Genomic DNA, 286959 nt, shown 5'->3' with positions numbered 1-286959 from the left:
CCTCTGAATTGGCCATTCGTTATAATTTGCTCAAATTAAGTTGATACAATGGTCCTCATAGCCATTAGCACCAATTGCTCCTATAGGGCAGCGTTTTGGCTGAAGGGAGTGGTTAGGTTGTATTTGAAGTTAAGGTTGTTATAGGGCGACTACTGTACCAAGATTATGCTCCAGGAGTTGGCTTTACAGTTCCTACCTACTGTATCTGTCTAAAGAGTCCTCTCCTTGTTGATAATGTTGTGCTGTACATCTGTTCAAGAAGAAAAATAACTACAACAAAAAAGTAAAACAAACGTCAGTGTTTGAAAGAGAGACAGCTCTATGAAATAAACGAAATTTTGTAACATATTTGGGTTAATGGCACTGCAGTATAAATAGCCCAGTTCCGGTGACGAGACATACTTATTGGATAGCTTACGCTTTACAGTATGTCTTATGGTACTGGCTCAATGCGTAACGTTAACTGTCCTAAATATAAAGCAAAAACCCTTTAGGCCTATACTGGTACAATGTATTATGTTTATGGTCTACATCTAGATCACTTATTTAATGTATTCACATGTTCTTGTACACTATAAAGCCACCTTCAAGTACCCCTTCAACTGCCCTTACAGAAAAAAGACCAAGTTACTTCACATGATGTCTGCCAGTTAGCATGTATCGGTGTTTTATCAAAAACTTTTATTTTCTCCTGTAGGATACTAGATATCACATTACTGGATGCACGTATTGTCAAAACCTCGGTGGACAGTGCTGTAAGGCAAGGGGTAAGTATTTTAAAGCCATGTTTTTTTTGTTTTTCACTTGTGTTGTACAAAGATTGATATAGGCTGTGTATCGACTGGGCTGCACTTTAAAAGCTAGCTTGTAAAGTATTTATTCCATTCAGACCGCAGGGCAGTGCCAAGGTTTCCCAATGCAAACGACTTCCAACTCGATTCTCCGTAATGTAATGAGGAACAATTGGTGCTAATATACTGATAACTTGATAGAATCTGTTATTTGGGCTTGGAAACGGCTAAGCTGTAAGGCATTCCCTCTGAACTTTAATAACAGTCTGAACCTTTTTCAAAGTCACCCTGTTCAAATCAAAAATGGTCCCAACTGCAGTTCAGGATGCATTTACGGCTATCTTACGTTTTCATTTGACTTGAAAGAGCGTTTACCAACTATAGGCTATCATTATGCGTAGAATCGTCCGAAAACGATTCTGGATTAAACAGTCAAATGTTTAATTGTTCTTGTTTATGTTCGCTCTTTAATAAAACTAATGTTTCCTATACTGGACTAAGAACGTTATTAATCATATTCGGATGATTGATATTATGTAACATTTGAATACCCATGATGATTATGGGATGAACCTATCTCATTCATAGTCGAAGATTTTATTTCAATACAGTTCAGAAAGTGCTCGGATTATCAATGGAAACATCCATTTACACTGACCATTTATGTTTGATTTTGAATTCAAATAGGATCAAATGAGTGACTTGTAAAAGTTGTAAACATCATAGCTACGTTTATTTTTAAGGCAAATCATAAATGGCAACAAAAGCCAGAGAAAGCTGCACAATGATATACGATGCACTGCTCAGTACACTCAGTCAGGCATCTGGTAAAATGTAGAAGTGTCCATCTAAAGACTGCAAAAGTAATAAAAACTCTACTTTTGTTTTACGAATGACACCTTATTTATAATCGAATGACACCTTATTTCTTCATTTAATGTGTTCTGATTTATTGGTATTTTAATGATTAAAAAAAAAGAAATACATATATTTTGAAATAACAACATGCTAGTGCTGTGTGTATTTATAAACATGGGGTAATGTTTTATATATGTATACATATATATATAAACACACACAACACGTGTCTCTCATTGTTTTGGATTTGTTGAATGTACATCATCAGCTTATAAGTAATTTGATACCAATATAGGATACACTATATCACCACATCATCAGTTTATAAGAAATTTGATAACAATATGGGATACGTTGTAGCACCACATCATCAATTTATAAGTAATTTGATACTAATGTGGGATAGCTTGTAGCATCACATCATCAGTTCATGAGTAATTTGATACCAATATGGAATAAGTTGTGGCACCATATAATCAGTTTATTAGTCATTTAAAACCAATATTGGACACGTTGTAAATTAAATGTGAACATAATTTATGCAGCTGTATGGTCATAATACACACTTGGTTAATTGTATCTGAATTAGTTTTTATACCTGAGTTACTCATCCCCAATTTTGGTAAAAGCCTACCCACTTCATGCTTCCAGATTCGTTTTTTAACCAGCAAACTAGCTTATAAATAAATAAACACATTTCTGAAATAAATAAATATGTAAGCGTGTGAAAGCTGCTTCAGCAGCCAGGCTAGAGGTGTGTGCTCTGTCGGATTTGAAGTGGGAAAGCTGAAGGGGGGATATGGTGGGGGAATCGATAACTAACCGCACCGTGCAGCCAACCGGTCTGCCTGGGATCGATGACCTGAATGGGGTTGATCTGAAATTGGGTGCGGTGCGACTCTCTCCCGCAGAGGCCGGGCTACTGCAGGCGAGAAACAGTCACTGTGTCAACGATGGACTCAACCTCTTCTTCATAATTACTTACTGTCTTCTAACAAGGTATTGGGGTAGATGCATGAGACGGACATGCAGAAAGCACAGCATTATCAGCTAAACTAATTTCAATGCTTTATAATGGGCTGTTACTTTATTATGGGCTGTTACTTTATAATGGGCAGTTACTTTATTCCCAGAACGATTATTAAAACATTCTTGCAATATTTAGTTTAAGTTTTATTGTGTCGATTCAGTGAAGGAGACATTTATTGTGTGCTTTTTTTTGTCCGTACACGCTTTTGCATGGCCTGTCCTGTTCATATAGGCCTTGTACAGTGGAACACATAATTTGCCAATATTTTTGATATTTTTCAATATTTGCCGATGATGCTGAAATAGTCGTTTTAAGTTGTGAATGGAACTTTGGCCAAATAATGTCACAAGGATGATTTCATTATAATAGACCAATGACTGATCAGCTGGGTAAGGAGGTGGGCTCTAGACGATCCTGTTGACCAACCAGGTTTGAGTACCTATTCATTTTCAAATTGATGTCTTAACACCCACACTGTGGGATTGTGCATTACAAGGCAAAATGAAGCCTCAGGAAAATAAATGTATACAAATATTTCTGCACTTATATTAAAACATTAAATACAGTAATTTATAGACTGATTGTTTAGAAATATACATTTTTTAGAGCAACAAGTAGGCTACAGTTGTTTAACAAAAACATCGGTCTACAGGCCTCATTGTAAAACAGACAAGGGAAAACTACAATCCACAAACGATATTAATCCAGAGTTGAGGATTAATGTTCAACTTTTTAAAATAAATGTATGAATTATACTAGACCAAAGTTAAAACAAAAAGAATGTGTTATTTCTTTGTCTGTATATATCTACAAGAGACCAAGGATATCGTTTGACGGTTTGTCCAAACTCTGTTCAATGGTTATTGTCAGCATTGCATGGGGCTCCTGTTAAACGCATACCTTTACAGTGACATAACTTATCCATTTGCTCTTAAGCATCTAAAAACATATAGCATTAACTATAGTCTAGTTGTCCTACTCTTACCTTCTGTTATTTAGTAAAAACTAATGATTATTTACTTTTCGTCACTCATTGAGTATTTCTCATTTTATCATTATACATGTTATCTGTCAAGAAGCCTGCTAATCGTCTCAAAGGTCGATCTCAAAGGTCAACCTTGGTGGATTTAATTCTGCAGTTGTCAGCTGGGGGGGGGGGGGGGTGCAAATGATAACTTGTGTGGAACGTTTTCTTCAACCCAAAAAGACGCTGCAACATTTACATGATTTGTATGCAAAAACACAATAGTAATCGTGTAATGACATTGTAATAATTTAATGAATAGGCCCAAATAAATAACTAAATTCATTACTAGACAGATTAATTGTAATACATTATTTGTTCAAATAAATAATGCCTTTATTGAAGGGAAAGGTCAATGTAAAAGAAATGGGCTGGAAGTTCCTGTAGCTGTGTTGCGTTAATGCAATTGTAGAGAAGACCTGTTTATCAATAGAACAACACCAACAACAATTTAAACGATTGCGTGATACTATCAAAATGGTCAAGATTCGTGTGGCTAGATTAGGTAACAAATGTATCTGAATGGACCTTATACATGACCTGCACGACATAGTGAGACGTAGTGAGTGAATAAGATAGCCTTTACGCCGTGGTGTAATTATTGTGCCTTCAAACATCAATTAAAATGCTTATGTAGGCAACTCCACTCCGTTTGTTTATTTAGCATGTAATATAGCATTGATTAATTGATCAATTGACTTCACGGTCGTTTTGTTCCTTTGTTGATCTGTGTGGGTTTGCCCAACTTGGAGTTTCGGGTTGCATCTGTGGGTACAAGGTGTGTGTGACTGCGGTTTTTCTGTGATCGACCTTACAGGCGGTGTTTTTGAATGCGGGCCCGGGTGTCTGAAATTAGTATTAGCCTTAATGTAAAATATTTGTATTTTTTTGCCTCCATAATTTTTTATGCATTCAATCAAATTTCTGTAAAATATTGTTTCATTACAAATTAAAACTAGGCCTAACTTCCCGTTAGTCCGTTATTCAGCTTTCCTTGTGATGTAAAGCTGCATGCACTTACTTTACTTTTTAACTGCTATTTAAATATGTTTAGGAAAATGTCGTAGAAAGCATTGATGTGAAGCTGGTGGCAGTAGGCTAACTGTTATCTATGGAAATGATTAGCCATACAATCTGGACATAACCGTCGTGCTATAACCACAATACTCAAAGCATGCTGCTGAATGTTTGGCATAACATTAATAAGGACATCGACGTCGTAAGTATCTCTTTGCGGTCCCTTTAAACAACATGATCCTCTTTTGATAATAATCGATTAAACCTTTTCAGTCCGCAGGTGTTTTTTGGCGTGCTGTGCACAAAAGCGTTTTATAGTATTAAGGGACCAATAAGACCCTTTTTATTCACTTTCAGAAAAGCATAGGCTACTCACCATACTTAATATTATCATTAGACTACTGTTGTAGAATTTCTACAACCGAACCTGTACTTTCAAGCATGGCTGTCAAATCGCTATGATGCTATTGTCTTTGCATGTTGCCATTCAAAAATCCTTAGTAGATAGCTATTTGGTCATGCTTTCCTAGTATTAGCCTATTCGATCAAGGCCTAAATGAGCCTTTTTCTCTCCTAAAGCAGTGCTTGTTCATTGTCTTTCCATTGTTCTTGAACGCTACCGTATTTGCCTTAGATCGAGTATAAAACAAGCCATTATCGGAACTTAAATAAACCATGGCCTGTCGGGACTTCAGATAAGCGGCTTTACTGGTATTTCAGAACCACTGACAGCTCAGAGATGTACAATCGGGCCCCTTTAACGCAGGGCTCCCGGAAGTGCACATTTTGTCTAGAATCGGATGTTGCCAAGGAGTCCATCATCACATGCACATGCTCTGTCTGTCTGGTTGACCCACAGATGCCTTGGTTTCACGGTAGACGACTGTGTTGATGATCATAGCCTAACCGTGCCAAATGTGAGAATACCGGCATATCGATCAGCGTTTTGTGTGTCTAATGATTTCCCTGTGTGGTATAATACATAAGCATACAAATACAATAGTTTACATATTATCTGTCGGGGACATTTTATTTTAGAACAATTATTCTATAATTCAGCAAATTGCTTTCCTAACACTTGAAATCAGTGACGCAATGCTATTTAACCCTTTGATGCTAGCCTCGTGCGCACAGTTCAGTCTCCTAGCAATTTGATTTAAAGGTCACTCTCTCCTATCGATCCGGTTTGGCGAGGGGGCGACGGAAAAGCGTAGGAATTGATAATCTAAAATAGAATAGACAGTATTCTAGACATTAGGCCTATTGAGGCAAACGGGTTAGACCTATGTACTGAATTTATAATTGCAGTGTTTGTGTTTGTGTGGCTTACTCGCACGTTCGTTGCTACAATGGGATATGTGTGTGTATGCGTATATGTGTGGGTGGATGTATACACTGTATGTTGATAGGCTATTGTGTGTAGCCTGTATTAAGCATACGCTTAGGCGACCTCTACACGAGGAAAATGTGCATGCAATCGGTGCCTTTATTTGGAGCAAGCGAGACTGAAGTTCTGGGGTTGAAGGCTCAAGTCCAAACCCACTTTGAGTTGAGCAGAGCTTTGCAGTCTTTCACCAATTATTGATCACTTTGTGATCACTTTTGTCAACAGACAATATAAGGACAAGATCAGAACAAGAGGTAAGCATTTTAAGGACAGGTAGCTATACACGGGCCAACATTCTGATCAGTGGATTAACTAGTTACGGTTGTCGGGTGTAGATGTAAGCATATACATTTAAGGGTAAAGCTGCATCGTGCCAATGAAAACATGCGTTTATTAGTAATTCAGTTGTTGAATGTTAGGAAGGGTGAGCTGTTAATTGGAAAAATGAGGTTGCACAGGAGTGGAAAGGGGCAGTGGGAGTATGGCGCAGTCTGCATGGCGCAGCTCCAGCAATGGAAAGGAGAAACCGGGAAATGGAAATCGATACAGATTCAGAGCTCGCCAGATCGGCCATAACAATGTATGGCGCAGACGCACTATATATCCCGATCACACACACATGCAAGGCACATACACCAGAAAATTGGGAGATGTCTGTGAATGCTCGTGATCCATCACTATAGCCTACTCAAATCACCTGCTAAACAGAAAATAAACAAAAAACAAATCATAATTCGTAGTCGGGCTGCACTGACAAATATTGGCAATGGATTTGAAGAACGTGAATAGCTTTTCAAAATGGCTGCGCACTGGCCATTGTCCACAACAACCACATTATTTCAGCGAGTGTACGTCTTCAGAGTGTGTGTGCCTGTTTGTTGTGTATGTTTGCGGGCAATCTTTTCTGTGTTTGTGAATCCCATTATTTACAGCACATTGCTGTGCTTAACGAAGAGTCTGTGAAACCACAGCTGCACGATTCTCTCCCCTTGTCCTCACCATGCCTATCAATTATTAAAGTCCGCATCGATCATTTCGCAGGCCTAATTCAACCCGTCTCTTCGTAAAAAAAACTGTTTTCGATGATCCTAAATCAATCACCTCTAAAGTCTCTATTCAATCAAATCCCACGGATTTCCTGACTAACCCAAACTCAAACAATATGATTGCATCACAGCATTTTAATAATATGTTGTTCTTTTTTGGTTAAACCAGCAGTACAAACTGATTCCGCGGAGGGCAGTTTAGGCTGGTTTGAGGTTTTTCATTTCAATTTGTGCCAATTAAGGCTTAGACAACTATAGGAGGAGTTCCAAACAAAACACAGCCTAACCACACTCATCACTGGTCACCGGTGGGTTAAACCGTTTTGCTTTCACTTGCACTATAGAAAAATTGTGAAGAAAATATTGAGAAGAACACCCTAAAACGCGGTCTGGACTTTTTTTAATGTGGACTATATTCGGTGGACGTTGGACTATGTCTTAAAATAGCCTAAGACAGATCTAATTGTGCCATCATTAACATATGGGGAGTAAAGAATGTAGGCTTTATGAACAAGACAACTTTATTTATTTTGACTAATTTGGCACATTGACATAATCTACCTAATCCATACATTGTTATGCAGTCCCTTATTACATACACGTAATTAATTGCTACAAAGCATCGTTCCCAGCACTAATTATTTCAGCACCATGGACAGTGGTGATCCCAGATTAAAATAGTTTGGGTTAGTCAGTAAACATCTCGGTTCACACAGAAATGGCAGTTCTATGGGGACTGCAGATAGGTCAAGATCCCTGGATGTGAACGTCCTACCTTGCGAATACGTTTTTTATTGAACCCATCCCCTTACTAAAAAAAATATGATAATCTCATCATGAAAAAATTTGACAAAATGCCACTTCGCATTTTGGATGAATGAGATTGATTCTTTTGCGTTGGCTTAAAATGTTATTACATCGTATGTTAGTTTGAAAGGATCAAATAAATGTTGTTGTCTATCTAACGTCTTCCTCTTGGCTCCCGAGTGTGTCTGGAACAATGCGTTGGAGGATACATGTTTACACAGATCCAGGCTGATTGTATAACCCAACCCCCAACGGAGGTTTTGAGAGTGAGTTGGCCATCCAGTCTACAGATGTAACATGATTACAACAGGGAGAAAGAAAAGGTGTGCAATGGGGGCTTTTTCCAGTCTCTCCGACCTTTTTCCCGGCCCCTGCCTAACTCTCCCCGCAACCCCCGCCACCCCCACCACCCTGGGAGAGTCCAATGGGAGAGAGTACTGAGGCAGAATAATTGATAGATGCACTGGCTATCCTTATCGATCACTGCTTTATTGACCCGACCAAATACATTGAGATGGAGTGTGGAATTCAACACAGATGCAAAGACGAATTGTTTTCATCGTTAAGGCAATCTTTAAATGCCCCTCTCAGGCCTCACTTTTGAGACAAACTATCACTTTTGTACTTTCTCCTAACCAATGTTCGCGTGTTCACTTCGTTTCAACATTACATCTGTCGCACTTTGTGAATTTCTTTCTTATTAACGTTGTATCCAGATATCCGCGATACAGCCTACGTAAAGTGACCTGTGTTTGCCTAAATGATACGCTCTACCAGGACTGAGATTTGTTCAAAATGCTCCTCTTTAACTTGCGTGTTTTAGGTCGCGTGTGTAGAGTGTATCCTTGTTATGACAGAATCCTCCCTCATTTTACAACACCGTAGTCTGTTTTTAATATTCAGAGAAAGATTGTCGTCTGCGTGTGCAGCAGACACTGGCTTTTTTCACATTAGCTAAGCAGGGCTGCTGCATTGATTTGTGTGACTGTGATGAATTTGGAATAGTAATTTGAATTTATTGATTGATGTGGCCGACGGAGTAGGCCTATAGCCAGCCTCCCTTTTAGAATCACATCCCCCAACCCCCATTCCAAAACCACATGCGCACTGTGGATAATGGCAAATTTAAATGCAATAAGTAAAATGTAGCTCCCACTATTTACATATACCACAGTCATTCGTCATTTTGATCAACTCCATTTTGCCTGGGAGCAACTGTCAGTACAAGGTAGCTCACACCAGAACAGACAGCACGGTCCGGCTACAGGAAACGACCAAACGTTAGTCCCTCAAAGATTACAGCAATTAAACAATTATAGCCAGATAATTACCAATAACAATAACCAGAACTTCTCGATATTATATTACTAATGATAATGCTTGATACATAAAAAGATATACTTTGACTACCAAACAGGGTTGGTTTGGTAAGTTTTAAAATGTAATCAGTTAACAAAAACGTTTGGATTAGTTTAAAAGGATTGACCAGCGCTAGCAAGGGTAGTCTAGTGGTCAAAATGTTGGGTCAGTAAACGAAAGATCACAGGCTCCAATCTTACAGTCGACAAGGTGAAAAATCTGTCGTTAACACTCATAAGTCATTGCTGGAAAATGTTTTCTTAGGCAAACTTGGTGGACGGAGGAGAGGATCCATCAAAAAGGTATTGAATGTCATGAAAGTGGTCTCTTTTGTTTACAGTACTGATTAAATATAATTGATAAACAAAGTTGTCATAATGTATTCTTTCGCAAACAAAGGTTCAAATTTGACAAGTAATGTAAATAGAAATAATGTTGGCCTAGATATTTTTTGAATAATATTCAAACTTATTACACAATATTTTCTGGTAACATAAGATCTTACATGTAATCCGTTTCTTCCCAACCCTGATAGGATTAGGCGTAGTCCTACAGCTCCTAGAGCTTTTTAAGTATGGAATATCAACCTGAATATCAACCTGAATTTAGACAGTAAAATAGCCGTACCATTAAACACAAGGATAGATAAATGGAAGACAGGCTCATCAATTCTAAAAGGGATGCATTCGAAGGTGCATGCATGCAATTTAGGCCCAACATGCAGAATCACACAAGTTTTGGAAGTACTCAGCCATAGATCTAGTATAGTGCATTAACTCCATTCGTTGAGAGAATGTTATCATTGTGTGGGGTGTGGAAGATATAAAACCTCACTGCCCAATTAGGTTTAACAGCAATGACACTTAAATAGACAATTGTAGAGTGTTTAAATCTTTATTTACCAGAACCCCGCTAAATGCGCAAAGGAATTTACATTCCATTAAGTGCTTTTCAATAGGGCATTGACTGGAACTAAAATATGCCACTATATCTGCTTAATTGAACTGTCCACTGAAATACGACACAGAAGTAGCCTACTGATTGACGTTTTTAAGCGCGTGCATGTCCAAAGGAGTCATTTGCAGAAACATCAATGAAATTAGCGCTCACTTCCGACTCTTCTGATTTTATAGCTCTCCACCCTTAATTAAGCCTAGTTAATTAGCCCCTAAGCTTGTAAAAGAAGACCTCTTTCGTGATTTTTTTCGTGACTTTTTTTAGCTGGTACAGCAGGTGCTTGCCTTGGATGGCCTACTGTAAAATGTGGTTCTAAACTGTTACCTCTCACAGGCAGAGTGGATAAATGAACTGACCAACGAATAAGTAAATAAATCAATGATTTGAAACGTTGAGACCAGGGGAAAAAGTACAGAAATATCGGAATGATTTCATATGCCTGTTATAAATAATATATATCACATCTTCAAAATATGTCTCATGATTAGCAATATTTGCTAATTAAATTGTGTACTTTTGATACATTTCCAATTGATTGTTTTTCTTGTTTTTCTGCTCTGTCCATTTTTTAACTGTGTGAGTGTAGGTGTAATTACTAACATTGTAGTCGTACTATTCTTTGTGGTAGTTTCAATAAATCTAACCGTAGATATAACTAGTATTTATTAATAATCACAATATATATAGACATTAACTCACTATTAGCTATTTTACCTATTTGGAAACTTTCTAAAAACATTTGAAACGCCTTTATTCAGATTATTAAAAATAATCAAAGACAGTAGCATCTGTTTGTTGAGCTGTCTTTCAGATCCAAATCGATCATTTATCAGTGGGCTACTTTGAAAAGGCACGCCGGGATCCGAATTATCGATTTGGGGAGGTCACGCTCTCCTGACTCTCTGCTAGGCCCTCACACCTCAGACGCGCCTTATTTGCTCCTAGCTGAAGGGCTAGCGGAAGGGAACGCCCACAAGAATTCCACGTCCATTTGATAAATAAATACGACATTTAACACACTTTCAAGGATAGTCATGAGAAACCTGACGAAGGCTCATTAATGACAATATTACTCTACCATACTCTTTAATGATAACCAAATGTTGTACATTGTATTATGACCAAAATTATACAGTTTCAGGGAGAGAAACACGATCAATTTGAGTATGGTCCCTGTTTGACTTTTGTTGTCTGGTCGTCGTAAAATTGATTCTAAGTGCAGGCCTACTAATGCTACAAGGATTTTTTGGTCTATTGGAAAAGTTAAATACGATAGGCCTATTGTTGTTGTTTCTTATTAGGATATCACCTGCAGAACAGACCACCACATTAGCCTAACTGTCTACTAATTTCATATACACACATACTTAACCAGCTAGAAGAAGTCAACTCAATCTATTTTTGGACCTACTTATCATTTTCTAACAACAAACTGAACATGGAGGTATAACACAGCTGAATGAATACTAGCAATCTTTAGGTCCTACAAGAATCCATAACAACTGCTTACAGAGACAATTCAGTGTAGCCACATTGACTTCCAATTGATCCCTTCACATTAGACATCTACGTCTTCTCACTCACCCGCTAGTCTGAGCGCAGACATTCTCTGGAACTCGGGTTCCTGCAGCCACTTCCACATCCTCCTGAAGGTTTCCCGGCCAGACTTGAGTTTACTCCAAGGTTTAGGATTCCTCAGCAGATCAGACAGGGTTCCCTGGGACCGACACAAGATCCGCTGGGCAAAGATGGCCTGGGGAATGCTGTAGCGCTTGAGCTCCGCCGTTATTCTTTGTGCCACCTCCTTGGTGTTTATTTCTTCCACCTGCCCCGACCCACCTCCCTGCCCTCCCCCTACCGTCTGCCTCTCCCGGTCAGAGAGCATGGAACCGTTAGCCTGAGAGTGCGGATGGCTGTGATGGTGCATACCGTTCAAGGATGACATGATCCCAGCCCCGTGCCCCCCCAATCCCCGAGCCAGGTGTTCCTCGCTCCGGGACAGCATTGCCGCGTGAGACTCGAAGCCTCCGGAAGAGAGCATCTTGTCGTTGGAGAGGTGGGCGCCTGGACCGTAGGCACCAAGAGTCTGCTGAGAGTTGTGCAAAGACCCGAGGCCATTAGATAGAGGGGACAGTGGCTGACCCATGCCAGACATGTCTTTGGGGTAGTGACCGTAGAGGTTGCTCATGGAGGCAAGGCTCCTGTCATCCCGCATGAGGGTGAAGCTGCCGCTGACATTGCCGGCGGTGAGTCGCTGATGCGCCGCGTGGTGGTGGGCGTGTGGGTGGGGATGGTGGTGAAATTTATCCGAGACCGTGGATATGGGAGGCAGGTGCTGCAGCGGCGTCAGCGTGGTGTAAGTGCTGCTCAGGCTCATCCCGGAGTCGCAAGACATTGTCATGGCGGGGTGCAAGGGACCAGACAACGCGTGGTCTGTGCGGTACTCCCCAGCTCCCTCTAATATTGAGGCCATACTGGACACCATGGCTGACCGCCCGTGCGACACCAAGTTCCGATGCGACGCCGAGGATTGCCTCCCGTGGTGCTGAGCATTCATTAAGTCGCCCGTTTGATGAGAGTGAGATAAGCCGTGCAAATTTCCAATGTTTTCCATTGTAAGTTCCATCGTTGAAAGATTATGTCCACCTCTCTCTCACCTCTGTTTAATTCGCGCGCGCTATCTCGCCCCCTCGCTATCGTTCTGTTTCACACACTCCTTTGCAATAAATTGTGAACGATTTCAAAGCTAAGCCATTGATTGTAGTAGCCTCTCTTCAGTCAGTCCAGCATGATTTCAAGCGATCAGTTATCTGCGACAGAGCTATATGCCACAAACCGCCGATTACGCTTCTGGTAGGTGTCTGTGCTTGGAGCTTATTTCATTCGCTGTGAGCACTACTACTATCGCAAGCAAAGACTGTGCTTCTAGCTTGTATGTTGACGTGCTCGCGCCTATGTTAAGATGTTACTGTGCCTGTGTGCACGCACTGCTCCAACGTTAGCATTCAGTCTGGGGCGGTCTGACGTCAACCCTCTGTCTGACAGAGATTTGCTCATGTAAACTAAACCCCGAATTCCTCAAAAAGATTGCATTAGACATTTTAAGAGATAGGAGGCAAACACGTATCTTCGTCGTGCAATATTTACCTTGAGATATTAGGGGGCACGGATAAGAGTCTTTGTTCATTTGTTTTTCCCTGATAAAGACGCTTAACATGGCGCCAGGACATGTGATTTCTCAGTGGTTAAATATTAATGTACATGCTTAACATCATGCTACTGTCATAAATAGTGTTGTTCTTCAAAACAATCTAGTGTAATATATAGCTTTTCAATTTGGAGTGTTCTCATTCAGGAAAATACGCACACAACGTTTATTTTAAACACATTATGCAGTGTTGTTTGGAATTAATTAAGAAAAAAGTAATGGTAAAGCATTGCATTTTATTTAGTAAAACTTATATTTGCTTCATCTTTAAGGCCTCATTATCTGGATCAATATCAGTACTTTTAGCATGTGTTATCTTTCAAAATCAAGAAGTGAATTGTATCGGCTGATTGGAGACTATATAGAATAATAAATTAAAGTTCGGCATCTAGGATTTGCTATAATGTACAAAGGATATAAGCATGGAATAGGTCTAAATATTATAGACAGCAATATGACAACTTTATTTTGCCATATCCGAGTTAACTTAGAAAAAACATATATGGTACATACAGCTATGAAAGGTATAGAATATCTAGGTTCATGTAGTGCATGGTTTAGGCTATGGGGTCATTGCATGGAATAATTGTTGCACCATTACAGACGCTAAAGGTACATTCACTATTCTACATTTTATATGTAGCCTGAGCAAAAACACGTTTCTTGTCAAAAACGGCATGTATGTGAACTCTGCAGAATGTTCTTACCACCAGGGGTTTGAATTTGTTTCTCGCTATTAACAAAGTTGTTCAAAAATATTTTTTTGGGCCAAGTTGTGAGAGTAAGAAAACAGAGTGGTCGTTAAGTTTCATGACGTCATCGGCTCTCGGAGTTTGAAAAGATAAATCACTGATTTGTTAGTTGTCCGGGAAAAAAATATTTTCAACATTGTTGATATAGCGAAGAAAATGTCAAACCCCTGGGTAGTAAGTAAAGTATAAGAGTTCTGTTAGAAGCTGAGGAATAACTTTCTTTTCTAAGTGCGGATGGTGGCCAATCTCTGCACACACCTGCAAAGATAACGATATATCTTGTTTTTAATCATGAAACAGGGCCCAAAGACAAAGCCAGAGAGGGCATGTTTATCTCTTCTTGACACATTTTGAACAAGATTCACTTCAAGTAGCTTACCATTTGAAGCATTTGTAACTACAAAAGCAAGTACCCAGTGGAATGGGCATATAACTCGGACTGAGAAATTAAGCACATCAGGTGTGTATCAGTTTGAGTGTATGAGGATATGATTTATACAGTATGTTACTCCATCTCAAAAATGTTGTCAATTTATAATTCTATGCATACAGTTCGAAATTTAGTCCCTACTGTAACATTATAAAATACGTGTAGCCGACCTATTAATAATAGCGAATTATAAGGACCTGTTAGACCCTAAGATCCCTGATAGACCTCTGATTTTCTAATGGTTCCTTGCTGTTCGCTAAAGGGGGACGGTGGCATCCAAAAACAGCAGTGTCCGTCCGGGTTAATTTCCCCTGTATTGATCCCTGCGATCAGTGTTATCCAAAATGAATTACTCCACACGGCAGCAAATCCGTCATCTCAGCGCAGAGAACATTATTGGGAGGCTTTGAGATGGATGTTAAGTTTCATCTTACTTCAGTGCTAATTTACACGAGTTTTCTAGACAGATATAGTCCTGTTAGAAGTGTTAATTGTACCTCAATACCAAGGCCTACTGTGTGTAATGTTTCAAAATCTAAGTATTATTTATTGTTATTGGTCCACATGTAACACTATCCAGTTATTTGTTCGTTACATCCTTGTTGTATCAAATCAATGAACTTCGTTGTTGTTGTAGTTTGACTTTCAAAAGCTGTTGAAAACACTTCACTGGGCCATCAATATTAGTATATTGAACATTGTAATATAATTAAATGATCTATTGGACACACACAAAAAACACCAGACACACAAACACATGAACAAACACACGAACCCACACACTGTTTAAATTAGGACCTGTCCGTTTATGTTTGGCTTTTTTATAATATTAACAACGCCATTTCATACACATGCATGCACAGCGTGTGTATAATTATATACTCCAACCAACGACTACTTAAACATCGATGTATTGGCCTAAAGCTGCTGCGTTTTAATGTGTATGTTCAGGTTCTGTTCATGAATGTCCACAAAAGCATGACAACACAATAAACAACATTTGCAAAAGTTGTGGATATCTGTGCTAGATGGGAGATGTGCTAGATGGGCAATGCTGCGAATGCCCAGAGATTTTAGCGGCTGTGGTAGCTTCAGCACCATGGCATCGACTTCACTTCGCAGTGGGCAGCTACCGCCAGCACCCAGGCTACTCGGTAGCATTGCATCTCCGTAATAACACGGAGAAGCTGACTGGTGGGTCACAAAAAACTTTTGTGAGATATTGGTCATACTGTATTACTTCTAAACACCTGTTGTATGTAACTAATTAGTCGATAATAATAGCTGTTTATTTTCTGTCTCTAGGTTGGACCTTCGCGCATCTCAGTAGGTGTATTTAAAAAAGAAAATACCGTTATAAGGGTTTAAATATTTGTTGATGATATTAATCCAAGAGGCCATTGATTCTGTAAAGTTTTTCATTTTTTATTAAAAATAATGACAGAATAACGTATTCACATTCACAGTATATGTTGCAGGGAAACAAGTTAAATAAAACACAAATACACCAATACTATTGTAAAAAATAGTATTGAATCAGGTCTATTTAAAGTCATCGAATGAATTATTGCATTTTCAATAAGCTATAGACATTTAGCAGACGCTCATTTCCGGGGCGACACAACAGAAGTTATATTAGATAAGTGTCTTGAACATATATTTCCCTATCTTGTCTGCTACACCAAATGCAGTTTATTTTTTGCTTGTAGACTAGAATTAAAATCGCTGAAGATATCTCACCTTACGTCAGCGTGAACCAATGAAAGTGAATACAATGAAAGTGAAGTCCCACACAACAAGCTATATTTTTCGAGTCTTTAAAGAAATCACTCGATACAGAGACAGAGTAATCCTTTCATGGCTTCTTGAATGACTCCGTCGCTGATGCATCACGCCTAATGTATTCTAAAGTATATTTACTTGAATCTGGCTATTGGCAAAAGTTAAGTACCCGTGTTTAGTAATGTCGCATTGATCAGGCCTCTGAGCAAGTCAGCCGGATGGAGCACCCTGCAATGCCACAGTCGCTGGGTGGCCTTGAGTGTGAGAAACTTGAAAACGTGCTGTTTGACTAGTTCAAAATAAATCCGTGAGTACCATTTCTGGCGTCTGTGTGTAGGTGTGTATGCGTGTGTGTGAGTGTGTGTTTTATGTTTTGCCAGACTATCATTGTTTTTGTCATAAAAACATTTCTGGCATTTTGCTGCTATATTGCAAATTGATTCGTGGGAAATATAGAAGAAGGAATTTGCTGTTGATAGATCAGGGGACTAGATTCGAACCCAAATGCAACCAAGATACATTGGAGAGTTCACTTGTTTAATATGCACAGGTTTTTACGACCATGTCTTTGGCCAATGGCTATGATTTTGTTTTACTGATTTTAAAGCGTCATAATCATTTACATTTATTTATCTTAATTAAATATAAATATCTCATTTTACAACTGTCTAGGCCGTTTCTATTTTATTTCCATATTTTGTTGAAATGTCGTCATATACATGGATGTGCAACAATTGAAACACTGAAACTGCTGCCTCAGAAAACTATTTCTTTGTAGTCAATATTTGATTTTGTCACACACACACACACGTATATTTATATATTTTTTAATATATGCAATTTATATATGAAAGTTCCTCTAAGCAAATGTATTTTATATATATATATATATATATATATATATATATATATATATATATATATATATATATATAATACATTTGCCTAGAGGAACTTTCATTGATATTATTCTCGAAACACATCTAAAACTGCAAAATAGTAATTTTATAAATGTGTGAAAGCTCAACTTGCTCTCATGGAATCTATGTTTTCGTAAAGCGTTTGCCTGCTGTTTGTTAAAGAATTAGTCAGATGCCATAGATTATTATTTAGAGACATTTGCATTTGAAAGCGTCCTGCAATATAGGAGTAGCAGTGATCAATACCACTGGTGCCATATCGATCTTTTCGCATTCTGATCGATTTGCAGGTGGAATTGGCCCTAGAATGCTTACTATATGGTTTTACTCGAATTAATGTAATCAACATTAATTTTACAGGTATGCATCATTTATTTCTAGGATTTATGTCTAGCACAAAATAAATACGTAACGTGGCTTGGAAAGTTTCAAGCCCCCCCCCCCCAAAAAAAACAAACAAACAAACAAAAAAACAACAAGGATAGTCATCATCCTTCATAGCTGTGAATCCATCGATAATCTATATATTTAGCCATGCAAGTGATGTTTATTGGCATCGTATTAATCAGCAACCGCAGAGAGTGGTTTCAATTTTAAGATGCATTGCTTGGAGGGAAAACATAAACATTCACCGTGAGTCTGTGTTCTTATCAACTAAAAAACACCCTGAAATAAAAACACTGTTCATAAAACATTGCTTTTGGATTCATTTCTTGATTCATATTTATGACAAATTACATAATGGCCAGTTGTCTAAATAATATTAATAATTGTAATAATTTAAATAACAACAAAAATGCGATTATGTAAAAATGTAATAAAACAAATAATGTCTCCTTTAGTTGGGGAAGCACCAACATTTTCAAGAGTCGATCATTATAGGTTATGTCTTAAGCTTAAATAATAATAATAAAATTAATAAGCATTTGAAAATTAATACATTTATTAAACTGGATGAAGATCAATAGGCCACGTCTTAAGTCATACCAATTTTGTTGGTGATTTCTTTCTAGTTTGTTTAGTGCATGTAGGAGAGACCTGGGCCTATACGATGACATAGCCATTTGTTCTCCAAAGTCCTGATGAAGTCTGGTTGTTTGACCTATTTCTAAATATGATAAGCGTGGATTATCTAAACAATGTTAACACCTGTCAACCCATTAGACATAATCTGTTTCCCTTATCTGAGCGATGACTGGCGATTTAGAAAATATTGCCCCTTTGGCCACTTTTTCTATGAATGTGATTTCAGTTAGTTTGAGCCACTTAAAATCGCATTCTCACTAACCCAAGCTGTGCATTTAAGGGCTAAATGCAAGCACAGACATGTCCGTCTGTAAAACATAATCTTTGACTAAATTTGGTATTGCGTTTATTGTGAAATAAAATCGATTTGAAAAATTTATATTTTGGATTGGCAGCACGTCATTACTGCCATCAAACCTTATCCATAGCATTGATCTGTTGAGTGGATTGATTGAGTCATCCCAGCTCAATCTGTAAAAAAAAAAAAAAAACAGCCATAGCAGTGTTTAGGTAGTATCTTTATTTTACAAATTTCAACTCATCATTCCCAAAGACTTCATTCTGAGAAATGGTAACCACCTGTCAGAGGGAGTTGCTCTGGTATCTGGTTCGTAGGACTGCATTTGTCAAGCCCTTTCTTATTTTTACAATGGGCAAATATTATATTAGGCTAAAATGAATGCTTAAAATGTGAATTCTGTATTCCAAAACAATTCCAACTCAATCAAATGCATTTTATAAAGGCTTTTTTTATATCAGCAGTTGTCTCAAAGGGCTCTTGCAGATAGCCAGGATTAAACCCCAAAGAGCAAGCAACAACTAGTTATTGATGCACAATGGTTCAGAAGATCTCCCCAGTAAGGTCAGAATCAAAGAATGAAGCTAGAGAGGAACCAAACTCTCAGGGTTGATCAGTTCCGTCAGGGTTATGGTCCTGCTGGGTGAAGGTTTTAAGAGTACTATACATTTTAAGGCCATATCACTATTTGGGCAAAACAACACAGCATGTTTCCCTGCACATGATATACAGAAGTCCGCAATACATTGATATGATATCTGATGTCCCACTCTTTATCAAGGGTTTATGTTCCAGGTTAACACCACAACTCCAGATTTCTGCATATGTGTTCAGTGTTTTGGGTGGTTTGTGTCAACACTGTGTAACTATTTTATAAGTAAATGAAGAAGGAAATGAACACTTAACTATCAAAATTTTCCAGTGGACACATTCTAGTATAACCTTGTTATGCTGTTAAATTTGCTGCACCTTTTGAAGTTGTATTTTATAAAGCCCTTTTTACATCAGCAGTTGTCAGCAAGTGCTCATACAGAATATACTAAATGAAGAAAAGACTGATGAAGAGGAAAAAGTAAAAAATTAAATATGTTTCATTTATGTTGGAAGAGGAGGGGGATAACTTTTAAAATAGTATGTAAGAGCATTTATTATTATTTACTGCATTATATATACAGTAGGGTTACTGTTAGCCCTTACAAGAGCTCAAAAACATAGGAACAGGGTACAAATGATATTGTACTGTGTTCAGTCTCATCATTAAAGTAGTTAAAACCAGTATTTTCTTATTTTATATTAGATATTTCCACACTATGAGGTCACATAAGCAAAAGTAAATGGTATAAATTCTGGTAATGCCATATTTGCAAAAGGCATTGACTGGAATTTCAGCCTGTTCAGGTCAGATGGAAATTTTGGCCTACTTTTTGACTCCACATTGATCTGATTATATTATACCAATGACTGTTCATCAACCTAAGGGTATAGGCTATAAAACATTCAAAGCTGAGTATGTAAACATCTCAAAATGTGTTTATGACAAATTGTAAAAAACATATATTGGTGATTTACAAGACAAACAGTAATGATTTTAAAGGAACAAAGACTGCATTGGGAAGGGATAATACCTAAGAGCGCATGATTCGGAGGATACCGTACATTGGAGTATGTGTTGCCGGGCAAAAGCGTTGAGATTGAGTCACACAAGGTGTCCCTAATCATATTGTTTCGGTTCCCCTGTAATCTACGATTATGGGGCTGTTATGCCGGTTGTACATTGTGACATGGTATTACGGAATATAGAAATAGGACCATTCCATGAAATCAGGACATGGAAAGGTTATCCCAATATTCATCAACCAGCTCACCAATGTACAACAAGCTAGTGCCCCCCCCCCAAAAAAAACTTCCAACCTCCACACCCGATAGCGCACTGGTTGCTAAGCGACAGAGGGAGAGATGGATTGAGAAGGCATAGTCGATCAATTCTACAGAAAGAAAGAGAGAGGGAGAGAGGGAGAGAGGGACCCAGAGAGAGAGGGATGGGGGAGGAGGGGAACGTGGAATGCAGAGTGATTGCCGTCATATTCCTGCTCAAGTCATGGAGAGAGACTCTGCTTACTGTCTGCCTCTCAGTCACAGCTCAAAAATTTCACCTTAATGCCTTTATCACAACAGACTGCAATCAGCCCACTCTTTTTATGTGAAATGTTCACCAATTCATGAGAGTGTGGAATTGCACATTTCATACTCTGACTCGCTATCTTTCTCTATCATACGCAGCAGTAGCATATCACCCCCAGTCTGTGTGCGTGTGTGTGTGTTTGTGTGTGTGTGTGTGTTTGTGTGTGTGTGTCTGAGCAGAGCTTGGTGTTGAGCGCATCGACTGAGTATTGATCCTTCTACTCACCTCCCTGCAGTCAACTCTTGTCCTACATAGCATGCCCTGTCTGATTTCTCCCTTAATGGCTTTTATCCAGCTCCAATCTTTATTTAAACTGAAAAGTAAGAATTAGCACTCACTCCCAGACCGCTCCCTTTACCCATCTTTTTCCCTCCCCTCTTCAGGTAGTCAACACAACACTCAACCCCATTCCTTCTTTTGTGTCTCTTCTTTGTACTCATCCACATTTTACCTCCACTACTCAGCCACCCACACATGCTCCTCTGCCGGTGTGTGTTAGCAGTTATTCCGCCGCTGTTTGTGTTTGTATGCTGACGGTGGACATGGATTTCACATAGGTTTCAACAATATCAGGATCAGATTTCTGCATATTACCATAACATACATGCACTCCTCAAAACATGATTTCAAATATTTGTTTCTATTTTGGCCGTTATACCTGCTGTATATACAGTAAGGCGTTGGTTTTCTGTGGAAGTCTTTGTTATTGATGGGAGTTCCTTATGGTGACTAGCCAGGCATCAGCTGCCCTGGGGAGGATCTCCTCCATGCCCCCACTCCACCATTCCATTTGATTTGTTGGTCATATAAGGAAGTAATGGGAGACTCTTATCTTGGCCGAGCAGAAAACAAGCCATACCAAATAAGACACGGCCAACTATCTGTGCTGGCACACACAATGGGGATTAATTGATCCCCTAATACCACAGATAAATCAATTCCTGCCATCCCCTTGAGCGCCTCTGTCCAATTGGAGGGCTTATCGTTTGATCAACAGAGACGCCCTGACCAATAGGGAGGCAGGTGGGAGGGAGACTGACAGACAGCCCTACGGCCAAGGGAGAGTCAATCAGAAAGCCATTGGCAGGAAAATTGTTACTGGGTTGGATGGAAAAGAGTTAGTGCTAAATACACAGAGTTCCATTGGAACCCGTGTAATACCAGCAAATCTGTAATGGGAAACCATAACAAGCTCTATCTGATACAATTTTCTGCTATATCAAATGGCAATGAGTGTGTTCGCTCAGTCAATTGATATCGGGTATATCCTCTTCTGACTTCATGTGGTCGCTGTTTCTCCGTGCTCGGCTCAGATAGCCCACTCTCTCCTGTTAAGCTGCTAAGTCTCTGGTCAGGGCATCAGACATTTTGTCACTGTTGCCTCTGATCTCCACCCTTGTTGGATTCATCTGCGTTAGACCAATGCTTCCTCCCTCACCGTCCCTCTCACTCTTCATCACCTTCTCGTCTCTCTCCTCATCTCCCCTGTCTCTTATCAACTGCCTTGTTCTTTCCGCTTTTGCCACAAACATGTTTTTGTCTTATAGCACATATAATAAAAGAGCTAAAAATATGTTTTTTTTTTCTGCCGAGTATTGATTTTGCCCGTAGCATTGTCTATGGAGAGAGAAAGAACCATGTTAGAGAAATGAACTAGCATGAAAAAACAGGGAAAGGATGTGTCTGTCCAGTGATGCTTCCTCAATACTGTAACCAGCTGCAACCTACGTTTACTGTGCATCACACCTATAATATGAATCCCTCTTTGTCTGTCCGTTTTTCATCCACTGTGTTGTGTTAATGGAGTGAATACAAGCACATATGTGTAGCATTATGGTCTAATTTCTACATGCATTTCCTGATATGAAATAACCTTTGACAGGCCAAACCACGGCAAACGCTCACCAGATCTGTTTTAGCTCTGTGAATGGTTGGCTCTTTTGGCACTTGTGTGTAATGGAAATGGAGAGAGCTGATCAATAGGCTATTGATTGCAGCTGGTTGTAGTCAGGGGAATTGAGAGTGAGAATAGGAGGGAGTCTGGGTGGGGGTGGACTGCAGGTTGGATTTTTAAAATGCTCTATTTCTGAGATGACAAATAGTCTGTTGGAAAAAAGGGAAGAATGGCGGAGCTGATGCTTCTCCTTCCAGTGTGAATAGAGATCAGACACAGTGGGCTTCCCAGAAGTTGTCTCTTGGATCTAAGCTGAATATACTACAAAGCAATGGAGGCTTTTAAGGCCACACTATCTTGTATGTGGGGATCTCTGTGTTAAAGGCTTTCAAATCCATCCAGAATTATTTTAAAAGCACTGAAAGCACATCCAGTCTAGTGATTTTGTACTGTTGTCTAGGGTGCAAGAATGTCGGGAGCCTCAGGAGACACACAAACTGTACACATACTCAGAACCCAGGGAATACACCACTTACTGTACTTTGATATCCCTGGTTCTATATCCTTACACCATTCCCAGGTCTTATACCCTTACACCATCACCAGGTCCTATACCATTACACCATCACCAGGTCCTATACCATTACACCATCACCAGGTCCTATACCCTTACACCATCACCAGGTCCTATACCCTTACACTATCCCCAGGTCTTATACCCTTACACTATCCCCAGGTCTTATACCCTTATACTATCCCCAGGTCCTATACCCTTACACCACCACCAGGTCCTATACCCTTACACCATCATTAGGTCCTATACCCTTACATCATCAACTGGTCCTATACCTTTACACCATCACCAGGTCCTATACCCTTACACCATCAACAGGTCCTATACCATTACACCATCCCCAGGTCCTATACCCTTACACCATCAACAGGTCCTATACCATTACACCATCACCAGGTCCTATACCCTTACACCATCATCAGGTCCTATACCCTTATACCATCACCAGGTCCTATAGACACTAGCCCTGACAGAATGTTAGCAGAGCATAAGCACACAAAAACATTTAATAACCCAAACTCTAACGATGAAAACATTATCAAATTATAATTTTTTGTATAACTTTTTAAACAAACACCTAGAGCTGTACCATACAAACAGATAACATTGAGCAGGGATATAGAGGAGCTATCAGGGAACATACTGGCTGTGGTGGGTAAGAACAGCTGTTAACTCAATACAACAGCAGCCATTGGTAATGCATTGGTAAGTGGTTAGAGGCCTGGTCTATAAGTATCCCTGAGAGATAGAAGCCCATACCTCAGTAAAAATTCAGCTGTAAATAATGTATTGAATGCAAACTTAAGGTCCTGAGGGAACGACGGATGGGCTCATTATTCATTTTCCTGCGTATTTATGCGGCGTTATGCTGCTCAGACAGATCGCTTTCCAGCAGCATTCTCCATTATCATTTCAGCAGCCTTCGTATCATTTTACCTGTGGATGTAGATTTCATTGTTTTCCATTTCGCCCTCAGGTTTGCGTACAATCCACCTGCGCTCCCACGTTTTCCTGCCCTCTCATGGTTGGGGTGCATGTGTGTAGGTGTTATCTAGACCGGTAGCCGAGGCGGATACATGGGCCTAGTTGTGTGCCCTGTTAATGCACAGAGCCGGGATGCATTGATCTTTGTGCAGGATGTCAAACATTTTAGCGTGGATCTTGTCCTTGTTATTGCCCTACAGAAGCAGGCTGTTAATGCATTAAAAATCGTTTGTCCCTATCTTTCAAAGGCCATTTCGGAGCACTGCTCAGAGCAACACAAGAATATGCCTCCATTGTACGGTACACCACTCCTGACCCCCCTTCCTCCACCAACTGTTTCTCTCTGTCCTTCCATTCTCTATGTCTCAATCAATCTTTACGACACCCGGTTGCATCTCCCTAATGTTTCCGGACTTGATTGTATCCCTGTTCAAAAATTCTTAATGAAGCCTGTTCTGTCTATTTACAGTTGGGCAAATTACAATCTGACAGGGCTAATAAAATAACATTGGAGAGAGGAGGCCAAGAAAAGCATATAGTGACCCGTGTCTATGACCCTTATGTTCCCCATCTACCACTTCATCTCTACCGCGTCGGATAGCTTTGTTTTCTACCTCACGGCTCAGGAGAACGGGGGAGTGATGGACTGATAACCGTTGATCAGACCTATATTTTTATTTCCCTTCTAGCCCACCTTCATCTCTGACAATCGACATTCATGAACATGTGCCCTACAGGGAGCGTAAGTGCTGCTGCACTCTTACACACGTTATCATTTTATTCATTTACGTGTAGATATTGACTTACGTGAAATCTAGATTTCAGGAATTCAGTGTTTATGTTTTGTTTCTCTATTTGTTAGTATCATTCCTTATTCTGTAAATTGAACCCTGATTTTCTCTACTTCTAATGTAGGGATGTCCTTGTTATGGCCTTGGATCATAGCAGTAACTCCTGGTTCAGGAGAGCTGAAGATTGGGACGCATCCTATGATAAACACCTCGCCAAGCAGTTTTGCTTCTCACATTCTTCTGGTACCTACGCGCTTGGAGAACGCACTCTACAACCACAACGCTCCTTGCATGCTCCTGCCCGGCCACAGGACGTCCCTAGTATGCAAAGAGACGAGGCAACATTGTCCGATACTTGACCCATCCACCCCGGATGCTACTGAGCCAATTTGCATTGCCCTCTGCGCACCAATGATTCAGACTCCCGGAGAGGCAGTGACTCCACCACTGCGCTATTTAGGAGCCCTATACGTCTATTTCTGAACAATGTAGGGGTTTATTGTGGACAGCTGGGGGGGTTGATGAGGGGGTGGGAGGAAGAGAGGACCCCTTCATCTATTTAGAGGACTGGATGCTGAAAAAGGGTCAGAGGCATACTATCCTCCAACCACACGTGTCTGAGGTGAGAGCTTGTGACAGGAACAAATAATGGGTGGTTTCTTCAGCAACCTGAAACACAAGTAATAGACCCTATATTACGTGAGAGATGTTCAACAGGAACATCAATACAGGGTAATATAAGAGGGCCCAGTTTCACACCAACCAAATGCCTGGTTGGGTGCAAATTTGAGTCGACCAGCTTACTCATTTTAATTATGTCAATGACCAGAAATAAATAAGTTAAACTGGTTTTATGCCCTTTTAATGCGTATTCACTTTTTCTGAATATGTGTGTGTATGTGAGAGAGAGCAGGAAAGAGTGTGTTTAGACTGTAGGTTGCTTGACAAAGTCTGACAGTAGCAAAGCCCTGTAGAGTTGTATTTCACACTCCACTGGACATATACCTCACATTGGATGTGTGAAAAATCCATTGTGGTCTGTGAGAACCTTTCAGTGAGCCTCCTTGAACACATCCGCACCTCTTGCATGTCAGTCACACGCACACGCACACGCACACACACACACATATACACACACACAGACAGGCTACAGTGTTCACTTGTCTCAGGAGGGTGTGTGTGAGCGTGTGAAGTGAGTGAGTGAGAGTTGCTCTGAGTATGTCATAGGATCAGTGTGTCTGTGCGTGTTTCTCCGCGTGTGTCTGAACGCTTGTCTTTAGTGCAGTTAATCAGAGGAGAGGCTTGAAGAGTGTCAGGAAGCTCAGTTGGAGAGTCTTCAAGCCCTCTCGCTGCGTGTTGACACCTCTTAACCCCAGTCTATCATCTCTCACACCAACATAGCCCCTCCATTGACACTAGCCCTCTCCAAAGGCTGAGAGCCCACTACAGGTTTCTTTCAGCGTAAAGACAGCGTTCAGGACAGTAACGCACGGTTTGAACTGTGTTTATCCGAATCCCCCGGGATATCACATTCTAATGAAGAAGTTAAGAAATGTCAAACCTAAACAGAACATGATCTGTTCTGTAAAATATGGATTATAGAAGATGAAAAGGAAAGGTAATGACTTTCAGTTCCCATGATCATTCTCTGCATGCTGGAACTGTTATTTTTCTTGAATTGTCCAAAGTTGATGGATGGATGATTAAAACATAAAGTGACAAGTCAGTGATCGAGCGAATAACAGTATTTGTCTCTGAGCCGAGAGACAATGACTATTTGTTTATTCAAATGAGTCCATCTTCTGTACAGCTGACCAACGGATGTGAGAGAAGGGTGTCAGTGCTGTCACTGGCCAATGTAAGTGGGGTCAGGGGGTGAGGGTCAGTCAAGGAAGGTGAAAGGTCACCAAGCCAAGGGTCTTGTTAAAATACCTTTTAGCCTCCTTCGGGGATGTTATGTAATGGCTTAGGGACTAGTTTGGCTTGGAGGATAGGGAGGTGCTGGCCTGGAGGTTGTATGCACTATGCCGGATGTATATTTATTACTCTTTTATATCAGCATTCAAAGTGAGTTTAGAGAGGTCAAGAGGGTCAGGGATGATGTCCATTTGTTTTTTGGGAAGTATTATTATCATTGTGTTTCACAAATACAATGTGCATTCATGTAGTGTGTATTTGAACATCCAGATTTTGGAAGTCAAACAATTAGGTTTTCTTTCATCTTAATCTTTAATCAGGTGGTAACGTACAGATTAATTTTGTGCTCTTATCAGTACTGTTGTTTCATGAGCCATGTCCCTTTTACAGCACAAGTCTCTATCAGCCTCTCCTTATCATTCATCACTCCCCAGTATCTCCCTCCAATGGTTCTCCTCACCCCTCTAACCTCCCTCCATCCTCACTGTACAGTTTCTCCTTATTCCCTGCTTCAGGAGGCTGACCCTGTGCACTACCTTTTATCAGACCAGAGCTGTTAAATTAATAAATTGATATTGACGAGCTATCAGCCGGGGGATAAATTATTTGGGAGCAGAAGGCTGGGGTCACGTGACTTTTAGTACCCACCATTCTGTAATTATTCCCTGCTAGTAGGCCTATAGTGCATTATCCCCTTCCATACATGCAGACATGTGCCTATAAACATGCACACATACAGCAGATTCCAGGAGGCAGCGGGGAATACTGATGATCGTCATTGCTCTCATAATCGTAATTTTGTCCTACAGAGGTTAGAGCTGAATATTACCATTGGTAGGACCAATACACTCACAGATTATTTGGAATGTGCATTTGTTTGTGTAGATAAAACATCCATGAGGATCTATAGAACTCAATGCGAACTGTGCGCCATTGCCTGAAGCACCACCTGTCCACCGGAACAATAGTGAAATGAGTACGAAATGTTATGCAGCCGACTTCGACATCATCTACGCAAGTCGGACGTGAAATCATTGAAAGAGGTGAGGGCTTCAGATGTGGAACCAGTGAGCACGCAAGCGTGCCAATCATGGAAGTGTTCGCATTGCCCTCCGGCCACCACTGACCTCTTGACCCTGGCCATGGCCTAAAGGGTAAAGGTCACCAACAAGGGTCAGATGGGATCACTCCTGGCCTGGCCAAAGAACCATCACCATAGTAACCCCAGTCCCCGGGGAGGGAGAAAGGGAAAGGGCACTGGACTCAGCTCTTACATCCACCATCTCCCCCACCCAGAGGCTCCATCACATCTGTGCTGCTTTCAGGGATTTCATCTGTCCCTATGGACACACACTGTACTAACATGCAGTTGTATCACTCAGGCCTGCAATAGGAAAAGTAGAGCAAGGCATGTAGTAAAGGGCCATTATGATGATCAAGTTAATATTTCTAATATAATGAGGATTGAGAGTGACACTCAAGCAATCTGATACTCACCATGAGCAAGAGGGCAGATCTCTTGAGATTCTCATCTGACAAAAAATGGACATAAGCATCATGGTCTGCAAAGTGTTGCTTTCATGGGGTTAGTACAATGAAAATAATTCCTTACATGTTATACTCAGAAAAAAAGTATGATCTATATGTAGCAATAGCAGCATTTCCATGTAACTGTTACGAAAATGTGTCCCACTGAAATATTTTTTTGTAACGGTCAGGACAATGCTGAGAGGTTTATTGACATATGGCGCCATCTAGTGGTTGTATACCGTATCAACCTTTACGCAACGCGACACAACTGGTTCTTTTCTCCTTACCTTTCCTCCGCAGTAGAAAATCACTCGGTCTTTCTCGGTCTCTCGGGAGCGCGGGTCGATGCCTCGTCCAACCATATGTCTGAGCACAGCTGCCAATCAACTTGTCAACGCGACCCCGGGGAGAGTGAGGGGGTTGTGGGGATAGATCAAACAGTGTACCTCAGGGATGACAGATGCAGATGAAAAGAAAAGCAATAAAACATTGCTTCAAAGATGGCAACGGTGCACTAGGAGGCAAATTATTGTCAACAGTAATGTGTAGAATAGCGCCTCGCATTCATGATGATCGATTGACTATTATAGGGCCTTTGATGCTCAGGCAGCAGCGGCTATTGTTCATGAAATACAACTATAGGCTACCACTGAGATGTTCTGGTCCAGAATATTGCTGACTTCTGGAGTCTGTCTATTCAAAATCTTTTTCAAAACGTCACGTTCACGTAGGTCTATCAGGCAGACAGTATTGAACCTGAGGACCAGGCGAAAGTATTTTGTAGTCTAAAAGTAAGAGTCATTTCAATTGGTTAGATTAAATTACTACGTAGTACAATTATTTACGGTGGTCATATTAACTCGCTGGATGGTCTTGGGTATTTTGCTACTGTTAAAAATTAAAATGTATATAAATAATTGACATCTGCGGTGATCCCCTCACAAGTAGCCTATATTTACACTTTTCAGAATTAGTGCGTGGCATGTGATGAAAATTGTGAATAAACCCAGTTAACCTAGTCGTGGTCCTTATATTCAGACTGGTCTCAGATTTTTGGAAGGGTGTTTGTCGGGATGGTGATGGGCGAAAACATCCCAGGCATTCCAATGGTTGCCAGTTTGAATCCAACCAGAGGCAATTTTTTTCTAACCCAAACCTTAACCCAAGTACCGTGATACCTTAACCAAACTTAAATTTTTTTGTTTTATAACCTTCACACTAACCTTAACCCCAGTATTGTGATACCTAACGCTAACCAAACCTAGCCTTTTTCGTTTTATAACCTTAACCCTGATCTTAACCCCAGTGCTGTGATACGTTAACTATAACCTTAACATTTATTTTTAACATATCATATGTTAGTGTAAATTCATTATATAAGATAAGTTTTAGTAGCGTATGTAACATATGATACGTTTTAGGTCATTTGTAATATATTATACGTTTTGGTAGCACATTGTAATGTAACCTAACACAACACATCATACGAAATCCGGTGTCACAGATTTACCTATAATGTGTTTTATATTCCCCTCAGACCTTGTTGTTCTATTATAGATCTTCTAGACTCAAGTCTAGTTAAAGTAATTCATTTGAATGCTTGCTAGTAGGTTCATTGAAAGCTTATGTTTTTGTGATGCAGTTGTCTTATCACTGTCAGTTGTATAAACCCCCGGTTTCATTTTCTCCACTGTTGTTGTGTGGAATCAGACATGAGCCAATGTTTTGTCAACATTTGTCAACATTGAGTCTTAATCAATCCACTAGATACTACAACAGAGCTATGATGCCAGCTTTGGAATGCCATAATATACTAATGTTCTAAAACATGACCATAAGTTTTCATCATCGTCACAGCAGGACTCATCTTCTTACCTCACTCTCAGATCTGTTAATCAGGCACGAGTCGTGGACAATAATCCCAGACCCCCTGCGCCCTTCCGCCCATCCTATTAGAGTAACAGGATAAAGCACAACTTGACACACCTCCCTTAGCCATGGGCCGACGAGCTGGGGTTAAAGTGTACCATCTCTTTCATCTTAACACTTCTAACTTAATTGTGACCACCATTCATTAAACAGGGGGGGGTTTTTTTGGAAAAGGGAGGTGTCTCAATCGATAACTGGCATATTCCTAAAATGCATAGCGTAAATACAGTGTCTCAGCGGCCAAGAGAATATAATGTGTTGCTTGACTTTTCTGAACATTAACCATCAAATGTTATTGTTGCAACGTTTGTCACCGAGTAGAGCCCAATGTCCCAAATACCACCACCTACTGACCCAAAAATGTTATAAAATATGTTATCTTCGCAATGACTTGGTTTTGCTGAAATGATGATTTAAGAAAAAATACAGTTAGGCTCTACATAATTACAAAACTTTACCATTCGGTAAAGATACACACAATATGAAAATATTTTGTATTTCTATTTTTATGTATCATGTTAAAGTCAAACAAGGGGCTTTATATTCCATCTTGACAATATGCTCCTTAACACAACCACAAAATAGCATTGTGTGTGTGTGTATACATAACAAACCTAACAAGTATAGTTAACCACAGGAAATTTGGAGATATCAGAATATTTGCACTCACAAACATAAAAGGCTATTTTAGAATTAGTGGTTAAAGTTGAATTACAGTTAGGGTAAAGGTTAAGATTTGGGTTAGTGGTTAGGGGAAATAGTTGTCTTAAATGGTAGTAAACAGTGATACCCAGTGTGTGTGTGTGTGTGTGTGTGTGTGTGTGTGTACGTACATGGTTGTGTGCCCATGTGTGGGGATGCAACCTGTTCAACGCCTTGTTTCCTGCCAGCATGCAGCAAACATATGCAACAGAATTAAAGCCCTAAAGCTTGTGAACTGAAGAGGATTGCCGTTCATGGGAATTAAACAAATTAGTGGTCCAATTAGCTTTTCCACAATGACTAGAAAGATTTGATGAACAAAAAATAATTAGGTGGATTTGTCATAGCTCTAATAGACATAGAAATAATTTGGTTTTAGAAGCATTTAGTCTACTGTATTTTTACCTTTTCCTATAGACACATTCATTGTATTTCTAAAAAAAAATAAGAATCTAATCCACATGTCTGGAGTTAAAGACTTAGTAGAATAAAAACCTCACAAGAGTTGAGATGAACAAGCAGCCTGAAAAGTCGATCTCTGACCTAATCCTCTCAAAAAAAACAACAGGCAGATATTTGGATTTAAATGTCAACCTTTGAAATCACGTTGGAATGTACTGTTGAAAGAATAACTGACAGCTTATGATTGACTGTTATTTTGAATGATAATCATTTATTTCCAGATATTACTCTGATGATGATTTAACAATACTATGAAAAAGACTGAATGAAATGAAAAAGACTCAAGATGTTTTTCACCTTTGGGAATTAAAGATGGTGTTCCAAGCCTTTACACATTGTCAGACCTGGAAAAACAATAACTTGTTATTGGTGCATATTCTATCACCCTTTTCCAAACCAGTTTAATTGGACTTGTATGCCCTTTTTCTTCCTGTTAACAATGTTGACTTCCCCTCTCTCCCCCCTTTTCCCTCCCCTCTTTCCTTACCACCCGCAGTGGCTCTTCACCACAGGAGCGGTTACAGATTACACTGTGTGATAAGCTTCCTATTTTTCGAAACTCCTTGGGATCTCTGGGATTATCCGGGTGCTTATCCCGGAAGCCTGCTTTAGTCTCTTTGGACTTAGGGCACAAGATTTGGAATCCTGGAAGCTCTGACTAATTAGCATCTAAAACCAGGATGGGCGTCAGGAGTGGGATCACTTTTGACACCCAGTATCCACACACAGGCACGACCAGGGACATACAACAACACAAAAGCACACACAAACGTACACGCGCACACACGATACACTGCACCCCTGTTGCACAAAATGCATTCTTTGATAAACTTCTGTTTAGTCATCTAACAGCACAGACAGTAATCTGTGGATTACAATATTCTGTATAGATGTGTTACTTTAAAGTAACATTTATTTGCGGTATCATAAATAATTCTGTGTACGGTCTCATTTCTCTTTCATAGAAGTCATTGACGTATTGATGGTTGAGAGTTTTTATTTATTTAAATTGTACAACGTTCAGTATAGAAAATAACACATTATGTTTATTAGTATATTTACAAAAAGTTTTCTTCATATACAGTAGATCTACTAATCAAAAGGGATACTGTATACAGGTATAGCTTTATTACGTTTCACTCAATAAATAGTGCAATATCATTCTTTGATGCTTCAGTACTTTCATTTGTGCCAGCCAGCCACAGATGTGTCACAGTCGTACTCACTACAGCTCTCTCAGCCATCAGTAATGCAAAGAACAGGCCAAGATCAACTCTTTGTGGTGCTAATGAACCGGAGCGTGGAGGGCCAGGTGTCGTCTGGCCTGCAGGCTGGCCCAGCTCCAGTAGATCCTGGCTGAGAGGGAGGACAGCGGGTGGGCCTGGGAGAGAAGTTGGGCCGGGGAGCAGCACAGACAAGGCGCCCCTCTGGGCCTGTGGAGAGGGAAGTATGGGGTGTGCAGGTCATAGGGAGGTTGTCCCGTTACTCTTCGGATCCTGCGGCGAGCCCGTCGGCGATGATAGTCCCCTTTGGAAAAGTCCTGGAAGCTAGCAGGGTGGATGGCCCAGAAATGACCCTTGCCGTTGTCACTCCGACCTGCCTTCATAAAGCACTCATTCAGGGACAGGTTGTGTCTGACGCTGTTCCTCCAGTTCTTATCCTGTACAACGACAATGACGTTTACATACTGTATGTGACATTAAGGGTGAGTATGTGATCCTGAGACAGAAATGTTTCAACATAAAATGTTCCTGAAGAGATTAAAAAGTAAATGCTGTTTCATCGCTGTTCAATCCAGAGGGCACATGAATGCTTTAATGATAAAAACCTGTGTATAACAATTTGCCATACATTTTATTTAATTGGTGCCAAGGTCGGGGGAACTGCTCCTGTGAAAAAAGGTTCATATTTGTACTGATTCATGCATTCAGTTAAGAGTTAAGTGCCTTGCTCAAAAGGTAGATTGAGAAACTGGTTTCCAACCGGCTCTAGGATTCGAAATTACAACCTTTCAGTTACTCAGTTACTTTAAGAGTTACCTTTTACCCCTGTGGTCATGGTAGTCAAGGGGATGTTTGGACAAGGTTGTTTGAGTTGGTTGCCACCTGGAACCACTATTTTCATCTTGTCAAACTCTACTAATTCCATCAGGTAAACCTGCTGTTACACCTGTTGAAGACCTAGTTTTAGTTCTTAGCCAGTTGCAGCAATAAACAGGATTAACCCTATAGCCTTAAAGGTTATCATTTGACCTTCTATGCAACAACAGGATCACCCTAGCATACAGCAATTACCCTCATTATTGGTCATCCACCTTGTTTCAACAGGTCAACAATGGGAATATAGTGAAAAGAGAAAATAAACATATTTTCTTCAAGGTGATTATTTTTAGATCCTGTCCTTTGACTAGAGTGGAGAATGTGAATAATGTCCCAAAAGAGTGCTTTAAGTTTTGGAAACACTCCACTTGCTAGTCAGTGTTTTTGTCCTGTGAGTGTTTTATCTCCTGTAATCCAGTTAAAGTGATTGGACTTACAGTAATTGGTTATTGCCAAAATAGGGAGTCAACAATATAAATTCCAGTTAAATTCAGTCCATATATAAAATGAATTGAAATTGCATTTAATGAATTGAAACTGGTCCCAACCCTAATTCAGACAAATATTCAACTTGAAATTGACCTGGAATGGAATCGCTTGGACATACCTTGCTCTTGAAGTATGGGTAGTTATCCATGATCCACTGGTAGATATCACACAGCAATAGCTTTTTCTCCTCTGAAGCTAGAATAGCCATGGAGATAAGGGCAATGTAGGACTGGGTGGGTTTGTCCTGTAGGCGGTCTGTAGTAGTCAGCTCATGGGCTTCTCCTTTCCCCCCCTCCTCCTCTTCATTCTCCTCCTCTGACTCTTCTCCCTCTCTTTCTGGAACCATCTCATGCCTCCCAAGTGCTATGCCTTCTCTCTCTGACAGAATGTCAGGCCTCTGCGTCTCCACTGGGCGGTGAGAGGTCTGCGGTGAGAGGTCTGGAGAACACGTTGGCTCCTCTCTCATGGTCTTACTGTCCTTGTTGTACAGCAGGTAGTCTATAGTGAAGCGTAGTCCCAGGAATTCCTGACCACTGTTGCAGCTGCTTTTTTCCTCCATGATCCTTCTTCAATTTTTAAGTCAGACACTAACACCTCCAGTGTAGATTATGTATGCCGTCAGATTCCTCACAGGTGTTTTAGTTGATCAATTTCACAATGCTGGTCGAGGACACTGCTTCAGCAGTTCTACATCAACTAGGATGCAATGCTCCTCAATGCTCTCTCAGCTAAGTAAATTAATGACTGAAGTCTCTATGGTCACAAGGTCAAGTTAGGACAATTAAAAGGGATCGTCTCAATTTGCTCTTAGTTGTTTTGCATATCAAACTCAACTTTTTACCAAATCTAGCTGATAAGGAGAAAACTGTTTTTTTAATCTACGCAGTCTTGTTTCCTTAATCAAGTGTATCTTGTGAACACTAGATCTGAATAGATCAGAGATGTGAGGGTACCAGTATTTAAATGTCTGTGAATTTATCTGTCACAGTGTGGGGCAACAGAACCAGGAGAAGCGCAAGTGGGGGGTCTAATTGAGGCTGATTAATTTTATTAACCACAGCAAATCTTTGTAATTAGGAGAGATTAAACACACTGATTTAGCATTAGGACAGGGTGTTGAGAGGGTACTTTAGAGGTACCAAACGGCATTTAAACAGAGTTATCCCTCCTTAAACTTTTATCTGATGAACGATGCTCTGCATACTTGCCTACGCCTTATAGGCCTGCTAGCCATTCTGTTATAAAACACAAATTTAGTTTTCATGAAGTGTTTAAACTCAACTACGTTTTCTGTGTTAAGTTGCAGTGATGCACACATGCAATAGTTGAAAAGCTACCTCGGCTCGCTCCACAATGTTTGCTTGCCTAGCAGAAGTCTATGCACGGGTAGATACCTCACTCTGGTCATTTTTAAAGTTAACACTTATGCAGTCATTATTTCAATTCTCTGCTGCCAGTGACAGGAACGAATTACAGTAATATCTAAAACCTGACAATTTTATTATTCCTTACGCATTCAAAAAGTAAATTGGCTGCTACCGAATCACTGCACCTGCTAGGCACCTTTTACATATGTACATTCACCACCAGATATAGTGAGCAACAGTCCCTCTACTGAATTTATCTGCATATTTGTAACACCTTCTGTGGTGTAACTTTTGATCTAATTGGTCTAATATATCGGTCTCTTGTCTATTCTATTGCACATCGTGTTTTTCATTGTATTCATATGTAAATAAGTCTTGCAATTGTAATGTCTTTGATCAAGTTGTCATTGCAAATTAGAGTGGGTTCTAAATCCGCTACCTAGTTAAATAAAAGTGAAAAGATTACATACACCTAATACCTCAAACTGCACTGATCTTGCTCGAGTTGATTTAACTTGGATCTAAGTTCATTCATTTGGGATGCAGATGTAATTGACATAGATGAATCTATAATATTCTGGGTCACTTAACATGTATACGATTCCAAAGTCAATCCCAAAAAGAAAAGACAATTTGTCACTTTTGTAACACTTTAGCCCTTCTAATGTTAAACTTCAACTGTATTTTTACAGTACCATTGCTCTGATCCCCGTAGAGGACGAATTTTACCGCATTTAGTTATATAGGTCATATTTACGTAAAATATCCATTGTATTTGCTTTATTTTATTTCGTTTCATTTGGGAGAGCTCACAAAAGTCCACTAAAAGTGCTACTTTTCAGGAATTTCCCTTGTGTCAGTAATACAAATCTGTAGGTGGCACGGAAACCACAGTGGACAAGCATAACAAACGATGAACCAAGAGTAACTATGTCGCCCTCGTCCGCCCTCGTCTGTCCATACTTTGGAACGACCACTACTGCATGCCTGTACCATCCAAATCGACATTTTGGAGACATGTGAAAATGTATAATTAGAAATATATAATTGCAATAACAATATAATAGTAATTGGAACAACAGTAATTGTAATGTTAGTAGCTATCAACACAATCGTAACCCCATACTGTTTATTATAACATGAAAACGAAATTTTACCGAACTGGAGGCAAGAATGTCCTGTCACAATATTTAGTTTTAGAATTTTTTGATCAATGTGTGTCCAGGCAACCAGCAGCAAGTATATCATAGCTCACAGTGATAGTACAGTGAATGTAAGATAATCATACAGCAGAGTTTGCCCATTAATTATTGGTACACTTGTCTGTTAATTATAGGGCATGGTTCGGTTAATATTTACTGTCATAATTGTCTATTCGTGGCATGAAACGTGAGGTGAATGTGAAATGTATGAGATAAAGCGTATCTCCTTTCATTTGTTAGTATGAGTCGTTAACCAGCTTAGTATTCAGTTCTTCATCACAAATCAAGAAGTTTGGAATTCCAGAAATGGATTATCTGCGGAGAGTGTGAAATCTGGATTATCATTGTTTTTCACTTTACAGCTCTTGAAACAAGAGTCTTAGTCAATACACTGTATTTACAAACAGCAAAGCAAGTATAAGATCTCCTCCAAACATGAATCAAGCACTGCATTTTGACATGGCTCCCTGTCATTATTTAGCTTATATGTTAAAGATAGACAAAGCATTTATTCAATATAATGGTTCTTTGCAAATCCGGAAGTGGAGTATTTCACTCGGATGGGAGTTGATTGGGCCATGCGCTCCTCCCCATTTAATAGGTCAAACATTCATCTTGTGATGAATTTGAATTATTTTCAAACGGCAGAATCTCTTTGACTCGATAGTATAAAACTCAGCAAACCCGACCGTTCAGCAACTTGGAGGATGTTATTGTTTTCTTATATGTGAGGCCTAACATAGAGGCGAGGCCTGTCTCTGAGTGTTTTTTTAAACGTGTACTGTGACTTTAAAACAATTCTGGGCCGCCTACTTTCAAGGCACTGCTTGAAGCTTGTTGTGGATTTGCGCTGCTATTGGAAGTAGAGAACCGTCGAGCAGCGTCCTTTCTGCTTCTCATTGGTGAAGGACTACCTTTCGGCTCTGGCTCTCGCGGGGCTGCTGTGTGAAAGATGGCGGCCGAACTGGTGGAAGCGATGGTAAGGAGAGCACCGCTCGCCCAGGTTAATAGAAAAGGGTAGCGTGGGAAATCGCCGGTTAGGCAGGGAAACTGTAAGGGTGTCCTATAAATAATGTATACATGGGTTTACCTTTGATTGTGTATTCACGGGTATAATATTGGAACTGGTTTACCTTCTCTGCTAAGTGCGTCTAGCTAGCCTGTAGCAGGGACATGGAAAATGAATGATGAGACCATAAACCATTCGCCAGCAGGGAGGAGGCGCGACATTGTATCATTCAAGGCTTAAACGAAATATTGCATTAAACATTCGATGGGTCCCTCTACTGTCCCTTTTTATTTGTCAAAATTACGTATTTTCACTGTTGGGGGAGGCGGGGTGTGGGGGGTGGTGGTTGACAACAGAGCAAGTGGAGTTAGCGTACTAGCCTAGCCTCAGCTCTGTTGTCAGACAAGGCATTTGCCCAATGCTGCTGTCCACCTCTGCACGCACGCTGTCTGAGCAAAACAGCCAGAATGTTACTGTACGCATGTTACACGAGCTGTGAATTAAATTGATCAAAGAGATTCACTGATGCAGATCACTGGTAAGATAATATACGTGAGTATCTGGCGTTATTGAAGGTATTGAAATTTTGTTCAGATCAAGTAAACTGGAGAGATATTTTAACCCAGCCACAATCTCCAAAGTTGACATGCTCCCTGTGCTTAATTAACATATTCGTTAAGGACTACATTTTAACCACTTTAAATAAGAAACCCAGTAATGATGTCCATAACAGCAGTAAATGTATGTTTGCTAAGCCTCTCTATGCACATGTCCACTTTTATTTTGTAGTGTTGCATTGCATCTGGGATCACAAGGCATTGAAGATGGTCAACCAAAACCTCCCATCTTCCTGTTGCTCTCTCCTTTTTTGTCTTTCCCGCAGAACATGGTGAAGAGTTTCCGGGTGTCTGACCTGCAGACCCTGCTGGCCTCCATGGGCCGCAGTAAGAGTGGTCTGAAGCAGGACCTGGTGGGACGGGCGCTGAGACTGGTGCAGACAGAGTACAGCCCGGAGCTGCTGAAGAACGTGCGACAGCTCTACGAGTCACGCTTCCCAAAGGCCTCCGGTTGGCTAGCTGCCCGGCGCCCGGAGGGGGTCCCTGTGGCCTACTCATCCCTCAGTTCGTCCCCCACTGGCACTCAGGGCGCAGACTACCTCAGCAGCATCCCTAAACTGTCCTCCACCCCTGCAGCTGAGGTCAAGCTAGTGTCGCTGCCGTTCTACCAAACTCTGGAGACGTTGCTGCCACCAACAGAGCTAAGTGAGTGATTTTTGACAGTGAGATTTAGGGGAAAGGTTGGCTTTGTGTGACCAAAGTATGACCCCCCAGCCCTATTTGTTGATTAATGATGGAAACATTCAGTGGCATGACTATGAACAATGTTCAGGGCATTTCTGACATTATGAAACCAGTGTCATTTTTTTGTTTCTGTTTTCCTTCTCTCACATCTGTCCTTGCAGTTGCCCAGAACAGCGAGAAACTGCAGGACAGTCAGTGTGTATTTGAATTAACACAGAGTCAAGCGGACCAAGTCAGAAACTCAACGTGAGAATGACACTTAGAAGTTTTGTGTATTCTAAAGCCTATGTTCCTATGAATGTGCACTGAGGGTACCTTGACCTTTTCCTTGTTGTTTCAGTGAGCTTCGACCCGGAATGAAGGCAATCCAGGTGGTTCTCAGGTGGGTTTACAAGAGTCCTCGACAATTTTGCATCTAACTGTTCTATAATTCTACTGATAATACACATGTCAAATATGCAGCAGTAGCCTATTTATGATAATTGGTTTCTGCCTGTCTAGAAACTTAAGATCACAAAGTAGGACATAAGTTACCCGTGGTGGTCTGTTTTGATCAAACCTATTTTTAATAAGAAATGGGCAGCACATCTTTATGGAGTCATTCAGCTGATTCATGTCCTGAACCATAAAATGTATAAAATTATAATAAAAATTGGTCGCTGTGCACATGCAACAGACATTTAGAGTGGAAAGACACTTCAGATACAAATTTATATTTTATCCTTAGTTATAGTGAAACATCATTTCTGGTCATAATGTTGACAGTTTTGCTAGTAGCATTTTTTTGTTTTCAGTAGTAAATCTAGTTTTTCTGCTTTTACTCCTTGTGGTTTGACTCTGCCATGGAAACTTTCAAAGGTGCTCCATTCTCACCTAAAGGAAAGAGTTCAGAAAACCGCAAGACAATGATGCTATATCTCTGCCTTCTCCTTGCATGAATTAATGTGAATCTCTGTAGCACTGAAACATTTTATCCGCCTCCAAAATTGATATTAATGAATAATTGACTGACTCACAAAGGATTATTTTTTTTTTTTTGCAATAATCTGCACAATGTGATCTTGGAACCTGCACAGTTAACACCTTGCAGATACAGCACAGAGGTTAGGCTTTATTATCAACGTATGGATTGAAGTGACATTTGTTAGTCAGTTTAATAGCCAAACTTCAACCTCTTATCACCAGGGTAACATTAAGACCTTTAGGGCCAATTTCAGAGACACAGATTGAGTTAAATGATGGTTATTGTCAGGCTTGTCGTTGATTTTATTATTTGACAAAACTCCCCATAAAGTTATGGATGTATTTTTGGCATAACATTTTAGAAACTTCTTTTTGAGAAACTGTCTAGTTTCCCACTTCGAAGCCCTTGTCAACAGTGAAAGTCCAAACAAAACATTTGTAATGACAAAAATTGTCAGCCATTCATGAAGAACGGCTTTGTCAAAGCCCTAGTTATAACCCTGTTCTGTCGATGCACTAAACTATATCCGCTGAACTGTGGGTAACAGGCTTTAATACTGAATGTTGCTACTTAGTTAACTCTGATAACAAATTGTAACCTCCTTTGCTGTTGTTATTGTCATTTTCAGAATCTGTTACACAGACTCCATTGGTGTCCAGGAAGATCAGTATCCTCCCAACATTGCTGTCAAAGTCAACCAGTCTTACTGTCATGTACCGGTAAGTAGTGAAGATGGGGAATCATCAGGCATACAAACAAATCAATCAACCAACATATCCTAATGGGAAAATGTATTGGCTGCTAGACATAGTGTCTCACAAAAGTGAGTACACCCCTCACTTTTCTGCAAATATTTGATTCTTTTCATGTGACAATACTGAAGAAATGACACTTTGCTACAATGTAAAGTAGTGAGTGTACATTTTGTATAACAGTGTACATTTGCTGTCCCCTTAAAATAACTCCCGTTTTGGTTGACCATCTTCAATTCCTTGAGATCCCAGATGCAATGCAACATGTTAACAACCCCAAACACACCTCCAAGACGACCACTGCCTTGCTAAAGAAGCTGAGGTTAAAGGTGATGGACCGGCCATGCATGTCTCCAGGCCTAAACCCTATTGAGCATCTGTGAGGCATCCTCAAACGGAAGGTGGAAGAGCACAAGGTCTCTAACATCCACCAGCTCTGTGATGTTGTCATGGAGTGAAAGAGGACTCCAGTGGCAACCGGTGAACTCCATGCCCAAGAGGGTTCAGGCAGTGCTGGAAAATAATGTTGGCCACACAAAATATTGACACTTGGGCCCAATTTGGAAATGTTCACTTAGGGGTGTACTCACTTTTGTTGCCAGCGGTTTAGACATTAATGGCTGTGTGTTGTGTTATTTTGAAGGCAAATTTACATTGTTATACAAGCTGTACACTCACTACTTTACAGTGCAGCAAAGGGTCATTTCGTCAGTGCTCTCACATGAAAAGATATAATCAAATATTTACAAAAATGTGAGGGGTGTACTCACTTTTGTGCGATACTGTATATATATTTATTTGTACTATACAGGGTTACTACCCGTCTAATAAGCCAGGCGTGGAGCCGCGTCGGCCCTGTCGCCCAGTCAACATTACACCGTGGTTACACCTCTCAACTGCTACCAACCGAGTCACTGTCACATGGGGCAACTTCGGGAAGGTTAGTCTTTAATTATCATCAACAAATAGACATTGATTTCTGCATGCACATCTAAAGTAAACTGTACACATACACAATGTTATTGCCCGCTGCTCTATTCCAAACTGTTTTTGGGTTACTTCCATGACAAGAATCTAAAATGGTGTGGTTTATTTTGGTGTTGGTCTAATGTTAGCGTCTTTCGATGATAGCTGTTGCTGTTCTCAGTTGAGGTCTGACAAATGGACACATTTTTAAATAGTTTTTCTAGTGAAACAATTTTAAAATCCACATTTCACACGAGTTGGCCTGTGTAGCTTGTCGTTCAATCACAACATTGTCTAACAGGCACTAGACTTTACAATTGAAACTGCCCCTAGTTACGTTATTGCAGTTATTAGTAGATGTAAGTTTTGCAAAGCAAGACTTTCAAGGGGTGACTGTAAAGAAGCTTAGGCTAGGTGGCTCATGCCAGCTAGCTAAGTTGGATAACGCTAACTAAGTTGGCTAACTTAGCTAGTTACAGTTTTTGCTGATTGCTTACACACTTGTTGCAGAATTTGGCTCATTGTGCCAGAAATCTCCACACAAGCCAAATAAGACCCAACATTTGGAAAACCATCTCACTTTTATGTCAAAATGAAACTCTGGAATCAAAACCTAATCCTTTTTCAAAATGTCATTTTTACAGGAGAATGATACAAGCATGAACCATTTGAACACACTGTACTTTATAGAAAACACTGCAGTCTGTAATTTTCTCATACAAGCTTCTGTGAAAGATTGTTCCAGTACCTCTACTCACATTTCAATGAACACAAAGATAGAAAGGCTTCAAAATATATACAGCTTATTTGTCTGCCATTGCAGGTTTCTACAACAACAAAAACACAAAACGAAAAGTAGAATTACAGTTCGTCTATACAAAATGTTATTGTAAAGTCCCAGAAATAGAAATAATACAAAGAACACCTCATCCACATCACAGGCAGTGTCATCCCTGGCTAGGCAAGAGGGAAAATATCACCTTGCGTTCCATTTCCACCTCAATGTCTCCACATGCCTCTTTCATTGCTTGCAGAAGAGGCAGGAGGTTCACCAAAGTGGCCTTAATGTTGTTGAAATATGTCTCTGTCTATTGCCTGGTCCCCTTTGTACTTGTCCTCATCCATCTCCTACTACTGTCTGTCTCTCTGTCTCCAAGTTTGCAGAGTTCTCACAAAATGGGGAGCTTGCCTGTTGTCTGTTTGTAGTGCTTAGGCTGAGACCAGTTGGTGTTCAATTACTCTGTGTGTGTGGGTTTTGATAATTTCAAGTATGTTTTGTATTTTGAATTCCCAATGGTGTTCCCAATGGTTGCAAGATATTTCATACTTGAAGTGTCTAATGTAAGAAACAATGTGTGTAGTGTTTTGCAAAGTGTGTTGCACAATTGCAGATAAAGTGCAAAGCAGAAAATGTTTGTACTTTTGGTGCCTTTGTTTAAGGCATAGTTACAAAAGTTAAGGTTTTAATGCTTTTCTTTAAGCATTCACTTTCAGGGTGTAAGCAATTGGCATGAACTATAATACCAGGCTAATTGAAAATACATCACATTTAACTGTGCAATGTCTAATCATTTCAGATTTGAAACTAAATAACAAGCCTATGTTTGGTGCTGTACAGCCTTTCCTTTTATTTTCATTTTCAATCGAATAGCCAGAGTTTACTGTATCTCCTAAAACGCCTAATGTTATTCTAGTGCTACTGATCAAGTTGTGATTGGTGACATTTAACCAAATGATAAGAAAATGCTTGTATATTTATTTCACATGCCTAATTTTCTCTGCAGTGACTTATTTGTCCAGTACAGATCTACATTGCTATTCAATTTCCACAAATTCCTTACTCTACCTTGAAGTGTATTTTAAAATTGTTAAAATGGTGTAAGTTCCAATATCTTAAATATTGAGGAAGTTGCTAATAAAATATTGTATGGTATATATTTCAGTCATGTAAAAGAATGATTGCCATCATAGCACTTAAATTAGAAATGTCAGTATCAGATCGGTGCGCTGTGTCGGCAGATACTCGGTTCAGTACTCGAAATCGGTATTGACAATGAAAAGGTGGTATCGGTACATCTCCATATATGAGTCAATCATACAAAGATGCACCAGGTCATTAAACAACTCTTTTTGTTTAGATATCTGGCAATGGTTCTCATCTCTCCTGGGGACTCCTGGATTGCTTACAATTTGGTTGTAGCCCTGAACTAAGTGACCTTTTTCATGTAGTTGAGCCAGATATTTAGTTGACAAGTTTATGTGGACTCTCGAATAATCCCCAGGATTGGTTTGAGAACTGCAAATTTAGCATTAGCTAATTAGCTTGATTTGCTTCTCTTGGTTGGATGCAATTATGACCACTACTATCTATAATGAGATTTTGTATTAGTGTTTCCTTCTCTTGCAATGCTTTGCCAGCTAATTATCTGCTTAATCATTCTTCTTAGAGCATTATAGCATTGTAATCCTAAATTCTTGTTTTGTTGCTGATTGGGAGCGGTTTGTGATTTACTGATACATGATTTACATTTTACAAGTTTCAGTCGAATATTTTTTTTCTTAATGTCATTTGCACCCCAATTTCAAGTGTGTTTATTTTGATTAGTAATTAGTCCCTATGTCATCCTGTCCTGTGTGCAGCGCTACTCAGTGGCAGTATATTTAGTGAGGGTCTTCACATCAGCAGAACTTTTCAGCCAACTCAAACACTGCTCGGTTGAGAGTGCAGAACGCTGTCGTGAACGCAGTAAGTAAGCCATTTTTGTTTTCTGTTCTTCATCATGCGCTAATGCATATTAGTCATGTTTACACCCATTTTCCCGGTACTCTGTCCAGTCCAAGACAAGCTACGATTTGATCCAGAGAGTGAGATCGCCACCACAGGGTTACGGGTTTCCCTCATCTGTCCTGTGAGTATTTACATAACCGCTCTGACATCTAGACAGAAATGCTTCCATTTCTTAGGAACAGGCTACAACCCAGTATGCTTCCTCTGCCCTACGCTTAAAAACATCTCAATTTCCTCCTCTCAGCTGGTGAAGATGCGGATAGGTGTGCCGTGTCGGGTGCTGACCTGTGCCCACCTGCAGTGTTTCGACGCCATATTCTTTCTGCAGATGAATGAGAAGAAACCCACGTGGACCTGCCCTGTGTGTGACAAACAGGCTCCCTTCGAGCTGCTCACCATCGATGGGTGAGTTGAGCATGCTGGGGCTTGTCACTTAATAGCAGCATCACTACCACTCACTCAGCAGGAATTTGAGAACGATGCTTCCTTTTAAAGGGAGAGTTCACCCAAACTCGAAACTTGTTTGTTGGTTTACTTAGCCGGTAACTAGGCTATGGACAAGCTGTGACCATGAGCTGTATTTTGGTTTTGTTTGTGTCACACATTTAGCATGTGCGCCATGAATCCCATTTAAATAATACAACCGATAGTCGCGTTTATTTCCACTTATGTTCCAACAATTTAAAAGTATCTATAATTGTGTAACTAAAGATGTCACATGGATGATTTTTTAAATATGAATCATGAACATTTGCTAGTATCAGACATGTTAATACTACAGAAAGTCACTGCCAGGGTTATGGGTTGCTATCAGACCATGTTGACAGACCACCTACAGCATACAAAAACAATGTGTAATTTGGGTGAAACAACCCTTTAGGGGTATTTGCATGGGTCTTTGCTTGATCGATGTTGGGGGGGGGGGGGGGGAAACATTGCATTTTTTGGAGCAATTCGTAGACTCCTGTTTTAACTTGTAGTGGTTCATCTACTTTTGGCTAGATGAAAATGTTCAATAGGTCTATTGTCTCTTATGTTCAGGAATATAGTACAAAAAGTTGGGACGCTGCATAAAATGCAAATAAAAACAGAATGCAATAATGTGCAAATCACTTATACCTATATTTAATTGTAAATAGTAGTGAACACATGAAAATGTTGAAACTGAGAAATGATATTGTTTTAGGAACAATACATGCCTTTTAATTTGATGCCAGCAACATGTTTCAAAAAAGTTAGAACAGGGGCATGTTTATTAATGTGTTGCATCTCATCTTTTAACAATACTATATAAGCCTTTGGGAACTGAGACCAATTGTTGTAGTTTTGAAAGTGAAATGTATTCCCATTCTAGCTTCACGTAGGATTTTTTAGCTGTTCATCAGTTTGGCTGTTCCTTTGTGGTATTTTTTTGTTTCATAAAGTCAAATGTTTAAAATTGGTGACAGGTCTGGACTCCAGGCAGGGTAGTTTAGCACCAACTCTTTAACTACAGAGCTATGCTGTTGTAATATGTGCAGAATGTGGTTTGGCATTGTCTTGCTGTAATAAGCAAGGCCTTTCCTGAAAAAGACAGTATATCTGGATTGCAGCATATGTTGCTCCAAAACCTGTATATGTTCAGCATTAATGGTGCCTTCACAGATGTGCAAGTCACCCATACCATGTTCACTAATGCACCCCCATACCATCACGGATGTTTGCTTTGAACTGTATGCTGATAAGAAGCCGGATGGTCCCTGTCCTCTTTAGCGCTGAGGATCCGGCATCAATGATACCTAAAAATTTTATTAAAATCTAATTTTAATTTGTCAGATCACAGGACAGTTTTCCACTTCGCCCTAGTCCATCTTAAATGAGCTCGGACCCAGAGAACGTGGCAGCATTTCTGGATTTTGTTTATACACTGAACAAAATTATTAACGCAACACTTTTGTTTTCGGACTGGTCCCTTGCAAGCCAAGATTTCTCTGTATTCTCTGCCTGTACCATAAATGATGAAATCCCCAAACTCTTTGCAATTTTATTTTGGGCATTCTTAAATTGTTGCTCCATTTGCTCACAGTCTTTCAGAGAGTGGTGAACCCCTCACCATCCTCACTTCTGACAGTGCCATCCTCTCTGGAATGATTGTTTAATACCCAATCATGTTACTGACCTGTTGCCAATTGACCTAATTAGTTTTGATATTCTACCAGGTCTAGTTTTTTAGCATTACACAACATTTCCAGTCTTTTGCTGCCTCTGTCCAAACATTTTTGAATTGTGTTGCTGGAATAAAATTCGAAGTGCCCATATATTTTTCTAGAAAGAAAAATTCTGTTATTTTTTTTGATATGCTGTACAATTTTCCTTTGAATATAGGGTTTACATGATTTGCACATCATTGCATTCGGTTTTTATTTACATTTTGCCCAGCATCCCAACTTTTTGGAAACAGTATTGTAAATAGAATTATTTTAACACAACAGTAGAAATTCATGAGACATTTATTAAGGGTGTGCGTGCGTGCCATCTGCTTTTATGGCTTAGAAACTTACAATATACACTAAGTGATATTACAATGAAAATAGGCTCCAACCTAAGGTAAACATGAGAACTATGGAAGTTCATAGGCAAACTGTAATTATTGAAATCATTGTTGTTCACTTGACCAAGAATGTTGTCAATCATTTTGGGGCGAACTTATCCGATGTTTTAAATCTGTGAAACGCTCTCCGCCGAGTACTGTAGTAGACTGGGGAAACAAAGTAGTTCTTGGTCAAGAACGCTTTTAGTTTTAGCTTTTAGTCGCTGCTTTCCAGCTCCAATTACATGTCATGTTTACATTATGTACACATTTACTGATGAGCACTGATAAATTTTTACTGGAGTTCCATGTGATTTGAAAAAGATTTGCTGGTAGATTGTAAACATGAACCACATTGACTGCTTAACTAGAACTAAAAGCTAGAGGATATATAACATAATTAACAGTTTTTATCTCTTGCCAATTACCTTGTGCTTTGGGCAGTGCTTTGAAAGCGTCCAAGGGGCCAGCTCTGTGCTCCAGTAAATTCTATAGTGACATAGTGTCCCCATGAGTGACAGCCCTCTGAGCCAATCAGACGCAGCCTTTCCATCTACATACTATCAGATAATGACAATTCAGCAAAAACATGCTTTTAGAAATCCCTCTGAGCCAATCAGACGCAGCCTTTCCATCTACACACTACCAGATAATGACAATTCAGCAAAAACATGCTTTTAGAAATGTGCCAAATTATTGAAAATACAAAAACTGAAATAAGTCAGTATATTCATACCAATGCCAGAATAACTGTTTGTGCTCTGCCAGTTTGCCCTGAATGATGCATCGCCACTGTATGTGTTTATTGCTACTTAGGATTCTAGTTTTAAGTTGTGTTTTGGGACGCATCCAGTCACTGGTTGTGTCCCCTGGTGTGATATATGTACTTATGTCTCTGTCTCCATGTCTCCAGGCTGGCATCTGAGATCTTAAAAGAGACCCATGAGGATATTGAGGAGATTGAGTATCTGACTGATGGTTCATGGAGGCCCATCAGAGATGAAAAGGAGAGGGACAGAGAGCGGGAACGCAGCAACACGCCTGACTACCCTGTAGTAGATATATGTAAGTGCATGACAGATGGGTCTGTTGTTACCTTACACCTTTATGCCACAAGCAGATAGACTATAATTTTTTATGCCACCAGAATAGGCCATACGTATATGTATATGTATATGTGTGTATATATGTGTGTATATATGTGTGTATATATGTGTGTATATATGTGTGTATATATGTGTATATGTATATATGTATATATGTATGTGTGTGTATATATGTGTATATGTATGTGTGTATATGCATGTGTGTATATGTGTGTATTGATTTTAAAACATTGGTTTGTAATGGTGTGTGAACCTGTACCCCATTCCCAGGTGTCCCTGAGGTAAACGGTCACTCCCCGGCCCACAGCAGCACAAGCCAGACGGGGAAGTCGGGAGCAGGGTCCACGGCAGGGGGTGCGGGCGGAGGGGTGGTGGTAGATCTGACTCTGGACTCTGAGGAGGAAGAAGAGGGGGGAGGGGCTGGAGGAGACAGCGATGACACTGAGGACAGCCAGGACAGCCCTGCACCCAAGAGGGGCCGATACGACTATGACAAGGACCTGGTCACTGCCTACTGACTGGCGGACTGACCCACAGACTTAGTGAGAGAAGGGGGTTGGGCTAGACTGGAAGACAGGAAATCATTAGTCCCTACTACATCCCCTGCCTGCCTGCCTGCCCGCCCGCCCCCACTTCTGTTTATCCACACACAGACACTCACATGCACATACATGCACTGTCAACCTCTGGAGTGTTTAGGCTTCCTCTATACACCACTGGAAACAACAGCTCCCTAACACTTGTGGCCGTGCCCCTTCCAGCATTCAAATCCTATATCCTCCATTGGAGGGTCAGAAACAGTAACCACCTCTCAAGCTATTTTCCCCCTCACCTGTGTACTTTTTATTTGATTTTGACTTTGAACTTTAGCTCAAAGCTACAAGCATTTGGTGTGTGGCCAGTGGCATATGGAGCCTCCTCTGTAGTTCAGTTGTAGTAAGAGGTCAAAAATAACCTAATATGAAGAATTTGGGGCAAACCACAGACTCAATCTTTCTGGAATATGATGAAATTGAACAACACCAACGTTTTCTTTTGTTCTATTTAATGTATTCAGACAATGTAGACAAAGCAATGGGCTCTGACTAACAGTGTTTCAAAATAAGTTGTTTTTTTATCACATAAATTCCTAAACTTTGGGTTTGATACTTCCCCCATTTTAGTTTGTCTTTAAATGCTGACAACCTACCTCAGTCATACACCGCAAACTTACTTGACCAGAGATAATAGCACCTGAACTAAGTTGGCTATAGTATTTTAACAGGAGGGTCTACTTTTTTATTACTTTTCCCACCTGCTCACCTTGATTTTAAAACAAATTGAACCCATTTAATAGCATTTTGGTTGAGTTTACTAGCGCACACAAAGCAAAAATGGTTTGTAACAACAAAACAGAAGTTCCTTATTGGACAAAAATAGTGTACCTCCCTGTTTCACACTGTTTGGAGCATTTTTGTTTCATTTGTGTCTACTAAATATGACCCACGATTGCTTGCGGCAGGTTAGTTAAGATGAGCAGTTACCGTTTGATGTTTTGAAACATACCCTTTTCAGATTCTGCCCAACATTCTGTGTTGCCAGTGTTGTTCATATTGATCAAGAAACAAATGCAGGATGGGGTTATTTTTTTTTCACTTGCTGCTTTCATGCCAGTTTTCAACAGTTCAACACTACTGCATTCAATCTTTTCCCCTGGATTTCATAAGCGATTTGCAGTGTTGTGAACCAAACTCGTTTTTCTTTGCTGAGAATTGTTTAACAAGGCTATTTAACATGGCCCTGACTAAAGAATGATGTCACAAATATTAGTAACCACACACAACTATTCAAAATCATATTGAGGCAATTGTGCCAAATCGGATTTGTGTCAATTATCTATTTTTGTTAGGTCAGATTTGGGTGCCTTTGAGTTAAGATTGGTGGAGGTTGGACTCCACAGTTGTTTGGCTAGTTGAGCTGTTCTACACAGAAAGTCCCAGTAAGAAAATGCATTATTTGTCATTAATTTGTGAGTGTTGACATCCCTTTTGACTTAATTTCTTTGTCTAGAGTATGGTATTTATTGATAATTGGTTTCTTAACTCTGTTTTATTTGAATGGCAGTTTGTGTTAAATTGTATATATGTTGGAATGGAGAAGTGCTGTAACAGAGCCATTTGCATACAGCTCAGCGCTGTGCACAAATTTCCAACTAAGGGGTAGCAGAACAATTGAGGTTGGGACTTTTGTTGTGAATGAAAAAACAGTAGATGAGGTAATCCAGGCATGGACCTGACATCAGAAGACAGGTTCCTTTTATTTTCCTCTGAGTAAACCATGCAGTTCAAACCAGTAACACAGCCTGTCGCCTCCCATGTTCAACGATATTGCTCTCAGAAATCAACTTTTGTTATCGCAGAGTTGGGACGATAAACCAAAAATTGGCAACACCAACCAACCATATGACCACTTTTCGCATGCATTTTTCTGATACCATGCATTACAGTAAGTTTCCTATACTGGAGAAATGTATAATTAAGTTTGCGACATGGGTGATGTGTTAATTGGACAGTTGCTGGCTACACGACATGGCTAATGCATATAACAGCTGCGGTGCCCACTGAAAGAAACGTAGTGTTCTATTTATTGTTATCGAATCCATTCAGACAATTCTAGCGTGGTTCCTAGATTGTCCTCTACTAGTAGCTTAAACATGCATCTATAATAGCTGTTTCAAAGGAGCTTTTTTCACAGGCACAGTTGAATTTGTAATAAACACGGTTCATATTTTGGGTATCAATTGTTGAGAGATTTAGGCTCCAGAGACTAGTTGAAATCTCTCCTTTTATTTACATTCCTGGCCATTTGATTTATCCCTTCTATTATAGTCCTGGTTTCAGTCTGTACTGTAGAGATTTCTGATATATATTTTTCAATCAGTCTTTTTTTTCAATTTTCACAATTCTCATGGTATTGGTTATACATGCATTTGACTATAACACAGGCATATTGACAAGATGTATGATCATCTTGAATTCAGACTTTCATAGACATTGCGTGCAAGGAGTAGTAGTATACTTAATCTAATCGTGAAATGGTATTGACTGAGGAAACAATGGGATGTAGTCTTTATGTAAACCTGGTCTTCCACTTTTCTGCAGTACTCATGATGTTTCCATATAGTTTGTGGATTGTTATACCGATAAATTAGTTCTGTAAACATAGGCTAACCCACATTCATTAATGGCACTTACTCTGTCAAAAAACCTCAAATCCTAGCTGTGTCCTGGAATATGACTGTAGTTGTATGATTAATTCATCAAGCAACATGTATTACGTTAATTCCATCTTCAAATAAGCCAATCTATTCAACAGAAATGACTCAAGATTAAAGTTTTACATTCTTTTAATTTATAAGTGCAAAAGTGTAGAACATCACTGCGCAGATAACAGATTTTCTCAAGCTTTTTCATATCGTGAAAGGGAGGGGGAGAAGTACATGGTGTTGCTAAGGAACTGAGCCAGATGCAGGTGAAACCTGGATATGGGGCCGTGGTTGATTTTAGGCAAATGGAGGGTCAGGTCTTGATAGTGGCTTCCCTTCTTATTATTATAATGCTTAAGGTAGCATGGGCAGTGGCTTGCAATCCATGATGTAAATGTTTTGTTTGTTGTGTCTTTTTATATGTTCATATTAAAAGACAATAAAATTAAAATAATATTTTATTAAGCTTTGAATCGCCTCCAGTTGTTCCAAAAGTCATACACAATGAAATCACAAATACCAGTGTGGAATTGTAAGTGGTGGTTGCGGTGTCGATTGGTGTAATGTCCTGTACCTGACGCTGGTCTCAGGGACACATTTGTCTCTGTTAAAAAGAACTGTAAAATTCTAAATAATTGTATTCAAACACCTGTTATTGACGTGTGGGATTAATTAAAATTAAAATCAATTTTGTAAAAATCTAATTGTCTGCAAAGTCATTTTGGCTTATCCCATTATGGGAAAATAGATGTTCGAAAGAGAACACTTAATTGTTAAAATGATGCCAGTTATTCCAAAGGTTAGATTGTCCACACCTTGACATTTATTTTTGAAGACAAGCGCTAAAAACCGATGTTCGAACACATCTCAGAGGTTTCTGCTTTCCCTTAGTTTAAACTATTATTAAGGTAAAGAACTAAACTTTCCAAGACCACACTGCCTTTCTCCACCCACTGCAAGGCAAGCAAGATAACCATCAGTTGTGTTAAACACTGACAGATTGTGTGACAATCACTTCCAAATCACTTCCCAGCGCTACCAGTCACTGGCTCCTGTGAACACTACATACAGTGCCTTGCTCCATCCATCTTCCCATCAATTTTAACCATCTTCCCTGTCCCTGCTGAAGAAAAGCAGGCCCAAACCATGATGCTGCCACCACCATGTTTGACAGTTGGGATGGTGTGTTCAGGCTGTGTTGCTTAACGCCAAACATAACGTTTTGCATTGTTGCCAAAAAGTTTGGTTTCATCTGACCAGAGCACCTTCTTCCACATGTTTGGTGTGTCTCCCAGGTGGCTTGTGGCAAACTTTAAACGACACTTTTTATGGATATCTTTAAGAAATGGCTTTCTTCTTGCCACTCTTCCATAAAGGCCAGATTTGGGCAGTATACGACTGAATGTTGTCCTATGGACAGAGTCTCCCACCTCAGCTGTAGATCTCTGCAGTTCATCCAGAGTGATCATGGGCTTCTTGGCTGCATCTCTGATCAGTCTTCTCCTGAAAGTTGAAAGTTTAGAGGGACGGCCGGGTCTTCGTAGATTTGCAGTGGTTTGATACTCCTTCCATTTCAATATTATCGCTTGCACAGTGCTCTTTGGGATGTTTAAGGCTTGGGAAATGTTTTTGTATCCAAATCCGGCTTTAAACTTCTCGACAACAGTATCTCGGACCTGCCTGGTGTGTTCCCTGTTCTTCATGATGCTCTCTGCGCTTTAAACGTCTGTGAGACTATCACAGAGCAGGTGCATTTTATACGGAGACTTGATTACACACAGGTGGATTCTATTTATCATCATTAGTCATTTAGGTCAACATTGGATCATTCAGAGATCCTCAGTGAACTTCTGGAGAGAGTTTGCTGCACTGAAAGTAAAGGGGCTGAATAATTTTGCAAGCCCAATTTTTCAGTTTTTTATTTGTTTAAAAGGTTTGAAATATCCGATGAATTTCGTTCCACTTCATAATTGTGTCCCACTTGTTGTTGATTCTTCACAAAAAAAAATATTTTATATCTTAATGTTTGAGGCCTGAAATGTGGCAAATGTCGAAAAGTTCAAGGGGGCAACAATTTAAACAGATATACAGTATTTCAACTGTAGTAATATTCCAGCAAGTCGATCAGAGCTATCCATTTTAAATAAAATCATGATTGAAGGACTGATCGATCGTTCAGACTTAATAATATATATATATATATTAAGACTACAATAATATGAACACTTAACATGTGAAACCCTAGCCTAAATCAATAGGATGACTGTTTTGCAAGTAAATACATTTAAACATGCTAACACTGCATGGTAAGAATTCCTGTATTGTATTCCCGTATTTTAAAATGCAATTAAAAAAATTCACATAGCCACTAATTTTAGTGTTGTCAACATATAATTTATTGGATTCAGGACATAATACAATGTGTTCCAAAATGTCAAGCATGTTTAAATTGTTTAAAATGTCAAATAAATTTTTTTTTTATTTATTTGACATTTTCCCGACATTTTGGAACACATTGCGTAGCAGTGATTCAACTATAGTTACACATACAGTACCAGTCAAAGTTTTGGACACCTACTCATTCAGGGGTATTTGTTTATTTTTACTATTATTTTCCACATTGTAGAATAATAGTGAAGACATAAAAAAATATGAAATAATATGGAATCATGTAGTAACTAAAAATTGTTAAACAAATCAAAATACATTTATATTTTAGATTGTTTAAAATAGCCACCCTTTATCTTAATGACAGGTTTACACACTCTTGGCCTTCTCTCAACCATCTTCATGAGTTAGTCACCGGTAATGCTTTTTCAACAGTCTTGAAGGAGTTCCTACATATGCTGAGCACTTGTTAGCTGCTTTTCCTTCATGATCAAACTCATATTTTGCATGAAGCTATGGTAATCAGAAAGTTACGATTCATCTAATAGGTCTTTAACTGACCAAATATTTGTATTGTATCGGCACAGAAAACAGATTTGATGCAATATATACCTATTATTTCATACAGGTTTATTATAAGAGGGGTGAAATTATGTTTGTAGACCAACGTCCATATAGTATTCCAAATTCCAAAATAATATTTGCTCATAAAAATCTAAAGGTTTTGCAGGTAACTTGCATGGCAAAGTGGGTGGAGTGACTTCCTGCCTTTTGAGACCTGACTGGGGTTACCCTGGGTTAGGAATACAGTATCACAAGACCCCCCTGTCTCAGCCCCGAGGATTTACGTCGCTATATTATTGTGGAGTAAGAGAGTAGTGTATCTAATTTTATTATGTCCTGTTCCCCTTAAACTTAGGAGGATATGAGCATTTTGACCACACCTTGGGATTATCATACCCGAAGGACTCATAGCTTGTGTCTTTAGCAAATTAACTGATTACTGAAGATCTACCAAAAACATGTATATATTATAACATGTGTATATTATAGCTAGCTTGTCAGCTACAAAAATAAACAGAAGAGTACGATTGAGCAACTGTGTCTTATAGGCCTATAGTTGTTGATAACTACAGGGGATGAATGTCATTTCGGCTCGGGTAGAACTAGAGGCCCAATGGCTCATCAGATATATACATCCCGAGTCTTTTTGGTGAGCTGGCTATTCTGGTCTCATTCACCGGACAGAGCCGAATCATTTGGCTACCGAACGGCGCCTTGTTCAAAATGCTAAAAGATAAAACTGCAAAACAATGGAAAAGTGAAAAGTGCCCTAATTATTAGATTATTAGATGCGCTCTTAACACTAGCCTATTTATTCTGCAGCTGGATATTATCATAAATTAAGGAAATTAAGGAGCCAAATGAACTTTAATCAAAGCGATGCGGTTCCCAACGAAGAGCCGTTCAAAAAGAGCCTTTCGTTCACGACCCACCCATCACGGACGGACAGTGGGAGCATTTGGAATGCGACGTAACGGGGCGGAATTCTTGTCGACTTTCTTGTAGATCTCACTTGTTTTCCATTACCAAAAGTAGAATATTGTGGCGACCCTGTATTTTTGTAAAGTACACTCCTTTAATTGCTGTTCTCAGGTGTTCATGTATTTCTCATTAAGAGGGCTGGGTCTTACCGTTAGGCGGGGCTGTTTATCCGCGTGGGACGTCCCGCACGCCAGGTGGCAGCTCTGGGGGGGCTTACTGTACAGCAGGGGTGTGTCTAGGGTTCTCCTATTAGGTGGGTTTTTTGCGGGCACCGGCCTATTTTTGGATCCTCTCCCGTTTGTGATAGAGAAGTGCGTACCTGTGAGATAACCTGCGAGTTATGTACAGTCTTACTGTTCTTAGAAGGAGTTTGTGCAAGTGTCCATTGTATGTTAGGGTTGACAGTGGCCAACAGCTGTCTGTGTTTAGATTAATAAATTCTACCCAGTGCTTTCTATCTCTGACTGTAGTACACCTAGCATCCCGGCCAGGCGGTACTACAATATGTGAACATATTGGCATTTTTTGTGTGGGTGTGTGAAGCTAGAAGCATGTTTGAACGCGCACTCATTTCGTTTGCCTTCCACAGATAAACACGTTTATCTCTGGTTAGTTACACGAAGCTTTGTATTCGGTGTATTAAAGGGGTTATTTCCCCCTCATCAATAGCATCTGGGTCTGACTTTTGTAGTTAAATGATGGAATCAGGAAAATATGAAATAGCAAGAGATCTTGCTTGCTTTTATTTTTTAATAGCTCAGTCTCGCGATTTCTGAAAGACTCCCCACGTTATTTCCGAGGAATCAGCGACATTAAGCGACGCTAAACATTTCAAAATAAATGTTATCCGTTAACTTCAATATGCTTTTTCTCTCTTTCTCTGTCCCCCAAAATTAAATCGGGAGGGGACCATGGCTGTGCTTCTGTCTACTTTGAATATTTTATCATGAATAGTCACCGTACTTTATGATTTTTATATCATGTATGTTATATAAAATGTATCTAGGAACCATTTATCTGGGCTTTTTTTTAAGGATTTTCAGAGAAACCAAACAATTTAAAGAAAATTGGGGAAATGATACAACTTGCCATAGTGAAACTACCCAGATTGGATACATGGCTGTATTGATCTATTTCCAGTGATTTTCCAGTGATCAAGACAAACCATCCATAAAATAGATTACATTGGTGGCAGCCTCATGATGTGGGAGTGTTTCTCATAAGAAGGAACTAGACATCTTGTTAATATTGGAGTAATGGATGGAGCACAACACAGTGAAAAATTGCAAGAAAAACTGCTTAAGTTCTTAAATAGTGAACGATAGGAGGAAATTCAACTTTTTGCAAGACAGTGATCCCAAGCCCAAAGCAGCATTGGAGAGGCTAAATAACAAAAAGGAACATATCCTACAGTAGCAACTCGTTAATTGATATTTGTAATATATTGCTATTTATTATCTTCATGTAGCGTGTTTTAGTCATAATGTTAAATTTAAGGAGACCTTTATTTCTAAATGTAGGCGTGTGATCACGTGACATTAATGTCGCTATGTTCACATAGCTCTTGCTGTTTCCTGTACCAAAATCCTGAAGCCTGTCTCCGCAGTCTGCAACCAAGCTTCTCACCCCAGCTTTATCACAGGGGAAAGTCTAACGGTGTACCCCTAACCTTCGAAAGCCATCCATCATCGGTCTGTGACCTGTCCTGCCAACCATCACCATTGTGCTTTCCGCGAGACCTGTGGCGAGGGCCGCTGCGATTTGAGGAACTCTGCACACGATTTTCGTTGGGGAGCTGGTTCTTGTTAGCAGCTACCTTGCTAGCTAGCTAGTCAAAAAGCGAAAGGAACAGTATGTTTTGTGTACCACCTTAGTGGAGTTATATAGCTTGTTTTTATTTATGTAAAATCGTTTTTCGTTAGCTAACTATCTATCTAAATAGTGAATTGCACCTGACCTGATGGTGACGTGCTTTGGTGATTGTCCTTACAAACATCTGTCATGCTTGCAAAGTAGCTGCGAAACAAACCGTCAGCAACATTTACCCCTGTTGCTGTTTTAGGAAAAACTGAGACATATCAGTTCATTGTACTGATTTGCGTCGGAAAGTCTGCCAGAGCATTGTAAAAGATTTCGATATGGCACCGAAGAGAAGACCCGTTCCCTTAAATATCACGCCCATTGGAGAGGGGCAGTCCATCTCCACAACCATCGATGCTGCGTCCGAGTGAGTACTCAAGGGGAGGGCTGAGATGCGAGTTGTATGTCAACTCGTTCTCTTTGTTTTCTGTTATATTTTGCTGAAGATGAGAAAACTATCATAATTAATAAAATGAATGGAGAACAATAAAAATAAGATGTCTACGTAAATGAATGTGTACATTGTCTACAGTAATAATATTGAATGAGTAGGTCAGTAGAAAATGTATGACAGCCCAGTAATGTACTTTTAATGGGCCAAATGTCAACGTTACCTCAAGGTCTTAAGACCATTTTTTATTTTCAGAGGTAAACTGGTTTTAGCAGCCAAATACTTTGTAGTTTATGCCCTAGCCAATATGAGGGCAGATGTGCCTTTTCTTGGACATGCCTCTTTTTTTGAATGTCTGTGTCCCTAGAGATGGAAAATGTGTGATAGCACTGCAGCAATTCCTCTATCCCATAAATTTTCCATACAGGGTTTTCACTCATATTTTGTTGTGTTATAGACTGAATTTATAAGTAATTACATTTATTATTTTTTCCATCAATCTACGCGGTGTCCCATAATGACAAAGGAAAAGTATACTTAATATAAGTATTCAGAACCTTTATTTAGTATTTAGAAGATTGATACATATTAGTCTGCAAAGGGTTAAAAAACCCAATTTATATGTCTCTTAGGCTCCCCCAAACCATAGTTAAGGTCATATTGTCCAAATGGAGAAAGTTTGTAACAACTGTGAATCTTCCCAGGAGGGGCCGTTCTGTCAGTCTCTTCAAAAGTGATGCCTGAAATCATACAGGAAGTATAATCCTAGAACAACATCCGGGGGTCTACAGGCCTCCCTCACCTAACGGCAGTGCTCATGACTCCACCATCAGAAAGACACTGAGCTAAAATTGGCTTCGTGGCCGAGTAGCAAGGCAGAAACAACTGCTGACTAAGTTAAGACAAATGTCACTTAGTTAACGCCATTCTGCATGGAGGGAAAAATCCTTCACAGTGTTCTGATAGACTGATCACTAACTACAGGAAACATTGGGGGTAGCTTCTAAATGTGGCGTAACCTGTTTTTGATTAGAAGGGGGCGATGACCTTTTCGCATGGATGCATTGGGTGTTGCGTAACTTAAAAAAATGTAATGAGTATCACCGTTTCTTGTTGTTTGTTCACTCAAGTACCCTTTTATTTAACATGTGGTTCTGAAGATCTGATAAGTCAGTAGAGAAATATTTTTAGACTGCACATGTTAAAAGGAAAGTGTATTCATTAATGTGACTTGGTTAAAGAAATGATCTTCATAAATGGAGTAAAATACCCCTTGCTTATCAACACACCTGATTGAATCAGGGGCAGACTGGTTGTATCTGGTTATGGACTGGTTCCTGGGCTAGAAGAAAATGTGCATCCTTATTCATTTAAAGTTTAACTTTTAAGATGATCCTCAGGACCCAAATTGAAAATATAACCTGTGTATCGCTCACTCAGTGCATGTCTCCTTCTCAGAGCCAATCTAGAGGCCTTACAGAAGAAGCTAGGAGAGCTAGATTTGGATGAACAGCAAAGGAAACGTCTGGAGGCTTTTCTTACTCAGAAAGCCCAAGTGGGTGAGCTGAAAGATGATGATTTTCACCCCATATGTGAGTTGGGGGCTGGCAACGGTGGAGTGGTCAACAAGGTCCGCCACAAACCTTCTAGACTGGTCATGGCCCGGAAGGTAAATCTACTCTGCTCTGCTTTTGATTTTTCTCCCTAAACTCAGAGTTCTAGAGCCACACTCCACAGGGTTATGTTCCTGTCTTCAGGTTTCTAAACAAAAGTCGGTTTAGGTCAAGTCGTGGCTCTGAAACTGTCTTGATAGGGCTGTGACGGTGTTCATAACTGTACCGTACCATACAGGGGGGGCTTTTTACAGTTCGCAAATGAACCTGAATAATATATACGCTACCGTTCAAAAGTTTGGGGTCACTTAGAAAGTTCCTTGTTTTTGAAAGAGAAGCATCTTTTTTGGCCATTAAAATAACATCAAATTGATCAGAAATACAGTGTAGATGTTGTTGATGTTGGAAAGGACTTATTTCTAATGGAATATCTAAATAGGTGTAGAGAGGCCCATTATCAGCACCCATCAGTCCTGTGGTCCAATGGCACTTTGTGTTTGTTAATCCAGATTTATCATTTTAAAAAAGCAAATTGTTCAATAGGAAACCCCTTTGGAGTTATGGTAGCACAGCTGAAAACTGTTGTGCTGATTTAAAGAAGCAATAAAACTGACCTTATTTGACTAGTTGTGTATATGGAGCCTCAACATTTGTGGGTTTGCTTACAGGCTTAAAATGTCCAGAAACAAAAAACATTCATGAGATGCAGACAATGAAAAGATGCTGGAGGGAGTGCTTGACGCCATCTTTCAAGCATGGTGGAGGCAATGTGGTGGTCTAGGGGTGCTTTGGGTGTAGTAAAGTGGGTGATTTTTACAAGATAGAAGGGATCTTGAAGAAGGAAGGCTATCACTCCATTTTGCAATGCCATGCCCTACCCTGTGGACGGCATTTGACTGGAGCCAATTTCCTCCAACAACAGGACAATGACCCAAAGCATAGCTCTAAACTGTGCAAGAACAATTTAGGGAAGAAAACTATTTTGGTGGCCAGCACAGTCACTGGATCTCAACCCTATTGAGCTGTTGTGGGAGCAGCTTGTCCGTATGGTATGTAAGAAGTGCCGATCAAGCCTATCCACCTTGTGGGAGGTGCTTCAGGAAGGAAGGGGTGAAATCTCTTCAGATTATTTCAACAAATTCGCAACTAGGATGCCCAAGGTCTTGAAGGCTGTAATTGCTGAAAGAAATTGCTGATCCTTTGACCCAAGCAAAGTTTGGAAACTAGTTATTTCAATTAAAAATCATTAGGCTTATTTCTAACCCTGTCAGTGACTATTTCTTATTCATTTTGCTATATTTCCTATTCAGACTTCATGTATGTTTTCATTGAAAACAAGGACATTTCTAAATTACCCCAAACTTTTGAACTGTAGTATATGTATATTATTATTAATATAATTTTTTAATAAATACCTAGTGAATTGTTGAATAACTCTTCAAAACAATCTGCATTTCTGGGGGAATTCCAATTCCCGGTCGTAGGCAACCCTACGTAAGATGATGTCTCAGAGTATTTACACATACTTAGGAACAGTCATTCAGGCGTAAACACGTACTTATGGACAGTCCGTTTGACGTACATATGTTTACTTGTGTTTTACGTGTTAGCAACATGAAGAGATGTACCGTGTTGGTGACATCGTCGCCCATATTCGCATGAATGGCTAGGGAAGCACTGCGCAGGTTAGAGAAGTAAAACGCTTCAGGTTTGTTAGCACTCCCGTGTGGTTAAGTTTAGAAAACAAAACCCTTCCAAAGACATTGTGATTCGAACTCCCAAGCATCGGGATTGAATCAGTTGCATTTTCGCCCAGCTGCATTTTCGCCCAGCTGCATTTTTTTAAGTGTTACCTTAGTTTTTGCTGTGGTCCTGACCACGACTCCCTAGCATAGTTTTACTTCATGTTAAGTTAAATGGGTGTGCTACTGCCCCTACTTGTGGTAAGGAACATACTTTGCAACAAAAACAGCAAAATATGTACGTAGAATGGACTGTCCAAACGTAAATAGCTTTACGTTTTGACTGAAAACATGAGTATATATACACTGAACAAAATTATAAACACAACACTTGTTTTTGCCCCCATTTATCATGAGCTGAACTCAAAGATCTAAGACTTTCTCTATGTACACAAAAGGGCTATTTCTCTCAAATATTGTTCACAAATCTGTCAATCTGTGTTAGTGAGCACTTCTCCTTTGCCGAGATAATCCATCCACCTCACAGGTGTGGCATATCAAGATGCTGATTAGACAGCATGATTATTGCACATGTGTGCCTTAGGCTGGCCACAATAAAAGGCCACTCTAAAATGTGCAGTTAAACTGTATTGGGAGGGTCCGGGGGGTCCGAAAACCACTCAGTATCTGGTGTGACCACCATTTGCCTCACGCAGTGCAACACAACTCCTTCGCATAGAGTTGATCCGGTTTTTGATTGTGGCCTGTGGAATGTTGGTCCACTCCTCTTCAATGGCTATACAAAGTTGCTGGATATAATTAATAATAATACACACACTAATGCTGGTGATTTTCTTTGTGTACTATATCATATGTCTTCTGTATGAGGCCAGGCTGACTAGTATAATATTTATTAAAACAGTTTAGAATATTTCCTTTCAAACTAAAGATCAAAACTGCTTGATATAGCATGTACCGCTAACTCATGTTGTAAAGAGGGCATTTTGCAACACGATGAAAAACACCATACAAACAGTTGTTAGTTGCGGCCCTAAAAAAATAACTTTTCTCCCTTATGATTTCAAGCAGCCCTTAGCAGTAGTCTGATCGGGCTAAAGAAACGCTAAAGCATTGGGTGTGTGTATAGTTGCAGTTATGCACCTCTGTGGTTGAGAGTAGAGGGTTTCAGCACCTTCTAAGGTGTTCAAGCCTTGTTACCAATGTCCCTCCTACCTATTTCAGCAAACCGGTATTACCCACGCTAAACAATCGTCAAACAATGTTTGTGCCGTCTTTAAATATTGTACTTCATATTGTGCGCTAATCAGGCATTATTTATTCACTCTTGGTTAGTGTCACATTTTTCTCAAAGTACTCATATAACTGATCTTCCGTAACTGTCGACAAAATAAATCTTTTGTAATGTACTGAAACCGTAGCGAACTGTGAGCAGCACTGGGTTGGGTGTACCGTTATACTCCTAGCACTACATTATTTCGATGTTAATCTGATCTCTCTACAGCTCATCCACCTGGAGATCAAGCCTGCCATCAGGAACCAAATCATCAGGGAGCTGCAGGTGTTGCATGAGTGTAACTCGCCCTACATCGTGGGCTTCTACGGAGCCTTCTACAGCGACGGGGAGATCAGCATCTGTATGGAGCACATGGTGAGGGTCTAAGAGACACTGCGGTTTGAGTTCAGTGGGTTGGTTTGTCTCTGTCCTCTCACGGGACTAGCACTGTGCTAGAGTTAAGCCGCCCGTCAGGAGACTATGAGGGTCTGGCCAAAGGCTTGTTTGTGAGTTGCATATTTGCCTGAGAATATGAACTTTTGCATATGGTTTTGAGACTGCAGTGGTGCCCTTTGAGACTTTGGTTTTGCCTGTTCCGTTGTTGCAACAGTTGCTGTAATAAATGTTAGTGTTGTCATTCCCCTGGACCTGTTGTGCATTACAGTATGATGAAACAATACAAAATACAGACCAAGTACAGTAGAGGGGTGTGTCATGTATTCAACTGGGAACTGTTTTCGGTACAGGATGGAGGCTCTCTGGATCAGGTGCTGAAAGAAGCCAGGAGAATCCCTGAGGAGATCCTGGGCAAAGTCAGCATAGCAGTGAGTAGCACACACTCGACTGACCAAAGCCAACTTCCTGAATAAAAGTGGTGTGCACTGGCTATGTGCTCACCAGTAGATTTCTTTTTATAAGGCGTGAAAATACATATACATGGATCTATGAGAGCACTGTAGTATTTTTTCCATCTTTCTCTGCAAGCTAGAACATAAATATAAGTAGCCATACAAATAAATGATTGCCTTCTCATCCATTGCGATACACTAACCACCTGTATCCTTAACGGTTTTGGTTCCAGGCTTTCTGAACATTCACACACATTCAGGAGGGACACAGCCGATGTTGTCTGTGATTATCAGGGATTGGTATTTGTCATCAGGGATGTTATATAATCAGTGAAATTCAGTGATGACAGAAGTACACATTTTCTGTTTCACACATTTACACATAGAGTTTGCAAAACTACAGAACTTCACAGTTCATCATCTTTGTGATCAATTACACTCTGCTCCCATGCCTTGTGGTTATTACGTTTTTTTTTTTTTCTTCCCCCTATCGCTGTGATAATCATGAGTTACAGGAAGCTTGACATGCAAGTCCTTTCCACGGTTTTGACCATTTATACTGCGAGTTGCTGTAATATTGTGTATGGATCCAGGCTAGGTGAAAGACATTCTTGTGTGTATGATTTATCTTTCGGGTAGTTTGGATGATTGTTAAATCACGCGTTTGCATCTTATATTTAAAGGTACTCAGAGGACTTGCCTACCTGCGGGAGAAGCACCAGATCATGCACAGAGGTAAGAGACAACTCTCCATATAGAATGAATTGGGTTTATAAACACTGCATTATATGACAAACGTAAAAAGACAAACCGGGAATTTAGGCGCTGTTGAGCTCAGAAATACCCAGTGTCCTTCAGAGTACGTCCCCACAATTAACATCAACACATTTTAAAAAGAAAATGTACCTATTTTCGGGATATTGTTTAATGCTGTTATCTCACATGTATGTTTGTTTTATTTTACATCGTAACAGTTTTTCTTTTTAGATACAGTTACACTTTGGCACATATGAGGCTGATGCCTTAAATTTAAATTTCTCTTAATGCTTCTTGCTATAAGTTCACCCAAAAGGGAGAGTTGAGTCACATAATGAAGTGTTTATAGGAAAGTAAATTTTTGTGGGGCTTGCAAAAGCAACTTTGTCTCACCTCATTTTACCATCTTGCAAGTCCCCACCTGAGCAGGCACGTGGAAGTAAGCTTGTCCCCAACGCGTTGAAGTAAGCTTGTCCCCAACGCGTTGAAGTAAGCTTGTCCCCAACGCGTTGTAGTAAGCTTGTCCCCAACGCGTTGTAGTAAGCTTGTCCCCAACGCGTTGTAGTAAGCTTGTCCCCAACGCGTTGTAGTAAGCTTGTCCCCAACGCGTTGTAGTAAGCTTGTCCCCAACGCGTTGAAGTAAGCTTGTCCCCAACGCGTTGAAGTAAGCTTGTCCCCAACGCGTTGTAGTGAGCTTGTCCCCAACGCGTTGTAGTGAGCTTGTCCCCAACGCGTTGAAGTAAGCTTGTCCCCACCTGAGCAGGCGCGTTGTAGTAAGCTTGTTGTTGCAGGGCTCCCGATTGCCTCGGGGCAGTAAAATGTCAAGTCGAACTAATAAAGTTTAGCTAGTACTTGTCCCAATCAGGCCATTACATAAAACATTTTGATAAAATAAAAAATCTTGCATTAGAAAATAATGCGCTGTTGGCCGGTCAATAGTTCAGCAGTGATGTGACGTTTGGCTGTCTGGTTTTGTTCTTCAATAAAACATTAAAATACTTAAGCAAGTCACTCAAGTGAAGAAGGCAGCAAAGGATAACTATGAGTTCAAATTAAAGTGAAAGTTTTTAGCTCAGTGCAAAAATGAATTTTACCTGTTTCAACCTCAATTTAACTCGATTGCCCTGTGTCATCTGTCATAAGTTTCTGGCAAGAGCGGACAAATGTGAGTCTTTTTACAAAGGCGCTGACAAGTTTCACAAACAGTCCCTGGCCAACCATGCCAATAGCACACAGTCCCTGGTCTGCATGACAGCTAAGCGGGTGGCTGGCGATCTGGGCCCTTGATTGTATTGGTCAGGAATTTAAATGCAAATGCCCAATGGGTGATTGCACAACTTATAACAACCGCATACCTAGTAATTAAGACTGACCAGCCGTTTGCCTTGTTCCCTGGGGATGAATGACTTAATGTTTGTTTTAAAGTGAAATGTTTTGTTGACTTATCTTTTTATAAATTTTTATAATTAGGAATGTGATGAAAGAAATATAAAAATATTTTTCATGTTTTATATATCCAGAAAGCACTTCACAAAGAATAAAACATGTTATGTAACACAAGTATTTGGTTATATGTTGTAACAAGGACTACAGTTCAGCAGGGTTACAGTAGATGGAATATTAGCGCCCCATTTATTTAGAGAACATTTTAAACTATGTTACAGAATCTCTAGAATTTGTAAATAATAAACATTCTAAAAGTAGTCTCTTCCAGTGCATATTCATGACATATGACCAATATAAATCCACATCAACATTCCCTCAAATGTAGGACAATTGTCTTCCTTTTTGAATGCCACTGTAAATGAGCTAGCTTTGTTGTGGATAATTAGTCCTGCAAAAATAAATTTTTCTAAATGTTTGACCTATAGTTCACTTATTAGAATTGGTTTAATTTGCTTGAATCTTTCTACTTGAGAACTAAATCAAAAACTGAAGCTAATGGAATGAATGTATGGGTTTGATAAATATCCTTGTTCGAAGTTTATTCAAGTGGCATTAACTTTAGGGCCATTGTGTGTCTGTGTTTTAACCTGGGGGCCGTGGTGTGTCTGTGTGTTAACCTGGGGGCCGTGGTGTGTCTGTGTGTTAACCTGGGGGCCGTGGTGTGTCTGTGTTTTAACCTGGGGGCCGTGGTGTGTCTGTGTGTTAACCTGGGGGCCGTGGTGTGTCTGTGTTTTAACCTGGGGGCCGTGGTGTGTCTGTGTTTTAACCTGGGGGCCGTGGTGTGTCTGTGTGTTAACCTGGGGGCCGTGGTGTGTCTGTGTGTTAACCTGGGGGCCGTGGTGTGTCTGTGTGTTAACCTGGGGGCCGTGGTGTGTCTGTGTGTTAACCTGGGGGCCGTGGTGTGTCTGTGTGTTAACCTGGGGGCCGTGGTGTGTCTGTGTGTTAACCTGGGGGCCGTGGTGTGTCTGTGTGTTAACCTGGGGGCCGTGGTGTGTCTGTGTTTTAACCTGGGGGCCGTGGTGTGTCTGTGTGTTAACCTGGGGGCCGTGGTGTGTCTGTGTGTTAACCTGGGGGCCGTGGTGTGTCTGTGTTTTAACCTGGGGGCCGTGGTGTGTCTGTGTGTTAACCTGGGGGCCGTGGTGTGTCTGTGTGTTAACCTGGGGGCCGTGGTGTGTCTGTGTTTTAACCTGGGGGCCGTGGTGTGTCTGTGTGTTAACCTGGGGGCCGTGGTGTGTCTGTGTGTTAACCTGGGGGCCGTGGTGTGTCTGTGTTTTAACCTGGGGGCCGTGGTGTGTCTGTGTGTTAACCTGGGGGCCGTGGTGTGTCTGTGTGTTAACCTGGGGGCCGTGGTGTGTCTGTGTGTTAACCTGGGGGCCGCGGCACATGGTTTTGAGTCATGGTGTTTTTTTTTGTTATAATGTTGTTCTGGAGCATTTGACCATGATACAATGTTCTCGGTGATAAGGTCTCACTGTATAATGTTGTTCTGCAGCAAAGGGCAATGGTACAGTGTTTTGGGCTGTGATGTTGGTAGCAGGCAACTGGGCTGAGGCAAAGCAGAGCTGTCTAGCCCAGGCAGTAATTACAGGCTCTCCGATGCGATTACATGGCAGCCGCGCCCTATAGCCCACTCCCTCCGTCTCTCCCTTTTGCACACCACCTCTCATCCCAACCCTCTGAAGTGGGAGGGGGTCACCACAGAGGATGGATGGCAGGTCTACTACCCCATTATTTAGATTATTTTCCCAGACAGTTTGCAACTGGGAGGATTTGGCTTGTTTGTATGGTCTCGACTGTAACTGTCATGGTCAGCGCCAGCAATTAAAATCTGAGTGTCTTTGTGAACTGTGTCAGTGTTCAGGTGTCATGTTAGAGAGGTTTGGACTGGTCAAGCCCCTCTAACAAGCCCCTGCTCTCTCTCGCCCCAACACCCCCCATGCTCTATCCTGCCCCCCCCCCCATGCTCTCTCCCACCCCCCCAATGCTCTCTCCCGCCCACCCCATGCTCTCTCCCACCGCTCCCCCCACGTGCTCTCTCCCACCCACCCCGTGCTCTGTCCTGCCCCCCCGCTATCTCTTTCTGACCTCACCTCGATTCCTCCCTGCTCTGCCATGCAGACGTCAAGCCCTCCAACATCCTGGTGAACTCGCGCGGGGAGATCAAGCTGTGTGACTTTGGTGTGAGCGGCCAGCTCATCGACTCCATGGCCAACTCCTTCGTGGGAACACGCTCCTACATGTCGGTGAGTCAGCTCCCCCTACTCAGCCTAGGCCGCCCTGCCAAGTCCGTGCCCGGGAGAGGGCTGTGTGGCGCGGAGGCAAGCACTGCCAGGCCTGCCTCCTCCCCTCAGACACCTGGAGGGCGCGGTGCACAGAGACGCTCCATCTGCCTACCCACTTGGCCCGCTCTCCTGAGGTGTGACGTGTGTGTGTGTGTGTGTGTGTGTGTGTGTGTGTGTGTGTTCCTCAACAGCCGGAGAGACTGCAGGGCACACACTACTCCGTGCAGTCGGATGTGTGGAGCATGGGCCTGTCCCTGGTGGAGCTGGCCATTGGCCGCTACCCCATCCCCCCTCCTGACTCCAAGGAGCTGGAGGCCATCTTTGGGCGTCCTGTACAAGACGGCGCTGAGGGGGAACCACACACCATCTCCAACCGCCTCCCCAGGCCACCAGGAGGAAGACCAGTCAGCGGTAAGATCAGGCACTAGATTGTGTCAATGCCTTTCAGGAAACGGTCTCTGAAGTACTCACAATATCTACATTTCTCTTTATGGTTACTTAGGACATGGGGTGGACAGTCGACCTGCCATGGCGATATTTGAACTGTTGGACTACATTGTCAATGAGGTCAGATGGACTGCTGACTCATTCTTCTCTTTATTACAGTCTGCTTGTCCATGTGATTTCAAATGAATTTTGATGTCTTTCTCTTTTCCAGCCTCCTCCCAGGTTGCCACTTGGTGTCTTTACCAACGATTTCCAGGAGTTTGTCACAAAATGGTGAGCCCAAGGAGTTATAATACAGGAATAGTGCCCATTACGTCAGCTCCTTTTATTGTGTCAGTATTCAACCAGAATCCTCAGTATTTTTACCATTATTTTTCTCTGTGGAACAAATTTCCCTATAAAGTGGAATAACAGCGAACATGTAGGATTTGTCTAAGTTCATAAATCACTTTACATATCTGTTGGACTGTCTCTCTGTGCACACAACTCTCTCACTCACGAGTGCAGGGTCGAGCTAATGATTACATTGCTCTCCCCTTTCTAAAGTGATTTAATAGAACTTTGAATTAACGATTATATAGATTTAAAACAAATGTACTGTGACAGGGAAACACATTTTTAAGTTGACCTTTTCTAACGTCTCCATGGATGGCTCGTGGGCTTACTGCATAAGCCAGTGAGCAGTGCTGAATGTTAGAAAAGGTACATTTTAAATTGGTTCCCCAATTTTGTATTTTGACCGTTACAGAACATTTGTTTTTCACAAAGTAAATCATTATTTCACAAATTTCTGTCAAATGCCTTTAGTCGGGAAGAGGAATGTATGTGTCTGATGCTGGACTCGCGCTAGCATGACCCTGACAGAGTTGCATGCTTAGACAGTCCAGAATTTTCATCAAGCGATTTATGAACGTAGACACATTTTAGGTGTTCGTTGTCACTTAAAGGTAATTTTCCTCATCCCTTGAGAATCGTTCTAGAGACCACGTCAGCAAATTGAGATAGATGGTGCTTACAGTGATTTTCTGTGCAGCTAACCTACTCAATGATCGACTGGGTGGCTAATAGAAAAGCAACCTCCAGAGTAAGGAAGGCTATCCTTTTATTCTCCTTGGAGTTGTTCTTCTAATGATTTCTTGGGAGTAATGGGGATTCTCTGTTTGTCTTTATAGTTTGATCAAGAATCCAGCAGAGAGAGCTGATCTGAAGATGCTGATGGTGAGTAGCTAGCAACTGTTCATCACCGTTGACAGCTAGGTTAAGGGCCTATTGTAGGACACTGTCTGTTTATTACTGCATGTGTAATGAAACATTTGGTAGCTTGAGTCAGGTATATGCAGATTTCTATTTTCACATTGAATAGTGAAGATTGAAAAAATGTGTTTTGTAAACATAGGTATTAACATTCTGTTTGGCCTCAATACTAATTCTGTTTAAGTGGTACTTCATCACTCATAAGGTTGCATTAGATTAGATTCAACTTTATTGTCATTGAACAAGTACAATGGAATGCAGTAAGAGAAATCTTTGCTCTTGTCTTTAGACTAAATCCCCACATTACCAAAAAATGGGTTCCATCAGCACAGTCCTATGAAGACTGTGTCATTGTTTACAGTCATTAATCTGATAGCGAGTTAAGTTCAAGCTAAAAGTTAAAAGATTTAGTGCTGTAAAGTATTTAAATGGAAACCCTGAATCTGATGATCATGTGTCTTCTGTGAAAGATACATATATTTCATTATAATTTTGCTTTTGTGTGGCTGGATATGTTAAACCTTTATTGCTGTCCGATGAAAACACATCTCCAGTTCTTGGTTTTGATTTACTCTTATGTTCTATACTGTTTTCACGACACCAATGTGTCTGAAGTTATACATGGGTTATTGTTGGACTATCAAAGCACACAGCTCTTTCACTTATGGAGGGTCACGCTTGCATGAGAGTAGTGTCAGATGGACACACTTCTCTCCCTCCACTAAAACCCATTATAGTGGTCCATCGACGATGTTAGACAGTCACAGTCATGTTTAAAATGATGTTTTGCTATTTTTGAAATGGGCCGGGTTCACATGTGCGTGAGCCTTCAGAATGGAGCCAGAGAGGAAAGCAGCGATGACTGTTTAGTTGGGGAAACGTTTTTGTCAATTGAATCCATTAGCCTATTGGAACTTTATTTAGCAAACATTGGAATGTTTGCTAATTATAATAATGAGGGTGAGAAAGTATTAGGAAAGGTGGTTCAACTGTGGTTTGAAATCGCTATTTGCCGATCGGAACCTAAGGTTAGCCAATAGGCTGCAGGAGATACAGTTGCAGTAAATGTTACCATGACAAGTTCGACTTTAATAGGCTCTTTGTAATAGTGTTGGAGGTTTTATTAAAATCCTTGAATTGTGCTAAGTACATAATATGATCCCGCCTGCCATCTGCAAATCATTGTCTCACAAAGCATTTTCTTTACAAGAACCAAAAAAAGGAAGGTGTTTTCACAACAAAATTAAAGATTAGGTTTTTATAAAGTCTATACAAAGCTTGAAAATATATCTTGCATTTTCTGCTTCTGGCTTTGTTCAAGTCTACTTGATCACCTTTTTCATTCGGCAACGGGAAAACGGCCAAATAAGCCAGGAAGCATTTTTCTTTCCCACCAAGTCAGGCATTTTTTTTTCTCACTTATGACTTGGTATAAATCAGTATATTAGGACAGTGAGCAAAACAGTCTGAAAATAACCTAAAGGGAAAACAAATGTCCCAACTAATATACATATGAATCAAAAAAATATTTATAAGGCTACTTAATAGCTTTTTAAAAGGTACGCTAATATAATTAATTTTATTTTGTGTGTAGGCAAGAGAATTGCCTACACAATACCCTGTCTGTGCTATCAAAATCCTTCTACAATGCGTGACTACACAAATAAAAACGACTCCGGTTGAAATTATTCGTTTCCTATACACTACGTTTTATATGAAGAGTAGGCTGTATAGTTTGAAATGTAAAGATGTTTGTACTCTTTTTGACTTTTAAGGAAGTTTACTAAAGTGTGTTAATAGTACATTGGGCCTCTGGGTGCGCTGCGCATATGGCCCTTTGCCTGGATCCAAAACAAGCAAGATTACATCAGCTGTCGAAAATCTTCGGATAGATCCTTCTGAGAACGTATAAATCCAGACATCGCCCTGCCCTAGTCGCCGGTTTCCAAGTGAAGACGAGGAAATGTACGTTTGTGGGCTTACTGTGATTATGTGCACAGGAGATCTGCTGGGGTGTGACTCCTTGTGTGTTGATTAAACCTGCAAGGACTTCTGTACAGTCTTCAGCTGTGACCTGCTGCCTATTCAAAATCGTTTTTAATTTGCTGTGTATATATTTTTGCTAACAGGTTTATCACCGTATCTCTTCAATATTGTTATCAATAAGAGGCCATTATTGTCACACTTGGTTTTTAGGGCAATATTCAGCTTTTGTATATTTTCTTTCCATGTTTGGATTCAGTCTCTCCCCTTTAACTGCCCTAACTGCTGCATTTCTAAAACCTCAGATGATCAGGGATTGAGTCTGTTGAAGAGGATCAGCTTGTGCAAAGTGAGGTGTAGAATCAGTGATCTAAAAATAGTGTTCCCTGCCAAGTAATAGGCTTTGTGCAATTAACATTTGTAGAGCTGCACCTCTCCTGGTTTAGGTGATCCCCCATCAAACGCTCGCTCACAGCCAGACATTGATTGATTGGAGACAGCTTGATTTCTTTCCTGATGTTTTCTTACAGCAAACCCAGTGGTTGCTTAGTGGTAATAACAGGAAAAAAGTCAATGAAAAAGACTGGCCCAAATACGGGGCCATTAACCTAACAACTTACATGAAGAATTTATATGAAAACAGGTAAAACAAATCGTTGGTGTTTTTACAGGTATTAACAGTACTCCTCAGCTCCATATGACTTGTCTGTCACAGACAACTGACACTAGCATATGGGTGACATTTCACCTAAATGTTAACTTTCTGTTAACTCCTACCCAATTAATGTTGTTGACCTGTCTTTTAGTAATAGGTTTATGCTAAACCTTAAATTGGAGATAACTATTCAAAAGCCTCACCTCAAATGTCTGTCTTTAACACTGTTGTTCCAGATGGTGATCTTCAACATCCATCCTTATTAATATATGTATGACTGGTTTCATTCTATCCATACCATTCTTAACACAAGCTTATTAAATAAAAACGTGTTGATTGGTAAAGTACTTCAGTCATACAATAAGAAATATGTTATATTTCATAGAAAATGGAAACACTTTTTACTGAAGTTATCTTAACAATTCAAAGGTGTTGTGTAGCTCGTTTGGTGAGAACATGATGCTTGCAACAAGAAGGTTCTAAATTCCTGACGGGGGGTGGGTGTGTGTGGCATGGGCAGTGAGCACTGTCAAATAAGTTTCTCTGGACAAGACCGTTTGCTATTAACAAATGTAAATTTAAAGAAATGCTTTAAGGAATGCCAATGTTATCCGTTTCTAACTAGGGAAACTACTTCAAAACAATATGTTCAGTTTTGAAGTCGTCTGGTGGTTTTTACGGTGGAATGACTCCATAAACAAATTGTGATGTTTGAACTAACTGAAAATGTACTGCTTGTCGTCATTTAGAACCACACATTTATCAAGCGTGCTGAGGTGGAGGAGGTGGACTTTGCTGGCTGGCTGTGTAAAACCATGGGCCTCAATCAACCCAGCACCCCCACCCGCGGCACTGAATGAACAGTCCAACATCAAGCTGCTTCTCACATCAGGATCCCTGTCCCTCCCTCCCTCCCTCCCTCTCTCTCAATCCCTCTCCTTTCTTTCTTTCTCTCTCTCTCTCAACCCCCCCCCCCCCCCTCTCAACCCCCCCCCCCCTCTCTCAACCCCCCCCCCCCTCTCTCAACTCCCCCCTCTCTCTCTCTCAACCCCCCCCCTCTCTCTCTCTCTCACACACACATGCACACATTCACACACTTTGGCACCCCTTTTGTCTTGCTCTTAAAATGTGTTTCTGCTCTCTCTCTATGTCCTTCTGATCAACAGGCCGTTGAGTCATTTTATAATCACAGATGTATGCCAGTGTCAGGGTAGATCCAACTACCAATCATGCTATCATGTTGAAGATAAGGTGCAACGCATGGAAGGGCTGCCAGTTTATCATCTCATGAAAAGCCATTGATATAATCCTACCACTTTTGTATAGATAACTTCTGGATTATCCTTTTCTACGGCACAAGAGTTGTGAAAGGGATATTTAACCCAGAACTATATATTTGAAACACAGAGAAAGTCACTTGGTGATGCATTTGTTTGCATATGCATCACAGGGTGACATTAATCTCTAAACAGGAAGTCCTCCATCTTGAAAATTTACATTTTTGGGGATTGCATTATGAGTGGCCTAATGTCGAAAATACAAAACTATAGTTCTGGGTAGGCAGTAGAGGGTCCATCTTTGACAATGAAATATGTCCCAGACGGAAATCACGGCAATCAATTCAAGTTCTTTGTAGGTACAGGAGGACTACAAACCAAAGAAGGTACTCAATGATGACTAGCGTATTGGAAATAATGCCTGATCAATGTACTAAAAATTTTGTTCATGAGCAGTAAAGTTTTGAGAGAGGAGTACTTAGAATGTTGATATTTTGATTTAAAGATAATTAATGGTAATTAAAAGCTTATTGCTCATTTACCAAAAGTCAGGATTTACCAAATCTCTGTTATTTTTTTTTTGCTTCAGAATCAACTGTCTCAAAAGTTCATTGATGTCAAGTCAGAATCTCTCCAACACATTGACTACAGATGCTCTGAAATGTTCTGAATTTTGCCAGTCGACTCAACTGATTCCCTCTAGTGTTTTTGGTTCTGCTCCACTGTTCTGCGTTGTGTGAATAAGTGTAACCTTCACTCCAAGCCTTCTCTTGGTACAGCCCTGGAGAGGTGACTGGCTCTGTGCCTGCAGGTGGTGGGATAATGCTGGTAACATGTATCAATTAGCCTGTCGTCTATAAGAGACCCTTTTATGTATTCTATGCTTCTGGCTGACTTTGTAATTCCCAACAGACTTGCTTTCATTGGTAACAGTGGATGCAGTGTCATCTGTTAAGTGTATAAAGTTATAGAAACAGTACACAAGTACTATTATAGAAACAGTACACAAGTACTATCCTAGAAACTGTACTAAAGTACTATTATAGAAACAGTACTCAAGTACTATTTTTCAGTCTTAAAAAATGTTTGACTCGTTTAAAGGGAAATGGAAGAGATGTCATTTTATCTAAAGAAAATGTGTTGGATACGGTTATAATGTAAAAAAATAAATAAAAATAAAACCTATTTGTGAAAGTATAAGACAATTGTTTTGTGGTTTGCTATGAAATACATTTTGATTTGGGCTTTGGGAGAACTGAATGGTTTTGCCCTCTTGCAGGGGTTTTCCTACAGATGTGAGATAGATAGAGATGTAGAGACACACACACATATATATATATATATATATATATATATATATATAACTCCAGACACTACAGTTATTGGGTCTTACAGAGACTTAGAAGAGGTAACTTAATTCACTTTTTATGTTTTTTTTTGATGCAACCTAGATTTCACAAATAAGAGTGCTTATAAAAACAGACTTCACTCACAAATGGAATGCCTAACTTACAACCTAAACTACTTCTGAAGATATTTTTCAGGTTTCTTCACAAGTATTGTTTGATTAAAGTTTCTGTGGCATTTGGCCTGATTGAAATCATAACTATAGCTCAGCCACAAATGAGAAAAGCAGAGATGCTGTTGGGTGTTTCTGGTGTGGGGTACAAGTTTATATTTGACTGTAAGACTGTAATGTAATAAACTGGGCTGACATCATCTGGCCTGTGTACCAGAGGGGAAAATTAACCATTCTGTTGGTTTGTACATTTTTACGTGTACAAAATTGGTGTAGGCCAGGGATTGTTGTCAATGCTTGTCAGGCCAGAAATATAATGTAGGTCAACAAAATAGATTTCTTTTGTTTTTGTTTGAGCATGGTATTTATAAAAGTTTAAAAGGAAAGGGTTTGTTATTGTAATCTAAATATTTTCTAAAGTTGAATTTTCGTTATATTCTTAATATTTATGTGAGATTCATTCCCAGAAATAGTGTTTTACTGTGGATCCCAATTCCCAAAATAAATATATATTCTTCAAATGCTTGACAAAAATTTGCTATTGTTATCTTGTTTTGTAGTTAAATATTTTGTGTGCTAAATCTAGAGAATCATTCCACATTCAAACTAAACAATACACCTTACTGTAAAGCATAAAAATACATTCATGGATTTGTTTTACATATTTCAGTAATATACTGCTGGAAATGCACTTTCAAACCCTTTTTACACTTTGGACAATAATTAAAAAAAAAACGAAAGGACTTTTATATTATTAAGTTTGTTGCATTTTATGAATGGAGACACGTCATTTTTACATGCTGTGATGGCTAACACTTTAGATGCATATTTTGCATATGACTGTTTCCCTAGGTTAGGTCAGCGTTGTGCATGTTGAACTGCAGGACTCTCTGCATATTGGAATTAATTTATGAATTTGTCTTGGGAATTATTACATATTGCTGTTGTTATATTAGTTTATGTAAAATGCTAATTTAAATAAAATGGTACCATCTATGAGCATCCTGAGCAACTATATTACACTTCTGGTTTGTTTTGAGTGGTAACTACTACCTGCTGCAGTGCTGACACTGCCCTCTAGGCTGGGTGTGTGTCATTGCCTCCCCATGCTGTCTGAGCATGCCATGTTCTCACCACAACCCAACAGTGTCAAACCATGCCACACGGTGGGCTGCCCCAGATTCCTGGCCGACCCGAGAGACACCTGACGTGGTTAGTAGCCGTTTTAGCATGTTACATAAGGTGAGCCATTTCATTTTATACAACACTGTGTGTTCGTGCTCAGCTTGTAAATCTGTTAAAAACAGTTTGGAAGATGGAGACGAACTACTGCAGCTGTTACTGTCCAGGTGTGTAGATTTGACAATGGAGAAGTTGTTGGTTTACAGATGACCATTGGTCTTGACTTGTGTACTACTTGTCACGTAAATACTAATTGTTGTGTGGGCTGGTTATGACTTTGGTAGTCTCACCTGTAAATGGTACAGGTACTACATAAAGTGTGAAAAACGCAGAGACCAAGGTGCTGTAGGGAGAAAGCGACTGTCTGGGGGGTTGCTGGCAGCCCCTGTGTCCTGGAATGTGCCAAGGCTTGTTTTTGGGATGGGACACTATGACCTCAGGCTGTGGGATGGGTGGGTGCGACCTGTCTCACAGAGAGAGAGTGAGGGAGAGAGAGAAATACAGTAGACGAGAGAAGACCAAGACTAACAACTATAATCAGATCATGGCCAATTAATTTGGATGCTTTTTACAACTGTCCTGGCATCTGTTTTCAAAAGCGAGAGGATTAAGTCAAGTGCTTGTTTATGTGCTATTTAATTATGTGACTGATATGCCGTCCACTCTTGATCGCAGGCAAATATCTCTTTTACTCTGCTCCCCAGAGAGGAGTGAAAGAGAAACATCGAGGGGAATGCTGTTTCTTTAAGAGAGGGAGAGAGAGCAAGAGAAAGGGAGGGACCTCTTTGCCCTCCAGAAACCAGGAAGGGAATTGAGTTGATCTGCTGCTGCTTGGTTAGCGCATACGGGGCTTTGAGCAGCACGACAGTTAGAGAGCTCCAGAGAGGAGGAGAGGAGGGCTGAGCTAACCCACAACAAGCAGCACCACGGCCATTACAGGTGAGCTAAAGGCACCCCCTGGTTACCCCCCGCTGTCTGCCCAGGGCCTGTCGACCGGAGGGAGTGGGCATAGTAGGAGAGGAGAATGTAATGAGGGAGGGGGACAGAAGGGGGGGTGGAGTGGGTGGGGGGGGGGGGGGACGCAGTCAGTAGTTATGGTTGTGTTTTCATTTCTGCTAAACTACTTATCTGATTCCTGCTCTTACCTTTTGGGGTTGCTATGATAAAGTTTTATTTGGTGTGTTTGAGGCGTTAACTTTTCAGGCAGGTGGGAGCATTTAGGGGAGGGGGGGATGGGGGGGGTTCTGAACAAGAGGAAGGAGGAACCAAACAATTCTATAGGACAAGGTACCATGACAAGCGAATTACAATAACTTTTCAGGTTCAGGTGTCATTCACAGCATGACTGCTTGGAAGAAAAAGTTACAAGCAATGTGTGTTACATATATTTTTCTGTGTTTATCATTCTTTCCTGCTGGTTTGGATTTTATCAGAATATGAGTAATTAGGTCAGGAGTCTTGAAGTATGTTTAGAACGTAGACTGAGTGGTTGTGTCAGCCCTGGTGTTTGGCAGTAGCTGTGACAGTTTTGCTTGAGATAATTTTTTCGTATGCAGCACGGCCCTGTTTGATGGCTGGTCTGTACTTTTAATACCTGGCATTCTGCTAGCAACATACTGTAGTGTATAATTCAGCCCTGAGTGCTTACGTTGGAACAGGCTAGGAGAAGTGGGGGTGGCAAGGGGCAGAAACCTGGGACTCGTAGTTCGCCTCATGGGCTGAGTAGCAGGTCAAATAGCATTTATGGACTCCATATCCCAGAGTGCCTTGCCCTTGGCCATACAGGAAAGGGAACAGCCGCCAGCCTATCCCAGCAAGGAGGTGTGGTGAGTGACTGACTGTCAAGCCAATCATGGAAGAGGAAGAGATGCCAGGGCAGTGGGCTGAAAATAGAGGGGGCTGGTAGGTGTCTGCTTGTGTGGGATCAGGCAAGGGCTTGTCTGTATGACTAGGGCCACTCTGAAGTTTCCTGTCTGCAAAAGCTCTAGTACTGAGGCAGCAGGCAGGGCCCTGCCCAGACACGGAGACAGGAGAGCAGGCAGGCAGGGGAGCTGGACAGGGCCTGGGGACAGGACACACACTTCTGCCCAGCTGGTAAGAGCTCAAACTGCACACTCCCCTGACACTAAGGAGAGAAAACGAGGAGGGGGAGAGACCAGGATATGTGTGAGGAAGAGTGAGCAATAGAAGGGGCTTGGTGGAGTTCAGAGTTCCTGAATTAATTCCAAATAAAAGAAGAGATGGTAAAATAGGACAGTTCTCGGAGCTGGTAGATCACATCTTGTTTAGAGAAACTGTTTACACTGTTAACCCTTTACTTCCACTGATTGTTTGAAATGAGGATTGTTGTTAATTGTCTGCAGTAGCGGGATTGTGTATAATGTCAACGGTTTTAATACTGTTAATGTTGAAGACTAGGATGCTCTGTGTTTCCACACCTGTGATGGGAAGGATGAAAATGTGACACCTCTTGTGGACGATTTCACCTCATTAGTGAATTATAGTGAACGAGCCGCCATAACACAGAGTAGCACATGGAACCTTGAACAACTGGAAAATGTGCCCACTGCCCCCGGGAACGGCTGTATTTGTTTATTCACTTTCAGTTCTTCTCCCAGGCTGCCCACACCCTCCATTTTAGTTATTCTCCTAACCCATCTCACCTGAACTAGCCCCCTTGGCATTGTTATCTGTAACACAACATCATTTAGCCCACAGTCTCTGCTTGTCCGTTGGTGGTTTTCGAAAGGCGTAGCAGGAAGCGTAACCTTTTTTCCTTCTAATTCACGAATCCATGTTCTGTAACCCATACTTGTTGGACTTGTTTTGAAGTGTGCGGGCACAGTGAGAGAGAAGAGGATGCCCAGACTGGGAAGTGTTTGGTTAGCTTTCAGCGGCTATTTTAAATATGATTAATTCTGTCACATGTTCGTACGTTTTGATGTGCTTAAATGACTTATGCCACTGCTGAGTACATATTGCAAAAGGCTTCTCTCTTTCAGCCTGAGTAAATTCCACAGAGGTTAAGTTGGGACACTCCAAGTTACCCACAATAGCATCCAGGGGAATTGCAGGGGACTTCAGTGCCTGTGGGTAGGCCCTAGACACCACCCATCAATTTGGTGGTGAGCATGTTACAGATGATATTCCTGTATGTTGTGCACCATTTTGCCCCAAACTAGCAGGTCCACAGCGACACGAGACAGGTTTCTTTCTATTACACCTCCCTAGCTTTGGGAGTGTTTTGGGGGTAATGTTGCTTTTGGGTGGTACAAAAAAAAATCTAAAAGCTGACCCCTTATTAAGGCTGAACTCCCTTTGTCAGCAGCTCCATGTCCCAGTGGTCCTGGCCCAAGCAGGCACAGACGGAGCTCTGTGTCGTGTTGTTGTGGAGTCCACAGGGTGTGATGGGGGCCGTTCTAGCCCTGCTGCCTTATGAAGCGGCTCACACAACCTGATCAAATTAGGGACGAGAGGCAGCCCGGGGGTTACACTGGGCTGTTAGGTCGCGCATATGACTTCACTTTTTACATGGTTTAGTCGGACATGGGGTGTGTTGTTTCCACGGTAGCACACGTTTCCAGTTGTGGTTGTTTCAACGATTGTCTGAGAGGTCCCATGCTGAACGCTGCCACTGCACAGGGATAGAAGGAAGTTAGCCAACCTCTCCTGTGATCATCAGAGCAGACTGAAGGGGAAGTGGGCGATGTGGTCGGCCTGGCCGACCGGCGGGGGCACAGTATCAGAGAGACAGAGAGAGAGAGAGAGAGAGAGAGAGAGAGAGAGATGGTCATCTGATAACAGAGCGGGTTCTGTTACATGCCTGTCACAGACACAGGAAGTCCTCTGCCCACAATGCATGGCGGCATGCACAGAATGGCGCAGGGCTAAGGGGAAGAGGCTACTCATGCCTGACCAGTGAACTGTGCGTAGCTAACAGCCTTTTAGGGGTTCTGTTGTTTTTAGTGCCACGTGTGAGTTTGGTTCTACTACTCCCTGACTGGCAGTAGCGTGCAGTTACGGAGTGAAACCCCTAGCAGCAGAAGAGCTTGTGTCTCCGTCTGGAACACCGCTGCCAGATGTGGAGGGCTGTTTCTGGACCAGCTAGGTCAGGCAGGAGGAGGGAGGCAAGACGAGCCAAGTGGAGCCTTCACTTTGGTTTACTTTACTACGAGGAGGGGGATGGTACAGAGGAGCCATTTGGTAGCTAGTGATTCCCAACAGTGGCTCTCCAGCTAGCTCTTTTTGTCTGAGTTAATGGTACCTTAAAGGAAATGATAGACCGACCCTATAAATCTCCCACTTCCTGTTTCACTAAACATTTACTGCCAATACCCGATACCGGTGCTTTATATGTAAGGATGTCTAACACCTGCTGTTAAGCGTTTTTTACTCACAGTCCCTAGTTTAGTGGCACATCCAATTTCCAGTATTCCGGGTGTTAATATTAAGGCTGAGTTTGTTCAAGATCACCTCGCCCACTACCTTTCAGCCAGGAGCATTGTGTCTGATTTTTGGCAGCTGTCAAGCGGCGCAGCTCAGCCCCGCAACTTCAGTTTTATCAGTTGCTCGCCCTCTTCCTGCTTGCTCCCAATACAGCCAATCGGGTTTCCTATCCGAGCGGCCTGGCTGTAATGACTCACAGTCACACTAGGCCGGGCAGTCTCAGCCTCAGTCAGAATCCTGTTCTTCTTGGAACTTGCCAGCCCCTGCCCCCCCCCCCCCCCACCCCCCCTCCCCATAGCATTTCTGATTATCCTGTAATATCCTCTGTGACTTGACCTTGAACCCTGTTGACCCCGGTCCAGTGATTTCCTTTCTCTGGGCAGCCTATGCTCCAATCACTAATCACCAGGGGGGCTGGGCTAAGCCTGTGACAGTGAGCCAGGGAACGACAACTTGCTTGAACTTTGCTATCTATATAACCCACCCTGCGCTTCTTGTTGTTAGGCTGCTCTGTTGTGGCCCTTCCGCTCTAGGTGGAGTTGTTCTCTGATATGCCACCGATCCCCTACACACTTGTGGTGCTTGTTCTGATAAGGATGCTTGTTTTTCGGGTCTCTGTGTTGCTCCTTTCAACTGCATAGTTAGGGTGTTTACCGCTCTTAGAAAGCATCCGAGTCAATAAACTGATAGCTTGTGTGACACTCATCCTGATCGTTGTAATACTCCAGGAATGAATGCTATGTGTCAGCCAATGACTGGAGATCCTATTATACAAGTCCCATTTGACCTAAGGTTATATTTCTAGTAAAACGCAGCACCCAGTTTATAAAAGATTTTATTACTGCCAGTAGAATACACGGGTGTATTTGTCTGAAGAGAGCCGTCTACAAGAGAAGCCCTTGGATCACACGGTGTTAAAGAAAAGCCACATGGATGACGAGTTTGGATAAAAACTGAAACAAAGTGGACGTTCAGCCCAGGGAGTCTTGCATTGGATCATCCCCTGAAATCTAATCTGGATAGCTGCTCTCACTGTTTGCCGCACGCGCTGTGGCGTTAGGCTTGAGTGGCGGTGAGGTTGGGGGTGGGGTCTGCGGCAGGAAGCAGTGGTTTGACTTGCAAAGTAGCACCCTCCGCATATGGAATGGGCCCTGGTATAACAGGCGGGCAGCGCCGGGTCAGTGGCAGCCCTGGGAGCTGAGACGCTGGGGACACGGTGGTGCTACGGCCTTTGTCACCCAGAGCCCATGAATAAGTGATGAGGAATGTTTCGAGCCACGAGGAGGTGTCAGGATCAGGTTTGTTTGCACTCTTTCTTTCTCTTTCTTACGGGCTGGTTGTGAGTTGTCCCTGGCCCGGGTCTGTTCTCTTTCTTTCCCCAGGACCAGGTGCATCGCATGGAGGTGGCTGGGCTATATGGGGGGCCAAGGAAGCTGACTGGAACTCTTCTCAGCTTCCTCAGCCTTGGTCAGAGCTGTGTGTCCCAGGGTCAGGCGTGTGGATAACGTGTTCACCAGGGGCCAGCCCCGTAGCATCCATTAGAGCAGGTTGACTCTGCTTGAGTCTCTGGGCTCGCCCAGGATCTATTTTCAACCTGTGAAGGACAAAGACTGTTAGCCGTGTGGTTGCCCTAACTGACTTTCTGTCTCTCTTTCTCTCTCGCTGCTCTTGCTGCCCTCGCTGCCCTCGCTGCCCTCGCTCCCCTCCCTCAGTATATTCAAATGAGAGGTGGAGGATAATAAAATGTGCCCGTGCCATGTCAGACAAGGCCGTTTGATCAGAAAACAATGGGAGTTTGTAGTGCTGGTGTGGTGTGACCAGGTGTCCGTCAGAATGGTCTAGTTTGAATGGAGAAAGAGACCGGGCTAACCGAGTTGGAGCCAAAATGAAAGTGATAAAAGTGTGTCATGAATAAATGATCCATGGTGCTCTACACTGTGGATCCGGTAGGACAGGCATTTTGGCGTGTGCCAGCTTGTTTTGTTTTAAGGTTTACCATCAGACAATTGTGTTTTTATGTCAGACACATGAGGTCACGTGATTGACAGGTTAAGTATTTCCACACCTGTCAACAGTACTGAAGGTCTGGGGTTAACAGCAGAGTGCAGTTGGGTTCGCAGCACCGCCCAAAAGTTGACTTATCAGCCAGCGTTTGCTGAAGTATGACCGGTGGTTAGTGCTGTCACCCTGCCAGATCCCTAGGTGTGGAGGGAGGAGTTGCATTGTGGGTTGTGGGAGGGAGCGCGGGAGAGGCAGCCAGGTTGAGCAGGTCTAGTATACATACCAGGAGGCTCGGTGTGTAGGAATGTCATCTGAGTGTGTTGCTCTTCTAGAGAATAATCTGCCTGGACTCACCCCCTGCTGGGTCTCCCTGGCAGATGGAGGGGGGTGGCTTTTGCATGCGTCCATGTGAGCAAGTGCCTGTGTGCGTGTGTGCCTGTGTGCGTGTGTGTGTGTGTGTGTAAATGGACAAATCACTGAGGGCTTGCGTGGCCGAGACCCCTCCCCCTCGTGGGCAGGCTGCAGTCGATCATTTTAATCTCCCCCCCACACGTGAGTGAGGGGACAGCCTTTCCTGAAACTTGGCACACAGCACAGGGTGGGGTAACCGGCTCAGACCGGATTGACAACCTCCCTTTTTAATACTGTTCCCTTGCAGCTTGTGCATGTCCTCCTCTTCCTCCTCCAGTGTTTTTTTTCCATGGGGTCTGTGACTAGCAGCCCCCCCATCCCCGCCCTCTCCGAACTGACAAAGAGAGACGCACACCCTACTCCTCCCATCATGTACTATGATCCTCCCTGCTCTCCCTCAAACTGCCCTTCACTCTCTCTCTCTCTCTCTCTCTCTCTCTCTCTCAGGGCAATTGGTTCAGCAGTGAACCAACACATCTAGCATCCCAGATACAACAGATGACAGCTAATTCAACACTATGTATGGAAGCTGTGGTCCAGAAAGGATGTATGCCATAGCTATACTGTTTCCTATCGGACTGGTCTGTGAACACTAAGTCAGCCAACGGCTGCTAGCCGGTGAAATGAATGGCATCTGTGTGTTCTTCGGTGGTGATGGTACAAGATGGCTCACCTCCACGTTCTTTAATGGGCTTCAGGGCCTGGCACTGGGGAGGACTGTTGCCATTGGGTATTGACAGAGAAATCAAACACTTCTGCAAAGCTTGGGTTATTCAGCTCCACTGACCAGTAAGAACACTAATGCCATTTAATAGTAATTAGATTGACAGTATCAGCTATCAAACCCGTCGTTATTTGTTACTGGCTACATTATTGGGGATATTTGCGAGCAGCATTTCCCTCCAACACAGCACCGTCAGCCAGCAGAAATGACTGCCTCACATCACTTTAATAATAACCCCCTAGCCTCGGCGCCTCTCTTAGATCTGGGTTCGCGGAAGAATCACAAAGAAACGACAGACTAGCCTACCATGTGGGCCGTTACCGGGGTGTTTGTGTAATACCTACCCAGTCCCAGTTGGACGTCTGTACGTCTCAAAGACTGACAACTGACGCTCCTCCTCCTCTCTTCCAGACAGGCAGACGGACAGACGGCAGGACGGACACGCGGGCGGCGGCTGTGATTGGCGGCTCGGCGGCAAGCTGGTGGAAGATGTCGTCAGGAGCCGGCGGGAGGGGAGGGCGGCGGCTCAGGGGTACAGGGGCTGGGGGAGGAGGGGAGGCAGCGGAGGAGGGCCCCGTGGGAATCCCCTTCCCCGAGCACAGCGCCGACATCCTGGGAGGCCTCAACAAGCAGCGCCTCAGTGGCCTGCTGTGCGACGTGCTCCTGGTCACCCAAGAGAGGGAGTACCCTGCCCACCGTTCGGTCTTGGCCTCCTGCAGCTCCTACTTCCACAAGCTGTTCACTTCGGGGCCCACTGCCGACCAGCAGAACATCTACTCTATTGACTTTGTGGCTGCCGATGCCCTGGGGGCCCTGCTGGACTTTGCCTACACGGCCACGCTGACCGTCAGCCACAGTACCGTCGGCGGGATTCTGGCCGCCGCCCGCCTCCTGGAGATCCCGCCCGTCCAGGAAGTCTGCACTCACCTGCTGGAAACCAAAGTGCTCTCCCCGCCGGTAAGCTGGTCGTCATGACGAGGCTAACCAACACCGTCAACAGTCTTGTCGTGTTTCTTTCCACCACGTGGCCTTTCATAGAGAGTCTGTCTGTGTGTTGAGCATGGATTCAAATACTGTCACTTAGCAAGCCATTTTATCAAATCCGACGTAAACCGGGGAGCAGCATTGTTGAATATGGAAACAAATAACAAAGCAATCTCTCGCCCCTATTTATGTGAAATGCTGAGGGATGGCACTGTGTTAACTTAACCACTCGTAAATTCATGGCGATTCCTGCAGTCAGCATGCCAACTGCACGCTCCCCAAGAACTTGAAACATCTTGGTCATTGTGTTGTGTGACAAAACTGCCCATTTTTAGTGGCCTTGTTTTTGGCCCAGATGTATAAGGACCATGCAGTTTAGCTTTGTGTCACCTGTTATGTCCATAAATAACTGGAAAGAAATTATTGTGCATGTGGAACATTTCTGAAAAAAAAAAATCTTAGCAAATGATAAATTAGATAATCTTAGTTGCAGTCATATTATTCTTTAGTGTATGTTTTTGTTTCCTAATTTACTTTGTCTATGAAACATTTTGTGAAATAGCTGTTTGCTTTCTGTTGTTGTTTTGGGATCACCTTCTGTACAACAAACTCATTAGCTCATATTCTAGAAGAATCCATGGGTACCTTTAATGCATTCATACTGTAGGTCTAAAACTGTATGTAACAACTAGTAAAATACAGGTTTTAGAAGTTAAAATGCAGATATTTGTGATGACCTACGTGGAAGTGCGGTCAAAGCGCTCTTGTTTTGATTAGTTAAAAGTGTTGTGTCGTAAGGCTAGTTCTGGATCGCCTTCCAACTGTACCACAAGACCACGTAACACACAAGCTCTGTCATCACGTTACGCCAAGAAACCAACTCTCAGTCGTCAGTCCTTTGTCTAGCCTTCACATAGTCAGCACACTTACATCCAACTCTTTATTAGTCTTACAAAACAACAATGTGATCTTTTCACACTGAGTCATGCTGAGCCAAGACAAGTTGCGGAGTCTCAGGACGGCGTGGTCAAGCAGACGTTTTCCATAGTCAAAGCACAGCCAGGCTGTAATGCCGACGTTCTGTGAAGCGTGTGGAACGGAATCAACCCAGTCATATTCGGGGTCATGCATGTTTGTCTCTGTTTCCTCGTAGGCGGGCAGTGAGCGAGAGGAGGACGACGACGACGAGGAGGAGGGGAAGGGGAATGGTCTGCGGGCCAGGGAGTATCTCGAGTCCTTCCAGAGGGGGGCCCAGTGGAGTAGCAGCTGCAGCACGCCAGAGCTCAGGGACATGCCCTCACACCTGCACTTTAACCACGGCAACGGGGCCCACAGCAACGGTGCCCCTGGTGGCCCTACTGAGTACTACGCTTCCCTGGCTCGCTCCCTGGCACATGCCCCCACGGTGGACCCAGAGGACGAGGACGAGGAGGACGAGGATGAGGGGGAGGCGGAGCACTCGGAGAGTGGCAGGGGAATGCTATCCTGGGCCAGGGGGAACGGAGGGGGGCCGGTCGCCCCGTTCTACGCCCCGGCCCAGAACGGACACTTCTACCTCCCCTTTGAGCCTAAACGGGACCCGGAGGACGAGGGGGACGAAGAGGGCGGGCGGGACGGGAAGGGTGGCTCGGCCAGCGCCCTCCTGCAGCAGATGATGGACTCCATCGAGAGGCAGAAGGAGCGGGCCGAAGCCGGAGAGGAGCCGGGGGAAGGGGAGGACCCAGACGTGGAGTTTTACTTGAATTACTTTAACAGCACGCACCACGAGGACCCCGCCACCTCCGCCATGTCAGAGGGACTGCTGCCACTCTGGGCGTCACGGGGAGGCTCCGGCCAAGAGAGGGGGGCAGGGGAGAGGGGAGGAAGAGTAGGAGAAGAGAGAGAAGTGGGGGTCGGCGGCGAGAGGAAGATGCGCTCCAAAGCCTTCCAGAAGTGCCCCATCTGCGCCAAGGTCATCCAGGGGGCGGGCAAGCTACCCCGCCACATTCGCACGCACACCGGAGAGAAGCCCTACGAGTGCGCCATCTGCAAAGTCCGCTTCACCAGGTGAGCCACCACAAGTACACTGCCCGCCCATGTCACATCGAGTCGAGGTCAGGTTGGAGGAGAAACGACTGCACTCGGCCGTATCCGAATGTTTGCTCGCTGTCCACTCACTCGCATGTCGTTGTCCTTAAAACCAAGTGAGAAACATTCTTGAAAGCGCGTTAAAGAAAAGCTCTCCAAGATGTCCTCTCAGTGTTTGATGATGTGGAACTTTTGGCCAAGACCTTTCAGGAAACTGTTAATCAGAGATTACCCGTTGAAAATATAATCTAGTGGATGGGGGTATCATAAACATGTTTTATGGAGATTGGGCTCATGGCAAAGTCCTGGAATGTTAAGGGGGGGGGTTATAAAAGAGGGTTGGGACACGTTATCTAGTTGGAGGCTGCTATAAACGTTCCTGTTCTGGGTAAAGGCAGGGGGATTACCACCGGTTGGGCCCTATCTGTGCCAGTGTAGTAATTTGAACTTGTGATCCCTGGTTTTCCTGATTATTGCCCGTGGCAGAGTAGACTCTCCACCCTCTCTTCCAGTCCCCAGCCCCTGCTCAGACCCGCCGGCTGCAGGCCACGCAGCACAACCCCGGCACTGTCTGACTGGTTTCCCCGTATTCAAGAACACTGTCTTTTCCATGAAGCCGTCCCCTTAATGAATTAATCAAGGGACTTGCATTGGAAATAGATGCACATGGAAATACCCAGGACCCTGTGTGTAGGCAGGCTGATCTAAATGTGCCTGTGTCTAAATGCAGCCTGTCGGCCGGGCAGTGGGAAAGGGGGTATTGTAATCTTAATCCTGTTTGATCAGGGTTAAGAGTGTGCCGCTCTAGTCCTGTAATAAATCACTCCTGTCCTCTAAATAATTCACCCTGTGTCAGTGTGTGGGCAGGGGGAGGTGTTCCTGTGTGGGAAGGGAGCGTCTTTGTCTTCATTTACTGTGGCTTTACGGTTCCACTGTGGTATGTCACTGTAGTAACCATACTGTTCCGTGTGTTACTTGTGTATGAATCTCTTTTGACTGTGCAGGTGTAAGAGTAACTTTTTTTTTGTTGGTGCATTTAAGCATTGGCAGAATTAGTGGCCCTACGTGGCTTCTGGCTCAGTAGTCTGAAGTCCTGAGATTTGGAAGGTATGGATGACAGACAAAGAGACATCAGACTGGCCGAGAGGCATTGGACCGATAATACCGCCACTGGACACCCAGACTGACGGACACCCAGACTGACGGACACCCAGACTGACGGACACCCAGACTGACGGACACCCAGACTGACGGACACCCAGACTGACAAAGACAAAAATCAATGACATTTGCGTTTCATTTATCTGATTTTCTACTCTTCAGCATTATAGGTCCTAGTCTTTGAAGGTAGCTGCACCAGGGACAGATTTCACCTGAGCTTAACCGCATTGAACCTTTAGCTCCCAGTCTTTGTGTGCTTTGAGAGGCAGTGTGGATAAAGATGTCATGTTTATGGCCTATCCTCATGTGACCTGGCTACCCCTGGAATGACTCCATCAGGTGTTAAAGTGAAGGAGATAAACACACGGAGACAAACAGCCTCCATAGTCCAGTCCATAGAAGAAAATAGAGAAATATTCATGCACTCGGAATAAGAGCATCTATTTCTATGATTACAAATTCCTTAAAATAGAAAATGTGTAAAGTAACACATAGTAGTGTAAAGTCAAAGTAGTGGAAAGTCATAATTTTTCCATCAGTGTAAACTAAAACATCATAGTTTTTTTTTTTACAGGCATACACTAAACAGAAATTATCATGGAAATCCATGCAAGACTGATTAAGTAGTGTTTTAATAGCTTGATATTGAAATGTACTTTCACAGATTCACAGTCCTACTGTACCAGTAAATTCCCCTCTGTATTCTTTGACTGAGCCTCTGTGTTTTCCCTCGGCAGGCAGGACAAGCTCAAGGTCCACATGCGGAAGCATACGGGAGAGAAGCCTTACCTGTGCGCGCAGTGTGGCGCTGCGTTCGCCCACAACTACGACCTGAAGAACCACATGCGCGTCCACACAGGCCTGCGCCCCTACCAGTGCTCCAGCTGCTTTAAGACTTTTGTGCGCTCAGACCACCTGCACCGCCACCTCAAGAAGGACGGGTGCAACGGTATCCCCTCCCGCCGGGGCCGAAAGCCTCGGGTGCGGGATCCCGGGTTCCTGGAGGCCGCCGTGGAGCTGGCGGAACCCGGCCCTCGGAGCGGCAGGGGGAGGCGGCGGATGGAGGCGGCTTCGACTGCGACGCCGGAGGAGGCCTCCAGATCCCATGCACACAGTCCTCAGCTCCAGCAGGCGGAGAGGGCAGGGGTGCCGGGGCCCTGAGACATGGAGGGACGCCGGGCCCCGTAGTCAGACTGGGCCCCTGGAGTCAGAAGGGTCTCCCGCCGAAACCTGAGAGAGAAAAAAAAAAACATGCTAAGGCAAACAAACAAAAACACAACTAACTATTCCTCTTTAAACCAAATCAGGGTGTCACAAATTTAATCTTTTATGTTTATTTTATCCCTTTGCTTTAGGAAACAGAATAGACACATAAGCACGAGTCAGTGTTTTGTTAAAGAGCAAATAACGCTTCAAATCACACACCCATGATGTTTCCTTTCTGGGTCATTTCTGTCTGATCAGGGTTTTTGTACTTTTGGCAAAAGTGCTTTAGCATTGTGCATAACAAAACCACAGAAAACCCTGAACAACTATGCAGTTCAAATCGTTTCTATTGGTTTTGACTTGAGAGGCTTCAACTATGAGGTGTCCCACACCTGCTGGTTGCTGCACGGGTGAACTGAGTCTGAGCTCTTATTCAGATGGGAAGCAACCAATCCGTTTTGTATTGTTTTGCAGTTCTAAAATGCACATGGACCATAGAAACGGTATTGTCACAATATGGCAATATATGCAAGATTAACTCAACTACACTTCTGATGCAGCATACTTTTTTTTAATTAATGCTCCAGAAATAATCAGACAAGGGTTTGATTTAAGTGTTACTTACTCTATAAAATATTAGAAAAATCCATGGTTCATCTTCATGTCAAGTTGAATCCATGTTTTGGGGCTCTTCCATTGCAGGGGCAGGGAACTCGAGGGAGGAGGTTCTTTGTTTCTGAAGCACTACCATCGTCATGTTGCCAGTTGGCTTGACCACATCGGTAACTCTTACAGGACCCCTCACAACCCTGCTATTTCAGCATTTCTATTTCCTTTTTGATTTGTCTTAATTTTTTTGTCGGTATTGTCTTTGTTTGTTCCTTTTTGAGTTGACTGCTTTGGGTACTTGACACTTTACATTTGTATACATGTATATACATTAGGTGGTGATGATATTGGTCCTTTTTAATGCTGAGGTATATTGGGATTTCCTTCGGCTTGACGTCAGATTTCTCACAGAGTGAAGCTTGTGGGTGAAAGAGAAAAGAAACTGTATGAATGTTAGAATATATTTAATTGAGTAACCCATTGGTCCTAAACTTAACACTTGATGGAGATATTTAGAGTTCCTGCCGAAAGAATGAAGAGAGATAACGTGTTTAACTTTGTGCAGTTCTGACAGGACCTGCTCTGGTGTGAGAAGGAGAGGGGCACTGGCTAACCAACAGCAGGTTGAAAGAGTAAAAGCAGGGATAGACCCGAGATAGAGGAGAGATGAGCTCCTTTAAATAAATTTGCACAGCTTTACTAAAGATATCCAACAGAGAGAAGTTTATTTAATGGAGGTGGCGTAGAAAAGGTGTATAGTAGTTGTTATTCCAATAGGGACCACGAAACCATAGGTCGACCTGACTGATGAAAAGAGCAATAAATACCTGTCCAAGTTGGGAGGCCAAATAAGCACCCAGCTGCATCTGGGTGGTGGGGGAGGGGATTTCACAATGTCTGTTTCATTCCAAAATATAATCTCCCCGGCACAGCCACTTTTCGAGGCAGAACTGGCTCAGATCAGGCCTTTTCTCTCTTAACACTTTAGTTCCCCAGTGCCCCATAAGACGCCTGCGGAGTTCAGGGAATTGTGGAGCTGTGCTTAGAAGAGGTCTGGTTGTGGCCGACTGAACTGCTGCTGGGCTTAGGTGTGTGTGTGTGTGTGTGTGTGTGTGTCTGTGTGTATATATGTGTGTGTGTGTGTGTGTGGCAGCCAGGGTCTTTTATCTGTCCACATCAGCGTATAGTGTGACTCACAGACTTGGGCTGGGAGTGTCAGCAGCTCTTCCAGTTGTGGGCACGTTCAAACACGCTTCCTTAACTGCCAACGCACTGAAAGCCCTGCAGCCACTAAAGTTGGCAAGAAATACACAAAGGCAGCCACCAGAGCTTTTGGGGTATTGCTTCACAGACCTATGACGTGTGTTCGGCCACTGTCTCACATACATCTGGACATGTTGATCTTTCAGTGAGTCTTTGTCCACTCACTGCCCCCCCCCCCCCACCCGCCCCCCATACTTTTACACTGGTTTTGGGGTAAAGCAGTGTGTGCAGCGCCGGTGTCTTACGGTCGAATTTCCCTGCCACGGCTGCAACGCTGCGTTTTTAGTATCAGTCTTTTGCACCTTAGCGGGAAAGAAACAGGTTCTGAATGCACTTTGTTACTGAGATGGGCACTTTTGTCAAAGAAACGGGTACTTTGTAACAAAATAAGACAGAGGAGCTTAATTCCCCCATCGCACGTGGTGCTGTTAGGCTTGCTGTCTGGTTTTGTTCAGTTTTTGACGACAAGCAGCCAAAAAATGAAAGAGATGTATGCGTGTTTCAGGTCTCTTAAGAGGAGTCAGACGGGTTCAGAAATGAACGTGTTGGGTTTTGTGACCTTGAAAAATACAAAATACCCCATGTGACTGATTGCATTTGAAGTTAGGTTTGGTAAAACAAGATCTAGTGGAGTCTATATTCATGTCTTAAAGCAGAGCAGGGGATGGGTGGAGAGGATGGGGCGTGTGTGTGTGTGTGTGTGTGTGTGTGTGTGTGTGTGTGTGTGTGTGTGTGTGTGTGTGTGTGTGTGTGTGTGTGTGTGTGTGTGTGTGTGTGTGTGTGTGTGTGTGTGTGTGTGTGTGTGTGTGTGTGTGTGTGCGTGTGTGCGTGTGTGTGCGTGTGTGCGTGCGTGCGCGTGCGCGCGCGCGCGCTTGTGCGCATGGCTGGAGGGTCTCAGGGCAAGCCTGGATAAACAAACTCTATCTCCACCCATCTGTTCACCAGCTCCTCTCTCATAGCTCCACATATTATCACAGGGAAGAGAACATAGTCAGACCAAGTCCAACCACAAAGCAATTCAGTCATACACCGATAGCCACAGCTTGGAGCAGGTTCTAACTTAAAATAATCACATACACACTTGATCGTCTTTTCCGTACCTTTCCACTACTTTGTATTCTGTTGATCTTCATTTCCCTAGGATTCGATATTGCACAGTTTGACTCCTCTTAGATGATTCTAATCACTAGTCTGGTAGTGAGGACATCTAGTTAAAAAAAAAAAAAAAAAAAAGACCAGGATATTTTAGATAAGAAGGGTGTATCTGTAGCCTGACAGCCAGAAGCTCAGTGTATGGACGTGTATGCATAGGTCTGATGAAAGCCATAGTCAGGTGATTTGTTAGGGTTTTAAGTTACTCCTCCCAAGCATATCTAGCAGATAAAACTGGTAATGTTCTTGGGCCTTAATGTTTTTATTTCAAGTGGTATTTCTATTTTATTTCTTTAATATTGGCTAAGCCAAAGTTCCCCCAGATTGCGCATAGGACACTCTTATAGAGTTCTCCCTAAGTTGCTCTTCATGTCTTGTATATAATATAAGTATGAAAGTAATCCCAGATCCAGAGTGAGACGACCTCTGACTAGGCCACACACCAACAAAGCCCTCCCCCTGATAAGTATGCAGCAAATTGTGTGAAATCATTCAGACTTCAGTTTTACATTCTCTCTTACTTACACAGACGTTGAAGTCAATGGTGTGGACGGAATAGCTTCCTTTCTTTGTTTTTATGTTATTGTCGCTACAGCATAACTGTATTTTCTAACTAATGTCATGACTGTTTGTGTGCGGGTGGGGGTCAGCGTGTGGGTTGTGGTTTAGGGAGGGTATTTTATGAGGTTGGGGTAAAGGGGTGTTTTGGGTGGGGTGTGGGATATAAAAACCTGATAGCACTGGAAATAGTGCTTTAGCTGAGACAGCAAGAGTTTGCACTAAAGTCATGTCCTTGTCCTGCTAAGGGATTGAGGGCATGGGACCTCAGCAAGGCCCTTGAGTTTCCGTGAGCACAGGGTGTCAAACACTCAACTGTCCAACACAGACAGTCCATCCACTCCCCTAACCAACAGATGTGTTAATGTAGAAGTTCTTCTAAGAAGTATGCCAACAATAATTAACCTAACCAAAGCAGAAAAAGACTGATGAGTCATTGCACATTTAAGCTATCTCATGTTGGATGTATATATCAAAACCTGAAGGTGCTTTGTATGTTTTGAGATAGCATAAACGGGAGACTAAACTGTTATAACTACAGCGAATCTGAAACTCTACTCCATGCTTGAAATGTTATAAACATTCAGGCCCTATATATTTCCTCAAGCCACCTCTGGGAGGTAGGTTGTATTTCGGGGTAAGTGTTCTCTGGGACTCTGCGGCCTTGTCTGAGGACTAAGCTTTGTTTAATGGGTCCGGTAGCAGTCTGGGACTAGGGCTCCAATTGACTCACCAGGTGGACATAAGACATGGCAAGAACGTGCCTTAAAATGGAAGAACCTCTGTCTCTTCCACGAACGTTCCTATACTTAAAGTTAACACGTGGATGATGAGGAATGTGGCTGAAAATGGTTCCATACTAACATTGCGATTGGAAATGCACTGTACGCCACCGATCGGATCTCTACTGAGCCACACTGTCAATCCACTTCCCACTGTAGTGTTTGGCCAACCTACTATGACTTGAATTAACTGGTAAATGTATGGAGAGGTAGACCTACATGAGAGGGTGTTCTACTGGCTGATGTTGTGGTGCAGCTCCATGCTACCTTGTGGTCCAGTGTCCCACTCCTGGTGAGAGCCTAAGCCCCAGAAAGCTGTTACTCTGACACGCTACACTGAGAAGGTGTCTCACAATTCCTGAAAATATACAATTATCTCTGGTGTTTCTCAAATTCTTTCCTTATTTAAGACACATGGTGTGTGAAAGCATTAGAAATGACACAAAATATTAGATAACAATGACAACTGTAATAATCATGAAACCGAAGTGGGCAACTGTGGAAGAGGACATGGTCTCTTATTGGTGCTGCACACCCGAATGTCTGGTGAAGCACCACAAGCTGAGGGGTGACATATGGCACAATGCACAGCGTGACTTTGGCACAGCCGTCCGTGGAGCCAATCGGAGAGGCTTTTGGCTGGTTGTTCGGCCAGTTTGCAGTAGGGAATCTCTTGCTACGTCAGTGGGGTAAAGGAGGGTGCACAAAGTGGCAGGGTCACGACCAAATTGTTCAGTAGCAATGTCACAGAAGAGGCTAGCTCAGGAAAGATGCGCTGTGCAATGGTTCATATTGCCCCATAATGTGGTGTTTCACTGGGAATTATATGATGTAGAACAAAGGTGGAAAACGTAGGGGACTCACAGAACTGGCATTGGGAAAATTACAGGGAAATGTTAATTATACTTTTCTGTTGATGTGCTTCTCAGGTGGAAAATAACACTGCAATGCATTATGTTCCAGTTTCTGTTTCTGTTCAGTTTGTGGTTTGACCCAGAGTCACATCCCTTTCTTTGCCTTCCATGTACAATTGTCAGATTGTACCAATGTTTAACAAAATGGTTCCCAGAATGCAAAGCGAGGAAACGGTTTGTTCCCTATTGCCATGTGACTGTGACTGCCCCTATTAGTTAACCTAAAAGTTGATTCAATGGCTTATCTTTGGGAGCGTTGTGAGGTCTGTGTGCATCAGGTTGTAATACGTCCAAAAGTATCGGGGTGAGTGGGGGGGGGGGGGGGGGGTCTCCAAACCCCGATGTCCACATCTTACTGACTGGTCTTTGATTTGAGATCACAGACCCTCAGTGGAGGAAGCTGGGACAGAAGGAGAGAGAGAGAGAGATTTGTAGTTTGAAGTCACCAACCAATACATTCCATAACTTCATACAGTAATTCCCACTTTTGAGTCTTGGGGGGGTGGGTGGAGGGTGAAGAACAGTCAGCATTTTACAGCCGAGTGTTTCATTCTGTCAGACCCCCCTCCTACCACCCCTGTCTGACAGACAGACAGACAGACAGGCAGGCAGGCGGTGGGCTGGGCCTCTACTGGCTTGAATGTCCAGCTGCCTGACTGTCTCAGCTTCTGCGATTGTATCAAAGCACTTTGCGAAAGGCCATCCAGAATATTGTGTGCTGTTTATTTTTGGGTTATTACTATTGTTTATTATTGTTGTTTATTGTTGTAAATTTTTGTTATCTCATTATGGATGATTATTTAAATGCAAAAACTACATGAAAATGAAAACTTGAATATTTGATAATTGGGTTGAAGTCCATTCAAGCGCGCCGCCCCACTATGCCATACATCCACATCCAAACAGTTTCAACTAATAGAGATCTACTCTGAGTGGAGGGTACAGGCAAGGCCTCCCCATCACCACATACAGACTCAAAACCCTTTGGGAAAACAAGTCACAGAACATCATTGGGAGTTACACAGAAACTTCCATAACAGTTGAGAAGCTTTCTGAAAAGACTGAGTTGTACTACTTTGTCAAACATGCAGTACTTGGAAGATGTAGATTTTAAGCAGTTTGTTTCCCTCACACTTCACTTACAGTTGTAGTAGGCACAGATTAATCCTGGTTCATTCATGTATGCAGTGTCTTTGCCCAATAATAGTTCACCTTTGTGGCTAAAGTTAATTGGTGGATCTGGCCTCAAATCATTCTAAGCAATATTAAATAAAAATACATTCAAGTTGTCATGCCAAATTCACGTTTGGGGTTTTTACTATGTATCAAGAATATTGATATTGACAGATGTTTCTGTCAAATCCAAGGTTAAACAAAACATTTTCGTAGGATAGGCAGACATGGCGAAGTGTGAAAGAATGGAGGGACTATTCATCATCTGATTTCTAACTAAATAAAAATCACAGTAATCATTCTTACTCGTTTGAAGCTCTGGGGCACATTACGGGGCGGTGGAGAAGTCCTGGTCTCAGGCGTGGATGCTAAAAACCCTGTCCTCTTCATGAACGTCATTTTCCTTAACATTGTCAATGTCTGTTGAAAGCTATGCGGGGGATGAGTGGTTTTGGAGAATTTGCACTTTTGGCTATGAAAATAAATTGTATATGAGACCACTAAATCCACACCGTCTAAACCATATAATTCCATTTGTTTCAGTTTTTGTTCTGTTTTACTTTTTTTAATATATCCAAAAATGTCTGGCGTCCTGGTTTAAAAGAAAATAAGATCTTTCTATTAAAAATGAAACAATGGTTGCAACTTGTGTGTCCATGCTCATGTTTGTTTACAACTAAGAATGTAGCAAATGTAAGTCTCTGGCTATTCTCATGTCAAATGTAAGCAAACGTGTTTCTTTTCTGGTATGCCCACACACTCAAACCAAATAAACTACGCTAGGCTTTCCAAGTGTAAAAAAAACTTGACGAAGAATCCAAGGAATTTTACATTAATCTGTTTATTGTTCCCAAAACACATTTTCATTTGATCACATAATCAAAAGCCGCAGGGAATATGTCGTTAGGGGAGTACGTTCACATTAACAAGAAGTCGCCGAGACTTCGGAATATAATGTTTATACGTGGTAGGCTTGTATGTAGCGATGTACGATCAGCTAGATATCTGCCATATAAACTGTTAGGCTACTGCATGGTCCGGAATCTTCACGTAGACTACGTCGTGCCGGATGAGAAGGCCTGACAAAATTACGCGAGATTTGACGTACGCGTTTCAGAGATTAACCAAGGGCATACCCGGGGGCAGATCAGACGCATGCTTACTATTATGTGATGGCTGGAGCCCTACAACCTATGGAGATCTAAGAGTGGTTGACTGGTTTAACTAATATGGTGGATCTTATGTCTAGCTTGTAAGAGGACCAGGTGGAGCTATTACTAGACTGCTTTCATCTGTCAAACCCCCTTAGGTATCCACAAGTGCATATGGGTGTAGGGCTTAGGGGTTAATTAAGGTTCCCCATGTATGTCATGCTCTATACATAAAGCATGTGATGAAAACATATAACTGCAGATGTGAAATCATGTAATCAAAAGTTGTGCTCCAAACTTGAAATTTCTGGTTAAATCATGTTTCTTCTTTAAGGGTAATTTGTCATCAAATTTCTAAGAATAGCACAGAAGGAATATAGTTAAGAATATTTTTCCCTTTATCATATATACATATTTAATTACAATGCTTCAATTTCATGTCATCCTACTGACAAATACAGAATCATCCAACCTTTTTGTAAATTTTGAATAATTAATGAATTACATAGGTATTTAATCTGTTTTAGTATACATATTAATTACACCCACATAAACAACTTTTCGTGTTCAGTACTGAGTCAGAGCATCAGTACTGCCACAAGATGGCAGCATAATTTATATAATGGCATCCAAGTACTGAAACTGGATCCCTGTACCGCACATACAAATTTGCTGCGTTTCATTCTGCTTGATCAGCCACAGCGGAAGCAGGCACAGCCATGCAGAACATTCAAATATTTTACCGTATTTTTACCCACTTGAGCAAATACATAAACACACCATTATTATGTTTATGACACGTTCTTACACTGACCCTTTTTTGACATGAATTTAAGCAGGTGTTCTAAGGCTGTGTCCACTTATACAGACTTGCTGTTTGTCCTGTGTTTTCGTGTGTGTTCGTGTGTTTAAGTGTGTGCTTGTATCTGTCCGTGTCTGATTCCCTCAGGCTGTCCTGTGGGGTGAGCGGGGTCACGTGACAGCTCATTAACCCCACCCTAACCGCTCTGCTCCTCTTGCCCCAGTCCCCAGGCCCTGCTCAGGCGCCCCCTCCCACCACACGCATTTAATACCCCGCTAATGACCGTTAAGCAGACTGAGCCCACAGTGCAGGTTGCGTATTCTCTAAATATATATATGTATTCTCTAAATATATGTATTCTCTCTCTCTCTCTCTCTCTCTCTCTCTCTCTCTCTCTCTCTATATATATATACATATATATATATATATGTGTGTGTGTATCTCATAAAAGTGAGTACACCCCTCACATTTTTATAAATATTTGTTTAAATCTTTTCATGTGAAAACACTGAAGAAATGACACTTTGTTACAATGTAAAGTAGTGAGTGTACAGCTTGTATAACAGTGTAAATTGGCTGTCCCTCAAAATAACACAACACATAGCCATTAATGTCTAAACCGCTGGCAACAAAAGTGAAAATGTCCAAATTGGGCGCAAAGTGTCAATATTTTGTGTGACCACCATTATTTTCCAGCACTGCCTTAACCCTCTTGGGCATGGAGTTCACCAGAGCTTCACAGATTGCCACTAGAGTCCTCTTCCACTCCTCCATGATGACGTCACAGAGCTGGTGGATGTAAGAGACCATGCGCTCCTCCACCTTCCGTTTGAGGATGCCCCACAGATGCTCAATAGAGTTTAGGTCTGCTTGACCAGTCCATCACCTTTACCCTCAGCTTCTTTAGCAAGGCAGTGGTCGTCTTGGAGGTGTGTTTGGGGTCATTATAATGTTGGAATACTGCCCTGCATCCCAGTCTCCGAAGGGAGGGGCATCATGCTCTGCTTCAGTATGTCACATTAAATGTTGGCATTCATGGTTCCCTCAATGAACTGTATCTCCCCAGTGCCGGCAGCACTCATGCAGCCCCAGACCATGACACTCCCACCACCATGCTTGACTGTAGGCAAGACACACTTGTCTTTGTACTCTTCACCTGGCTACCGCCACACACGCTTGACACCATCTGAACCAAATAAGTTTATCTTGGTCTCATCAGACCACAGGACATGGTTCCAGTAATCCAGAAATTCAACATTACTGTTGTTTGCTCCTTAGGGTTTAAGGCCGGGTGTTTTTGTAAAAACATTTTGTGACAACTGCCGTTGTAAAAAGGGCTTTATAAATACATTTGATTGATTGATTGATGTCCTCAGTCTGCTTGTTTTCAGCAAACTATTTGCAGGCATTCTTGTGCATCATCTTTAGAAGAGGCTTCCTTCTGGGACCACAGCCATGCAGACCAATTTGATGCAGTGTGCGGCGTATGGTCTGAGCACTGACAGGCTGACCCCCCTCCCCTTCAACCTCTGCTGCAATGCTGGCAGCACTCATATATCTATTTCCCAAAGACAACCTCTGGATATCATGCTGAGCACATGCACTCAACTTCTTTGGTCGACCATGGTGAGGCCTGTTCTGAGTGGAACCTGTCCTGTTAAACCACTGTATGGTCTTGGCCACCGTGCTGCAGCTCAGTTTCAGGGTCTTGGCAATCTTCTTATAGCCTAGGCCATCTTTAGGTAGAGCAACAATTAGTTTTTTCAGATCCTCAGAGAGTTCTTTGCATTGAGGTGCCATCTTGAACTTCCATGGAAAAGTATGAGGGAATGTGAGAGCGATAACACCAAATTTAACACACCTGTTCCCCATTCACACCTGAGACCTTGTAACACTAATGAGTCACATGACACTGGGGAGGGAAAATTGCCAATTGGGCCCAATTTAGACATTTTCACTTAGGGGTGTACTCACTTTTGTTGCCAGCGGTTTAGACATGAATGGCTGTGTGTTGAGTTATTTTAAGGGGACAGCAAATGTACACTGTTATACAAGCTGTACACTCACTACTTTACATTGTAGCAAAGTATTATTTCTTCATTGTTGTCACATGAAAAGATATAATCAAATATTTACAAAAATGTGAGGGGTGAACTAATTTTTGTGAGATATTGTATACACATATATATATATATACATGTGTGTGTGCGTGTGTGTGATCTTCAAGTATTTTCTGAAAATAACCATGTTGAATGGAGAAGACTTTCAGTTCTCCACACTCAACTTCTACTAAACCGATTTGAATGAATACAACGGAATGCAAAGTGTCCATGGGCTTAAGAAATATGAATGGTATCACTTCCACACTAGGATGTGGTGTCAGTGTTCAGGAACATGCTGTAGCCCAAACATATTTGATAAGAGACACAGGAACAGGGGATGCCTGCGAGCTGCTGTCTAGTGTCTCTCATGACAAATCTATGTGTGCGTGTGCATATGTGTACCATCTTCATTATGACTTTATGCTTGTTCTCACAATGAACACTAGAAAATGTGGTTATGGTGCTGAAAAAAAGGAACACCTGGCATCTCCATTTTTCTCTCAAACACCTTACTTGCTAACTTAGAGGACATTCGAATTCCCCAGAATGTGTATATATTAGTCCAAGATGTATTCAGCTTCACATGACACTGTACGTTTAGTTGGGCCATTTCACATCGAGGCTGTGTCTCTTTTACAGGTACCCAGGTAGACAGTTTTCCTCTCCATTTAGTTCAGATGTGGTGCCTAACCTCAATATGACAATAATTGGGTCCATCTGAAGACGTGTGTTCTTTCTTATGATGATCAGGGATATTGACCCTTAACCCATGCACCGTGCAGTCCTCCTTCACGTCCACCCCCACTCTGTCCAATTCCCACTAGGAAGCATTCTGGGGGACGAGAGAGGCTTGAAGCCTCGCTTCTGGCCATTCTACTCCCCAGAGAAGAGGACCGAGCTGCCTTCAAACCACTGCGGCAAAAACCCCATGAAAACTCTGCAGTTATTAATATGCAAAAATGCAAATTAGGAGGTAATTAAGAGCCTGAGCTCTCTGGAGGCTCTTTGATTGCTAATGAATTCTAATCTGCAAAGAAAGGGGGCAGGGGATGCAAAAAGAATGAAAGAATATAGAAAAATATGGAAAAGAGGGCCCCACACCTGATTTCTTACATTCATAACTTTGGAAATAAAAGTTTTTACCTGCGATTTTTTCAGTTAGATGGTAAAATAAACACATTTTACACGTAGCTTCCAAAATGTTTGACAGACAGTATGTGCTCGATGCTTTTCAAAACCAATAACTATAATCCCAGAATGATTGTTTTTAGCCAATGTCATTTCAAAATGTAAAGAGCAGGTGATCTTTTGAACTGTAAAGGCTAGTGGCAAATACTACAGTTAATTGGGACAAGGTTGAGCGTAGTAAAGCAGATTAGAACACGCTAAAAAAAAACAACTCGTAGAACTTGACATGTCAGGAAGAAAACAGAAAAGGGTCCAGTGTCTTGGTAGAATGTATTCTATTGCTGCCGCAGCTGTGTTGTGGAGGAGAGGAGATGTCATTTCATCGCTTTTGCGAGCAATAACACCCCCCACTTCCACTCTTTTGCTCACACACACACACACACACAGACACACACACACGTAGGCACTCGCTCACACAGACACACACACACTGCTGTTATTGTTGTTCCAGTGCTCCCACGACACCAACAATCTCTGTCTCCCTCCCCCACTCGCTCCCATCTATCTGCCTCTCACTCCTCCTTTTCCTTCTCCTGTCCTGAATCTCACTGACATGCCTGCTCCAATTGAGTTAGAGTCAATTTCAACCTTGATCTGATTGTAATCATATGACTTTGCCCTCCTACACCTCCTACTCATTGTGATTATTACATTATATTTACAAAATGTCAAGAGACCAAAGATTGGGCAGTGTTGATATTGCCAAGGACCTCTCACTCCAGCTCCCTGTCTTTTTGCTCTCCCGCTCATCCTCCCTTTCTCACTCTCAGTAATATACCTGTTTTTCCCTGTTTTGTTGCACTGCCACATTTTTTTCCTCTCCTAACTCATGGGACTGCAAGACTGCTCAATGTTGGGGTCCTTATGTGTTTGTCTGGTTTTGTAAACAGGAAGACAGTGTTCTGTCCACTGTACCTGAAGCGTGGGTGGCAGAACAGGGGCTACCTATGGAACTACTGCGCAATAATGGGATTTCAAGATGGCAGGAGGGGTGTCATAAAATCCCGAGAGAAATGTAGTGGTCAGTAATTTAGGTTGTGTTGAAATGGGACAACGGGGAGACCAGTATGTATTATTGTTTTTCATAAATACACATTTGATTTGTTTTCGTCAGTGACATATAGCTTTGTGTTCCGTTTGATGTTTGTGAGATTCAATTTAAAATAAATCCAGAAAACTCATTTTCTTCTTTATGGAGCTCTGCAGGAATTATAGTTGAAATCAAATACAGTATTTTTTTAATCACAAATATAAAATAGACCACATTTCGATTCAAATGTATTTGTTATTTGTCTATCATGAGTGTTCTTTGAGTTTGATCACACTATGCCTTCACATCTCAATATGATCTTAGCCTTGAGTTTTTCTTCATAGCCAACTGATCTTGAAGCTTTTTCTACACTTTCTATTCTCTGTGCACCTTGCCGGGATTGCACAGGTAGGAGACCGAGCTTTGGCAGTTCCTGATATGTGGTGGTCAGTTTATTGTGAGCACAGAGCAAAACATATAGGTCCTTCTCACCTCTCAACTCCCCCTTCTGTTTGCAGAGATAGACTCAGAACACAGGCGCCTAGCCAACACTATTAATCTATTCCCTGGCTGTTCCCATCAGCCCCTTTCATTGGAGCATGGCTTTCAAAGGGTTTGGAAATATGAATCATACCCCAGATACGTACGGTTCATTCTCTAAACACACATGTTGTGGATCAATTTTTTTTTTTCGTGTCTGGTTAATGACATTCTTCCAAGTGATTGTCATCCTGTAAGTTGCAATGATGGGAGGGGCTAGAGTTTGAGGGGTTGTCGTTCATGGCCTAGTTTCTTGTGTGATCAGAACCCTATGCACCTCTGCCCTTCCCCCACGCCAAACCAAATCCTCAACCATTATACATCCATTGACTGTGAGGGGCTCAGTGTGTAAGGTAGTGAGCAGCTTGTCACACTGCTGTGTGATATAACCTGGTGATGTGGTTTGCATGAGTGGCTTCCTATATACTGAACAGAGGGGACGCTGTGGAAGCAGGCTGGATGTGAAAAAAAATTGTAAAAGACTGTTGAAACCACAAAACATAAAGAGAAGTAAATGCTGCCATTTTTGTTCAGTGTAAATAGAAAAAGAGAGCAGTGGCATAAAACACTTTGTTTTATTTTGTCCTGGGATTAGAGAATCCCTCCTTATTTATTTGTTTCTGTAATATACATAATAATCTGACAGATACATCTTAAAATGTAGAATTACTACACTTAGTACACCATTATTACAAACATGAATTAATCTATATTAAAAGATTCTTACACACATGTTTTCTATGCATGCACAGAAATATATGGCCAATTAGGCTCAACGTACAAAACACAGACACATTATTTCTCCATGTGCATTTGCTGTTAATTATGGAATGGCTTAAAGGAAGTTAAGGGGGCTAATGAGGTACATTCCTGCACCAAATAAATAAAAAACCTTGTCTGTTGTACTGTTAATGGATGTGAGCATGTTTCGTCTTGTTTTACAACCCTTTGTTCTTCTAATGAAAACTATATTTGATAATCATGATATTGGGCTGCAATGCTACCTCACTGTGACATGTTACTCATCAACAACTACTTTCAGTAAAAGTGATGGTTAAATTAGGTGAGTTAAAATTTGTATTGCTGGCACAGAGAAAGCACAACATTAATAGGTACATGACTAAAATGGATTTTCAGTTTGACTTTCCAATTCAATATAATGCTCCTCCCATTCAACCTTTTAGTCTTGGAACTCACCACCCAATATTCTATTAAATAAAGTACTTTAGTTGAATACTTTTTTCACCCCCTCCCTCTTGTCTCTGTCTGCCCTTGTACATGCTCTCCATGTCAGCCCCAGCTGTTACTACAAACCACTTGGAGGGCTTACAAGCCTCATTGCTAACACTGACAACAGTACTATTCTCACCCAGGGCCTAATACTGGGAGAAAAATAATATTTTTCTGGCAATTCATTTTCAAACAGATGTTTCCATCTGTTAGAATTTTTCTTTTTAATTAATAGATACTTTAATTCAGGATTTTCAGGTGTCTGTCCTTTATTTTTATTTTTTATCCTTGCCTTCCATCAATGTTTTCAGTGTGTTAGTAAAGGTATTTAGGACCCATATGTGCATTTGTTCTAGGCAATAACCCCCATTCCATTCCACAGACGGTGCCTGGGACTAATGAATACACTGTGCTGCCAGGACTGTCCTACCCAGGGGGCACACATGATTATTTACCTGTATCTCCTATTGACATCCGATCCCTGCATCTCTCTTTGCTATCCTAAGTGGATGGATAGATATGTGATATCTGTATATTAGATATTTCGTTGGTGCATTTAATTGTTTCCCTGGAAAGTCTTTGCTTTCCAACTATCCACTAACTGGGACCATAGACTTATTATAATCATCAGTAATGCCTATCTATTCGACAGACAGTCTGTCATTGATGTTGGTCATTGCGTTCCTCATCATTTCCCTGCATTATGGTTTCTCTGAAGGGGTTGCGGTTGTTATGGCAGGGTTTAGGGGAGAACCACTGGCAGTTGTAAAGCAGACATCAGAATAATATAACAACAGCTGTGCATAAGACGAGCTGCCTATAACATTTATTCCCAAAAGTGTGGGCTGCACATATGTTTTGACTACTGTCATCACATTTTTGTTTTGTTTAGAGAAATTGAGTTAATTAAAATCATTGACACATTCCAAGACTATGAATTTTATAATCTATACATTATCTATCTTGCTATTCAGTCATATATTAGTTTTAAGATCTTAATCCCTAAAATGGATATCATCAACAAAATGTACACCTAATCTAAGCCTCTCCCTCTCAACACATGCTCCGTCTCTCTCTCTCTCTCTCTCTCTCTCTCTCTCTCTCTCTCTCTCTCTCGCCCCACCCCCCTACCCCCCTCTCTGAGGCCAGACCTCCTATCCCCTCCCCCCATATTAATGCTCTGTTATGATCCCGTACTCTGTGATCCCATACTCTTTCCTTTCCTTTCCCTCCTCTCCACCCCAGGTCTATGTAAGAATCTCAATTTAATGTCCTTCATTCCTCGCGTGTAGCCTCTCCTGCCTCCTTCTCAAAGCTCCATTGGATGAGAAAGTCAGAGGTCCCGCCTCTGAGACCTTGTCCTCCAATTGATTTTGAGGAGGCATGGAGAGAGGGCTCGAAGAGTCAAAGAAAAGAAAAATGAGATTATCTCTATGAATCAAGCGCAGGAACACCAAAGACACATTAGTTTTATGGTTACAGTTCTGCTTTGGTTAATAAATGTTTTGTGAAAGTGAAAATTTAGTAAAAATATACAATCAATATTGTTCACCTCCCAGTTTTCCTTAGTTTGTCATATCAACAAATCGGGAAGAATTCGGGGCTAATAATAATAGTGTTTTTGATTACCTGCCTAGTATTTATGTATAATTTAGCATTTAATTAATTGCTTTTTAAACCTTTTGCCAAACCGTTAATTCGTCCAACAGTGTGAGCAGTTTAAAGGAGATAATTTAGTGGGAAATTATTTATTAGATCAGGAAACAGTAAAATTATGATGTTTTGCCTATGAAAAAAAGGCAAATACACAGCCTGCAAGAGTCATAGACTGAAATTATAATTGTATTCCTCCCACTCTGTTGGCGCTATGGTGCACATAGTCTATAAACATTATGCCACTAGTATAATGTGTGTCTGCACAGCCAATTAACATTTCTTCGACAATCTCACTCTTCTGCCATACAAGGTTGATCTTGTAAAAAGTTTGAGCGAGAAAAAATGTTAACCACAACATTAAAATGATGTCAGCAGCTACGCTGTAGCCCCCTCATAGCCTCCCAAGCGCACAGCAAAAGCAAGCGTCAAAAAGAGGGAGGTTCCGATTTATTTACGGTCGTCTATAGGTTTGCATGCCTGCTTTTCACTCATACATGTTTTTCTATTGGCCACGCTCCTGCAGATTTATCATTCCATCTCGTGAAGCTGCTGTGTAATCGCAGCAACCTTCCTAATATAACCTTCCGCTAAAAGGCGTAGTCCTTCGGAGCTCTTTTATTTTGAAGAGTGTACATTAACTGTTGACCACCGACATAACATAAAGTGTTACTGCATACATTTAAGTAGTTATAAATCATCGTCGTTATTTTCCAAGGGGAAAACGGTTACATTTCTATTTACGCGATCTCTATACGCGTTTGAAATTGGACACCGCTGGTTTTGAGGCCCTCATTTCATGCGGAGGGATACGTTGCTTCTGACAATGTGGACGGAGGTGGTTAAGATGTCTACTAGAAGAATGAAATCATCTCAATTGTAACAACAAAAAGGAGGACGTGAGATTAATAACTAGATATTGTTTGGATGCAGACTAGTTACATTATACTAATGACTTAGGTAGTGTAACAACAAGGTTCTGGAGGAATAAGGAAGACCTCTACAGCGATCCAATGCGTTTCACGCGCTGAGGTTGAAATTCTCTTAAGTTTTATGTTTTTTTTCCCCTGCGAGACTCAGCCTTTCTTTTTACTGTTGGATGCCAGACATTTGAAGATTAAAGGTAAAAATACTTATGTTTCACACACTTTAGTCGGAAACATTCAACGACTTCTTTAGTCTTAATGTAGGACATTTGTAGTACGTCTGACTTCTACAATTATCAAAAGTTTTGGGGATGAGTGGTAGGAGCGGGGGGATGTACGTTTTTGTCTGGGTTCTAGTAAGGTGGCGAGTTCAGTCCTCAAGTGTGTGATGGTCTCCGCACCAATCGTGTAGTGAGGGATATGTATCCTTTGTTCACCATAAAGGTGTTGTAATGTTATTCTGAATTTGACTCACTTAGATGTTTGCCAATCTTGTTTTTCCACTAAGAAACCTATGTTTGATCAGTGGGAACGACGACAATAACAAATTGAATATAGCTAAGCTGAAATAATGTTGAGACCATTAAACTTCTGTGCTTTCATTTGTTCACCCTGCCATTTTAAATGTTAATATCAAATGTAAAGCAAGTAGCATAAACTTTAACTGCTACACAAAATAGCCATCCCTATATGAAAGTGGTTTAGCGGCTGGTCACAGGCTAGACTTCAATTTATTTTTATTGCACATTTGGCAGGAAATTCCTTATGCCCCCACCCCCACCATCTCTGAAAAATGCAAGTTTGAGTTGAGTTTAAGTTGTCATCTTTCAGAAAATGAAAAACCAAATTATGAAGGTATTTCACAGTTATCCACAGAGGCCACGTTCTTTGTTTTTCAGCTTTTTTAGTGCCTTTCAGAAGTGTTATCTTTTTTAAAAGGTAGTTATTTTAAACTTTGTGCAGCGGGAGATCCACTTTATTTCACTATAAAGAGAGGTTTTGGAAGCTATTCATAAGTATTTCGCTGGTAAGTGTCTCTTTTGTAGATTATAGGTCCTCGATTTGGCCTATTATTTCTGGATACGGGAGTAGAATGAGTTTACAACCTGGAATAAATATTTACATTGTTTCAGTCAGAGTAGCGATGCGGAACGATGGGAAATTATTTCATTGGAACAATATATGGTTAGACAGCAGATTTGTTATATATACATTTGTTCTCCGTATCACACAGGTTGCTTCGTTTCCCGATGATGTTGTTACATTTTAGTGAGAAGCACCAGTTGAATTTGATTTCTTTGAACTCCAACTACGTTTCGAAAAAGGCAACTATCCAAAGCTCGGATTGTAGTTGTTTTTGGCTTGAATATGCTCGATGATTTTGCGAAGTGAATTACAATGGATTTTATATTGCTGTCAGCTCTCGGAAACATTTGATGACTGTAACATCCGTGTAAAGTAGCCATGTCAAAATCTGCTATTTTATATGGAATAAAATGAAAATCTTGTTGAAATGTTTTCTCCCTTAAGAGATACGGCCTATAGTTGCCGCTGAGGACGTCTTCATGTCGTGTGTTCTATGCGACAGTAGCATAGCCCTAATTTGTTGCATTCGAACATTTTTCTTACTGGCAGTAGCAAAAGATGCAAATCAATAAATTATTATTTTTTAAAGTGCCAGCGATTTGTAACTATCAATACATAACTGCTTCATTTACTCATATTTTGGTGGTTTTGTTTGTCAAGGTTTGTGTATCCTTGGCCTACCACCACCCTTATCTGAAAGTGTAACAAGAAAACACTAGGCCTATTTAAACATTGGCTTAGTGTTATATTAGGGAATTTTAATCTTATAAATAAGATTAGGACATTAAGGGCCTAACCCGCATTCATTTTCAATAGGCTTGACATTTGTATGGTAAAATTGGATCTACTTTTCTTCTGAGACTTTAATATATTCAAGGTTGAAGATGCTAAAAGATTAGGAACTAGGTGTTGTGTGTGGAAAAATCAGGAGGCTGTCATTTGGCAATTACTGTATTGTTGCATGTCTGGGGGTCACTTACGCTTTGGGTAGATTTTTTGTTCAAGTCCCCAAGTTGTTGATTACAACATATTGCTCTGGTAATGGATTACAAAGGAGGTTGTAAAGTACACCACCTGTTGGCGCCCTATTGCTTCTTTTCTCAATTGCACTGGCATGTATGTTGCATTTGAGCATCTGAGTTCTGCCTCTGTGCCTCAGGCTAATGTTGGAATGCAAAACACAGGGTAAATCCAGTATTCATGCTTATTGTGTCATTTGACTAGGTTCCTCTGCTGTGTTATGGTAATTTAGTAATGACATGTTTGTATACGTCCATTAGCTCTGACTTTCCCCTTTTTACGTTGAGCTTACAATAGTCTCAATTATGTCTAATTGTAAACCCAACAGACTTTACTTTCATGTCAAAATGGATGATGGACGTGTGTGTAGTTTGTCCTAGGAAAATCATAAAGGAAGACACAGCCTCAAGTGATTCATTTTGGTAAAAGTTGCAGAAAGCATGCATAAGCTTGGAAGGTTGGCATTTTACAACAAAATGTCACAAAAAAGCAATGCCCATTTTCACTGCCTATTGTTTCCCAGTCAATGTCCCTTATGATAAAATAGTCACGACTCCTCAGCCATATGTGAACTAACTATTATTATTATTATTATTATTATTATTATTATTATTATTATTATTATTATTATTATTGCCATTACGACAGAGTTGGCCTGGCAGACCTGTTAAGGTTGTACGACCTCTGGGAAATAATTGAAAAACAATGAAGGGAGTGATGTTGAACTGTTTGCCTCAGAACTTCTGTCAGCTCATTAACTGTTGCATCCACGTTCATAGGGAGTAGTGGGTAAAGGGTGAGGTTGAAGGCCTAAAAAGCAGCATGTTCATTAATTCTCAAGTGACAGAACCCATAAATTCCTCCGTCATATCAGTTTAACCGCTAGCCTGATTTTATACAGTCACATTCAATGTGTTTGTATTCTCTCTAGTCTGGTTCTATTAAAAGTCAGTCTATCCTATTTGCGAATCTCTCTCGTAGGGTTGTTAGAGACTGAGGGGCATGAACGAGCAGCAGCAGCAGAGAATGGCTGCAGTGGGAACAGACAAGGAACTCAACGACCTCCTGGATTTCAGTGCGGTAAGAGAGAGTGGGCTAGGGGTCTGGGATCAGGACATAGGGGCTGCTGGGCTGGGCAGGGAGGGTGTGAGAGAGAGAGGCTGGATGGGGAGGGATGGGCCTGTTACATTTCTAATAAGGACAAACAAAACTGTTGAACAGTTCTCCTTGTTTCCAGTTCGTTAACAGATAATACTTTCCCCCCATTGCTCACCCCATGTCTTTTCATACTTGAGCTCCTGCATGGCAGAAGTAGCTTCATTTCCCCCAGTAGTTTTATTAGTTTTATTATTATAATTATTTTTTTTACCTCCATGCCGCCTCAACAAATCAAGGAACAGTGACCTGAATGTAACATGGGTCCCAGTGTGTATTCATTTGGTTTAAACTCTAACTGTGATTGAACATGACAAAAGTCAGCAGTAAGGTTGCTGTTTGGTTTGGGCTGACCTCAGTGCTGAAGATTTATTCAGGCCAGATGCCGTTATATTCATGACTTTGGTTTTATCTTTGTGCACAACCTTGCGATAGTTTGATGGCTGACAATAACTTCCGGGAAGCTTTCCACGGAATGCTTCATACGCTTGAGTACTTATTTTGGCACTTAAATATGCACAGCTGGAAAAAAAAAACATTTTATTCAATTAATTCTGTGTGGAATGGGCTTACCTATCTCATTTGTCTATCTTGAATAGCTGGATCTTTATAAATGGTTAGATTAATAGGCAAATCGTGTTTTTTTTTTTTTGTATCCACTTGCTGGCATCAGCCTGTGTTTTCATTCATATTTGCTATGATTTCTGTGTTGGGCTTTTGAGTTAATATTCATGTCAGTGTTTCACTCTGAATATATCGAATAGCGCCGCTATTGATTGGTATAATTACCATATACAGGGGAAATCTATGGTACACCCTTGTCTTAAGACTTGATGTCTGACAAATTGAAATGTCTCCACTAACCACAGCTTACTGATATAAGGTATGCCCAGCTATTGGATTTACTCGGTGTTATTGTGACCTTATGTATTACACTGGTCATTTCCATTGATTTCATTCCCTCGGCTTGTTAATGGACAACTAGTGTGGAGCAGAAAATATTATACACTAAATCAAGACCTTGGTTTGCTGTGCATGTCGTGTGTAGTCCCTGAAATCATAAACGCATCCATGATCCTTGAAGCAGTAGCTAGGTATTGAGTGCAGAATCCTTAGAGAAAACAGTGTGTTATTCTCCTCTAGGATTGGCTGATATTATTCTGGTATAGCTGTCACTGGCCCAGATGCTGCAAGAGAAGCACACAGAAGCTCATGTGATGGCATGTTAAACAAGCACCTGTGACCAGGGAATAGGCTAGATCTCCTAACACGTGTCCAGCGTTCATATTGCATCAGTTTATCCAAATGTACTGCATGTTCAATTAATGTAAAGCCTATGTGAATATTCATGTCTGTATGATTGGATTTTCTCCCGCCTTTTCTCTTGTAGATGTTTGCACCACCTGTGGCAAATGGGAAGAACCGGCCGACGACACTCGCCAGCAGTCAGTTTGGTGGATCAGGTAAGACTGATCCGAATGCAGCATACTGTGATACACATACTAATTCTTGAATGTCCTACACAGCCATGTAACTGTATTATATCAAGTTTTTCTGTGGCCAAATTGCCTGTTCTGCTTATTCCATAAGTTGGAAGTATTGAAGCTGTTTGCCATAGTATTGGTTTGGTTTTATTGCAGAATGACTTTCTTCACCCATTCAGACAGTTTTAGAATCAAAGATGCTGTATATATTTTGGATTAACCTCTAACATCCGCTGTGTGCATACAATATTTCATCCCCTTTTAGTGCTGGTAGTATGTTGGCAAGATCTGGTTACTTTGATCTGCTTTCTACTCTGAAAACATGAGAGCCTGCTTGGTTCCTCCATGTGTGCATATTTCCCCTTTCTGACCCCCTCTCTTTTTATCTAACCAATATGATTCATGTGTGCTGAAGCTTCAGGCCACTGTTGGTTCCTTTTGAATGCTGTGTTGTTGGAAGACAACATTCTGGAATTCCGCAGATTTTTATTTTCGCTTTCTTTGAATGAGACGTGTATTTTTGTGAGGTAAATAATACTCTTAGTAACCGTTGTTGTTTATAACAGTGTCTGCTTTTGCCAAGGAAGCTTAATTCTTATATTTCTCACGCTCATTTGACTTCTAAGCATTCTGATCAGGTCTGGAAGAGAAATTTGTGAGCTCAGTTTGATTAAATGAGCTTTTTAAATTTTTCTAGGACCGCCATCCAAATGCTTGCATTTTCCTAATATCAGAACACCTGAAATTCTTGTGTGCTACTAGCTTTTGCTGAATGTTATTAGTGAGACATTTTCCTTTCCTCCTCTGTCACCCTGCCAACCTGCAGTGTGAAATGGAGTCGCACTCTGCGCGGCCCCCAGAGTGAGAACTCAGCCGCAGACGAACAAAGGCAGAAAAAGGGCTTATGGACTTGAAACGACTCCCCCACCCTGAAGTGTAAAACACTCCTCCCCCAACTCAGCACAGGGCTCTTCCCCCCACTGGTTCACAGGAAATGGCTTGAGCCTGAGACAATGCCCCTCACCCCCAGCTCTGGGGCACTTAACTGGCCCAGCATGAAGCGCTGGCCAGAGAGGGAGCCCTCTGAATGGGGATCAGCGGCAGGAATCTGTGTTTGTTTCTATTACGGCAGGCAATTACTTAGCAGTGAGAAGTTAATTCCTGCCCCAGTCCTAAGTGTGCCACTTGGTCATTGACACCGTTCGAATGTGATACTTCAAGCTACATTCACTTTCAGAGAACTCCAGGTAGTTCCTAGTGCTTGAGTGCCACAGTGCGAATCTCCAGGGATGCCAATCTCTAAAGATTCTGTATGATGACGTGACACGACTCTTGTCTAGTGTGGGAGATCGGGCCTTCAGTACTGTACAATTCAGCCATGTTTTTTTTTTTTCTCTTTTCAGAGGATACAACCTTTCGATGTTTAAAGTGTCAGTGCAGGACTAACATTAGAAATGTCTAGCGGTTGGTCATCAGTGATCTCTTGAGGATGTTGTAGTAGGCAATGTATTTGATTAATGTAAAACATTTTCCATGATATTTCCAAACTCTGACTTAACTCGAGTCCTCCATTATGATGATCACGTGACCAAGACAAAGAGCATCCTGTTTGTTCTCTTGACAACTTGGCTCAACTTCCTGTTGGCTTGGTCCAACTGTAGCCTGTGACATCATGGCTTGTGTACTGTTAGTAGATGACCCAGCGCGGGAAAGGCAGAAGCAGAGTTGTCCTAGCAGCCCGCCTCTATTCACCAACACAAAAGTACTCAGAGGGGTGCTAATTGCATTAGGCGGCGTCCTCCCCTCCTCGTCAGAGTCCAGAGCGTGTAGAGTGGACCTGGGGCTGTGGGAGCAGTCACACCCAAAGGGCTCCACCAGGCGTCCCCTCACTCACCTCTGCAGCTGCTAGCCCCGTCAACCCACCCACCCACCCAGCGCAGGCCACATTTCCCTCCAAACACAACAAACCTTCTCTTACTCACACACACACATTCTCACACACAAATATTATTTCAGATGATTGTCAAAGGATATTTGTCACTTATGAACAGCTAACTTCCATTTAACATTGGCTTCACGGCTGGCACTAGAAACATGGCTGATCTAATGGGCCTTTGTCTTGTTGTTTTAAGACATACACAAGAAACTATACTGGCTGCTTCTCTGAGGCATATTAGATTTTGCCCATTGAGAAGGTTTTGTGCCTCTAAATATGATTATTTCTTTAGCGGCTGGCTGCTGCTATACAGTATTAGTATTGCCCTCATGTCCTTCACTAGATTCTCATCTACTTAATCAGGTTACAAGTGGTGCACAAAGTTTGAACAAGTAGAAAGTGTGAGAAGAGAATGCAATCACACTTATAATGGCATTAAACATCTATCATAGTCTGAAACGCTTCTACACAGCAGTGTTCCATAATATTGGACCGTTGGCTTTCATACTTTTAGATTTCTTAGCACCGCTCAGGCTGTCAACACATTCAAATGAATCGAGGACATGTAACCAAGTTAGTTGGGAAATGCGCGGAGGTGCACCTTCTGGCTTTGGGTCCCCGGCGGAATGTGATGTCAGAACCACTTAGCTATCTCACAATGGGACGCCGGACTATTGCTCGTCTGCACTGATATTTGGCTAAACACAAATAATAAAATGGAAAGTAATTCAGAAGGATGAATGTGGAACAACAGTGTTTCCTCTGGAAAACATATTTACCAAGGCGTTGGGGTAGTAGTGAATAAGTCTGTATGCCCTAATTTTGCCAAGGATCTTCCATGTCTTACATTGGTCTTTAAATAAGGCAAACCTAAGCTATACTGTGTCCAGGTGAAAGATGTTATTCTGTCCATGAGCAAGACGGTTAACCCTAAATGTGTCCTGGGTGTGCCTGTCATGGTAGCTCCCATCACCTTTGGATGGTTTTGGTGAAATGCTAAATCTTTCTTGGACATTGCATGCAGAATGTAAAATATCCTTTTGGTAAGCCATGATCTGACCATAAATGTTGAAGAACGTATATTATACTTATTCTATTGGTTTTCAGAAAAAATATTTATCTACCAGTCAAATGAATGAATTTAATCCGTGATAGATGCAACCTATGGTAGTTGTTGCAACTTCAGTTCTCCTCTCTATCTTACATTTTAAACATGCCCCCACCCCCTTCCACAGAAGAACTGCCATGAAGCTGTTACAGTAATGTGCGATACGCATTTCTGGCTAATTCATGACATTTTGGAATGTTTGAGAGTTCCATATCACAGTGGACATACAGCTGTGCTTAAAATGTGAATAAATAATACTTCATCAATGTTGTTTGTTAAGTCTGACATTCCATAAGCCTTATTCATTCCTATGGCTATAGCTCCACTAAACTACTTTCATACACACACTCCCTACTGAATACAAGTGTCGATATGGTGTATAGCTAATAAGTCAGGTCATTTTTCATAAAGTCAACTACCACAATGTTTTTTATTAATTGACCTTTACTTTGCTAGAGTTTGGAAGCTCAAAACCATATGGTGAAGTGAGCAACTATTAGTGCAGTATTGTAAAAGGCCTCAATGATGAGAAAATGAGACATAATACACATTTTTACCATCCTTAGGAGGTCTTTTGTCTATATAACTAACAGGGAACTAAGTGAAATGATGAGGCTATTATGCTTTCTTTATGACGTTTGTGTGAGCAGCTGGATAAAGATAAGTTTTGCTTTGCAAAACCGCCCTGTTTTTGTTTTGTACACCTGAAGTCTCCAGCTGTTCTCACATAGGCAGCTTTAACTTTCAAAATAGAAATAGAAAATACCCATATAACATTGAAAAATTATCTATTTGCAGAGCAAAGTTGATTCATGTGAATGACAAGTTGCTGTAGTGTTAATCATTTCGCCGTGCCGGAACATCGCGGTGAAATTATAGCCTCTTGAACGTTCGGTACAGTGTGTAGTCTGCCCTCTCCTTCCCAGTTAGCACACACATCTTTCCCTCCCTCTTCCAGTCGTCCTTCAGCCCTTCTCTCCTTCCCTTCATGGTATCAGGATGCTCCTTCCCAAGTGTTTGGCTCTCACGTCTCAACATGGCAGGCTGTGTGTCACCTCAGTAGTTCCCCACCTTGTTTAATTGCCTCCAAGTTAATTACTCTGCAAAGTGTGAAATAATGTTGTCAGAGTTTTCCTGTGTAAGCTGATGCTCTCTCTGTCTTCTACAGTATCAGCTTGCCAAATGGGTGGCCTTTTTTAAAAATGTTTTTAATGTGTGGGCACCAAATACTATCGATTGGCTGCTGGACCAAAGCTGTTGTAGATACCGGAGCATGGATTAGTCTTTAAGAAGCCTTGTTTAATAGCCCCAGGGTTCCTCTTATGTGGATTTGATCGTGTCTCAGTTTTGAATGTGCTAACTCCGCCAGCACTGTTATTTAGAAGTTGCGTGGATGCAAAACATGGCATTTGTACGTGTCCATCAGCTCTTTGGGCTATTAAGATGAGACTATGTGAGTGTGTAGCAGTGTGGCCTTTCAGCCTTCTGACAGTGAGTGAGTAAGGCTGATCTTTGGAGGTCCCCTTTCTTTCTGTGATGCCCTGCTTCTCCGTACCGTTGCCATCAGCTCCATAGATCACGGCTGTCATAGCGTGTGTAGGTGCTTGCACCGCTCTGTTAGCCTCATCAGTCATTCTCGCTCGTCAGCCGCTCATCTTGCCCAGACCCCCCCCCCCCCCCGCCACCCTCCCTCCCCCCGCGCTCCCGCACACATTTTTTTAATTAGGCAAAAATCAAAGCCGCAATATGAATATTCATAAGAAAACCACATTAATATGCACAATTATGCAAATAAGTATGCAATTAAGCCCTGTGTCTCCAGAGACGCTTGGTAGCATTAACGGATAAGACGGGGAGACTGGGATGAAGGGGGTATTTGGAATTTCTGCTCTGCCAATCTTTAAAATGCTTGTTTTTTCTTCTCAGCCACGCAGCCGCCACTCTTGAAATAATTAAACATTCATACACTATGTGCTCTGAATATGTATGCTATTTATTTGTTTTATGACTTAGCATAAAATGACATCTGCAAAACTGCTTTGGAACAAATGGCAGTGAGATGCTGGACATTAGCACATTCTGTTATGGTTTATTTCTTAGCTATGAAAGGGTCATTGGCCAGTATATTCGGTTAAAAGGGTGCTTTTTGAGACTCATTGTCACTGCTTTTTGAGCTGCGCCATGTATGCAGTGGTTCCTAATTTGTTGTCCCACATGCTTTGCATGTAAACCAATTAAGACCTGAATGCGTTGCTTACAAGTTCACATGGGTGACGGGTGCTTGAATAAGGCTAGCTTTAAGGCTGCAGACATGTTTAGGCTGTAGGGCCCATAAACCAGACTTCCTCTGTTGGTTGATGGTGTCGACCTCTGCCACTCTGTCCCTGCTGACTCCAAGTGTAAACTCTGCATGAACATGACTACAACTTGGCAGTAAAATGTGCCTTGATCTAGTAGTTTCTGATGGGTTTTTTTCTGCTTGATAATCCACCCAATCTGTGTGTGTTGTGCTGGCTGTTTAGCTGTAAGTCTAAGCCCTGCATGTTTCTCCCTTCTCTTCCAGCTCTGGATGATCGCAGTGGCCCTGGATCTTGGGGCTCTGGAGAACAGAACAGCCCCTCCTTCAACCAGGGACGGGTAAGAGCCACCAGAGGCCACACACACACACACACACACACACCAGCCCAGTGCTTTGGCAAACTGTGCATTCCGACCGGTAGTTTTTACTTTGTACCTAATAGCTTGGCTCAGAGTCAGGTGTTGGCAGGCTCTGTGCTAGTCTTTACCTCTGTGGAAACCCGGCAGTAATTGTGGCTTCACATCCACAGTAGCCGTCTTGGATCGTCTCAGTGTAAATATAAGGAACGGGGATATAGGGGTGAGGATTGGTTGCCGCAAACTGTGATTACTGATTACCGCCACTTAATGAATAAGGAATTGCTAGAGACTGGATTATGTACTCATTTCCTTGGCTCACAGTCGTTTCCAGACAGGGATGAACTAGTGACTGGCCTTGAAGAACTTTTCACTTCTCAGTGGACACAGCTGACTTGTCAGACCCTACATCCCTACCCAGGCTCCTCATTCATCCCCCTGTGTGTCCTACCACTACAGGAGGGCAGCACCCAATCTGGCCAGTCCAAACTCTTCTGCTCCGATAATGGAACCAGTTTCCCCTTGAGGCTCAGACTGCAGAGTCTGTCCGGTCCATTTCGGGAAATGTCTGAATCCCCTCTGTCTTGCATTGTCATATTACCAGCACTGACTAAACTAATAGCTTCATTGAGTAGGATGTACTTACTCCTACTGAGATGCAAGGTCTACTTAGCCAATCTACAATATACTCAGTAACTCTGTGTTGCTCTGCATAAGACGGTGCCTGTTAAATGACTAAAATACAATGTATTTTCCCCTAGGGCTATGGAGAAGGCTCCCACTACAATGAGCATGAGGGCCTGTCATCCCCCTTCCTCAGCTCAGGAATTGGAGGTATGTTTTGCTCAGATGCTGCTGTCCTGTCGGTGTTTTCTGGATTAAAAAAAATGGCTTCGGGGGTAGGCAGGATTGGTGGTTTCCATTGGAGTGTTTGAATTCCGTTAGGGGCATCATCTTTCCCAGGGCCTAATCTTGGCGTTGAGGAAAATATTGAGATTGAAGTTAATTGGCAGCATTTCTGCAAATGTTGCTATGGAATTATGGGTTGTTTTTTTCCAATTTCCTGCAAATCATCTGTTCTTTCATATTTTCTATCAGAATTATAATGATTGTACAATTATGTTGCAACAGCTAAAAACTGACCTAATTAGGTGGCCCTTAATGACAATTCTGAAAACTTTCTCAGTGTTAAGGTTGTAAATATCAGATGTTGCTGTTCATCACATATGATCATGAATTTATAATATGTGTGATGTCTGTCAAGAACTGAATGTATCTTGTGGGGTTGGATGTTAAGAGCACTGGAGCAGGCTTTATCCTTTGGGTTTTGTCTGCCCTTCAGCTTCATTGCAGCTGAGTACTCTGAAAGGGAGAGGCCATGATTCTAAATAACTTTCTATATTAAACAGTAAATAATAAATGGTACCATTTGTTTCATTTAAAAGATATACCCCCAAATAACCAATATGGAACTTCCATAAGGGACCTGCTAATTGTCAATTTCTTGCAGGTAAAAGTGAGAGGGTACCATACACTTCCTTTGGAAGCCAGGTAAGAGTTCTGCTGAACCCTTTGTTAGAACCTGTTCTGCTAATAGTTTAGGTTCCCCATGTCACCCATTCTGAGTATGTAAGCCCGCGTGTTGTCAGGTTTCAGTAAAAAGATGACCCTGTTTTCTTGCCTTTCTGTTAATCAGAAACACAGTAGATTTGTGTTTGGGATTTCCCAGAACTGGGCCTTTGAGTGTGTATGAGTTCTGCATGTGTTGTTTGTTAACCCTGTGCTCTGTGTTGCTGTGCCAGCCTGGTTTCCTACCCAGTGATATAGCCATGCCCGGTCCAGATGCCATGTCCCCCTCTGGGCTGAAGTCTGGCTCTCAGTTCTACCCTGGGTCGTACCCCAACAACCCCAGGAGGAGGCCTCCCGATGGTCAGCTAGGTGGGAGAGGTTTCTAAAATAGCTCTTGTTTTTTGGAGATGTATTTGTCAGGCTATTGCCTTTTCTGGGAGATTATAGAACTGGTGACTTTCTTCAAAAAAAAATCATGTTCTTGTCCGAATGAGAATTTCCACCAGAAATGATCTCTCTTTGGAACATTTCTGCATATTAGTCCATATGTATGGGGCCTATTTTCAGGTGTATTATCAGCAGTAAGCATTAACCCAAGTGATACAGCATGGTGGCTGAAAATGAAGAGGCTAATGCCTGGAGTTGCCATTAATGTGTTAGCCAGATCCCCAATGTGATCTTTAAAATGGTTAGCAGCGCTGACACATTTCTGTGACAAATGTTAATAAACGCAGTGAATATAAAGTAAGCCAACTTGTTGTAACATGGGCAAAAGGGTCCCATCAGGGAACACTGCTTCCCGTGCTCACAAATCATTTGCCCCTACACTGTCTCTGGTTGCCACTACTCTTACTCACTGGAGATGTCTCAGCATTTTTTCTCTCCAAAATGGAGGTAGGGTGGTGTTTTGCTAAAATTTGCTAAATTCTTAACATATCCTACATTTTGCAAATTCTAATTAAACCTGTCGTGTTGTAAGATATCATACTAACTGATGGTGTGTCCAGATGTGCTGTCTTTCGTTTACCGACATCACATTGTATGATGATTACTAAAAAGTGAAACTTACTAGCAGTAGTGCACAAAGGCAGTGAACTATATTTCTTGATATTAAAAAATATAAAAGGCAGATTTAGTTGGCTCAATTATTCCCAACCCCATGCAGTGCTTGTTTTGCCATTTGAACAGAAATAGAGTGAAAGGGGGAATGTCAATGGGCTTGTGTTGGTATATTCTGTTGAGCAATAGAAATTCTGAATTTTAGGCTGCGCTTTTGTGAAAACAATTTGTGTGGCAGTCATTCCACTATTACTGCTGTTAGTACGGGAAACTACAATGACATGAAACTACAATGATATTTCTTAGGTATTTCCTACGTGTAGGTTTATTCAGTGGTATAACCATATCACTGAATAAACCTCTGGGTTTGCAACTGTGCTGCAGTTCATGCATGTTTAGGTCTAAAGTGTTTTGATAGAAAGCTGAGATTCCTCTTTTTCCAAAGGCTATTAAAATCTGCTTTGACCCTTGTGTTTTCGTTAAGAACAGTTGTGCATTGACTGCCTTGTCAGAAAGCAGGTTTCCCCTCTCCTTATGGCAACTTCCATGCATCTCAAGTAATGTTTGTCTTGGATAGATTGTACAACAAGCCGATATGGTTAATAGAAAAGTGATTCTATGGGGCTGTCTGGTATTTCTATTCAGTAGACTGTTGTAATGTCTTCACAATGCATCTCAGCACAGTTCCACAGCTTAATGACTACATTTTGAACAGTGATTACTACCGTTAACATGGTCAAATCATATAGGCATATTTCCTTAAGCTATACACAGTCAAACTTTATGAAAGAAACTGTTTAATTTGCTACTATTTCTGTGCAGACACCCAACCGAAGAAGATCCGGAAACCCCCTGGCTTGCCATCATCGGTGAGTGTTTTTTCTTTTTTCTTTCTTTCTAGGTAAGGGTTTATTCTGCTCCATTGTATAGGCAGACAGATGACCACACTTCACCAGTGTCTGTCTGCTCCAGCTACTCTGACAGACTGGGGCCAAGTGCCTCTGCTAACTCCCACAAACTGACAGCCCAGACTAGCGAGAGTCTCCTAATAAACAGTCCTACTCTGTAATGTCGTGCTCTGCTGTATACTGCTGCTAAGATGCAGAGCGCCACCAAATGAACGGGAGATGTTTTTAGGGAACGGATGCTTATGGGGGCCTGCTGAGTGGATTTTCCTTGCAGTGTTAGATGGACCAGATATATCTAGTGTCTGGGGTGTCTGCTGCCTTATTAGCGATTAGTAGAAGGGCCTTCTCTTAGTGAGCCTTTAAAATAGATATTGCCATTACACAAAGATGGTATGTAACCCAAACCACTTGCCACTCCTGACACGGCAGCAAAAACTGTCATATTGAAACCTCTGTGGCTAGTGTTCCTGGCTGCACCACATAGGTAAATGTTGAACACTGTCTGGGTTTGAGGCCCTTCTCTCAGCCGCTCCCACAGTTTGAGTTTGGTCGTGTGGTTTCCGTGTAAAATAACGTGAAGCCCTGGCCACCCCTCCACCTCCTGTCCGCCTACGCTTCACCACATGATGGAGTGGGGGGCCTCCCCCTGCGAGTGACCCAGTTGTGAGGCGCACTGCTCACGAGTCCTCTTAGCCCGTGTCTGAGCCCCGATTAATGACCGCTGATGATCCTGTGTCCCTCCCCCTCTCCCTCACCGCCTCCACTGTTCTGGCCCTGTCGTCCCCATAGCTGTGTTTTAACATAGTAAGGCAAAGCTTGCCAGCCCACCAGCCAGACCCCTCCACTAATCCTGTAATACCTGTATACAAGGGCCCTGACCCCAGGACAGTCCCTTTCAACACAATGCCATAGGCCATTTCCCAGGCTTATTGTCAGCTGTTTTATGTGAACCATAGAAGGGCACAACTTTTTTGGCTTGGGGGCCACATCAGGATTTTGAAATTAAATGGAGGGCCACAATAGTTTTTTGTAATTTGTTAATCGTAAATGATTGGCAGGCCAGAAAAGGACAATTTAAAACATTTATACAGTAGGTCCATTATAATGTCTAAATTTAAATTCTGATTCAGATGTATAATAATGGGCTGGTGAGTTATGTTTTACTTCCCCTGGTCCGGATGGATTGGCCTCACGGGTCTTAGTTTGCTCTCCCCTGATCTAAACCAATGCTGGCTGTATTATTAATGTACTGGCTTTTTTCTGAGTTGATATTAATCTGTTTTCTACTCTTCTATTCTGTCATTACATCACTTGTTTTGCCACTAACTATGGGACCTCACACGGCCATAACCTGAATTACATTAAACCTCCATTAGTGAGGATTTTCATCAGAAATCCTCTTTCTTCTTAAGAACACAATTATCCACCCAGAATCATTGTTTTGTTCCCTTACATCTATGTAGAGCAGAGGATTGGCTTGACAGTGTTTCTCCTAAAAGACAACCCTAAAGCCCATTGTTAAATGAAGCCATCTCTGACTTGTTCTCTGGATTGAACTGTGATGGTAGTAAATCTCCAGTTTCTACACATTGACTCCCCTGGCCATATCATGCTTTGTTTTAATTCATCTACATTTCCTTATTCTGTCCCCCACCCTGGTTTTATCTCTGCATATTTCATAAATCATCAGCAACTTAATCCACCCCCTGCCCCCACCCCTCATTGCAACTTCCTTTTCTCCATCCCTCTCTCTCTTTCTCCATCCCTCTCTCTCTTTCTCCATCCCTCTCTCTCTTTCTCCATCCCTCTCTCTCTTTCTCCATCCCTCTCTCTCTTTCTCCATCCCTCTCTCTCTTTCTCCATCCCTCTCTCTCTTTCTCCATCCCTCTCTCTCTTTCTCCATCCCTCTCTCTCTCTCTTTCTCCATCCCTCTCTCTCTCTCTTTCTCCATCCCTCTCTCTCTCTCTTTCTCCATCCCTCTCTCTCTCTCTTTCTCCATCCCTCTCTCTCTCTCTTTCTCCATCCCTCTCTCTCTCTCTCTCTCTCTCTCTTTCTCCATCTCTCTCTCTCTCTCTCTCTCTCTCTCTCTCTTTCTCCATCTCTCTCTCTCCATCTCTCTCTCTCTCTCTTTCTCCATCCCTCTCTCTCTCTCTCTTTCTCCATCCCTCTCTCTCTCTCTCTCTCTCTTTCTCCATCCCTCTCTCTCTCTCTCTCTTTCTCCATCCCTCTCTCTCTCTCTCTCTTTCTCCATCCCTCTCTCTCTCTCTCTTTCTCCATCCCTCTCTCTCTCTCCACCCCCCCCCTCCATTGCTCTGGCCACCCTCTATCGCTCTGCCCTTCCTCTTTCCCCCCCCCCCCCTCGCTCTTCCCCCTCTCTCGCTCTGCCTAGCTCCCAGCCCCCACCTCTCTCAGCCCTCTCCTCTCCATGGCTCTGCTCTCCTCAGCCCAGCTGCCTGTGGAGTTGGACTGGCTCCAGGAACAGGCAGATGGCTCTGTAATTAGAAGTGCATCTCTCCATTCCCTTTCCACTTCTCCCTGTTAAATCAAATTACAGAAAAAAATCAGTTTTCTGGATTAGCATTCTTTGCAGCATAGCCTCCCCTCTCTCTTGTCTCTTCCCCTCTTCGTACATGCCAGAAAGCTTGAGTGATGGGCTATGGTGTCAGGAAGCTGGGATCTTTATGTGTCTGTGAAATTTTAGGGTGAGTGTTTCAACGTTCCCAACACATGCGGAAAGAAGGCTAGGAATGGCGTGTCGTCTTCAGAGTAGCATAATTGGGATTTGGAATAACTTGAATGGACCATTTGAAGGGCCGTTTAACAGAATGTCCATTAGGGTATTGAAAACCTTTGGTTGTGTCCAGCATGTATTATCCCCTATAAAATAAAAAATACGATACATAAGTCTCTTCATTTCAAACCCACTGTTTGGGTACTATAGAAACTATTAAACCCCCCCCCCCCCCCCCCATGCTTTTTGAGGTCATGTGCTGGACAATAGTTTTTGTGTGTACAGGCTTGTTTATTTGCGTGTCAGTGTGTGTGTGCTACCGGTGACCTGTTAGCTGGAGAGAGCAGCAGCAGGCAGTAACCCTGATATGAAGCGGGGCTCCTGAGATGGTCAGGAAGTGCTTGCTGTGCTGAGGAGCTGAGGCCTGGGCCCAGCATGGCACGACCACTGTGTCCTGCTCTCACGCAGCACAGACTCGTAGATGCGCCAGCCACACCGTCGCCACCTTGTGACAGCTCGCTGCAACAACTCTTATGCGTAAACACCGTTTATTACTGACTGTTGTGCATTTGTTGCGTAGAGATGGAAAGAGGTCCTGTCTGTGTCCAATTATACCATCCAGCATGGGAGGTCCATCTAGACAATCTGCCTTTTGCTGTATTTCATTAGGACTGATTTGTCCTGATGATCCAGTTTGCGATTGATCACATGCACAACCAGTCCGTGTAGAGGGATCAGCCAATGACAAACCTGGTTTCAGTTGGAGCCAACCAATGATGATGATAGGAGCCTTGGAATGTTGACTACATTAAAACAGGGGATGCCCTGAAAGCCTCTGTCCACGCTAGTACCCATTTTCTCCTAGTTCTATGCTTTAACAGTCAAGTGTGACTGGTTGTTATCTTGACATTGCTGATAGTGCCTGGGTCATTTGGATGTAACTAGCAGACACCCTTTATTTTAGGGCAGACTAGAAGTGATGGTGTCATGGGTCCTTGTCAGAATGGCTTGTGTAATAATGTGATGAGCGTGTTTGATCCACCAGGTGTATCCATCCACATCCGGGGATGACTATGCCCGTGACAATGGAGGTTACCCTGGCACCAAACCTGGCTCCGTGTACCCAGGGGCCTTCTACATGCAAGGTAACTACTGGCAAGGGAACCATTTAAGCGTTTTGATTGACTGTCACTGGAGTGAGTGCACTTTCTATTCTGTAAACGTGATTAAGGTTCATTAATACATAAATGGAGTAAAAGGTGTCGAACATGTTTCAAAGGGCAAGAAGTCCAGTTTGTGATCCCTGTGTTTGTTGACAGAGGGTCTCCACCCCTCATCTGACCCCTGGGCTGCCTCAGGGCCTCTGGCCCAGTCCGGCTACTCTGCCATGCTGGGTAACTCCCCCCACATCGGCCAGCCAGGCTCCTTCTCTGCCATCAACCCACAGGACAGGATGGTGAGGACAGCCCCTCAATATGTAATATTTCATATAATTTACTTTCAATGATTAACCATTTTTAAAAACCTTAGTCATTCTTGTTACAAGCAACAAGATGTTATTTTTTTTTTTCCCTCATTCTTTTTCATTTTCATTATCAGTTTTTCCTCTAAGAATCTTCCATGCAAGTGGCCCTAACCTAAGCTGTTCTGTCCTCCTTCCAGAAGCGTCAACCCCTGCCTCTGTCCCCACAGAATTACCCTCTTCATGGCAGCGATGTGAACGGCAGTCTCCCGCCCGGCTTTCACTCTGGCTCTGGAAGCTACAACCACACGACCTCCATCAACGGCGCAGACGGCATCATGGGTACAACCAACACTCGCACGACAACCTCATTTCCTTTACCAACGACTTGGCCTCTCCCCCCGTTGAACCTCTGTCCTAGCGCGCTGGTTCAACAGTGTGTTCAAGCGGTCTCACTAGCTCATTCGGAGTCTTTTCGTAGCAGTTGTTGCCTTGTAGTAATATGTGAGACCAATAAGCTGTGATTTCGTTGCAGCCAACAGAGGCACTACGGCAGGGAGCTCAGGAGATGAGATTGGGAAGGCTCTTGCGTCCGTGAGTATCCCTCTGAAGAACACCCCACAGGCCTGTTGATTGAACCGAGTGTTGTTCACTGAAGACGCTTCCTTTCTCCCATGTGTGTTGTAGATCTACCCCTCGGACCATAACAGTAACAACTTCTCCTCCACACCCTCCACTCCAGGCGGCTCCCCCCAGGGAATTGCAGGTGTTCATTCGGGATTTTTATCTGCTGCGTTTGGTAGCTCCTATTGCTATAGATTTTATGGGACCGTACTGTGATGAAAAGCAGTAAGGAAATGTTATGGAATTGACTTGTTTTCTAGAAACACATGGATCTCTAGAGCCCTAAAAGGTTCTGGAGCTCCATCTGCTGTTGGAAATTAGAGCTGTCATTTTGTCAGACCGGCTTCTGTGGGAATGTGACATCTCATCTGTTTCCTCTACAGGAGCTGCGTCTCAATGGCCACGACCTTCAGGGCAGTCTGCCCTGTCGCCCACCTATGAAGGCCAACTGCACGCCATGGTACGCCTTCTCCACTCTCTACTTTCTAATGACGTCATGTGATCATATTGTAGTCAACATAGCGACTGAGTGTTGCCCTGTGCTCCTGATCCTCCGTGCAGCAGAACAAAATGGAGGATCGTCTGGAGGAGGCCATCCACGTGCTGCGTAGCCACGCTGTTCAGGGCCCGCCCGGCCTGGCTGGAGGAGCGCATTCTGACATGCACAGCCTGCTGAGCGCCGTGTCGTCTGCCCACAACGGCAGTCTGGGAGGCATCTCACAGGCCTTCTCCAACGCTGGCCTGGCCCTCAGCAACAGACACCCTGCCATGGTGAGTAACGCCCGCTGACCTCTGACCACATCCTCCCCGTTGTGCTCTGTTTGACGTGATGTTTTCCAGGGAGGGAACCACCATGAGGAGCCCAGCGGTCTTCCCCCCAGCAGCACGCTGCTTCATGGGCACCATGCCTCCGGACCTCCTCAGTCCACCGGACAACCAGAGGGCTTCACCAGTGAGTCGCACGCTTCTCTTCCCTGTTCTTACTCAAGTACATGAAGTGATCAGAAAATTAAGCACAGGATTTCCTTAAGTCAGACATTCCCACCATTTGGTGCTTAAAATCCTTAATTATTGTAGCTGATTTGTCAGCTGGCCTACTTGAATAAAACCAATCAGTGATTTAATTTCTAATGATTTGTTAGAGAGGTTGATATTTTGTTTCCTGCCGTGTCAGTTGACAGGTTGTGCTAGTTTAATGCGCTGGTTGTGGTAGAACGGCAAACATTTTAAACTTGGCTTTACAAAAAGCTGTCCAATGCAGAGGGTCATGTTTTTGGAAAATGTCGTACAATACCCTTCAACATCTCAAATGGAAAGATGAATGCTACTTTGTGACTACATAGTCAGACTTTATCACTACTCTAATGGTAGCCCAGTTCTTCTGGCACCTGAGCTAGACAGAAAACAACATTCTTAGCATACTTCACCTAGAATGAACTATAAAATTGAGGTCCTTGAAAATTACAATGAAGTGCTTGGGAAAAGTCCTTGACTTTGATTTGGCGATGTCGGCACTGTCCCTGTCTCACCTGGGCTGTGGCTTAATGCCGATGTGCCGTACCAGACCTGACAAGCCCATAAGGTGGTTGGCAACCTTCCTCTGAATAGAAAACGGTGAAGGTGAGTCTGTGTTGCCCTGCAGGCCTGCCGGGAAGCGTAGCCCGTTCCACACACTCATCCAGCGGCTCTGACATCAAGAGGGAGGACAAGGAGGATGACGAGAATTCCTCCATTGCTGACAAATCTGAGGATGAGAAGAAGGAAACCAAACGCATCCGAGCGAGGTAGGTGATCACCAGCAGTGTCCCACACTGACTGTTGATATTGTTACAGAGAATCAGGCAATCTCTTGGCGTCTTCTTATTGACCTAACAGGTCATTAGCAAACTGTAGGCTATTTTATCCCACATAGGTGGAAATGTGTTTTCTTTTTTAACCATTCTCAGGAGGAACTCGGTGACATTTGCTCGTATGTACTGTGTATTCTTTATTTCCACTGTTGGTAAGCTGTGTTAGTTCAGTTAGTCACTATTTATAATGTTAGCTAGTTGTGTAATGCCCTCCCATGTCCCATTGTTTTCAGAAAGGAGGCGTTGACCCTCCAGATCCTCTCTGGCCTCTCAGGCCTGTCAGACCCGGGAGATGAGTAAGTCTCTCCATCCATAGACCATAGTGCTTTGTGTTGAAAGCATACAATTGGGGAGCCAACACCAAGTCCACCGTTGAGCATTTACATTCAAGTAATGGTGTAGATGAAGGAAATGGCCAACAAAGCGACATTTAATAGCATCATTGTAAATGTTAACATTTCCAACCCATGTGGGATAAAAGTCATGTTTAGTCTTTAACCGTATGTGATAGTGTTATGTATTTCCCATGTTTCTTTTCTTGGTCTTAAATGAATTGGATGTTTCCATTTAGATTTCGAGAAAATGTTTGCCTGTTATCCTGTTAATACATTTACTTTCAGAACTACGTAAGGTCCTGGTGCTACCCAGGATTCTGTTAGACAGCTAAATCCTTAGGCATCAGTGCTTCACGTGTTTTGCTGAGGTGCAGCTGGCACATGCGGCCCAACTCTTTGAAAGTCTAGTTGCTTGGTTTGTGAGTGTCGCCCTCCCGTGGCTTCATTCCTCTCCGTGTCTTCCGCCTTCTAGTCCAGAGGATGAGGACGATGAGGACCTTCCTCCTGAGGTAAAGGTAGAGCGCGAGAAAGAGCGGCGAGTGGCCAACAACGCCCGTGAGCGGCTGCGGGTGCGAGACATCAACGAGGCTTTCAAGGAGCTGGGCCGCATGTGCCAGCTGCACCTCAGCAACGACAAACCTCAGACCAAACTGCTCATCCTGCATCAGGCCGTCAACGTCATACTCAACCTGGAGCAGCAAGTCAGAGGTAACGCAGTGCTGTTGGAGACGTCTGTGTTCATTTGTTCACCTCTATCACGTTGTGCCTTGTGTATGTTCTTTCCCCAGTGGTCACCGAGGATCAAACCGAATGTTTCATCCAGCACTTTCTAAGACCAGAAATCAATTTTGATGTATCTTTTTAAAGGATGAATTATTTCCACAGCACATTGGCGTATTGGAACGTTGAATACCTAAGTGGTGGTCATTCTGAACTCCTCTCTCCTGTCGCCTTGGCAGAACGCAACCTGAACCCTAAAGCGGCGTGTCTGAAGCGGCGGGAAGAAGAAAAGGTGTCTGGGGTGGTCGGGGACTCACCCATGCAGCTCTCAGGAGGCCATCCCGGGATGGGGGGAGATGGCCATAACCCAGTCAGCCATATGTAATACCAGGTAGTTAGCACTTCATTGACATTTCTTCAATCTCTGTCAATAACTGACCACATCAAAAAATGAAGCTCAGTCTTTTCCTTTGCAGATATGGTGGAATTCCCTTGGCTCTCGGAAGGTGTGGCCTTAATCTCCTCTTCCACCCATTCTTCTCAGTGTGTATGTGTGTGTGTGTGTGTGTGTGTGAGTATGTGTACATATACTGAAGTGTCTGTGTATTGTCAAATTCAGTTTCAACACGCACATTCACACACCCTTATCCAGACATGCATACCTGCCAAAACTGACACAGACAATTTGCCGCACTCCTGACCATGACTACCAGCGCAAATGTGAAAAACTTTTGTGTTTTCTACATATATTTTTGGCTTCCATTACATGTTGGAACACCGGAGTACTAGTGTCCAGCCACAGATGGGACTTAATACACTGCCGAGAGGTGCTCTGGAAAAAGACAGAAGCCTGACAAATGTAATCAAGGATTTGTGCCTAATTGTTACATGTTTTGTATGAGACATTTAAGCAAATTGCTTATGTGTGCGGAACATTTTCTTTAGGGGTTGCTTATATGTATGAGCATATTGTTTTTTTTTTTGTTGTTTTTTTTTTAAGTGTAGATTTGTCATTCCCAGCTTAATGGTACAGTCTTACATATGCTATGTAACCAAATCCATGTGATAGTGGACATGACCTACGTTGGGGGTCAGTTGCCGTCCCACCCTGTGGACCCCGGGCCCTGTGAGTCGAGGCACGGAGAGGCTGATGGGGGAGGACCCTCACCTGTGTAGTTGGGAGTCATAGAAACAATTGTTCTCAAAGCCTGTTCTTCCATCCGTAAACAATGCAATTCAGACTGCTATTGTTCCAGTATCCAGTAAGTGTAGGTTCATCGGGAGACAGGTTTATCTGGCAGGGGGTGAAGAGGACAGTTCAGTTTTACAGCACTGAAGGGTAGGTTTCATCCTCCATCTCACCCCTGATTCAAAGCCTATTGTTGATACCGTCAGAAACTAGAGAGATGCTCTCTGAAAGCTAACCAGCCTGGTCTCATGAGGCTGGAGGCTTGGTTTGGAAAACTGATGGGCAAGTTATGGCCGTATTGTGTAATGCCACCCTCTGAGTTTTAAATCAGTTTACCCAATACTAATGCCCTTTAAGGACACAAACCTGGTGCTTTAGCCCCTGCGTTGTCATTCTGTAAAGACTAACACTAGGTTCCAATGTGCGGATGTGGGATCAACAGTTGATCCCCTTAATGAAATGCCATTTTAATACCAGAAAAGCCACTGCAATTTATAAGTTATGTTTTCTGTTCTTAAAATTGAAGCTTTGAGCATTCCCAATGAACAATCTGACCCTCCTGCTGTATAGCCCTAACTATTCTAAAAATGTCTACTTAATTAGACATCTCAAGCATACATAAATCTAAGGATATTGTTTCCAGTGGAGTAAAATTAAATATATTTTTTGGTTAGTCTATACATTGTAGATTTTTTTTTCTTCCTTTTTTTTTTTTTTTAAATAAATGACTATTAGTTTGAAGTTTTGTGTTTTGTAGTTGAGCAAAATGAAAAGATGATATTTCATGTATTTTCCATATAAACTCAAATTGGACTGTCAGCTTTGCCATTGGTGAGGAATGCTAAGCGTAAGCTCGGGAAGAAACGGACAAATGGGGTCAGTTGTAGGCTTAATTATCATTATGTATTCAGTGGCTATTAGGCTGTCAGTCTTTCTTGGATCCCTTTTTGCTGCGTTTGACGAAGGGGTAAAGTGGCCTAATATTATTAATGTCCCATTGTAGAAATGACAACAAAAATAGTAAGGAAGGTTTTTGTCTGTTACCCAAATGAATTATTTATTTTCAAATGGGAATGTGTGGATGGAGTTCATGCCACTGACTGTTCTATTCAAGTGTTCTTACTGAATGGTTGTGTGGCTTCACAAGGCAAAGTCTACGAAAACAGGCTCTGTCTCGAACAGTAATTATGCAACTGGTTTTGAATGTAACATTCAAATGTGGATTGCCTTCATTTTCAAGTATGTACCCAGGTTTTGTCCGTTGGTTCAATGTTATTTTTGATTTCAAACGTTCCGTTCTCTGCACTCTTCCATGTGGTTGTCAGTGTACAGCTGTCTTGTTTTTTCTTTGGAGGCAAAAGTTTGTTTGTAAGATAGAGGATGGTCTGGGGGAGAAACATCAGTGTTAATTCCTGTGATACGTTAAGATCATGGCCTCTGAATTGGTATAGAACCAACATCTAACCACAGGGGCAGAACTGTGCATTGTTACCTGTTGGTCATAGTATTGAGAAGGATTTAAGTTTACTTTGTAGAAAACAGGAGAAAAGAAAAAAAAAAAGACAGTTTCAAATCAATAGTGTGGCCTTTTCATTCTCAAGACTAAAGATGTCCTTTTTGGAGAATGATGCCTTATCAGTGCCTAAACTTGTATTTTCATTAACTATAAAGACAGTTTTCTCTTAAACCATAACATTTCATGTATCGCCAATATTAGAGGATCGGGTGCACCCCCCCCCCACCCCCCCTCCCCATTTCCTCCCCTTTTCACTTTTCAGGAAGAAGTTGAAAATGGAAAAAGGATTGGCTTTTTTCAATGTATCTAGTTAAATAAACATTTAAACTTTATGTAGATTTCATTAGTTATTTTTTCCCCCCAACTGGATTTGACCATTTGTCCTGACTACTGTTTAGTTGTGGCCATAGGTTCAGGTCCTGGCATTGTTTGTTTACCCCCATTAATAAACCACTCAACACTACCGGGTTTTATGAAATGCTCGTTTCTGCCCTTGTGATCTGCTTTTTTAAAGCAACTCAAAATGTCAATATATGGCTTCAGCTTTGTAGTGGGGGGCTGTGTTATTTTGAGCCATGATAACTGGAGCTTCTTGTCATTAGATCTAGAAAACCCTTTTCTGTGTTAAGGAGTGAGTGCAAGTCCTATGCTGCAGTGATGGACTGTCATTTATGACCGTTTCCTTTGCTTTAAGGCTTTGCCTCTTTCTGATTTCCAGCTCCTTATTGACTTTGACAGTGACTTATTGTAAGAGGTATTTATGTACTTCTTCAAAAAGTTTAAGATTTTCATCTCTATGATTACAAGGTTAAATGTGTACTAAATATTGCAGATTTAGAAAAATTACTGATCTGATTTATTGTCATTGTGTATTCTGTGAACATCCCACAATGACAATGTACAATCTGTATTCTGAGTTGTTGGATAGGGGAAAAGATGGAGGGTCTTTTTTTTTTTTCATGACCTGAATATTGATACAGGCCCTGTTTTGATTACTTGTGGGTCCACCTTTCCCTGTCTAAAGACATAACTGGATAGTGTATTGTCCACCTGTTAAGGTGTGATTATGGATAGAACCTAATTAGATGTTTGGTGTATGAGAGGATCTTCCACCTGCAAAATTATTTCAGACCATAGAAAATTCAAGGAAGAGGGCACTATGTTTTTAAAGTATTCAAAAAGGGCAACTCATTCACTGCTACAGAGCCTGGCGTTTTCCACCTGCAGCGAGGACACAATCAAGACTGAGCTGTGTCTTCAGAGTGCCTCCAGTCCCAATCTCCTTTGGTATTTTTTTATATATATATAAAGTAGTTATTGAGAACTGTCCTGTATATAACAGTAATGTAGCAATAAATGTGCCATTTTTAATAACAGAATTATACCTTTTTCAATGTCTGGCTTTTGAATCTTGTATACATAAAAGGAAAATAAAGGAAAACATTGTAATAAAGGGTTTTATCATAGCTTGGAAAATGAATGTCTCCTATCAATCTCCTATTGGTGCATACCAGTGTGAAGAGTGAAGCTCACAAACTCCAACTAGTGTTGCAACAAATGGTTAAACATCGTCTTGAGCTCATACAATGATTGTGGCATTCTCCAACAAGGCTCGTCCTCTGTGTGCGTGCATTGATGAGCCAAAACATTATGACAACCTGCCTAATGTGCTGTTGGTTCTCTGACTGCTGCCAAAACAGTGCCGACCCGCCAAAGCATGAACTCTACAAGACCCCTGAAAGTGTCCCGCGGTATCTAGACATTAGCAGAAGATCCTTCAAGTCCTGTAAGTTGTGTGGTGGAGTGGCCATGGATTGAACTTGTTGGTCCAGTACATCCCACAGATGCTCAATCGGTTTGAGATCTGGGGAATTTGGAGGCCAAGGCAACACCTTGAACTCTTCATATCCCTCAAACCATTCCCCAGTGGCGCCATCACTTTCCCAGGTAAACGGTACACACGAACATGGCCATCCACACAATGTTAAAAAAAACGGACCTCATCGGACCAGGAGACCTTCCACTGCTCCAAGGTCCAGTTCCAATGGGTCCCTATTGTAGGTGGGGAACAGGTGTCCTCATGGGCCCTTGTCAAAGTCACTCAAGTTTTTACTCCTGCATCCAACACATTGGCCGTGAGAACTGATTGTTCACTCACCATGTAATCTAAACAGACCTTCACGTGTGCCCTTGTTAGGAGATCAATGTTATTTGCTTCACCTGTGAGAGGTCATAGTGTTTTGGCTCATCGATGTCTGTTAATGCAGATCACATTTTCTTTATGAGGGTCATTTAAGTGTGAATAATTCTGACACCTATCTTTTTGAGATGTAATGTTTTGTAACTAAGCAAAAGAGAATATAGTTAATATTTTAGCATAAAATAGGTTTGTGTTATTTCATTTAGTGTTTTTGCGCATCTTTACAAAGGGTGCCAATCATTTCGTAAGTGACAGCAGAAATTATAAGCTTAACTGGATAATAAAAGAGCAATGGTATGAGCTTGATATGCTGCTTTCAATAATTATGAAGGGTTTTATTCTAATGACATGCGTGGTTGCCATTATCAATAAAGAAGAGCAATTGTGGGGTTTACCAACCTATGTGAACTTTGTGTACTGCCAAGACAACAGGGGCACATTTGCTAAAAGTGGTTGTTAATATTACAGTTTAATAAAATCAAAATGTCTTGTTCAATGTGTAGCATATTATTAGAACTGCCTACATTATGAATTATTGTTTAATCATAACCAAAAAGCTTAACAGTGATGCAGATTAAAAGTTTCATGGTTAAAACATGCAAAATTATTATTTGTTTATTATTATTGAAAATAGACTTTGCGTTGAGACAGTGGCAGGGAGATTTTGCAGTGTGCATGGGCAAGAATCTCCTGGTATAACTCAGAATTCATGATTCCCTTGATGATGTGCAGTTGACCAGGTCCAGATGGTGAAAAGCAGCCCCAGATCTTAACATTCCCACCACCGTGCTTGACTGTTGGCAAGGTTATCTTCAGGTTTGTCTTAGTGGGCTCTGGCAAAGTTAAGATTTTTATTAAAGCAGAGGCTTCTTCCTAGCAACCTTTGCATGAATGCCATTTCAAATTCAGTGTTCTTATTGTTGTTGCATCATACACAGTAACCTGGGATGCGGTTTGGGTTGGCATTTCCTTTATTTATTTTTCTTGTGGCTCATGGGGATACTTTGGAAGGGCGGCCATCCACTTATATACCAAGCGTCACGTTAAATTCTTTATATTTGTAAATGATTTGCCTTACAGTGGACTGATAGAGCTCAAATCTGGTTGAGATGGTTGTCTGGTTGACATCAGCCTTCGCAAGACTGATGTCCTCTGAGATCTTTCCTCTTGGCATGGTGTTTTGCATTAACCTGCATGGGTAACAACAAACTAGGTTTATTTTATTTTTCACAGTTCCTCACAAACTATTTCCTAAAGCCCTCCTTTGATTGGTTCATTTGGTACCCAATTAATTACCCACATGATTCTACTTGATTTAACCAATGTGGTTTACTTATTTTTGCACATTTGGAAACTTTAAACCCCTTATGTCAGATAAAAAAGGTTCTGATAAATAAAGATTTTACAACGAGCACTGACCAAATCTGTAAATGCACAAGTGGTTCACATCCTTTCAAGCAGCACTGCATAAGATACAAATGATCTGTTGTTACAAAGTTTGATTAAATTAATTACGTAATCAAACCTTTTACGTTCACTCCTCACTGGTGTTTCTGATTACATGTTTTAGCGAACCATGGTTTCGTAAGAGAGGACCAGAATATCGTTGTCAAATTCTTGCTGACTTAATAGGTAATTATTTATTAAAGTGATTTGTAGATCATATGGCGTTGGTCTGCAGTTGTTTTAATCCTCAAATACAGTACGGTTGACGTATGCGAAATGTGCCATATGCAATATTTGCCATAGTCATTCAGCGTATCCTTTATTTGACAAAAATATGGTATTTGACACCATTAGGTCAACATGTTTGCTCCTAAATCTATTCTGCTAAAACATTATTATATAAATGGTATACTTACTGCCTCGGTGCAATTTGGAAGTAAAAAAAAAAAAAACAGGCATTTTAACCGACACTCTTATAAAAGGGTCCTAATAACGCAGTTTTGAGCTTCGGAATACAACGCAAAGGTCAGAATGGTGCAAATATTAAATAAATTGATTGGTGAAAAATACATTGCCATCGCCAGGATGTGGTACGTTGATGTCTGTCTAACGTAACTTGAAGATCTCTTTGGACTTGAATAAATACATGCTCCAGACAAGAAAGGTCCAATGTATCTTTCAATGGCCACATAACGTTACTGCTATACTCTCTACTAGCTAGATAGTAAAATAGCTAGCTTGCATAGCTGACTAATTATCTACTGTACTGTACGTAGCAAATATGTTGTTATAGATGAAATATTGCTTACCATCTCAGGCCTGTGGTTTAATCATGCTTTCAAAAAAAAGAAAAAAAGTGTCCACCGTTCTGCCGTTTATTTACTTAAAGGTTACAGACAGTACAGTTCTGTTAGCAGAGGATACTTTAGTACAGTACTAGCGGTAGACGTCACAAATGACTTTTTTAATAAAAAAAATTACTGGTTTACACCAAAAAAATATGTTATTGAATTCCTTTGTGTACACAGTATCAGCCAGCCGAGCGTATGGACAGATTTGATACCCCGTAATATACAGTAATGCACTTTTATCCTATAACTAACCTACCTCCCACTCACAGTGATGGTGTAACTAATGACAAACAAAATATTATATACCACCTCAAGTGATCTCTAAGTTGAAAGGTCAAGATATTAAGTATTGAAAGGGTAAGGGAAGAATGTGGACTTGTGCCCACAGTGCCCACTTGATGCTGTTCTTGAATGCTCCACTTTATAAATATCTCAAGTCAATTCGTCATGTTATTGTTTTGTCAAGGGTTCCCACAATGGTTGGTTGGGGAACAGTGGGAGGAATAGCCATTGTCCACTTCACAGATTGGAGGCTGATCCTGGAATGGGTTCCTTACATTAACGGCAAGTTCAAGAAGGACAACTAGTCACCTCTACTGCTCTGAATTGTAAGTGAACATAAGGTGTAATGTGAGATGAGAATTTGTCAGGCTCTGTATTTTCCGGTATTTTTCACCTAAAACAACTGAACAATCGTTTTAGGCCTGTAGTGTAGTTGTAGGCTATTAGCGGCCAACAGATGGCACTGTCAAAAACAACTTAGAATTTGGTGGACTTTCCCTAAGGATATAGGCTAGAAAATTAATTAGTGAAGAGTTATATTTGTCCTATTTCTGCTAATGACTGACTGGACCGTGTCTGTCTGCAGGACTACCATTGCGGTATGGGTGGAGTGTTATTCTGCGTTGGCTAAATTAGGATACCCTGATATACCGATCAAGCGGGGCTTATTAGAATTGGATCAATTGGATGTATTTTTAGGTGGAATACTGTTCTGGTTCAAATGCTATTTGATCTGAATAAAATACATTTACTTAGCATACAATGTCATTATTCTACACATTTTTTATGGTATTATTCTACACTGCCAGTCATTCTGAATATGAATGCAATGTTTGACTTGCAAACGTATTGTTCCACTGTATGAAAGTGTTTTTCGTGAATAAATGTAATTTACAAGTTTAATTAAATTGTTGAAAGATTCTTGCTCTTTTTGTGTAAAAAGTGAAAGTGGACATACAGCATAAAGACAAAGCCTTTTAGAAGGACATGTTACTACCATCTAATTGCATTTCATCAGTGAGAGAAAAGTTTACAAAATGATTTAAATATTTAACAAACTAATTTTACCTGATGGCTACATAATACACTTGTAGGCTGCTCGGAAGTTTCAGAAAGAAAGATGCCTACGTTGTCGTGTTTCTTGTTGGTTATGTCGACACAGCCTTGTTTTAAGCCCCAATTTATATTCATTATTACCAGTATTGTTTAATCTGTGGCCGGTTCTGTTTTTGCTATCGCATAATGTCTCGTTTCATCGAAGGGGGAGGGGAATGAAAGAGGAGAGGGGTGTAGGGATTTAACACAGACCGAAAGGGAGAAACCGAGATCGTAGGGTATGCAAGATGGACAAGAACGAGTAAGTATCCTACAAAAAAGGACTGATACCGAGTCATATTGCTTGTATTCCTATCTTTGTCATAACATGTTGTGTTCAAGGAATGCATTGTTAGAATATCTTTTAATCGAGTAAGGGTTTAGGTGCTCGTGTGGGAGGCGTTTCGGTGGTCTCGTGTATCTGTAAACTAGGCAGTGTTCTGGGATTTGAAATAAAGTTACAAATGTTATTGTTGTTGCAGTTTTAACCTTTCTTCCTAGCAATGGATTTATTCAAAACAAAAATTCGTTTTCGTTGGTGTCGTCGGTTGTTTTTTAAAATGCAATGGTCGCGGTATAGAAATCGTGAAATATCTTTAGATCATTATTTTATATCGAATATTTTCCGACAAGTAGCATGTATGAAATGCTACATAAATCTAAGAAACGTATTTTCAGCTATTTGTAAAAAATTATAATAAAAAAATCATTTTTTGAACGTCTGAATGACAAGTGAGCATTGCATTCTCGTATTTATCGTATAGTCCCTGATATGAAACTTTGACAAATAATCTTTTTGCGTTTTGAAATCATATGGTGTAGATATGTTCCACATGATATTACAGTACACTAGATTTGGAATTAAATTGTTTGACAAGTACTGTTTAGATACCGCGCTTATCAAATCAATCATTTATCGGTTTAGTATTCGACACTACAATGTGTGTAGCCTACTGTCCAATGTATTGCGGATGTAGCCCTCACTGCCCTCTCGAGGCAGGCATGATGTGGCTAAGGTTACGGCGGAGCGATATGCATGCTTTACGACAAAGAGCTGCGATTAGTCGGGAGGGAGATCCATGAAGTGTGAGCCGTTTGCCACAGTAATGGACGGTGTAAAACACGAAATTTAACCCCAAATAGAAAAACGTTAGGAAAGAGCGTCACTGAACAATTGAACGGGAGAACATGGAGAAGAAAAGGTGGGAGTGCTCGGCTCTCCCCAAGGGCTGGCAAATGGAAGAAGTGACCAGAAAGTCGGGTTTGTCTGCGGGAAAAAGCGATGTCTATTATTTTAGGTACTGAGAGGAGAGGAGGTGGGGTGGGGGGTTATCATGTAGATGTACAAGGGTTGGGTCTAGATGGGTTTAATATTGGGGTGACCTGGAGACAGAAAGTTGAGGAGGGGGTAGCCAAAATTAGGCTATTTTGTAGCATGAGGGTAAGTAGGCCAGCTTTTGTTGAATAACAAGTAGCTTGTAAACCAATGGTTAACCTATGAAGGTATAGACTACACATGTCAATCAGTCCGCTGCACTGGGGGTAAGTGTGGATTGTCTGAATGATCGCAACAAATAGCCTAAATCAAAATCCTTGCTGTCCCATAGTCGTATTATGAACAACCATCAAGAAACCACAAGCTGTTCTTTTTTTAGCCGAGGTGAGGAAGAAGAGGAGGAGGAACAGAGACGAGAAAGGGGGGAGGCGGGTCGTTTGTATAGTTTATGGTAGGCTGCCGTGTACCGAATTGTCATTTTTTTTTTATCCAAGCACGCAATTTGCAAGTTAATTGTCTCAATTTATCGTTATTTTTGTTGTTGTTGAAGGAGCCATCGTTTTTGCATGAATTATTAGCAATAAAGCATTGACGTTTCCATCGTTTAGTAACGTAAATCATGCCAAGCTTTCCATTTTTAGAAAATGATCCTGCATCAAAATAAACAGTGCATCACTACTTATTTAAGTGTGCATAGTGTTTGCTAGAACACATTTACATGGATCAGTTACCATTATCTTTGTCCATGCATTTGGGTCTTGCGCCGTGTTGTCCACTTTCTCCGACTAAAATGCAAAATAAGACGCTGCAAAGTGATTCTGAAACCACCCAAACGTTTGACTACATTTGAACGTTCAGAATTACACTTGGTCCTACCTTTACATTTTTTTCTATTTGATCCCAACCAATCCCTCCTTATGAAACAGATTACTTATCTGAAACCGAAGTTTCTGATAAGTGATCTTTAAATATTGTAGCAAGTTATGTATTTGGAAGTATGCTATAATAACTTACTGCATAAATAGTTTGTTGTACAACATTAAGTATTTCTAGGTTAAATTAAGATCTTAATGCAAATACTAATTGATTCCATATCATTAAACGTTAATAATAATCTGATGCCTGGGAAGTCCATTTGTATTCTGGTTTTCTGTAATGGCTCTTGCATGTTGTTGTTGTTTTACCTGTTCTCCTGTAAACAGTTTTTGGCAGCCTAAAATGTATTCCGTTGCGGTCTGTGTTTTTGTCAGTGTGCAACTTAATTTATTTCTCCACATTGTCTTGCAATCCCCTGGTAAGTTTTCAATTGCCTTACACTTTGTTTTGTCGTCACCTACCTCCCCTAGTCCCACTGGGAAGAAGTTTCGAAGTAAGCCTCAACTGGCTCGTTACCTTGGCAACCAGATGGACCTCAGCTCTTTTGACTTCCGAACAGGGAAGATGCTCATGAGTAAACTGAACAAGAATAGGCAGAGATTGCGCTATGACAACAACAATCAAACCAAGGTGGGAGGTTGTCTTCTGAAATACATTTTTGTAGACACGTTGCACACCCCTTCAAAAATGACCATAGTTGGCTGTCAAACTAGCAGGAAAAAAACAATAGTATATTTCAACACTTCCCACAAAGTCACTTGTGATAACAGACTTAATATTATCTACTAGGCCTACTTGAGGAACAGCACTCTTGCTGCTTAGCTTTGGTAGTTACAGTCAGCTGTTTCTTTTCATGTGTCATTTAGGGCAAACCAGACCTGAACACATCACTCCCTGTCAGACAGACTGCTTCCATCTTTAAGCAGCCTGTCACCAAGGTTACCAACCACCCCAGCAACAAAGTCAAGACAGATCCACAGAAAGCTGTCGACCAGCCAAGACAGGTAAACGCTGAAATTGGCCTCTCCCTTCTGTTCTAAACTGAAGTTACAGTTATACTTTTGTAGGTAATTTAAATTAATTAGACCTATCACATTATTTGTATTGTCCATAGCTTTTCTGGGAGAAGAAGCTTGGTGGCCTCAATGCGTTTGACATCGCAGAGGAGCTAGTTAAGACAATGGACCTTCCTAAAGGTCTTCAAGGTAAGAAAGAGCATTGGGATTGCCTCTCAACCTTGTTTTTGTTCTCCTCATTTTTAAGTGGAGATCTAATGAGAATGTAATTTGTACATACAGTGTGTCATTTTTACTTAACTGCTTACCATCTGCTCATTCATGTGATTGTGACCAACCGTCTGTCCTAAAGGGGTTGGACCCGGGTGTACCGACAAGACTTTACTGTCAGCAATAGCCAGTGCCCTGCACACCAGTGCAGCCCCAATTACAGGTCAGCTGTCTGCAGCTGTGGAGAAGAACCCAGGCGTATGGCTCAACACGGCCCAGCCACTCTGCAAGGCCTTCATTGTCACCGATGAGGACATTAGGTACAAGACTAGACACTAGCTCCATGGAGTCCAAATAGTGAGTTTAGGATAGTGTCGTTGATTTCCAACGCTGTTTTGCTCAAATTCAGCCCACATCTCTAACAGTTCTATTTGATGATGGATATAGGAAGCAGGAGGAGCTGGTGTACAGTGTGAGGAAGAAGCTGGAGGAGGCTCTAATGGCGGACATGTTGGCTCACGTAGAAGAAGCAGTCAGCGAGGGGGGCTCGCTCAAAGAGGAGGGCAACGGCAATGATGATATGGAGACTGTATAGCAGAGGTAGACTTCGTGTTCAGAGGGACTCTATAGCAGAGGTAGACTTTGGCCCAATCCCAATGTCCACAATCACAGAGTCACAGACTTTGAAGCGCATTCTTGCTACGTTTGAGGGCTTAGGGCTGTCCCACTGTCAAATCGTCAAGTGCACGAGGGCTCTTTCGCAGACATTTAGAGCCCTTTATGCACCATTTTCGTAAGTCTTCATTTCTGCTGGCTTTGCCTGAGGGAACTGCCCACAGTTCATAACGTTGAGACGGGAAACACGGGGGTTACCAGGGGAAGCCCGGATGCGAAATCCCGGCAAACCCACCTTGTAAGAGAAGAAAACTGCACTACATTAACAAGGATTTAAGATGGCATATAGAACACATGAAATCACAGGAATGTAATCACCTCATTACACACCTATTATATTCAACTATTTATTTTAGTTTTTGCTTAACCATCCTGTTTTGACCAAAAATAGTACATTGATTATAGACACATATAGATGGTTATTGACAATTACCTCTTGTCCTCTCTGTAGGGCAAGAGCCTGCAAGACGTAAATCAGGCAGTCGGTCTATTAAGTGCCTTGGCCGCGAAGAAAGTAAAAAACGTAAAATAAAGTCCCAAACCCACAATAGTGTGCAACATGTTTCGGCGTCCTCAAGGTAACATGATAAAGTCGCAAAGGGCTGTCCCATCACTATTTATAGCATTTAGAGCCCTTGCAGTCTCTTGCACTCAGTCACTTACCAGGCGATGTCAGTGATGTCTGAGGGTTCAGGGCTTAAGGGCGACATTGGGATTGGGCCTTCCTGTTAAAAGGGACTCTATAGCAGGAGTAGACCTGCTTTAGTGATCGGTCAAAGTTGTTCAAAGAACAAGAAGTGTTGTTCAGGCTGTACAGCATTTCCACATCGATATTGGTCTGTTTAGCCGCGAATGTGTGACCCAAGGGATATGATGACATTGGAAATCTGACTTACAAATCAGTATTTTATTTTTAATCTCATCAAACCTGTCTTACCATCACTATTCTCTGTTCCAGGGTGTTGGGGAGTGTTAAACAGTAGTCTGGATGGGTTTTTCTACACCTCAAAGGATACTGAAACCAGGAACCCTGTACCAACTGCCCATGTTCCGTCCATCTTCCACAAGCGACACCTTTGAAGCTTAGCCTACCTTCTGCCCACTGGTTGGGCTCTTTTGTCTCCATCCCTGGTGAATGACTTGGACTGAGCAACACTAAATCAAATAGAATATTAATTTTTAAACGGAGCATTTAAATGCCAGGTAAAAGGAGAGTGGTGAAGTATGATTATGAATTCATTGTTCAATGATGTATTTTCACAAGACATTTTAATGGATTTGCTGTATGACTTATTGTGACAATCATGCCAACCTCCTAAAGAAAATGAAAAAATGTTTAATAAGTAATTGATTTTGAATAAGAAGTGAATGTTTTTTTGGGTTACCAATGGACTCCATAGGAATAGATGGACCATAGTCAGGCTTCTGTTCATAGGGCTAACTGAGAGGCTTTTCAATGAGAGGGAACCAAATAGTTGCCTAAATGATGTCTGTGTAAATGTTACAGGAGAGTGTTGATGGAACATTTTTTAATCATGATCAAGAAAATATCCTTGTTACTGTAATTAAATCTTTAGTATACAAACCCCTTACACAGTATTGACCAAAGAGGGGCCATGTAATTTTTTTCGGAAGGTTTTGCAGTATTACACTGTGCTTTTGTCTTTTGAATCATATTCAGCAATTCATTTTTCCACATAACATGGGCACAACAATGATGTCAATTAGTTGGTCCTCTGATGCATAGCGTACGTTGCATTACGTTTAACATTCATTGTCAATTACTTACTAGAGCTGCTGGTTTAGCGTTTCTAGCCAATGCATGGTTAGTCCATGACTTAAGTTTACTCCACGTTTTTTATTTAAATGTTTCCAATTAATGTGCCAATGCCACCACAACACATGCTGCCTCCCTGTTCTCTTGTGCACTGGTTGCCCGAAAACTAAGCAGATTTAGTTTGAATAAAGGTTAAAATTGCCAGTGTTGACAAAATGAATCTAACGTTGTAAATTTAATCACATTTCTTAAGTTGTACGTGTGAAATGAGATCACTATCCCACAGGGGGTTGACTGATTAACTGAATTTGTGTTACTGAATAAAATGTATATGTATGTCGAGAAGTATGGTTTCACGTATCAATATTTTAATGACACAAGCTACACCAGGGGTTCCGGACCTTTTTTCACTCATTGCCTGGAGATAAAATAAATATTTACGCCAACTAAAGCGCGGTTGTGTGAGCCAAAACAACATGCTATATCACTGACGCTTGAAGGCAATAAAAGGGATAAAGGTTTGTTAACACAGTTATTTAACCATAGCCCTACTCACCTCAATTATTTTCAGCATTCTGATCAGAATCGTGGTAAATGATTGTCAAATTAGTTAATATCGCATACCTCCAATGTAAGGAATCAGTGATGTGATAATGGCTCACATACTAGGCGGCGCGGAAAAGGCTAGTCGTGATTAATGAACTATGTAAAATATGTTAGTTTTTTTGCCCAAGCGGTTTCACTGTCCTGTTCCCGGGCCGAGTGGTTCGGAAGCCCTCCCAAGTATTTCTGAAAGAGGGTTTACACAGTTTGGGGTTAACTGCTACATTGAATTAAACAGTGGAAGTGCTTGTTAACCTTACATCTCAATCAGCCCCTCCTTGAGATGAGCAGTTAACTTAGTTCAAGTTTTTTTTTTTTTTTTTAATCTATCACAGCCTTTCTGACAGAACAAAGTGCGTAGGGACGGAGTGGTGCTTGGACACGGAGGAGAAGCGACAGCTATCTCAGAGAGGATACTTGTGTTTTGGAATAGTTTAAGAGTCAGTCCGTTCTGAAATTGGTCAGGGCCTTTAAAGGCAGGGTGTTCCTATCTGTGAAAGCTAACAAATATGATTGGAACTGTTGAGTTGTACACCAAGGTAAGTTTTTGAGACAGTATATTTAACCGTAAATTAATAGACGCAATTGACTGATTCGTTCAATGACGGATAGAAATCATTGAAACCAACGGCGGTATTCATATGCTGTCTAAACCGCTCGTGGCCTACAGTATATAATTAGGCTGCATTAGAGAACAGTAGATAAGAACAAATGATTGGACGCGTGGTGCAAACGTGAAAGCAATACATTGATTATTATACATTGAATGCTATGACACACAGTATTGTAGAACAGATTACATTTTTAACTCCACAAACTTGAGACTTACTAATATCTGAAGCAGCTGGAGTTTGGCGAATATCGAGCTCATCAGCCCCAGAACAGTCAAGCAAGAGTATTTTACAATTAAATCCGATTGCAGCCGCAACTATACCTAGTTTGAAGTCTGTCTATAGTCCATTTATTGGCCTGTCCGTCACATGTAGCCTACATTGTTTAAAGCACACGTTTACAAGTCTGTCACAGATGACAGCAATTAGCCCACTTAACCAGAGTAAAAACATGACTCCTTAGTTTTCAGTTTGCCGCTAAGCAATGGTTTCTCCTATCCTCCCATTGAAGGGTATTCTAGGCCTTTCTATAAGGGAGGAGAACAACAAATAGGCTATTGAATAGAGAATCGTTCCGTGCAAGGTGGGTTTGGGCCCTTGTGCATTTTTTTGTTAGACGTTTAAAAATGAGTTATGACAAGTAGCCTAGCAGTTAAAGCTAGCAGATCAAATCCAGAGTCGACAAAGGGAAGCATTTGTTGTCTGTCCTCGAGCTATGAAATTAAACCTGATTATCCATTCTGGCGGCCACCTCCTCCACTTCCAATTCGTGAGCGTTAAATGTGGAATCCACATCTTGGTTGGATTGTTTCGTTTAAACTGACAAACCATCCTATAATCCAAATCTTAAACGAACGTTCCTAAGCGGTGGAGACGACATGTCGTTACAATATATTCTGCTTAGGTAGGCTACTGAAGTAGACCAAACCTAGGCCTCTTTAAGAATGTGCCCTTATCATTAAGCCTACCCATTAGGCTACTGCAGATAATATGGAATATTAAATGAACACTTTTCAGCAATCAACGCAGTTAAAGCTTCTATGATGATATCCACATGTTAATGACACTGTAATGTTTTCTGTTTCACACCTGCTACGCAAAGCTTTTTTTGACGAATGCAAATATCTTTATCGATAGTCCCTTCAACAACTGTCTCTAACCGCACATCGTATTATCTACTGAAGCAGTTTTACAAACTAGCATCACCTGTGAAATGTGGGCTGACTTAATTTTAAAATGGTATTATGAAAAAAAAGTATATCAAAGAACAATTTTCCAGTTATACAGAACAAGGCCTGAGACATGAGTTACCTAAACAACTACATCACATTTTTTTACATGGTGGGGTAGCAATTCTTTTTATTCGAAAATGACATGGCCAGAAACATTTGGGAATCCATGAGTTGTTTCTGAGTCATTGTTGGACTCAAATAACTGCAAATACTTATAAAAGTGCTGCCGCCATGGTTGGCCAAGAAACGTAATTATCTGGACTAATGTGAGTTTGTTGTATGGGAGGACACATTCAATTCCCTAAATGGACTCCCTAAAAGTCCAGACAATATACGCATGCTATCGGCAACAACAAAAACATTGATGGATACGTGTTTTTGCCAAGCCTTGATACACTTGTGTAGGTTTGTTTTAGCTCCACGTATGTAAAATAGAAGTCTCAATACTTGTCACAAATAAGGGAAACATTTCTGAGCAAAGACGTTTTACTAATTGTGCCAATAATTGTGGAGGGCAATGCATTTAAAAATACTTGCATACCATCGTATTGGCCTTAAACGCTATTTGCAATACAATTGGATTCTATAAAGCATGAGTAAAAATCATAATATAATTGTGTGCAACATAGGGGGATAACACTAATGTATTCCTTAGAACTACTAGATTGTAGCCAAAACGGTTTGGTCACAACCGCAGTTTTCTATTAGGATAATATTTAATAATAATAAATTATCTAATATTAGGACAGACTTTCACTTGCCCCACTTTTTGGGGATTCCAGAGTAAATTTAATTTGGGAAGTTGAACTTGAACCTATGAGTGTTGTCAGAGATACATTTGGGGAGATTAGAAACTTCTGGAATCGTATTGATGTCCTTTGCTTACATTACCTGTACCTTGTGATCCATACCTTGTTAGTAGGCAATTCTTGGACGAGAAGTGCATTCAGTGAAGAAGTGCATGGGAGTGTGTTGGGTGCCAACTCAGAAACCCAACATTGGCATTCATTATTTGAACAAGAATCCCAATATTGTAAATATTTAGAATATATAGTTTTTTTTAATCAATACTTTTGAAGGAAAAAATTGGGTGTTGCTCACAACCTGACTTTCTACAATAGATTTTGTGACAATTAGCTTAGCAACCGCGTGAGACAGAATGACAAACTGAATGTGATTGGTTGACAGTTTACTGGATGGGAGTGGTGTACCAAAACGATAAGGCTGTGATATATAGCCAATATACCACGGCTATGGAGTGTTCTTAGGCATAACACATTGAGGAGTGCCTGAACACAGTGCTTAGCTGTAATGTTATATCCTGTAATGTTATGTATATTGTCAATATATCACAAACACCACAAATGCCTTATTGCTCTTATGTTGCCAAACAGTTTGATTTGTAAAAAGTAATGTGACGTCATATTCATGGTATACTGTTTCATGTAACACGCCTATCAGCCGATCAGCATCCAGGATTCAAACAACCTTGTTTATAAGCATAGATATATCTATGGGTATATGTCCGTCCATTCATTGACCAATGTGATTCATATCTCCATCTGATGTCGCATCGTTAGTGTCCAGAAGCTTCAAAGGCTGCTTTCATTTTCCACAAAATCCTGCCCGTGACCAGGGTTTAACATCCATCTACACCCTTTGCCTCAGTCTTCACTAAGAAACATTAAAATAGTCAGTTTTTACCCTCCTTAAAAAAGCAAATGCTTGCCGGGAACTGTGCGAAAGGTGTGTCACTGAGAATGTTAAGGGGTGTGGGAAAATATATTGTGTATGTTCAAAGTAGAACATAATTGTTTTTTTTAACTAAATGAAATATTTTGTAAGTACTTACTATTTTATTTAGATACTTTGGTTTTAGTTTTTTTGTCAGTGTAATTTCTTTGCCCATCTCTGGTCTACAGGTATGATGGTGTTTTGCATTTAGGTGGCCATTATGGAATAGCTGGCATAATGTTTGAACTGAATGATAATGAGTAATCCAATCTGAGAGAAAAGGATGACCAGTGTTAATTTTTAACAACATTTAAGCATGTTTTATGCTGATAGTTGACAAATGTCTTGCTTGGGTGGGAGTTGGCAGTAAAAGGTACACTGTAATAAGACTGTAATGTTCTGTGTGAGGTAACACTTATTTATTTTCTTCCGCATTTTTGCTTTGCAGCTTTGTTTTAGACCGCTGGTTGCTGGCTTGGTCCACCTTTTGTGAAACCGTTACAGAAAAGAGTGTTGGCCATTAGTATAGGACCCCCCCACACAAGTTCCCTAAGTTTTTCAGCTTGTTGAATACGTTCAGTGTTTTTGAATAAATGTTTTACTGTAACAGGGCGCTAGTGTCTGGGTGCCTGACCCAGATGAAGTATGGGTATCAGCCAAGCTCCTCCAGGACTACAGCCCTGGAGACAAAAATGTGCTGCTGCAAATCAACGATGGTCGGGTGAGACGCTCGCTCTCCCACGCACACAGACACGCACATTTGAGTTTTCTATCCTTTTTGGTGACCCAAATTATTATTCCCCGTTTTTCCTATCCCCGACCCTAAACCATAACCTCAATATACCTAAAACCTTGTTGGGGCCGAATTCTCAGTTTTTCCTATCTGGTGTGTTCTGCTCAGACCTGTGTGCAATAGAACCAGGATTGCGTGCGACACTGTCATTCATTTAGAGAATGACACTGGAGGCCGTGGGTGAAATCACTTTCACTAAAGATGCAGACTCTTCTGTGTGGGTCACATTCTGTGCGTGTCTTTATTCTCTATGAACTCTTTACAGTTGCAGCTCCTCCCCCTCTTACTGTATGCTGTTGAATTGTTTGTCCCTTGTCTCACATTTCTGTCACACTCCTTTGATTTGATCAACCTGAATGTAGCCCTTGTCTTTGCATCACATTTCTGAACATCTGAGATTTAACGTTTTAACGATTAAAGGAAAACCTTAGCCTAAGGAGACAGGATGACTGTACTTGATATGTGGGGGGGAAGCTGTAGGCAGTCGAAGCAGTAAGCTTGTGTCATTTCTTGCTACATCCAACGTGCCGGGCCATACAGAACCAACAAGGCTGTAGTTAATCTCTGACAACTGGCTATGTTGTGTGTGCCAAGAGGTGGAACTGTAGTGGACGCTAATTATCCTACCCTAAAAGCATGTTGATAATGAATACGTGTACATAATGTGACCCTCGCTCGTCGAAGTATCTTCAGTTAAAGGGTAACTTTTTTTCTAAAGGTCTGAGAAAAATGTGGCCCGTGTCCACTACCCATGCCCCCTTCCTATTCTGACAAGAGAGAGCATGCAGGGACGTAATACCCAAGATCTGTCTGCCACTTAATTAAGCCATTGTTATTGATGAAATTGGGCCTGGAGTTGCTTGGTATATTGTGCCCCCCTTCATCCGCCTGCGTCTCCAGGAGGTGCTGTACCCAGTGGCGTCCCCCGCTGGCCTCCCCCCTTTAGGGAACCCTGATATTCTGGAGGGGGAGAATGACCTCACTGCTCTTAGCTTCCTACACGAGCCTGCTGTTCTACACAACCTGCGGGTCCGATTCCTGGACTACAGCAGCATCTACACCTACTGTGGTAAGAGAACTGCTTATTATGGAGGGACACAGGCATGTTGTTGAAATGGGGGGAGGGGGTTGGCAGGAAACAGACATCTGTACCCTCCTCCTTTTATGATGCCATGCCATGTTTACTAGCTGTACTTAACACATTTTACAGGGCCATGCCCTCTATGGCCCTGTCTTTGACCTCATAGATTGGGTTCTGTATATGCTAGATAAATATTAACCTGAGAACACAATCATATTGGATTGTTATGTGTTCTCCATTATGTGACAGACACAGACAGAGTTTTAAAAAGACACCAAAAAGTTAAATGTACAGAATTCTCACTGATCCTAACTCATTCACACTAATGGCTCAATCCAGGGATTGTGTTGGTGGCTCTCAACCCATATGACCAGCTGCCCATCTATGGGGAAGAAGTGATAGACGCATACAGCGGGCAGGACATGGCTGACATGGAGCCTCACATCTTTTCTGTGGCAGAAGAAGCCTACCGCACCATGACCAGGTCAGGTGTTAAGGGTCAAGAGCTAGGGGTCATCCTCTCATTTGGCCTCTGTTTTATAAGCCCTTTGTTAACGCCGTACCGTGTCAAGGTCTTTGCGGTTTCAGACCGACGTTGCTGTTGTTTCTAAAAACCATGTAGATAACATGTGGGTGACTTATGGATGATCTTAGAAAACAAGTGAACCTTTTGTCAAGAGTTGCCGAGTGATTCTGGGGTTCTAAATGGCTACTGAGTGGGTGGTTGTCTCTGTGCAGAGAGGAGAAGAACCAATCCATTATAATCAGTGGGGAGTCTGGAGCTGGGAAAACTGTCTCGGCCAAATTCACCATGCGCTACTTCGCAGTGGTTGGGGGAGCCGCCCAGCAGACCAGTGTGGAGGAGAGAGTATTGGCCTCCAACCCCATCATGGAGGTATTGACATGTGGGCCAATGTGTGGATGCATTTCCCAAGCTGGTAATTCTGTAGGCAATTCATAGTGTGAATTTTCAGGATACTTCGGCATACAAAACATTAGTAGTATATGAAGTTTAAGTTCTAAAGGTAATAGCTAAAACATATTTAACTTGATTGTCTTTAATCCTTTAGTCCTTTGGGAATGCCAAGACTACCCGCAACAACAACAGTAGCAGATTTGGAAAGTACATTGAGATCGGCTTTGGAAGGAAGGGAGATATCATCGGGGCCAACATGAAGACATATCTGCTGGAGAAGTCTCGAGTGGTCTTCCAGTCATCCCAAGAGAGGAATTATCACATCTTCTACCAGCTGTGTTCCTCCAGAAACCTGCCAGAGATGAGAGTACTCCAACTGGGCAAGGCTTCATGAACTCCCAATATCCCAAAACAATTTAATAGTCATTTGCCTGGCAGGGCATGTCATTGTTCATCATGTGTGCGTTTGGGTGTTTGTGTGTTTCTGTAGATGCCGCTGAAACATTCCACTACACAAACCAGGGAGGGAGAGATTCCTTGCAGATCCCAGGCACTGATGATATAATGGATCTGGAGCACACACGCAATGCATTAACAATACTGGGTATGCAGTCCCCATGAGGCAAAAGTCAGTTTCTGGCTCAGGGTTTAGGGTCAAACTTACAATTCATTTTAGAGTTAGAACTGGGGTTTCTTTAAGGTCCAGGCGTTGTTTAAGGTTAGGCATTACGTTTAGGTAAAGTTTAGGCATAAATGTAACTTTTATTGAGGTTAGGATAAGGGTTAGGTTTAGGGCAAGGGAGCATGCGATTTCTATTTTCTGGTGCCCATACGTGTGTGTGTACTCATACAGGTGTGCTCCCTGAACAGCAGATGGAGCTGTTCAGGATTCTGGCAGCTGTTCTGCATCTGGGCAATGTCCACATCCAGGCCAGCGGTAGAGGTGGTGACAGAAGTTACATTGATGTAAGATTTTTCTATTTCTTGTAACTTCCCCTATTATTTCCCCCCCCAAAGCTCATGATTCTGTCAAATAACTAGAGGGAAGACCGCTCCCTGGGAGTCTTTTCCAATCTGCTGGGGGTTGAGCGGACCCAAATGGCACACTGGCTTTGCCACCATAAGCTGGCGGTAGGGGGAGAGATGCTGGTCAAGCCCATGTCTGGTCAGCAGGCCCTAGAGGCCCGGGATGCTCTTGCTAAGCATGTGTATGGTCAGCTTTTCATGTGGACCGTGACCCGGCTGAACTCAGCCCTGCGTGCCCAGGGCCAGCGGCCCAAGGCTTTCATCGGTGTGCTGGACATCTATGGGTGAGTAACGAGGACTTGGGTAATGGGAGGATGAACTGGTTCTTGTAACGCTGTGGTAACATTGTGGTTTCAATGTGGTATTTAGATGTTCTTTTCCCTTCATCCACTTCTTTGGCAGGTTTGAGACCTTTGAGAAGAATAGTTTTGAGCAGTTCTGTATAAACTATGCTAATGAAAAACTGCAGCAACAGTTCAACAGGGTGAGTTACGGGCATGTGTTTGCGTGCGCGTGTGTGTGTGTGTTTGTGTTACCTACTGTACCAATTCAAGTGTATTTCTTTAGTTTAAATATTTTCCACATTTTAGAATAATAGGGAAGACATCAAAACTATGAAATAAAATACATATTGCCACTCTTTTCCTTGATGACAGCTTTGCGCACTTTACATCCCAACCAGTTTCTCTCCTCCTCTCCGATCCCTAGCACGTCTTCCAGCTGGAGCAGGAGGAGTATGTCCGTGAGGAGCTGCCTTGGAGCAGGATAGAGTTCAGCGATAACCAACCGTGCATCGCTCTCATTGAGGGACAGCTGGGTGTGCTCGACCTGCTGGATGAGGAGTGCAGGGTCAGGCAGTAACAGTCCTGGTTTCTATCACGACCACATTGTTTTGTCTGGTTTGTGCTAATGTATCCAAATAATGTTCGCAGGACGTGATGCTAAATCATCACTGGATGCACGGGGAGAGCTAGGGGTGCTTTGTGGTGGATTGTGTCCCAAAAAATGTCTGAAATAGATGATTGCCTTATGTTCAAAAGCAAGCCCTGCCACAAAATTGTTGTTCTGTTGAAAGTCAAACTTCAAAGTATTTCTGTAAAAAGCAAAAGACATTGATCCAGAAAACCCTTTATCAGATGCCCAAAGGTTCAGAAGAGAACTGGGCAAGGAAACTGTATGATCAGCACCAGAGTAACAAACCAAGTCCACACTTCCGCAAACCCCGCATGTCCAACTCTGCCTTCATCATCCTGCACTTTGCTGACATGGTGAGTCCCCTGTAGAATGGATGGCTAGGAAAATAAGAGTTCATGGAAAGTGTTGGGTTTTATTGTTCCATAGTTAGAGTGTGTGTGTGTGTGTGTGTGTGTGTGTGTGTGTGTGTGTGTGTGTGTGTGTGTGTGTGTGTGTGTGTGTGTGTGTGTGTGTGTGTGTGTGTGTGTGTGTGTGTGTGTGTGTGTGTGTGTGTGTGTGTGTGTGTGTGTGTGTGTGTGTGTGTGTGTGTGTGTGTGTGTGTGTGTGTGTGTTAGTTAATACTTTCTTTGGTGTTTCAGGTGCAATATGAATGTGATGGCTTTTTAGAGAAGAACCGGGACACCGTGTTTGAGGAACCCATCAACGTTCTGAGAGCTAGTCAGGTATGTTTACCCTGTCTCTGAAATAGAACCATGGACTGTCTATAGGGAGGATTTACACTGTCCTTCTGAGCTGGTGCCCCAAATCTTGTCCAACTGTCCTAGAGTGCAGATTCCTTGAGGACCCGGTGTTCAGATGTCTATTGAGGTGATATCAGTCAGTAGGTGACTCAGTTGAGGACTTACTAACACTGTCTTTCTGTCAGTCAGAGCTGGTGGCAGAGCTGTTCCAGCAGGCGCCAGCAGGGGGCAATCTGTCCCTGTCCGCAGGGAAGTCTTCAATACCCAATGGGAGTCTGTGCTCTGGCCCTGGGAAGAGGGCTCACCGAGAACACAAACTTACCGTGAGCTTCCAGGTACTGAATGTCTCTCCCTTGCTATGGCCAGGCAACAATACAGCCCGGGCTCTACATTAATTAAAATGGACTGTGTGTTAATTCCCTGTTGTGAATTTAATTACATTTTAGTTTTCTGGCTGCTTTACAGTGCATGTTGTAGTGCATCCATGTTTGTCTTGTTGTATAATGTACTCAGGACTGAGTGTGTTCCTCTGTTTAGTTTCGTCAGTCTCTACAACTGCTGATGGAGGCTTTGAACAGCACCACCCCTCACTACGTCCGCTGTATAAAGCCCAATGACCTTAAAGAGCCCTTTGTGTGAGTGTGTGTATTGTGGAGGGAGGTGTCTGTCAAATGTCAGTAAACTTAAAATCCATTTATTGTATTAGTGTATTTCTGTGCATGCGCACTTCCATCTGGTGTAATGACAGATTTCCTCTCAGGTTTGACCCTAAAAGAGCGGTCCAGCAGCTCCGTGCCTGCGGGGTTCTGGAGACCATACGCATCAGTGCTGCAGGATTCCCATCCAGGTACTGCAAGGCATGCAGACGGGCATGTATCGTGTTTAGTTCATATACTTAAAAGGCTGTACGTTTCAAACCAATGAAAACACAATCCAAGACTTCAAGGTTGCGCCCAATTTGTGAAACGAATTCCCATCCTCCACCTCTTGCTTCCAGGTGGACGTATGCTGAGTTCTACAGCCGTTACCGGGTGCTGCTGGGTGGGAGTGGGGTTCGGAACCAGGAGCAGATCCAGGCGTTGTGCCAGTTGGCCTTGCCGCAGCTGATCCCAGACCCGGAGCAGTACTGCTTTGGGAAGACCAAAGTGTTCTTCCGGGCCGGGCAGGTAGCTTTGCTGGAGAGGCTGAGAGCGGAGAGGCTGAGGGCAGCGGGGGTGATCATCCAGAGCTGGGTGAAAGGCTGGCTGGGACGCAGGCGATACCACAAGACCCGATGGGCCACCCTCACCATCCAGAGATACACCAGAGGAGCCCTGGCCAGGCGGTGAGAGCACGAGGACAGAGCCTGTGTGGAATAATGACCTCAGTCTGCTCTGTGAACGGTCATATAATTCTGCCCAGATTAGTGCAGCTATTTAAAGACACCCCAGGATCCAAAGCCCCAACACGTGTAACATACAGTACAAATCAGATTCAGAACAAATGGAAACAAGCAGTGCAGAATATAGCAAAGTGTTACACAAAAATGGGTAACTGTTTTGGCTCCTAAAACTCCTTCAAAAACTAGCTGAAATGACACCTTCTTTTGATGTCCTTTTCCGTTCTGTGCTGTGCAGGCTGGCCGACATGTTGCGCTACACCAAGGCCGCGGTGGTCATCCAGAAGACCTATCGCATGGTGGCCATTAGACAGATGTTCCTGACGATACGCAAGGCCACGGTCACCATCCAGGCCTTCACCAGGGGTACCCTGGCACGGCGCCAACACAGACTGGTGAGGAAATACTGGCACATAGGCCTCTGGATGCACCTGTTAATGTGTCCGGTGTTGTCTGGCCGTTAAGGAATGACCGCGGGACACAACCAGGGTCTTCACTCTGATCCAGGCTCTAGACTATTCTTGGAGTTCTATAATCCTTACTTCTGTGATTATTATAAACCAACATTTCCTGCACTGTCCCTTGGCAGGCGGTGGTGGAGAGGGCGGCTGTGCTGCTCCAGTCTGCGGTGCGGGGCTGGCTGGCACGCCAGGCCTTCCGGCGGGTGCGGGCCGCTGTGGTGCTGGTGCAGTGCTGCGTGAGGCGGAAGGCCGCCAGGAGGGAGCTGCTGAGGCGGAAGGCAGAGGCCCGCTCGGTGGAGAAGTTCCGGGAACTCAACAAGGGTATGGAAGTCAAGCTGATGCAGCTGCAACTCCGAGCTGACCACCAGGTGAGAGAGACTGGAGGTTGTTTTGGGACTGAGAGGGAAGGGGCTGGGATGGTTGTGAGTGGATGGATTGGCCCAGGTGTTTTTATGAGGCTGTTATTTGGGCTGTATGACAGGTTTTCAGGTAGTGGCAAAGCATGAATACGCGAAAAGCCTAACTTATGTTCCAGTGTCTGCCTGTGTATGTTCTGTTTCCAGGCCAGGGAAAGCGAGGCTCTGAGAGAAACCCTGCTGGCGGAGCGCAAAGCCCACAGTAATGAGTTGAGCGCACTGCGGGGGGCGCTATTGAAACTGGAAAACCAGCTTCGGACACAGCTTCAGACCCAGCAGGCTCGACCCACCTCCGTTGCCTCAGAGAAGGAGATGGAGGAGAGGAGGAAAGCAGAGGAGCGGGCTGGCCAGGAGATTCTACGACTCACACAGGTGCGTCCGTGGATACACGTGGTGGTCTCATCCCTTAGGGCCCCTGGCTGCAGTGAGGGCCCCAAAGGCAGTCAGTGTGTGTCTCAACATCCTATTCAGAGTTAGAACAATTTCATAGACACATACGCCATTTCAATGCGGTTCTACATCAGCATTTACATTAACTTATTGACTCCAAAGATTCCACAAACTTCTGCAATTTTTCTGTGATGTTTTTTTTGACCTATCAAACCCTCCTCCTCCCCACTGTTTTTAAGGGCATAATACACTGATGTCCTCTTCTAGGCAGGTTAATCACCACTTCAGCTGATTTGAATTATTGCCATAATCTTTTCTCTGGCATTCCCCATGTTGTAAGATAATAATATGTGTGCATAATGTTACCAATATTAAATGTTCAATTTCACTAATATTGTATGTAAATATGAGTGTAAGCTGATAGGCTATAAATAACTGTAATTGTTGTCTTTCTAAAATAATATTTTATCAAGGGGTGCAGTCATTCTGGAGGACACTGTATACAATATCGAATCCAGATTCTGAAGGTTTTTATTCAACCTGAGCAATTCCAATGCAATGTACACAGGAGTTGCAGGCTCTGCAGGCGGAGAGGAATTCTTTGAGGAAGGAGAAGGAGGATCTCAGCGCCCGTTTCCTAGCGCAAGAGAAGGCTCAAGAGAGTAGGTGTCAATATAATCAGTGTTTTTATCAGTGCGTTTCTCTAAAAGTTTCTGATCGCGTGTCCGTGTCCGTCCAGAGTGTGCAGCCCAGCAGGATAAGACTCTCACAGCTGAGCTGGACGAAGAGAGGAGGAAATATCAGGGTCTGCTCAGAGAGTTCACCAGGCTGGAGCAGAGATATGATAACCTCAGAGAGATGAGCATGCTCACTGAGGTACTCATGTTCTATCAACTAGCCTGGGTCCCAGTCTGTCTGCTTGGCCAGCGTGACGCCTCAGCGCAGTACTGATAAAAGCCCAGTACAGCTGGAGGGGGAAAAAATAAAAATGTTAATAATGTTTCCTCTGCAGCACTCCAGGGGGCACAGACGTACCGACTCAAACCAGAGCCTGGTCCTGGACCCCCCGTCCCCATCCGTGTCCCTGAAGTTGCCTTGCTTTCCTGGCCCTCCTACCTCCCCGGTCACACCTCCCTTCTCCGGTTGCCCTGTTTTCCCTTCTGACGAGGAGGCGAAGAGGGTTAGCGTAACGTCCCTCACCCACGAGAGGAGAACCTGGCCTGATGTGGATTCACCTATGGTGAGGACCACACCCCCTTGAATAAACACACACACACACACACACACACACACACACACACGATAGATTGCCTGACAAGGATAGCTAAAGTGTGTGTGTGTGTGTACTTGTCAATCAACATGTCTCCTATGTTGTCCTACCTTAAAGGACAGACTGATTAAGAACATGGGCCTGGTTAAAGACGCTGCTGAAAAGATGACAGGAGAAGACCTTGGACATGCTTATGATGCTGTACGTGTGGCCAACAAGTCAGTTCCTTTTCCCTGATCAGTACCTTGATAGCAATATCATTTCGTCATGACATTATGTGGATAGATTCCCTGTCTGTGTGCACCTGTCAGGTTTCTGGAGGCCCAGCTGCGGAGCCAGCGTTCTCAGGAGGAGGCAGACCTGGAAGCCCGGCGCCCGCATGCTGAACTGACCTCTTCCGACCCCTCCAGTGCAGACCAGCAGGTAGGACCTCATTTCACTGGTCTGGCATCTTGAGGATTAGAATCCAAGGATTGTGGCTTTGTAAGTGCCATCCTGTGTACCTCACCTGTTAAGAGAATGGAGCGATACCAGGGTTGTGGGTTCTATCGCTGGGCAGTACTGAAAGTGTATGCACTCGCTACAGTGAGTCCTTCTGGAAAAGATCATCACCCAGAAGGACTGAATTGACTTGATTATAAATGACAGTCGTGTACATGCTGAATGCTCAGTACCTGCTGGAACTGGTGGAGGCCCGAGAGCAGGAGGTCTGCAGAATGAGGAGAGAACTGAAGGAGCTGAGACACACTGTGACACTCCGGAGACTACTGGCATTAACAGGTCTGGACAAAACATTTTGATTCAAACCTCAAAATAAATGTTTGTTTGCTAAAGTGATAAAGTGTTACATGCATGATAAATCATCCGTATCTATTCTACTTGTTTGCTGGTCTCCCTAGGTCCAGAGCTGGTCCAGCCCCCTGTCGACTCCTCTGCTCCCCAGGCCAAGGAGGGGACTGTCACAGGGTTGCTGGAGTGTAGGAAGAGGGATGAGGCCAAACTGATTAAGACTCTCATCACAGGTTCACCAACCCTGACTCTAACCCTGACTCTAATTCCAGCCATATCCTGTTAAGGATCCAGTCTGGGGCTTTTGCAAAAGGCATTTTTCATCCATAACATTATGACCACTGACAGGTGAAGTGAATAACACTGATAATCTTGTTATCGTGGCAACGGTCAGTGGATGGGATATATTAGGCAGCAAGTGAACATTCTGTCCTCAAAGTTGATGTGTTAGAAGCTGGAAAAAGGGGCAAGCGTAAGGATCTGAGCGACTTTGACAAGGGCCAAATTGTGATGGCTAGACAACTGGGTCAGAGCATCTCCAAAACTGCAGCCCTTGTGGGGTGTTCCTGGTCTGTAGTGGTCAGTACCTATCAACAGTGGTCCAAGGAAGGAAAAGCGGTGAACCAGCGACAGCATCATGAGTGGCCAAGGCTCATTGATGCATGTGGAGAGCGAAGGCTGGCCCATGTGGTTTGATCCAACAAACGAACTACTGTAGTTCATATTGCTGATAAAGTTAATGCTGGTACTGATAGAAAAGTGTCACAGTGCATCGCAGTTTGTTGCATATGGGACTGCATCGCCACAGACCAGTTAGGGAGCCCATGCTGACCCCTGTCTGCTCCCTACAATGGACATGTGAGCATCAGAACTGGACCACAGAGCAATGGAAGAAGGTGGCCTGGTCTGATTAATCACTTTTCCTTTTACATCACGTGGTTGGCTGGGTGCGTGTGTGTCACTTACCTGGAGAACACATGGCACCAGGATGCACTATGGATAAAGGCAAGCAGGCAGAGGCAGTGTGATGCTTTGGGCAATGTTCAGCTGGGAAACCCTGGGTCCTGCCATTCATGTGGATGTTACTTTGACACGTACCACCCACAATACCTGAGCATTGTTGCAGACCATGTGCACCCTTTCATGGCTACGGTATTCCTTGATGGCACTGGCCACTTTCAGCAGGATAATGTACCCTGTCACAAAGCAAAAACGCTTCAGGAATGTTTTGAGGAACACAACAACTAGTTCAAGGTGTTAACTTGGCCTCCAAATTCTCCAGATCTCAGCATGTGTGAAATGTGTTGGACAACCAGGTCCGATCCATGGAGGCCACACCTCACAACCTACAGGACTTAAAGGATTCGCTGTTAACGTCTCTGGGCCAGATACCACAGCACCTTCAGAGGTCTAGTGGAGTCCATGTCTCGATGGGTCGAGGCTGTTTTTTTGTGGCAAAAGGGGAACCTACACAATATTAGGCAGGTGGTCATAATGTTATGGCTGATCTGTGTAGTTTAACATGCTAAATGCAGATGAATAAATCTACCTGACCCCCAACCCCTGAAATACCCCACAAAGCAAAAACAGCTTCTGAACTGGCCCTAACCTCTGCCCCAGCAAAGGTTGATTATGAAAAAAAAGGGCAGTTCATAAAATCTTTGTGCGTGTCCAAATTCAACACTAATCACCATCTAGTTGTTTTGTGTCTTCCTACCTCTTTGTGTTTTCCAGACGTGAGGGTGGACGTTGGCCTCTCCCTGCCCCCTGGACTGGCTGCCAAGGTGCTGTTTCTGTGTGTACGCCAGGCAGACGGCAGTGGTGACAAGGCCCGAGCCCGTTCCCTCTGCGCGGCTACAGTTACGGCCATAAAGGGCGCTTTAAAAGTACACAACTACATTCCCTAACATTAACCTTATCTTTACCACAACCTTAATGCTAAAATACTATTTCAAGACATGGATACCAGGGTCCTCACTTCTACATATTTTCCTTGATTTTATTTGTGTGAAGACTTCGGAGTTCTAGTCCTCACTACAAATTCACTGCTAAAACCCACACAGCACATGGTTTTTGTGTGATTATGCCGTTTCTCTGTCTCATCAGAAACACTGTAATGATGTGGATATGACCGCAATGTGGCTGAAGAACAGCTGCCTCCTGACTGACCTTCTGACCCAACACTCCACCAGACAGGTAATGACTCAACATCTAACTAACGTTGTCACGACCATGTTAACAGAATAACACTCCACCAGACAGGTAATGACTCCACATCTAACTAACGTTGTCACGACCATGTTAACAGAATAACACTCCACCAGACAAGTAATAACTCCACATCTAACTAACGTTGTCACGACCATGTTAACAGAATAACACTCCACCAGACAAGTAATAACTCCACATCTAACTAACGTTGTCATGACCATGTTAACAGAATAACACTCCAGCACCTTCTTATAAGCCTGAAGGCAATAAAAACCATTATCTCATTGTACTGTAGGATTAACACATTGCATTTGTTCTGGGTCTCTAGGAAGGTATTCTTGGCACTGAGGATCTGGTTCCATTGACCACTGACCTGAGTGACTTCATCCGTGCACTGAGTGACCTGTGTATTCAGTCTTATCAGCAGCTACTGTCTGTCACTGAGAGCCGCCTGCAGCCTATCATTGGTACAACGACTGACTAGTTACTTAGCTCAACCGCTACCCAAATAAAACAGTTCATCATATTTACCCCCACTCTGTGGCACCTCTGTCATTCCTCCCCCTCCGTCCCCCACAGTTCCTTCCATGCTAGAGAGTGAGATGATCCCGGGGCTGTCTGCTTCCGGGGTGAAGCTGGGTGGCTCCAGGAAGCGTACAGGTTCTGACCCCCGGGCCGGGGAGAGGGGCGCTGGCGAGGCCCCCAGTATGGCCGCGGTTCTTCGCGTGCTAGGGGCCCTCCACATGGCCCTGTCCCGTCAGGCCCTGCCACCCACCGTGACGGAGCAGGCCTTCCGCCAGCTCACCCACCTCCTCTCTGCCTCGGCCCTCAACAGCCTGCTGCTGCGCAAGGACATGTGCAGCTGGAGCCGTGGCCTGCAGATACGGTCAGTGGACGTGCTGACAGAGACCTTACATATAGGATAAAGCAGAGGGGCCTTCAAGGTGGCCTTTTGCATGTAGCAAACCAAGCTATTGTTGACTCCAGTCTTGCTGCTCTGCTGTGGCCCTGCAGGTATAATGTCAGTCTGCTTGAGGAGTGGCTGCGGAGCCGGGAGCTACAGGCAGGGGGCGCTGTGGCCTTGTTGGAGCCTCTTATCCAGGCTACTCAGCTGCTGCAAGTGGGCAAGAAGACAGAAGCGGATGCACAGGCCCTTGTTCACAGTTGCAATGCTCTGTCCACCCAGCAGGTGGTGCCCTTCTCACTATGACTGCACTAATGCAATAGTTTATTAAAAATTTTTTTACTTGGTATTGATAGGGTGTACAGGTCAATATGTTGGATGTTTTTATTTTTTTTGCAATAGAATAAATCCTATATGGTTCTGACAACACTTATATTTGCTACAGCACCATGCACGTTCTGTACGTCCAAATGGAATGTTTTGTTACAGAACATCGTTTCACTGAGATGAAATAACTTTTGGGCTCTTGTGCTTCAGATTGTGAAGATTCTGACCCTGTACACCCCTCACAGTGACCTAGAGGAGAGGGTAACACTCAATTTCATCCGTGTAGTGCAGGTACAGTATTCTACCACATACTATAGTGGATCATTTATCTTCACATGCTGTGTGAACTCCATTATGCCTTAATTCCTTCTCTGTGGTTGGGTGGTCTAATTACCAGTAGTTTGGTTTTGTTGCGGTCATTAGGGTCTGCTGAAAGAGCGTTCAGGCAATCAGGCTCCACAGCTGCTGCTGGATGTACGTCGTGTGTTCCCCGTCACATTCCCCTACCTGCCGCCTTCGCCCATCCGTGCTGACCAGCTGGACATCCCAGACTCCCTCAAAATCTCCTTCCTGCGAAGGACCTGAGGGGAGCGAAACCCTCCCATGTCTTTCACTGGTGATTATTCTTATTTGGATGTTGCTGTCTGTTTTCCTGGAGGATGTACAGTATATCTAAGTGTGAAATGTATATGTTAAATAAAATATGAATCATTACTGCTCTCCTGATTGAGCTGTTAGAATGGCCATCTGGATGTCTTTGTTTCTTCAGAGTATTGATTTATGAAATAAAAAACAGTACAATTTCCCTATTATCTTTTAGGCATCTTACATAACTGCTTTCCTGTGTTGCCATTGAGAAAAGTTAGTGCATTGGAAATGTGCTCAAAATATGGTGAAATTTGTTCTACATATCAGAATATTAATTGTATGGTGTAGATATAACTGAATGTTTCCCTTTGATCCTTAATGAACACTCTGAAAGCTATTTTAAGATTTTCTCAATTTTATTGGAAGCAGAACCACAGCAATGCTGCAGCCACCAACCTCCACCCCGAATAAGAACAACCAGAATAAAAAAAAATTAGAAACATCTTCAGTATAAAAAAATTCTCATGCGAGTACTTTGTACCACTACACATCATCAGTAATACATATTTATATATTCACAAACCTCTGAAAAATAGAAAATAATATTAAAATATCAAAATAAAGACAACAACTGGCAAATATAACATCAAATAAATGCGTGCTGGCACAATAAATGTTTCCCATCATGCACTGCTTCCTATGTACAGGGCAGGCATCACTGTGTGCTCGTGTTTGAACACTGACCCAAAACGGACAGCTCGACAAACCCCTCAACCCTACTTGTCAGTTACTCAATGCTCTTGAACACGGCCCATGTGTATGCCTTTGGTGTGTAAGTGACAGTACATGCATGTTTATCTGGTTCTGTCTGTGTTTGTGCTTCTTCTATAACTCTGTATCATGCCTCCGTGCATTTCTGTATTACATGCCAACCTGAAAGGATGCGATCTGTTTGTTGTTTTTTTTACCTCCAAGCACACATCTGAAAAGGAATGGTTTCTGTTTTAGGATGGAATTAGTGTCATTGTCAACAGCAATAAATACGATTTGTACCATTCCTTGCTACAGCTGCTATATAGTTACATTACAACAGCCTGTCAGGCTGTGTATTCATGGCCTATAGACCCCCATCTCCCATTGGAGATCCACGTCCAATGCCCATCCAATATCCAGCCACAGCATGATTCAAGTTCACTTAAGTAGCAGCTTCACTTCATTTAGTGTATAGATATTTTGTGTTTGGTAGAGATGTACTATTTACAATGCCCACAACCCTAAAGAGCATGTTATTCATCCTCTCTAAATGCTCAATTCAGTCAATTCCACATTGCAGTATTTACACAGTAGGGCTGGGATTCATTTCAGAATTTATATTGTTAAATTATAGAAACTGTGTAAACATTGCAATACAGGGTTTGAAAGAATTCCAGCCAAAACCTGTTGACGCAACTCTTCATATTTAGCTGTTATCAGCTACTGGCCTGTAACCTGGGCCTTTTCAAAACAGCATTTACATCACTTGACCAAAACACTGTTGATAATAATGTAAACATTATAGGACTGATTAAAACCAACTAATCTACATAGAAATTGTACTGATTAGATGCATAGAGTCAAGTTGTACAAGTTTAAATAGGGGAACCACATAAAAAAATCTGTTGTATTTACAGTTTTAAGTGCTTTTCAGGGCTGGGCCATTAGGTAAACACGTTAACAAGTTAATTGGCAAAGACAGCAACTTACAGTCTAAGTAGTTAGCTAAGCCTTGTCTATGTAACTGGTACCTGGGGCTGATGGACTAAAACCTAGAGGGGATCTCCTGGTAGTAAAGCAGTCAGGTGTAGCCTCACAACCGTTGGTCCTGGAATGGTACTGGATACAGCCTAGTTACCATGTGCATTAAAAACTACTGACCAGTACCCAGGAGGCACCATGTGCATGCTTTCTGTGTGCCCTTCAAAATGCCCGAGCCATGCCACAGAGGACGTTATGAGATTTACAAAACATGAGATGAACACATCAGCAAACGATCACATACACATCCTTTCTGGTCCTGTCTCAGTCACCTATGTATGGCAGGTCTCACTACTGGAGAGGGCAGGACTGGCACTGTAGCCCTTGAGGACAGGCCCTGTGTGTTCAGTCCCAGGACCAGACAGCCTGGTTAGAGGCCATCTTAGGTAAAAGGTAAAAAGTCACGTGTGCCTCCTCAGCAGAGAGGGTCACCTATGGCCTGACATCATTTGACAATATGTTGGTGTAGTACCGCACGTTTTACGAAATGTCTTTGTTGTTTCTGCGTAACTGCTCTCCCCCACCCTGACAATTATTGATCAGAGAGTTGGAGGGAGGGACAGGAGGTTACTGTTTTCCAAGGCAAAATACATTGAGCTCTGTTCATTCACCACTCTGCTAACAAAAAGAAGTAATTAAGACTTCCCGTTTGCTGAGTACTGTACAGCCCACGGAATGTTTCCGATCAAACAAGCAATAAACCTTCCACACCCCCAAGTAAAAGACACTTAGGACATTCAAATAATCTTCATCTACTGTAGACTATGCATCCTTCATCTATATTGTGTGCTCTGCTCCTGATGGCTCTTTGTGATTTACACAATAAAACAAACAGGCAACACTGGTGAATACACAAGGTCAACATAATAACATCAAAGCATACAGACAGTATTCACACATACAGACAGTACATTCACACATACTGACTGTATATACATGCATACAGACAGTATATACATGCGTACAGACAGTATATACATGCATACAGACAGTATTCATGGACATGGCCTATGGCCATGTTCACAGATTGCACCTCCATCACTCGGTCTTGCCTTTGCCTAGGCCCTAACATTATAAGACACATTGACCGCAAGTTGGGGCAAATTAATTGAAACCGGGGCTAATTACCATTTAGCCCCTGTTTTACTACACCATAGGTGCTTGGAAATACAAAGACATTGCTATAGTAGGCTAATATTTAGTTGCAAACAACGTTGCCGTCATCTTGATGTCATCAAATATCCTTTGACAAATGGCAATGTTGTCATTAGCTAGCAAATTCCTCCAAGAATAGCTAGCAATGCTAACGTTAGCTAGCTAACAGTCAGTGGACTCCACTTAATATGAATTAGCCAGCTAAAGGGGCACTATGTAGAATCCTGCCTCTAACGTTTACAAGACTGAATTTAAACAATAACACAACATTTCTCCTCCCCCATTTCCCTTGCTATTCTTCTGGATAGTACAGAAAGGCATGAGGACAATACAAGTCAATTCAACCTGACCGGAGGACCAATGAGAACGTTTAAATGGAGATTATCTCGGGCATTAGGAAACATTTTGTAGAAAAAATTATTATAAACATGTACTTAATGTCTTATGGTCAATTATGCAAGTAGTTCAGTAAAAATCTTGCATAGGGCCCCTTTAACGTTATACTGCATCTAAAATCTTCTTCATGACATCAAAATAATGATCAAAGGATTAGCTCCTAATTATTTGAATTCTTTAGAGGCGCTAACGTGTTTTCAAGTCTTAGTAATGCACCTCGGACCAAATCTTCCTCAGCTCCCACTGAGGAGACTTCTCAGTTGGTCATCCCCAAAAGGAATGTTCAAAACAGTATTGACATAGCACACAATCTATGAATACACATACAGACAGTATACACACATACATAAAGTACATATATACACACACTCATTTCTATTTTTCTCTGGATCCAACGCACACCAACAAACACACTGATGAATCACAGTGCTGCAAGGCTCGTCTTCATCAGGTAGTTCTCACTATGTACAGAAGACAGACAGCAGTGTTGACAAGACAAGGCATTTGAGGGTTTCAGGCAGTGTGCTCTGTAACAGGGTAAACATACTTAGAGACAGACAGAGACATGTGGACAAAGACACTCTTTCTAGAGCAAAGTCTTCATAGTCTTTAAATAGAACATCTATAGGCCAATAATATCCTCCTATTAAATACACATATAATCTATAATATATGTAATAGTTATATATATAAACATTTGAATCCATATTCCAAATAGTCCAGCCTGCTGTCCTGTAAATATTTCATGGGGGAAATTAGAAAATATTCAGAATTGAACCTATATTGGACAACTCGCTGAAATAGTATGACAAACCAGTGTGTAAACCTGACTGTTTGGAATGTACCCAGTTGGGCCTGTTTACTTGTGCTCAGGACTTGACTTGGCATAATGTTATTGATTGATCCATGGGCACTATTATAATCAATACGAAGGAAGGCAAAGTGTAGGTAATGTAATAGATGAGTTCAAGAGCTTCAAAGCTACAAGAACCTTATTTCCCGGACCATTTAGATGCCTATGCAGTGAACTATTTGATGTTGTCAATTTACAGTTCAACTATGTATATTTGTAGTTCAAATGACAATGGATAATAGATTTGGCCTAATATGCTATAGAAAATGGACAGAGGGAGAGAAATAAAGAAAGCAAAAATATTATATTAATTAGATTATGTGGATCTGTTGTAATATATTGGCCGGCGGTGTATTATCAAATGATCTATCGTAGTCAAAATAAAGAAATTAGTGCTCTCAAGACAACTGTGGCACATCCTGTAGATTGTATTGTATGTCCTCTGCAATGAGTAATATGTACAATGTTGTAGTAATGAACTTTTTCTCTGTGCTTGAACTCGACTACAACACCAGAGCAGTGGTTTTGCCTGCAGCCAGTCGGTAGAAGGTTCTTCCAGACTGACGATGGCGTTGAGCAAATTGCTCCCCCTCTCATCCGCGGCCTTCCTCAGGGGAACGCTGGTCGGACTTGAGTTTGACGAACTCCTTTGCCACATCGTCGTTGTTGCGTTGGGACAGGATGCGAAGGACGGTGAGGCCCGTCTCGTCCATGTGGATCCGTTTACCAAGAGGTAGCCAGCACGCCACGCTGCCCCTAGAGGCCATGTCCTTCAACTGCAATACGGCCATGCCCACTGTGCGGTCCTCCCGGGCGAAACAGTAATCTTTCACACACACCTGCAACTCGTAACACTCCGTGCCCACTTCATTACTGAGCGTGCTGCAGGGGGAACGGGCAGAAACACGTCTTAGAGTCAACGCATCAGCACGCATTTCACCACTTTGGTGTGTCAAACTGTGATAAACAGATACGATTAGCATTCTTAAAACCGATAGAAATAGAAATACATGTCTGCGTGCCCAGTCACTAGAATCCCGTCTCGTGTCTTCGCTTTTCCCCGCGACAACATTGATATGTGTTTGCGTGTTACATAGTGGGGAGAACAAGTATTTGATACACTGCCGATTTTGCATGTTTTCCTACTTACAAAGCATGTAGAGGTCTGTAAACTACATTGTATGATTTTTGTATTATTATTTTGCATTTTATTGCAATACATAAGTATTTGATCACCTACCAACCAGTAAGAATTCCGGCTCTCACAGACCTGCCCATCTGAATTTTGCCAATAAATATCTGGATGATCCAGAGGAGGAATTGGAGAAGGTCACGTGGTCTGATGAGACAAACATTTTGGTCTAAACTCCACTCGCCGTGTTTGGAGGAAGAAGGATGAGTACAACCCCAAGAACACCATCCCAACCGTTAAGCATGGAGGTGGAAACATCAATCTTTGGGGATGCTTTTCTGCAAAGGGGACAGGACAACTGCACCGTATTGAAGAGAGGATGGATGGGGCCATGTATTGTGAGATCTTGGCCTACAACCTCCTTCCCTCAGTAAGGACATTGAATATGGGTCGTGGCTAGGTCTTCCAGCATGACTACGACCCGAAACACACAGCCAGGGCAACTAAGGAGTGGCTCCGTAAGAAGCATCTCAAGGTCCTGGAGTGGCCTAGCCAGTCTCCAGACCTGAACCCAATAGAAAATCTTTGGAGGGAGCAGAAAGTCTGTTTTGTCCAGCGACAGCCCCGAAACCTGAAGGATCTGGAGAAGGTCTGTATGGAGGAGTGGGCCAATTCCGTCACTCACAGTTGAAGAGTACCTATGATAAAAATTACAGACTTCTACATGCTTTGTAAGTGGGAAAACCAGCAAAATCGGCAATCTATTAAATACTTGTTCTCCCCACTGTAGATCAAATGTTTGGACACCAACTAATTCAAGGGTATTTCTTTATTTTTACTATTTTCCAAATTGTACAATAATGGTGAAGACATCAAAACTATGAAATCATATGGGGAAAAAAAACATGGAATCATGTAGTAACCAAAAAACTGTTAAACAAATCAAATACATTTATATTTTAGATTATTTTTAGTTGCCACCCTTTGCCTTGTGGACAGCTTTGCAGACTCTTGGCATTCTCTCAACCAGCTTCATAGGTACTATCTGATTCCATATGTTTAATTTCATAGTTTTGTGCAGAAATTGCTAAACTATATAAATAGATGAGTCAAAACGTTTGGCGGGTACTGTGTAAATAAAGTGGCACAGAGGCCCTGATTTCTGTCTCCGCATCAGCCCGCTGCCCCCGTCAGTGCCAAAAGGAGAAGACTGGGACCCCGTCAGTATATTCAATACATCTAACTAGTATATCAGTATGATTGCAAGATGCTTTGTACAACTGATGCCAGACTGTAATACTCACTATGTGAATGTTTCATTGTATTTCGGGGCATAGCTGTTGTTCTTGGACTTGGTGGCATATTTCCTCTTCTTATCAGCCAGATGAGGACCAATGATGTAGACCTCCACGAAGGGTCTGAACACCCCTGTGGTCTGCCACCTCAGGTCATTGGCAGCCACCACTGACACAGCGGGAACAAGGAATTTATCAGCACATTTTTAACGCACCACCCAAAAAAGCCACCAGCCAAAAAAAAGAGGTTACGAGTTATGCCATGAAAGCGCATTTTTAAAACACGGTGAAATGAACTATCTTACAGAATTGAGTGGACACAGACCTTTGACTGTGACTTTGTGCTCTCCAGTGTTGGGGTGGGTGAATATCTCCACGTGGATCGAAACCTCTCCAACAGCATCATCCACACCAGTGCCTGACAGAACAGGGACAAGAGGCACAAATTAAACCTCTGTGGCCTACAGAGTTGCTTCTCTCACGACTCCTGCAGGTAGGCCAACACTTTTAACCAAAATACCTTCCCTTTTGACCATGCTTACTTCATGACAGTACAGCTGTTATAGACTGTGTATTCTAGCAGAAGTAACCGTGCATTGGTAAAGATTGGTGAAACATAACAGGGCTTGAGAGACAGTATCTGGCACTGTGGTGGGAGAGAAACAATCAGAGAATGCAGCTATGAGTCGTTTTTGACGGAATATGCAGTTTTGGGCTAAATACTGTCGACGCAGAAACATTTTATATAAAGTGCAAAGGACAATGTCATTCATCCACTCATAGCAGCTTTGTGACTCTGCTTGCCCAGACCCAGGGGGAGGAGCCTGTCCAGGGGGCACTGGGGAGGTCATTCAGGGTAGACCAGTGGGGAGAGAGGAGGTTATTGTTGTCCTCTCCTGCTGCTGGGCAGAGCAGGCAAGTAACATGCTGAAATTGCACCAGTCCATTCTTTCCATTCTTTGCCCAGAGCAAGCATGGAAAGTGGAGGGACCTTGCTGAGGGAGCAGTCCGGCAGTGGCCCAGTCACATGTATCCTGAGGCGGGGTGTACACATGCCTATAGAGTGCTTGTCATTTGGAGACTGGAGCTCTATTTTGCCCGGAAAGCCAACAGGATTTGAGCAGCACTCAAACACAACATGTGTGCACCCGTCTCCGCAACACAGGAAAGACCCTCCTTGGGCCCATGGCTTGGGGTCATTGATCCATGCTGCTAGGTATGGGGGGGGGGTCTCAGGTTTACGGGACACATGCAGGATCCTCTAGGGGGCTCCAGTCAGGCACAGAAAAAGTTTGTTTGGGAGAGAGAAGGGGCAATGGGAGAAACTGTAGGTAGGTTGTCTGACTGACTTTCCCTCCCTGAAACGTGATGTAAGTTTTCGATTATTTAGGTCTGTATATGTTTTAATCAGGGATGACTGAACATCATTTGTGTGTAACGTTGCGTGAGGAAGAGGTACCATGAAAGCTTGAAGAGGGACTCCCTGTGAGAGCAAATGTTACCTTGATCATAATGCCTGTCACTCTAACCGAGGCTGTGCGTGCATGCGTGCGTGCACATGAGCAGTGGGAATGTAAGCCTCTGGAAAGAGTCAGACAAGTCCCTGAGCAATGACGCACACTGACAGAGTGCCCCGTCAGACCCAAGGGAACACTGCTGATAGGACGATTCAGTGTGGGAGGGGCAACTGGAGCATCCTATCACGGCTGGAGGAACCTGCTCTGGAAAAGGGCCAACTGGCCCCTGGTGGGATGGTCAGTGAGCCCTTCCAGACAAACCAAGACATTTTTGATCACCATCATCCTCATCTCTCTATCAGTTAGGATAGAGGAAGAAAAACAAAACACACACAAAAAGGAAAAGTCCTTAGTTGCAAGAGACAGACCCTGTGATTCGAAGCTGCCTTAACACCCACTCATCCAGTGACTCAAGACCACTCACCCAGTCACTCAACACCCATTCACCCAGTCCCTCAACACCACTCACCCAGTCACTCAACACCCACTCACCCAGTGACTCAAGACCCACTCACCCAGTGACTCAAGACCACTCACCCAGTGACTCAAGACCATTCACCCAGTCACTCAACACCCATTCACCCAGTCCCTCAATACCCACTCATCCAGTCACTAAAACACCCACTCACCCAGTCACTAAAACACCCACTCACCCAGTCCCTCAACACCCACTCGCCCAGTGACTCAACACCCACTCACCCAGTGACTCAAGACCACTCACCCAGTCACTCAACACCCATTCACCCAGTCCCTCAACACCCACTCACCCAGTCCCTCAACACCCACTCACCCAGTCACTCAACACGCACTCACCCAGTCACTCAACACGCACTCACCCAATGACTCAAGACCACTCACCCAGTGACTCAACACCCACTCACCCAGTGACTCAAGACCACTCACCCAGTCCCTCAACACCCACTCACCCAGTCTCTCAACACCCACTCACCCAGTCACTCAACACCCACTCACCCAGTCACTCAACACGCACTCACCCAGTCACTAAACACCACTCACCCATTCCCTCAACACCACTCACCCAGTCACTCAACACCACTCATCCAGTCACTCAACACCACTCACCCATTCCCTCAACACCACTCACCCAGTCACTCAACACCACTCACCCAGTCACTCAACACCACTCACCCAGTCTCTCAACACCCACTCACCCAGTCACTCAACACCACTCACCCAGTCACTCAACACCACTCACCCATTCCCTCAACACCACCCACCCAGTCACTCAACACGCACTCACCCAGTCACTAAACACCACTCACCCATTCCCTCAACACCACTCACCCAGTCACTCAACACCACTCATCCAGTCACTCAACACCACTCACCCATTCCCTCAACACCACTCACCCAGTCACTCAACACCACTCACCCAGTCTCTCAACACCCACTCACCCAGTCACTCAACACCCACTCACCCAGTCACTCAACACCACTCACCCATTCCCTCAACACCACTCACCCAGTCACTCAACACCACTCACCCAGTCACTCAACACCACTCACCCAGTCACTCAACACCACTAACCCAGTCCCTCAACACGGCTCCATCTGTCTGACTCACTCTACTCACACACTCTGGCAGGGCCGGTACAGACACAAGCCATGGGTCTTCCCCTATGAACAACACTGACATCTCTGATGGAGTGCGGCTCTTTACATCCGCTGGTTTCCTTGGTCTCACATGCCTTACTGGTTTCTGCTCATACATACTGGGTATGTATACGCAGCACATATCGTCCATCATATGAGCGTACCGTGGGTCACGCGCACGCGCACGCACACGCATACAATGTCCTCCATGTCCTGCTCCGGGTGGCGCAGATGTGTGATGTGTGTGTGCATGCTGTCAGTAAGAGCTGTGTGTGTGTGTGTATGTGTCTGTGGGGGTGTTTGTTGGAATGAGTTTAAGGTTGAGCAGGCAGGATGGGAGGTCAGAGGAGGCGTATGGAGGTGGAGGTCTGGGGTTTTGGAGCCCTGGTTTTTCCAGGCCATTCTCATCCACATACCCTTCTCTGGGTACACATCCTCATTAGTCGTGAACCTCACCCCCTTTCCGTTGAAAACTAGCGGCCAGAGGGGGACGAGGAAGAAGGGCAGAGAAAATATGAGACAGAGAGAAATATAAAAGAATTGCAGATGTAGAACTGACGTTATCTTTCAATTATATACAGTGACATCATTCACTACATTCAGAAAGTTGTGTTTCCTGCCATAGGCAGAGCAATAGCTACATGAGGACACAGAGGTCTGGACTAATGTAATTAGGTTGATCAACAAACCTTTCCATATAAACCGAACGATAAAGCCTTGCATTAATATTTTTCCATTTGTCTTGCTTTTGACAGCCGAACTATGCACCAGGTCAAGGTCTGATGTACAAACACCATCTACTCATTGTGCTGATATAATCAACTGCTCCTGTAGGCCTAGCATTGGCCATTCAGATGTCTACACAGCTTTCTGTAGTCAAGTGAAAATCTAAATTGACACTGTGATTTCAAAAGTTTTAAAAGGACGACTAAAGAGCGACGGTCAGCGAATACAGTAAAGACCTGCTGTAAGGCTTTTTATCCAACACATTTATTAGAAGTCAGACTACGCCCTCTTCTCTCCCCATGGTTGTAATATATATATATATATATATATATATATACACACTCACCTAAAGGATTATTAGGAACACCATACTAATACTGTGTTTGACCCCCTTTCGCCTTCAGAACTGCCTTAATTCTACGTGGCATTGATTCAACAAGGTGCTGAAAGCATTCTTTAGAAATGTTGGCCCATATTGATAGGATAGCATCTTGCAGTTGATGGAGATTTGTGGGATGCACATCCAGGGCACGAAGCTCCCGTTCCACCACATCCCAAAGATGCTCTATTGGGTTGAGATCTGGTGACTGTGGGGGCCATTTCAGTACAGTGAACTCATTGTCATGTTCAAGAAACCATTTTGAAATGATTCGAGCTTTGTGACATGGTGCATTATCCTGCTGGAAGTAGCCATCAGAGGATGGGTACATGGTGGTCATAAAGGGATGGACATGGTCAGAAACAATGCTCAGGTAGGCCGTGGCATTTAAACGATGCCCAATTGGCACTAAGGGGCCTAAAGTGGCTCACCACCCACAGGAGGGACCATAAGGGGCCGGTGCGAAGAGGATCGGGCGGCAGTCGAAGGCAGGGGCCTAGACAACCCGATCTCTGGACACGGAAACTGGCTCTAGGGACGTGGAATGTCACCTCGCTGGCGGGGAAGGAGCCTGAGTTGGTGCGTGAGGTTGAGAGGTTCCGATTAGAGGTAATCGGGATCACCTCTACACACGGCTTGGGCTCTGGAACCACACTCCTTGAGAGAGGATGGACTCTTCACCACTCTGGAGTTGCCCATGGTGAGAGGCGGCGGGCTGGTGTGGGTTTGCTCATAGCTCCCCAGCTCTGCCGCCATGTGTTGGAGTTTACCCCGGTGAACGAGAGGGTCGTTTCCCTGCGCCTACGGGTCGGGGATAGGTCTCTCACTGTTGTTTGTGCCTACGGGCCGAACGGCAGTGCAGAGTACCCGACCTTCTTGGAGTCTCTGGGAGGGGTGCTGGAAAGTGCTCCGACTGGGGACTCTATTGTTCTACTGGGGGACTTCAACGCCCACGTGGGCAACGACAGTGACACCTGGAGGGGCGTGATTGGGAGGAACGGCCCCCCGGATCTGAACCCGAGTGGTGTTCAATTATTGGACTTCTGTGCTAGTCACAGTTTGTCCATAACGAACACCATGTTCAAGCATAAGGGTGTCCATCAGTGCACGTGGCACCAGGACACCCTAGGCCGCAGGTCGATGATCGACTTTGTTGTCGTCTCATCTGACCTGCGGCCGTATGTCTTGGACACTCGGGTGAAGAGAGGGGCGGAGCTGTCAACTGATCACCACCTGGTGGTGAGTTGGATCCGATGGCGGGGGAGGAAGCTGGACAGACTCGGCAGGCCCAAGCGTACTGTAAGGGTCTGCTGGGAACGTCTGGCCGAGTCTCCTGTCAGAGAGATCTTTAACTCCCACCTCCGGCAGAGTTTCGACTGGATCCCGAGGGAGGTTGGAGATATTGAGTCCGAGTGGACCATGTTCTCCACCGCCATTGTCGAAGCGGCCGCTCGGAGCTGTGGCCGTAAGGTCTCCGGTGCCTGTCGAGGCGGCAATCCCCGAACCCGGTGGTGGACACCGGAAGTAAGGGATGCCGTCAAGCTGAAGAAGGAGTCCTATCAGGCCTGGTTGGCTTGTGGGACTCCTGAGGCAGCTGACGGGTACCGACAGGCCAAGCGGGCTGCAGCCCGGGTGGTTGTGGAGGCAAAAACTCGGGCCTGGGAGGAGTTCGGTGAGGCCATGGAGAAGGACTATCGGCTGGCCTCGAAGAGATTCTGGCAAACCATCCGGCGCCTCAGGAGAGGGAAACAGTGCCCTACCAACGCTGTTTACAGTAGAGGTGGACAGCTGTTGACCTCAACTGAGGATGTCGTCGGGCGGTGGAAGGAGTACTTCGAGGATCTCCTCAATCCCGCTGACACGTCTTCCATTGAGGAAGCAGAGGATGAGGGCTCAGAGGTGGACTCGTCCATCACCCGGGCTGAAGTCACTGAGGTGGTCAAGAAACTCCTCGGTGGCAAGGCACCGGGGGTGGATGAGATCCGCCCTGAGTACCTCAAGTCTCTGGATGTTGTGGGGCTGTCTTGGTTGACACGCCTGTGCAACATCGCGTGGCGGTCGGGGACAGTGCCTCTTGGATGGCAGACCGGGGTGGTGGTCCCTCTTTTTAAGAAGGGGGACCGGAGGGTGTGTTCCAACTATAGGGGGATCACACTTCTCAGCCTCCCCGGGAAAGTCTATGCCAGGGTTCTGGAGAGGAGAATACGGCCGATAGTAGAACCTCGGATTCAGGAGGAACAGTGTGGTTTTCGTCCGGGCCGTGGAACACTGGACCAGCTCTATACCCTCTACGGGGTGTTGGAGGGTTCATGGGAGTTTGCCCAACCAATCCACATGTGTTTTGTGGATTTGGAGAAAGCATTCGACTGTGTCCCTCGCGGCATCTTGTGGAGGGTGCTTGGGGAATATGGGGTCCTGGGTCCTTTGCTAAGGGCTGTCAGGTCCCTGTACAACCGAAGCAGGAGCTTGGTCCGCATTGCCGGCAGTAAGTCAGACTTGTTCCCAGTGCATGTTGGACTCCGGCAGGGCTGCCCTTTGTCACCGGTTCTGTTCGTAATTTTTATGGACAGAATTTCTAGGCGCAGCCAGGGGCCGGAGGGTGTCAGGTTTGGGGACCACACAATTTCGTCTCTGCTCTTTGCAGATGATGTTGTCGTGTTGGCCCCTTCTAACCAGGACCTTCAGCATGCACTGGGACGGTTTGCAGCCGAGTGTGAAGCGGTGGGGATGAAAATCAGTACCTCCAAATCTGAGGCCATGGTCCTCAGTCGGAAAAGGGTGGCTTGCCCACTTCAGGTTGGTGGAGAGTGCCTGCCTCAAGTGGAGGAGTTTAAGTATCTAGGGGTCTTGTTCACGAGTGAGGGAAGGATGGAACGGGAGATTGACAGACGGATCGGTGCAGCTTCTGCAGTAATGCAGTCGATGTATCGGTCTGTCGTGGTGAAGAAAGAGCTGAGCCGCAAGGCGAAGCTCTCGATTTACCAGTCAATCTACGTTCCTACTCTCACCTATGGTCATGAGCTTTGGGTCATGACCGAAAGGACAAGATCCCGGATACAGGCGGCCGAAATGAGCTTTCTCCGCAGGGTGGCCGGGCGATCCCTTAGAGATAGGGTGAGAAGCTCGGTCACCCGGGAGGAGCTCAGAGTAGAGCCGCTGCTCCTCCACATCGAGAGGGGTCAGCTGAGGTGGCTTGGGCATCTTTTTCGGATGCCTCCGGAACGCCTTCCTGGGAAGGTGTTCCGGTCCCGTCCCACCGGGAAGAGACCCCGGGGAAGACCTAGGACACGCTGGAGGGACTATGTCTCCCGGCTGGCCTGGGAACGCCTCGGTGTCCCCCCGGAAGAGCTAGAGGAAGTGTCTGGGGAGAGGGAAGTCTGGGCATCCCTGCTTAGACTGCTGCCCCCGCGACCCGGCCCCGGATAAGCGGGAGAAGATGGATGGATGGATGGGCCTAAAGTGTGCCAAGAAAACATCCCCCACACCATTACACCACCACCAGCCTGCACAGTGGTAACATGGCATGATGGATCCATGTCCTCATTCTGTTTACGCCAAATTCTGACTCTACCATCTGAATGTCTTAACAGAAATCGAGACTCATCAGACCAGGCAACATTCTTCCAGTCTTCAACTGTCCAATTTTGGTGAGCTTGTGCAAATTGTAGTCTCTTTTTCCTATTTGCAGTGGAGATGAGTGGTACCCGGTGGGGTCTTCTGCTGTTGTAGCCTATCCGCCTCAAGGTTGTGCGAGTTGTGGCTTCACAAATGCTTTGCTGCATACCTCGGTTGTAACGAGTGGTTATTTCAGTCAAAGTTGCTCTTCTATCAGCTTGAATCAGTCGGCCCATTCTCCTCTGACCTCTAGCATCAACAAGGCATTTTCGCCCACAGGACTGCCGCATACTGGATGTTTTTCCCTTTTCACACCATTCTTTGTAAACCCTAGAAATGGTTGTGCGTGAAAATGCCAGTAACTGAGCAGATTGTGAAATACTCAGACCGGCCAGTCTGGCACCAACAACCATGCCACGGTCAAAATTGCTTAAATCACCTTTCTTTCCCATTCTGACATTCAGTTTGGAGTTCAGGAGATTGTCTTGACCAGGACCACACCCCTAAATGCATTGAAGCAACTGCCATGTGATTGGTTGATTAGATAATTGCATTAATGAGAAATTGAACAGGTGTTCCTAATACTCCTTTAGGTGAGTGTGTATATATATATATATATATATATATATATATGTGTGCATGTATGTGTATGTATGTATACATTTTCACCCTTAAGTGAAAATGTCCAATTGAGCCCAAAGTGTCAATATTTTCTGTGGCCACCATTATTTTACAGCACTGCCTTAACCCTCTTTGTTCACCAGAGCTTAACAGGTTGCCACTGGATTCCTCTTCCACTCCTCCATGATGACATCACGGAGCTGGTGGATGTTAGAGACCTTGCGCTCATCCACCTTCCATTTGAGAATGCCCCACAGATGCTCAATAGGGTTTAGGTCAGTCCATCACCTTTAACCTCAGCTTCTTTAGCAAGGCAGTGGTCATCTTGTGTTTGGGGTCGTTATCATGTTGGAATACTGCCCTGTGGCCCGGTCTCCAAAGGGAGGGGAACATGTTCTGCTTCAGTATGTCACAGTACATGTTGGCATTCATGGTTCCCTCAATGAACTGCAGCACTCATGCAGCCCCAGACCATGACACTCCCACCACCATGCTTGACTGTAGGCAAGACACACTTGTCTTTGTACTCCTCACCTGGTTGCCGCCACACACGCTTGACACCATCTGAACCAAATACATTAATCTTGGTCTTATCAGACCACAGGACATGGTTCCAGTCATCCATGTCCTTAGTCCGCTTGTCTTCAACTGTTTGCGGTCTTTCATATGCATCATCTTTAGAAGAGGCTTCCTTCTGGGATGACAGCCATGCAGACCAATTTGATGCAGTGTGCGGCATATGGTCTGAGCTCTGACAGGCTGACCCCCCCACCCCTTCAACCTCTGCAGCAATGCTGGCAGCACTAATACATCTATTTCCCAAAGACAACCTCTGGATGTGACGCTGAACACGTGGACTCAACTTCTTTGGTCGACCATGGTGAGGCCTGTTCTGAATGGAACCTGATCTGTTAAACTGCTGTATCGTCTTGGCCACTGTGCTGCAGCTCAGTTTCAGGGTCTTGGCAATCTTCTTATAGCCTAGGCCAACTTTATGAGAGTTCTTTGCCATGAGGTGCCATGTTGAACTTCCAGTGACCAGTATGAGGGAGTGTGAGAGCGATAGCACCAAATGTAACACACCTGAGACCTTTTAATACTAACGAGTCACATGACCCTGGGGAGGGAAAAGGGCTAATTGGGCCCAATTTTGACATTTTCACTTAGGGATGTACTCACTCGCTGTCTGTTGAGTTATTTTGAGGGGACAGCAAATGTACACTGTTATACAAGCTGTACACCCACTACTTTACGCTGTAGCAAAGTGTCATTTCTTCAGTATTATCACATGAAAAGATATAATCAAATATTTACAAAAATGTGATGGGTGTACTCACTTTTGTGAGATACTGTTAATATAGATAGATATAGAGAGGGAGGTGGAGGCATGGTGAAGATGACACTTTCCTGCTCTCCCCACCCTCCGATGAGAATTACCATCAAATGCAACCACCATCAGTCCATTAAAATAAGGATGTTTTAAAGTGACTTAAATGTACTCACTCTGCGGTGCCTCAGAACTATATGTTAGGGTTACAGTAATATAATATATAAAGAGTTATTGATTTTATCCAATTAATTAATTACAACTGCCTGAAGCTGATGCTACATGTCAGTGTGAAAACTTTCTCAAATATTTCAAATATAGAGCTTTAAATACTATCCCAACGGTAATTATGATACACCAAGTGGAATTTGACCTGTTATTGTCATTATTCATTAAAGGAAACTGAGAAAAGACAAAAACAACCCTAACAATGTCTAAAAGACTAAATAGATGGACTTCTACCCCCCAATGAGAGTAAACTGCAGGAACCCAGGAAGACAGAGAGGCATGTGAAACAGACAGAAAATAGAAAAGAGAGTGAGAAGACAGAGTGATATAAATAGTGGGCGTGTGGACAGACAGCCTACCTTGTGCATTCTGAGTTGAAACAAAGGTCTTGATGAGTTTGTCTGTGGCCTGGGTGTAGAGGGACAGGGCGTAGTGTAGTGAGAGCAGGTCGGGACTCTTTTCAAGGAAGGTCTTCTTCAGACCCACCCCACCAGCATGAAAGTATTGCTGCAGTAGGACAGAAAGATGATTGCTTCAGACAACAGATCTTTCAATTCTAGGATGAAGTATGTTGACCATGTCTTAGAAGACCCACAGCTCATATGTCTCTGAAATTGTGTACACTACCATTCAAAAGTTTGGGGTCACATAGAAATGTCCTTGTTTTTGAAAGAAAAGCAAATTTTTGGTCCATTAAAATAACATCAAATTAATCCGAAATACAGCATAGACTTAGTTAATGTTGTAAATGACTATTGCAACTATTCCAGTCTATTCTTGTGCTGAGAAATAAAGGCTATTCCCAGCGAGAAATTGCCTTAAATTCTCAGAACAAGAATAGACTGACAAGTTTCAGAAGAAGGTTTGTTTCTGGCCATTTTGAGCCTGTTGAGCCATTTTGAACCCACAAACGTTGATGCGGTGCTAAAGTTATAGTAAAAGGGTTTTCTAATGATCAATTAGCTTGATTAGCAAACACAAGGTGCCATTGGAACACAAGAACGATGGTTGCTTATAATGGGCCTCTGTACGCCTGCATAGATAACCCATTGAAAATCAGGCATTTCCAGCTACCACAGTCATTTACAACAAAAAACAATGTATACACTGTATTTCTGATCAATTTGATGTTATTTTAATGGACAAAGAATGTGCTTCTCCTTCAAAAACAAGGACATCTCTAAGTGACCCCAAACGTTTTAACAGCAGTGTACATTGAGGGACCTTTCAGGCAGTAGACAGAGATTGCCTGGTTTTGAGCTGGTATGGTTTCAATAAAGTAACCTGGGTATGTCACTGCCACTGCACTGATGGACTGGTGGGTTGTTTGGCATTATGGGTATTTATGCCTTATGGCCCTTTGGACTAAATAGTAATTAAATAACCTCAGTCAAGGCACACCTATTGTACAGGAAGAATAGAATGAAATCTCAATAAAATACAAAACAATAATCCTTTAAAATATGGTGACTATTTGAGACCTGTCCATTAGGCCGATTACAGCAGTCGAAAGAGTATATTTGCCAATTTATCAATCTCGTTTACCCTGCAATATAATATAGATAACATAGATAATATTATAAAATGTGCAAGTACAGTATAGAAAACTGAGGGCTGGTACCTTGATCGTGTCCAAGGCCAGTTCTATCACAGCGCACTGCTTAGGGGACAGAGCCTTGGCCTCCTCACGACCCATGTGCTCCTGACGAGTACGCACACACAGGCATGTTAACGACCACAAACAAAGTCAGCGTTGATGAGTGCTTGAACACACAGACATGTCCTGATGTGACGCTAGACGTCAGGTACCTTTATCTTGGACAGCTGTCCCAGCTGCTTGGCTGCATTGGAAATTAACTGAGTTCCCTAGAGGCCAAAGTGGTATGAACAGGGAGAGAGAGAGGGGGAAAGGGAAGAGAGAAGAGGGTTTCATGATAGTCACGACACAGGAGCAACGTTATACAGATTAACTCCATATTGGACAGGCAGGACAGAGTTCTGAGTCATACATTTTTTTCTCTCTTACAAGAACACACACACACACACCCTTTCTCTCTCTAAAATGAAATAAACACATCAAAGGACTTTCTGAAATATTATCATAATTGTCATTACTATGCTCGCACACACACACACATACACACACACCAAGACAATGCAGTACAGAAGTACAGTACAGGAAAAAAAGACAGGAGCTCAGCTAATTGCAAGAGCACACCAGACAAAGACACACATAACGCACACGCACATACACACAGAGAGGGCAGAGATGCAGCCAGCAGGCCCCCAGCCAGGGCAATAGCACTGTGGTGATATATCTGGTATCTATGAGGACTGTGTGATACTCTGTTAGCAGAATATATCACAAAGTGCTCCACATTACCCATCATCCTGGAGTTACACCTCATCTGTAAAACAGAACTCTTCAAATAAGACCAAAAACAACAGAAAAACAGACCAAACATGTAATAAAAAATAAATTTAAAAAAGGCCTGTCCGAACACTCAGGGAACCATTGTCATTGTGAGAAAGGTTCGTAACAAGAAGTGTTCCACCCTCAATCTCATGAATGTGTCTGACCAAATCAGTAACGTCATCATGGATCCTCAGCGCCAGACGGTTGAGGACCAATCAGACCGCAGTAGAGAGACGTGGCTCATGCAGCTGCAGTCCTGTCCTAAAGGGTGGTTGTTACCGGGCCATCGGTGTGTAACGTCCACCCCAACTGTCTGCCGCCACAGTGGATGGGCTGTGAAGAGGCTGAGATGCAGGGAGCTACTGCTATGTCTACTGGGTCAACCACACCAGACAGTAACGAAACAGTAAACCAGCAGAGAGAAACGCCATTTAGAAAACAAAGGTAAGAAACAACGGCTTCCTCCCCTTTGTTTCAGACAGAGAGGCGAGAGAACACAGAAAAGAAACAGAGAGGAGAGAAGACAGGACATATTGAGCTAGAGTGGGTTTTGTCCTTACATCACTGTGACAAGCAAGCTTCACCCTCCCCTGTAAAGAGAGGACATTGGTTAATACTTCTTGACGGGTCCTGTCCCTGCAGTTTGATTACCTGACTAACTAACGGAGCAGACAACTCACAAACTATTCATCTCAAAGGTTTATACGTACGGTTCAAATCCGATCAGTCCAAACAAGATTTTGGGGGGATTCAGTAAACTACTAGCTCAAAATCTATGGATCAACCTTAACTGACTCTAGAGGTCCATGTCATCCTCAGTCATTGTACTCAACATGTTCTGTTCACGGTCAGCCGGTTAGTAGTAAATCAGCATGAGCAGCATCCTATATAACCTCCATCCTAAGTGGTAAGCCTGTACTAACTGCAGATAAGGGGTCATGCCACTGAGGGACAACAATACCTCCAGCAGTCTTCAGAGACAGGAAGCACGGGGCAGGTACAACACAGGTGCTCTTACACATAGGTTTCCATCTTAACAATGATAAGCTATGTGTTACGGAGATCAAACCATGTCAATGTGTTTTCTAAAACAATAGAACAGTGTTTTTATTCATTCTAGAAAAGTATATCAATAAAAGTAAATGAACAGAAACCCTGATCTTCCTGACAAGGCTTGGGGGGAAAAAAACGGAAAAAACGGAAAAGAAAAATTACATTTGAAGCATTGTGTTTTTGTGTGGAAAAGCATGATCTCAAATCCACTTTGTGTGTTTGTGTGTGAGACACCAATCCTGAACCCAACAAGTGTACAGTACTTCTGACGGACCAGCCTGGGTGAAATGAAGTACGCTAAAGGGTTAGTTCGGGATTAGCAATTTGTGGATACCAGAGTCAGATGAACTCATGGATACCATTTCTATGATTCTATGTCCAGTTTGAAGGACGTTAGAAATTGTTGTCAGACAATGCTAACTAGCATTAGCGCAATGTGTGAATGTCTACAGGAACAGTTAGACTTCCAGTTATTGCGTTAAAGCTAGTTTGCTAATGTGCTCACGCTATCTGACAACTCCCTTCAAAATCCATGCGTTGTCTGTAACTTCCTTCAAACTCTATGCATAGATATAAAAATGCTATACACAAGTTTATCTGACTCTAGGGAACCAGATAAAGGGATCCTCAACCATCCCTACAACGACATGGAATCAAATCAGGACAAATCAACACAGCAGGCCTGTAGGGACATACTGGGAGACTTACTACAGTTGGAGTAGATCAGATGCAAGCAACAAACCCACATAGGCCATGGACACACACTTCAAACAGGGAACAGGTAGGGGAGTGTGATAGATACAGGGGAGAGGGAAAAGAGGGGGAGTGTGTGGTGTGGGAACCAGTTATCAAACCATCACAATGCCAGAGTCACCCAGAGAAGGAGTCGAGTCCTTGGACACGATGCAAAAAGAACAAGGCAACACCAGGAACTCGAGAAGTGACACTTCCAAAGCACAGGATAGGGTAAGAGAGTAGAGAGGGGGCGGGGCCAAGGGCTAGTGGAAGGTGTTTCGGGCGGCGGGGGGGGGGGGGGGGGGGGGCCTGATTTGACGGGGTCATTCTAGGCGGACAGCCTGCTCAGAGTCAGTCAGGAATGCGCCCTGCTGCCGTCACCTCAGAGAGAGAAAGACAGAAGTGGAGGGGAGGACAGAGAAAGGAAGAGAAGAACGACAGAGCAGGTGGAAGCCAGAGAGACAGAAGAAGAGTGAGGATGTGGGGGGAGGGGAGAGGGCGGCAACGGGGGGGGGGACGGGGACGGACGACGACTTCGCAGCCACATTTAGCAGAGGACTGACCATCTTGCAACGGACTGTGGGACAGACAGACACACTGACACGCAGGAGTGCCGTACTTACAATCATCTGTGGAGGGAGAGCAGTGGGAGCAGGGCGTATCCAGAGAGAAGGGTTATAGTGAAGCCGCACAGAGCCCCGTTCAGTCTACCAAGCAGTAGCAGCACACATACAGGGAAACCATACACTGCTGTAGAATGACGTGACGCTCTTTGTTACCAAATGAAAAATGAGAACAGATATATCAAAATAAATACCAGGCTGCTTTCCAGCATGAAAGTCTCAGGTCTGAATGGCCAAATCCTGGAGAATAAATGTTTTTTTTGTTTTTTTAATGTTTTTTTTTTTGTGGTGTAGTTCAGATGTTGGTTTGTGACGAGGAGAGCCATACTGGAAAGCAACGATGAACTGGGGTTAGAATGATATGGTGCACTCCCCTCCACTTCCGCCTTTGGGTTCCACCTAGATCTATTGAATTAATGGACGACTTAGGGACCTTTTGTAGTTGTGTGTGGGGGATGGGGATAGGGCCGTGTCGGGCTCATCATGCACTCCATGACCAAATCTATTCTTCCCCATGCAAATCAAGCAGAGGAGCCATCCTGTAATGTTGAAAAAATGCCTGCCATTTCAGACATCTTCTTCTCCTGTCTAATGGCTGTCCGGGCGGCTGACTGTGTGTCTCTGAGGGAGAATGTTGCCTGTTCCTAATGCTGTAGCCCTCCTCAGAACAGATCAAATCTTCAGTATAGCTACCTCACATACCACATATCCGAGCATGAATCCCTTGACTAAAAATAACTCTGGTCTGTCTTGGTACTCATCCCAATCTCAGAGGTGGCTTCTGCCTGTGTAGCAGTTGGCCATGTGGGCAGTGTTGGCAGTGATGGAGTGTGTGTGTAAAACAGTTGTGTGGCTTAGTGCATGTTATTGCGTGTGTTGTGAGTGCATGGATGTGATTGTGTGTTTCAGTGTGTGTGTGTGTGTGTGTGTGTGACCGTGTGCCTGTGTATGTGAGCTGTCAGACAGATGGGTGTTCGTACCGTCTGGTCCGTGAGCGGAGGCAGGACGATGGTCTTCTCCATAGTGTTCATCACCAGCTTCCACAGCTCCTTCAGAACACGTTTCAGCACTGTCTTCTCACAGATCTTTGCAAACAGTGTCAGGCTGGCAGGACACAGGGCGAGGGAGGAAAGAGAGAGACAGGAGGGAGGAATAATGAGCGACAGAAGGGAGTCCAACATAGAGCTCCAGCCAAGATCTGACAGGAACTGAAGCAAAATACCAATACGAAACAGATAAGAGAGAAAGAGGAAAGAGAAAAAAAGATGGAGGGGGCTACAACAAAGAAGACTAAGAGGAGAGTTGAGCTGAAAAAGAGAACAATCAAGATAAAGAGTCTAATCAGGAGTGGAAAGACAGGCTGCAGGGTTTTTTTGTGACAACAAAGACAAAACTCCCTCTCTCACTTGCTGTCCAGGAAGTCCATAATAGGCTGCAGCACGTTGTCAGCGTCCTGAGCCACACTGCTGCAGTTGTTCGCCCCCACATTGGTCCCCTTCACCTGGCTGAGGATGTCTCCCATCTGCTTCACATTGTCCTCAATCTGGGGCTGGAAACTACACGCAACGCAAAACCGGAGACACACAGGAGGTGCACAGTGTTTCTCCTAGCATTTCTTTTGGCAATAGTGGCAATGAAAATAAAGTCAATGTTTATCATTTCCTCGTTTTTTTCATTTCATTTCATTTTTCATTATCAGAATGGCATGTGCACAGCGCCGTGTGTCCCAAGTATAAAATTCCATAATCAAATTCATGAAAGGTACTGGAGCAAGATCTCCTCTTCAAGATCACACCACAACTATTGATTTATGATTATTAAAGCAAAACAACCTGCACACATTCAGGTCTATATCACAGAATATACCAAATAGGTGCACGTTTTTATGATCAGCATGCTTGTTCGATTTAGTCTTTAGAGTAGCTATGAAAAGGGCTGGTGCAATTTAGCTTGCTTCAATAAAGAATACTTCTGCAAAAACCCTGAAATCAATTAGCAAGATTGAGAGCAAACTCATTAGGTTGTGTGTCTAGGTTACTGTCATTAACACTACTGATTATAGGCATACATGGCAAGCAAATGAAACAATATTTAGTTATACAGCTCCGGAAAAAATGTATCACTGAAATATCCAGTTAAATTGTATCCAATACTGAGTGATATAGGTATACTGTTTTAATGCTATCATGCACAATTGAGCATGGAAGTCTACATATGACGCTATTGATAACAGCCTATTAAATACGTATCAGAGTAGGAATGCATGGGTAATTGGCATGTGTGTTAGAATGCCGCATGTTGCCTGGCAGTGCCCAGCAGTGTGCCCAGCTCACCTGACGGAAAATATCCTGCTGAGATCATCCATGACAGTGTTCAGCTTGACCTGTAGGTCTTTCAGGAAGTCGCTGGCCTCCTTGCACAGCTGAAACACCCACAGTCATACACACACACACACACACACACACACAGTGTCTGTGAGACTGGCAGAGTACCAGGTCTTTCACACAGAAACATTCCCCAGCAAATAGTGGTCTGGTGTCTCAGAAAGAGGAGAGCACTCAGCAGAGAAAGCAGCTCCTGAGGCAGGAAAACACAAAACACACAAACTCACAAAAGAAAATAAAACTAGGGCCAAAAAGTAATGAGAGCTACTCACATCCTTGCCTCCCATGGCCTCAAACATCCTCTCTAGTTGAACTCTGAGCTGTTGGATGTTGTTGATCAGGATACATGGCTGCAAACAACAGGTCATTATTATGTATAAATACACCAATGAAATATCTCATTCACACATTCAACACTGTGCTCTAAGCTCCTGGACATCCCCTCACAAAGTGTCATGTCTAGTTATTGGCCACTGACCACTTTCTCCATGGTGACATAGTTAGCAAAGCACTTGGAGATGATGTCGGCATAGGACAGGAGAACGTTGCCAATTGTCTGTGTAGAGAAGACGAACAGGATTATATCAGCTAATGTCTCTCGCGGAGCATCAAGAAGATTTGTCTGGTGGCTACAGTGTGCAGAATATGGCGGTGTACCTTGGCGAAGCGTTTCATGTAGTTGCCTACAATCTGGGGGTCAGGGCACTCCAGTTTGCGGATGATCTCAAAGCTCTGGTTGAGCTGAGAGAAGACATCAACGACAGAACAGGAGAAGAGAGCATGTTCTGATGTCACCTGGAACTGTACGGTCATGAGAGAGATAGAGAGAGAGAGAGAGAGAGAGAGAGAGATAGAGAGTGTTAAGACTGGAGGGAAACTACAATTAAATTCACAGGATCTTTTGTTCACTCTGCTTTCATAGATATAAGACTGCAACTCATCTCGAACGCAGAACTGTATCATTTATTTCCTTCAGAGCTCCTGCTAAATTATGGAAATGTATCATTAATTTGCTAGAAATGTTCTTGATAAATACAAATAACTTTTCCAAAGTCAAGAATGATGTCTTATCAGGAAGAAATTAAAACAAAAAAAAACTGTTTGCAATGTCTCAAAAAGATTAGTGCAAAAACACAGAATAGAAAGCAATTGCTTCTGCTAAAAAGAAAAGACTAATCTGTATATAGGCTACCAGAATATTTTAGCAACTTCCATATCTATTGAGGTTTCTAGACACAAAGTGATATGAGAGAGTGGCTTTTAAAATAGCAGATAACTGAAGCCGTGTGTAGGAGTCAGTGAAACTGGAAAGCTTTCCAGAGTATAGTTTTCTTCCCCATATTCTAGCCTACTATGTTTCTCCATGTACTTAAAGACTAGACTTTTGATGACTTGAAAATATAAATTGTTTTTATTTATCTCATATAAATCATTGTATAATATTAACAGTATACAGTTATGTAGAACTATGTAGAATTGAATGAAATGCATTTAGCTTGGACAGTGTAAACAGGAGGTCTGGTCTGAGGACCACCAGGGTTGTCTGTTGCTGACAGCAGGCCAGACAGGCCAAATAACTGAATCAGGTAGTTCTGTCTTCCTGCTCGTAATTGGCCGGTGGCAAGTCTGCGGTGGCGTTCCCTGGGCCTGCTGGGTAATGAGGTGAAGGCAGCGCCCAAATGGTTGGGGGCCCAGCTCATTAAACCACACAGTGGTATAGTCAGAGGCTACCTGAGAACACAGGCTGAACAAATCTCTTTATAGTCTCTTTGTACTTTCTACACTTGCTCTACTTTTTGTGGTGAGTTAGAGTCCCCACAGCGACATCTGTGCTGTTTCCACTATCTGAAAAAGTGAAGTCTTTGATGGGTGCAGAAGACGAGGAAAAGTCTGTCTGTTAACTGGAATAGTTGATGAAGCTTAAAATGAATGGATTATTTTCATTACGCCACAACCGATGTTACTCAGCGTTTCTGGAAACAAGGAGATGAAAAGAGAAAGTTTACCCCATCCTTTTTGTCCCTCTCCAGTGCACCGTGCAAGAAGTCTCGAGACACTTCCTCGTTCTCGTCCAACCACTGGATGACAAATGGCTCAAACCACCTGGCAGACACCAATCAAATAGAGGCGGTTTCATTTTAATCCCTTCCACTGGAATTGTCAACATCTGGGGGTCTTAGAGAAAACCAGTCACTGCAGAGTCCATCTGGCCCTGCTTATGGGATGTTCTGTACAGTACCGCATGTTAGTGTGCACTCACTTCAGTGTGCTTATGCATGTGTGTGTGTGTGTGTGTGTGTGTGTCATTGCGGCACAGATGGCACTTACGCTGGGTACTCCGGCACACGGCTCTTGAAGAAGGGCAGATCTTTGCAGTATTCATTGTACAGCCACTTGACTTTGAAGTGCAGGTTCATGTAATCTGCACTCTTACACAGGCGGTTCTTTTCATGCTCTGACAGTCGAGAGAGAACCGAGAGAGAATGTAAATAAGAGAGCAAAGGATGAAAGACAAATACATTTTAATTAATGACCAAATAAGCCCAAGGGATTGATCTATTCTTCAGCATGTTATGTTAACCGTCTAATCAAGAACAGTCCTTAAGCTCTGACAAACTGCCTCATTGCCAGTAGTGCCAAATCTGGTTGTAAAAGCCTTATGACAGCCCCATAGAAAACATAAAACAACTCTGACAGCTCTGGACCTCCAGCGAGACGAGATGATACATCATACAGTGCTCACCCTCCATGGCATACTTCATATCCTGAGCAAACAGGTTCCACATCACCTCTGCACTGATTTTACCCACGTTAAGCTCCTGAGGAAACCTGGCAGGAGGCAGGAAACACACAAACACACATTTACCGTATGTGTGGATGAACATGGAGAGATGGAAAGAGACCCGCGGAAAGAGAGACCGACTGAGAGAAAGTGACAGACTGAATGGTTGAGGCTGAGAGTAAAAGGGAAAGGGAGAGAAATGAACTGAGAGTGCCAGAGACAGACAGACTCACTGGTTGAGGCAGGGTGTGTAGGAGTTCTTGTCCTCTTCTATAATGGAGACGATGAGGGTGATGAGTTTGGACCAGAAGTCCAGGTTCTTGATGCTGGGACCTTGCTCTTCAGGAGGCAGCACTCCTGGCTTGGCCTGAACAAAACAACCCAGTCAGCCGAAGGTTTGGATACCACTAACACGTGGGCAACTAGTATAGTTACACAGGACTCGGATCTGTCGATGGGTACTGCACGAAAATGATGTGGATTTAATGTTTGGATTCAGTCCGATCCTTAATGTCCTCTATCCAGTACTGTTTATCTCTCATCGCTCCAATGAGCTGGTTGACCCATCAAACCACCTGCCTGATTCGTTTTTTCAAAAGAGCTGACAAAGTCTGAACAAAACATATCCTACCACCAAAAGGGCTCAGACTGAACAATGGTCTTGCAATGACTTCAGCAATGTATTGCAAGACACGTGATATGTTTTATTCAAAGCTTTTGAAAATGAATGAAAGGATTCTGAAGGAATGGTTCAAATGAATGAGATAAAAACCCTAACCAGTAATTCCTTAACATAAAAGTAACCCCAATTCCAACATTATCGCCAATTATACATTTTCTCTAAACCTAACCCCTAAGCTGGAAATTAAATCTTCCTGAATGAGGATCTGTCATAAAACCTTTGGGGGACCTACTTTTACAGTTTCACTATATTTTCTGGGTAATTCTGGTCCCCACAGGTGAAAATAGACCTGGATCACACACACCCACACACACACACACACACACACACACACACACACACACACACACACACACACACACACACACACACACACACACACACACACCCACAACCAGCTCACCGGGTCTGTCTGGTACTCTCTGCTGTAGAGTTCATGGCAGTTGTTAAAGATGTATTCGTAGGTGGAGTTGAGGCAGGCCTTGACACAGTCCTTCACCACCTGACTGGCTCTGGGGGGGCTCTGTAACTCCTGGACCTGGGGACAGGCACACATACACCAGCAGATAGATGACTCTCACTGTCAAGACGCCTCCCTGAAAGGAGCATGTCCTGCAGCAGTAATTTACAGAGCAGACAAGAACAGATACAGTACCAGAGAGACATATTTTTCCTGGAACAAAGCAACAGGTATCCAAGGTGAAGGGAGAGTAGTGAGAGACAAACGAGTTACCTTCATCCTGAAGAAGGTGATGCTGGTCAGTAGGTCCACAGTAGATTTGAGATCCTGCAGTCTCTCAGGACTGCTAGCTGGGAAGTTATTCTGTTACACAGAGACAATAGATCCACACTGAGGACTATTGGTCACAGTTGTGGTGTAAATTCCTCAAATACAGGTATTTTAATAAAATGAATTCAATTCAATTCAAATCCCAGGTCATGCTTTGAATCAAGAGATAATTAAATTCCCATGAATTCCAATGTTAGGTACAGTTTTGGTCTGTTAATTCAGGTAATCAAAATACTGCAAAGCACTGTTATGCATGTCCCACATTAACATTACAATGTGGCGACTGATCCTTAAGAGATAATTAACATCACACACTCTTGGTTGGGGCCTTGACCGCACCACTGCCTGACGTGTGGCTGTGATCTCCAGTGGGTGATGCATATTGGCCAAGCATCAGCAGGGACATTGTCAGGACGGATTTTTGTCTCAACACAGTCTAGTGACTCACTCAGGGGGCCGGCTGCCCGTTAAAGCTAACTGAGATTGTCAGTCCAGTGAGTGTGTGTCTTCACACAACTTCCGGTTTGGATGTGCAGTGTGGATAACAAAACCAAGAGCATGGCCAGGACGCCCATGACCAAGACATGACAGGTTCTTCTCTCTCAAGCAAATTAGGAGTCACCGTGACCACACAGGATGTTACAAAATTGGTGTGAAAAAGTGCAGTTTGGTTTACCCGGTACATGGACAGGTCAATCCTGAGGGAGTTGTGGAGTTGATCCAGAAGCTTCACAAATCTCTCTTTCTGTAATCACACGAACATACCCCAAAACACAATACATGAGCCTAAGAACTAACGTAGCCACAGGCTCACCCTGAGGCACTGTACAAGATTCAGTCTCTTTCCACCCCCTCGTTCATGTTGGAGAGACTCACCCCAAAGTTTGAGGCAGCAAAGCGGTCAGAGGCAGACACATTGTTGGTGGCCTGGGTAGTGTGGGCATAATAGGCGTTGATGTTTGCCAGCAGTGTGCTCATTACTGCGGGCACCCCTGGGCACATGTATTTAGACGACAGGCAGGCAAAGTGACTGTGGGAGAACACACACAGCATCACGTTGGTGTGAACAAAGCAGACTCAGACAAGGCCCACTCCCTTGTCATGTTCAGGCTAAGACACAATGTCATCCAATACACAAAAATGTGCCCCCAATACATTCCAGTCTGGCTGTATGTATGAACTGCTAAGTGTCTGGGACGGGGTGGGTACGTTTGAGCTTACGTCATAGCCTGGTAGATGGACTCAACTCCGTAGCGCATCGCAAACTCATCCACTATCTCCTGAGGCGTCTCATCAAAGTACACCTTCCACGCATCATCTCCTTTAGCATCAGGGATCTTCACAACACCAGAGCTCTGGATATCTGTGATGTAGTGGAAGAGGTTCTAGGCAGACAGGTGGAGAGAGAGATGAGAGAGGAAGAGAGCAGAGGAAATTTAGAAAGGAGAGAGAGGCAGGTGTAATTTCACCAAGACTATGATGTTAATGGGTGGAAGTTGCTGAGGCTGAATGGATGGAGCTGTGATCTCTGTTAATGTGTCTGAGCAGGCGAGCACAGAGCACACATCCACTCTCTTAGAGACTGGCTGACGGATCAGAGATCAGAGGCTTGTTCAATGAATGATTAATTCAGTCCTTAACTACATGGCTTTATTAATTCAAATAGGTCAGTCAGTACAGCTACACAAATATATCTTCTGAATGTGTAACGGTCTTAGTGTCAATTGCAATCAGTATCACAACTCACCATTAAAATGTATGTTCAAATGAACCCTTCAAAAGATTAAGAGAATTAGCTGTTTTGGTTATACAGTTTGCACTGCAATTCAAAAATACTTGTAGGCTTGTTTAGACTGAGCCGTTCACAAACCATGTCCTGCATAATGAACCAACTACTGTCTCGATAAAGAGCGATGATCACTCAAAAGAATGGACAATTACATATTTTAAGGTCAACGAGAGCGTTACAATCTGTGTTTTTATAATATCTCACATGAAAATATCCATTATAATGGGTCATAATCATGAGCAATGCGAACTCTGACACTGTTATGAGGTATTAACCTTTCATTTTAAATTGAAATGTCCACCACAGTTAAGGACAGCCGAATGAATCAAGATGACTGGCCTCGTTAACATCACCTGATGCTGAAGACGGTAGCACGCGCTTAATGTGGCACAATCAAACACACGCAAGCACGTGCACACCCATACAAATGCACATACATACACACACACACACAAGCAGCTTACCTCGTGCAGACAGGTGTACTGGACATGGTATGGAGCGACAGTTTCTTCTCCTTTGATCTCTACATTGATGTGCATCCTGATAGCACCAGACACGGCCGACTTGTCTGTGCGCTTGTCTGCATGTAGGGACAAAAGACCCTCCTCAATCAATGCGTAGAAGAGAAAAACCTACCAGCAATCACCTTCCATGTAAACCTCAACCTTTGTATTAAAGTCCGTATTCAATCTGATGGGGTCAGTTCTCTCAAATGAGTTGTACCTCATTTTATGGATACCAAGAAGCAAAAATAATTTCGAGGGGGACAGTCGGAGACTGATTAGGTTTGTCTAAGTAGGGTCCTGACGAAGTCAATGCCCATCAGTTCCACTACTAACCCAGGTTGTACCAGACGTCCATCTCTCCGCTCAGTGTGCGAACCTCGATGATTGTCTGACCCAGGAAGTCATCGGACTCCCGTTTAAATTTCTGCTTCACCCGGGACTTGATGTCATCATCCTCGTCCCAGACCCGCACCTTGATTCGGTCCGAGGAGTTGTGGCACTCACTACACACAGAGAAAAAGACAAAGCAGAGAGATAGACAGAGACAGAAACAGAGATAAAGAGACATAGACTGGAAAGCCATTATGTAATTTCCTGTTTTTTGATGGGTATTTTGATGGGTTCAGAACAAGACAAGCATGTAACCATGTAGCCCAGAGCCCCTCTATCTATAAATATCTTACAAGTTGAAGTTCTCCTCCCAGACAGGGTTGAGGTTGCCATAGATGGTCTTGGTTCTCTTCTTGGTCTTGCCCACCTGAACCGTGACATATGGGTCGCTGGAGCCAGTCTTATCCTTGGCTTGGAGGCCCTGTGCACACAGCACTGAAGAGATGACAGCATCATTTGGAGGAGACTCCATACACTCCCATTGACCAACTCACATAATTGACATTCCTGTCTACAGATGGATATATAAATATATTTCCTAACATGGCTGTTCTAGAGAGACTTGTCTAATTCGTCATCCTCACATCAGATAGTGACTCAGTGTTCTACAGCGCTGAATGACCTTTATAACAAGCAGAGCTGGAACACAAACATGAAGCAAGAGGAGACAGAGGGTGGATGATGTGTCCCGATGGAGTTGGAATTGCCAGTGTTGTGGTCCGGTGGGGTCTAGTGGTCCAGGGCAGTCTAGTGGTCCAGGGCAGTCTAGAGGTCTGGGGCAGTCTAGTGGGCTGGGGCAGTCTAGTGGTCCGGTGGGGTCTAGTGGTCCAGGGCAGTCTAGAGGTCTGGGGCGGTCTATAGGTTTGGGGCAGTCTAGTGGTCTGGTGGGGTCTTGTGGTCCAGGGCAGTCTAGTGGTCTGGGGCGGTCTAGTGGTCTGGGGTGGTCTAGAGGTCCAGGGTGGTCTAGAGATCTGGGGCGATCTAGTGGTCCGGAGCGGTCTAGTGGTCCAGGGCAGTCTAGTGGTCTGGTGGGGTCTTGTGGTCCAGGGCAGTCTAGTGGTCTGGGGTGGTCTAGAGGTCCAGGGTGGTCTAGAGATCTGGGGCGATCTAGTGGTCCGGAGCGGTCTAGTGGTCCAGGGCAGTCTAGTGGTCTGGGGCGGTCTTGTGGTCCAGGGCAGTCTAGTGGTCTGGGGCGGTCTAGTGGTCTGGGGTGGTCTAGAGGTCCAGGGTGGTCTAGAGATCTGGGGCGATCTAGTGGTCCGGAGCGGTCTAGTGGTCCAGGGTGGTCTAGAGGTCCGGGTCGGTCTAGTGGTCTGGGACAGTGTAGTGGTCCAGGGCAATCTAGTGGTCCAATGGGGTCTATTGGTCCAGGGCAGTCTAGTGGTCCGGGGCGGTCTAGTGGTCCGGGGCACTGTCTCCAAAGCACACGTGCCACATCAGTGAGGGAATAAATCCAACCTATAGCTGCTTCCATTTCGATTTCCCATTGTCTCACCCATCCAAAGAAGTATAATACCTGAGCTAGTTCAATAGATTTAGTTCTGACTGTCATTATACGACAATCAGGACACCACACTCCCAACACTTTCCTCGCTCTCACCTGTGATGCTGATTTTGGCCGACCACTTGGATGTTCCGTCCAGTACACTCTGTTTGATCTGCTTCATGTGGGTGACGTGGGTGGACTTGACCACAGCAAAAACCTCCTGGATCAGCTCAAAGATCTCTGGCTTGTTCCTCTCTCTGATCTTCATCCTGTCCTTCAGAACCATGATGATGTTCTGTGTTCGGTCCTCTGCCCCATGTTTGGAACTCTTCTCTGCTGCCCCTGGGGTTGACAAGAGAGGCCACTGTCAGATGTTATTAACGATTGTCTTTGTTACCAACAGTGGTTGGCATGAAGGGGATCAACTTTGGTTGAATGTATACAGATGAGTACGCCTCTATTTGCAAAACTTCACCAGTCACATGATGGTCTCTACTTACGTTGCAGGCAGTCAGCATTGAGTAGATCCTGGCACTTATCGTGACATTTGACCCCACACTCGGTGCACCTCATGCCCTGACGAGCAATACCCCACAGCAGACCCTCACACTCATAGCAGTAGGTGGGTGTGGTGGCCGTCCACACTTCGAAGTTATGGGGCGTGGTGCAGGAGATGGGATAGATCAGAGCCTGGAGGGTCTTCTTGTACACATGACTCTTCTTCAAGACGGACAAACATAGAGAGACAAAATATACTAAATGTCAAAGACAGGAACCTATGGTTGTATGGAGGGAGAGGTACAGATGACTATCTGGATATACATTGTATGTAGAGAAAACAGGCCAGAAACTCACCAGTTCCTCGTTATTGAGAGTGCTGGACGCCATTGCTGATGTGATCCCGGCCTTCCGGGAGTTCTGAGCAAGAGACTGAGGGAGGCAAGGCAGAGGACAGAAAGATAGGAATGACAGTTATAGGCATGCTACCAAAACAAAACAACTCAGATTTTTCTGAAAGAGAGATTAATTTCTCTTGATGAATACTTGCATTTTGTTTGAAATGACATAAGAACAAACTACATGAAATCTACAGTAACCAACCCATAGATTATAATGTAGGCTGGCAGCACTAGAAATACTAGAAATACTGGGTTAGGTGTATGTGAAATGAAAGTGGTTCTAAAAAGCCAATAGCTCTCCAAAATGTTCCTTTAATATGAAAAAACTATGACTATGATAAAAGGTTATTGGCTCATCTTTCAGGAGTTCTTCTAATTGAACATTTCTCTGAGGAACATTTTGAAAGGGTATTTCAAATAGTTTTTGAGGGGGTACATTATTCAAATGATTCCCTGAGGAACCATTAAAAGGAATTAAGATCCCATTTTACAGTTGTGCTTGCAGTATTTACAGGAATTCACACACAGAACCCCTAAATGATCCTTCAATAACTTTTCCATGAGAGCCTGTGTTACTCACCATTGCCTGTGGCAGCACAGAAGAAGGAAGGAGGAAGCAGGAGGAAGGAGGAGGAGGAGGAAGGAGGAGGAGGAACACATGTTAAACTGGGTGTGTCAAAACAACTCCAGCCACAGTCACAAAGATGACCACAATGATAAATGGGTGACATCCAAATATATAGAATGACAGATAGTTTGTAGATGGGCCAAAGGACAGAAAGATAACTAGATCAGGGGAGAGGTATTCATTTTGTTGATTAAATAATTGGTGGCAGGAAAGGCGGGAAGACAATTCCATTCATTAAGATCTAGACTGATTAATCACAGAGGAGAAAAACATGGCAAGTAAACATCTTTGTACAAGGTTAGGACAAAACCCTAGGGTCAGGGAGGAAAATAAATGTACTGTCTGAGCAGTGTGATGCCATGTTTAAGGGAGAAAATATTAAAACCCAGAGAGAGAGTTATGACAAGGTCTGAAAGAGACAGGTAGTCAACCACAGGAGAGTGGCTATCGTCCTGCCCTGATCTCCGTGTCTGAGAACAGTGGTAGAAAATAATCTGTCTTTGCTGAACATTCAGTTCCAGACTCAAGCAGTGTGTGTGTGTGTGTGTGTGTGTGTGTGTGTGTGTTTGTGAATGTGCATTCACACAAGCCTTTGTTAATCCTTGTGTATTCGTGGGTTGTACAGTCTGACAGTAATCTGGATTCATAGAGACAAAGTGCCGTGCTATCAAGTCCTGTATGGTAATTCTTCATTCCAGTGGAAGAGAGCCACCTGACAGGCCTCGAGCTTGAGATTCAACTCAAAGCCTGAAAGTCCGATCACTTGGCAAAGGTAGAACTACAGCTCAATGACCTATGAGGTGTGAGTTGGATAGGCTGGTCAGCACTACCTTTGACCACAAGTTACACCCTCACTGCTCCGGCATTAGTCAGTATTGAGCCCAATTATCTTATTTATGCTTTTCCACTGAAAAAAATATATTCTATTAAATATTTATTGTCACAGACAAGGTGTATGTTTAATGCTAGTAGTGTTCACAAACAAGGCAGTAGGATGTATATGATTATCCTCCACCCATCATGATACACTCAGAAGGAGCAGAGTCTGACAGAGGACAGTGTCCTGGGAGGTGGGGGGGAGTCAGACAGAGGACAGTGTCCTGGGAGGTGGGGGGGAGTCAGACAGAGGACAGTGTCCTGGGAGGTGGGGGGGAGTCAGACAGAGGACAGTGTCCTGGGAGGTGGGGGGGAGTCAGACAGTGTCCTGGGAGGTGGGGGGGAGTCAGACAGAGGACAGTGTCCTGGGAGGTGGGGGGGAGTCAGACAGTGTCCTGGGAGGTGGGGGGGAGTCAGACAGAGGACAGTGTCCTGGGAGGTGGGGGGGAGTCAGACAGAGGACAGTGTCCTGGGAGGTGGGGGGGAGTCAGACAGAGGACAGTGTCCTGGGAGGTGGGGGGGAGTCAGACAGAGGACAGGTTCTGACAGGACACAGGCCTCAGAGACCATTAGAGGAAACAATGGACTGATGTTGGGGTTTAGGGTCAGTGGGAGACTGTGGAACTTACACCAACCAGGTCTCTAACCAGTGGCATGGCTTTCCTCTTGCGGAGGTCTGGCATGCTGTCAATACTATACAGCGCTCCGCCCACCCTGCATGGGATGAAACAGAATCACAAAAGATATTATTATTACACCCACATCAACAAAACATCCTCATCCACCTCTATCCACATCAACAAAACATCCTCATCCACCTCTATCCACATCAACAAAACATCCTCATCCACCTCTATCCACATCACCCCATCATCCTCATCCACATCATCACATCATCGTTACAGTCATGTTTACAAGACAACAACCCTAGACAACCTAAACAGATCTTGGAACAACTGCACTTCAGCTGTTTGCTGAAAATGGCTGGCAGATGTGTTGTTTGTTTTATGTTTTGAAGCTTTATTATCATGCTTGTTGGGTGATAATCACAGACACTTACCCTGCAGACAGCAACAGAGAGCAAATCCCAACCGACTCCCCTCGTGCCTGTGGACAGGGAAGGAGAGAAGTGGGACAGTGGGAGGATTGATCAGAAGTTTCTAACATAAAAGACATCATGAAGACTAAGAATGATTCAAAGCAAATCCGGAATAAGGTACTTCTGCTACTCAGGTTTAATCAAACCTTCCAGAAGGGCAAATTTAGTTTGCTGCCAAAGCACTTGACAGATAATTAACTTGTTTCATATTTCAATCAGTGATGTACTGCAAGAGTAAAAACTAAACCGGGCACCCCTGTCAAGACACAAGACAGAGTTTGAGAAAACCTTTTTAAACATTTTAAAGCAGCATCAATGATTTGGGGGAAACACCGGAATCTGTGTTCAGAGCTTGACACAACAACATTGACATTCCCATCACTGTCACCAGCATCGCTCGACCAACAGCAGACACACCCACCTTGCAACTGGCTCCAGCTCTGGCCAATCAGAACGGACAACATGAAAATCGCTAAGCGGGTGTCAAAAAACTGAAAAACAAATGAAATGGCAAACAAATGGGGGTAAACAAACAATAATCTCAACATAAAGCCATGCAAAATTCACCTCTTGGTAACAAAGAGTAACCAAAATTATAAAATGAATAGAAAAAAATCAAATGAATGAGCCCACCAGAGGGTTGAGTAGTGATTAAAACAAATAGGAAGGGGCACATCATTCACATATAAAGGAGAAACAGAGAGGTCAGCCAAAGACTCCCATACACACCTATTTTACATTTTAGTCATATAGCAGACGCACCCCAAGCGCACATGCGTGTGCACGCGCGTGCACAAAGACACGCACAGGCAGACTCTGTCTCACCTGCTGCAGTTGTAGCCGGATCTTGCTACAGAGGCGTTGCCAGTTGGCCCGGGCCCTGTCTGGCCCAGGCTCCATGACAGGCCTCTGATAACTGGGAGAGAGTGACAAGACAGTTACATAGAAGAAAATCACTAAACTTTGCTCTTTGCATAGTGGTGTCTATAAATGAGTTCTAGTATAATGTAGTGTATCCAGATGAAGGTAGAAGATGTTAGTTGTTGTAGTAGCATTAGCAATAGATGCTTTGTGAGTGTGTGTGTGTGTGTGTGTGTGCATGTGTCACCTGACAACTGGGGTCTCAATCTTCTCTGGGGGGACTTCTGCTGGGGGGCTCTCCTTGACAGGGATCACATCTTCTAGAGGCTGGGTCTCCTCCTTTTGCAGGTCTTGGAGGACAACATCATGGGCATCCAAAACTGGAGCCTGTGTTTCTGGGGCAGGGGTCTGGGGAGCTGGGGTCTGGGCAGTGGGGATCTGTGGCTGGGCCAGGGATGGATGGATCATGGGGGTAAAGGGTGGCTTGGTGGAGGTTGTGGTAACAGGGGCCTGGATAGGGGGCGTGGTCTCGGCCTGGGTGGTGGCTTCTGGGGAGGAGCTTGCCAAGGTGGGGGGCTGGGGCTGCTGTTCTCTCAGAGAAGCCTGTTTCTCTAGAGGGGGCCTGGCGATGGGGGCCTCTGGGGCCAGGGTGGAGGCCGTGCTGATTGGGGTGTAGGGCAACTCCTGGTCCTCACTGAGTGTGCCCTCCAGAGGGTAGATGTCTTCATCTTCCTCATACACCATCTCCTCCTCTTCCCCGTAGCGGTACTCTCCGTCCTCGGGCTCGTAGAGCTCACCTTCCTCATCGTCGTAAATAGCCTCCTCCTCTCCGCCATCTTTGACGTAGCCTCCGTCGTCACTGTAAACCCCCTCGGGGGCCTCGGGGTCCCAGCCGGCCGAATCCCTGCCGTAGCTGACGGAGGAGTGGCAGGAGTGGTAGGAGTCGTTCTCATCGTACAGCTCCACGGAGCCCCGGAGGCTCCCGTCCTCCTCCGGGCCAAACTCGTCACTGAGCTGAGAGCTGCCTCGACTCAGCTCCCCAGAAGACGCATAGTGACTGCTGCCTGTCGGGCTGGGTACACAGATGGACACATGGAGCCCAGTCAGATAGGCTGATACACGGATCGCCTGGGGCGGCTGAAACACTCGAAACACTACAGAGCTGTTAGGACCCACAAAGGGCACGTTAAGGAGTTTGGGAAGAAGAGCCAGTGGAGCCAAAGTGAGGACAACAGTAAACCAAGGATAAGAGGGAAAGGTACTGGACTGACCAAAGCAAACCAGACCAAGGGGAGAGTCTAGTATGTGTTCAGATGCATGAGTGAGGTGGTTTTGGAAGAAGGACGTCTTCATTTCATTAAGCGGACAGACTACTGTTGGATGCTTTGATCACACATACACACACAGATCTGCATATTCAATAGAAACAACCAGAGCCAACAATTAAACAGCAAAACAGCTCGCGAGGTAAACAGCCTTCACAAATAATGACACCCATTCAAGTGTGTGTGTGCGTGTGTGTGCGTGTGTGTGTGTGTGTGTGAGAGAGAGTGAGTGAGAGAGAGAGAGACACAGAGAGAAACAGCGGGTAGAGAACAAGGGCTACATAGGAGAAACAGCCTCTCTACAGCAGACAAATAAAAGAGGGAATACCAATTGTATGTGTGAGGCTATTAGTGAGAAGAGGAAGAGAATGAGACGAGGCATGAATCACAGAGAGCAATGGGAACAACACACACTGTCTACAAGTCCACTGGTTGACATACTATCGATCAGCGCAGGTTCAATGATGCATGAGGTAATAGAGGGGAATTAACCAAAGGGAGGAGTAAAGCAGCCGTAGGCTGTATGTGTCTGTGAGAGCTAGGGGACAGAAATCTAGGCTGAATCCAGACAGGAAAACACAGTTTTTCTAGAAACACATACACACACACAATAACAGTACCCTCCAGAATTATAAGCACCCTTGGCAAAGATGAGCAAATTAATTGTTGTTCATCAGTTTGATCTTACACTTAAATTCTGAACAAAATCTAACTTTTAATTGAGGTAAAATAAAAAAAATACTTTCTTAATTACGAGGTTTCTTCACAAAACTATTATTGGCACCCCTGTATTTAGTACTTTGTCCAGCCTTACCATTATAACAGTACATAATCCTTTCCTATGTTTGATGAGGTGTGAGGACACATAACAAGGGACCTGAGAGTATTTTTGACCTCTCTAACCATTCTCCTCACTGTGCAAGGGAACAAAATACACTTCCTCTTTCAGGCAGGTTCATCACAGTTGATTTAAACATCTTAATTAAACCCTTATCAGGGACAGAGGATAGAGGAGGCGTTGGGCTATAGAGGAGACTTGGGTATTTTCTGACATTTTATTTTATTTTACAGCCATTGCCTAATTTATAACCCAATAAAACAGGTTTTATTGGGTAATAATATTTAGGACTATGTTTTTAGGACTATGTACTTTCTCCACATTTTCTTTTCTTTCTGTTATAGACTGAAATGTATAATTGATGAAATACTTATTTTGCCCTCAACATACACACACAATCCCATAATGATAAAGCAAAACAGGAATTATTAGTCACTCAAATGAACACACCAATATATACACACCAATTGTAATGTATTTCTAGGGGTGCCAATGGTTTTGACATGATTTAAAGAAGAATTTTAATTTGTTTCATCAATAGTTATTTTTTTCTTGGAACAATTTAACCTAAATTAAAGGTCAGATTTCCATCATAGTTTTAGTGGAAGATCATGCTGAGAAGCTACAATTACATATTTTCATGGTGTTTTTTGCACATCTTTAACATGGATGCCAGTAATAAGGCACACTGCACACCGAACATATGCACAAAACCAAATCCCTCCCAGACAGAATGCTGGCCCTTACCCTGCTACACAATCAGAAAGCACACAGGCATGCAAACTGTCTCTCTCTCTTACTCTATATCCATCCCGCTCTCTTTCACACAAGGACACACATGTAGGCCCGCTGTCCAAAACAAACCAGCATTCCCCTTCCAAAACCCATACACAGCAGAGGGCACATAGGATGACAAGTCCTCTTACATGTCCTCTGATAGACTACCATTAATTCTGAACAGGCATGCCTCTGGCTGCCTCAGACCTGGGGTCCTCTGGCTTACAGTAGGGTTGGCTCTGGCTGGAGGTGGGCAGTCTAGACTGTTAACGGTGGCCTGTTGAGGAGGTGGAGGAGGCATTAACAGGCAGAGGAGCCACAGCTACACAGAACACAGCAACACAGCAACAAATATAACCGCAGCCAAACTGCTCCCGTGGGCCTCCAACAACAGAGGAACTCATTCACATTTCACAACAGATTTACAACAGGGAGAAAGAGTAGATGTGGGTGTGTTTGACGCTAGTGTGTATTCAGTAGCTACCATCATTCAGACACAGAATCATAGAGAGAGAGGGGAGCAGAACAGCACATGCACGCAAGCAGAGCAGGGTAGAAGAACAGTCCACCACTGATGTCACAGCGAGACCACGGACGTGTCACAGGCTGGAGAAGGAGGAAGAAGGGGGAGGGGGGGGAGAGGAGGTGGAGAGGAGTTGCAGAGACCCACCTATCGGAGAGCGAGTGCCTACTGTCTAGAGAGTACTGGCGGCTGGTGTGCCGGCTCGAACCTGAGGCCGAATCAAGATCGCTGCGCCCGTTGGTGGCCGAGTCTAAACTATCATAGCGTCTGCATGGCAGGAAGGGATGAGAGGCAGGAGAGGAGGAGCATCAGTGTAGCCTGGCCTGGGGCTTTTCAAAGACACACAGCAACGTCCACACACCATCACACACTGCCTGTCCACCAACTGCATAAAGACCGCTGGCGCTCACCAAGGAGCCGGGTTGGCCCAGGCCACGCGGGACCGTGTGGTACAACTGGGTTAGAACAGAATGACTGTTGAGAGAAGCTCATAGCCTTTATGCAGTAACGTGGCTGCCAAGCAACGCATGAGTTTGGGTGAACTTGCGCCTTTGAATAACAGATGCACAGAATAGAAAACACACTTGTTTTGAGGTTTAGGGCAAAACAAGTTGTAAAGTGATCACAGGGCTGTACTTCAGACACACACACGCGCGCGCGCACACACACACACAAACACACACACAGGACGCTCCCTGCGGCGTTCTTCAGACTTGGCTTGTACACAAGGACGTCATGGCTGCTCCTTCAGGCCAGTACAGAATGTTCTGGAGAGTGACAATGGGACAACAGGTTACCGTGCACAGTGTGAGAGTAAAACCAGCCAGGCACACCAGGGATGGTCTGGTGTGTCCAGTCTGTGCCCGTTGTCCACTGTTGGAACGGAACAGCTGAGCTCTGGACCAGGCCACATGGAAGACGTCTCACCGCACGGTTCATCTCAGTAGTCAGTTCAACAGTTTCCCTTCCCCACCTTCTTTTCTTCAACCGCACAGACCTCCAAGACAGGTGCGCGGCACAAGGTACTTTCTTTAAGTCAGGAGGGCAAAGTGTAGGTCAGCAAAATAACTGGAATGTGGAAGTGTGAATGAAAGCGAGCGGAGACAAGGAAAGGAATCCTATTGGGACGGACCTCCAACCGGTTCCTGAGGAAAGAAGCGGTTACCGACCGGGACAAGCAGAGGGGAGTGGTCAGGTTACCTCAGGGCTCTCCGGTTGTCGTAGTCCAGATCGTGGATGGAGTCGTTGTAGGAGGTGTGCGAGGAGTAGTGATGGTCTCTCTGCATGGGGTACTGATGCATGGAGGCGTTGGGCTGGGACGTGGTGTAGAAGGGTGGAGGGATGCTGTTACTGGTCTCACTGCGATAGTCGCTGTCTCTGTCATCCACCGCGCTGTCTGGGTCCTCGTCTATACACCAGGGAAATTGTATTACTTCGCAAGACCTGAGGGGTTGTGCTGTGTGGCTATTTCGTTATGGCTGATTTTAAACTGGGTTGTTTGAGTCCAGTATTCTGACTGGCTTCTAGCCGCGGTGTACGAGACTGTATACCAACGGGTATGACGTCACGTCACTTTTTACTGCTTTAGTTGCGTACCAAACCCACCACTATTGCTTAGTTGGTTAGCAATGCAATTACAGCAGGTAATAACCAATGTCACGTCATAATTGTCGTTTTACTCATGTACCACATAGTTTCTAATGATTATTATAAACTGGGTCATTTAAATCCTGAATGCTGATTAGCTGTCATACCCGCGTGTGACATCACATCAATTATTTTACCGCTCTAATTGTGTTGGTAACTGGTTCATTAAACCAATAAGGCATCTCAGACATTCAGGATATATTGCCTATTTACCATGGATAAGGGCTGTGTCCGGGCATCGTCACGGTACATTGGCCATATACCACACCCCATCCTGCCTTTGTGCTTAATTATAGCTGATGGGTTAATTACTTCCTGCTTGGTGCCTTCCGTGATGGCCATTAAGAAAATATCGGGCACTATTATCATCAAGTAGGACGGCAACATGGAAAGCCACCAAGCTATCCAGTTGTTTCTGTTTCAAATACAGTATATCCCTTTAACCTTCACCCTTAGCTTAACCAATCTGAATGAATGCCTAAAAGTAACAATCACTACTAAATGCTGGACAAACGTTGGACACTGTTAGACAGCGTAATCATGTTCAATATTTGCCTACACTTTGTTATAGCACTTTATAGGGAACAATGATTCATTTGCAAAACTGTGTGAGAAAAGAAAAGTTAGAAAAAAACTTACTTTGCTGGTCTCCCCAGAGACTCCAGTTACCTATAGGGACAGGAAGTCACATGTTATCACAGAAACCCCTATCAGCCAAATAGTCTCTATTAAGTAAACATTTCCTAACACCCAAAAGATCTACAGAGAATTTTAATGGCCAATGTGCTCAGGAAAATGAATTTTTAAAACAATATTAAGCAGTGGTGTAGTGGTGACTGGAGAAGTGGATAAAGGAAAGGCACCCTGTGTGACAAATGCAAACTACTCTGAATGATCTAAAAATGATTTAATAAAAATGTCCTTATTCACTCTGATGTTCTGATTGGTTATCGAATAAACCTTCTTTCATTGTCAGATTTAGCCCCCAAATGACCATGAGTCATCATGAGTGTGGGGACTGAGCCCCTGGAAGTCTGTCTGCTTGGCGTGTGAATATCAGGGCATAGCAGAAGAGGGTGCGGCAGGGCCAGCAAGGTTAATGACCATGTGGCTGATGAAGGAGCGCCTAAGGTGTGGTGAGTAGCAGAGTGCAATGTCTGTCTGCACCTCCAACTCAGCACACACAGCATGTAGCCTCCCACCCATAGAGTACACACAGACACACACATCCCCTCCCATCCATAGAGTACACACAGACACACACATCCCCTCCCACCCATAGAGTACACACAGACCACACATCCCCTCCCACCCATAGAGTACACACAGACCACACATCCCCTCCCACCCATAGAGTACACACAGACCACACATCCCCTCCCACCCATAGAGTACACACAGACACACACATCCCCTCCCACCCATAGAGTACACACAGACACACACATCCCCTCCCACCCATAGAGTACACACAGACCACACATCCCCTCCCACCCATAGAGTACACACAGACCACACATCCCCTCCCACCCATAGAGTACACACAGACCACACATCCCCTCCCACCCATAGAGTACACACAGACACACACATCCCCTCCCACCCATAGAGTACACACAGACACACACATCCCCTCCCACCCATAGAGTACACACAGACCACACATCCCCTCCCACCCATAGAGTACACACAGACCACACATCCCCTCCCACCCATAGAGTACACACAGACCACACATCCCCTCCCACCCATAGAGTACACACAGACCACACATCTCCTCCCATCCATAGAGTACACACAGACCACACATCCCCTCCCACCCATAGAGTACACACAGACACACACATCCCCTCCCACCCATAGAGTACACACAGACCACACATCCCCTCCCACCCATAGAGTACACACAGACCACACATCCCCTCCCACCCATAGAGTACACACAGACCACACATCCCCTCCCACCCATAGAGTACACACAGACACACACATCCCCTCCCACCCATAGAGTACACACAGACCACACATCCCCTCCCACCCATAGAGTACACACAGACCACACATCCCCTCCCACCCATAGAGTACACACAGACCACACATCCCCTCCCACCCATAGAGTACACACAGACCACACATCCCCTCCCACCCATAGAGTACACACAGACCACACATCCCCTCCCACCCATAGAGTACACACAGACACACACATCCCCTCCCACCCATAGAGTACACACAGACCACACATCCCCTCCCACCCATAGAGTACACACAGACCACACATCCCCTCCCACCCATAGAGTACACACAGACCACACATCCCCTCCCACCCATAGAGTACACACAGACACACACATCCCCTCCCACCCATAGAGTACACACAGACACACACATCCCCTCCCACCCATAGAGTACACACAGACCACACATCCCCTCCCACCCATAGAGTACACACAGACCACACATCCCCTCCCACCCATAGAGTACACACAGACCACACATCCCCTCCCACCCATAGAGTACACACAGACCACACATCCCCTCCCATCCATAGAGTACACACAGACCACACATCCCCTCCCACCCATAGAGTACACACAGACACACACATCCCCTCCCACCCATAGAGTACACACAGACACACACATCCCCTCCCACCCATAGAGTACACACAGACCACACATCCCCTCCCACCCATAGAGTACACACAGACACACACATCCCCTCCCACCCATAGAGTACACACAGACACACACATCCCCTCCCACCCATAGAGTACACACAGACCACACATCCCCTCCCACCCATAGAGTACACACAGACCACACATCCCCTCCCACCCATAGAGTACACACAGACCACACATCCCCTCCCACCCATAGAGTACACACAGACACACACATCCCCTCCCATCCATAGAGTACACACAGACCACACATCCCCTCCCACCCATAGAGTACACACAGACACACACATCCCCTCCCACCCATAGAGTACACACAGACACACACATCCCCTCCCACCCAGACTCGAGAGGAGGAGGAAGAGAGTGAGGAACAGGGGGAGAGGTCTTCTCAGGTGTCAGTAGAGTACAAGTGTCTACTCAGGTTTCAATAGAGTACAGGTGTCTACTCAGGTGTCAATAGAGTACAGGTGTCTACTCAGGTGTCAGTAGAGTACAGGTGTTTACTCAGGTGTCAATAGAGTACAGGTGTCTACTCAGGTATCAGTAGAGTACAGGTGTCTACTCAGGTATCAGTAGAGTACAAGTGTCTACTCAGGTATCAGTAGAGTACAGGTGTCTACTCAGGTGTCAGTAGAGTACAGGTGTCTACTCAGGTGTCAGTAGAGTACAGGTGTCTACTCAGGTATCAGTAGAGTACAGGTGTCTACTCGGGTGTCAATAGAGTACAGGTGTCTACTCAGGTGTCAATAGAGTACAGGTGTCTACTCAGGTATCAGTAGAGTACAGGTGTCTACTCAGGTGTCAGTAGGGTACAGGTGTCTACTCAGGTATCAGTAGGGTACAGGTGTCTACTCAGGTGTCAGTAGAGTACAGGTATCTACTCAGGTGTCAATAGAATACAGGTGTCTACTCAGGTATCAGTAGAGTACAGGGTTATACTCACAGCATTGTGTTGATGGTGCTTGTAGCGGTCTCTCCTGCTCCTCTTGGTATGTGTACTGCAACAACACACACAGACAAACAACAGATCCAGCTGTTTACAAGGCCGTAATCTTAACCAGCATTCACAAGGGTGAAGGTATGACCAAAAGGTCTACATCATGTTTACTGCATAGATTAAATGAAGATGTTAGACATTACTGATAGCCCAGCTGTGTGGTGCTAACAATGTACACCTACAGAACCAGGGGAGGGAAGGGAGAAAGCTCTTACATCCTGGTCCCTCATGGCGTTAAGCTGCTCCAGTTTTTTGGCCCAGTACCGCGCCTCATCCTCTGGAATGTCTGCCGAAGAGAAGCCCATTCATTGGTCAGTCACTTGGGCCACAAACACACACTGCTCTACTAGTTCTAAACGATTACAAGACAAGCATACATTTTCCAGAAATGAACTTTAGACTCAACGTAAACTTCCAATCCAGTGGTAACCCAACATTAGTTGATATGGTTCCAGTTCTGGGCACAACTGATACGTGTGACGGCTTCAACAAACCTAACGGCAGTTCGAAACGGGTGTCCAGCAAGACGCGGTGGAAAGTGGGGTCTTTGGTGCCGGTGATCTCATTCTCAGCCATAATGACCTGAGAGTCCAGTGTCAGCCACTGTCCCGGCCCCTCCTAGGACACAGCCACACACAGACACACACACAGACACGCACACAGACACGCACACAGACACGCACACAGGGCTAATATACACGGCCAACACTTTCCCTCTACAGTGAGGGACATTTTTAGTGACATCCCCCTAGGAGGATAGAGAGACCCCCCCCCCCCCCCATTGTATAGAATAGAGTTGGGGTGCAGGATTTCACATTCATCTGGATCATTAAATCTCTGTGTTTTAAGTGTTGCTGCGCCTCAAACAGCGAACGCCTTGTGTTGACTGCACTGGTTTCTAAAGATAGTGTGGCCTGTTACAAGAGTGTCAGTCCAGTATCGCGCACGTCAGAGTTTTCACCAGAGGGTGGTGTGGTGGAGGATTAGGGGGCACTGCAGGGGGGACGGGGGACAGGCTGGTCGTACCTCATTGGACTGGCGGATGTCTCCCAGGGGGATCCACAAAGTGCCCACCATTGTGTCCCAGATTAACCCTTTGTTCCACACTTCAACCGTCAGCCCCAGGTCCAGCCTGTTGATCTCGCTGCATAGGGAGACAGACAGACAGACAGACAGAGAGATTGGCTGAGGGGAGAGACACGTGATTGGAATATATATAAGTGAAATATATGACATCGGAGACCCAGTTCTATTTCAACGGAAGGCAGAGACAATGTGATTCAGCCTGTGGTGGATGTTAGTCACTGAGCTACAGAGCACTGCCTGATGGGAAGGGGGGAGTCAATAACCCTGAGTGGAGGAGACAAGTATAATTTCCATTATGGAAAACAGAAGTGAATTCTAGCAGGAACGATTGGGTCAATAACGTATGTATATGCACTCTGGGCTTCTTTAGTGTCTCAAGTATCCACACAGCTTGACTAAGGGTGCATACCAAACGGCACCATGGGCCTGCGGAGCACGCTTACGAGCCCTGGTTGAAAGATGTGCACTGGATAGGAAAAAGGAAGACATATAGGATGCACACTCAGTCTACACTCAGCAGGAAGAGAACCTCTCAAGTGAATCAAATTCTAACAATAGCACCAGCTTTGATATGAAAACAGATTTTTCTCCTGAGAGCCCAGGGAGTAATCTTGCAAACAGCTGAAGTTGGTGCTGCAGTATGGACTCTGGAAAGAGATAAAACAAAGAGGAAGAATGAGAAAGGGGGAAAGAGCTAACGAGAGAGGTCTTTTCTAGTGTAGCAAGAATGAACACTTTTAGGAATCTAAGAAATAAATCGAAATATTCACCATTCAGCTGATTCAGGGCAACGTCTTGGTCTTATAAAGACCATTGCCAGTATGATGTATGATGTTGTACACAGAGATTATGTCAATTGACCTGCATAAAGTATGACACATTGCCTTTTCTGTGAGATGATGATAAATGGATTGTAAGTATTTGTTTTATTAAAATTTTACCATCCAGCAGCATGCCAATGTTTATTAATCAGAAACGCCCAATGGAAAGTCAACCGAGAGCCAGAGAGCTTGGGCACAATCCTCTGCTGAGGCATTACAGACTCCTAAAAGGTCCTCCGAGATAGGAATTTTAAGCATCAGACAATCACATCACATGTTCTGTCAGTCCAAAACAGTCACTAGCATAAAGTGGAGTTACTGGTTTATGGATGCAATGTCTGAGCATGTAACGTCAACCCTTCACTTTGTGGCTTAAAGTGGCTCCAGAGAGTCAATCAAGACAGTGGTCCTCCTAAGCACTTTCTGCCAAGCTACACCGCCTCTCATCACACCACCTGGTTAACCAGGATGTTTCAACCAAAACTTTAGAGGAACATCCTAAATGATCTTGGAGGGGCCCAACCTGCCACAAGTGCTTGAATTGCTGAGGCAACCCTGACCAAATTCCATGCCACCCTGATTAGTGTGGAGTCAAGATGATTTTATACTTTTATTTTACCCTGAAAGTGGGACTAAGAACACATTACAATGTTCAACAACCACCTGGGAGCAATTAGGGTTAACTGCCATACTAAGCCATATAATAAAATGCTTCACTTTACAAAACCGGGATTTGATCTAACAACTTTTGGCCTACCCCTACTTTTGTCAACAAGACAATGACAGTTAATGGCAATGACCTGCATAATCCCCAGATATTAATCCAATAAAGCATCTTTCAGATAAGTTTGACCAGGAAGTTCGCATGAATGTGTGCAACAAGGAAAAGTATAAAAACCACTGCTGTGGTCATCACTATCCTCTTGCAATAGGACCAGCTGGATGGCAAAAACAGTGCGAGTGGTACCTCAAAGGTCATTTGAATACAAAAAATAACTATTCAGCATAACAAGGAAAAGAAAAGCTTTGAGTGAGGAAAATAAGCAACAGACATTGGGGACAACAAAGCTATAGACTGGCAGACGGCAAAAACGACCAAGATGACCGTCAACTCATTTGAATGTCACTCAACAACTGTAGGATGACATCAAGTGACCTACAAAAAGAATGGCTAACAGCAGCTGGGGTGAAGACGGTGTGAAACAGGTTCCTAGGGGCAGGGCTCAAGTCCTGCAAAGCTAGAAAAAAGTCCTTCATCAATGAGAAGTGAAGAAGAGCCAGGCTGAAGTTTGCAAAAGTCCATAAGGATTGGACCGTAGAGGAATTTTTCCAGCAGGACATTGCTCCATGCCACACAGCCAGGTCAAGCAAGGTGGGAATTTCTATGCCACTCCTGGCATGAATTCATCCAACAGCAATGTGATGGGTGGAGAGCATACCAAGATGCATGAAAGCTGTTATTAAAGATCTGGGTTTTTCCATCAAATATTGATTTCTGAACTTTGCAGTGGTCTCTTAATTTTAAACCTTCTGTTCCTACCTTAAAACCTTCCTTTTTGACTTTTTTGGAAAGGAAAGAAAAAGGTGCAGTGGTCTCTTAATTTTTTCCGGAGCTGTATATATATATATATATAGATAGAATTTTTTTATTAGCATTCAATTTCAATGTAATTAAACTTTGAATTTTACGGAAATATATAATTTGTAATGACAAAATGGACAAATGGATGTATTCTAAATAGTATGCTTATTTAATCTACTGGAGGATTTAGCAATCAGTAGTGCAGGGAATGGTTTTAAAATGTTATTAAATGCTAACCCACATACCTCTTGACCAGAAAACATAGCTATGACACAATACAACACAATTTCCAGATTTTTGCAGGATCACAAATATGTCTTTATTTCATTTACCTTTTGTTTACCAGGTAAGTTGACGAAGAACAGATTCTCATTTACAGCAATAACCTTTGGAGCAATTGAGGTTAATTGCCTTGCTCAGGAACAAAACTGAAGGTTTTTTACCTTGTTGGCTTAGGGATGGGATTTGGCAATCTTTCAATTACTGATCAGATGTTTTAACCAGTGGCCAACGGTTCAACCTTTTTTATTATTTGTATCAACACAGAATTTTGTCCTGCACTGAGGAGCCCTGACAGTAGGCCCGTGGTCTGAAGAGTCTTCTCAAGAACCCCCTGTAAATAGGCCAAGTATCCCAAGGGGTCCTTCTACATGCAGTGGTTGGGAACCACTGCATGAGGCGATCTGTTTCAAAAGATGTAAAATGTTACATAAATGTGAAACTAAATATTTTAACAACTGACAGAACATATGCTTGCACCAAATTGATAGGAGTTTAATAATTTCATGTTTCTGTGGAAGGACTCTAGTTGGCCTCCGAGCAGACTAGATATTGAGCATAGAGCTGTCATATTAGCAGCTCCCAGAATTAGTCAAAGAAAAATAATCAGAAACTAACTGTAACCAGAAACTGCTACCTTAGTGGAATGCAGGATAAGTGTAAGTTACCTACTGTGACACAGTACTTGTAGCACAATCCCTTGTGGACAGATAAGACCAAATTTGAGGTTTTTGGTAAAGCATTTCCCACAGTCAAACATGGAAGAGGTTCAGTGATGATTTCGAGTTGCTTTGCTGCCTTTGGCACTGGGTGCCTTGAGTGTGTGCATGACATCATGAAATCAGGAGACACCAAGGAATGTTTGAGCGCAATAACAGAATTCTAGGTCTCCATCAATGGTCAGCACCCCAGAATGGTTCAAGACAAAACACTAGACTGTTATAAGTCCAGATCAAATCCTATCGTAAAAAGCAGTTGAGAGAATAGGAGCACTTTGTGCCAGAACAGCCAAACTGCCAACACAGAGGTGCAGGGAGTTCATCCCGGTCTATAAGAATCACTTTACTGCAATTATTTTGGCTGTGCCTCCAATAGGCCTTCCCTGAATATTACACAACTTTCATATTGAACTACCTAAGGTTGGCATGCTTGCTTGTTACACTAACAGTGGTCAGTCAGTGATCTATTCATTATTTCTCTGTTCCACCCACCACAGTCATAGCAGTCTGCGTCAGTAGTTCTCCACCCACCACAGTCATAGCAGCATGCGTCAGTAGTTCTCCACCCACCACAGTCATAGCAGTCTGCGTCAGTAGTTCTCCACCCACCACAGTCATAGCAGTCTGCGTCAGTAGTTCTCCACCCACCACAGTCATAGCAGTCTGCGTCAGTAGTTCTCCACCTACCACAGTCATAGCAGTCTGCATCAGTAGTTTTCCACCCACCACAGTCATAGCAGTCTGCATCAGTAGTTCTCCACCTACCACAGTCATAGCAGTCTGCGTCAGTAGTTCTCCACTCACCACAGTCATAGCAATCTGCGTCAGTAGTTCTCCACCCACCACAGTCATAGCAGTCTGCGTCAGTAGTTCTCCACCCACCACAGTCATAGCAGTCTGCGTCAGTAGTTCTCCACCCACCACAGTCATAGCAGTCTGCGTCAGTAGTTCTCCACCCACCACAGTCATAGCAGTCTGCGTCAGTAGTTCTCCACCCACCACAGTCATAGCAGTCTGCGTCAGTAGTTCTCCACCTACCACAGTCATAGCAGTCTGCATCAGTAGTTTTCCACCCACCACAGTCATAGCAGTCTGCATCAGTAGTTCTCCACCTACCACAGTCATAGCAGTCTGCGTCAGTAGTTCTCCACCCACCACAGTCATAGCAGTCTGCGTCAGTAGTTCTCCACCTACCACAGTCATAGCAGTCTGCATCAGTAGTTTTCCACCCACCACAGTCATAGCAATCTGCGTCAGTAGTTCTCCACCTACCACAGTCATAGCAGTCTGCGTCAGTAGTTCTCCACCTACCACAGTCATAGCAGTCTGTGTCAGTAGTTCTCCACCCACCACAGTCATAGCAGTCTGTGTCAGTAGTTCTCCACCCACCACAGTCATAGCAGTCTGCGTCAGTAGTTCTCCACTCACCACAGTCATAGCAGTCTGCGTCAGTAGTTCTAGGAGGAACCAAAACAATAATTTCACCACCTGAACCCCTTTCCCTTGACTAGGGTACTCCAACAAGAGGGAGGTTCTCTCCTGGGCATCTCACAAGTCACTGTTAAAAATTTATTCAGGAGTCCCTGCAGAACCGATTACACAACAAGTGAGCACTCCGATGTTAAGACATGAACTGCCTGCCTGGCTCTCTGCCGTGGGAAGATCAACAGCTGTTTCTCCTGCACCTGAGATCAGGGCTCCAGAGCCTTGTAGTCTAATCAGACAGCACTTAGGACCACCCAGCTCAACATAAAGAGAAAGACACTGTTAAGGAATGGGAGGAGGAATAAGGAAGGAGAGAGGTGAGAATAGAAAGTGTAGAACAAAGATAAGAGAAAGAAGGGTGGGAAAGAAGCAAGACGAGGAGAAAGAACGAAGAGAAGCAGAAGTGGGAAGGCCAGGAGGTAAGACTCACAACATGAAGTCCTGCTCCCAGCATGGCTGGGCACCCCGCACTGAAATGGTGGTGCTCTTGACATTCTGCACTTTCAGCGTCACATAGGTGTTAAATTTCTCTGTGGAACGACAAAAATATCAGTGTTATTTCATAGCAAACTAATGGTTCTCAAGATTTTCTAAAATGGTCAAATATGGTTAAACATGTATCAACTCACCTTGGGATCCATCGAGTTTGGCTTTCTTCACTGCAAAACAGACAGAAAGGAATTGTGGGTGATACTGTAATGGGTTAACCAAAATGGGTGCAAGTCTATATATGTCTATAACCCTGGTTCTCACTACATACACACCAGAACTAGTAAATCAGGGTTAGGGTTAGGGTTAGGGTCAGGTCTAATGAGGGCTCGACCCCAAGTGTAAGCCCCACTTTCCAAGTGAAATAAACACAGCCGGGCCCTAAAACTCTATTTCAGGTCCACTTTTCATCTTTAAATCAGGGGGCCAACAGCATATCATATCTCATTCCCTCCTTCAGGGAACTAGGGTTAGAAACATAATCCACAGTCCCTTTCAGTTGGCAATTTCAGTACAACAAATTATTGGGAAAACAAACCCTAGAATGGCCAGGTGGAAAGTTGAACGAGGCAGCCCATGTCAACCTGACCAGAGGGAACAGATTAACCCACAGATTCCCTAGGGCAACGCAGAATACACAGTTTACCTACAGCAGTCACCCACACATCTCCAAGCAGACAGCACATTATGAGCCAGGCAGGGAGCCTTGACATCCAGGCAACAGAACCTAAAAAACATGTGGGGTGATGCCCAGCTCGCTGCAGCATAAATACACAGTCAACCCTGTGAACACCGCTGGCCCCTGTTCGGCAGCCCTTGTCATATGCCAATCTAGAGAAAGGTCATATGCCAATCTAGAGAAAGGTCATATGCCAATCTAGAGAAAGGTCAGCGTATAATATCAAAGTAGTGGGAGACAGAGTCACAGCAATAACAAAACTCTGTAACTTTAGACCCTTGGATGAACAGGAGCCTAAAGGGTATATTTTGATGGCTGGAGTCCTGGAGGACATCGATGAGACTTCAAGCGTTTCAGGGGCCGTGCCACTTTGAAATGGCAACAATAAATTCACTACAGGAAGGGTGCACTGACAACGCATGGAGATTGCACACATGTTTAGCTGAGGCCAGGCCCAAAAGAACTGTACCCTCCAAAAGAACAGGTCCACGGACTGTAATGGTTCAAATTGAGACGCCTGCACTCCTCAAGCAGCTCTTCTAGGAACGACAAAATGTCTGTGGTCTAGATCAGAGAAGGAGACAGCTCCCTTGCCTCTGTACTATGATTCAAATCACCCAGAGCTGAACTGGTCGGGTCTATAACAGCCCCATAGGGATAGCAGTGATCATAGTCACTATGATGTACTTTCTGCTATCATCTATCAATCTGCGACCATCCCCAGCAGGCCGATGCAGGTGTGAAAATGCACACTAGCCCGACGGCTGAAACTGGGCTAGGCAGAGGCAATACTCATCCATCTTAACCATGGAGTAACCTAACCTATGAGTCCAGTTTAAAATCATGTTTTTTTATTAACCTTGAGACTTTCCAATCGCAGTGAAAAAGAACATCAGCTTTGATGATATCACCTGGAAGGCAGAGCTAATGTTCAAGCTGGAGCCCTCCTTGGCAGGGGTGTAGAATTAGGGGGGGACTCCCCCTCTATTTCCAGACAGGTCAATGTGAGCCCCCAGGAAAAGAATGAAAATGCTGGGATCCATTGACCCTGACCCCACCAATATAACAATACAATTGAAAGGCTGAAGAGTGCTGAAGAGGAATTAGAGATACAAAATTCTCAAAATAAATATATAATTAACCAACACCTCACTGAGCAGAAAATCTCACTGCGTAAGAGAGCGTCAAATAACTGATTTACTTGGATTTTGAACATCTTGAAAATCTTAGAAAACATATTTCATATCAAAATATGCAATCTTAGATCATGTGTGGGTTTTGAGTGATTGACGAAACCCAGGCAGCGAGTAGGAGGACAAGGAGGAACCTAATTCAGTCAGCCTGGGTATACTTCCTCTGATGGCAGAATGCCCGGATCTCAATATCAAAGCCTGCATTCACTATCACATGTCAAGATCTCTGTGTCGGAGTGGTTCTCCGAGGTTCACTGAGGTGAGAGTGGTTCAGAGAGAGGGGCGCACACCAGATGAAACCTATAAATGTGCGTGTCTGGGTGTGCACGCGTGTTTAAGTACGTCCGCGCAAGTACACGTGCATGATGATGATGATGATGATGATGATGGGGCATTAAGGCCAGCAGTGTAGCTGTCAGACACAACGGAAGCAGCTCTACAAAGTTAAAAGTACCAGTGCCATCTTGGGGATAACTTTAGGTAACCAGTCGTTTTTTATCCTGTGTAGAGACGTTAAGTGGCCAATTCATTATTGATACATTTTGCTCCGCCCCGCCTGCCGTGCTGATGCCAAGAACCCCCATGTTCAGGGTATTAATATTCAACTGCTTTTTAATAATCCCCACTGAACAACTCCCTTCACTTCAAAAGAGAAAGAAGCCTATTTCGAATCACATAGTTGGCTAAATGAATCTCACTGGGCAGCCACCCAGATGCCCACATGGCTGGCAGGGACAGGCTAATGACCTACTGACCTATTCATTATGGTTGAGCTGGTGCTAAATCTAACATGTGCAAATAATCTGTATCAAGACTACCATCCCAATAATGCACTTTTCTGTAAAGCCACTCAAAGCATCAGCAAAAGGAAGCAACTATTTCCTGTTGTCCGACTTGTCACAAGGAGAATATTTTAGTCAGTTTATCATGAAGCAGGTGATCATGGCGATAGTGGAAGCACATTTTTCTCAAAATAGATCATCCCAATTTTCCCCGGGGATGATGTTTTGTCTCATCTGAATATCGATGTAATCCAGCCAGTCTGCAGGGCGTAGAGGAGGTAAAGGAGGATGCACGTAACCCTTGACGACATCAGCACTCAATCCAACAGGCTACTTCATCCCCTGCTGCCCGATTCCATGGTATACCGCAAAATACACATGACCAAAGACTTGTAGCCCTCCGCATCATCAACCTCCATCCACGGCTAGGATTTCCCCCATGTCTCCCTCTCTCTCTCTCTCTCTCTCTCTCTCTTTGTCTCTCTCTGTCTCTCTCTCTCTCTCTCCTACCCTCTCATCCTGCCATGTGGCATGTGTGTTTGCTTTCTTTCTCTTTTGCTTGTGCTCCAGTAATCTCTGTGCAGCCAAGCACAGCAAAGCAGAGGCGTGCTGCACCACCACCGCTAAAAATAGCCAGTTCAATGTGACAGTCGCGACGGGGGAATGGGGGGGGTGGGGGGTGGGGGGGGGGTACTTATTCCCTCCCCGTTGTGTTCATTGGGTCGAATACTTATTTCACTCATTAAAATGCTGACTTATTTGTTGTTATTCTGTCTCTCATTGTTCAAATAAACCTAACATTAAAATGATGGACTGATCCTTTATTTGTCAGTGGCCAAACGTCTAAAATCAGCAGGGGATAAAATACTTTTTTCTCTCACTGTATATGATGGTATTTGTGTACATATTGGTTACACCATATAAAAATGAAAAAAAAAATTGTGGTAACACCACACAGGCGTTTCTGGTCAGTTAAGTGTTTGTCCAGGCCTAAAAGTCTAGTCTTGATTTGCAGCTTTGCATTTAACTTTGGAGTTAGATTTGTCTTTTAACATGAGGACCAAATAGATATAATTGAAAGTAAAAATGACTATGAGGCAGAAAAGTCAAAAAAATTTATCAGCAACAACAGTCAGGAACATCAAGAAAAAGAAGCAAAGCATTGGTGAGCTCAGGAATCACTAAACTGCCTGGTAGGCAGAAAAATACCTCTACAGAGGATAACAGAAAATTCTCATTATAATTAAGAAAACACTACATAACATGGAATACTGTCCTGGAGGTAGGTTAAAACGTGTCAGCCAATACCATCAACAGACCTCACCTGCAGAATGACAGAGGCTGCCCTGCAAGATGCAAACCAGTTGTTGGCCTAAAAAAACAGGATGGCCATGTTTGTTTGATAAAAAAAGATTTCCTAAAAGAACTTGTGGAGCTCTGGAATAAGGTACTATACACAGACAAGCCAAAGATTAACATACCAGAATTATGGAAAGACAATAGTGTGGAGAAGTAGAAAAAATATGCCTAAGATCCACATAATACCACCTCATTTGTGAAATATGGTGGATGGGATTATTAAGACTTGGGCATCCATAGCTGTTACTGGAACTGGCTCGCCGGACTGTATTGACGATGCAACAGCAGAATTAAGTGTCTTCTAAACTACTAGCAAATCCCTCCAAAATATTTGGACATTGCTTTATCACACAGCAAGAATAACCAAACATACTGAAACTATGGATTTTCAAGGCTAAAAGCGTTAACAGGTCTATCACCAGATTGAAATCCATCTCATCCAACATACAGCATTTGACATTTCCTCAAGATGAGACTTCCTGGAACTTTCTAAAATAAAAAACTATTTCTTTAAACCTCCCATTTTGGGTTGATGTGTAATATGTTTCATATGTGCATAATCTGTAAGTAGAATCACTATAATACCTCAGTTAACAATGAAATTCTGAGGTTAAAATGAACTGAATAGAAAACACAAAGGTGTAATTAAAGTTTGGTTCCTGCCTTCTTCAAATTGAAATGCAGACGACATGTATTCCAAACCAAAACAGAGGATAAGATAATGTTATAGTGCCTGGATATATTGAGCTGAATGGCCCCTGGCTGGGACAAGCTAATTATTCTTCCATTGGATTACAGTATTATTCATACAACATGTACCAATGAATGTGTGACATGCTGGGGAATACACTAAGAGCTTCAATTAATGTTCTTCTGGGAAGAAGAAAACACTGAGGAATTCTCAACTAAAAACAAGCCTGGTTATTACAGCTAGTGAGTGTGTTTGTACTAAGACAGTTTTTAGAACAGGACCTATCATACAAATTCTTTCAGGTAGCTGTGGCAGATTTAATTTGGCCATAAGCAAATCATCTATTTTCCTTCTTGCATCATCAAGTAAATAAGATAACAAACACTGCCTACCTCTATTTTAACTTTAACGAAACCCTCTGGTGGATATGGTGGCATTTTTACTAGTCCACCACTACCAGATCTTATATATTCATTCTTATCTGCTGAACCAAACACGACATGATCACTTATGCATTGATAGTCAATCATTACAATCGTGCGCAATCATGTACAAGATCAATAAAAATTACAGTTATTTTTTGTGTATAGGGCAAATATGGAGCGGCTATAGAAAGATTTTTAGGGAAGCTGGAAAATTAACGCTACACACCCTGAGAGGAGCATTCAGTAAGCTTGGAGTAGGTCTGCAGAGCATTTAACTTCACTCTAGCCTACTCTGGCCTGAGCTTTGGGCAGCAAGGCAACAGTATCATATTGGCTCAGAATGAAGTAACAACACCCACAAGGCACACCAACTATGTTACACCTTTACTAACATAAACACAACATTAATGGACACAAATTAAGTGACAGCTAGAGCATCAAAGTGACAGTGACCAAATCCACTTCATTTGTGCTAGGCACATTTTCTAAAACAGATCTACCAGGCTAGTTACATAGCCTTTATTTCAAAAACAGTTAAGAACAAGCTGCAAAAAAAAATACAAAATATGTGACTTAACAGATGGCGACCATTTGAAACTAACATCTTGTTTAAAGTTCTTGAAAAGGCAGATGTTAACAAATGAGCCAACATTATTGTTGATAACATCTGCTGTAGCTGCAGCCTATGTAGGTTAGTTCAAAATGCATGCTCAAAGAAGGAAAATGCTAGCTATTCAATCTCAGATAGTGACCTGTCTGTGGGAGTTCTAGAAGTACCTACACATCATTGGCCCCTTAAAACAGTCCCACCCATTGTCAGAATTTTTTTATTGGTTGATTCTATTACCATGCAAAAATGCTGCTCTAATACCATTGAATGCCAGATGCCTTCTGTTAAGATCCTATAGGACTAGCACTGGCAGAGCTAATTGGATATTATTTTCTCTTCAGTATTAATCCTTCTCTTTCCAACGCAAATTGAAGGAATTGAATCAGAAAACCATTCATGTGATTCAAAATAAATTAAAATGGACCAACTTATACAAAATTACATTAGAAATAAAAAATATTTGTATTAATCTAATTACATCTCTGAAGGGGTAGAAGGCCATGACAGTTCCCCACTGACTGCCATAGTAAGCCTGACAATGTTTCTGACAACGGTAACAATAAATACATTTTTCTGTGGCATACAGAGCAATACGGTCATCTACTGCAGCCGCCGTACCCTAGGATGTGAGGCTGGATACTGTGTAACACTGTATGGAACACAAAAAGCACCTTTCTTTGGACTTGGTGATTTCATGTGCAGAAATCTATCTAACGTCCATCCCAAATATCACCCACTGCTCTACAAATTATATTTCTAAAGACAATGATTATGTGGAGAGCTAAAACATTTCCATTTTGGAACACTTCAAAATGTCCTGTTATCAATCCAATTTATTTATAAAGCCCTTTTTACAACAGCAGTTGTCACAAAGTGCTTTACAGAGACACCCGGCCTTAAACCCCTGTTATGATTGTATTAGATCAAATAAAAATGAAACAATTCAGATCTTAATGAATAAATGACCAAAAAGGGCACAGTTCCATTTACAAACAGTGCTTCGGTAATGCACATTAAAATTAATTAATAAGAAAGTTATTCATATGGAACTTTTCAACATAGAAAAGAATGAACACACCTTAAGGTGTACTAAGTTGTTGGAGCACATTTAAAAAAAAAAAAACATATTGTTATTTTAGGGTTATACCATATGCTGTACATTACACCTGATACATTATACTGTATCATTTATCTACTTATCCAACAATACCATTTTTATGTCTCAACTTCTCAGACGGCACACTGAGCAGATACTACTTGTTTATGCCAACATTTCCATCAAATGTAGCTAAATGCATATATGTTAAGTAAAAGTTAAACATTAAAAAAAGAATTTCCTCCAAACTGACCCTAACTTAAAGTGTAATACAGTTTTGAAATCAACAACCAAGAACACTGTATTTATTTCCATGGCAGTCCATCATAATAATTATTGACCCCCAAAACTGTCACGGTTTTAGGGAAGGCAGGACACGTGGCGCAGAGCAAGTAACAGGAAACATCCTTTTATTACATCTTCGTATGAACAAAAACCAACAAAACAAAAGAGGAGAACCAGACCACAAACTGAGGCATAACACACAAACATTGATCCACAAACTAAAGCACTCAAAGAGCAACTAAAATAAGATCACCAATTAGATGCTATGTGGAGCAGCTGCCTCATTTGGGTCCAACCCAAACAGCCACCCTGAGATGTGGCCCCTAGGTGCATAGAGATGCCTAGAGGCCCCCAGCCAAGACCTGACAAAAACAGAAGAAGACGTCTCTCTTTCTTTGTAAACATTTATCAAGTTATTGTTTGGTTTAGTAGACAAAATGAAAAATACATTGTCCAGTAATGATGGAACAACAAAATGGCCACCATGCTGCCAGGAAGACATGGCTCCCTTGCTGTAAATGTTCAAGACCCCAAATTGTTCATGTGTACCAAATGTCATACTTTTATGATCATGTTCTATGCATTTGTCCTATCCATGCCTAATCCAAATGGATAACATTTGAAAAACTGGCCCCAGGACTGTAATGGAATTAAAAGAAAAGCCCCTAATGCCAAGGAATAGAGGGTTGCCATGCCAACAAAGATTGAGGATATTTGAGGGTCCATTTGGGAATCTGTCTCAATACTGACATCTGTGCAATCAGATTTTTTATCCAGGGCCAAGAATGGACGTTCATAGAAATATCGAGACAGAGCAGCAAGGAAGGTGACTGTGTGCTGAAATCCATATTGTAAAAGTGAGATTGAATCCATCCTCTAACAGGCTACTAACAAAATCGAATGTACAACCCACTAAGGGAAAAAAGTAGATTACGTAGATTAACTACGTAAACGGCTGATATTCAAACAACTGTTTTGTTGTTTTGAACTTAGAATACATTTGCTTTGGGGTATTTGGGAGAGCGCATAGGGGATTTACTTATATGCCCTATGGTTTAGGTTAAATCTCTAGGGTCCACTTTTATTATCCTCCGAGAAATGCATTTCACACTAACAATCACATCATTCTAGAAAGGTTTTGGTAAACAACACAGTGATTCAACATAGTAGGCTAGTGCTGAAGGCTAGTTGGTCATAGCAAAAAAGAAAAAGGCTGCATTCAGCACATTTCCTTGGAAACTGTGACGATTTCTTAAGGGGTAAAGCTGTCATAATGAATGCAGTCCTCATCATCATGATAGACAACTGTACGCGACACGGTAAAACTAAATAAACTCTGACAAAACAGATATTTTAGAGTCAGAATAGAAAGCAAAGATCGCGTTGATTTTCAGTCATTTTCGAGCTAATGCGCACGAGAGCGAAAACTGGACTCAGTTACGGTTAATCATTTTGCATAGGCAATTTGTTGTTTAAGCCTATACACATTGCCACAGTAGTATCATAAAGTACGATAATGTCCATAATGTTGTATTATGGATATTATTGTTTATTCGCCAAGGAACACACCCACTCCATCTGCTGTCAGCCATCATATTGTGAGCGCAGAGAAAACACGTTTTAATAATACCGTAGGCCTATTACTCAGTCAATGAATCTTTATCAAAATATATATTTAATAAATCATATATATTGACAAGATGAGTTTTGCAAATTCAGAACATTATAATTAGGTGCGGTATAATCTTAATGATGTTACCGTCGTGTTAGTCAAGTGTTGACGGTGGTCGCTACACTTCATCCACAGAAAATATTTTATTCACTTGAATTGGAATAATTAACCAACAATTTGACTAGTCAATTATTAAAAACGTAGTGTTTCACTATGTTGTTTAGGCTCCCACAATTGACACGTTTTCTGTCAGCATTAACTGCAATTGGATAAAAGAAAACGGAGCAAATAGTTACCAGAATATACGATAATTTCTTTCAAAAGCCTAGGTTAGGGTTATTCACTTACCTCCAACACACAGCAATGACATCTCAGTTCTATGATCGTTCCCAGATGTCTTCCACCGGCTCCGTTCCTTCAATCAGAATAGATATCGGTCTCTAGCCTTTATAAATAGTTAAGAGTCAGGTCCCTGTCTAAGCTATTGCATGTCACGGTTCTTTGTGACATAAAAATACCCTCTCAAGCCCTTTCTTTGTCAGCTTTACCATTCAAACGCTGTATCTGAATCAATTAGGGTGCTATACTTCCTCCTCCTCAGCTCTCCGCTCCCCGAACAGCCATCTTGGTACAGCACCACCACTGTGAGGACAGTTCCGAGACTGACGTCACGTTAGTGATGAAGTGATGCGATTGACCAACCATGCTCGGAACACCTATCAGGCCCTTCCATCCTTAAGTAGTTCGTGATCCTGCCGGAATTCACAATGTAGACTACAGCGTCTTCTAACACAAAATTACTACAAGTATACTCAGTATACATTCATTTGTATACAAATAGAATTGAGTTAAGTATTATTAGAATTTAGGTAATACATAAAGATCGAACAAATCCTTTGAATAACCCTTTAAACTGATGTACAGATTAGTTCACATCTTCTGTGCCCAGAATTAGACTCCCTTTTTTACACAAATCAATCAGAAACACCCATTTAGGATGTAAACTACTTTATTCTGTACAGAGTGGATCGAAACAATCCAAGAATGGTCAATTTTATTAACTGACTTTACTATATCTTTTTTGAAAGAGTGGAAACCCAATCATATCAACCCAACCACCAACATTTGTACATAGACCTATACCACCATCTGGTGGGATGGAGAGACTAGGGTCAGACAGTTGGTCCCAAAACCCTGTTTTCCCCTAATGCTACCCATTGTGAAGCAACCGGCAGCTGCTATGAACTCGTCACACCATTTCAGACATCCATGAGTCACAAATTTCAATGTGCGTCATATTTTTATTGACATCCAGGAAATGACACATTTGTTTATTGTAAATTGATATGCTTACAAAGAATACAAAAACATTCATTTCAAATTCATAGAAATAAATCATGACAAAAAAATCTAAATCCAAAACTCCCCACTCCAAAACAAATATCAATAACATAAACATTTCTGAAAACATTGCTGCAATCTTTTCCAGTTAATTTGGTCTCTCATTTGACACCAGCACACATCTGAACCTCCTTATTTCAAGTGAAGACACCTGGAAAAGGTCATTCACTCCAAAAATGCATGTAAACTGTTTCTTCCAAAAATCATCAAGAACTATAGATGGGTTCAGGTATGGCTGCTTTGACACAACTCTCTCCACCAACATACACATACAGACGCACAATTACAGAGTAACGTTGTACGGACTGAGATGCAGTATATATATAATCTGTATGTTACACCAGAAAGACATCCCACCTATCCATTAACTACACTGTGAACCGCATCAATTTCACCTGTCATTACACCATCCAGGGATCCACATCAAGTTGTTATAGGTGAAGGCCCTCATAGCTTCTCACTGAAAATAAAGTGAGGGAAAATACTGTTAGAAGTGTGATCCTCCATAGACAATAAGTTATACTGTATGCATGCTGACCTAGCAAGAGTTTTCATTTGACAAGGTTAGGGATATGTTTTGCTCACAAATCAATGACAGAATCCTCATGGGAACCCTTCCCATCCACCCATGGCCCTATATTGTTTTGGTATTTGCATAAACATCCCAAAGATGGTAGATTGAAAAAGAATCAACCCCAATATATATACACACACATTTTCTTTATTATTATAATTTTTTACATTCACACAGCTCATGAAATCCATTAGCAACATGTTTTTATTTAGAATCATTTCAAACTATTCAGAAACTTTTTTAATCTTCTCCCATAATATCTTTTTGAAAGATCCCTAATGTGCAATATTTCGATTTTCACATGTGTATATGTAAACGTGAAATGTCTCAGTGGTCAAGGATATAGCCAACATGTATGCAAGTAATTCAACTGATCCAGAGCAAATTACAGAAAGCGCCCAACATTTTCTGTCCCACACTGGCCACCTTGTGAGAATTAAAACCACAAACACGGACTATACAAAACAGGATTAATTAACCTATCAATAGCTGTGCATATTGTGCCACAGTGAGATTTCTTAATTTTTGCATGAGTTTGATTTAATGAATGTCTGTTTCTGTAAATGGTCGGCTGGCTGTTGTATCCCAGTTAAACCGCTAACCATATGCATTCCTATTCAATGATGCCATACAGTCAAAATAACAGTGTTTATATGTCTAGTGATATTGCCTTAGCTATACAGTTAGTGGTTGCACAAAAAAACACTAAAGCATGGGTGTGAATAACGTAACTGATTACGTGTTTCCAATTAAAAAAGGGTTAAATGCAAAGTATCAGTGAACAGCACAGCACTGTACCTTTTACAAGATGTAAGTGTAATATTGTACTGCCAATGATATTTGGAAAGTGTTGTCAAAACAAGTAATGTTCAACATCCACACACGGTGTTAGGAAATGAAGACTGTGGCAGTGTTAAAAGGACAACACTTACTTCTCATGTAAGCAATTCACATTTGACACCCATTGTTCAGTTTACTGATCTGAATTGTCTATGCAGGTCTCCAGCTACCCAGAGCAGTCTAACATGATGCCTAATGTGCCTTGAGTGTGCATATCTGTGCCAAACATTGCAATGAAACATCCAACAAATGCCCAGTGTTGTGCGGATCAAATGCTTAATGTTAAGCAAATCCAGAACAAAATTAAGGAGAGAAGAGACTGTTCCTCCCCTGAGGCGCCAATGCCCTTTTCAAGACAGACCGAGTGGAGAAAACAACAGGCGACGCAAGCATTTAACAGTTTCAAGAGTCAGATGAAAATGTCACTCTTATTAGGGGTTTGGCAGTGAAACCCTATGGTAGTGCTTAGCATTGACTATTATTCTACAACGCCATTCCCAAAAAGACGCTGTGTAAAATGGAAATAAAAACAGAATGTAAAGATGTGAAAATCATTTGAACACTATATTCAATAGACATTTTTTCAAATACAACATTTAAAATGTTAAAACTGAATTTCTTTATTGTTCCTTGAAATATATATATGCCCACTTTGAATCTGATTTTTTAAAAGCTGGGAAAGGGGACACAAAAGACTGGAAAAGTTGTGCAAAACAAAAAAAGAACCAGGTGCAACGTCTCACAACTTATTAGGTTAATAGGCAACAGGTCAGTTACATGACTGGGTAAGAAAACAGCATCCCAGAGAAGATTAGTCTTTCAGAAGTAAAGATGGGGAGAGGTTCACCACTCTGTGAAAGACTGCACAGGCAAATAGTGCGACAATTTAAGAATAACGTTCCTCGACGTAAAATTGTTGAGTTTGGGGATCTCAGTCTATGGTACATAATATCATTATAAGATTCAGAGAATCCTGAGACATCTCTGTACGAAAGGGACAAAGCCAAAAAACAAATATTGGATGGCTGTGATGTTCGGGTCCTCAGGCAGCACTGCATTAAAAACAGACAATTCTGTAGTGGAAATTGCTGCATGGGCTCCGGAACATTCCTGAAAACCACTGTCTGTGGACACAGTACATCACTGCATCCACAAATGCAAGGTAAAACCCTCCATGTAAAGAAGAAACCAGATATTAACAAGATACTGAAACACAGCCACATTCTCTGGACCTGAGCTCATTTTAGAGGCATAGTGGAAAACTGTCTTGAAATTATTTTTGGGAATTATGCACTTCGTCCTCCAGGCTAAAAAGGAAAGGGACCATCCGGCTTGTTATCAGCGCACAGTTCAAACGCCAACATCAGGGATGGTATGGGGGTGCATTCATGCACATGGCAAGGGTGACTTGCTCATCTGTGAAGGCACTATTAATGCTGAATATATATACAGGTTTTGGAGCAACATATGCTGCCATCCAGACAACATATTTTTCAGGGAAGGCCTTGCTTATTTCAACAAGACAATGCCAAACCACATTCTGCACGTATAACAACAGCATGGCTCAGTAGTAAAATGTTCACCCATGGAAAACATATGGTCCATTATGAAACAAAAAAAGACAAAGGAGACCCCAAACTGTCGCGCATCTGAAATCCTGTACCAAGCAAGAATGGGAGAATTTCACTTTCAAAACTACAGCAACTGAACTCCTCAGTTACCGAAAGCTTACAGTGTTGTTAAGAGAAGAGGAGATGAAACATAGTGGTAAACATTCCCCTATCCCAGATTATTTTTTAAATATGTTGCAGGCATCAAATTCAAAATGGGCATATTTTTCCAAAAACAATAACACTCAGTTTCATCAATTGATATGTTGTATTTGTACTAAATTATCTGCACATCATTGTATTGTGTTTTTATTTGCATTTTACACAGTGTCCCAATGTTTCAAGGTTGTAATAATTATTTTGAGAATGATGGTTAAAAAGGGCTCCTTACTATGAGACTGGAGGCCCCAGAAGGCTACAAATATGCATGGTTGTAAAGGCCCAAGGGCCACACGCTAATGCAATGGCAGTATACCTCATGGAGGTATGATGATTTTACCATCATTAAAGGGTATTATCAATATCAAGCATTTAAAATATTAGGAAATGCCATCTTATGTTTCAGGAATGTTTAGTAAGGTTAAAAATGACATAGAAGTTGCCTAAAGTAGAAACATAACTGTCTGTGTCATTTTGATAGACACAGATGCTGCCAGGTGGAAATACGGTCCCACAATGTTAAACTATACTTATTTTATAACATGAAGCTGACATAATTTTTATAAGTATACCCCTTTATTAATAAAGGCTCACGTCCCCTGTCATAATTCAGAATGTCTACGTCTCAAGGCATCACGTCCTCATCCCAGGTGTGTTACCTGTCTAAGTGAGAAAGGACATGGTGTAGCTGTGCCAGCAAGGCCCGGTGCTCATGAGGGTTGGTCTCCAGAGTACCAACCAGGCGACTCAGGTAAGAGTCCAGGGTACCAAGAGAAGGGGTCTCACCTGTGCCTGCAAAGGGGGGGGAAGAAAACTGTATATATGATTTCAACCTTATTTGGATAACATTACGCATTGACAGATACAAATACTGAAGCTAAAAGTTCTTTGAAAACATTAAATGTCTTGTACAGCTCATCAATGTCCGTTTGGGCCTATTTACATCAACTGACTACTTTCAAAGAAAGGAAACATGACATGAATAATTGCAGCCAAGTCGTAAACGGAGACTTGGGCTGAGTTTCAGTGGGAGAGATGACGGGAGGGCCCCGTGACATGGTGCTGACCTGGCAGGGCCACAGTGGACAGACTGCTGACAAGTGTGTGTTTGATGGCCAACAGGTGCCTGTGCAGGGTTTGGGTCCGGAGCTCATCCTGCCCCAGCTCAGCTTCCAGCCTCTCTTTGGCAGTGTACATGTCCGCGATGTGTTTCTGCAGAACAGCATTCTGCTCTTCAAACTCCACATTGGCTTTACGTAGACGCCGCAGCTCTGCTTCCCGGGCTGCGGGCAGAGACAGTAGCGTTAGCGGGGAAACATTACTTTGCTAATTTAGGCTTTGTATGTACCAGACTCCCTCCTTCACATCTCCATTACCCTTGTTTTGGTCCAAGAACTCCTCTGTGAATATTGGAACATCAAATCTGTTGGACAGATGATCTGTAACCTAGAAGACATGGTTAAAAAAAAAAAATCCCATTAATACATGACACAAAAGGTATAACAGTAGTCAGTCTAAAACTTGTGACTCTTAGCCATCCAACATGCATTAGGGCATGACATAAAACAATGTACCTTTTGAGCAGCAGATCCAGAGCTATTAGCATTGATAATGACAGATGGAGCCTCTTCTAAAAAACGATAAACATACCAAACGTCATTTGAAACTGTATACTAAAGAAAATTACATTTACTTATACAGTACATACAACTAGGGCTGGGCGATATGGCCCAAAACTTGTGATGTATTCAAGGTTTTTGTTGATATTAATGACAATATATTTATTTGTATATATAATCTTAAAATATACTTTATAAAACACAACCTTTAGTTTTTGTATATACTGTTTAAGCTCGAGAAAGAAAAGTGGTTTCGTTTAATACAACTTTTAATATTAGTAATCAATAAAACAAACAAAAAATCTAAATAGTGCAAACAATGTAACATTGGTGTGCAGCATTCTAACTACATGCCAAATGAAACATCCTCTCTAATTCTGAATAAGTTATAAGCAACATTAGTAATATCAGGATATTCACTATAACAATATTTTCATTATTGAATCACTTTAAAAAAAATAATTGAATACTATACTAATTATTGCCCAGCCCTACATACAACCTAATCCAAACGAACATATTCACTAGACAAGTGAGGCAAACAAGTAAAGACGATTATAAAATTGACATTTACAAAGGAACAGTTTTACGCAACCTGATGAAACTGGAGCAAAACACACCAAAACTTACCCCTCTTGACCTTCTTGTCCTGGATCTTTGCACTGGTGATCTGATAGGCCTCACTCTGTTGATATTCCTTCAGCTCACGGGCATACTGCAGCTTCTCTCGCTCCGCTTCATCAAGGAAGCGCTGTCAGGACAGCACAGACATTAGTCCACACCAAAACACACACAAGATGTCAATACACCACTATGTTGTGTCTATAACATAGGCTACTGATATGACTTTCCTCAGATCTTTCCCTGTGGTTCCAGAAGCTTCTATGTGTGTGCAGATCACATTCAGTGCCTGTTTTTCTATTTGCCACTGTCACCCCCATTATAATCAGGAATGGTTAGTGGTAGTTTATAGAAAACCACACTGTGATTTGAATTGGGTAAAGGATAAAAAAAAAAACATCAAAGATACCGTGTTTAAGCATTAGAAAGAAGTTCAAAGCTGTAGTTCATTGGTAAAACTGCTGGCTACATGCACATACGTGGCTCCCCAGAGACCAGGCTTCAATGTAGCATAATAAATGTCTGTTGAGGAAGACTGGAGTGCATTCGACAAAGAGGACTTTCTGGCCCCACCAAGTCTCCAACAGACCCCGAGTGATGTTACTCAGGGGTCCTGCATATCATTTGCTTCTCTAAAGATCTGGAACACCAGGTGTGGGCCGTCAGCCCCACCCTCCTGAGCTCACCTGGAGAGGTGTGAAATTCTGAGCAAACTAAAAGCATGATATTGTGGACATTTATCTGTAGTGTTTGGATTTCCCCTGTTCCCCATAAAGGGCCGAATAATCTGATATGCTTTATTAAACTGGACGGGTTATGGATCAAACTGTGGGCATCCCTGAGTTCTGAGTCTAAGTGGACCTGGGAACTCATCACATTGTGGGCATCCCTGAGTTCTGGGTCTTTGGGTAGGCCTAGGAACATATGCCATTGTGGGAATCCCTGAGTTCTGGGTCTTTGTGTAAGACTAGGAACATGTGCCATTGTGGGCATGCCTGAGTTCTGGGTTTCTGGGTAGGACCAGGAACATATGCCATTGTGGGCATCCCTGAGTTCTGGGTCTTTGGGTAGACCTAAGAACATATGCCATTGTGGGCATGCCTGAGTTCTGGGTATCTGGGTAGGCTCAGGAACATATGCCATTGTGGGAATCCCTGAGTTCTGGGTCTTTGTGTAGGACTAGGAACGTGCCATTGTGGGCATGCCTGAGTTCTGGGTATCTGGGTAGGCCCAGGAACATATGCCATTGTGGGCATCCCTGAGTTATGGGTTTCTGACCAGTCTGACTGGACCCAGAAACACATGTCATTTTAGGCTCATGATGAAAGGAGTAACTAACCTTTACCAAGGACTTCCAACATATGGTCATTTACGACAACACTTATTTACTAACAATATGGAGTCAGATTATAAATGTATATTTATTTGTCACTAAGGTTACGTTCCCTTGCACTCATTCCCTAGCTGTCCCACGGTAACCTAAGTGGGCTAACCTTTCAATCCACTCTCTCACACACTTCACTACATCAATACCCATCTATAACCTCTACTGTATCAGTTTTTAAAGAGTAATATTTCTATATTATCGCTACAACTATATTTTTCATCCAGCCATCAGGTACCTGTTTGTCATGAGGTGCTAAACGGCTCCACTCGGCGCCGAGCCTCTTGGTGATTTCGGGAAACGGCAAGTCGGGGTGCTTAGCGCGTATCTGCTCTCGCCGTTCATTCAAGAAGCGCACATATCCAGTCACTGGTGCCTTGGGACCATTGGGCAAAACCTTCTTTCTCTTCTTACCCTTGGGCCAACCTCTCTTCTTCACAGGCTGTACAGAAAGAGAACGGATATGCTATCCAGGATGAAAAGATCAAACAATAGCCATGTCAAAGCGTGTATAAACAATAACAATTAAAAACGTAAAACCTCATCATAAAACTACACACTAGGTCAGTTCATAAAACCTTTTTTAGCAACATATGGATAATCACAGAGGGGGTACTGTGGGTAAACACAGAGGGGGTACTGTGGGTAAACGCAGACGGCACTAGGTTTCATGTCAGTGTATGTGGGGTCCTTCCCACTTCTCTTGCCTCTTCTTGTGCTGCATCAGAGGACATGCCTCTTGGTGGAGGTCCGTCATTTTGTTCCTGCTTCACACCTCCCATGATATCCTTATCCCTGTGAATGATCTGAAAGTTTGATGTATTGGATTAAAAAGACCACTAGGGAGGTATTACTCACTTACGGTGTTGCTGATAGCGTCAGAGGAATATGACAGCAGGGTTTCATCCATATTTATATAACTGACAAGATAGCTATTAATATTACAGGGACTGTAATATGGAATGTGGTTTGGAGTCAATTGAACTGCAAAGGAAACGCACACACTAAGTATTGCACTCGGCGTTATGGTGCTGAAAATGGTAGACAACATACAGTGCTAAATAGGGCAATTTCCAAAAATAAAATAAAAACAGAACTAGGGCTTTCTCCTGTGGCGCTCCACATTTGTGAAATGATCAAGAGGTAGGTGTACACCGTCCTCCATACCTGAGAGTAATGGGCGGTGTAGATTACTTTTTCCTTCTCTTCAAATCAGAAAGCCTTGATACAACTGTTCATTAACTAGCTTCGCAACTGTCAAAAAACTTTAGGCAGTTGCCAAAATATGCTGTTTTGGTGAACAACCATGTTTACTGCTGTTACGCATCAAATTTACTTCCAAAAAAGGTCTGAAGAAATATTTATAATCAACTGAGAATTATCTAGCCTCTGCATATTCTCAATTGGAGATTTGTCTTCTAATCCTTCTCTAAACCCAGATGGTGATGGAGATGGTGAGGATGGACTCAACGACTGATGCTATGAGTATAGTTATGAGGTGCAGGACTAAATTCTATAAGCACTACTTAAATAAATGTGAGCTGGGAATATACTCAACTTCAAAGAACAATTGGGCTGTGTTATACGGCCAAATAAATACTTATTACAGATCTAACCGCTTTAAAAACAGTTAATAAAAGCAATAAGAGAATCGTAGGTTTAGTAAATGTGTTCAGGCACTCCGCGTTGCGTCTTAAGAACAATTCTTATCTTTGGAACACCGGCCATTTACAACACACGGATCAGACTTACTGGTTACGTATAGGCCTACTCGTTGTCGTATACTCAGTTGCCAAGTACTGAACTATTTATCATTTCAGAACGAGTGGAGAATACTCATATACTATACTTGTGGCCAAAAACATGCACAAGCGAAAATTTTAGCTATACAGCTAATTATGCAGCTAGAATAAAGTCATGATCGTGACACAGTTCTGATAACGATGTAGTCTTGCATTCATAATTTTGGGTTTAGTTAGCTAAACAAGGTGGTTAACTTTAGCTAAATAACTACCGAACTAACAAACCATAGTTATGTTTTATAATGTTAGCTGTAGCGTTAGCAATAATCGATGGGACGGACAATGGGAAAACGGTAGGTGCTACAGTAGCTAAATAATAATAGTACAGTCACTGGCATAAAATGCGTCAGATATATAAGTAAATATGCAATAAAGATTTAACTCACAATAAATGAACTTTTGCATACACAATTAATGTATTTCTGTTGTTATGTAATATTGTACTACGTACCCCTTTTTTTGGTTCTCTTAACGGGCGAGTTCATTATTCATCCATTCGCCCCATAAGTGAATTCTCCAACTGCCTCAACCTAATCCGGAAGAGCGTCTTCGTATTGCTGATTGGCTGACACAGTAACGTTCACATGATTGGTTAGTTAATTCTGATAGAAATGAAACTTTGTATTCGCGCTTCTGATTGTTTCTGCTAAACGGCGATATGCCTCAAAGGCCCTGCATCTGAAAATACGTCTGAAACGTACAGATCTAATGTATTTATATTTACTGAATCAGTATTTCTGCTGTCATTTCGGTATGTATTATGATAAGTGTAACTTATTGTAATAATGTGATATTAAACTAGTATTTGATCTATATGCTATTATTATAATTGGTTAGTAACTGGACATATGATCTTTGTTTGCCGGGTCAAATGTTGTGACTTGGCTTTTGAACTTGCTCTGCAACAACCACAGAGGAGTCATGCAACTATTTAGAGATCTCATCTGTCCTAAATCCTAAATTGCCCCCCTTCTGGTCAGCCCTCTGTTTAAAGGGTTCCAGCTCCAGACCTCACAGCTCAGATAAATCCTCATGGGATGACGTTCACGTTGGCTACATCAGTCGAGTGTGTTATGGATGTAAAAAGTAATCAAAACATGCCACTGGTGCTATTTAAAAACCTTGTTAAATCGTGTGTATTCTCTTTAATACCATGACTGTTTTCTCATTAGCTGAGAATGCTGTTTGAAGTGATTGTTACAATATTGGTCATATACTTATAAATCTACTGCAAACCGCTTAAAATATATGGGCTATATCAGATGAACAAAACAAAAAGGATGAATCAAGAACATTGAACACAGGGGTATACATTCAGACAAAGAGACACAAGGCTTCATAGACACATAAGGTTTGCATTGCTTTGTAATTTTTGTAAAATTAAATAAAAGTTTCAAATAATGCATGAACTAAATTTTACAAATTTTTGCACTACTTTAGGCCATTTTAATTAATGCATAAAGTATTTTTCATACATTATAAAAAATATTACAATATACATATTGTTCTGGTCTAAATCCTAATTATGAAATAAAAGTAGAACATCTTTACTATTAAGTTTGCCCTAAGTAATCAAAAAGAATCGAAATCAGTCAAGAACAACTTAGTATATATACAACCATAAAATAAATTAATAATATTTTCTCATTTTTACAAAAAAAAAAAAATTCTGCTAAATAATACACAACTTTCGAATAACCTGTATTTCAGAGTAAAATGAATGTACAATCTTAAATTACACTTTTTGTTAGTGATGCAATACTTCTTACTTAACCTCCATACAGCTTGATTGTTCCTTTTTTTGTTTTTCATGTGATAGAAGTTCTTGCAAAAATATCTGTATTGTACTTATTATTTCTGAAATAATAATATTAATTATATATATATATATATATATATATATATATATATATATATATATATACATATATATATATATTAAAATAGAATAATACATTGTTTTTTATATTTATTTTTTGTCTTAAGATCTGATTGTGTTATTCAAAATGGTACTCAAATTAAATCATGCCTTCTAATACATTATTTATATTTGAGACCAAACACCCCTCTCTTATGGTCTGTCCCATTTTGTTCTCAAGGCAGCAGCCGAAAGCCTCTAGGTAGCTTAATCAGTCAGGGCCTGCTACGCTACAGAAGAAATGGTTTTAAAAAGCAAAGTTTTAAAAATATGAAACGCTCATATATGAGTGAGGCAGAATAAGTAAGTAACAGTAGTAACTTAGCAGCTGTGGCTATTACTGAATATGATGGTGACAGTCACATTAGAAAGCATTATCCATGACCTGGACCATCACGAATGACCACCAGACAGAGGTTAACAAGACATGAATTACATTCCACCATATTGTTCTTCTAACAGCACACATTGTGATTACAATGCCGCCAATTTTGATTGACTGTTATGGACAGTGCTACTGATCACAAATTAGCAATGTTGACGTTTGCCCTCCCCTAACTCCCCAAGAAAGCTCTGACAGTTTGGTGACACAGAATATAATGTCTGATCCAGGTATATGGGCCCTCCCAGCTGACAGATAGGGAATGGTGTGGCATGGTGAGAAAAGGAAGGTATATGAATGTATTTGATTGATCATGGTTAAGGAAGTGTACACTTGAACAAAGTAGCTAAGTGCTTTGTGCTTCACTGTAGCTGTAACTCATAAGGCAGTATGTAACCTTCAGTGTAGCTGCCTGTTTGACTTTGTAAATGAATATAGTGCTTTACCTGGCGAACAGCCAATCAATGATACTCTAACACCTACAGCCAACCAGAGTGATACCCTAACATAAAAAGCCAATCAGGGTGATATCCAAAAGTTACATTTTATCATTTTTGGAGCATGCCACTACTTCCTAGCCAATGGCCAGCTGCAAGCAAGGCTTTCCACCTTGGCTCATTTTGTGAATGGGCATTTTACCTGGATGATTTTATACATAGCATAAGTATGCCGTAAGGAGTGAGGTTTGCTTACTGTAAGAAACTATAATGGCAGCTAGAGACCAGGACGACAAAATTTAACCAATAAAGTTGTCTAATTACAGTACTGTAGCTATCTCGCTAAAACACTGCCACCATGCAACCAAAAGTAGGAGCACAGAAATGGATGGACAAATCTAAAAGAGAACGTCTAAATAAAGTAGTTTTTATATGTAGCAAGTAATGTTTGACTGGGACTGAGTAGGTTATGAATTGAGAAGATTGCCTAATTAATTACCTGTGTTGAAAATAAATGGATTTGAATGTGGCCTAGTTATGAATTAAAACATTAAACAATAAAACGTGTATGACCTGTTTTTTGGACAGTAATGTTACTGTTAATAAAAAATGTTGTCCGTGGTTTGTTTCCTAAATGTTAAATTCTGTCCCGGGCCCTGTCATTCCTGTCGGCGTCCCTGGTTCTATTTTTTATTGTTTTATTTTTTGCTTCTTTTAAAGCATTTGAGACGAAGAGCCTTTTGGGAACCAAATAAAACGACTGTTTCAGGTGAACAGCCACAATAGCTGTCTCAATAAGAAGACTCCGGCTACAGTCCAGTCCGCGTTTTAAGTTCTTGCTACGATACCGGTCCGATTAACAGAAGCCGCTCTTGGTCCAGCTTGAACTGACGAGTCAACTTCGCTCATTAACAGAGTCACCCACAATTCAATGCGAGCTGTAGTAACGAGTAAGGCCAGTGGTAGCTGTGTTACATTTAATTAAACCCTAACACGACTAGATTTTTGTGATACACTCGAAATTCCCACCACTCATGAGGTCCATAGTTAGGTCGTATGTGCTGGGTAAACACTGCGTTCACTTTGGGATTTTAGGCAGGGTATCTGTGAAGTTTTTGACATCTGCTTATGTAAAAACTTTTTATAATTAATTAAAATGTTATTTATCGAAACAATCTTGGGCAATACATGTGAAATTACATTCGGTTAGTTGCATTTTCAAAAAATCATAAATGGTTTGCATTAATTTATTTGTTAAATAAAATGTCAACATTTGGCCTAAATATTTTGACTACAGACTATTTGGTAGAATAGCCTGTTTATTGATTGTCCAGACATTTTAGGCCACCTTTCTCCATCGCTACCTCATGAGGTTCAATCATTCCTCCTGTGTTTCTGGGTATGCGCTGTTGTGCCTGTTTATCTCAGCAGCAAACCCTGCAGTGTTCTCCATCCAAGATGGCTGCGGGGGAGAGCAATAGCAGAGCTCCATGTCTAAATTTCACCATTCCCGGACCACTGGGTAATGCTCAGCCGAGCAACAACGCCCATTCCTCGCCCGCTACCAACGAGGGGCTAGCGGGGGCAACTGGAGGTGCACCACGTACAGCAGGACACTCAAACCCTCAACCAGGCCCAGACCGTAGCGGGGGCGCCGATGTCAGAGTAGAGGCATCCCCGAATAGGCAACACACTACACCGCAGTCCGCGGGTCCGAGTGCCACGGCGACCCGGGCACCAACAGCCGTAGGCGCGCCAGGAGCAGCGACCAACATGACAGCATCAACAGCAGCTTCCGCGGAGCCCCCGAACATATCATCATCGCTTCCCAGTAGCCCCGCGTCCGCATTGGTTTATCGGGAGCCAGTGTACAATTGGCAGGCCACAAAAAACACCGTGAAAGAAAGATTTGCATTTCTTTTCAACAACGAGGTGCTAAGTGACGTGCATTTTTTGGTGGGGAAAGGAATGGGAGTGCAGCGGATACCAGCGCACAGGTAGGCGCATACAGTACACAATCGTTTAAATGTGTGTATGGTTTGCTTGTTTTCAAAGGCAACGCTTAAAATCGTTGCCTTTTCGTATTGCTAATTTGATGGGATTCACCAGTACATTGCAGAATCTATTGACCAATAACGCAAATTCTGTAGTGCCCATGATGACAATTGTTTTTTGTAAATATATGTTTGTTTGTGTATGTGTGTGTGTGTGTGTGTGTATATATGTATGTGTATATATGTGTGTATATATAAATATATATGTATGTGTGTGAGGTCGATCGTAACCTATACAATGGCCGCATACCCAGTTCAGACCTCGCATGCATCAACCAATGGTTGTGTGTCACGTCATCAACGATGTCTTAATCTGACAGATATCTAAAATAATGTGGGACAACAGTGCATTTGAGGGATTATATGACCTATTCTTTATATTAATTTAAGGGATTTGGTATATAATTCACATTCGGAAGACAGGAAGAGTTTTCATGAATGTGAAGTGAGTTTTCATGGATTTGTGGATGGAAAATCGTGCGAGATATAAAATAACACCATCAATTACATAATGGTTTACAAATTCAATCGCTGGAAGTGCAAGCCAGTTTTGGTGAAAGCCTATGAATGTCTTGGTGCAGGAGAAAAATACATGGTCTTAAGTCTTTATAAAGTTTAGGTGTTAACAGTTATAATTAACTTCTTTGGCTTTAAGGGGTACGGCAAAGTTTACCATCAGCTGATATATTGCAATATGATGTGGTTAGTTGAAACAAAATAATGATCCATACATTCTAAGATCGGTCAGGGGTCAGCAATGGCTGGGCATAGGACCATTGTAACTGCCCTCTAACGATCTGTTTAAAGGGATACATCGTGTGTGTGTGTGGTACATTACATATGTAACCTAGCAGCTTCTGGGCTAACCAGGACTGTGGTCAAAACACAAGGAAGTATCATATACATTGATTAATAATCACAAACCTTTTTTCTCTGTAGATTTGCTCTTGCCGTAGGAAGTGCAGTCTTTGATGCTATGTTCAATGGTGGTATGGCTACTACCTCGACTGAGATTGAGCTGCCTGATGTGGAACCGGCTGCTTTTCTTGCCCTGCTCAAGTAAGATTATAAACAAGACATGTCTGACACCTTTTCAAATCCCATTTTACTCATTAGTAGCAACCACTCAGTAAAACTCTGCTTGAAATGCCTGTAAGGTATCTTACTGTCCTGACATTTTTTAATCCAGGTTCCTGTATTCGGACGAGGTGCAGATAGGACCTGAGACCGTGATGACCACACTGTACACAGCAAAGAAGTATGCAGTGCCTGCACTGGAGGCCCACTGTGTGGACTTCCTCAAGAAGAACCTACGTGCTGACAATGCCTTCATGCTGCTCACACAGGTACCTAGCTAACAGCTGGCATCGCAGGCTGTAATGTGTTGTAAAATGTATGCATTCCCTAAACACTGGGAAAAAGGTTTTCAGATGTTTTCATTGACGAGGAATGTGGTTTCATTGGAAATGCAGACTATAAAGGGCCTCTGATTGGCTTTGTGGTCTAAGTCACATTGTTGTAGGTCAGGCATCTGTGAGCTCAATAATGTTTTTTGACTGAGGAATGTGTTCACCTCTAGTGTATTATTGATCTTCAACTCCCGTGCCTGCTGAGGTGTTGGTACTAGGCACTGGTAAAACAAGGGGTAAGAAAACACGTAAAAGGGAAATGCAGGCTATGTAATAACAACTGAAAAACAGGATATATGTCTTTAGGAATGGATATTAGAATCGATAAGGTATTATTAGAATAGAAGCAGGTTGATAGCAGTATGATCCTGAAAGTGATTTATTCAATTCATTTCAATTCAGGCTCGACTCTTTGACGAACCTCAGCTGGCCAGCCTTTGCCTGGAGAACATCGACAAGAACACTGTGGATGCCCTTGCTGCTGAGGGCTTTACTGATATTGACCTGGGTACAGTTCATTATTGCAACATTTTCACACACCTACTCTTTGATAAAATAATCATATTGCATTTTGTGCATTATTTTATATTTATTCTCCCATTGTTGTCCTCCCCAATCTCGTGATATGCAGTTGTACCAATGACCCTGTTTTGTCACAGCAACTTCTAATGGGCTTGAAATAATTTAAGAACCTGTCATGTCTTATTCCTAGGAATCTCATTTAGCTTTTTGGCATTAACTTACTATTTTCTGATCATAATTTCTAATTTTTATTTTTTTCAAGCCAACCTTTTATTACTTTTTTAATTTTTTTTAAATGTTCCCACCCAACCCATCCCACTGCAAATAACTGGAGAAACAACTAGATCAAATCTGGTGATGATGCCCCCTAATAAAAACTATTCCCAAGTGCACAACATGCTTTCTTTGGTCTGGCTGTTGTTGCCAAACAGTATGGTCTGTGAATTGAACACTGATATTATGAGACATTTCTGGACAGTACCAGAACAGATGATATAATCCTTTTATACCTTGGGAGTCTGGACTGTTCAATGCCCCATATGCTGAGCTTTTGTTTTTGTAGCTTGTATTCTATGTAATTTAAATGTCAGTTGTTTTATGGCAGATCATAGAACCGATCCTATGCTAGTGGTACATCAACGATCTGCTCCAACTGACTAGTTCTATACAGCACAGTTGTTAAGCTTTCACTTTATATGACACAGAGATTAGTCATGTTGTGCCATTCCTGTTTCTTTTTTCTTTTATTGTCTTCCACTGTGGCAGGAGGGCCACAATGAGTTGATTAGAAAATGTTCTAGTTTAAAACAATGATAAATGGTCCATTGATTTGGTTAGGAGCTCTTACTCAGATATTGTATTGAAAACAGCCAACAATTATTTGTGTTCCAATTGCAGGGAATTTGCATTAAAACTGCTATATTATGTTTTTGCCCCAAGACAAAACATATACACTTGCATTACTTCTGATCAAATGATGTGTGTTAACAAGTGCTTGAGGGGTAGACATGGGCGTGTAGACAGTTCAGAGAGAGATCTGCCCGGCGTTAATCTATTGGCCAATAATCACTGACAAAGGCCCATGTTGTCCAGAGCAAGTTACTATTTTTAAGAATGTCGTTGAGGGGGGGCAAGTGTATTTTCTGTGTTAACAAAACCAAGATGAACTGGACATGACACTTTGGTCTTTTATGGTATCTTGTCTCTGGTAGACACACTGGTGGCAGTGCTGGAGAGAGACACTCTGGGGCTGCGTGAGGTGCGTCTGTTTGGGGCAGCGGTGCGCTGGGCGGAGGCAGAGACTCAGAGGCAGCAATACCAGCCCACTCCGGAGAATAAGCGCAAAGTGCTGGGAAAAGCCCTGGCCCTTATTCGCTTCCCTCTCATGACCATTGAGGAATTTGCTGCAGGTAACCTCTCACATCCCGACTGCATCTGTCTGTTGAGAGCAGGGTTACAGGCTATGAATGAATCTCACATAGAAAAATGCTTGGCATTATTTTGTGTCCGTTTACATATTACTGTATCTTTTATAACAGGTCCAGCTCAGTCTGGTATTCTTAGTGACCGGGAGGTGGTGAGCCTGTTCCTCCACTTCACGGTGAACCCCAAGCCTCATGTTGAGTTTATTGACCGGCCTCGTTGCTGCTTGCGGGGGAAGGAGTGCAGCATCACACGCTTTGGACAAGTGGAGAGCCGCTGGGGCTACAGCGGGACGAGTGACCGCATCCGGTCAGTGCATGTATGCATATGCGCGCACACACACATGCGCGCGCGCACACACACACACACGTGTGTAACCTTCCATACCCCTTTCTACCTCTCCTAGGTTTTCAGTAAATCGGAGGATATTTGTGGTGGGATTTGGCCTCTATGGTTCGATACATGGTCCCACGGACTACCAAGTCAATATACAGGTAAAGAGGAATAACATCCTCTACTTAGTGTCTGCTGCATAGATAGAACTACATACAAGGGAAGTTCAAGTTCCTGTAAAACATTAGTTTTTACCAGGTTAAATAGATACAGGGTAAATACTAATCTTTAGTAGACAGAGTATATAAATGGGACCGTAGAACTGTCATGAAACAATAGTTAGCTTGAGTTAATGAGCAGCATTTGTTCTTGGACATATACCAAATTTGCCTCTCTTGAATTTTGGATGGCAGGTTTAGATTTTGTCCATATGCTGACAATTTTGAAAGAGCTTGGGATTTAGCTTTTTGTTCTGGTTCGAATGAAGTCATGTATGGACCCTGAACTTATTCAAGCACCTAACCCATTATGTAACACATTAATTCTGTTATGTTGAGTTGATTTGATAAATACAGACCAGTGTTGTTGGCACCCTTCTCCCAGATCATTCACACAGACAGCAACACTGTTCTGGGTCAAAACGACACAGGCTTCAGCTGTGATGGTTCCTCCAACACATTCAGGGTTATGTTTAAGGAACCAGTGGAGATCCTGCCCAGTGTCAACTACATTGCATGTGCCACCCTCAAGGTACAGCAGAAAACTACTCCACTACCATCCCCTTCATTTCATTGCATTTATATAGCACTTTTTACTTTACATTGTAAGTGTAACATTTCATAAATTAGACGTTTGTATTCACCTGCTGTGATTCAGATTCACCACAATTCTTCATATGTTTCAGGGACCAGACTCTCACTATGGCACCAAAGGCATGCGTAAAGTGACTCACGAAGCCCCTGCCATCGGCACAAAGACCTACTTCACCTTCTGCTATGCTGCGGGCAACAACAATGGCACTTCAGTAGAGGACGGACAGATCCCAGAGGTCATCTTCTACACATAATCACTAGGCCTATCCTCTGACCTCCCAGGGAACTTAGAACCAATGGCAGGTGAGTCCCAAATGACACTCTATTACCCATACAGTGCAAATACTACTGTGTGGGCGATAACGTGGCCTTTGAGACACAGCCTAAAATACTATTTTTCATTAGCCCAATGAAAACGTATCGGTCATTACCACTACTCAATATCACTCTGTCACTATAATGCTCAAAGGACAGTAAGCTGCCATGGCTAACCTAACCAGGATGTGATAAAATAATTATTGCTGATTGTTACAAACGTTTGATATTAACATTGGTTCTAATGTGCAGTGTTTGAATGGGTAATTGTTTTGGGCAAATACCAATCGGTCATCTTTTTATTCAGGATTGTTTCTGTTCTGATCTTCCAGAAGCAAATTTTATTTTGAGGGAAGTACGCAGGTTCTCTGAAATTTCTGTCAAACGGAATATTTTGAATTTTCTGTCGTTAAAGATGAGACAAAACAAAATGTGAAAACAAAAAATCCTGTCTTGACCTGTACTTGAAAGATACCTTTACCTCTGCAATGATTGCAAGGCTTACTGAACTATGGCTGGGTTCACACAGCCACCCTATGAACCCATTCCGACACCTTTTGTTTTTACTGTCTACATGATTTTAATGGCCTAATTCTAAGCACTAAATTATGTAATTCAACTTTTTTGTTTCAAAGATAAGTAGTTTGATCACATCAGATCTTTTTCAGCATCTAAAGTAGCACATCAATGCAATGTTAATTTCCAGAAATTGTTCCTTAGATGTTGGAGTGGTAGGACGTTTTGCTATAAACTTTACAATCTGCCAAACTGAGGTTACATATGGAGCTTAGGAATTGAGATCTATATATGGATGTGATGTAAATCAGAAGGAAAAATATCAAATATCAAGCTGTAGACATCCATTGGAAGACGATGTGCAGAAACAAGAGACATTTGAAATCCTTACTTACCTTCAGGTTTCAAGTCTTAATAGGCATATGCATAGAATATACAATGCATACTACACAAGAAAGTTTTTACTTCCAGGCTCCTACTTGACAATGCTCTCATAAATCTTTTCACCAATGGTAAAATTATTACTTATGTACTTTGCACTGATGCACTTTGACAGGACACAGGCAATCAACCGCTGAAATGTTAAACTTTGGAAGAAAAGCAAACCATCTGACACCTGGTGAATCAACTAATCAAAACATGTTTGTTTAATTGACCAGTATAGAGACCCAAAACTGGGATGGATGAAACTGAATGTACAATTGTCTAAATGCAGATATGTATTGTGAATGAAATTCAAGTTTGAGAACTGTTTTACAGTATTTATGCTTTAGATATGTAAGTAACGCAACAACAAAAAAATGCTAAAGTCTTGTTTGGATAACAAGGCATGTTGGCTTTCTCTCATTTTTCATTAAGGTTTGAGATATTTGTAAATGTACTTAATCGCATGCTTGCCAAATGCTCCAAAAGCAGAGGAAATGTAGTGCAAATACTTCACTGTTTTAACGGATGCCCTTTTTTTACTTATGAAATGCGATAAGAATAATTGGATTAGTAGCAAGAATGACCAAAAATGAGAGAGAACTTTCGAAAGTATTGAAACCAAGTTGTGCATTTGACTTGGCCAGGACAAGCTTTGAATGATGCTGTTCCACTTGACACCGATCAGATCTTGAAAAGGTTACTATTGAACTAAAGTTGCTATGGTGTTTTTACAAGCCAGTCCAACCCCCCCCCCCACTATCCTCTCTTTGCAAAAAATTGAAATCCGTTAAACAGTTTTGTTTTGCCTAAGGTATCAAACTCCGTGCTATAGCAGATTAAAAACATGAGTCTGGCTATTGTACATTGTAAATAAAATGTTCCAATTTAACAACTGTCCTTGTCCCCAAGTTTGCCAAATCATGTGAAATCAGTTCTTACTAAAGTTGATGTAAAAATAAATATATGGGTGCATAACCTCCAAAAGGTTACAATCGACAATAGAAAAAGCTAAAAATTCAATGTGTGCTAGAATGTGAAAACTTGTGGTAAGTGCAAAGTGTCAATATTTTTACTTATTGCCACCTCTAAGGATCGTTAAAGATGCAGTCTGATTTAAATCAAATATTTTTTAAGCCTCCCATTTCAGGCTAAGTGTGTAATTTGATGAAATTGATTGTGCAAATACTTGACATACTAGAACATTTCTAGACAGTGTTGACTGTACAACCAATGTCCAAATATCCCTGAAATAATTTATGATCAAACTAAATTCAATGAATGTTATATTTTTCATTAGCTCTCACTGTATTTGAGTTAACTTCAGTTAAAATCCATAAGCCATCTATCAGTATAGGAAAAGTCAAAGAATTCACAGGTGAGAGAACTCGTGTAGACAAATAATTACAGTATCTACCTACTGTAATTAAATGGTTTGTTTCAGCCCTGAATGCTGACTGGCTGATAACTAGTTTATAATGGCAATAACACACCGTTGGGAGTTTGTGGTAGCATATATAACCAAGAGAGGAGCAATGAAGGTCTGAGGTCATCAGTGATGCTATAACAGCCCTTAGCCCCCCATTTAAAAGGAGGCCAATAACAATTTTAACCTACTGGATTTACCAGTGCTCATAACCAGTCAGGAAACTTAACCCCACCCTTTCCCAATAAAGGGCCAGCAAGCAACGTTTGTTTTACATTTTTATTTAGTTTATGGTTTACAATTTTTCCTAATGTTCCTTTCATGATGATTCCTTTTGGCAAACGTTAGTGCTCATAGTGATCTGTACAGTCCTGGAGGGAGGGAGGGCGGGCAGAGAAGTAAGGGGCAGCCTTCTACAATTTGTCCAGATAGTTATCCAGCGCAGGAATGCCCTCCTTAAGCCCCTTGCGTTTACGCGTCTCAGCCACAATCTGGGCGATCTTGGAGGAAGCATCATGAGGATCTCCCTGGAGGATCTGCCAGTGGTCAAACACACACTGGGGGAAGGCCTGGCCACCAGTGTTGGAGCGCAGGTCAGCAGTGAAACCTGGGGGGAACAGAGGAGTTCAGTTTTAACCTTGGACAGACTTGTCATCACACTTGGAATTCCAAATTTGGTCACAGGAAACTGCAAATAACAAATCTAACTACATAGCCACAATTTGATTTGGGGGGCAGTTCACTCACCGAACGACTCGTTGACAGGCAGGTAGGCCTTGACAACAAACATAGGGGTTCCCATGACCTGAGACTCCTCAAACACATGACCACGCTTCCTGTTCAGCACACCGTAGATGCCTCCCACCACCTGCTCAGGACACTACAGGGAGAACGGAGACCAGGTTAACATGGTTCTCTTCCATTGTTAACACAAGTAAAAAGAAAAGCTGAGCAGTAATAATACAGTAAAATTTCATACTCTGGCACTTCAACAATTATCCTTCGGCTGTAAACTCAATTCAGGTCTCAGAAAAGTGGTTTATGGGTTTATCCATCACATGTTCAGCGTGGTGCATGATTTCTCATCACAGACCGACTTCTTATTAATCATTAAGACGCTGTGCATTATAAGCATGGGGTACCTGTATCTCCACCAAGTAGACCGGCTCCATGAGTCTGGGCTGGGCCGTCAGCTGGCAGGCGTACAGCACTCTCCGGGCAGTTGGAATGATCTGACCACCACCACGGTGGATGGCATCTGTGTGGAGTGTCACGTCATGGACGTCAAAGCGGATGGCACGCATGTTCTCCTCACACAGGGCTCCCTGGAGACAGAACCATGGGCAAGTTAGGCAATCAGCACCAACGCTCTCCTCTTCCCAACTGACATAAATCAGAAGTGTGCACAACAAAAAGGAGTGTCGGTTTCAGTCTCCAATGTGAACAAACTCCTACATTCATGGGTCTGCTTACCTCCTTGGTGGCCCACTGGAAGCCAGCCACCACGCTGTCCTTGATCTCGTTCAGGTACTGGACTCCTTTGGTCACGTCCATCAGCAGGTTGGGCCCGGTACCGTCTGGGCCGAAGCACCAGATCTTACGAGCCTCAGCCACATCCCACTCGTACTTGTCGGCCAGGAAACGAGCACGGACCTTCATTTCCTGTCGGGCGGTGACGTCACCCTTCTCAATATCCTCGGCAAGGCCGTCTGGGAAGGGCCGGGCCTTCATGTACAGACGGTTGTGCTTGTTGGGAGACTTGGACAGGCACATCTGGTCAGACTCCTCAGACACAGTCTCCCTGTAGGACACCACTGGGTCAGATTTCTGTATGGGAGGGAAGGCCGCATTTAATCACTTGAATCTGTGCCACACTGTCAGTTGACACCCTTGAACAAGTCACACAGCGATTATGTAACAAGCGGAGTGTGACTCACCTTCAATGGAATGCAGGCGTGATCCTCCTCCAGATCCTTGAGGCAGATCTCCAGATGCAGCTCTCCAGCCCCGGCGATGATGTGCTCTCCGGACTCCTCGATGATGCACTGCACCATGGGATCAGACTTGGCCAGGCGCTTCAGGCCCTCCACCAGCTTGGGTAGGTCAGCCGGGTTCTTGGCCTCCACCGCCACTCTCACCACAGGGCTGACGCTGAACTTCATCACCCTCATGTTGTGGGCCTGCTCGAAGGTAGTGATGGTCCCGGTCTTCACCAGGAACTGGTCCACTCCAACCAGACCAACTATGTTCCCACATGGCACGTCCTCAATAGGCTCAATGTAACGCCCCATCATCAGAATGGTCCTAATGAGAAAATTGTTTTACTCTATGTATGAACATTGTTCTCTGTATGCTCAGATTAACACCTCAAGTTCCTTTCATGGTAGCTTGTGTTATACCTCTGAATTGGTTTAAGGTAGAGGTCATCCTTCTTTCCAGGGGTGAAGTTTGGTCCCATAATGCGCACCTTCTGGCCAGAGGAAACGCAGCCAGAAAACACACGGCCAAAGGCGTAGAAGCGACCCTTATCGGTGGTGGGCACCATCTTGGAGATGTACATCATCAAGGGAGCCTTGGGGTCACAGTTCTTGATACCTAAGAGCAAACCGTTGTTTTAAAAAAAGATACACATTTTGTAGGGCCATGTTTCTCAGCATGTAGGGATATTGGATTCTCACCCATGGCAGCTTCATCATCACCAGGTCCCTCATAGAGCAGCTCACAGCGGTACTTCTGGGCGGTGACAGGGGAGGGCAGGTGGATGGTGATCATCTGAAGCAGGGCCTCTCCAGCAGGCAGCCAGCGACGCATCACAGCCTTCAGCAGGGGCTTGCCCTCCTTCTCCCGGTCCTCCGCATCCAGCTTTATGTCCAGCTTCTCAATCAACTTGGCCGTCTCCTCTTTCTTGAAGTTCATGATGGCGTCAAACACCTGGAGCACAACCAAAGGTTTACAGGCTAAGCAAGATGGACAATAAAACTCTGGTGGCTCATACCTTTGCCATGCATGTCAGACTGAAGTCTATCATCACTGGACAATCAGGTCAAAGTGAAGAATGTTTAAAGTCATCACTCAAAGCACTAAAAGCTACAAATATGGCATTATGGTCAGATCACAAGTTATAGCCGGTCTCAATTTCACTGGTCCTAACTCAGAACCCTTAGCCACCTCACCTTAAAGATGGGGTCCAAGACAAGCTGAGAAAAGGTACGGGGGATTTTCTTTCCATCAGGGGCAGTGGCAGACTTGCTGAACTTGCCAGTGGCTGGGTCAAAGAACCTGAAGATTTAAAGTTTGATATAATTTATTAAAATATTGACATTGCATTCCCAACCAGACTTCAGTGTCACACCACATATGAAGAGCTCATGTCTAAACTTGCCTCACTGAACACATCCCTATTCACTGTGTTTCACCATTTACCGATTAACATTTAATTACAATTGGTATAGTTGTAATTACACCAATGAACTACTGTGTTAAGTACGACTAATGACAAGAGTGAACTTCAGTCGACTTAGTTCTCAAACTTCACATTATACCCAGAACAAAAACAATGGCAGAGAACCACATTAAATTAGTATTGACTTTATAAATCCTAGTTCAGGAAGAAGTGTCAGATAACCACAAGGTCCACAGTAATGTGTACTCACCGATCACCCCACAGCTTCTTCATCATGTCCTCCACCTTCTTGCATCGCTCAGCAGGACCCAATTGTGCATCCCCCTTGGCTGCGAACTTCATCACATACATCTCAGCAAACTGCTTCAGAGTGAAGGCCCATCCATGGAGCCCAGACCCAAAGCCAACAGTTCCAATAACTGGGTCAATCTGGAAAAGACAGTCATACTCAGGCTCACTGCTATGGTCAGAGTTAAACCCCAGCAGGTAGAATTTAGAGAAATGCTTTCAATGTACACATTACTGTACAACAGAGTACAGCATGGAACAGTCACACCTGGACCAAATTGGCAATGTTATTATTATTTTATTTTTTAACTAAAAGGACAGGTCTCAAACTTAGAGCCGAAGTCACATTGAGAGAAAAAAACCCTGAAGTATTCATCCCTCCAGACCCATTTAATCTGTAATGGGTAACATTACATATGCCCTTACACCACAACGGAGACCAAACCATTTGACAGGGCATGGTGCAGCCAGTGGAAGTTTACCATGATATGGCCCATGGGTCCTCCCTCGTCCTCTCCGTAGGTGGCGATGATGACGTTGACGTTCTCCACGATGCGCTGGAAGGTCTGGAACAGATCCTCAGGCTCCAGCTGCAGCTCCAGAAGGGCCCGGTCCATTTTGTTCATCATCAGCACCGGCTTGATGCGCTCAGCGATGGCCTGCCTGAGCACAGTCTCCGTCTGCACACACACACCTAAGCAGGGAAGGACAAGAGCTGCTGGTGAGCTAGGGACATTTTGTACAGAGATTGGTTTGTTGCCGACTCCTTCCTTTTGAAATATACCTCTTAATCATGGAACCTAGCATCTATGACATCCTGTATGAGATGTCTGAAAATAAAGAAATACTTGTTCACAAAAACAAAGAACATGCTTTCATTTCTGGAGAAAAAATGATGGCATGATCTTGTCACGATGTTACTCCGACGCTAGTCCGCTTCCTTACCCGACACGCAGTCCACAACGACCAGGGCTCCATCAGTTACACGGAGAGCAGCTGTGACCTCAGAAGAGAAGTCAACATGGCCAGGTGAGTCAATCAGGTTGATGAGAAATCCAGAACCATCTTTGCACTGCTTGATGAAGGCCAAGTCATTCTCTGAGAGCTCGTAGTACATGGAAATGGCGCTTCAGAAAAATAAATAGGGCTGTTAATGTACTATATATATATATACACTGAAATCAGTAATTTCTCCCCAGTCTGGAGAAACATAAGCAAGTCAACAGGAGGATACTCACGTTGACTTGATGGTAATGCAGCGCTCCTGCTCATCTTTTCTTGTGTCAGTGAAGCGGGTCTCTCCGGCACGGGATCCTGCGATGATACCAGCCTTTGACACCAGCGAGTCTGTCAGAGTGGACTTACCATGGTCGACGTGCGCGATCACAGACATGTTACGGATGTTGGACTTTTTGTCCATGATGGCACGGATTTGGTCTACGGTAAAGTTCACCTGTGGGGGGGGTGAAGGTTAGTATAGGGAGTTTCCAGATCAGTCATATTACCTTTGTAATTATTTATTTAAATAGCCACAATGACATTCAAGCTCTTAAAACTGGGAATAAATATATTCTGTGACAATTCAGGTCCCACATATGGAAAACACACCATTGAGGCAGCGGATAATTACTGAAGCTGATGCAATTGAATTGTCTATGTAGAGACCACACGCCGACAATAATGAGCATACTAGCTGGTTAGCTGCCAGGCAATTACGAAAACAGCCAAACAGCAGTAAATGACGATGTCTCTAGAAAGGATGGCATGGAGTCTGTCCTGGACTGTTTGGCTAGTTGTCACGTGAGGTGGCTATCGAGCTGGCCAACCGTAACTATGCAATCGTTGAGCCATAAGGCAAAAGTTGGCCTAGGCGTGGTAGTCAGAAAAACGTCTACGGTACTTAATGTCTGCAGCCACAAGCTATTTGGCTAGTTAGATTAAAACATGTTTCTTGATTGAAAAATGGGGCACAGAAACTCAAGCAGAACTACAGTAATCAGCAAATTGCTCAGACAGCGCAGCCGGAAAAGGCCACGTGTAAGTTACCGCTATGACATGCCGGTAATTGTAGCTCGCGTGGTATTCTTCCAACATAATCTAACGGCCGGTTAGCTAACGTTATAACTCGCCAGCGTCTAACGAAACATTCGAAAACAAAGCAGAGGGTGTAAGCTCAAATATTTGCGACGTATGGGACCAATAACCAGCATTGAAGGGACATGGCTTCGTAAACCAGCTACAGTAACGATAGTGCTACTAAGACAATTCGACGTGGCCAATATTGTAATGCAAGTCAACACGAAAACTGATCGTCATGGAAACAAAACCAGACTGACAAGCAATTCCACACGTAATTTCGTGCTGGTACCTGATTGTAAAGACATGACAGGTAAAGGTGGCATCTTTGACGTGGACATGATCAAAGTGAAAACCGACATTATCAGCGCCACTTGGATGTCTGCGGCAAGAGGTCTGTTCACAATAAAACGGGTGCCATTTTGTTCCAAGCCCAAGTCATTGCCGCATACTATTGGTTTTCATCAAACATCGACACAAATACAATATGTTACTGAAGTTGCATATATCGTGACTACGTTGAACAACTATTAACATATAGAAAATATTTATCCAACTCACCATTTTGACGGATGGTTATGGATTCGCTTAGGGGAAAAGGCGCACCAGATACACTGCCCACCTCACGAGGGCCTAGGCAGGGAAGAGACTGATTACGTCAACAGGCACGGCTTTATATTCCGGGCGTGCTGCGTAAAGACGTAATGTTCGTTCTTGAACTGGCAGCAGAGACACACGAATTTGAGAACACGCCCTAATTGTTTGACCTACACGATCTTGTCTGCATTTTGCTACTGAGCGAAACATTTAAATCTGTTAATCTCAAGCAAGACCCTAGCCGTACAAAATTGCTGTTCTATTTGACACATTGCTGACAAAGGTAACTATCACTGGCGAGGGGTTCACTGCATTGTTGGCGGTGATCGAGAGGATCCAAATCGCAATGTATTATGGGTGAATTGAGACTGACTGATCTAGTTGTTCGCCATATGTTTTGTCAGTCAGCAGAAGTTGCAGTCATTTTAATTCTCATGACCATGGGACACATCGGTGACCTGAATAGTTTAAGGTAATGTTCCACAAATAATAAATACATTAATTAAAATTACAAATCCTTTTTCAAAGTAAAAATGTGTAAATGACCATATTAAGTTCCTTGAACAAATAATCATATACCTATCCATTAAGGTAAGAAAAGCACATTTTGTATGCTTTCATGGTTTTTCTTCATCAGTTTTCAACTGTCCAAAGCATTTATTCTCATTCTTTGTTTTAAGGCTTAAAGGTGCACGATTACTAACTACGAGCACATTGACCGGTCAGAAGCAGTGTCACCTCAAACTGTTGATGTTGGAGCAATGAACACAGACATTGGTTTTAGATGGGGTCAAAGTTGATGGGCCCTTTTCATAACTACGGAACACAGAATAAACAAAGTAAAAATCAAAACCCATTAAAATGTCATGTAGGCTATCCATTGCATTAAATGCATTGCCATATTTCAGAGACTTGTTGATGGCTAGCTTGCAAACTTAAAACCTTTATTAAGTGTGCTAGCTAGCGCAGTACTAAGACCATTGACTGAGAAATAATATGCATGTTTTGATCTGTTTGCACATGGCTAAATCTAGCTAAAGGCAATGTAATTGCTTCTCCCGAGTAATAGTCGCTTATGCATTAGGTTTGGTCAAACAAACCACAATGCTTACCAGTTTGTCTTTTGCAGAGAACACCACAAGCATTGAGAAGGATCTATCTGCAGCCCGTGTCAGGGAAGATCCGCTCATATTGAACACACTCCCCCGCTTTCAATTGGTTCCTCAAAGCTTGCAGCACCTAGTTTCTTTCCCGTTATGCACTGACTTGTTTATTTATGTCCATTTCTAACTATTTTATCACCTCTAAAACAGTGAGAATCCAATCATGTCTTTTTGTATTGTAAAAACATTTATATATTATATAGATTAAGGGTGATTTGATGAAATATGTCAACAACAAAAAAACAACCGGTAATAAACTGAGTAACCTTATAATAAACTGATGTAGCATTTTCAATTTAAAATATCCCATAATAACCCTTGCACATCATCATTTAAGGTTAAAAAACAGTCTCTGTCAGAGTGTCAGGTCTGACACTACCCCCACTGCCATGGTTGCAAGTAAAACATAGAAGGCCGGGATGTTCGTAGGTGTGTACTTCCTTGAAGGTGTGTGAGGAGAGGGCCAATGACAAGCTTTGTTTGGGTTCATGTAGGCCTACATCAAGAGCTCCAGAAACTAAAATATACAGAAGCAGTGCAAGCATCAGACAAAGCATGGAGTAAAATGAGGGTGAATTTGGATTTGGCATTTTTGGTCGAGATGATAAGCTAATATTAGCTAGCTAAGTTGTGTCCAAGCAGACAATCCTTGATTCCATTTGCTGCTGGAAAATAGTGTTATAACATACTGTTCTCTGCAAAAGATAAAGAAAAAAACAAACATGCATTCTGGGTTGTTTGACCAAACCTAATACATAAGCAACAATTGCTCGGAAGAAGCAATTACATTGCCTCTTAATTGTAGCTTTGTTCAAACTGGTCAAAATGTGCACATTATTGTTCCAGTTAGCGTTAGCGAACATGGTTATGGTTTCATGTTCACTAGTAAGCCAGCAAGTCTCTGAAATATGGCAATTCAGCTAACGCAGTAGATAGCCCAGGTGACGTTTTGATTGGTTTAGCCGTTTACTCTGTTTATTCAGTGTTTTATAGTTATGGAAAGGACCCATCATCTTCGACCCCATATAAAACATAAGTCTGTGTTCATTTCTCCAGCATCGACGGTTGAAGGTGACACTGCTTCAGACTGGTCAGTATGCTCATAGTAACGATAGTGTCAGGTCCTAAAGGAGTTATATAACAGATATTCAACTCACTAACGATAGGTGGTGTAAAAACTTGCATAGTGCCCCTTTAACTCTGTGATGGAATTCAAATTGAATGACACCTGGCTTTCTTAGCAGCAAAGGCGTTTTTATTTCTTTAGTGCACGGTCAATATGATGAAGTCCTTTTCCGTTTGTAAACGTTTCTCATGATTTCAGTAGTTTTTTACAAGTTTACAAGTCACGGGAAGTGTGTGATTAACTGTTATTGTAACAAAGACGGAATACAAGGAGACGTTCAGTAACACAGGCACAAATACCGCAATTAATAAGAAAATATCGGATACTAAAAATATAGATGACCATTTGGGGTTTATACGTATCCATACCATTCAGTACAGGACGTTCAGTTCGGTAAGTGTTGTGATCCGAATGAATATGGTCTAGTTTTAACCACACATGTTAATTTTTTGTTTGAAAGCACCTTAAGCAATTGTTTAGGGCCAATTCTCAATTTACTATGATATTGAGAATTTTCCTCTTCAGAATCAGGGGTTGATGGACAACAATTCGCACCTTTTTAATTTATGTATTTGTTGAGTGCTATTTACATTTTTAATAAATACAGGAGTGGATTGCTATTCATCCCCGCTTCATTCATTGTGGGAATCTAGGGGTCCACATGCAAGATTTGAGAACCATTGGAGTAAATAACTAAATTGCTGCTAATCACATATTCAATAACTAACAATAAATCGACCAGATCAGGGAGATCAGCCAATGTTTAATTTCTGATGACTTGATTAATGATAGGGCCATGACTATAGTTAGGAATGGACTATGTTGAGAAGAATGTGGAAATTAATAGGCCTATTACCAATCCTCATTTCAGCAAGGGCTGTATTATTTCTGAACGCAGTGTCTGGCAGTTGCCATGCCACTTGGTCAAGTCATCCAGCAGGTGGTGCCTCTGTGCTGAGTCCAGACTTCCTTTTTTGTTCTGAGTTCAAATTCAACTCACATACAAATGGCCTATTACTCTCCATCCGAATTCTCTGATACACAGCAGAATTCAAATTAAAAATGTCCTTTAATGATGGTGAATTGTCCAGGACCTGTGGCAGCAAAGCGTCCTATTTTACAATCCAAGCTTACCATTTGAACAACATGGGTCTTGTTATATCTCATGAAACCAAACACAGCATTCTGACCTAATGTTAGTGGTTGAACAAGGTGGCAAGAATTTAACGTTTTGGGAGAGCTTTCTTGCATAATCTTTCAATATTCTTACATGTACTTTGCGATTGAGACATCTGTACAATACAAATGCAGTTCTTTATGCTGCTATTCAAAACTTTAAATGTGATTAAAATTATGGGACTTAATTTTAACCAGAAGCTGACCGTAGACAGGTTATGAGTGTGTAGACCAGGACCATTCTAAACTATTCAGAAACAGAGAATAACAAGACCAAACATATGCTGAATGTTATTGCTTTAAATATCTCCATCCATGTTCCTGGAGTAGGGTAATATGAAGGCTTTGGCCCTTTACAGTAGGTAGCACCATTTTAGAGATAAGCAAAATGACGTCTAACCCTAGCCAAATGTAGCCTTAATTGCTTTTAACTCAGCCTCACAGGAATGATGACCAGTTACGTCAAGTTTGATCCAGAAGGGTAATTCTGAAGCCACAAAATCTTAGTGATAACTAAATTGCTTTTTCAGACGTTAGAATAACGTAGAAGTGCAACTTCCAGGCTAAGATTAGTTTTTTACCCTTTGGACCCATTCACCATCAGATAAAAGAACAATAATGATAATGTAATCCTGCCACAATATGAAGGCCATCTTAGTTATTGGCAGTGATCCTACACACGGCAGAGACGAGGTAACAACAATATTCACTTTGTACGTGAGCGAGCGAGCGAGCAAGGAAGGCGGGAGAGGGACTGTTTTCATGGAAGCAAAGAGGATATTTCTAATGCCTTTTGATTTATATTTTTTTAAAACTGATACAGACTAAACATACCCAAGAGGGGCTTGAGCCACTGCCCCTTTCCCTTCCGACTCAACAAGTGCCCCTTTTTGTCCATCTGTGCCGGCATTCCATCTGCATGACGCGTGTCATTCACTCAGACGGGCAGGCATTGTCCTTCCTGTCCATTCATCCGGGGATCCCTTTTTAGAAATTTCAGACAACTCATGTAGCATATGACGGAGAGTAAAATTAAAATATTCTTGTACCTTAATTGATCCATCATTTTGATACACTGCCGATTTTGCGGGTTTTCCTACATGCAAAGCATATAGAGGTCTGTCATTTTTATCATAGGTACACTTCAACTGTGAGAGACGGAATCTAAAACAAAAATCCAGAAAATCACATTGTAGGATTTCTTTATAATTGATTTGCATTTGTAAGTGGGAAAATCTACAAAATCGGCAGTATATCAAAACATGTTCTCCCCACTGTATATCTTGGTGGAAAGTTTGGAAAAGTTTTAAGTATGTTTTAATAAACTAGTAAATATCATTGTTTCCTTATGCTTTGTTATAAATATTTGCCTGCCTTGGAACTCTACACTTTATAAATAAGCCCAGAAAAATCACACTAAAACAATTGGTGGAGCCTTCTAAATCTGGGAATGAAATGTAATGGAATTCCCCCTACATCAACTGTGAGAATATAAACTGTGAGAATATAAGGTAATCCTTGAATTGATTGATTTAAATCAGATATTTGAATGAACCGCATCATTGTTTAATTTTCATGGGGATTGTTTTGTAAGCAAACATTATTGCTTTTACGAGCTCAGAAATTGGTGAACTGATGTTGATTACTGTATACCATATTCATTAAAGATGCATTCTGGGACTTTTGCCAATAACAACTTTTTAAACCTTGTTTTGGGCTGGATGTGTTATACACTCACCTAAAGGTTTATTAGGAACACCTGTTAAATTTCTCATTAATGCAATTATCTAATCAACCAATCACATGGCAGTTGCTTCAATGCATTTAGGGGTGTGGTCCTGGTCAAGACAATCTCCTCAACTCCAAACTGAATGTCAGAATGGGAAAGAAAGGTGATTTAAGCAATTTTGAGCGTGGCATGGTTGTTGGTGCCAGACGGGCCGGTCTGATTTCACAGTCTGCTCAGTTACTGGGATTTTCACGCACAACCATTTCTAGAGTTTACAAAGAATGGTGTGAAAAGGGAAAACATCCAGTATGCGGCAGTCCTGTGGGCAAAAATGCCTTGTTGATGCTAGAGGTCAGAGGAGAATGGGCCGACTGATTCAAGCTGATAGAAGAGCAACTTTGACTGAAATAACCACTTGTTACAACCGAGTTATGCAGCAAAGCATTTGTGAAGCCACAACACGCACAACCTTTAGGCGGATGAGCTACAACAGCAGAAGACCCCACCGGGTACCACTCCTCTCCACTACAAATTGGAAAAAGAGGCTACAATTAGCACAAGCTCACCAAAATTGGACAGTTGAAGACTGGAAGAATGTTGCCTGGTCTGATGAGTCTCGATTTCTGTTGAGACATTCAGATGGTAGAGTCAGAATTTGGCGTAAACAGAATGAGAACATGGATCCATCATGCCATGTTACCACTGTGCAGGCTGCTGGTGGTGTAATGGTGTGGGGAATGTTTTCTTGGCACACTTTAGGCCCCTTAGTGCCAATTGGGCATCATTTAAATGCCACGGCCTACCTGAGCATTGTTTCTGACCATGTCCATCCCTTTATGACCACCATGTACCCATCCTCTGATGGCTACTTCCAGCAGGATAATGCACCATGTCACAAAGCTTGAATCTTTTCAAATTGGTTTCGTGAACATGACAATGAGTTCACTGTACTGAAATGGCCCCCACAGTCACCAGATCTCAACCCAATAGAGCATCTTTGGGATCTGGTGGAACGGGAGCTTCGTGCCCTGGATGTGCGTCCCACAAATCTCCATCAACTGCAAGATGCTATCCTATCAATATGGGCCAACATTTCTAAAGAATGCTTTCAGCACCTTGTTGAATCAATGCCACGTAGAATTAAGGCAGTTCTGAAGGCGAAAGGGGGTCAAACAGTATTAGTATAGTGTTCCTAATAATCCTTTAGGTGAGTGTATTATACACAATGTAAAGTGTGAATGAAAGTTACCTTTATTTTTTATTTTTTCTCAATAATCATCCGTTTACATCCCAATAGGGCCTCTTTGAGACCTCTAAATTCTTACCCTAACTCTTTCACAAAATGATCTAAAGCAATATCTTAACTCTATTTTCCCAGCTGTATATTGATAGATGATTTAGAACATGCTATGACATAGCATGAGAAGTGTATATGTAAACAACATAATTTTAATGTTTTCAGATAATCATACCTTTACAACCCAATAGGGCCTCTAGAAGACCTCTTAACCTACACCATAAATGTCCCTAAATGCACAAATCAGACAATGCAGCAAAAACAATAGGTAACATTTCCAACCTGGTAACCCATTAACTAGGTTGATAAAGATACAGGCAAGCTACTTCAGCAACTCCTTCAAGACTAGTTTCCAGGTGACGTATTCTAATCAATAGTCTCAACTCCCAAGCTTTCATATTTTACACAGGGGTCAGGGGTCCTTCCATAAGGTTGAACTGAATGCTTTGAGGGTCAATTTTCACGATCAATAGCTAAAGAATTCCTCCGTAATATTGTGATCTGGTTCCAACCTATAGATATTAGTGTGATGTTGCTGGATTTTATACTCCCATATAACAAATTTGTAGATTTGTTACATTATCTTGGGTATTGAACAGGTTTTAAAGGTAAGCTACTTTTGGCAGTTTTTTCTAGTCAGGGTTATTTATGGTAATGGCCCTATTGGAATGATAAGACATGGTTCTAACAGCAATGAAGGTATGTTTTTAAAATATCTATTAACATCAATTTAGTTTTGTGAATTAGGGTTAGGTTAATAGAGTCAATTAGTTTTTGTTTAATTGTATTACAGATTTGTAGTTTTAATGGTTTGTAGTTTACATGGCATCATTACAAATAGACAGGAGAGATTAAACTTACAATAAATCATTTTTGGTCATTGGTATTTTTTCATATAAAGCTGTAATGGCCCATTGACATGAATGAGAAATATTTCTAAGTCCAGAGTGCATAGAGGCCCTATAAATATTGAAGTAGTCGAAATGCCCTACCAAGTAGCCAAGATGCCGTTACAGCTCTCTCTCACACAAATTGCAAACATTTTCATCTCTCACCTAAAGCTACATTTAAATTGTTTAATAATTAAACCCTTTAAATAATTTTACATTTGTATGATTGCATGAAATTATTAATACTATTTAATTTATTTAAAACTTGAACATTTCCTGTAATCCCCATGGTTAATGAAGTATAGGATGATATTAAATTGTGACAAATAAAAAATGTAAAATTACAACAAAAAAAAAGTCTGCTAATCTTTCAGGGTGGAGCCACTAAAATGTTATGCTATGAGGTATGGGGCCTCCCAAACATCTATCACCTAGGGCCTAAAAAAGGCTAGTACAGGCCCTGCTAGGCGTGTTGTGTTGGAGTTTAAACTTTGGACTTCAGACAAGAGCAGTGAGATACAGGAGAAGCAGACATTCATTTGGAACAGAGCTTGTTCACAACAAAGGAAATTAAACATTTGACATCTTTTGGGGAGTTATTTCTTGGCCACGCTAGCACTGAAATGATGGACCACTACTCAGACCAGGTAACATGTTCCATGGGTTTCTTTTCTGTGTTTTACTGACTCCAGGACATGTAGTTTGTTTTTTCTGGACACCGAAGATTGTATGTATTATTCAGCACCGGCTAAAATTTTAACTGCCATTGTGAACAAACTGTTTTCAAATCTTCTAAAAACAATTGTATTAAAACTAGCACAATTAAATATGATTGTACTCAACTTTCAGTATTGAATGGCATGGTTAAACTGATAAAAAAAAATCTGATAGGCGTCAGGCGATAAGAAGAGGGACAATAAAAAGCATCACTAGTACTGGGTATGACGACTTTTACAGTCTTCTGGGGAGGCTCTGCATGATATATATATAATGCCATTAAGTGACCTTTTCTGTTCCAGGGAGGTGATGGGATTGAGTTGCTTGATATGCTGTTTGATCAGAACGATGGTATCCTTCGTTACGAGGAAATGGGAAACCATGTCCACCATACCTGGTCAAACCATGAGCCTGATGTGAGTGAAAACACTTATGACTCTGCAGTGTCATTTTCACCATTGCTGTCACACAATGTTATTTCCATTACCCGCTTTTCTTTTTCCAAGAACTCTCAAGCAACTGTGCCTTAGTATAGTGTCCATTAAAGGAAATTCTCTATCTCCTCTCAGGAAAAACTTTGTTAGCCTAAGGAAAACGCTGTGTTTAAAAAGACTATTAATTTCTAATTTGTTGCATACCTAATTTTAATAAAGGCTAAAACAGTATATCTTGAACAATTTAAACCAAACCAGAATTAGTTTACTTGGGTAGCCTAACCATACCTACAATTCTTAAACGTTTATCCACGACTATATAAATAAGCCTAATTTACATAGTGTTTATTAAGCCTACAACAGTATATCTTGAATTTAAGCTACATAGAACAAACCTACTTTGTTTCGTCCATCCCACCTTAAAGTTTATAAATTATGATTAATAATATACATGTAGGTGATTAGTATTGCATTATCACAGGATTATTTCCTGAGACTGACAAAGATTTTCCTGACAGATTAGAGAATTTCCTGACTTTGACGAATGTCCTTGTGACTGTGAATGACATTTTTATGACTGACAAATGCCTTTGACAGAGATTCTCTTGATTCTGATGGCCGAGTGACTTTGAGTGATATGACTGAGTGATATCCAAAAACAGACACTCTACTGTAGGCCTACCATCACATTTGGTGTGTTGTTTGGCAGATGCTGCATCAGGTTGAACAACAGAATGAGGACTTCCTGAACGCCCTCTTGAGTGGGAGTGACTCAGTGTCAGGGTCCCCGCAGTGGTCCCCCTCTCCCAGTGACAGTGGAATCAGCGAGGACCCCCCGTCAGATCAGATGGACAGCCCCCAGCACCCTGACAGCCCGTCTGCAGAGCCCCACTTCATCCCCCCACAACCACAAACTAAGGCTGGCCTGGGAACAGACTTTTCTGTTGATATAAGTAAGACAATGCTGGCACAAACTACAAATAGAAATGATCACAAATACTAGGTTTAAAGTTTACTGAGTGGCAAGCAATCGGAGACTTCATGGGTCAGTTTTTTTTCTAGTTAAAAGATCCTGAAGTCTGTGTGACTGACTGAGCAGCTCACATTCAGGGCATATGTTTGTTCTCGACACACATTCTCTACTCACTGTGAGAACAGGCAAATGGTGCTTATTTAGTAAGTTGGATCATCAAAAGCTTAATCGATGTTCAAATAATGACAGTACCAAATAACAGCACAGCAGTATGTTTCGTGTAAGACAAAAACACCAACGGTTTATTTATTTAAATGTAAATAGACAAAACTCAATAGTAGGCACCACAAGACAAAATACACACACAGGACTCTACTACACTCTGCTATCGTCCCTCAGAGCCATCTATGGCTTTGACTGCACTTATGCTTGGTCACATTTCATCATCTTGTATTGTAACAGAGGGCTGGGACTCAGGATATTACCCAGGAAGAACGGAGGGCGGACAGTGTTCCTCAGATGTACACAAAACACTGTCTTTTGGACTTCCACTCACTGTCAAGGACTTATTACTTTCTGGCACATTCGATCCGGTAAGTTCTTCTGGATTCTGAAATTTTCACACGTTTTGTGTATTTTTGGGTGTGTATGTTTTTGTGCATGCTTAAGTTTGAGTAGAGACATGGTTAGAGGAAGAGAATTACAGATGCAATGTTAGACTAATGTAAAGACACCCAACAAGAATTATTGTTTTAGACTGACAGTTAGTAATACATTCACAAAATGAGGGTAGGAATATTTGGAGTCAAATGAAGGACAAAAACAAACAAAAAAGAACAGGAAACAAAACAATGAACGAACAGAACCTTACAGAGTCCATGTGTTGTGCTTTAGGGCTTCTATTTGTCTACTTATTGTCATTTGATAATTTACTTAAAACCATATTGGATTTAATTGGTTACTAATATTTGGACATGCATACAGACATGATCACAATTATTTTATCAAGCATATGTAACATCATAAATTAATTAGCGTAGCCAGTTCAGCCAGGAAACCCGAGTGGTAATTGGGAGCATCCATCAGCTGATCACATGTCTGATTGCAAACTTGTATATAAACATCAGGTCACTCACTCAGTCGGGTTTGAGCTCATACAGCATGTGGGTGCACACCCACCCACCACCCCGGCCTCACCCGTTCGTATCTGTGTTCCTTGTGGGGGGGGGGGGGGGGGGGGGGGGATCAATACGCAACCTTGCTCATTGCCATGGGAATTGTATAAACAATAAAGGTATGTTATTGTGGTGGTATCGTGTACAAGATCACATTATGGCAATGAGTTACCCTAAAGGAGCAGAACCTAATGCCAAGACTTGCATGTACAGGGCTGTACATAAGTTCTCTAATAAATGGTTAAACTCATATGTGGTGTTATCTGTCTGAACTGCTACGTATCCACTGTAGAAATAGAAAGAATGGACTCTGATAAAATGGAAAGCCCATATTGAAGCATCCAGGGGTAGTTTGTTTTGAAAGACGTTGTCTTTACCCTGGTTGGTCTCTTTAGGACCAATAGAGAATCAACAATGTTCCCAGGGAAACACGGGATATGCAAGATTAATTTGTCATTTGGCATCAATAAGCAGACCCGCATGATAACAAAAACAATATGGTTTGTCTCCCAGTCAGATGTCTCCTTTCTGTATGGTCTCTGGCTGTCAGCTGCATCTTGGAAGATGGACAAGCAGGTCTTTCTGATTAACAAACATTGCAGTGCTAGTGGGTGGTAACATTTCACTTAAAACCCAGCCAACCCAACTTCATCTCAAAGGAAAAAAAAACTTGCAAAGAAACAAAGGCCAACTATTTAGACAAAAATAACCCACTGGAGTAAATTGAGATACCACATCATGTGCAAGCTCTGGCTATTGTCTTTCAGCATGAAAAAATGGATTTAAATTCTGGTGTGGAGCTTTAAAAGAGAAAATCGCAGCGGGGCATGCATTATACCAATGAGATTGGCATTAGCAAGGCATGAAATTAAAGGAATGGGGTATGCGATCATCTGCTCTGGCTACACTCACTATGGGAAAGTCATTGCAGCTTGCAAGTGGTGATGCTTTACATATGTATTCATATTTCTGTTCAACTTCCAGCCCCCCCAACAGTCCCAGCAGTCCTTCCAAGAGTTAATTCTCAATGAGGATGAAAAGAAACTGCTGGCAAAGGAGGGAGTCTCTATGCCCAGTCAACTACCGCTCACCAAGGTCCAACTTTTCAACCAATGGCTCTTGAGAATTTTAGAAATGCATAAACACACGAAATATTTATTTCCCTTGTCTTTTTTCCATTAGTATGAGGAGAGAATCCTGAAGAAAATACGCAGAAAGATTCGAAATAAGCAGTCAGCCCAAGAGAGCCGGAAGAAGAAAAAGGAATATATTGATGGTCTGGAGAGCAGGTACAATATGCCCTCTGCATAAATGGATGTGGGACTGACGCACACACCAAAAGACGGAGTATCTCCACAGCAGTGGGGATTTCTTTAAGACTGCAAGGGAAGCTTGGCTTCCCCTATAATGTCCAAAAAAATAATGGTCAAATGTACTATTTTGTAAACATTTTATTGACTATAAATGCGTTAAAACACGTTAATCTCTAAAACTAGTTAGTTTAGAATCAGCTACAGGTCGGCTGACTCGATTTTCTTCTCATACAATCCCGCAGCGTCACAGTGCTTTTCCCTGTTGAAGCCGAACGTCCATTGACTTCAATGGGGCTTCTTAGAACAGGTTTTTTATCCAGTGCTCCGAAAGTAGGCGGTAATAGGATAAATGCTGCGATTATGTCCCGCCCACGGACGCTTTGCGTCTCTGGGGGTGAATGAGGAGTGCGCTGGCCCGGGCTTCCGCGTGATGATTGGAGGATCTGACGATCTGTAAAACTGCATCTCCGTTTGACTGACAGCGGTCTGTACTATAAGAAGTCACTGAAGCGAAATTGCTAGCCGATTTGCGTCATACATTTCACACAATTATAGGCTACACCACAATCCTTGTTTCAGTTTTACAAAGTTCAATATATATTTTTTTAGATAGTTCATTCATATACAGTAATAGGCTAGGCTAGCGTCGTACGCGGGTGAAACTGCGCACGATGGCAGACAGTGCTAATATTGTCGACCAGATTTTAGCGAAGCCATTTGGAAGTCTTCATTCAGAGGGTTATAATGTAGGCGAAAATGAGCTTCCCCTCTTTGAAAGACCAGCAGCCCCCACTCCTCCACCGGGTTCTTACGTAATCAGGTGTCCTTCAGTGTTGCAGTACAATCTGATTATACCTACCCTGGATGCTGAAATTGTCAGATGAAATTGATCGCTAATTAGTAGGACTCTTAGACTTACTGAGTAGCAGCGGTAGCATCTCTGAAATTTGGCCCATCCTGTTTGTTTCCCAGGATGGCTGCATGCAACGCACACAACCAGGAGTTGCAGAGGAAAGTGTTCCAGCTGGAGAAGTGCAACACGTGAGGGACCTCCACACTACCTTGCTCTCGTGTTTCCGTTATTACTCAACGTTTGCTAACTGAGCGTCTGTGCCCACCAGGTCCCTGATGGAGCAGCTGCGGAGGCTGCAGGCACTGGTCATGAATGGCTCCAGTAAGGCCGCTCAGACTGGGACCTGTGTGCTGGTGAGAAATTAAACTTTTAGACACCGTTGTACCGCATCAGCTCATAAACCTAAATGCTTTCCCAACATGCGCTGCTTTACACTGCGATTGCAGCGAGAGAGAAGCTAGTCAGTGGTTATCATTTGCTCCTTTAGTAAGTTGGGGAGCTCATTAGCTCAGATTGTTTTAATGTAGCAAAAGTGGACATAAATCCTGTACTTTCACAACACAATACAAATACTTACTATAGAATACCATTCCATTTATAGCATTTTATAATATTTTGTAGTGAACTGTAGAAAACCAAAGAATACTACCCTCTGTAGCAGTGGTTCCCAACCAGGGGTACTAGGACCCCTGGGGGTACTTGGCCTCTCCACAGGGGGTACTTGAAAACACTCATGACACCATAGACTTACTAGTGAAATTAACATGAGGGGGTACTTCAGGGGTACTGAAAGCAGTGCAAAAACATTTTGGGGGTACAGTAACTGAAAAAGGTTGGGAGACACTGCTCTGTAGTATCCTCAGGTAATGTGTAGTACTTACTATAAACCTTGTAGTATAGTATAGCATACTATTGAATACTACACCATGCACTTTAGTATCATACAAATGTATAGTGCCTAGATTATACTACCAATGTATAGCGCGTTAGGATCACACAAACCTGACAATTAACCTGGCAATGTTTCACCAGTGTGTCAATATTCGGACCCTAAGAGGTTCTTCCAGGTACCTTTGCTTGTTAGTTCAACATTTGGTCAAAGCAAGTCACACCCCATAAGCTTTAGTGCAAATAGGACTACATGATATGAATGACTTTAAATGTATTATAATGCTTTTTATGTTGGAAAGGAAATGATTCCAACTGTGTGTTTATGGTGAGTGGATTACCATCTACTGCTCAGCTTAACAACTTTAAAGCACTGATACTGAATAACTATATCTTCAACTCTGGTGCTCCACTGGGAAGTGGAAGCTCCTCCAAACTACTCAACTTTGTTCACCTTGCCGAAGTGCAAGTCATACAATTTGACCATCCTTTCTTCCCCACAGGTTCTGCTCTTGTCTTTCTCTCTCATACTCTTCCCCAGCCTCAAGCCCTTCTCCGATCCCAAGGTCAGTCAAGGAGGAGACTTCAGCCCAGTGAGAGGTGAGTCAGCCTCCTGCACTGAATAGCCAAGCCTCTTTGCCATTCCATACTTCCTGCCAGGCATCACATCTGATAGGCTGATTAGACTAGAGTTCCTCACTTACTACGCCAGACAATGCTAAGGCACCACTGCTAAAACAGCTCTGAGCTGGTTAACCTCAGCACAGAAACAGATATAATTTTATAGATTTTGAATACAAAAAATTACTGCATGCTAACTTTCTTGACTACTTGACACCTTTTGACATCAAACTAAAATAATCTCGATCAGAAAGATGCAAAGACTCCTCTAGTCTAGACATAGTTTGGGAACTGAGAAAACAAGCAATTTCCAACTAAAGAGATATGATGGCAGTCTGGAGTAAACAATCTTTACTTTAGTTTTGATTCAAGTTGGTAAGATAAAAAAATTGGCCAACTACATGAGCTTAGCAGAAAGCTTACATGCTAACCAGCTTGTTAGTGAATAAGTGGTGGTCTCTAAAGTAACGTGGAAAACAATGTAGTCCAAACTTGGAAGTCACAAGTGTCATTGTGCAAGGGTATCATCACTCACATGATGGTCTAAGTTAGCTTTGTAGGCGGCCGAGTCTGAAATGATGGTGCAGTGTTGCGGGAGTAAGGAACCAGGTGCAGGCAGAGGTAGTCGGTGTAGTTCTTCAATTTAAACAAAAGTAACACAGAGCACAAAAACAACAAAAGAAAAGGCTGACTTCAGCAGCAAAACAAACGCAAGCAACAACATAAGGTACTTACATGACATGACAACAATGATCCACACTGTGGGGAGCAGAGGTGAAACATTTAAAATCATACTGATGAGCAAACAGGGACCTGGTGTGAACGATGATTGAAGACATGTGACACAAAACAAGTCTGGGATGCGTTCGTGTGATGATTGGAACTGAGAATGTACGGAACGGTGGCGCTGCTGCTCACCGTACCATGACAGCGTCGATCCGAGTCTGTGCGTTAATACCTTGACTCTCTTGGCAGTTGATAAAAGCCACCTTGGCTATAGGCATGTTAGTTGGATTAAACCGACCAAAGTCGGGCAAAACCTGCAAAAGTTATATGCTCGAGAAGACAATTTACCGACTGGATTTACCGACAGGGCTTGTGCTCTATTCTCAATATACTATTCTGGTCGTTTGTGCAATGACCAGCTCTGCTAATCTCTGCAAGACCCAATAGGTTAACTAAGCAAAACCTAGAATCATTGGCAATGCAAGGGAAAAAGCATCAGCCATAATTTGTGGTAAAGTGCAGGTGCAGAAACATAACTATGCAGCCCTTATTTTAATGCAATCTATAATTCAATGCAATCTTGATGATTCATTTGCTAATTGAATCAAGTGTGCCATTGAAACATCCGAGGAAGCTTTAAACCCCTATAGAGTCTGACTGTAAAACATAAAACTTTTATGTAACCTGTACTTCTGCTTTTTGTGAAAACATTTAAGTAAACGCTTTACCTGTTATTTGAAGATTTTGGCCAGACTACCTGAGAAGCACATTTCAGTAATAATTGCATTCAACATTCTGGATTGACATCTATGTCTTTTCTTAGGCAACATATTTAAGACTGATTATCCATAATGTTTAGGCGAGGGAAGGCCCAAAGAAAGATTTGGGAAACCCTGACAGTGTTGAAATACATATGGAGTGTATATAGAGTTACTTGCTCATCTTTAATCTGTCCCCTTCGCCTCTGCAGTCCAGTCACGGTCCCTGCACAACCTCCAGTCTTCAAGAGTGCTGCATATCATTGACCAGCCATATCAAACTGCAGACGACGAGTCCACATCTCAGCGCCAACATTTCACCGGAGACCAGGGGGTAGATGAGATTACCTCTCTGCTAGGAAAACTAGGCACTGGTCACAGCGACAAGGGGCTGTCCAATTTCAATCCCATGTCTCACAACAATAGCCTGGATGAGCAAAGCCATTTCCACGGAGACCCCATTACCGGCCATGTAGCTTCAGTGACCTTGAATTCACACCGCCAAGGCACACCGCGCCCACATGCTGATGACATGTGATCGGAAAGAATAATCCCAGTAAGATTCCTTTTCTATGCTCCAATCCTGACACACATAAAGCAGTGATGATTCATAGAGTAGTACCTGCCTAAAGCTTTTGTTTACACTGTGAGTTAGGGGAATAAGAAATAAATGATTCCTGATTCTTCCTCTTATATTTTATAATGTATATGCTTTTGTCTTTTTGTTTATACTCTTTTGTATTGTTTTAAGGTTCGGACTTGATCAAGATTTCTGTATTCTGTGACATAATGTTGCAACTTCGATGTTCCCAAATAATTTGGAGGATAATTGCACATGCATGCTATAATAGAAAAAATTTATTGGCAACATAACAAACTTTCTGAAATAAACGAAATTGTTATAAACGAAAGAGTTGTCTGCATGTCTGAGTAGTTTAATTCAGTTAGCATATTAGTTAATGTCAATTCAAATTTAAAGTGTTAAAATACACTCACCTAAAGGATTATTATTTCTCATAATGCAATTATCTAATCAACCAGTCACATGGCAGTTGCTTCAATGCATTTAGGGGTGTGGTCCTGGTCAAGACAATCTCCTGAACTCTGAATTCCAAACTGAATGTCAGAATGGGAAAGAAAGGTGATTTAAGCAATTTTGAGCGTGGCATGGTTGTTGGTGCCAGACGGGCCGGTCTGAGTATTTCACAATCTGCTCAGTTACTGGGATTTTCACGCACAACCATTTCTAGGGTTTACAAAGAATGGTGTGAAAAGGGAAAAACATCCAGTATGCGGCAGTCCTGTGGGCGAAAATGCCTTGTTGATGCTAGAGGTTAGAGGAGAATGGGCCGACTGATTCAAGCTGATAGAAGAGCAACTTTGCTTGAAATAACCACTCGTTATAACCGAGGTATGCAGCAAAGCATTTGTGAAGCCACAACACGTACAACCTTGAGGCGGATGGGCTACAACAGCAGAAGACCCCACCGGGTACCACTCATCTCCACTACAAATAGGAAAAAGGAGGCTACAATTTGCACGAGCTCACCAGAATTGGACCGTTGAAGACTGGAAGAATGTTGCCTGGTCTGTTGAGACATTCAGATGGTAGAGTCAGAATTTGGCGTAAACAGAATGAGAACATGGATCCATCATGCCATGTTACCACTGTGCATGCTGGTGGTGGTGTAATGGTGTGGGGGATGTTTTCTTGGCACACTTTAGGCCCCTTAGTGCCAATTGGGCATTGTTTAAATGCCACAGCCTACCTGATCATTGTTTCTGACCATGTCCATCCCTTTATGACCACCATGTACCCATCCTCTGATGGCTACTTCCAGCAGGATAATGCACCATGTCACAAAGCTCAAATCTTTTCAAATTGGTTTCTTGAACATGACAATGAGTTCACCGTACTGAAATGGCCCCCTCAGTCACCAGATCTCAACCCTATAGAGCATCTTTGGGATGTGGTGCAACGGGAGCTTCGTGCCTTGGATGTGCCTCCCACAAATCTCCATCAACTGCAAGATGCTATCCTATCAATATGGGCCAACATTTCTAAAGAATGCTTTCAGCACCTTGTTGAATCAATGCCATGTAGAATTAAGGCAGTTCTGAAGGGGAAAGGGGGTCAAACACAGTATTAGTATGGTGTTCCCAATAATCCTTTAGGTGAGTGTATGTATATATATATTTTTTTATGAGTACTGTAACTTAAAAGTTGACAAACTGGAAATTACAATGGCATATTTACAGTGGGCTTGATGCTCGAGTTAGACCAATGAATCTAGGTCAAAGGTATTGCAGATGTAAGATAACTTTCCACTAACCCAATACACGAATCAATGTTCTTGCTCAATGCTTTACCAAACCATGACATCCACACAACCAGATTTATGTACACAATGTGTTAACACCTTTAACCTATTTTTGCAATGACTGGAAGTAAATTATTATTATTTGAAAGACTAGCAGGGTTCTATATACACCTGGAAAAAATTAAGAGACCACTGCACCTTTTCCTTTCCAAAAAAGTAAAAAAGGAAGGTTTTGAGTGAGAAACAGAAGGGTTAAAATGAAGAGACCACTGCAAATTGAACCCTTCTGTTCCTCACTCAAAACATTCCTTTTCGACTTTTTTTGGAAAGGAAAGAAAAAGATGCAGCTGTCTCTTAATTTTTTCTGGAGCTGTATAATTGTAATAATTTTATATTGTATGCTTTATTGCCAGCTAAATAATAAACAAAATAGTTTTTGTTTAACATCAGTGTTTTGTATGTAGATTGATTGGATGGTTAACTTTGTTTAACAGCATTTTTGTAGACAACATTTGTCATATAAACATATACTGTTATTAATCATGGCATAATCAGTGCTGTTTCTGTTTGTTTGACACCCCGTATTTCAGCAAAATAATTTCCAACCGTAAGTATTTATACTTAAATTAATAGTAATTGTATGCTTTCAAATCCAAACTTTTGGTGTCATAAGAAGAAAGAATCCTTCAGTGTCCCAATACTTATAGAGGCAATGGCAAATGGGAGGTGAGCATATTAGATAACATGAGATATGAGCAGAACAAATGGGTCAGTGTAGCACACCTACAGTACACGCTGAGATATTAACATAGTTACAGTGCATTTGTTTAGTTTTGTGGCTTGGTGTGTTGAGCATAGTCTTAGTCTTTGTGGGATGGTGGGTGGTTTTTCAGAGGCACAGTAACGTACAGGGAAATAAACTACTTCAAAATATGTGGAATTGTGTGTGAACTGCAGAGAATTTTGATTTCAAAGCATTTTGATCACAGCTCACCCCAACTGTTAAGGCACTGCGGATTACAGATTTTGCCTTCTGTGACGGGAAACATTTCTTACAAATGTCTATACCAAAAGTCATTATTTTTCTTGGGATACAAGATGTTGCCTTCAGCAAAGGGAGAGCAAACCTATGCTTACAGATCTACCAGGGCTTAGAAGCTATACAGCTGCAGACCTATCCAAAATCACTAAACACTTCCAATTTAAACACTGAGTATTACATTTTTATAGTAAGAAAGGGACACAAACGTATGAAAAAGGAAGCAGTGTAACAGTGTTTTTATTTATTACATTACCATGAGGATATGAAGTCCAAGCATCTTACAAAAAGTAGTCGATGTATAGCTTTTAGTACTTTACAATATACACTCCACTGCTTTAGGCCATTTGTATTTGGTATTTAGGCTAGAGGGAAGAGTGCCCCCTGTTGGTCTGATAACACAGTACAATTATCCAGCATCCTGTATATACAGATCAGCCATAACATTATGACCACCTGTCTAAAATGGTGTGGGTCCCCCTTTAACCGCCAAAACAGCCCTGACTCGTCAAGGCATGGACTCCAATAGACCTCTGATGGCGTGCTGTGGTATCTGGAACCGAGACGTTCGTAGCAGGTCCTTTAAATCCTGTAAGTTGTGAGGTGGGGCCTCCATGGATCGGATCTGTTTGTCAAGCAGATCCCACAGATGCTCGATTGGACTGAGGCCTTGGGAATTTGGAGGCCAAGTCAACACCTTGAACTTGTTGTGTTCCTTAAACCATTCCTGAACCATTATCCTGCTGAAAGAGGCCAGTGCCATCAGGGAATACCGTTGCCATGAAAGGGTGTACATGGTCTGCAGTGATTCTCAGGTAGGTGGTACATGTCAAAGTAACATCCACATGAATGGCAGGAACCAAGGTTTCCCAGCAGAACATTGCCCAAAGCATCACACTGCTTGCCTTCTTCCCATAGTGCATCCTGGTGCCATGTGTTCTCCAGGTAAGCGACACACATGCACCTGGCCATCCACGTGACGTAAAAGAAAACAACATGATTCATCAGACCATGCCATCTTTTTCCATTGCTCCAAGGTACACTTCTGATTCTCACATGCCCATTGTAGGGTCAGCATAAGCACCCTGACTGGTCTGAGTGTACGCAGCCACATGAGCAACAAACTGCGATGAACTCTGTGTTCTGACACCTTTCTATCAGTACCAGCATGAACTCTTTCAGCAATTTGAGCTTATCTGTTGGATCGGATCACATGGGCCAGCCTTTGCTCTCCACGTGCATCAGTAAGCCTTGGCCAACCATGAACCTGTCGTCGGTTCACCGCTTGTCCTTCCTTGGAACACCTTTGATAGGTACTGACCACTGCAGAACACCCCACAAGGGCTACGGTTTTGAAAATGCTCTGACCCAGTCGTCAAGCCATCACAATTTGTTGCTCAGATCCTTATACTTGCCCATTTTCCCTCATTCTAACACATCACCTTTCAGGACCTATTCACTTGCAGCCTAATAACAAGAAATTCAGTGTTATTCACCTAATCTGTCAGTGGTCATAATGTTATGGCTGATCAGTGAATGTTATGAAGTGGTTTTTACTGATTTCTGTTTACTTGGTTTTGTATTTTCTAGTTGACATGTTTAATTGTATTTTCTTAATATTGTAAATTTAATAACCTATACTGCTCAGTAGCCCTCCCTCTGCCTTGCTAAGATCTTTCACGCCCTAGGAAGAATCTCACTCATAATGAAAACTCCTCACACTGGTGAAACGCTCCGCCATAGGGTCTGCCTTGATTTAGACTCACAATGTGCCACTGCCCACCCCAGTCATGATTATCCCACATATCTACTGCCTCAACCGCAGCAGCTCTATAACTGTTCTGAATCAAGATTAGATGGACATTTCTATAGGTACAGCAATAAGTATCCCTGATAAAAATTGCTATGCGATCCAATAGAAATGAATCGTATGTGTGTCTGAAATGTTTCTTTCATACAGCTGGGTGCTTGAAGTAATAGAATATGACTGTAAACGGGGAACTCTGAAGATCCTACAACTAACATGAACAAGACTGATTTCTGAACAACCCCACGACTTGTAGCCTCCTCTTCCCTTACTGAACTACACCTGAATAGTATAATCTTTCACAGGGTGGTTCAATGTGAGTTGGATGGCAATGCGAGTGTGTAAAGTATGAGGACACAAGTCAATGCAAACGGACAGAAGGATCCATGTTCTCATTCTTTAAATGAGGAATCTTTGAGGCACAATTCTATAGAGAACAATATTTGAAACTATTTAAAACGTTAACGGTAGACGTCTTCTGGTGATTTATGCTTGTATTTAAGCAGGTAATTGTACATTTGGCCCCTTTAATTAGGGCTGTAATAGTACATGTATTTGTTACTGTAGCATACGGTACGGGGGACTCTTGCAGGTAAAAATAGCTAACTATGCTGTGATGAATGCCTCTTAAATAAATCTGATCGAGCTGAAAATGTGACTCTTCTGTTTAAACAAGGACCTACATGTATGTCATAATCAAAATCATTATAATTATTGGTTTGTTTTGTGAGCCAAAATTAAGGAGGAACAGCTGGTTCTACCATGGGGAGTGGTGGTATTGATAAACCAACATTGCAGAATCCTTGAGAGGCATTTAAATCTCCAGTTTGGCAGGGTTTCCAGTACACTTCACCGATGATGAACACAGAGTTGTTGATAAAACATTAGTTGTATGTCACCACTGCTTGACAAAGGTAGCCCATGGAGCTGTTTCTAACACCTCAGACAATACATTATTATGCCGTCTTCACCAGAGTATCAATATCCCCAGGGAAACGCAAACAAACAACTGAAAATTCAAGCTGCCCTTAAGAGCAGTCTGACAGGGCTAAAGAAATTACTAGGTTGCTGGGTGTGTGTACAGTAGTGGATATGCACCAGTACTCAGTTTGAGAAAATATGTTTTCAGCACCTTCCAACCTTCTAAGGCTCTCAGCTGCCATGATATATTCTTCCTTGATTAATGTTGCATCTTTTGCCAAATAAAGTACTAACTGGTCTTCAGGAACAACACATTTTTGCTCAGTATAAAACCGGGATCCACATAAAGCACACCATTTACCGTACCTTGGGTTAGATTTCCCTTCGCAACCGTACTGCTGTGTATAAATACAGAGACGGACGACAAATGAAAGGAAAAACTAACATGAATTGTCTCAGTAAGGATTTGGGGCGACCACAAGCAGAAGCCTTGAGAGTGCGTTCCTTCCTGTGTAAAAATGTTAGTCTGGACTTTCTAGGCTGAGTGAGCCAGAATGGAATGATACCCATTGGCGTTACAGTGAAGAAGCACGTACTTAATCATAGAATGAAATGAAATCCTAGTGATGCTCCCGAAGTTTTGCCTTAAGAAAGGCTGATGAATACAGATGATGAAAAATTAATTTGTAATCTCTATGCAAAATTCCAACACCAGTTTGTGGAAGAGAGATCCCAGACACCTTTCAGTTTTTCCAATGATGGACCTTTTACCATGCTTTAAACTAATAGCTCATTGCATCTACAGGTCTGTCTATGAATTGGAGAGTGGTTACACTTCCTAAGCCCCATCAGATAGATTACTACTAAAACAAGTGGTGTGGCGATCCTTCATCAGTATTATAATGCAACAGATTGCACTTTGAATGCCATAATACTTTTGAAGCTTTTGAAGGGTATGCACCTACTCTTGACTAATTTGTTTTGTTAATGAAAATCTCAGGGACAAATAAAACCATGAATTATATTTCCCTTGGGTAACAGTTTCTGATGCGTAGAAGTGTAAATGTTTACGGTTTTGACCAGTTCTTTCTTGAAAAAGAGACTTAGAACTGCTTTCTCCTCTTTGGTTGGTCAACACCATCTCAGCAAAATGTGTGTACGATAAGCTAATCACTGAAAGGATGGATGGGACCAAGACATACAACAAAGAGATTAAACTCAGGTTTATCCACTCTCACAGATGAACTCGTCTTTGTGTTTGATAGGATTAACTTGTGCCATGACTTCAGTGCCTGTGTGAAGTTGTCAGTGCTGCACTGTGTCTACTAAAATAATGCTGATTTTGTATATTTGCTCACTGACAAAGAAATGATCAGTCGATAATTTTAATGGTAGGTTCATTTGAACAGTGTGAGACAGAGTAACAACAAAAGAAATCCAGAAAAACACATGTCAAAAATATTATAAATTGCTTTGCATTTTAATGAGTGAAAGAAGAATCTGCAAAGCGTGACTTAGTAATTGGTGGCAAAACCCTTTTTGGCAATCACAGAGGTCAGACGTTTCTTGAAGTTGGCCCCCAGGTTTGCACACATCTCAGGAGAGATTTTCTCCCACTCCTCTTTGCAGATCTTCTCCAAGTCATTAAGGTTTTGAGGCTGACATTTGGCAACTCAAACCTTCAGCTCCCTCCAAAGATTTTCTATGGGATTACTTGTTCTTGCTTCTTCTTGAGCCACTCCTTTGTTGCCTTGGCCCTATGTTTTGGGTCATTGTCATGCTGGAATATCCATCCACCACCCATTTTCAATGCCCTGGCTGAGGGAAGGAGGTTCTCACCCAAGATTTGACGGTACATGGTCCGTCCATCATCTCTTTGATGCGGTGAAGTTGTCCTGTTGTCCTTAGCAGAAAAACACCCCCAAAGCATAATGTTTCCACCTCCATGTTTGACGGTGGGGATGGTGTTCTTGGGGTCATAGGCAGCATTTGCTCCTATTTTTGGCATATGTTTTTCTGGATTTTTTTGTTGTTATTCTGTCTCTCACTGTTCAAATAAACCTACCATTACAATTGTAGACTGATCATTTCTTTGTCAGTGGGCAAAAGTACAAAATCAGCAGGGAATCAAATACATTTTTCCTCTCACTGTAGCTTTTGGCTGTAAAAGAACATGCAATTTAACTGAATTAATTTGGCTTTTCTGTTTTATAGTATTTCAATCTAAGAACAGCTGAGTAACATATAAACCCTGTAGTGCAAAGCCAACTCTACTGTGTCTCTACTACCAAAGTCCAAGTAGAAATACGGTTGTTAACTTCACTGGAAATATGGTTGTTAACTTCACTGGAAATGTGTTAACGCACATTGGTTACGATACAAGTATATTGTCAATGGGCTGTATTGTGCAATTCAAGGAGACTTCAATAAGCCTTCTGCCTTCAAGAATTCAGTAGGACTTCAATTGGGTGCATTACTCATAATTCCAACATTCGCACTAATTATGTGAACAAAAAGCATACTATAAATTGTTTTAGAGGTCTAACACATTTAACATATTGCTTGAAATAATTTAAATATTTTACGTTGCCACATTATGTACATTCAAAAGTTATTAGCAATTTCTCGACACAGGTTTCTTCAAGTTTGTTTGCGATGATTAGCTTAGCACACACCACTTGTGGTCACACACACCACACTAAGTCACACACCACTTGAGGTGACACAATCTGGGTTTTTCTAGCACTGTGTTATGGCCAGGATGACAGATACTGAGTAACAATATGTTAGTGAATACCGGATATAGACAACTACATTCACGAATGCAAAGAACCTGGTTGTTAATTTCCAAGTCCCGAAATGGTCCATTAAACACAAAGCTCTAGAAGTCATGATGAAATTCATTGTAACCTGAAGTGGTGCTTGATGAGGCAAGGCAGACATATTAGATTAATAACCCCCCCCAAACCCGGACAGTGTTTGCCAGTTGCACAGCCCTCTATTAGATCATTGGGCAAATCTGTGAGCAGGCTTTGAACTCTGGTATCCCATTGATGCAACTAGGTGCGAGGCAATGACTTTAGAGCTATGCCCTTCAACGGCCATCTGATCATTGCTTGGGGTTTTTCAACGACAAATATGTATTTCTTAGAAAATTATCACTTTAAAAATCACTCTGAAAGGCATTCACGCTTGAACTGATTTTAGAGCGTAAGTAGAAAAAGCTCAGATCTGTGCTCACAATTGAAAGCCTTATACCCATAAAAGCATTCAGAGCATTGCTGGAAATTTTGTTTAAAAAAATGTGTGACTGCTTTGATGAATAATTGTCTCTGTTTTCTTAGTGAATTTTTTTAATTTTCTATTATGTACTGAACTGTTATGTGTTTTTATCATGTATTTGATCACAATAAAAAAAATATCATGTTCACTCCTTGATATCCACACCAATGAAATTGTAAACACACAGCAAACAGGATTACATTTAAATGTCAGAACATATTACCTTTATTTATGACCAATAGGATATGTGCAGCCTACAGACATTGCAGGACAACCGTGTAATTAGTCGGGCTTTATCTAAAGAAACCGTGGAGAAGCTGTGGTGGTTACGAGACTGAGCTTTGCGCGCGTCCGTGAAATATATAAAAGATTGCAAGACATGCTCACCAAGCCCAGTGAAGGGAGTGAGAGCATTACGCATGGCACAGGAATAGAGACACCTATACAGTGGAGAGAAATTGGTAATTAGCAAAAAGACCAGTTCCACAGAGAAAAGACATAGAACAAGTACAGTTCAGAGAAAAGACATAGAACAAGTACAGTTCAGAGAAAAGACATAGAACAAGTACAGTTCAGAGAAAAGACATTGGACAAGTGACATAGCTGTTTTCTTTCTACATCTTGAATGTGGCATCTCCTTTTTGCCTGTTTCTGCGTCAAGGCATGACATGTGGACTGATTTGTAAATGAATGACTCAACCATGCAACAAAATAGCAGTGCACAGACTCTGGCATCAGAAGTGTGTGAGCAGGTACTGTGGGAAAATGCGGGACTGGATTATAGTGGCTCTACAGGCAACCTGTCGCTGAATTGCTGGCTGCACTTCTTAAGCAAGGAATCTATCCAGGAGCTACAGGGAGATGGCTCCAGCCTCACAGTACGTGTAATGATAGCTCTGGTGTACTCCATTGTTTGTGCACTGGGGCTAGTGGGAAACTCTCTGGCTCTCTACCTTCTTCATTCCCGCCACAGTCAGAAGCAGTCCTCCATCAACTGCTTTGTAATGGGCTTGGCTCTTACCGACCTGCAGTTTGTTCTCACGCTCCCCTTTTGGGCTATTGACACAGCTCTGGACTTCCGCTGGCCCTTCGGCAAAGTCATGTGCAAGATCATCAGCTCTGTGACTATCATGAACATGTACGCCAGCGTCTTCTTCCTGACCGCAATGAGTGTGGCGAGGTACTACGCCGTGACAACAGCCCTAAAGATGCACAGCAGGCGGGCGGCAGTGGCCAGCGCCAAGTGGATCAGCTTGGGCATCTGGGCAGTGTCGCTGCTTGCCACCCTGCCCCATGCCATCTACTCCACCAGCGCCCAGCTTTATGACGAGGAGTGGTGTTTGGTGCGTTTCCCTGAGTCGGGCACCTGGGACCCTCAGCTGCTGCTGGGGCTCTACCAGCTACAGAAGGTTCTGCTGGGCTTCCTCATCCCTTTGGTGGTCATCACCGTGTGCTACCTGATGCTGCTACGGTTTGTGCTGAGCCGACCCATCAATGGGGCGACCACCTCAGAGGGCTCGGAAGACCGCCACAAGCGCTGCTCCAAAGTCACCAAGTCGGTGGCCATTGTGGTGCTGTCCTTTTTCCTGTGCTGGCTGCCCAACCAGGCCCTGACACTGTGGGGTGCGCTAATTAAGTTTGACCTGGTGCACTTCAGCAATGCATATTACAATGTCCAGAACTACACCTTCCCTTTGACTGTGTGTCTGGCTCACACCAACAGCTGCCTCAACCCTGTGCTCTACTGTCTAATCCGCCGGGAGTATCGCGCCGGCCTCAAGGAGCTACTGCTTTGTGCCACACCCTCCTTCAGGAGTCTGGCTAACCTGCGGCATCGTAAAATGAAGGTGTCAGAGACTGCCCCTGTCATGGTGCTGGTCCAGATGGATGTGTGAGGTTAGCTGGCAGGCGGTTTAGCTCCTCCGGTAGACTACTGGTGCACAGCCACAATGGATGCACAAAGCTCTGCAGATTTTTTTTTATTGTAATTGATGGGACGGGACTATCACAAAGACTACCCATTCAGACGCTCCTAAGGTTCTCTCCTACTACTCAGATTCTCTTTGCTAGATATTTTTCCTGTCTACATAGCTGCTTTCCTGAGGAGGATTAAGGTTTGCCTTCCTTTAACTTGTCATAAATTAAACAACGTATCTCAATGGTAATCAATTAATATGGTTGATTTAGAAGTTTTATTTTGATTAGTTTTATTCGGTCAATGTTGTGAACTGTTATAATGAATGTATACATGCTGTACTTTTATGTGTATTTGTCTCAGGTAATAACAGTGCGCAGATTTATATAGGGCTCTGTTTATTACTCATAAGGAGTTGAGGTGTTAAAGAGGATGTCTTTATTAAATGTTAATGATGTGTTTGCTTTTCAGACATATTCAATCTTTGTGGGCAAATTAATTTATTCAGTAAACTTAGTGTTGAAATAACCAATTAGTAGTTTAAGTATTTTTTTCAGATATAGAAATAAAGGAATGTGGTGGATGAATGTTTTGTATATGATAAAGGTGAAGAATTAACTAAAGCAACATAAAGTATGTGATAGACCACATTAGCTGATCCTATAAACATTCATTCCAAACGTTTACTGCTGCTGTATGCAAGTCTAGGGTAGTTCAAAGTCTCTCAATGTGTTCACTAGAATGTAAGAAAAATAATATGATCCTCCCTCTAGTGTGTAAAAAGGACAGAAACAATGTTTGTACAACACTAGATAGCCTTAACAGCTAACCATACAACTATCTAGCTACATTGTTTGATTATGACTTTATGTTTTTAAATCAAAACTTTTGTTTGTCCTATTATATTGGCGTAGGATGAACTGTTTTCTATGTATAGGTTTTTGGATCTACTTATCTAGGTAACTAGATAGCAGCTACTAGCTTGGAGTTGTAGCTAACGTTATTCAACATTTGGTTCGGAATTCCCATTTTGATAGGCTATCCTGCCAACGGTATAACTATAATAAATCAAACAAACTCTTCTTGTATACTGGATAGAGTTGTACTATATGGGTAGTGTATTACTGCTAGATAGCTAGCTTGCTTCTTAGATGGAGAGTTTACCTGGAAGAGAAATATGGCAAACAGCAAATATTTCAGGTCCTTATTAGCCTGTGTATTCCCCCATCACTTAAAATATATATATATATTAATTTGAGTTGTCTTCAGACCTTTAACCCTTTATCCTGCTGTGGTTTGCCAGTCATTTTCTGTGATTGAATGGAAGAAATCATACAAAAGGCTCCAATAATGTGGAGATTGCTTTGCAACAAAAGGATGACCTTGTTTTCACACTGCTTTTATGTCTGTCCATAAGTCACTCATTCTGTGTCTGTTACACATATAAGCTAAGCAACCTTTTTTCTCTCACTCTCTCTTTCACCCTGTCACTCTCTCTTGCACGCATGCACACACAAACACACAAAGACTGCTGCTTGCTCTAAGATATCGCCAGGATGTTTTATGGGATATTGTCCTCATACCCATTCATATACTTAGTTGAAAATGTCAATGGATTGAGAATCAGGAAACGTTCATACAATTCTGAATTGTAAAGGTCACATTTAGAAACGTTTACACTTAGTCTTTGAGTCATCATTCTCTGTAATTGTGTTGCCTCTGTACACTCACCTAAAGGAGTATTAGGAACACCTGTTCAATTTCTCATTAATGCAATTATCTAAACAACCAATCACATGGCAGTTGCTTCAATGCATTTAGGGGTGTGGTCCTGGTCAAGACAATCTCCTGAACTCCAAACTGAATATCAGAATGGGAAAGAAAGGTGATTTAAGCAATTTTGAGCGTGGCATGGTTGTTGGTGCCAGACGGGCCGGTCTGAGTATTTCACAATCTGCTCAGTTACTGGGATTTTCATCCACAACCATTTGTAGGGTTTACAAAGAATGGTGTGAAAAGGGAAAAACATCCAGTATGCGGCAGTTCTGTGGGCGAAAATGCCTTGTTGATGCTAGAGGTCAGAGGAGAATGGGCCGACTGATTCAAGCTGATAGAAGAGCAACTTTGCTTGAAATAACCACTCGTTACAACCGAGGTATGCAGCAAAGCATTTGTGAAGCCACAACACGCACAACCTTGAGGCGGATGGGCTACAACAGCAGAAGACCCCACCGGGTACCACTCATCTCCGCTACAAATAGGAAAAAGAGGCTACAATTTGCACTAGCTCACCAAAATTTGACAGTTGAAGACTGGAAGAATGTTGCCTGGTCTGATGAGTCTCGATTTCTGTTGAGACATTCAGATGGTAGAGTCAGAATTTGGCGTAAACAGAATGAGAACATGGATCCATCATGCCTTGTTACCACTGGGCAGGCTGGTGGTGGTGGTGTAATGGTGTGGGGGATGTTTTCTTGGCACACTTTAGGCCACTTAGTGCCAATCGGGCATCGTTTAAATGCCACGGCCTACCTGAGCATTGTTTCTGACCATGTCCATCCCTTTATGACCACCATGTACCCATCCTCTGATGGCTACTTCCAGCAGGATAATGCACCATGTCACAAAGCTCGATTCATTTCAAATTGGTTTCTTGAACATGACAATTAGTTCACTGTACTGAAATGGCCCCCACAGTCACCAGATCTGAACCCAATAGAGCATCTTTGGGATGTGGTGGAACGGGAGCTTTGTGCCCTGGATGTGCATCCCACAAATCTCCATCAACTGCAAGATGCTATCCTATCAATATGGATCAACATTTCTAAAGAATGCTTTCAGCACCTTGTTGAATCAATGCCATGTAGAATTAAGGCAGTTCTGAAGGCGAAAGGGGGTCAAACACAGTATTAGTATGGTGTTCCTAATAATCCTTTAGGTGAGTGTATATTGATGAAAAACAATACAGTGCAATCACAACATAGGTTTCCTTGAATCAAAGCAATGTATTTAGCTACGAAATAGAAAAGAAAGGACAGTACTGTAAACCATCAAATGCAGTGTTCCTCAACTTACTTGTTTGTACTGTAAAAAGCGAAACATTTTCATCAACTCTGTCTTGTGGATTTGGCCACAGGTTCTCATCTACATCACAATGGGTGTTTTCATTAGCCAAACATTTTGGAAAAAACCTTTGGGTTGGCATGGCGAATCCAGGCCTGACACTGGTCTGCCGTGATATCATTGCATGCGTCATCCATGGCCTGGAGAAGAGTGACTTGTTCATGAGGGCGCCTACCATAAACCTTCCATCTCCATGTGGAAAAAAATTCCTCAATGGGGTTAAGGAAAGGAGAGTATGGGGGTAAATACTGGGTGGTAAATTGGGCATGGGCCTGAAACCATGCTTGCACCATATGAGCATGGTGGAACCTGACATTGTCCCACACAATGACATAGGTCACGCCATCAGCTCTACAGACCTGATCAAGCTCATCAAGGAAGGTTACAAGGAGATTTGCATTATATGATCCAATACGAAGTCTGCATACATTTTGGAAAGAGATTTACTGATTACTATACAATGTAGAATTTTTAGGGAATTTTATTACAACAGCCATCTGGAAGCTAAACATACCTGAACATACTCAGTCCTCATTTGCTTCACTAAGTCTGCATTTCTTTCAAAAGGCACACGGTAGAGTTGTTTTAAAGACACCTGGTGCTTTTTCAGCATGCGTGCAATTGTGGGCAAACTTATGGATTCCACATTGTTAAACATGTCTTCATTGTCCAAGATATGCTGGCGAATTTCTGTAAGGCGAATATCATTTCTGGCCCGAACCAAATCGACCACAGCCTGCTCCTGTTGGTCAGTCCGAATTTTGCCTCAGCCTCCCCTATTTGGTCTAGTCTCAAATCTACAGGGAACATTACAGTAAGAAGACAATAGGTCACATCACCTACTCTGTGATACACATTGGTATGCAGTCATTTGACAATTGAGAGTAGCATAATGTTTAGTGCATGCTGACGACTTACCGGTTCTCATTGTGGAAAGTTCTGATTATTGAGGCCACGGTTGACCTTCTGAGGTTTGGTTATATCATTGTAGCCACCTCAGTCATTGTCATGACATGATTTATGACATTGGTCTACAATTATTGCTCGGATTTCATTGGACACTCTTTGCTGTTGCTGCCGCAGTCTTGGTCCATGGCCTTGTCCTCTACCACGTTCCCCCACACCTCTGAAACGAGGCCCACGACCACCTCTCAGAAGGGGTGCTCTGACATTCCTTTGACCAACACGTCTTCCTCCCACCACTGCTTGACCTCTATAGTGTCCTGGATCACCTGCTGGCTCCATGTTACGTATCACTATGCTGTTGCAAGTGGATCCCAATCAATTCTTTATATACTCGTTCCACAATGTGAACTCAGTCATCAGTAACGAGTTGGCAGGATTGGACATGCAATTACAAGGGCCTGCATCCATACAGTGCAGTACTGTCAATACTGTAAATAGTCTGAAAAGGTGGTACATGGCACCATAGAAACGGTGTCTGATAAAGAATGATGAAGAAATATTACATCCATAGATAATGTAGTCTAATTGGTTCATGCTCCACGCTAATTGGTGACAATGAATCACGTTATCTTGAAACGTTCATGATCTAAACAATATTGTATGTCTGTTTCCATGCAACTACGCATTAAGAATAATGCAACAGTTACTTATAATTTTGAGCAGTTGTATCAATTGATAGTTGGATAATTGTAATGAAATGAATAGACACTTTTCGGAAATGTAATGTGTGTATTGCCTTTTGAAATAGTAGTGCTTTGATGTTAAGTTGTGTCATATTGAACAGGTGATTTTTGTTAAATGAACAAATGATCTTAGTTGTATGTGTATTGTATACAAGCAATTGAAAAAAGTGTTAGAGTTTTGAAAAATGTGCATTTTGATCATTGGTTGTGAGTTTTGTGTCTAGAGTTTTGAAAAATTATGTCAAGGTTCTGAAATTAGTGCCAAAGTGATTGTAAAAAACTGTAAGATCAAAGAAGATAAATATTTAAATCTTAATAAAAATTGTTAATGAATTAAAGAAAATTGTAAGTGAACAAATACTCTACACTAACCATAATGAATTAACCCCTCAAATTGAAATTCCTCTTCTACTAACTGGGCTGTTAGAATTCTGAGCATGTGAATGGCCATCAGTTTGACTGAGGGTTCTAGTGAAGAAATTACTCAAATTATTCGGTTATATAAATTGAAATTCTTTGCATACAGAGTGGAGTGTGGCTTTTCTGTTTCATATAACATAGCATTAATTCTGGGTTCACCAGACTGCTCTTGCACTGAAAGACCTAACTCTGGTGTTCATACTGTGTCTGACAAACCCTACCCAACATTCAGCCTGAGGAATGAGAACTTTCTTTCATCAACCCCCCAAAAAATGAAACACTTTGACATAAACTGGTGATTAAAGACTGTTTGCTAAAGCAACTTAATGATTGATGGATTATCCAGTGTCAAAAAGAAATTTTCCATAATTCCATCACATTCCAATCGACTTTCTGTACTTCTACATATGCTGACACTATTTTATAGCAATGAAAAGAGTTGAGTGAACTATTTGAAAACCCCCAAAACTTTATATCATGATTAAAAGAGCACATCACTAGGAACATTCACAAAATCATAAAAATTCCCTTAAAACATAGGTAATTAGCATCCTCCAACCAGGATTTCTAATAGAATACAATGGGTCACTGAGACAACCTGTGAATACTCAAGCAAAATGCAATAACCTTTATTTGAAATGAAAAGGGTTTATTAGGTTGAAGAAGCAACGGGAAATGGAGATGAAAGGCACTTCCTGAGGTAATGAGCCGTCTCATAAAGCTTTTTTCTTGTATGGTACTTATCGTCTGGGGAAACTGTGATGATTTTAAAGGCTGGTGATAGAGACAGCAGTTGACTTACCAATTCAGAAAATATCCAGTCACTTATTTTGTTTTGTGTTCGATCCTGCTCTACTTCTTCACCCTGATGTCCTGTGTTTCTGATTGGGCGAGAGCATGGTACTTGCACTATTTGGAACTGTCTGTTCAATTTCAATGGGAGGCAACTACCAGCAATTATTTAATATATGTACTATGGTTAAAATAATCTATAAAATGATATAAAGGTTGAAAGTGGTCCTGTCAACCACCTGAGGAACACAGTTGCAGGAAGATGTGGGCATTTCCAGTTGGTTTCCCGCAGGACAGGACAAGGATTTGTTGCTTGGGGAGTGGCTCCCTGACTGACCTTTCACTGGGCCTTATGGTCCCAGCCTAATGGTGGCACTAATGCCTCACCCTGGCACCAGGGTCACACCGGCGATTTATACTAATGTGACTCCAGACTTTCCTGTACCACTTTGGTACCGAGGACTTAAGGAGGGGCTCAGGTGTGAAGGGAGGAGTGAACGATCAACGCGATTTTGTTTTCTGGTTACAAAAAATAAAAGGCTATATTTTTCTGGTTTCTTTTGTTTAAAATACGGCGTTTGAACTTGAGTAATAAAACAAATGTATTCCTTAAACTCCTGCGACCGGCTCCTTCTCCACATACACTTGTAACAATAGGCAAGTGTATTCATTATTTAGTTTGATAAGTATTTTGTCATAACTATCTACATTTAATAGAAGGATTTGGGGGAATTCTGCAGGCAACGTCTCGGCCTCAGCTTTTTCTATTGTGTCAGTGGTATCGTACCACATTCGGTGTCACATTCGGTCTTTGCTTCCCTGTACTGTTGCTTCATTTTATTTATTTTGTCCGGGATCTGTTTGTTAGATCGGATGAAAACCACTATGAGAAGCCTAAAGCAAACAATACACATTGCCATGCGAATAGAACAACATGCAGAACAACAACATTTCACACCGCGTCACGTGTCAAACCGCAAACCCTGACCTAAGTCCAGGGCTTGGCACTAAGTGAGAGCAAGGCCACTCAGCCATGGCATAGCGGCCGACTGGCCCAGGCCTGTGTCAGTGGAAACAAAAAAAAGGTCTGGACTTTAGCGTAAAACACCAATGTTTGGCACCAGTGGAAACTGGAAACATGATTAAAACTTTACATTATGCCTCAATAGTGTGGAACCAACTGAACTGAGGCAGCATTTTTGCAAGTGCTCTGATATTTGATTCAAACTAAATAACTTCAATTAAATAATGAAACCTTGACAAAATATAATATAGAAAGCAATACAGGAATGGTACAGTTGATTTGAACACATAGTAAGAATTCAAATCAGTTACTACATTGAGGTGTGAGATTTAGAGCTCATTTTCATTGACATTTTTATCACATTTTCAAATGAGACCTGGTCAAGAAAGCTACATAAAAAAAGGCAAGACACTAATTGTAACACACAAGACAAAACAACAGCGGGTCCTTCTAACAGAACACAATGATACACGAGGGCCTTTATCTACACTACATTTGAAAAGAGGTGAGACTAAACATACCAACTGTACCTTGTCATCCCCATTCCTCATCTAGCCAGTGTGACAAAAAAGCATTTAGAGTTGTATTCCGCTGCTCACGAAGGGAGGGAGGATTCATCTTCATCTCTCCGAGATCAATGACTGATTGATTTCCAGAACTCCAGACAGATGCATTTAATTGTAGAAATGTAACGTAGAGTCATTCAGCAGCATCAAATAATTAATACATTTCCCCCGTAAATAACATCTGCTGTGGTTCCTCTCACCAGATTTTGTTTTTTCCCCATCATCATTTACTCCAATTGAAATCTTACAGATACCTATTAAAATATTCAACCTCTGCTAGCCATTCCAGTAACACAAATATCCACCTCTTCTGGTCCGTTATGAAATTCAGTTAATTCTCATGTTGCCTGCAGAACCAGAAGGTGCTTCTTTCAGAGTCCATTAGGAGCAGTTCCAAAGCATGTCAACCTCGGCACACCTCCCGACTTCAGATTCCAATCAACAAGAACACATCGCCCACGCATAAAGACAAATATTTCTAAGGCAGATATGCTTTCCTTTGACATGACGGTCACTTTGAGATATCATATTATTGCCGCGTTTCCACTGGTGCCAAACACTAGTGTTTTACCCTCAAGTCCAGATTTGTATCTGTTTCCACTGGCCCTGGCCCGTGTCAGTGGAAACAGAATAAAATCGGGAATTGACGCGTTTTTAGGTGTGAAAACGCGGCATGTTGTTCTATTCGAATGGCGATGTATAGCCTATAATATGCTTAGCCTTTAGGCTACTCGTAATGGTTTTCATCGGATCTAACTGATCCCTGATAAAATAAAGCAATAGTACAGGGCAGCAAAGACTCACAACGGAAAGAGTTGGAACGACAGAAGGTGGTACGATGCCATTGACTCAATAGAAAACGCCACATGTTTTGCTTTTCAAATAGCGATGTGTATCATTTGCTTAGTCTTTAGGCTTCTCGTAATGGTTTTCATCCGATCTAATAAACAGATCCCCTTAAAAAATAAAGGAAATTAAGTAGAGGGAAGCAAAGGCTCAGAACGGAAAGATTTGGAACGACCGAATGTGGTACCATTAACTCAATTGAAAAACGGAGCGCTGAGACGTCGCCTGCGGAACGTATCTCAGAATTATCCCAAATCCTTTCTATTAAATGTAGATACTTTTGAAAAAATACTTATCAAACTAAATAATCAATACATGGCTTACAGTTGCAGTGTCACGAGTGTAGGTGGAGAAGGAGCCGGTCGCAGGAGTTGTGCTTTTGCCCTGGTGCTGGGGTAAAGCACCAGTGTCACATCTCCATCTGCGGCCACTCCTTCCTTTGGCCCATCACAGCCATAGTGTCGGACTGGCCTTTTAAGCTACTGTTCCCCAGCCCTCTGCACTTGAACAAAGCCCTGGGCTGTCCTCTTATTGCACACACCTGCTTCCAATTCCCTAATCATTAACTGTAGGCCTATTTATGTTCCCTCTGTTTTCCCCTGTCCTTTCTTTAGTACTGAGAATTCAATACCCTTCGTAAGACTGTTAGTGTAATAATTATTGGTTAGACTGCAGACTGATATTCTAGTTACAACCTTGCCTGTTGGCTGCTTTTAAGCAGTCTCTTTATGTTTAAATGTTGCTGCACGCACAGCCCATTTATGTTAAGGAACAGATATTGCTGCTTGTAAACACTGTGCCTGGTTCCTTCCTTAATGCAATCACCCTGACAGCCAGAGTATCATTGTAGTTTAAAAAAGGTATATGCAAACATCTTGATAGTCTATGACTTTGTTGAATGTAATTCAACACAGCTTATTTCCCCATTTCAATGACAACTAAAAAGGAGAGAAGATAATGACTTGAACTTTTAACTGGATCTCTAACTGGATTGGACTAAAAATACAGGCAAAACCAGCTATTTTTCATTATGGATTTTGCAATGATGGTAATATGTAGTGGTTTTATGTGCCTTAGTTGTAAGCAAAATTCCCATGATGGAGTTTGGATTGATCCCAGGATATTGGGATGTAGACATGGATTTAGTGTAAAACATAGCATTAATAACTACAGTAGAATAGAAATGTACCTTATGATGTACCTTTTGCCTTGCAAGTAATTTTACAATTATTTGCACTGTAGCTAGCTGTGTTAGCTAGCTTTACAAACAAAGTTTTCGAGCAAATGTCCATTAAAATGCTTGTTGAGCCATTTTTACGTGGCCCTATTTTCACTCCTTATATGCTTTTAGCTGGTTATGTGCTTTTAGCTGGTTGTCAACCAAACCAGGTTGTCACTTACCAATGACTGCAATTCATTATGAAAATGGGTCTAAGCGTTTTTAAAACACTCTAAAAACACTCTAAAATTTTCCCATACATTCATATTTGAATCTTGTGGTAGTTGCTATAAACAACATTGTTCAAACACTGATTTAAGGCACAGTGTTAACATTTATTACAGTGACTTTTGCCAGAATAACATTCATAATAACATTTAATATGAGTGGAATATTTTGCAGAATTTCATAACATGCTTCGACACTGTGCCTCCACAAAATTGTGACTCTATTTTGGTGTCCCCTCACCACTGTAAAACATGTTTTGGAAGCTGTAGAAATACATGTATTAATGTCGGAATTTGTTTTTAATGCACTTGTTCTCACAATGACATAATACGTACACATATAAAAGCCAAACATAATATATGTATGTATATATATATATATATATATATATATATATATATATATATATAATGCATACAAACTATAT

The 286959-nt window shown here is 42.5% G+C and overlaps 15 protein-coding genes, 2 long non-coding RNA genes and 1 other non-coding gene across 65 annotated transcripts in view; 11 read left to right on the top strand and 7 right to left on the bottom strand.

Moving 5' to 3' along the window:
• Positions 1–13234, bottom strand: part of onecut3a (one cut homeobox 3a) — an 18911-nt gene extending 5677 nt beyond the window's left edge. The window contains exons 1-2 of one of the 2 annotated variants that reach the window (XM_020048853.2): positions 11861–13234; positions 2478–2571 (exon numbers count right to left, since the gene is read on the bottom strand). In XM_020048853.2, the coding sequence (XP_019904412.2) occupies positions 2478–2571; positions 11861–12902 (1136 nt within the window). In that variant the 5' untranslated portion in view covers positions 12903–13234. The remainder of the gene's footprint in view (positions 1–2477; positions 2572–11860) is intronic. The other variant, XM_010871687.3, reaches the window with a different exon arrangement.
• A 19587-nt stretch (positions 13235–32821) lies between these two features.
• Positions 32822–35487, bottom strand: foxq2 (forkhead box Q2). Its single transcript, XM_010871686.3, has 2 exons — positions 34364–35487; positions 32822–33317 (listed from the first exon to the last, which is right to left on the bottom strand). Exons 1-2 carry the CDS (start codon positions 34802–34804, stop codon positions 32943–32945), a joined length of 816 nt encoding a protein of 271 aa, XP_010869988.2. The 5' UTR covers positions 34805–35487; the 3' UTR covers positions 32822–32942.
• Positions 35488–37548: 2061 nt separating this feature from the next.
• Positions 37549–51974, top strand: pias4a (protein inhibitor of activated STAT, 4a). Its single transcript, XM_010871684.5, has 11 exons — positions 37549–37793; positions 38707–39085; positions 39286–39370; positions 39465–39506; positions 40717–40807; positions 41652–41780; positions 44447–44552; positions 44642–44715; positions 44839–44999; positions 48077–48228; positions 48540–51974. The coding sequence occupies exons 1-11, from the start codon at positions 37767–37769 to the stop codon at positions 48785–48787; spliced, it is 1494 nt and encodes a 497-aa protein (XP_010869986.1). The 5' UTR covers positions 37549–37766; the 3' UTR covers positions 48788–51974.
• Positions 51975–56974: 5000 nt separating this feature from the next.
• map2k2a (mitogen-activated protein kinase kinase 2a) lies at positions 56975–72921 on the top strand. Of its 2 annotated transcripts, XM_020049340.3 has the most exons (12): positions 56975–57297; positions 57509–57673; positions 59156–59366; positions 62515–62661; positions 63033–63110; positions 63818–63869; positions 67455–67579; positions 67810–68029; positions 68121–68185; positions 68277–68338; positions 69238–69283; positions 72707–72921. In XM_020049340.3, the coding sequence occupies exons 2-12, from the start codon at positions 57585–57587 to the stop codon at positions 72815–72817; spliced, it is 1206 nt and encodes a 401-aa protein (XP_019904899.1). In that variant the 5' UTR covers positions 56975–57297; positions 57509–57584; the 3' UTR covers positions 72818–72921. The 2 variants fall into 2 exon arrangements, with proteins under 2 accessions (XP_019904899.1, XP_010869984.1); XM_010871682.4 differs by having other exon boundaries at positions 56975–57673.
• Positions 72922–75942: 3021 nt separating this feature from the next.
• Positions 75943–88963, top strand: zbtb7a (zinc finger and BTB domain containing 7a). 3 transcript variants are annotated; one of them, XM_013135015.4, is made up of 4 exons: positions 75943–75995; positions 83929–84474; positions 85655–86547; positions 88467–88963. In XM_013135015.4, exons 1-4 carry the CDS (start codon positions 75984–75986, stop codon positions 88888–88890), a joined length of 1875 nt encoding a protein of 624 aa, XP_012990469.1. In that variant the 5' UTR covers positions 75943–75983; the 3' UTR covers positions 88891–88963. The 3 variants fall into 3 exon arrangements, with proteins under 3 accessions (XP_012990469.1, XP_012990468.1, XP_034149840.1); XM_013135014.4 differs by lacking the exon at positions 75943–75995 and adding an exon at positions 77811–78029; XM_034293949.1 differs by lacking the exon at positions 75943–75995 and adding an exon at positions 81260–81679.
• Positions 88964–105670: 16707 nt separating this feature from the next.
• Positions 105671–131881, top strand: tcf3b (transcription factor 3b). Of its 6 annotated transcripts, none has more exons than XM_010871676.5 (21): positions 105671–106205; positions 109096–109194; positions 110660–110732; positions 116361–116434; positions 117214–117286; positions 117963–118003; positions 118255–118390; positions 119903–119949; positions 123765–123864; positions 124039–124196; positions 124382–124523; positions 124717–124775; positions 124869–124947; positions 125189–125265; positions 125370–125576; positions 125646–125757; positions 126448–126589; positions 126889–126951; positions 127463–127698; positions 127950–128101; positions 128187–131881. In XM_010871676.5, the coding sequence occupies exons 2-20, from the start codon at positions 109117–109119 to the stop codon at positions 128093–128095; spliced, it is 2043 nt and encodes a 680-aa protein (XP_010869978.1). In that variant the 5' UTR covers positions 105671–106205; positions 109096–109116; the 3' UTR covers positions 128096–128101; positions 128187–131881. The 6 variants fall into 6 exon arrangements, with proteins under 6 accessions (XP_010869978.1, XP_010869980.1, XP_010869982.1 ...); XM_010871678.5 differs by having other exon boundaries at positions 105672–106205; positions 124412–124523; positions 125367–125576; XM_010871675.5 differs by having other exon boundaries at positions 105673–106205; positions 125367–125576.
• A 1259-nt stretch (positions 131882–133140) lies between these two features.
• Positions 133141–134950, bottom strand: LOC109616040. Of its 2 annotated transcripts, none has more exons than XR_002197076.2 (2): positions 134871–134950; positions 133141–133805 (listed from the first exon to the last, which is right to left on the bottom strand). It is a non-coding gene; the product is annotated as an uncharacterized LOC109616040 (long non-coding RNA). The 2 variants fall into 2 exon arrangements; XR_002197077.2 differs by lacking the exon at positions 134871–134950 and adding an exon at positions 134141–134239.
• Positions 134499–138999, top strand: LOC105011553 (cytochrome b-c1 complex subunit 10-like). Of its 3 annotated transcripts, XM_010871666.4 has the most exons (3): positions 134499–134651; positions 135379–135520; positions 135781–136256. In XM_010871666.4, exons 1-2 carry the CDS (start codon positions 134593–134595, stop codon positions 135497–135499), a joined length of 180 nt encoding a protein of 59 aa, XP_010869968.1. In that variant the 5' UTR covers positions 134499–134592; the 3' UTR covers positions 135500–135520; positions 135781–136256. The 3 variants fall into 3 exon arrangements, with proteins under 3 accessions (XP_010869968.1, XP_012990436.1, XP_012990435.1); XM_013134982.3 differs by lacking the exons at positions 134499–134651; positions 135781–136256 and adding an exon at positions 138912–138999 and having other exon boundaries at positions 135125–135520; XM_013134981.3 differs by lacking the exon at positions 134499–134651 and having other exon boundaries at positions 135125–135520.
• Positions 136307–142479, top strand: mbd3b (methyl-CpG binding domain protein 3b). Of its 12 annotated transcripts, none has more exons than XM_020048965.2 (8): positions 136307–136551; positions 137897–138016; positions 138912–139071; positions 139308–139445; positions 139556–139646; positions 139810–139987; positions 140115–140302; positions 141301–142479. In XM_020048965.2, exons 1-7 carry the CDS (start codon positions 136538–136540, stop codon positions 140260–140262), a joined length of 849 nt encoding a protein of 282 aa, XP_019904524.1. In that variant the 5' UTR covers positions 136307–136537; the 3' UTR covers positions 140263–140302; positions 141301–142479. The 12 variants fall into 12 exon arrangements, with proteins under 12 accessions (XP_019904524.1, XP_019904527.1, XP_010869974.1 ...); XM_020048968.2 differs by having other exon boundaries at positions 136311–136551; positions 137945–138016; XM_010871668.4 differs by lacking the exon at positions 136307–136551 and adding an exon at positions 137013–137587 and having other exon boundaries at positions 140115–140267.
• Positions 142480–142853: 374 nt separating this feature from the next.
• On the top strand, positions 142854–160641 carry si:dkey-110c1.10 (unconventional myosin-Vb). Its single transcript, XM_010871665.5, has 34 exons — positions 142854–143261; positions 146910–147020; positions 147993–148161; positions 148513–148657; positions 148912–149068; positions 149244–149469; positions 149580–149693; positions 149943–150055; positions 150131–150399; positions 150518–150599; positions 150824–150964; positions 151252–151383; positions 151669–151752; positions 151956–152105; positions 152308–152405; positions 152531–152617; positions 152768–153094; positions 153387–153543; positions 153738–153977; positions 154173–154397; positions 154984–155077; positions 155155–155291; positions 155428–155655; positions 155803–155903; positions 155997–156108; positions 156357–156465; positions 156585–156707; positions 158209–158360; positions 158581–158670; positions 159014–159152; positions 159265–159571; positions 159700–159874; positions 160127–160207; positions 160340–160641. Exons 1-34 carry the CDS (start codon positions 143232–143234, stop codon positions 160499–160501), a joined length of 5067 nt encoding a protein of 1688 aa, XP_010869967.4. The 5' UTR covers positions 142854–143231; the 3' UTR covers positions 160502–160641.
• A 351-nt stretch (positions 160642–160992) lies between these two features.
• Positions 160993–221844, bottom strand: unc13a (unc-13 homolog A (C. elegans)). Of its 13 annotated transcripts, XM_020048956.3 has the most exons (46): positions 221747–221844; positions 221547–221613; positions 212547–212576; positions 212348–212447; positions 206972–207089; positions 206440–206563; positions 206161–206231; positions 205892–205946; positions 202905–202934; positions 201819–202026; positions 200766–200885; positions 197403–198227; positions 197120–197210; positions 196256–196302; positions 195825–195909; positions 194272–194277; positions 193648–193722; positions 193293–193512; positions 192907–193134; positions 191600–191741; positions 191250–191419; positions 190875–190990; positions 189843–190006; positions 189498–189651; positions 189298–189366; positions 188565–188654; positions 188235–188369; positions 187383–187516; positions 187111–187196; positions 186696–186822; positions 186374–186470; positions 185025–185168; positions 184846–184923; positions 184640–184717; positions 184317–184405; positions 183390–183539; positions 182964–183087; positions 181984–181989; positions 180133–180162; positions 178966–179022; positions 178778–178858; positions 177516–177663; positions 170677–170733; positions 167455–167547; positions 167139–167298; positions 160993–165584 (listed from the first exon to the last, which is right to left on the bottom strand). In XM_020048956.3, exons 1-46 carry the CDS (start codon positions 221747–221749, stop codon positions 165296–165298), a joined length of 5571 nt encoding a protein of 1856 aa, XP_019904515.3. In that variant the 5' UTR covers positions 221750–221844; the 3' UTR covers positions 160993–165295. The 13 variants fall into 13 exon arrangements, with proteins under 13 accessions (XP_019904515.3, XP_019904519.3, XP_019904520.3 ...); XM_020048960.3 differs by having other exon boundaries at positions 221547–221844; XM_020048961.3 differs by lacking the exon at positions 170677–170733.
• A 635-nt stretch (positions 221845–222479) lies between these two features.
• hmg20b (high mobility group 20B) lies at positions 222480–231792 on the bottom strand. Of its 2 annotated transcripts, none has more exons than XM_010871651.3 (9): positions 231660–231792; positions 230114–230212; positions 229645–229872; positions 228032–228152; positions 227357–227412; positions 227159–227228; positions 226850–227065; positions 226442–226574; positions 222480–223059 (listed from the first exon to the last, which is right to left on the bottom strand). In XM_010871651.3, exons 2-9 carry the CDS (start codon positions 230186–230188, stop codon positions 223047–223049), a joined length of 912 nt encoding a protein of 303 aa, XP_010869953.1. In that variant the 5' UTR covers positions 230189–230212; positions 231660–231792; the 3' UTR covers positions 222480–223046. The 2 variants fall into 2 exon arrangements, with proteins under 2 accessions (XP_010869953.1, XP_010869955.1); XM_010871653.3 differs by having other exon boundaries at positions 229645–229848.
• A 3024-nt stretch (positions 231793–234816) lies between these two features.
• On the top strand, positions 234817–242650 carry btbd2a (BTB (POZ) domain containing 2a). 8 transcript variants are annotated; one of them, XM_010871646.5, is made up of 10 exons: positions 234817–234895; positions 235374–235942; positions 236939–237058; positions 237189–237345; positions 237811–237916; positions 239142–239339; positions 239469–239661; positions 239759–239846; positions 240289–240435; positions 240590–240751. In XM_010871646.5, exons 2-10 carry the CDS (start codon positions 235404–235406, stop codon positions 240749–240751), a joined length of 1710 nt encoding a protein of 569 aa, XP_010869948.1. In that variant the 5' UTR covers positions 234817–234895; positions 235374–235403. The 8 variants fall into 8 exon arrangements, 7 of the variants coding, with proteins under 7 accessions (XP_010869948.1, XP_010869945.1, XP_019904271.1 ...); XM_010871643.4 differs by lacking the exon at positions 234817–234895 and adding an exon at positions 234946–235010; XR_004576081.1 differs by lacking the exon at positions 234817–234895 and adding an exon at positions 234965–235075 and having other exon boundaries at positions 239469–239671; positions 240590–240705.
• A 792-nt stretch (positions 242651–243442) lies between these two features.
• LOC105011544 (elongation factor 2) lies at positions 243443–249603 on the bottom strand. 4 transcript variants are annotated; one of them, XM_020049307.2, is made up of 14 exons: positions 249506–249574; positions 249237–249395; positions 248107–248321; positions 247814–247995; positions 247351–247562; positions 246831–247009; positions 246351–246456; positions 245856–246108; positions 245577–245772; positions 245115–245481; positions 244651–245004; positions 244320–244502; positions 243925–244057; positions 243443–243784 (listed from the first exon to the last, which is right to left on the bottom strand). In XM_020049307.2, the coding sequence occupies exons 3-14, from the start codon at positions 248286–248288 to the stop codon at positions 243591–243593; spliced, it is 2541 nt and encodes an 846-aa protein (XP_019904866.1). In that variant the 5' UTR covers positions 248289–248321; positions 249237–249395; positions 249506–249574; the 3' UTR covers positions 243443–243590. The 4 variants fall into 4 exon arrangements, with proteins under 4 accessions (XP_019904866.1, XP_019904867.1, XP_010869939.1 ...); XM_020049308.2 differs by having other exon boundaries at positions 249237–249340; positions 249506–249573; XM_010871637.3 differs by lacking the exon at positions 249237–249395 and having other exon boundaries at positions 249506–249603.
• LOC114839683 lies at positions 246185–246253 on the bottom strand. The gene has a single exon (XR_003782071.1). It is a non-coding gene; the product is annotated as a small nucleolar RNA SNORD37 (small nucleolar RNA).
• Positions 249604–249720: 117 nt separating the features above from the next.
• LOC105011545 lies at positions 249721–250749 on the top strand. Of its 2 annotated transcripts, none has more exons than XR_828089.2 (3): positions 249721–249824; positions 249953–250013; positions 250671–250749. It is a non-coding gene; the product is annotated as an uncharacterized LOC105011545 (long non-coding RNA). The 2 variants fall into 2 exon arrangements; XR_828088.2 differs by having other exon boundaries at positions 249950–250013.
• A 6671-nt stretch (positions 250750–257420) lies between these two features.
• Positions 257421–266291, top strand: creb3l3a (cAMP responsive element binding protein 3-like 3a). Its single transcript, XM_010871641.4, has 10 exons — positions 257421–257569; positions 257942–258055; positions 258783–259026; positions 259509–259639; positions 261206–261316; positions 261404–261510; positions 262507–262575; positions 262656–262740; positions 263779–263875; positions 265593–266291. Exons 1-10 carry the CDS (start codon positions 257546–257548, stop codon positions 265916–265918), a joined length of 1308 nt encoding a protein of 435 aa, XP_010869943.2. The 5' UTR covers positions 257421–257545; the 3' UTR covers positions 265919–266291.
• Positions 266292–275451: 9160 nt separating this feature from the next.
• Positions 275452–277146, top strand: rxfp3.2b (relaxin family peptide receptor 3.2b). Its single transcript, XM_010871878.3, has one exon. It carries the CDS (start codon positions 275452–275454, stop codon positions 276643–276645), a length of 1194 nt encoding a protein of 397 aa, XP_010870180.2. The 3' UTR covers positions 276646–277146.
• The last annotated feature ends 9813 nt before the right edge of the window (positions 277147–286959 follow it).

Source organism: Esox lucius, chromosome 8 (genome assembly GCF_011004845.1).
Source record: "Esox lucius isolate fEsoLuc1 chromosome 8, fEsoLuc1.pri, whole genome shotgun sequence".
In the NCBI taxonomy this organism is placed as follows: domain Eukaryota; kingdom Metazoa; phylum Chordata; class Actinopteri; order Esociformes; family Esocidae; genus Esox; species Esox lucius.
The sequence above is the reverse complement of the archived record's forward strand: the minus strand, read 5'-3'. Positions and strand labels throughout refer to the sequence as shown.

Excerpts from the sequence above, each read along its gene's own strand:
- tcf3b (XM_010871675.5), top strand. The coding sequence starts at position 109,117 with ATGAACGAGCAGCAGCAGCAGAGAATGGCTGCAGTGGGAACAGACAAG. Across the intron at positions 116,435-117,213 it reads CCTCCTTCAACCAGGGACGG|GGCTATGGAGAAGGCTCCCA; the intron begins GTAAGAGCCACC and ends ATTTTCCCCTAG. Across the intron at positions 119,950-123,764 it reads CCCCTGGCTTGCCATCATCG|GTGTATCCATCCACATCCGG; the intron begins GTGAGTGTTTTT and ends TTGATCCACCAG.
- LOC105011544 (XM_010871637.3), bottom strand. Across the intron at positions 244,503-244,650 it reads TCCAGTGGGCCACCAAGGAG|GGAGCCCTGTGTGAGGAGAA; the intron begins GTAAGCAGACCC and ends TTCTGTCTCCAG. Across the intron at positions 244,058-244,319 it reads TCTACTTGGTGGAGATACAG|TGTCCTGAGCAGGTGGTGGG; the intron begins GTACCCCATGCT and ends TTCTCCCTGTAG.
- zbtb7a (XM_013135014.4), top strand. The coding sequence starts at position 77,880 with ATGACTAGGGCCACTCTGAAGTTTCCTGTCTGCAAAAGCTCTAGTACT. Across the intron at positions 78,030-83,928 it reads CACACACTTCTGCCCAGCTG|ACAGGCAGACGGACAGACGG; the intron begins GTAAGAGCTCAA and ends CCTCTCTTCCAG. Across the intron at positions 84,475-85,654 it reads CCAAAGTGCTCTCCCCGCCG|GCGGGCAGTGAGCGAGAGGA; the intron begins GTAAGCTGGTCG and ends GTTTCCTCGTAG.
- LOC105011553 (XM_013134982.3), top strand. The coding sequence starts at position 135,281 with ATGTGGACTTGTGCCCACAGTGCCCACTTGATGCTGTTCTTGAATGCT.
- pias4a (XM_010871684.5), top strand. The coding sequence starts at position 37,767 with ATGGCGGCCGAACTGGTGGAAGCGATG. Across the intron at positions 39,086-39,285 it reads GCTGCCACCAACAGAGCTAA|TTGCCCAGAACAGCGAGAAA; the intron begins GTGAGTGATTTT and ends CTGTCCTTGCAG. Across the intron at positions 41,781-44,446 it reads CATGGGGCAACTTCGGGAAG|CGCTACTCAGTGGCAGTATA; the intron begins GTTAGTCTTTAA and ends TCCTGTGTGCAG.
- btbd2a (XM_020048712.3), top strand. The coding sequence starts at position 234,980 with ATGAGGTCCATAGTTAGGTCGTATGTGCTGGGTAAACACTGCGTTCAC. Across the intron at positions 235,943-236,938 it reads CAGCGGATACCAGCGCACAG|ATTTGCTCTTGCCGTAGGAA; the intron begins GTAGGCGCATAC and ends TTTTCTCTGTAG. Across the intron at positions 240,436-240,589 it reads TTGCATGTGCCACCCTCAAG|GGACCAGACTCTCACTATGG; the intron begins GTACAGCAGAAA and ends CATATGTTTCAG.
- map2k2a (XM_020049340.3), top strand. The coding sequence starts at position 57,585 with ATGGCACCGAAGAGAAGACCCGTTCCCTTAAATATCACGCCCATTGGA. Across the intron at positions 62,662-63,032 it reads GCATCTGTATGGAGCACATG|GATGGAGGCTCTCTGGATCA; the intron begins GTGAGGGTCTAA and ends TTTTCGGTACAG. Across the intron at positions 67,580-67,809 it reads GAACACGCTCCTACATGTCG|CCGGAGAGACTGCAGGGCAC; the intron begins GTGAGTCAGCTC and ends GTTCCTCAACAG.
- hmg20b (XM_010871651.3), bottom strand. The coding sequence starts at position 230,188 with ATGGGAGGTGTGAAGCAGGAACAAAATGACGGACCTCCACCAAGAGGC. Across the intron at positions 227,229-227,356 it reads CTGGATCTGCTGCTCAAAAG|GTTACAGATCATCTGTCCAA; the intron begins GTACATTGTTTT and ends CATGTCTTCTAG. Across the intron at positions 227,066-227,158 it reads GTTCTTGGACCAAAACAAGG|CCCGGGAAGCAGAGCTGCGG; the intron begins GTAATGGAGATG and ends CTCTGCCCGCAG.
- mbd3b (XM_010871668.4), top strand. The coding sequence starts at position 137,478 with ATGGAGAAGAAAAGGTGGGAGTGCTCGGCTCTCCCCAAGGGCTGGCAA. Across the intron at positions 137,588-137,896 it reads AGCGATGTCTATTATTTTAG|TCGTATTATGAACAACCATC; the intron begins GTACTGAGAGGA and ends GCTGTCCCATAG. Across the intron at positions 139,446-139,555 it reads CTGTCGACCAGCCAAGACAG|CTTTTCTGGGAGAAGAAGCT; the intron begins GTAAACGCTGAA and ends TATTGTCCATAG.
- foxq2 (XM_010871686.3), bottom strand. The coding sequence starts at position 34,804 with ATGGAGGAAAAAAGCAGCTGCAACAGTGGTCAGGAATTCCTGGGACTA. Across the intron at positions 33,318-34,363 it reads ACCCATACTTCAAGAGCAAG|GATAAGAACTGGAGGAACAG; the intron begins GTATGTCCAAGC and ends GTCGTTGTACAG.
- unc13a (XM_020048956.3), bottom strand. Across the intron at positions 197,211-197,402 it reads ATTGAGACCCCAGTTGTCAG|TTATCAGAGGCCTGTCATGG; the intron begins GTGACACATGCA and ends ACTCTCTCCCAG. Across the intron at positions 187,517-188,234 it reads GAGAGTACCAGACAGACCCG|GCCAAGCCAGGAGTGCTGCC; the intron begins GTGAGCTGGTTG and ends TGTTTTGTTCAG.
- rxfp3.2b (XM_010871878.3), top strand. The coding sequence starts at position 275,452 with ATGCAACAAAATAGCAGTGCACAGACTCTGGCATCAGAAGTGTGTGAG.
- creb3l3a (XM_010871641.4), top strand. The coding sequence starts at position 257,546 with ATGATGGACCACTACTCAGACCAG. Across the intron at positions 261,317-261,403 it reads GTCAACTACCGCTCACCAAG|TATGAGGAGAGAATCCTGAA; the intron begins GTCCAACTTTTC and ends TTTTTCCATTAG. Across the intron at positions 262,576-262,655 it reads CAGCTGGAGAAGTGCAACAC|GTCCCTGATGGAGCAGCTGC; the intron begins GTGAGGGACCTC and ends TGTGCCCACCAG.
- si:dkey-110c1.10 (XM_010871665.5), top strand. The coding sequence starts at position 143,232 with ATGATTGGAACTGTTGAGTTGTACACCAAG. Across the intron at positions 149,470-149,579 it reads GATGAGAGTACTCCAACTGG|ATGCCGCTGAAACATTCCAC; the intron begins GCAAGGCTTCAT and ends GTGTTTCTGTAG. Across the intron at positions 151,753-151,955 it reads ACGTTCTGAGAGCTAGTCAG|TCAGAGCTGGTGGCAGAGCT; the intron begins GTATGTTTACCC and ends TCTTTCTGTCAG.